Genomic DNA, 242,467 nt, shown 5'->3' with positions numbered 1-242,467 from the left:
GGTGATCCGAGATTGGTTGTGACCTGAGCCATGTGTCGTCGAAAGTGACAAAACGGGTGGATTTTCCAGGCTTGGCAGCATATTCCACAAACGCAGTAATGATCGGAATGCCATGTTTAGACTAATGAAGGCACATCAATCATAGTATTGCAAATGTTTCTGGTAGTTGACTTCCCCTTTAAGTGTTCCGATGTGGTGTGGAGTTTGCATCTTCTCACTGTGCGTGTTCATTGAGGACTGCAAAAATGCAAATCTGGTTGTTTGTGTTGCTTTGCATATGTGCCATATGATTGGCTGCTGACCCGTCCAGTCCACCGTTCGTCCAAAGTCAGTTGGGATTCACTCCGGCTGACCCTCGTGAGCACAACCGTGAAACAATATGGATGGTTCTGCACAACTCGATCCGACACAAGCGTCGCATCGGAAATTCTTGACTTTCCTTTTTATTTACTCTGTCTAGCGTACGGGATTAATTTAATATATCGACCGTTGCAGTCGTGTAAATATGTTTGCAATAAGATCACAACACTTTCTCCTACTATAGTCATATTTGCTGCTAATGCAAGTAAGTACGCAATTCTGAGGCAATTTTTGTTCTGCGTCGAGTAGGTTGGGATGAACTTTTGGCCGTCTTGCGACCGCATCGCACGCGCGAGGACCGATTCGAGGGCCAAACGAAAATCCAGCTCCAGCCTTGCTTAGTCGAGCCCTTTTTTTTCAAATTTGTCACCCCCGGAGGGCCGCATCGTTCCACCCTCGGGACGGACTGCCCAGTTGTGCAGATTTCTAAATTGAATGTGATTGAGTGCTTTGTGCAAAAAGAACTTCATCGTTTCCAACTTCAAACCAAGGAGCCCCGGCCTGTATTGACATCCAGCGCAATTTACGATAATGATTTCAAACGCTTTGAAAAAGTCATCGACCACTCATTCTGTGAAGTGATCAATCAATCATCCGAATCCGGGCCGACCTCGCAACACGTCTCAGCACGCCTCTTCGCTTACGTCTCTCGCCCACCACTTCATCTCACCCCACTCCGATCTTTACTGCTCTTTATTCTGGAGTCCTCGCATTTACTTCTGCGGCGTCGACGCCACGTGACAGGCCGACCTAACCAGCTAAGTGGAAGATTAGCAGCATTACCTCAACGTCAGCTACTCGCTCAACCGGCGAGAGTTTGGTCAGCTGAGCCGAGCCGTCATTTACCTCAGCTTGTGCTCTCAAGACGCCAACATTTTGGTTCAGGTCACCCCGGCAGAAGATGTTGTGTTCACGCGTGAGGCAAATCCGGGGGGAGGCCCGGTGGACCATAGCGAGCGAACAGTATGTAGGACAGGCCGGGCCTTGCACCGTGCGGCTAACCTATCCTGTTGGCGGGGCGTGCTCAATTTCTGCATGCATGATCAATGGTACTGGATTAAAAAAAAAAAAAGTGGAGAGGGGGAAAGTCAGCAGGGTGGTGGAGCGGCACGAACGACTTTGAGCAAGTAGAATTAAGTTGCCATTCACTTTTCTGCATGAATTTTAAAGCTCCTAAACAAGAATCCGTTCCATCTTTCAAATGTGAATCTTTTTCAAACGTTGGCTTAGTTGCTAATATTTTTGAATGACAGCTGTTGGACTATTTCTTTCTTTTTTGCAAACATCTTTCCTTTGTGTTTTGTGGCCACTCCTCCTCCTCCTCCTCCAAACACTGCGTTAGTTTGTCCAAAGCAGTTCTTCACCCCTTTTGTTGTTTTCTTGACCACAAGTGACCCACCTATTGTCTCGGTGCGAACTTTGACCTCTTAGGGCCTGGGACCTGGACTGCACCAGCCTCCGGGCACTTTGGAAGAAGAGAAAAAGACTTTTCAGCATGTGCGGCTGTGACGGAGTCGCTTCTGGACTTTGATTTGCGGCACCACGTCAGCAACACAAAATTCCGAACGTGAGCAGAAAGTTTCTGAAAAATCAAACCTCTAATTCTCACGAAATTGCAGAGGACAAATCATCAGCGTGCGTATTGTGCGAGACTTCAGTTCAGTGAGCCTTTCGAGCAAATTCGGTCGACTTTTATGCGTTGACTCGTCTCTCGTCGCTTTGAAGTTTTCATGTGCAGTGTATGCTGTAAACGAACATTTTTATCTTGATTTATCAGGTGAAAAAAAAAAACTGCTGAACTCTGGCATATTTACTCAGATGTTTCGTAACTGTCCATGATATAAACAAATAAAGAAGGAAAAAATTGGAAATTGTCCAATGAAAAATATTCGTCAAAAAGAAAACAATTGCTGACGTTTATCGGTGTGCAGAAACTTTTGTTTTTACAGCACAAACAATGTAAGTCGAAACAAGTTTTTATAAAGTGGATAGAAAACATTTACGCACTCCCGTCCAAATGCCAGATGACCATTCTTGAAACTTTTTAGACACGCCTCATATTTCCCCTCTCCATGTTTTTTCAATTAGGTTGATCAAGTTTTAGGTGACATGAAAATGCCATTTATTTCGGCTTCCTTCCAAGCTGGCGATGAAATCCAAATAAAATTACTTGGAAATAAAAGCTGAAATGTTCTTCTGCTTTCATTTTCTTGCGGTCAAACGCAAACCTTTTCAATGTTCCGCAAAAAGAAGAGTGCAGCATCTTTAGTGTTCCAATACTTTTGGAGCAGAGCGTCTCAAGTGCGGACGGTCCGTTGTTCCGAAAAGCACAAGAATCGGAGGGACGCGGCTGCACTTGCAAGCTGACCGGTGCCGTGCTCCAGAAATCATTAAAAGCGAGCGCAACCAAGGCCACCGGAAAGAAAGAAGCACACCTGTACCTTGCCTCTCCGTTCCCCCGGGGAAGGTGTGGCAAAAAGAAGCGAGACAAAGGCAGGAGAGGAAGGAAGGCATTGCGAGGGAGGCCTCGTCAGCCACCGACTGACACTTTTTCATGAATCATTGGAACACAAAACAAAACGGCCACGCTGGCGCTGAACGAAGGCTCTGAAGCGGCTTCTGAAGGTGACTGTCGACTTCCTGTGTGCACAAACATGCTAGCACGTCGTCGTGCAATATTTACCCGGATGATACAGGACTCTTTCTGTCTGCGGGCATCGCGACTCGGTAATAACACGCACACTCGTTTTAGGGAATATATTCTTCACTTTCATGTCCTACATGCCAGTGAGATGTTTTTAGGCGAGTGATTTATCCAATCAGAATTGAGCTAGCTAGAATTCAGAGTGCGGTACACCTTCAGAATGACCCGTGCATTGTGAGTGAACGGGCTCTTACAGTTGATGGAGAGTCGCAATAGCCAATCAGATCACGACTTGCTTTCATGTTGAAGGCGCAAACACGTTCTGCGATGTCATCATCACTTGAGAGGGCAGCGCTCTGGGGAAATCCACACCTGACCGTCTTTCCTCACGACCGTTCGAAAATCTGAAATATCTTGTTGTTTTTTTTGTTTTGTTTTTTATCCCACAATGGCCAAAGGAGGGAAAAGTGCAGATTTGATTGCGAGGCCATTTTGAAGACCGAAGTGTCAGGAGACGCAATCTCGAGCCGAGTCGGATCGACTCTCAGTAGTGCGCAATTGTGTGCGTCTGAATATTATTTGTCCGGCCCAACTGTCAGAAATGACGTCTCATCAATTTCTTATGAGCAAAACAAATGAAGACAAGTTCAATATGTCGTGTTTTTGTTTCAATCTCACTCTTTGCCACTTTGTCCACAAGATGCTCGCGTGGGTTTCCTCCGTTTTCCTTCCACATTTGCGTTGGCTACATGAAGCACGAGTGCGAATCGTTGTTTGTCGCCGATCACCTGCGAACGAGCGTTGTGGGAAATGGTGGCTGGATGTCCATTATCGCGTTCATATGATTCTTTTTGTTGCGGCTGTGTGAGTTGCGGTGGTCCTGAACGGCCGAAAATGTGGTCCCTGTCGCATCATTCTTTTTGGAGTCTATAATAAGCGATGTATAAGCGTCTTGATCTTGGTTGTTGTTTATTTATACTTACCCCCCCCCCCCCCCGTTTGCGTCGCCCTAACCCCTTTTCAATTCGGCTGTAGGGCGATGATGTCACTTGAAGCGGTTGCTTGGAAATGACATCACGCCACATACGGACGGAGCCACGATGTTGGCGAGCTTTGTGCTACCAGCCTGCGGTGATTCATTATCTCTTTATCGGAACATGCGGGGAATGTTGTGTTAACGCACAGTGGCTGTCACACCAGCCGCTCGGAAAAAAAACGGAGCACGATGAGGGGAAGAGGAAGTACGTACGGAAGACGCATAATGATTTCTCTCAGGGCAAGGAGGCGGGTCGCACAGCAAGAGGCTCATTGGTGGCACGGAGCTCTCTCCAAACACGCATGCAAGTGAAAGTGGAGTGTGTCCTTGCATCTCTTTTAATCCTTTTTCCACTCCCCCCTCCATTTTTTTCACTGGACCTCTCAACGCCATTCCGAGCTGCTATTTATAGGAAACTACTGCCCCCCCCCCCCTGCTTGAGTGCAGATCTGTGTGTGTTTCAAGGAAGCTTCAGCAGACCACAAGCTTCTCACTCCTAATCACTGGAGTGTGTGAATCACTCAACAGCAAACATGAGAAGGTGTGCGTGTGTGTGTGTGTGTGTATGTGTGTGTGTGTGTCGTGGGAGGAGTGGGAGTGCAACTCATTTATCCCACTCGTCCAGTTGTTTCCGGTGAATGCGTGACGACCCGCCACTGACTGCTGTTCCACGAAGGCTTGGGAACATGTAAATCATCCCTGGGAAGTTGGAAAGTGTGTATTTATTGCAGCGCTTGTGTTTGTATGCTAAATTTATACGCACTGACATGATGTTTTTCGAAGATTGATATGAAACAGAACACGTGGTTGCGTGGAGCGCAGCTGTTTTACTTGCGTGCTGCACTTTGAGCAGGCCTCCAGCGAGCCTGATGAAAAGCTGCGGTTATTGATTTATGAGATCATACTGTAATGGTGCCCTGTTTTGTGGGCTAATTGGCAACTGACACGTTGGGCCTTCGCAGTCTAACTCGTTGTGCTTGATTTGGAGGGTCTCATGCTGAATTATGACTCCAAGGACTAATGGCTGCATGGCGCTTGAAGTCTTCCTCTGCGTTTTCAAGCACTTTAATGAGCTTTTCTTTTTTTTTTCTACTGTTCTCTGTCCACTACCTGGCCAGGAGCAATTGGCTCGGTTAGCAATGTTAGCGCGTTCAGCCAAGCAGCCTCTGAGGCCGATGCAGAACAGAACTGAGCCAAATGGGATGTGCTGCAAGTAATATAGTGCACGTGCTACAATCAAGTCAATCATGGCAATTATTAACGTATCCTTCATGCACTCCTCATTGTCTGATTTTATTCCCCAGGAGTGATTACAGAAGGGCCGTCATTCTATATGAAGTCTTGCGGTATGGTGAGACTGTCATGTGGACGCCTAAGTACCATGAGAGATAAAAAGAAAAGATTTGAGAAAAGATGAAAAGGGAGGTGCAAGAAAAAAAAAAAGAAAAATGAAAGAAGAAATTCACTGGGAGAGTGAACAGGAAAGAAAGCTTTGTCAAGCAGTGTGTGAAACATATTTCTCGCTGTGTGCGTGTGTGTGTGTGTGTGTGTGTGTGTGAGGGGAGGGAGTGAGCAGAGGGAGTCCATTGTGGATCTTTGTGTGGCTCAGATTGTCCTCATCTCTGGGAAAGCGGGAACTCAACCCCGCTCTCCAGAGGTCTTGTTACCAGGTGAGAGAGGCCGACAAAAAAGGGGGAAACAGACGAGAAAGTTGCACAGGTGTGGGAAGAAAGAGAAAGGGACCATGTGAGTGCTGCAAAGTTGCGAGAGGTTGGCACATTTCAATTCCGTGACAAAAGTCGATTGGAAAATATGCGATAGGGTGTCGTTGGTTGGATGTGCGCTTTATAAATCACTTAGGCAAACTCTTTGCACACAAGGGAGTCAAGGTCAGCACGTCTAGCTGTATTTGTAGAAAGTGACTCGTGTTGGTCTTTTTGAGAGCCAAACAAGAAACAGAACCGAAGCCAACGAAAGACTTGGAAGAATACTCCTCCTGGTGGCAAACACGGGAATTGACTTTTGCGTCCCATTTCTCCAAGCAACTTGTTATCTTGTTCCACCTTGCTTCGTTCATCATTTTTATCTGGCTTGTCCACATTCGAGTCTCGTGAGTGAGCTGCAGCCGATGGAAGCTGACGTTGGGCGAGAGGCGGGCGACGCCCTCAAATGGCTGGAAGTCAATCAAAAGTACGATTCATAGTCATGAGACTTCTAAATTCTTCAATAAATCTCATATTCGTGTTTTCTAAAAGTTGGAGCAAGTTGGGCTGCGTAAGGGAAAAAAACACGCAAAAAAAGTAAAACCCGACTAGGAAGGCCGACAACGCCTGACTTGCTCACCGCTGAGGCGACAACGCTGTGCTTTCCTTGTTGCCCCTACTAAATTGAAATAATTGACATTCTTGTACTCTTCAATCTTCAAATGTTTACTTATTTCATCACAACACCAAGATTCCATAACAATCCGACAGATTCCAGTTTGATTTCCAAAGAAAAGCTTGATACCGTAATCTTGAATGTGTTTCATTTTGGACCCGAGCAAAATATTTGACGATTCTGATCACGTCATTTTGTACAACGGATGATTTACAGTCCTCATAATTTGTTATTATGAGGTCATTATTTAATTTTTTTTTTATTTAAGTCTTAGACAGTGAGTAACAAGTACGCAAGTAGAAAAACATGCAGCATTATTGTGTGTCTGTGTGTGTTTTTTTGTTTTATGTGAGAGCGTGAAAGCACAATAGGTTGTGGCTGGGGGGTGTGAAAACGGACCATGTGCGCTTGACAGGAGTGTTTTTGTGGACGGAGTCTCTATTTTTCCCTTGGTATTGTCTGGAGTGGATTGTGGGGGCGGCAACTCACAAGAGCAGCTGCTTCTGACGAACACTCAGAACACACGATGACACTTGGAGGTTGAATCAATTCCATGTGGGTGGAAGCACATGTTTGATTGAAAGGACGTCACTCCGATGATCAGAATTAAGACCACCGCAGCAAAGTCACTGATGTTGATATCCTGCGGTATCAAATGCAGTGGATGAAAATGAGAACATTGCGGCGTCACTTGGGAAGTTGGTCGTCGGTCATACGACAAAGAGATTGCAATTCATATGCAATACGAGCCTTTTTGGCCGGTCAGTCCCCCGCCCACCGGCCGGGATCTCTTTGCCGTTCTGGCCTTGACCGGCCTTACTCATAAAAATTTTCGGCCTCCGACATAACCCCCCCCACACCCCCATCGGGCCAGAGGGCTCTGCTAATTTCTCTAGAATTTTAAAAAAATACATTTTCTATTTAATATTCAAATTTCTCGAGTGGGTGAATGTTTAGAGTTTGTTCATTATTAAGTTGTTCAAATTACTGTCGAGAAAAAAAGTCATGAAATATGTGCCGATAATCAATTCAGTTTTCCGCAATATTCTTTATTTATTGAGATATGCATGCATGTTCAAGAATATGCGTGCGTTTGCGTGTCATCTGAGCATAAATATGAGGTCATGTTTTGCTGTGCGTGTGTGTTTCATGCAGCTATTCTCCGGCCTTCGTTATATGCGTCATCGGCCGACCGGTCTGCTCGCCACAAAATAAAAGCTGTCGGTCTCTCGTCGGGACGGTCCACCATCTGATGAAGTAAAGCAACAAAAGACAACACAAGCAAGTTAGCAAGTTGGACGCATACATGTTTTTATGTGACCATTCGGTACTTTCTTATTCCTGAGGAAAATTCCATGAGAAAAACAAACAAAGGGCCTGGTTTCATATGAACAATGAAAATGAGGCTTTAAATTCTCCCTCAGGCGGCTGTTGATACAAAGCTCAGATGTGCATGACGCATTGGAAAGGTTATTGATCGCTCTGATCTTCTCTCCTCTCCACAAATCCATTCCTTAGGGAAGCTACACTGGAAAAATGTCTAAGTGGTTTGGGTGTCTTCTGAAAATTGCAAACTATTGAGTTCCCTTTTCTGTTTGCTTCTTTTGAGCACCATATGCAGGTATAGTGTCCTGCAATCTTTTTAAAAAAATTTTTTTTTATATTCAAACACAGGAAGAACTAGAGGACGGGTGGTGTCCATTTCTGCCCCCCAGGGTACAATTTCCACCAATGTTCAACACTCCATAAAAACTACGATGTCAAGGAACAATAAGGGACAAATATGTCCCGAGGCACCTTTTGACAGCACATCATACACAAAGGTTGAGTTTTGAAGGCAAATTGACAATTCAGTTCGTTTGCTATATTTAAATCACAATCAAACTGTAGATTGGCGATGGGACGGCCAACCAGACCAGCATTGACTTTGTGAATCGCCAATTAGCCAAAGAAATCATTTGTTTTTATTGTGCTAGTTGTGTCGTATCGTCATTCACCTGAAAATGGATATCAAGGTTTCGGAATGAATGCTCAAACGGCACCGTTACCCACTAGAGGAGGGGGGGGGGGAATTGGAGCCTGCAGCAACCATTTCATTTCATGCTTTAATTCATTGACGAATGCCATCCAATAAGTGTGTGCTATTGGACTTTAATTGTTCACGCCGTCTTTTCTTCAAGCTGTTAAGAGGTTATTTATGTGCCTTTGCATTGTCAGTGATAAAAAAAAAGGGCCCATTCCGAGAGGCTCTGCAGGGAGTCAAACCTTGCTTGGCCATCCTCCGGCGTAGCGAGTCCGTTCCACGACCCCAAGTCCTCCTCGGTGACGGGCCTGCTGTCCGCGACTTGAGCTTCTTTTCGGACTTTCAACTTTGACTTGACAACATTTTAATTGTACACTAAGGTGGCGTCGTCGATTGCGAATGTGGAGGGAACCAGCAAGCACTTGCATGCTGTACTGTTGCCATGACAACTCCAACGCATGGGGTCGCTGTGGATGTTCTTAAAATGTCCAGCAGAGGATGCTAAATACATACATTGTTTTGTTTTGTTCGTTTTTTTACCCAAAGTATTGCGCAGTGCTGTAGTAGAAGTTTGTTATTTATTATTATCCGCCTTAATATAGTTGCATCTTTTAATGTCATTTCAGTATTTCAAATCAAAGCGTGACTCATTCTCATATAGGCTACACGTTCATTCAGCACTGGTAAAGACGACACTTTTCAGAAGGGCAATTCCAACCTCATTTCAAATCTAATATTTCTTTGATTGCGTTTGAATTGTTTTTTTCAAGATGCATGAAGAAGCACGTCGCATTTGTGCTTCACAGTTCTGGTTTCAAATGTTGGCCTTCTGGTGTGGACTTGCGATTGGCAGGTTTTCCCCAGGTATCCCGGTGTTCATTGAAGATCCTATCAATTCCCAATAAGAAGGTTCGTATGCATAATTGTTTGTCCGTATGTGCACTGCGAATGACTAATGATACACCTTGCCTCGACAATATTTGAGTTTCACTTTTTCTCGGGTTTGCTGATGGTGCAGAGATCGTAAGTTGCCTGACTTGTCTGCGGGCAGCGTGGGGTCAGTTCCCACCCAGTGACGGTGTCTGTTTGAGCTCTGCGACCAGTTTGGGGTGGGGTCCGCCTTTTGCCCAAAGTTGGCTGGAATAAGCTCCAGCTCCCTCCCGTGACCCTGTCCAGCAAGGGTCTTCAATCCTGTTCCTCGAGGGCCACCGTCCATTCTGTTTTCCATCCCTTCCTGCTGCAACACACCTGATTCAAATGATCATTATCGTTATGGAGCTTCTGCAGAAAAAAACAGAAAACAGGTGGACTTTGCTACGTGATTCATTTATTGTATTTACTTTTAAAAGAAAATTCACGCGCTAACATTTCATGCCCAATCCTTCAGACTGCCTCAAATGAATGGAATGGTACAACATGATTAAAGTATGAACATTTGAATTTCGCTGGTGTGTTTGCTGCTCTTGGAAAGGCAAATGTGGAGCATGCATGAGATACGCAAATGAGGCCTTTCTGATCGGGTCACGCGGACACTCCATTGAAGCACACACAGCGAGCTGCGTGGATCTATTTCTTTTTCTCCTCAACTGCAGTGTGCCTTCAACAAAACCTGTTTATCAGGTCCACAAGGCAGGGCGTTATCGTGAAGCTTGACCGAGTCACAAAAGGAAACTAAAATGTTGTCTTCCTTTTGCATGTAAAATATCACGGTGCATACACGTGAACATTTCTCCATGTTTTTAATGATTTGGGCAAATTGGCTATTCTACAGTGAGAGAAATGCTGCTACTGCTACTACTTTGATCACCAGCTGAGTTTTGTTAGCTCAGAAAGAAATCCATGATTTCTCATTCTTATGGTTCTTTTTTAAATTATGATAAAGAATATCAGTCAAAAATATGTAAAAATGTTCAATATAAAAGATGTGAGGTCCATTTTATTGAGTGAAATACGTATTTGGTCAAGAGAAATCATTGATGATGTTTGCGTACGTCTGGAGGGATTTTGTTTTGACAGAATCTTTGTAAATCTTTTGAAGTTTCTTGTCACTGCTTGGAAATTCACAGCTTAAGCTCCCTTTGCAGGTTTCCTGTTGAGTTGATGTCTGGAAAGCAACCTGGCCACGCCTTGACCTTATTACAATTCTTCTTTGTGTCCCTGGCATCCCATCCACAGCCCGTCTTCAGTTTTCTTATTGAGGAAATGAGGCACAAGAGCTCCAAAACATGATGTTCTTACTTCTTCCAACGATGAGTATTGCATTCTGACTGACTCCCATTTTTTTACTTTTTTCTCATCCAAGCACAGTGGAACAGTTTGATATCTCCGGTTTGGTTTCATCTGACCACATGCAGCACTTTTCTTCAGTCTTATCTGAGTCATGAAATGTTCACAGTTCAGCTTGACAAGCGGATGCATGAGCCTTCTTTGGCAGGTTGATGTGGTGGCTCCTACAAATCGAAGGCCTTCCGGTACAGAGTTTCTTGGCGACTGAGTCCCTACCAGCGTGTTCCATTTCCTGCCGATATAAAGCACAAGGCTCACCAATCTGTTTGAAACTGAGAGCTCCTTCTTGGGTACTGAATATTGTGGCAAGATACCGGTTCGAGAAGCATTTCAAATTCTTTGGTGGTAAATCATTTCAATGTAGTTGCAGCATTGGCTTCTCTCCACAAAAGTTGTGATTTGGTCACATGCTGCAATACTCACATTTGACCTGTTGGCGTTTTTGGGCGAGTTTGACTGATAAAATCAATTCATGAAACACTGCAACACGGGACCATGAAATCATGAATTAAATACAGAAATAATTATAAAATTGTTTTTCATATAATCATTGGCCATTTTTCAATTAATGACGGGTTTATTCATTCAATTCCATATCTAATTAAAAAAAATGAAACGTGTAATAAATTAATGGCCATTTTAATGAAACATTTCATGGTGTTTTTATTTCTTTACTTTTGCCACTTTCAGTCCTTCATAATGACGGTGACGTGCTCACGAGATTCATTTGGGAACGACAAACATGCCTTTTGTTTTATTTTGAAGGGGCCGGCCTGTAGTTTGTATTTTGTGCTCCGACTAACGTGTGTAACTTAACCTCCGAAGTTTGGTTCTGGTTCGATCTGAGGAGGAGCGTGCAGGGAGTGTTTTCTTTCACAGGCGTCCACAGCACACATTCGTGGGAATGAGGAAAAAGAACGACAAGCAGGCGAGACGGTGGAGGAGAACGCCAAGTTAGTTAGTTAGTTGGCTTTTTCTTTTTCTTATTCTTTTCTCCCCCAACTTCTTCCTTCTTCTTCTGTATGATTGCGAGAAGATTCAAAGGTAAACGAAACACGTTATTTTACATCTGTTCGGAGCAGGTGCACAGTTCGCGTGTCTTCATATTTTCGCCGTCATTGGGAATTGTGAACAAATAAATGTCGACAATTTCAACTCGTTGTCGAGGGAGCGAAAGTGACACACTTTTAATGAGGTTCTCCGGTTCAATGACCGATAGTTCGGAATTTATCTGTAACTTATTAACACCTCCATAAACCAGCCAACGTCTTTTCCCTTGTTTTGCCCTTTTTAATGTAGTCTTTGTGGGCTTCTGAAGGTGCTGCATGACTTTAACAAAGCAGGTGAGCAGCGACTGAAAGAAAAGGAAGCCAAACAAAGAAGAACCATTTTCCTGATAATGTCGTCGACATATAGGAAAACCAAAATATATTGATCATCTATCAAGTGCTTCTTTACTTTACTTCAATTTGTTTCCCATGTTCACCTGCCAGGAGGAGATGCTTTGATTTGAAAGTGGCTGACAGCTTTTGATGTGATTATGCGTCTCAAAAAGCGACGCCACCCTCCTCCATGCAAAGAAAAGTACACTTGCACATTGCTTTCTTTTTTTTTTTTTGCGACCAAACACAGCTCGGTAATTGTGATATTGTGTTCAATATAGGCTGACACATTGATTCAACTTTTGGGTGGGGATCTGAGATACCAAATCGGTTCCAAAAGACTGACAGGTCAAACCAGATGCAGCAAACAATGCCTGGGGAATTTGTAGTGACACATTTGGAAACGCCACTTTACACTCCGTGTAAACACACCACACCGTCAGCCAATGTGGAAAAGTGTACGGAAAGCTGCTTTAGCATTTATTTCACACTGCTCATATCCAGCTTAAGGTACACACTAGTATATAGTCGTTTGTCCTCTCTTGACAAGTCCCTGGCAGAAAAACGGTTTCAAACAAGTCAAAAAATGTTCCAGTTCTTCCAAAAACTACTGTATGACATTTGTGCAGACTAGCAGGACTACTTTGGCAGTCGTTGGACAACTTTGTTACCAGTGAGGCAACTGTGCACTTGTTTAAAACCGTGTACCTCAGGTGACATTATACACTTGCTACTCTAGCGCTTCACTCGCAGTTCTAGTAGTGTGCAGACGTCAACAAGTGCACAGTTTTGCCTCACTATCAACATGTAATTTTCCTGGCTGCCAGTATCTCAAAGCAGTGCTATTAGTGTGCGCAAATGTCATACAGTGGCAGAAAAAAAACCCCATTACTAGCGACAAGATAGTCATTCTCTTAGTGTACTATAGTAGTTCTACGGGTGTGCTGAATTGGCTTGCTCGTGAGGCCAAAGAGCATACTGATACATGGATTAAGATGACTATCAGGGCAATCAACAACTTTCCATGAAAGTGCGATAGTTGTATAATTTTAACATAATGGCGGCCGCAATTGATGTCACCACTTGGCAGCAGCCAGTCAAAGCCTCGTTGGATTTCTAGTGTGCTCCCTAAATGGGCTGCAGAGGAATTCCGAACGGAAGTCCTGTCTGCCAAGTGTGTAGGAGCTCTTATAATGACTTCCTGATCTAATTGACCCCGCGCATGTGTCCATCAGCCGCTGCCTTCGACAGCCATTTACTGCACGCTACACCATAAACTCGTGGAAGTTGGCCCCTTTTGGTAGCCATTATACTCCACAGCGGTGTTTCACCACGGCGGCACAATAATCTCGGTGTAAGATTAGCATTGCTTCCTAAACCGTACTTTAATTGGCTCACTTTCTGAAACTCTGCTTGGTGCGTAAATGACATTTTTTTTTTAACGTAATTATTGATATGCCGCCCCACAACATTGCAGAGAGTTGGGGAAAAAAAAAGAAACAATCTAAGTTGGATGGCTTCATGGTGTTTTAATGACTCCTTAAATGATTTGGCAGTTTTCTGTTGGCAAAATTTTATTGAGAGACCTCTTTCACTTTCTCTCATTTTAGAAACGCAATGATGCAGAGCACAGTGGACTCTTCGCAGGTGATCGATGTCTCAAAATCGAAGCCGTCTCTCCCCCCCAAGCCTCGACTTGCTCCCAAGCCCTTCTCCTCCCAAAAAAGCACCATTCGCTCCATAAATGCCCCCCAAGCGGTTCATGTGTCCTCCAAGGCTGGAAAACCCGTGGCCAAAACTCCCCCGAAACCTTTGACCAAACCGTCCACAAAACCACCTCAGCAAAAGTCCACAAGTGTGAATTCAAAGGATCCAAAGAAAACAATCAAAGCTGAAAGCAAACCTGTTGCGGTCCAGAAAGAAGTTGCCAAAACGAACCACAAAACAGAGACGCCGGTAATAACAAACGCTAAACCGAATGACGATGAAAAGAGTAAAGACGAATCTCCAGCGATCACGGTCCAAAAGCCTGAGGAATCACAGGAAAATGATTCCTCAAAAACGAATGAAACATTTCAGTGGGGCGGAACCAGGAAGCGCTTGTCCATGGAGCTTACCTCCAAGTTTAACTCTGGTGGTATTCCTCAACCCGTTGATCACAGCCGATCTGCATCGATAAAAAAAGGAAAAGAAAACGCAAACCAGCCAAAGCCAACAATGCCGGCGCCTCCCACCGCAGAAAGTAATGAAGCCAAATTGGTGGAAGACAGCAGTGGAGGTGGCAGCATCAAACGGCGGATCAGTCTTCTGTTTGACTCGGCGTCAAAGCCAGAGGTTGCTGTGAAGAGGGTGCAGCCCCAATTTGTCAATGAAACAGCTGGCGTCAAGCAGCGAATCAAAAACTGGACTCAGGAGAGCAGGTCAGTCAATCCTTTTCCTCTGTGTTTGTGTAATCATTAATGTCCATTAATCAAATTTTTGTCTTCAGCTCAGTGCCACCAACTGTGCCAACAATAGAGAAGAGTCAAAAATTGCCAGAAGTTTCTGAATCCGGGACCATCGCACTGTCTGACAGTACTGAGAACCCCCCAACAGAACAACTTCACACATCAGAGGAGTTGGAGCACAAGACTTCAGAGGAAGATCATGACGCTGACGACGGCTCCTCCCCCACAATGGATAAAAGGCGAGACGCTGCCAAACGGCGGTCTGTTCAAGTAGGTGGGCTTGAGAAAGACCATGGTGAAGACCCTCTTGGCAAGGGATCGAAAGCAGAAAGCAAGTCAGAGGAAGTAGGAACTCTAAAAAGCAAGGAGGAGGACATTAGTGAGCTGGAACAAATAAAACATTTGGAATTTGAGAAAAGGCGAAAAGCGGAGGAAAGTGAAAAGCAAAGGTCCAAGTTACTGGAGGAGAAGAAACAAAAAGAGCTGGAGGAGGAGGAGAGTCGGAAGAAAGAAGAAGCCAGGCATAGGAGAGAAGAGGAGAGCAGGGTGGAAGCTGAGAAAGAAAGACTTAGGCTTAAGAAGATAGAAGAGGAAGAGGAGAGAAGGAGAGAGGATGAGAAGCAGAGAAGGGAGGAATTGTTGAGAGAAGAAGAGAGGAAGCGAGAGGAGGAGGAGGACAAAGAGAAATTGAGGCTGAAAAGGGAAGAGGAGAAGCAGAGAAGAGAGGAACTGGAAAGAGAGAGGGTGAGGGAAGAGGAAAGGAGGAGAGAGGAGATGGAAAGGAAGAAGTTGGAGGAAGAGAAACAGAGACAGGAGGAACTAGAGAAAGAAAGGCTTAGAGAAGAGGAGAGAAGAAAGGAAGAAAGAGAAAGATTGAGGCTAAAGAAAGAAGAGGAGGAGAGACAACATAGGGAGGAACTAGAGAAAGAAAGGCTGAAAGAAGAGGAGAGAAGGGAGGAGAGAGAACGATTGAGGCTGAAGAGGGAAGAAGAGGAGAGACAGAGAAGGGAGGAATTGGAGAGGGAAAGACTGAGGGAAGAGGCGGGAAGGAGAGAGGAGATAGAACGATTGAGGCTGAAGAGGGAAGAAGAGGAGAGACGGAGAAGGGAGGAAATCCAGAGGGAAGAGGAAAGAAGGAAGGAGGAGAGAGAAAGATTGAGGCTGAAGAGGGAAGAAGAGGAGAAACAGAGAAGGGAGCAGTTAGAGATGGAAAGGAGAAGGGAAGAAGAGAGAAGAAGGGAGGAGAGTGAAAGATTGAGGTTGAAGAGAGAAGAGGAGGAGAGACGGAGAAGGGAGGAAATACAGAGGGAAGAGGAAAGAAGGAAGGAGGAGCGAGAAAGATTGAGGCTAAAGCAGGAAGAAGAGGAAAGGCAGAGAAGAGAGGAACTGGAGAGGGAAAGACTAAGGGAAGAGGAGAGAAGAAGGGAAGAGGTAGAACGATTGAGGCTGAAGAGGGAAGAGGAGAGACAAAGAAGGGAGCACTTAGAGATGGAAAGGAGAAGGGAAGAAGAGAGAAGGAGGGAGGAGAGTGAAAGATTGAGGTTGAAGAGGGAAGAGGAGGAGAGACGGAGAAAGGAGGAAATTGAGAGGGAAAGACTAAGGGAAGAGGAGAGAAGGAGGGAGGAGAGGGAGAGATTGAGGCTGAAGAGGGAAGAAGAGGAGAGACAGAGAAGAGAGGAACTGGAGAGGGAAAGGATAAGGGAAGAGGAGCAAAGGAAAGCGGAAATTGAAAGAATGAGAGTGATAAGGTTGGAAGAGGAGAAGCAGAGGAGGGAGGAACTGGAGAGGGAAAGGATACGGGAAGAGGAGCGAAGGAGGCAGGAGATAGAAAGATTGAGGCTGAAGAGGGAAGAAGAGGAGAGATGCAGACTGGAGGAACTGGAGAAGGAAAGGAAAAGGGAAGAGGAGAGAAGGAGGGAGGAGATTGAAAGAATGAGTGTGAAAAAGTTGGAAGAGGAGAGGCTGAGAAGGGAGGAACTGGAGAGGGAAAGGTTGAGAGAAGAGGAGAGAAGGAGGGAGGAGATGGAGAGATTGAGGCAAAAGAGAGAAGAAGAGGAGAGACACAGAAGGGAGCAGCTAGAGATGGAAAGGATACGGGAAGAAGAGAGAAGGAGGGAGGAGAGTGAAAGATTGAGGTTGAAGAGAGAAGAGGAGCAGAGGCAGAGAAGGCAGGAATTGGAGATGGAAAGACTAAGGAAAGAGGAGAAACGGAGAGAGATGGAAAGCTTTAGACTGAAAATGGAAGAAGAGGATAGGCTGAGAAGGGAGGAATTGGAGAGGGAAAAGCTCAGGGCCGAGGCGAGAAGGAGGGAGGAGATCGAACGAGTGAGGCTGGCAATGGAAGAAGAGGAGAGACAGCGACGTGTTGAATTTGAGAGAGAAAGACTGATAGAAGAGGAGCGAAGGAGGGATGAGATAGAAAGACTCAAGCTTAAGATCGAACAAAATGAGATGCAGAGAATGGAAGATCTGGAGCGGGAAAGACGGATGGAAGAGGAGAGCAAGAGGGATGAGATGGAAAGACTCAGACTCGAGATGGAAGAAGAGGAGCGACAGAGACGCGACGAATGGCAGAACAGGAAGGAGGAATCTCGAGTGGCACAAGCGCTCAAGGAGGAGGAGTCGAGGACCAGACGGAAGAACGAAATGAAAATGAAGCAACAAAAGGAAGAGCTGGAGAAGATGAGGGCCATGGAGAGGCAGAGAGACACTTTGAACTCCGCTCCACGCAAATCCTCGGCCCCCGCTGGCGTCGTTTATGGCAACTTTGCCATCGACGAGCCTCAGCCTCTGGTGGATGGCGGCCATTTTGATGATTTTTCAGTCAAGCCGACTCGGTGGGGTTCACCCAAAAAAGCCGATGCGAGCGCACGGGACACAATGGTCGACGTTCGGGTTCCGCTCGATGTTGCCGCTCGGGAGAGAGTGAAGACTGAAGGCGACTTTGGGCCGAAATCGACATTCGCGCGCCCGGAGGAAGAGGACGACCACCGAGAGCGACAAGACGAGTCTCAACAGCACGAGCGACGGTTTCCGCAAACGGAGTCGACAAAAGAAGGCCGACTTTACAAGAATGAGGTGAATTCAAATTCTTCAACTTTTTCCGGATCTCTGCAATCCATGACAGTCAATTTAGCAAAAGGTGATTCCGTATGCGTCGATGAAGGAATAATCTATTTTTTTTCCATGAATACATCGTTTGAGTGCAAAGATTTCATATTGAATGGGAGTGCAACCAGCAGACGTGCGGATAATTTTCTCAGTTTCAAATTAGTGAGCAAATAAGATTTGAATCTATCGGAGCTTTTTGCATTTGTTTGTCCTGTCTACTTTGATCACTGATGTGAATTTTAAACCGGCTTGATGATTAAGTTCCCAAATGAGCAGAATTTAAACGAGAAACAAAGGAAGAAAGATGTTACTAAACTCGGTTGTTATCGTCATTAATAATGGGGAAAAGGAATCTTCGACCTGCTGATTTTGCAAGTGTGGAGCAGTCCAATGCTTTGCAAAAGGAAAGAAAACATCGGAGAGCTCCTTGGTTTTGTTGACCCACAGCACATTTTTACTTTTGTTGTGATCCGATGAAACCAACCAACTTTTTGGTCGCAATTCCAAAAGATGTCCAAAGGAAGCACTGCTCGTCATCAGTCGGACAACATGCATGTTACAAACCTTTTTCTTCCAATGCGACTGACGACTTGATCATGGTTGAGGGAATTATGCAAGGTTCAAAAAAAAAAAAAAAGAAGTCTGGCAAGCCCTACGCGATAAGATGAACTTTCTTCGGGGTTCATCAAAGGCACTTGAAATGTTGGCCAGTGAGTGCTGACTTTTATGTCGCATCATTTTGAAGGTGATTGGTTAGTTCTGAACACGGACGGGCGCGTCTCGATTATCAGAGCGTGTGCAAGGCTCTCCGTTGTTTTTAATTCCCTTCTTCTTAGTTGTGCAGGTTGTAGGTCACGTGAGCGGTGAAAAAGTTTTCAATTGATTTATCATGGGCTCATTTAAAAAAAATTTTTTTTATACGTGTGGTGCCAAAACTTTTTATATTCACTGTACGTTGTCGTGAAAAAAAACAAAATTGACAATGAAGGCTAAATTGGGTAAAAACACAGAAGTGATTCAGCAGACATTGTGTAAGTGATATTTTACCAGCGTCATGTACAGCTAGTCGTCGTACGCATAAAAAAAAAAAATCTTGTTCTACTCGCTTCAGCTGGTTACACCATGCCCTAAAAAATGTGTTTGTTGCGTTTTGTGTGGGCGTGAGTGAGCGTGACTAATAAAACTGCGCCATCCCATAATCGACTTGATGGAGGCAGATGATGATCATGACGAGTGGTGGTGATCACATGGTCGGCTTTTCAGCTCGGTCGTAAAAGAAATAGGGACTCCCGAGTTGCGTCAATTCTCAAATTCTATTCTTAACGTGTAAAGTTTTGTGGTTTGGACGGACATGTCTTAAAGGAAGTGGTGTTTGGGGAATTTATATATTTTCTTTAGCCACTTTGCAACTTACAAGTCGATTGTCATGACAAGATGCACAAATAGTTTTGGATTGTGCTCTCTTTTGAAAAGGGGAATGCCACTTCTGTCATTGCAGATGGTCAAAGTTTGTAGTGCACAAAATTGGTGAACAAGCGAGCAGACATTTGTTAACTTTGACTTGATTTGAATAAACTGCTGCCTATCTGCAGTTCGCGCAGAAGATTCAAACTATTTTATTGACTTTTTGCGTCAATAGGGGGAACCGTCAAGCAATTAATTCTTTGAAGGGGAAATTATTCCCGCCCTCACAATTCAAAGCGGTCCCCGGTGTCTCAATAAAAGGTGACCCCGTTACTTGGTGAAAATGCACACCAGTTAATGACGACTGGTCGGTGAACATCAGACGGTTTGTGTGGGCGGATCAGTCAGTCAATCGAATGCTGAGTATGGCTTTAGTTACCATGACGATTTGGGGTGGCGCTTTGCATCACATGACGTGAGGGGCTATTCAGCGTTGCCCACTTTTTTTTTAGCTTTTTAACTTTTCCAAATCTCGTGACTTAGTCATGCGAGAGAGGAAAAAAAACAAACAAGCAACAAGAAAATGCAGAGACTTTTTTTGGGCATTATCGGAGCCGCTTTGTCGCGTCTTACGACTTCCTGCAGTGCAGATGTCCCCCCCGGCATATCCAGGCTGAGAATGAATCGGACATTAAATGAGACAATTGTAATCTTTGTTTTGATTGATGCTTGTGAATTAGCAGCATTCTAACCGATTTGCATGCGCTCACATTTTGGTGTCAACGTGAATAACAATGTGGGTGGAGGAGTGGATTTTTTTTTTCTTTCATTCATAATGGAGCTGTTCACTTCCTTACTTTTGAGTAAGACTTAATTCTGTTGACCTGCCTTCGACTGTATTGATGATATTTGATGCCGCGGAACGAGCTATCGTTGCCATCGACGGCTCACTGTTTGCAGAAACGGCAGTGCCGTTTGGACAAGCAAACATACTGAAGCCATTTATTGCACAAATAGTGATTTGCATTTTTTTTCTTCACTTTTATAAACATTACAACTGTAGTGCAGTTCTGCGCGTCACTGAATTTTGTGCGAGTTTCTCCTTTTTTGAGCTTTTCAATTGTTTTATGTACAACAGCAACATATATTTATTTGCGCACGGTGTTCGTCCACGCTGTACGCAAGCACATCCCTATCCATATGAGCATGAGATTTGACGAAAAGCAACACATTATTCGTGCTACGGAAAGCGGAAGTGTTGAGAGTGCCAAGCAAGCAGAGACAGATCAGCTCACCTGCCTGTTTGGACCTGCATCATTTTTGCAGAGAAACATTGGCGAGCTCAGTCGGTAGCTCTGATCTCTGTGGTTAGACACGATGTGCTGAGCTTGAGCTTGAGCGTGTGCGTCATTGTGATACTCCCTCCGTCTTTTTGTCTGTTTGCATGCTTTAGCAAACAAGTCCTAACCTCCATACGGACGAAACTAAGAGCAGATTGCACTGCACACGTTGCATTCACTTGAAGAGAAAAGTACAGTTAAAAAAACAACAACATTCAAACATAACATTAGTAAAGATCAGGAGCGGGTAATGAGTTTGTGCTCAAGGGACACCTTAATTTTTTGAAATGGTCCAACTCATTTTTAGATGGTTTAAAAAAAAAAAAAAAAAAGTTCAAATGTGTATGTAAAAATACTGTTGTATTGATTTTTATAATAATACGTTTTTATTTTTCCATGTATAGCATAACTATTCAATAAAATAAACAAAATGCCCATTTTATTTTCTACTCTTTTGTTAACTTGTCTATTTTAATGATGCTCATTTTGTCTGTGGCTGAGTCGGCAGAGCGCGACGTCCTGCGACATAAGGGTCCGCGTTTCAAATCGCACCTCTGTCTCTCAAAGTGTCTTTGAGCAAGACAGCTGGACCTTTTTTGCTTTCGGCGGCCCTGAGAGCAACTGCCCATTGATGTGTTCATGAACGTGAGCATTCGCAAGAGAGCATACCTTGAGGAACACCCCCGGACCACAAGTCAACATGCTCCGAAAGAGCTGCTTTTGGCACACAGCCTACACGCAAACCCGTTTAAATGGGAAATGAGGACCGACCATTACGTACACACACACGCACAAAAAAAATACTTTACGTCGTATGGACAAGATGCGAAACGTTTAAAGATGTCTGGAAAGGGTCAGACAGGATGATCAAATTCCATTTTGGAGCAGTTTTATTAAGTTCAGTTGTTAAATTGAATCATTTTGGTTCTTATTGATTGCACCTGACGCAAAAAGTCCAAATTGTTTGATAGAGGACACGTCAAGACAAATGCATTCAGTCGACAGAGCATAGTTTGTTTCAGGAAAAACGTACTTTTCTGATTAGGTCTTCCAAATGTGGCCTTTTATCAGCGCCATGCAAGCAAGCACTTTCCCTCCCCGTGGTGTCATGTGTGTCTTAGATAAAAGCAGCGGGAAAAAAACAACGTGACCATGAAGTGTCACACTGCGAGGTTAAGGCCTTCTTTGGTTGAATATTGCGCTACATCTTTTCTGCTGCTGAGAAGTTGCCCTCGGTCGGGGTTGTCGCTCTTTTGAACCAACTCAATATTCTGGCGGACTTTCCAGGACATGACATGGCGTCTTTTTGGCACCTGATCGGGATTTGAAATGGTCCAGGAATTGACCGTCTCAGTCTGCGTGCATTCATCCTTTGCGCTGTTCCTTTCGTTCCGACGCATAATGAGGACGGTTAGCATGCTAACATCCATGTGTAACAAGAGAATGGCCCGCTCCTAATATGCTTTCTTGAATCTTCTCATTTTGAAAATGAGATTCTACTTTTGCACTGCATTTTGGTTTGTGAACATTTGGCATGTGACGCATCGGTACGTTGATCTGGAAATGAGCATTGCGGTGCATTTAGTTTGATGCCTTCATGTTCCTCTTCCTGAAGGAAGAAACATAATCACGTGTGGTATCCATTCGGGCCGTCTTTTACAACGACATAATGCGACGCATCACAAGCAGTGGCGCCTCATTGCGTTTCTAATTTAAACGTCACGCTCGAAAGAAGTGCAGTTTCTGTTGTTCCGTCCGTTTAATTATTTCATGTTTCTCTACTTCAAAATTGTGGTCATGGTGTACCCTTGATAAATGGGAACAGGTTTAAGCCTGTAAAATGGTTTCCACTCTATCTAAGTGACAAGTCTCAGAGAACACAACATTTGGACTTCCCTTTGACAGGTTGCTTTCATTTGGACTCTTTGCGTGTGCATGTACCTTCCGGCCTGTGGGTGTGACAGCGGTTTGGAATTTGGGGATATGCCATCCGTACATGTGCCTGCAAATGTATGCTCATAGATTTCAAACCTCACGGCCTCCCGGAGCCGCTCATTAAAAGACGAATGTGAGCTTTGCGCCGCGTGCAGTTGATTTTGTACATGATCTCATCCTAATGCGTCCATTTTTGTGTCCCTCAGGAACCCGAGAACAGTTATCGCTCACGTGGACGCGGAGAAGATGCCGATGCTTTGATCGACTTTGAGTCAGACAGACTGCACGCGGCATACGAATGGAAATCGAAAACTGACAGGTAGAAAAGATTTGTTTCCTGGTACAGTATGAATGTAATAAACGGATCAACGCTACACGACCACGCGCTCGTTACATTGATGGAGGCTGACGTGGCAGCATGTGCACACTTACCTCAAAGTCCAATATTTATACCTTGAGTTGTAATGGTTGACATTTATCTTCAACAAATGTGATTTAAACTCATGGAGGACTTTCAATTATAGAATGCAAAAGTTTTTACAAATTAAAAAACTCAAAAGTTGAGATGTTTCTGTTGGTGATGCTCCAAAATGCCTTCGAGCGGTTTCAAGCGCTTACAAGAATTGAGTGCGTTGCAACAACAACTGAATATTTTTCGGGCCGATTTCCCAGGACCGCTTTTCAACCAAGTCCGAAGTCTTTCACTGATCCATTCGCTGAGGTCGCCGAGGATGATGCTGGAACTGAACTTGTGCTTTCTCCTTTCCCTGAGGTGGGTGGTCACTCAGGAATCCATTTGACCAAAAAGCACTTTGCATATCCGCACACATTCTAGAGCAAAATCTTTGACCGCCAACCAGGACAAAATATTTTTTCCAGAAACAGTTGGTCACTTTTCACACTGTACAACTTGATGTGCATCCACTCTGTATATTTGTTGGGGGCAACTTTTTTATTGCATTGCACAGAGCTCCACCCCTCTGCTCGACACCAGTGCTCTGAGATCCAGGGCGGACCTGGGCAAGAGGCGCAGCCGATCGCGTCCATCACGTTCAAGCCGCTCGCAACCGTCCGTGATCGAGGCTCCGGACTGGCGCTCTTGTGACTCCACAGGTGGGCCTCAAAGAGATATTTTACTTTACTTGCAAACGTCAGCCGTTAAAAGGCAAGATTTTGTTTTTGACGGGCGATACGGCGGTCAGCCGGCTAGGATGCTCACAGCGCAGAGGTGTCGGGTTTGATTCCGGTCCAGAGTTCCTGTGTGGCGTTTGCATGTTGCCCCATGGGCTGCGTGGGTTTTCTGCGGGTGCTTCGTTTCCTCCCCCATTCCAAAAACATGCAAAGTAATTGAACACTCTAAATTGTCCTTGGGTATGATTGTGAGTGTGAATGTTTGTTTGTCTTTGTGTGCCCTGCAATTGATTGGCTGGCGACCAGTTGAGGGTGTACGTCGGCTACGGGTTGAAGTTTTCCGCGAGAGGCTCCAGCACGCCTGCGACCTTCGTGAGGAGAAGCGGAGCAGATAATGGATGGATGAATTGATAACGTGATTATTTTCATGTGCAATTATGACGACTTTTAAAATCACATTTTTGCTGCTTGCTGTCGAATGAAAATAACATCACAAGTTCAGGGCGCGGGTAACAAATAATCACGGCTCATTCGCCAGCTGATAAAATATATTATTAATAAAGTTCCTATTCAGAATAGTATGAACTTTTTCCTGCTGAAAAATCAGTAAAGTATCTTTTTAATCTTATGTAGCTTGGAAGTTTGTTTTGAATTGGGTCCAAAGGTTCAACTTCTGCTGCTGATTTCAGATGGCGGGCAAATGGAGTCCGACTCAGAGGCGGAACTGCCAAAACAACGGATTGTCGCGTCTCCTTCGGTTTCCAGAAAGGTCTCTGCAATTCCTGGCGTCAGCCCGTCAGCCCTCATTGTAAGTGCGACCAGAGCTCGTCGAGATGCATTTCTCTTTTCGGATTTCAGAGGCTGAGTGAGCTGCACTGTATTAGTTCAACGAGGAGCGAGTAACGAGAGTGACGATTCCTGTCGCTTACCAAATATTGTGTGTCGTACAATATTTGGAAACTCGGTATGCCTCGGTACTGTTCTGAAAAAAATCTGAATACAAAAAGTCCACAATCCACATTCAGATTCTGACCCACTAGATGAGAATCGTTGCTTTAATAGATTGCGCAGTCTGATGGGACTTTACTCGACACACTTCCTCAGGCGCAAATGAAAAGGCGAGCGGAAGGACGAGAGGAGACCGAAGACGACAAGGAAAGTCCGAAAGTTGAAGCGGCGCCGTCTCCCGCCCTCCTGCCGCGCTCACCGCGTCCTCCTCGCTCCGCTGCCCAGCTTGCTGGCGCCGCTCGAGTTCTTCCTCCCATCGGGGCCACAGACGCAGGGTAAGAGCAGCAGAAAACAAAAGAGAAGGGCTGGTCTTCTGGATCGTTTGTATATTTTTTCTTCCCCCAAATTGCTTTTGTGTGTGTCTCAGTGTGGCCTCTCCGGCTTGGCTGGCAGAGTTGAAGTCTAAAAAGCGCATCAGTCAACATGAAGGCGAATGGTAGCTGTGCGGCAGGTGGCAGGTCAGCACTCTAAACTGAATGCAAAATATGTTGTTAAGTCAGCATTTTGTCCAGGTCTAAAAAACAAAAAAGTTTCATATGAGCAGGCGTAATTTGATGTCTTCTGTGGACTGCGTCCCCGTAGGAACCACGGCGCCCGCAATTGGGTTGTTGTTCCGAGAGACGCGTCGCCAAGGTCCACATTTTGCACTTGAGTGCCTTATTTGCACCGTTAAACCAGATCTGAAACGTGCAAAATGGAATTGAAGCTTTTTGAAATGTGTTGCAAGCGTTTGTCTTGTAATTGATTTGCCAAGGCTATGTGACATTTTATACTCTTGCCGCAAAGTCAACCGGTGATTATCAATGTAATGCAGAACATGACATAAAGTGACTATTTTTTTCATTCTGTTGTTGCTGTTTGTCAACTTTTCTTAACCGAGCCCGCTGCAGGCAATTCAGAGTCAATATCGATCCGCCCTTGTCTTTAGTTGAACACAATTTGATCTCTTAAGGTAAAACTTTGCATATATCCGACCTATATTTGCCTCTACACACAGAAATGATCACACAATCGTTTTTCTTCTTTTCACAATACAATAACCCTTAATTGAAAACATCAGCAAGCTTGCAGGAAATGGAGGAACGCTTTTATGCCAGCACACTGTGTGAATATGTTTATCTACTTGAGAGCTTTTTAAGTGCCTGTTTTCTAATGAAAAAAAATGACCACAAGTCATTTATTTGCAATGTGTTGCAATTTATTAAAAGCTTTTCTATGAAATGTATTTGAGTGTATGCCGTTGTTTGTGGCGCAACACACACACACGCGATGATTCAGCTGATGAAATGAAAAGTTGGGGAAAAAAGTTGGCGCCGTAAGAGAAGAAGCAAGCAGGTGAAGAGCAAGCAAGGTGGCGTCCATAGCGTTGAGCCAGCCACATCTCAGCTGGTTCTCGCGGCGCGCTGGCCGAGCATGTGCTCACAGGATCACGGTCGGGATGGCAGCGTTTGCCAGGGACACGGGGCAAGCCTATTGAGAAGCAGCGTGATCCACACAATGGCTGTGACAGACTTGCTGCATCAACAGGCTTTTTGCTGCTCTGGCCAGAAATAAACCATAAATACCCCCCCGGCCTCCAGCGAGCGCTCGCCAGGCCTCTGCACCCTCACACCAAGACGGACTGACAAAGACAAGAACGACGCAAGACGGGGCTCGTACCAGGTGCATTGACGCAAGCAAAGCAGGTGAAAACAAATATAGGAGTTTGTTTTTCCCACTTTATTTCCCCGTGGTTCTGTCTGAGTTGCATCTGAGTGCTTGTTTCCGAAAAGTATCGACTATTAATGTATTTTTTTCTGCTAAGCTGCAATTTTATGACCGCTTGCACAATCTATTGAGATCCAATGCAAGAGCTGCCTTTGGAAATGGTCTTCAACAAGAATAAGCCAACGCTGTCTTTAAATTGATATCTCGTTGACTGGGTCAGTTAAAGATGAACATTATCTCTTGAATGGGAAATCGTTTGATCAAATGATCAAAGCAGTTGAGGTTGTACCTCGCTTACTGCCCAAAGACGGTTGCAGCTGTAGCGGCCAGCACGCCCGCGACCCTCGAGAGGAGAAGCGGCTTGGGTAATGCGCGGCTGATCTTGGTGTGTGTTGCACATGCTGGCTGTTCATGCGTGTGTAAATTGCCTAAAGCGCTACCATTTGGCCAAAGCAAGATCCTCACACAACCCATCAGAAATATGCCGAATCCTGTATATTGCCTGTACAATACACCCAAATGAGTTCCGCAAATTTTCAATGGGCCTGGCAGGCTGCTCTGTTCGTCTTTATTCGTAACGACACATCAAATGTTCAAAGGAAAATGACAGATCAACAAGGAAGCCCAGACCAGTTGCCTGCCGAGAAGGGCCAAGGAGGAGCGGGAGCTTCATATAAGGTACTTCAATGACACAAACGGACAAAATAGACTCTGCCAAAAAGGACTTGATCATTGCTGTTAAAACTTGTCTTACAGTTGGCGGTTTTTGAGTTGGAGAACTTCCGTGGAAAGAAAGTGGAATTGTCTGGTGAATGTAAAGATGTGTTGGAGAAGACGCAGAAAGTTGGCTCCATCATTGTGGAATCTGGACCGTGAGTGATTCGATGTGACGCCGTTGAATAATGAAAGACCCCCAATTTAAAAAACAAAACAAAACATGGATGGTATTGAATAAAGCAAAGGTGTGCAAATGTTTTGATTGGCGGGCCACAATGGCTTCTAAAATTTGACCGAGGGGCCAGACCAGGAACAGATGGATGGAGTGTTTTGGTAACCTCACCTCATTGGAGAAAATAAACGACATTTTGTCTTGTGTTTTATGAAAATGTCTTTTGTCTTTGAAAAACCGCAGTATTTAGAAAATAAAACATTAACAAGGTTTAGTCATTACATTTTTTTCAAGTTTGGCGGGCCGGCTTAAAACGTCTAATGGGCCGCATGTGGCCCCCGGGCCGTAGTTTGCCCACGCCTGGTCTACAGTATTTCCTCTCTTCTGTTCCAGATGGGTTGGTTTTGAACATCCACGTTTTGCAGGCGAGAAGTTTGTGTTGGAGAAAGGCGAGTATCCCCGCTGGAGCACCTGGACCAACTGCCAGAGTCACTACTGCCTGAGCTCTTTCAGGCCGCTCAAAGTGGTCCGTCTTCATCGCGCCCATTGCAACGGCGAGAAATTCTACCGAGAACTCAAGTGTTTGTCTCTCTGCAGGACAATGCCGATCACAAGCTGCACTTGTTTGAGAACGCCGCTTTTGAGGGCAGGAAGATGGAGATTGTTGACGATGATGTTCCCAGTCTGTGGGCTTACGGTTTCCAGGATCGTGTGGCCAGCGCTAAAGCCATCAACGGCACGTAAGATGCAACCTTCTGTCTTTTCCGTATCTTCTGCCACCGTGATCGTTCGAGAGCTGTTATTCAGTCCGATGTACTTTGCCTCTGAAGGTGGGTGGCCTACATGTACCCGGGCTACAGAGGACGCCAGTATGTGTTTGAGCATGGAGACTTCAAGCACTGGAATGACTGGGGGGCCACTGCGCCTCAGATCCAGTCTGTCCGACGTGTGAGGGACATGCAGTGGCACAAGAGGGGGTGCTTCATTGCCCCCACTCCTAATCCTAATCCCATCGCTAAACCTAACCCCACTCCCAACCCTAACCCTGTTCCTAACCCGACTCCCATCCCAAAACCGTCTCCAAATCCCAAAGCACAAACCCAGCCTTAGACCGAAGGCCGCAAATTCAGCACCTCCTTACACCTCCTGAGACAAGCCGGAGCCACTGTGATGTGACAATGACAAATTATTGGCATTTGCATGGATGAAACATGCATTTGTGATGGCAAATTAAAAAAGAAATCCCTGATTTTTGATTGTCTGCATGTTATTTTCTCATGTAGCATGGACAATATGATCTAGTGCAGTCAAACTATTTTCAACTTTTTTAGAACGAGGCACACATTTTTCAGGAAAATGCACTTTCCTATATAGTTGAAAGAGATGCATCATTTGCAGTAAATAATTAAAAAGAATTGTTGGACCAATTAAGTGAAATTGCAAAACATCCCACTGCACATCTGAGGATCCCGCACAGCACACTCACTTGCAGTGGCACCGTAGTGGTATTGAGAGTGCTACATGAATTGTATATTGAATTAATTAATTCAATTTATCTCAACTAGAAATAAGAGAAATGCATTCCAAACATTTTTGGTATGATTGTCACTCCACTCCATAAATCTTTTTTAAATGTGTCTGTGTCAAATCAAAGTTGTTTGTGTGTATGACATTCGATATGATTAAGTCCAACATGCATGTTTTCAATCATAAGATTATAGCAGATTAATTAGAGTTTGAACAAAATTAATCACAAATAACCACACGTTTAATGGTCAAATGCTTTGTTATCTTATTAATTCAAATAATCAATTTTAAATACAGAATTTCTCTTTTCTTTTTTTCACCTCACTGGCCCATCTGTCCTTTTTTAAACTCAAATGTGGCACTTGAGCACAAAACCTTTTCCAGAAATTATAGGCAGACTATGACTCATCAGACGCGAAATATTCGTTTGAGAAAACTTTAGATGAGTCATCGTGATTTGTGTATATCTTTTGCTATGTATTGAGGAACGTGGTATCGTGATACTGTTCACTAATACATGAATTCGTTTTGGTGAAACGTTTCATTCTTTCATTATTCTACCATTTTCGCTTTCGCTGATGAATCAACCACACGTCAATTACTTCCTCGTTAAAACTAAGCACTGCCCACAAACACGGATCTAACCAATTACGTGCCATCTTGATACGGCTCTATCCAATCATGTGCCATATTACCGAAGCACAACCCAGGAGACGGGCGGGCAACGCGCAAAATTTGAAAGTTGACCGGAAGCAAAGACAAACAAGAAGCAAACAACGGATCGTTTTCTATTTTAAAATCGCTTTGTAATGTATTCGTAAGGCGGACTACTTGCATGGAACTTCTGTGAGTGGCCTAACACTTTACGTTTTATCTCTGCGCGTGTAAATGAAGACGAAAGTTAAACGTATTTTTGACGAGCAAATTTGTGTTTTAGCTAACTTCGATTTAGCATGCTTTGTTGACAATACTTGTTCACTCTCGTTCGTCCTAATCCGCTAAAACGTCGCATTTAACTCTCGGACTCGTCTGTATGTGTCATTGTCTCAGGAGAAATATTTTTGAGAATGTTGAAGTTCAAATACGTGAGCCAGGGTGCCGCTCAAAATCTGCCGACCTCCGCGGACCCCATCACCATCCGCAGCTCGAGACTCAACCAGCTGTTCCAGGTACACATCTTTCTCTCTCACACTGCTCCCAAAATATGAACATGAACATGGACGCCAACAACCGACTTCCACGAGGTGACTTTGAACTTTTTGTCTCTTCTCGCAGGGTCGAGTCAGCCTGAACGGGCAACAGGGAGGATGCTTCTTGGGTCGGGAGGAGTTTCTGGACTCTCTGTTGTTACTTTACCAAGAATGTAAATCTCCCGAGTTGATGAAGATACACCATGTGGCCAACTTTGTAAACAAGTGTAAGCATATTACACACGAGTGCCTGTCAGCTCCAACTTAACCTGTGACCTTGTGAGGACAAGTCCGACAGTCATGGATAGTGGCTGAATGCAATGTACAGCATCAGCTGTACCACTAATAGAGAAATGAATAATTGTATTGCGCCGGTTGCCAGGGCACTCATAGACAAATAACCATTCACACATTCAACTTGACGTATGGGCAATTGAAACTCTTTAGTTAATGATTTGCCACTTAACTGATCACTCGTCCTGTGCTTTTGTGTGTGTTATCAGTTTCTGAGGTGGTCTCTGAGCTTCAGGCCTTGCAGCCGGGCCTTCATGACTTCGAGGTGCACGCTGTGGTGGGCCACGGTCGTTTCGGCAAGGTTCAAGTTGCACGTGAGAAGGCAACGGGGGATTTTTACGCCTTGAAAGTCATGGAAAAGACAGTTTTACATGCTCAGAAAAATGTAAGTACTGTACTGCGATTCATTGTTGACAATTTCTGTCATTGTGCTTTTATATTGCTCGATAAGACTATTTTTTGTCATAACAACATCCTCTGTTTTCAAAATTGGTCATCAAAATCAGATCATTTTTTTCTTCATCTCTAGTTGTAATGAGAAGCACCTTGATTAAGTGCTGAAAATAGTCAACCTTTCACTGCTGTGATGTTAAGTGGAATATTTTTTTGGGGTCACTTCTTACTTACTTACGCACACAGAGACGCGCTCACATTCATACCTAGGGGCAACTTAGAGTGTCCAATCAACCTGCCATGCATGTTCTTGGAATGTGGGAGGAAACCAGAGTACCCGGAGGAAACCCACGCAGGCAGAGGGAGAACATGCAAACTCCACACAGGAAGGCCGGAGCCGGAATCAAACCCACGACCTTTGCATTGTGAGGCTATCGTGCTAACCAGTCGGGCCACTGTGCCACGCCGAATCTAACTTTAGACTTGCCTAATTTAAAAAATTTTTTTTTTTTTAAAACTTCACATAATAAATGATTTTTTTTGGTTTCATTATACTATTAGTTTCCCACTGTACATAGATGTTTCTTGATAATTGTTTGACCATAAAGAAAGTAAGACTTGTTTCTTAAATATTGACTGAATTAATTTACTTGATATTTCCAATGGGAAGAAATGTGTTAGAACTTTGAAGTCATGAGACAGCATTTCTTGAAGTTTTGCTTTTTGGGGAAAAAAGTGCATGCGGGGAATACATTGAATATGTATTCATTTAGATTTGGACAAGGTTTTGTTTCTGTTGTGTCATGAATTTGTGTGTCAGGTTGTTGGCAATATTTGAGACAAAAATCCTCTTCATCATCCAAACAATTGCCGTAGTTGTGAGTGCACAATTGATGCAGTCAAAGAAGATCCCACTGGAGGATGCTGTGGAGTCAAACACTCAAGTGCGGATACACATTTTCACAGCGTGTGACTAACACGACAGCTCGTCGTGACAGGAACACACGCAAAGTGAGCAATAAACGAGCAACAGCTGCAATGTGCAAAAAAAGATTTTGTTCAAGCAACACACGTCTATTATTTCAAAATGAAATGAAAACTCCACATAAACGTTTGACTGTGTACAATATAAATGGCTTTCCATTTCATTCCAACCAATAGAAATGAACGTATGGAGGATAAGCAGCTGTGATAATAATTTTGACGCTAATAATATATATTTTTGGGATTCAGGTGGTTTTTCACGAAGAGGAGCGGCGAATTCTGTCTTTGAACTGCAGTCCCTGGATCCCGCAGCTCTTTTGTGCTTTCCAGGATGATGAACGTGTTTATTTGGTGAGACTTGTTTTCTATAACTACCGTGGCTGTTTTCGTCGTGACTATTAGACTGAATTCAATCGAAGGTTAATCTTGAACCTTGACAAAATCATCAGGCATTGTACTACTCTACGAGTTAGTGACATTTTAGGCCTACGCTGTTTTGTCAGTGGGCCATTCTGTTTTTTTTTTTTTCTCCCCATCTTTCAGCTCTGATAGAGCTCAGATCACCCATGACTACAAACAGAATAGGAGATTTAAAAAAAAAAAAAAAGGATCGATACATTCCCGTGCAAAACTTGTTGGCATGTCCACATGATGTAACGGAATGTATTTAGTACTTCTGTGGAGGTTACTATTTTTCCATTTTTCTTTCCAGCACGTGAAACTCACTGAACAGTGAGATCAATCAGAATAATACATGAGTTGCTCCGGGAAGGAACCTGAACTCAAGTGTGCAGTGCGAGGTGTAACTTGTTAAAAGAAGCACTGCTTTTGTGATGGAAGACAAAAATAGTCCTTCTGAAAAATGCTAAATAATTTATTTATTTATTTTAACTACATTGAAAATGTCCTCATGGGCGCAAAGGACACTTTGATCTCCTTTAAGATTTAAACAAAATGCAAGTAGTCGTGTCAGAGAAGCTCACTAGACGTGGGCAATTTTTACGGATTGGCAAAATGACCAATGAATGTCTGCGTAGACATTGAATTAATAGGCAATTAAAAAAAGATGATCCTGTATTGATGGTCATCTCCGTCACAAGTGTTAACAAGTGACGGTTAAGACAAGTGAGCCTTGACATGTTCATCGTGTGTGCCTCCATTCTCCCCCCGGTGCCTTTTCTTTACTGGCCTTCTGTCCCACCCTGCTCCCCAGCAGAGCGTGGAGCAAAATACAAAGCATCCATCTCTATCCGTGTGAGAGAGGCTTTCAGTCTGCCTGTTGCTAGGTAACACAGCAAACGGCTCCCGCTCATTCAGACTTGCCGACCATTCATGCACCAGGGGCTCTCATCTGTTATGGCTGCAATGCTTGCCTGCCGCCTTCTAGCTGAAATCAGCCTCAACAAAAGCCTTTCATCTCCGCTTGTAGATGCAGACAACACGGGCGAGAAATGGAGAACCGCATTTCAATTTATGAATTTATGCTTGCAAACTTGAAGACTTTATTTATTTATTTTTTGTACCGCTTGATGCGTATGAACACAGACAGGCTCGCTATAAAATGATTGGCCCTTTGTGCCATTTATAATTTTTCTTTTTTTTTTTTTTGCCGACAATGTCACAGATAATCTTGCCCCCACATCTGATGTTGCATAATCTATAATGAATGCCACCCTATAATCCTAAACGGGAACGTGCTTTGATCACACACATGGTTGTACTGTTGCCGGTTTTTCTAAATATAGCCTCGCTTATGGGCATTTAGAGATGGATCGTCGACATGTGGTAGCGGCATATTTTAGTCACTAGCAAAGCACACCCAAATACTGATCCCACTGGCTATTAGTTATTTTCATTTATTGTCCACTTGGTGGCCATTTGCCTCAAATACAGAAAAAAAACCCGATCAACAGCAACGGGGCAAACATGTACGGTATTTGTTTTCTGACTCCATGCAACTTCGTGTTAGGCGATGGAGTATTTGCCAGGCGGCGACCTCCTGTCGCTGCTCAACCGATACGAGGAGCACTTTGACGAGAGCATGGCTCAGTTTTATTTGGCTGAGCTGGTGGAGGCCATCCATGCTGTCCACCAGCTGGGCTTCGTCCACAGGTGAGGCGAGGATGTTGCAACAGTTGTGCTTGTATGGGTATCGTCTGACTAGAAATGACACAAGGAAAGGATGAAAAAAAAATAATAACAACTTTCAGTTTTGCTGGAAATAGTCAAAAGACAAATATTTGGAATTTTCATTTCACAATTATTCATATCATGATAATTTTGCAGAGAGGAATTTAGCATTCCGTACGATCCTCAATTCTAATTGCACGCAGCTATACATTTAGAACATTGAATACATCTGCATGTTTTGTCAACATGTAAATCAAAAATTCGAAATGAACAGAGAATCTTAACTTGTGTCATGAACAGCCAAGCGATACATTCAACTTAAATTCTCTTAATTGAACAAAAAAAAAAAAAAAAAGCCTAAGCCTAATTGCCTTGTTCTCATGAATGGTGCAATCTTTTCGAACATAACCACTTTTAGAGATGTGAAGCCCGAAAACGTTGTCATCGATCGGACGGGTCACATAAAGCTGGCAGATTTTGGATCGTCCGCCAAGCTCACGACTACCAAAACGGTGAGCGCATTGCAAAGTTTGCTGTCCGTATCAATGACTGCTGCTGTTGTTGACGGCCGCGCTCCGTTCTCTTTTTGCAGGTGGCCACTCCCACTGTGCCCGTGGGAAGCCAAGATTTCCTCTCCCCTGAAGTCTTGGCGGCCATGACGGGGGACCCTCGCAGCAGCTACGGCGTGGAGTGTGACTGGTGGTCGCTCGGGGTCATCGCCTATGATATGATCTATTCCAAGCTGCCTTTCTCAGATGGCACTTCCACAAGCACCATCCACAACATCCTCAACTTCCAGGTGCTTAACACAACGGGATTTTTTTTTTTTTTGTCTTAGCATTTCTGACCTCAGCAGCCAAATATTGGAGTGAACTTGATCTGAGAAGGTTTCCGATGACGACTAAACTTGGACGTGTACGTTGTCTGCTTTTAGCACTTTCTGAAGATTCCAGAAGAGCCGCGCGCCAGTAAACAATTTGTCGACCTGGTGCTTAGTTTGCTTTGTGGTGCAAAAGAACGTTTGGGATTTGAGGGACTCAGATGCCACTCGTTTTTTTCCAAAGTGGACTGGAACAATTTACGACAAGGTGAGGAAGAGATTCTCCCCCGACAATCGTTTGTTTTCTTATTGGGCCCGACCTTTTAATTGGACGGCCGGTTATGTCTGCCGATACTTTTCCAAATAATAATTAGCAGCCAGATTGGATAAAAAAAAAACCCGTCAATGACAGATTTCATTGACGCTTTGGATAACAGAGAACAATGTTGAAGAGGTTGATGTGACATTTTCAGCCGAACATCTGTGACAAAAAAAAAAAAAAAAAATCACAACATTCACACTGAAGAACATTTTTCATTCAAGTGTGCTCACATTGGAATGCACAACAAAGCCGTCACTCCCGAGTGCGTCCGCTATTTGCAAGATGTCACGTTTTCAGATGAATCAACAGTTATTTTGGCGCTTGTGACGTTATTACCAAACATTGATATGCAAGCCCTCCCTTCTACTCATCGTCTGAATGGAAATTTGAATCCTCTGCGGACTCTGTGGCAATCTTTCCAAATCATCATTTTTGCTTCATGCGCCAATGGAAGCCGTTTTGTTTTGATTTGAGTTTTTAAATGAAATGAAATTCAAACGGTGTGGAAGAAAAATCCGCCGGATGCCGCTTGAGCGTTGCGCTTGCGCTCTGCTTTAAGCGGAGCAGCTTGCTCTGCTGCAGTGAGAGAGGGCAAGTGAGCAAGTGAGTGTGAGGGGGGACGGACAGACGGACGGAGCGGAGGCAGCGTGTGCATCAACGTGCAACTTACCGCACTCTCGGTCGGTGCACACCGCTCAGCGAGGTTCCACCTCCCCTCCGTCTTTCCTCCTGTGTCCCCCCCCACCCCTTTTTTTTTTTAACTCGCCTCTCCTCCTCTGAAAACGTTTCCCTTGCCCTTTTTTGCTCCCGCCTCTAATTCCTTTCCTTCCCCGACAGTTCTCCCACCTTTTGTTCCTGCGTTGCACGCTGAAGATGACACCTCTAATTTTGAGGAGCCCGAGCAGGCAGCCCCCCGGCCAGCCTCAGCATCCAAGCGAGGAGCTCCCCCCGTGGGCTTCCAGGGCAAGGATCTCCCCTTTCTAGGATGGTTCTTCAGCAGAGCGCTGACAACATTGGCCAAATCTGAGTAAGTTCAATCGATTTGCTACGCACTGTTTGCCTCTTTGCTTTCTTTCCCCCCCCCCCCCAACACAGTCCCTATTTTATCCTGAGGACCTCTCACGTACGCCTATCCGATACACCTTTGTTAATTAAGGACCCCATGCTACCATTGGCATCGGGTGCTTTGTCTCCACATTTCTCATTTGCTTGACTACAAATTCCAGCTGGGAAGGTTTTTGGGGCACCTGGCCGGCACTTGGCTTGTCATTTGCGTGGTGCCTGTTGAGGCCAAATTGAGTTTTGCTCTAGGCTGTGCAAGACGCAATAAACAAGAGATGGTTTTACTTAATCTGCATGTGATGCTTCCTTTTCTGTGATTCCTTTTTTTTTTGTCTGTCTTGAGAGCACATGTCATTGATCCGATGCCCAGGGAGTTCAAATTCACGGGTCAGAGGCTGTGAGCTGGTGTTGTCTTGCCATCAGTGCTGCTTGGTATGCAGCTGAGTGTGTCAATGAGGTTCGCTGAGAGGTGGAACCCCACGCACACACACATGCTCACGCACACACACACAGAGCGACATTCCCGCCCTCTCTACTGTTAATGTGCTGCTAAATGGCATCCTGACTACAGCATGGCTTTTGGGACCGTAATTATGCCTGATGCCGTTTGACTTCTTCACCTCGGTAATAATCCAAAAGGACGTGTTTGATTAGAGCCGCCTGTGCCCGCTTGATGGTGCTGGAGACTGCGGATCATGACAGCTGCAGCAACAGAAAGGAAGCAAGCAAGGAAGGAAGGAAAAGGCGCGAGCAGATTAGACAGCAAAAGGGATGAAGAGCTGAGATTGGGGGGGCATCTATTTCTATGGTGACCACTGCTGTGTTTTTCCTCCCCCAATTCCCCACCCCCCATCTTTACTGTTCTCCCTGCCTCATCATCTTTCTTTTTAAATGTCTCTTTCCCTTTCCGTTGCATAGCAGCTTTTCATGTGTTTTTTTTTTTTTCTGTAAACTACTCCTATCTTTTGCTCCAGTTGATGAAGTGGCGCGCGTCGCTCCCCGGATGTGTCACGTTGGTGTGTGGGCGCACGCATATGCGTATAGACTCCCAGAAAAAGAAAAGAGAATTGAGCCCAAGAACGCTGGGCGGAATGTTGATGCTAATAATGTGCTTTGGGGGGTTGTACAATCCTCCTTTTGTTGTCATTTTTGTTTTGGTGAACGTGTCTGACTGCTCATTAGTACAACTCAACAAAATCCCCTCAGCAGTGCGTCTCAAACTCCTAAAATATACTCTGTGCTTGACTGGGGATTTTTTTAATTTATTCATTGAGCAACAGCTCGTTTGCAGTTTTAGCTTGTCGTGTTCTTCTTTTTGAAGTAACTATGACGTAGTAATTTGATATCCAAAAGACTAAAGGCCATTATTTTGTTCAAGGTTTGTCTTTGTTTTGTTTTGGTTGAATGGAATGTGGTGGTCCTTGGTCAAAGTGGTTTGGTAGCTCGTCCAACTGTAATTGGCGAGCTCAAATGAAATGGACCATCCGGTCAAATTGCCAAGATGGCAACGGCGAGAGCTTTTATGGTCTCACGGGGAAAATGATCCCTGAACATTGACGCTGGCAGCTGAGTGCTCATAAGTCTTTGTCCTCAAAATGTCTTCCCCTAAATAATTGCCACGTCGCTGTCGCATCTTCTCCTCTCATGCTGTTTGTTTAAATTGAACAGTACATGTGAATATCTTAGTATATTTTTTTTCTCCAATACGAAACCATTTTACTGTTTGTTTTTTTTTAACTGTTGCTGAAGTGTTCCTCAGCTATTCACACCAAATAGTAATTTGTAAAATTGCCCGAAATCTCTTGTTACTGAATAATTACAATTCATGTTGGCTCACTTGAATGCTTCCCCTGAATTATTAAATAATGGATTAAGTGGTTCATCCCAATGTCGCTGTCTTTGTGTGTCGTGTATGTTAAATGATCCGCATTTGATTTGGCCGAGTCTTTTTGCGGTATAATGTCTTAAAGTTTTTCACAGTATGGTTTTATGTGGAAGTGAGCAAAAACAGTGTTGTCAAAAAGTAACTGTCCATTCAAAAAATAAAATAAAAGAATTATATAGCGAACACACACTGATGCAAGGGCCTAGTTGGAGTTGTCGGGTCTTTGTCAAGGACACCACCGCCATGTGTCTCTGGGATGATGCGGTGGTTGGTCTTGAAGTGGGGAGACCACGGTGGCGCGTGACCATCTGAATTTCCAATGTGTCTATCACATCTCTGTGGAGATATTTTGGCCTACTCTTCTTTGAAGAAAAATGTTGTCGCTCTGGAGGGCTTTCTTTTCAAGCATGAATGGCCTTTTTGAAGGTCACGCCATGACATTTTCGTCTCATTTAAGTCTGGACTTTGACGAGGCCCCTCCAAGTCCTTCATTTTACCCAGCCATTCAGAAGTTGACTTGTTTTGGATCATTGTCCTGCTGCAGAGGTCACACTCACATTCTCCTCCTCAGAATTCATCAGTCGCACAAGTCGTCCAGGTCCTGAAGCCACACAACAGCCCCAGACCATCACACACCCACCAGCATGTTTAGCTGTTGGCGTGGTGTTCTTTTTCTGACATGTAACGAGACACATACTTCTTAAAAGTTCAACTTTCATCGTCTCTACAATATTCTCGATTCCAAATGTCTTTTTTTAGAGACGGAAGGCAAGCCTTTATATTCTTTTTGACGAGCAGTGGTTTGGGACTGTCACTTTTCGACTTTGGATGTTGTCCTGGGTTCCTTTGTGAACATCTGTCTGAGTCGCTGCTGTGCTCTTGCAGGTCGGACTCACCTGGGAAGTTTTACCACACTTCCGAGGTTTCTCCATTTGTACATCATGACTTTAGATGGTTTTGCCACCTTCTAGAGTTTTTTTTAAATTATTGTTATTATTATTATTATTGAACAGGTCTTTTGTTTTTTTTACTTTTAATGGATAAAATCACGATTTAAAAACTGCATTTTATCGTAACTTGAGTTATCTTGATGTGATGTGTGAAAATGACAATGGATTTTTTTTTCTCTTTTTTGTTGCGCTGCTTCAGAAAGATGACATTTAGCATTTGGAAATGATGTACGTTAATTTTTGGTGTCTCAAAACTATGAATGTAATAAAAGTATTATACTATAGTACATTTATTTTATTCTCCAGAAAATGTATAATAATTGTACTAAGGGCAATTTCATTCATATTTTTGGCTTGATAAGGAGTACTGGTGTGGTGTTGATTTGATTTGATTCTTTTGCTTTTTGTCGACTCAAGGGTAGTGTCTGCAGGCCTCAATTCTCCTGCTAAGACCAACTCCATGGAAAAGAAGCTCCACCTTAAAAGCAAGGAATTACAAGAAACGCAAGACAAATGTCACAAGGTGAGACTTTTGCTGGTGGTACCGTTGCAATCATTTGCACGGGTGCGGACGGCGTGCTGCTTACGGGCCCAAACAAACACTTTTCCTGAGGTGTTAACGTGTGTGTTTTTTTTTTTTTTTTTAAACACGCAGTGCCGCCTTGCCTTAAAAAAAAAGATTTGCTTATTTTCTAATGCATCTCTGGAAAGCCAAAAGTCCAACTTGTAACACTCCTTTAATATCCTTTTTTCTTTAAAAGAAACAAATATTTTACCCGTTTGAAAATCTGCGAAATCATCCAGCATGTTGTCAGGAGGAAATAAAATCCATTGTCGATTTGGGAAGTGATTTCCAACTGTTGCTGATACATTTCTGTGTGACAGAGTAATGGCAGTTAAAAAAAAAAAAAAAAAACGCCGAGGTGACCCAAATTTATGTGGAAGTGTCGGCCACCAAATTTTATATACTGAAAAAACACAAGAAATATTTGTGATGAACAACTCCAATACATGAGCACTGTGTCATACTTTGCCAATAGTCATTTTTTCCAAGCGCTGTTTCATGGAACAGTCATTTGACCTTCTAATAAGACAGCAGGATCGAGTGGGGCCATCCCAAAAGTGATCCCCCTCCAAGCATTGCTGTTTATGGCGTCTTTTCTGTTTATTGTCAGTCCGTCCCCTCTAAATGGAGACACGCTTCTATCAAAGTGGCCTTTATCAGCTATCTGTTGGGTCATAACTCACTAGTGAGCCCTCTAGACATCCTAAACCTCCTTGTTGTTGATTTACTTGCATGGGAACTGAGCACAGTGCATGCTGGCCGGCTGCAGCTTTACAAGGTCACACAAAGTGGCAAGCGGAATTCATAAACATCATATGAAGTGGCTCCACGTGGTTAGCAACACATTTAGTAACGTCAAATCATCAACATTCGAATCCAGTTGGACCAATTTGAACGTGTCATGTGTTCAGATGGAGCAGGAGATCTCCAGGTTCCAACGCAAAATGACTGATCTGGAGTCAGTGCTCCACCAGAAAGATGTGGAGCTGAAGGCCTCCGAGACTCAGAGGAGCATCCTCGAGCAAGACCTCGCCACCTACATTACAGAGTGCAGCGTGAGTCCTACGCAACCGTGTCTCTGCAGATGTGAGAAATTCCCTCCAGACATTACACAAACTTCCTCTGATATGTCTCCCAAAAAGCCCAATTACCTCTATAAAATCTTTTGCATATCCAGAAGTCACGTTTAACGTGAAATGTTTACTTTAAGCCAGCTCTTAGATCTTGACGTTTCAACCGAGGCCTCTCCGTCATGACTCATCAAATGCAGACGGAGCTCAAATGAATCCTAAAAAACAAAGGATGCTCTCACAAAATGGTGTACTATGTTGCCCTGTACCAAAGAAGTAAATAATGAGAATATTACTTTGAGCCGTGTTCCTTGTCATATGCCGTGCTTGCAGAGCCTAAAGCGGAGCCTCGAGGAGGCGCGCGTGGAAGTCTCGAGAGAAGATGACAAAGCTATGCAGCTGCTGCACGACATCCGTGAACAGAGCAACAAGCTGCAGGAAATTAAGGAGCAAGTATGTACGCTGTGTTTTTTTTTTTTTCCCCTGGTCATCAGTATCTCTTTTCTGGGTTAGCTACTGCGAGGCAACAGAGTTCAAACTCCAAGATGAGCCACGAAAGGGGAAATGGGTCACATGCATCCAAATGGAAAATCACTGTTTGTCTCTACCTGTAATCATGAAATGGCTGAAGAAGCAGCGCAATGGTGCACCTTGTCAGCATTTCTCAGGCAGGGCATCACCTTCCTTTGGGTCTGCATCCTGTAATCAAAGGTCATCCCTGCAAGGTACAAAAATCGAGACTTTGATCATTAATCATGATGCTTGCTCACAGTTGTCTCCACGGGAAGATGGGCGCAATAATTCCCCATTTAGGATCACGGAATACTTTATCCTCGTAGTCATGAACGAAAAGAGAAAAAAGACAAAAGAAATCAGCAAAAGTCACCATTTGTCAAGACAAAGCAAAATATTCAACATGGCGTTTGACTCCTCACTAAACAATAGCAGATTTCGCCATCATCGGTCATGTCAAACATTTAATCGCCTTTTCTATGTTAACTCGGATTTCTTTTTTTGGGGATGAACCATCGTTGCTGCAGTGCACTGCAGCTTGTATCGCTGGCTGCACCGTGAGACCATGTCAGAACCTCTTTGTCTGTAAAGAGGGAGAGCTGCTCCCTTATTTTCCAAATGAGCCTCTGAAATTCTCCGGGAAAGAATTTAAAGACAACTTGTGACGACTTGCGTGACAATCCAAAGTTTGTCCTGTCACCCTTCAATCATTTGGCAATGTTTATTTATTGTAGCTCGTGTTTGTAGGGGTATAGAACTACACGACCACAGTACGAGATATACTTGTTATTTTGCTACAACTGCGATGGGTCACTGGTGCAAGGGGAGGAAGTTTCTCTACTAAAGTGGACCTCGCATACTCGCAAATTCACTTGTTCGTGGATCTTTTCATGTTTTTTCGGGGGTGGGGGGCGGAGGAAACGGGAAAATGTATATTAAAGTTTAATCGGGCTTCTCTGTAGAATTTTGTGGATTTTTACAAAAGCAAAATTAATGTATTTTTTTTCCCCCCCAAATGCATTTTAATGTGGACGTCATACATAAATTTTCACCATTGGCGAGCTGGCCCATTGCCAATCCCCCATGAGTAGGATGCGACTGTGTCGTCTTAAATTGTAATATCACTATTCACCACTAGATAGCAGACATGTCTTTAAACTGCCTGATACTTGAACATGAGTAGGCCTTATTTAGTTGGGTGGATTTGGAATGGCATTTTCATCAAAGCTGTTATTGTTGAATCGTGGCTATTTCATGCATGCGCTGAGAAATATATGATTAAAAATGAAATATATTAAAAGTATATTTTATCCATATTTAAAATGCCATTTTTGTAATACTCCTGGCTAGGAAATGTGTGGTCCTATGTGGCTCCACAGTAGCGCCGATGAAATATTGTGGCCTCCTCCGTCATTAAAGTTGCTCATTGTGGAGCTCCATGAGAAGGGCAAACTTTGGCAAAGCTGCAACAAGAACGGAATACTGTTTGATATTGTCACTCTCAACTCAACGTTGTTTCATTGTGTTCTGGACGTTTTGTTTTAGGAGTACCATGCCCAGCTGGAGGAGATGCAAGTGACCATCAGGCAGCTGGAGGAGGACCTATCGGCTGCGCGCCGCCGCAGTGACCTCTACGAGTCGGAACTTCGAGACTCCAGACAAACTAGCGAGGAGCTCAAACGGAAGGCTGTGGAGTACCAGCAGAGGATTCAGAAGGTGCACTGGCCAAGAAATGGGCACTGTACTTTACAACTCACACGGTAATCGTTGGAAATTGGAAATGATTCTTTCCGTTTCCAGGCTAAAGAGCAAGGTAAAGCGGAGGTCGAGGAGCTTCTCTCCAAACTGGAAAAGGTAAGGTGAAACTCCACATGTGATTCGGATTTTTTTAGAGCTGCAGTTGCTTTTCTATGCAACCATTTGTTTCCTTCTCAAGACAAACGCTGAGCAACAGGTGAAAATCCAAGAGCTGCAGGACAAACTATCAAAGGTACATTTATTTGCGACAAGAAATTGTCTTCACAAACTGGAAACTGCTTTTGGTTGTAGCCTGCCTCGTTTCCTGTTTATTCCCTTTTTCATGTTTCCAATTTGTACATCCAGCGTAACGGCAGATTCCTGAAAGTCTTTAATTAGATTTGCTCCAATGAGAGATAAGCGTTATCATTTTGTCCTTTTTGACCAGGGCACGTCCATAAACAATCGTGTCTTGCTTAATTCCATCTGAAGCAATTCAGTATGAGTGCAAATGTCTGCTTCAAGTGTTTCCAGAACTCTGTCCCGGGTTCCACCGACTTGCCTTTAACCGCCTGTCCTCACTTTAGGCGGTGAAAGCGAGCACCGAAGCCACTGAACTGCTGCAGAATGTCAGACAGGCCAAAGAACGGCTGGAACGAGACCTGGAACGCTTGCGAGGCAAAAGCGACTCGAGCGACACGCTCAAACGACGCCTGAGAGAGACAGAGGTACCACTTTAGACCAAAACGCCGTCTTACTCTCGCGCATTTGACACGTGCCGTCGCTCTCGTTAGACTTGACCTTATGTCTCATTTAGTTGTTTTTGGTGTGTAAGCAGGAGGGCCGGAAGACCCTGGAGAACCAAGTAAAGAGGCTGGAGATGGTCGAGCGTCGGGAGAATAAGCTGAAAGATGACATCCAGACCAAATCCCAGCAGATCCAGCAGATGGCTGAAAAGATCCTGGTGAGAGGGCCACGGATAAGACTTGCTTAATGCTCTCCACGTCCCCACCCCTAATTTTGCCCACTGCCCGTTTGTGGTCATCTTCAGCGGTCCCGACCGACATTTCGTAATTGCTCACTGCGTGTGCTCGCGAGCTCAGCTCTCTTCAACAGAGTGCGTAGAACGCGGCACGTAAACCGTCTCAGCATGAACAGGCGCCGCTACAGCCGTTTTGTGGATTTACAACTTTTCAATGCAAGTTTCTCCATTTGCTTTTTATCGTGCGTTTGTCGCGATAGTAAGTTTGCTCGTACACTTTTGTGAATGTTCATCCTGAGCCAATCGTGTACAAACGTCGTCATGTCCTTAAATGTCCATTTCAGGAAATGACCTTTTTGTAACTTTTCAGGAACTGGAGGACCACCTGAGGGACGCCCAGTCGACGGCACAAAGGATGGAAACTCAGCTTGTGCAAAAGGAGAGGCTTTACGAAGACAAAATTAAGGTAGTGTGACGAGGGAGCTGAAAATCTGTTGAACTTTGACCCCAATGAGACTTTGATGTGCCGTATCCACTCCAATGGAGGTTCTGGAAGCCCAAATGAAGGTGGACCTCGCCGACAAGGAGAGCCTGGAGGCCAGGAGAGCGCAGCAGGAGGAGGAGTCAAGAGAGAACTGCAAACTTCTCAGCGAGCAGAAAGCAGTAAGAAAAATGGCAATCGGTTAAAAATTGTCACTCTGAGAACCGCCTTTCAATTCGGATGAAGCCGCGGGGCGTTGTTCAGTTTCATAAATGATGTTGCAAAAAAAAAGGATCGAGTATCCATTTTTAATGCTAATGCATGAAAGTTTATGCACATGCCTCTTTGAAAATTGACAGTATTTTCATTTCTTTCCATACGCATTGTCACAGTGGCTTTGCCGTTTTGGAACGAGCGATTAAATTGTAGTGTGCATTATTTTGCTCTGTAAAGTCTGCGCTCAAGTCCTAATCTGGTTAATGTGGTAGAATTGAGGCAGTTAAGAAGCTTTTCATCTTCTGACATTGACAGGAGAAGATTCATGCAACACCTCTAAGAGGATTTTCCTCGAGTGAAACCTTCTGTTTCCTCCCCAGCCGCTCCAAAATGCATCTGCAAAATTGTGCACGCCACAACTTTCCTGATTTTTCTGCAGACCATTAACGCCATGGATTCAAAGATGAAGAACCTGGAGCAGCGCATCGCCGAGCTGTCAGAGGCTAACAAGCTTGCTGCGAACAGCAGCATCTACACCCAGAAGAATATGTGCGTTAACAAGACCTCCTAAACCCACATTGTGCTTTCATGAGGCTCCCCACCCACACTGACGCCATCTCCTCCCGCCTTCAACGGCTTCATTAGTGTACATTTGAATCGTGGTGCACCGTGACTCATGTCACTGCCTAGAGAATACGCTACTTTCCCTCATCTTTGGTTAAATGTTTTGCATCCATTTGAAGGAATCACAAGAATTATTATTTTTCTTTCTATGTCGTTAACACTGTTCATTTCACTCTAGTCGTTTTTAAAATAAACAATCTACGACATCCGTTCTTGACGTTTTTGTTGTTTGTTTTGTTTGGTTTGATTAGGAAAGCCCAGGAGGAGATGATCTCAGAGCTGCGACAGCAAAAGTTCTATTTAGAGTCTCAGGCTGGCAAGCTGGAGGCTCAAAATGCCAAACTGGAGGAACATCTTGAGAAAATCAGTCAGCAGGAGCAGACCAAGAGGACGCGTCTCCTGGAGCTGGAGAGTCGGCTGCGGGAGGTGAGCCAAAAGCAAACGCAAACAAAATCTGTCGGCGCAGGATTAAGTAATGCTCGTCAGCCGTCTCTCAGTGCGGCATTCCATTACAGTATTACTGTCCGCAAAGCAGATTAAGGCGCTTGATCGGCCACTGAGCTGATAGTCTTTTGAGATCATTAATATACAGTAGCGCTATAGATTACGACGGTGCTCAATTGAAAGACGAGTTCTTCAAATCTAAATTGAAAATAAAGCCCTTTTGCACCGGCTTCTTTTTACAGAAAAGCCCTTCCTCTCAGTTATCGTTTTTTTTTTGTTTGTTTGTTTTTTCACGTTAACGAAGACAAAGACTGTTGGCTGAGAGTTGCTTTGTTTCCTCCTCTCCGATTGTGAATTGATCTCAAGTGTGCTACTAATTGCTGACTTCTCTGCACCCTCACATACAAACAAAATAATAAGTCTCATACGTGCACACGCATGCTGCACAAACTGAAAACGCAATAATCATACGCTTCTTCCAACCCTTTATTTATTTATTTTTGGATTTATTTTACAGGACTGCACTCAAAGTTGGTGTTGAAATGTTACTGTATGAAATTTTAGGTTTTAGGCAACTCTAAGGTCCAAATCTCACTTAATTTAATTATATTTAGGGCTGGCACTATCGAATAGTTTTAGAGTTGACTATCGTATTGACTTATTCAATCGATTAACCGAATAAAGTTAGTAGATGACAAACTCAATGTTTTCCCAGATTATCAACCAATTATTGTTGTTTAGCGATTAAAAAAAAACAAAAACGAAACAACAATTCAGACAAAAAGGGAATAATGTACTCACCAGCCCATTTAGTTCGTGGTTTGGTCATTGTTACCCAAAGTTAAAGCTGATTTTTACAAATGTCTGTTTTCATGAAAGATTACAGAAGTCAATGAATAATTACTGCTGAGAGGCTGAAATGAAAGGATTTGGACAATATTAATTTAAACGAGCATACTAAACAATTACTCACATAGTTGTTGATTAATTCGATGACTGATTTGTTGTCGATTACATCGATTCATTTTGAAACCTCCACTTCCATCAGCTACATAAATAGAACGGCCACGTTCACATAGATTGCGGTGTAGTAAGATACATTACAATTGTTGTCATTGACTATTTTTGTGTTGCTGAACTTGAAGTTGTCCTCAATGTTTTCTTCCAGTTTTTTCCATAAAATACATTTTGCGTTTTTAACTGCTGTGACCCAAGTTCCATTCAATTTGCGGGCTTTCACAAGTGGTCTCCGTTAAGTGCGTGTAGAAAATGTACAGCACGCCTAGAATAGATCGGAACAGGTGAGTAGAGAATGTATTAAACCAAATGAATATGACAAAATCAAAAATGTGTTTTCCAAAACACAACATTTGAGCTTGCCTTGTGTTTGGGTGTTTTACAAAATCTACCATCTGTGACTCTGTAGCAACAAATGGCGATAATTATATGCTAATATAATGCATTTGAGGTGATGGTGACGCTGCGGTAAACACACATTTCCCATTTGTCCCGTTGCCTTTCAAGATGGGCTTAGAGCACGAAGAGGAAAAGCTGGAGATCAAGCGACAGGTGTCCGAGTTGACCCTGTCCCTGCAGGAGCGCGAGTCCCAGATAAGCAGCCTGCAGGCAGCGCGTCTCGCCTTGGAGAGCCAGCTGCAGCAAGCCAAGACTGAGTTGGAGGAAACCACCGCTGAGGCTGAGGAGGAGATCACCGCCTTGAGGGTAAGTCTGAGAGTGCACGTCAACAAATGACTCACATTGCCATATGCGGGTGGACATGCAAAACAAGCAACTAACATCATTCACCATATGCGCAACGTCAACAGCCAACACATTTGGGAATTTTATACTTTTTATTGGCACGTTTCATCATATTCTAAATTTCACATTTTAAGACCCTTTTCCCTTTTCTCATAGAATCACAGAGATGAAATTCAACAGAAGTTTGATGCCCTCAGAGACAGCTGTTCGGTAAGTGCCGATTAACGTCATGGGAATAGAAATGTATTTCCTATCTTATCTTAAACAGCAGAGTTGTTAGCATGTCTGCCTCACCGGCATCGGGCTTCCTACGTGGAGTTTGCACTTTCTCCGTGCGCTTCCAAGTGTTCTCTCTGACTACTTGGGTTTCCTCCCGCGTTCCAAAAAACGTACACGTAAAGACTTTATATTGAAACATGACTTGATGCATTGTCAATTATTCTCACCAGCACTGCAGACTCATGAAGCTCGTTTGTTGCTTCAGGTGATCACTGACCTGGAGGAGCAACTTACTCAGTTGAGTCAGGAGAATGCCGAGTTGAACCGCCAGAACTTCTACCTGTCCAAGCAATTGGATGAAGCATCTGATGAGAGGGAGGACCAACTGCAGCTGAGCCAGGAGGTGGACCGACTCAGGAGAGAGGTGGCCGACCGTGAGATGCATCTCAACAATCAAAAACAAGTAATGATGCCTCATGACTGACAGACCGCAAACACCTTTTCCAACAATATGCGTCTCCTCAACCTGCCGTTTGATTTCCCCCGCCAGAACATTGAAACGCTGAAGACTACATGTAGCATGCTGGAGGAGCAGGTGGTGGAACTGGAGTCGCTGAATGACGAGCTGCTGGAGAAGGAGAGGCAGTGGGAGGCTTGGCGAGGGGCCCTGGAGGATGAAAAGAGCCAAGCCGAAAGACGCACCAGGGAACTGCAGAGGCTGCTGGATAATGAAAAACAAAACAGGTAATGCGGGAGCGCTCTTGAACGTATTTGCAATGCGAGGAACGCTCTGTTGTGCGCTTTGCGCAGGTTACGGGCCGACCAACGCAGCTCTGAATCTCGCCAGGCAGTCGAACTAGCGGTCAAAGAGCACAAAGCGGAGATATTGGCGCTGCAGCAGGCCTTGAAGGAGCAGAGGCTCAAAGCTGAAAGTTTGTCTGATACCGTGAGTTGCCACAACTGCGTTTGGAGTTCCGATCAAACTTCTAGAAATGACCGCAGGATAACTCAATGCGATCGTTTTGGTTTTCCTGCAAAATTCTGCCAGCCTTGCTAGAGCCGGCATTCTGTTGTTTGCGCAGCTCAATGATTTGGAGAAGAAGCACGCCATGCTGGAGATGAACGCTCGCAGCTTGCAACAGAAATTGGAGACTGAGAGGGAGTTGAAACAGAGGCTGATGGAGGAGGTACAAAGTCAATTAGATTCCAAAGCCGCGCGGCCGTCGGACCAGCCACCGCTGCTCCGTTCTGTCACGTCGTCAAGTTCCTAACTCAATGAAGGTCTCGCAAAACACATTGGTTTCATTTCTCCTTTCTCTGCTGGTCTTTTGACAGCAAGGGAAGCTGCAACAGCAGATGGATCTCCAAAAGAGCCACATTTTCCGTCTGACTCAGGGGCTGCAGGATGCACTGGACCAGACTGATATGCTCAAGACGGAGAGGACCGACTTGGAATACCAGCTGGAGAATATTCAGGTGCTCCGTGCAATATCTCGGCAATTGAATGAGATGCTGTTTGGGGACCTTTATGAGTGATATTGGAAATTTCAATGATTCTTAGGAGATCGCATGTAAAGCGAAATAAGAAAATTGTCCTCCAAGGGCTTTCAAATGCAGCTTTATTTTGCAGGCGGTGTATTCGCATGAAAAGGTGAAGATGGAGGGGACCATCTCACAGCAGACCAAACTCATTGACTTCCTCCAGGCCAAAATGGACCAGCCCACCAAGAAAAAGAAGGTGAGTACGTCTGGTCAAGGCTTCGTTTCTGTAGAGGGGGGACAAAAGTGACCGGCCCAATGGACAAAATGTTGTCCCGTGTTCGAAATAAAGTCATCTCTCCGTGTTCCCGGTGTGAACAGGGTATTTTTGGGCGACGGCGCGAGGATGTCGGCACCACAACAAATGGGGCATTGACTCCTCAATCCCAGCCGACAGTTCCTTTGCAGTACAATGACATGAAGCTTGCTTTGGACAAGGAGCGCTCCAGATGCGGAGAGCTGGAAGAGGCTCTTCAGAAGATGAGAATCGAGCTACGATCTCTACGGGAAGAGGGTACGGAGGAAGAATCAATGTACAGGAGAAGTCAGTTTGAAAGTAGCGCATCAAAAGTCCATCTTATTCCTTGAGTGGGCATTTAACCAACTTTGAAATCATGTTTTTGTGAGTTCAAAAGATGGACAGTTGTGCTCTTTTAAAAGCAACCCTTCACTCCACTGTCTAGTGTCTCCAGACTTAGACTGCCACCGATGATTGATTGATTTTTTTTTTTTTTTTTTTTTTGCTGAAAATCCAGCCGCTCATTTCAAAGCACAGGATCACATGGCCACTTCCACGCCAGCACAAGCTCGTCATCAAATCCTCATGTCGGCCATTGTGAAGTCTCCAGAGCATCAACCCAACCCTTGTGGACTGCTTAACCCTTCAACCCGCTCGAAGGAGAATTCTACACCTGAAGGTGACACACACACACACACACACAAGCACTCTCTCTGTCTGTGTTCCAAAAATTTCCAAAAGGTTCAATTTGTCGGCATAGTCGTACTCACTGTCAACGAAACGGGCCCTCTGTTTGTCTTATCTTATCTGTCAGCTCGTGCGAAGCAGGATTACGTTGGATAACTCTGCACAGGACCTTGTAAATCTGAAACACTTTCATTTTTTCTTGTTTCAGGTTTTAGTCGCTGTGCTTTTATCCAGACAAAATTGTTATATTGTAATCCAGCCCGGGCCTGTCTCACAACCGAAGGATAACGGATTGAGCTGCTGAAACGAATTTTAAATGTAGACTTTCCTATGTTAAAAGACGCAGAATCGTCCCATCCGATGGATCAACTTTGATCAGTGACAAATCCATTGCCTTTCTTTGTGACTCAGGCCTCAAAAGTGTGCGAGTGTTTCACGTTCACATACTGTAGCTATGGTTAGACTGCTATCTCCTTTCTGTCTCTTTCCTCTTATTCCTTGCAGAAAAGAGGAGGGTCACCTTTGAAAGTAAGTTAGCAGTCACTCATTCCTTTCTTATGTCGTCTCAAATATGCGGGCCCCTCCATTTTTTTTTTTTTTTTTTAATTTACTGCCTCCACACTTTATGCATTCTGTTCAGATTGGTATGCATAGTGTGGTTTTCATCACTGCATTCCTACACATGCAAGTATTTACACTCAAAATGTGTTGTTTTTATTTATGTAATCATTTTCACTTTGCAAAAAAAAAAACCCAATCTTGCTGTGAAATTTGTTGTTGCTCTCTAACAAAATCCCCACATCTGCTCACTGCTGTTTTTGCGCTTGTTTGTTTAAATTTCAGAGTTTGGTCGTCGCGTGAAAGAGAGAATGCACCATAACATTCCGCATCGCTTCACCGTGGGCCTCAACATGAGGGCTGCCAAATGTGCCGTCTGCTTGGACACGGTGCATTTTGGACGCCAGGCCGCCACTTGTCTAGGTTTGCGTCCTCCTTTTTAAACCGAACGACGGGATTTTATTGGCTCGTATAATCCAAATGACTAACCGTTTTCTTTTCATGGAATTTTGGGGCCATATTTGAAAAATATCAATATTACTTCATAATTGACCATGAATAATCTTTATAATGATATAATCAATTCCTTGGAGGGGCAATCGGCACTTGGCATAGTTCGTGTTATTTAATTAGGAAGCGTGATGTTGCGTTGTTGGCCGTCGACAACCCGGATCTGAAAAAACTTTGACGGGTTTGTGACGTGGTTAGCATGCCGGCCTCGCAATTCCTTGCTTTCGACATCCTAATTTGGCACCGAGCTCCCCGTGTGGCCTTAGCATGTTTTTTCCGTGCTTTGGGTGCTCCCGCTCCAACCCGCATTCCGAGATCTCTCCACGTTTTGAACTCTAAATTTAGAAAACGGATGATTGTCACGTTCTGCTTTGCCTTCATCTCTCGCCCCATCTTCTGAAGTCCATAATGCAATTGCAAGTGAATCGTGTGTTTTTTTTATTTCCTACTCTGTTGACGCAATTTCCAAAAATGAATGAAAAGAAAAAGCGCCTGACCTTTTTTTTTTTTTGTCTTCCCGTAGAGTGCCACACCCTTTGCCATCCCAAATGCTCACCATGCCTTCCAGCGACTTGTGGCCTGCCAGCTGAGTATGCCACCCACTTCTCGGAGGCTTTATGCCGAGAGAAGGCAAGCTCCCCTGGACCGCAGGTCAAGGAAGCTAGTGGGCATGTTCGCTTGGAGGGATGGATGAAGCAGCCCAGGTTAATGGTTCACTCGTTCGGACATGAACGTTGCATGATGATGTGTTTGGATATTCACCATAATATTGAGAGATTTTGTAATCATTATTTGTGTTTCTTGTTTTGCAAAGAAATGGCAAGCGTGGTCAGCAGGGCTGGGAAACAAAGTATGTGGTTCTTGATGGAACCAAAATATCAATCTACGACACGGAGCCAAGAGAAGGTCGCTCTCTTTTTCTGCCGATATTCTAAAGAGGCATCCGTGATAAATCAGTCTCCAGTTCCAAACGACTTTGACGTGTCCTTTTTAGATTGTGCCAATGCGGAGGAGGAGTTTGAGCTTTGTCTTCCCGACGGTGAGGTCACTGTTCATGGAGCTGTTGGCGCCTCTGAGCTCATCAACACTGCAAAGTCAGGTAGCGCTTCACCCCCAGAACTCGGCCCATTTTGGAAGTCCATCTGAAATGTTTGCACTTGTTGCGTGTGTTTGCGGGCAGACATCCCGTACATTCTGAAGCTGGAGTCGCATCCCCACACCACGTGTTGGCCCGGCCAGTCCCTCTACTTCATGGCTCCCAGTTTCCCGGACAAACAACGCTGGGTGGCTGTACTGGAGTCTGTGGTGGCTGGTAGTCGTGGCTCCAAAGACAAAGGCGATTCGGACGCCGTAAGCACCAAAACTCATTTTGAAGCCATGTCTCGTTGTAACTCCAGGCAAGCGTGTATTGTTGGTTGTGCTTCAAGTCAACGATACGCAATGCCCCCGACATCGGCCAGTGCCTTCATTTCTTGTTCTTTCTCTCTCGATGCATGTTCTCACCAACCGCGTTGTCTCCGTTGTCCGTGTTAATGTCATTATGCGCTGTGTGTTTATCTCCATTCAATGCGGTTGCGTGGACCATCATAGGCCGGTGTTTCTAAACGACAGAAGAACCTATCACCCCTGGTTCAGGTACAGTAAGAAGCTGCACGAATGCTTGGGCTTCAGTGAGCCACTGGCTGAGCATGTCGTCGCTGTACCTGTCCATGCATAGAACACGATCGCTGCTCTGTGCAGGAGAACGCAGAACCGGGCTGATACGTGGTCGCCGTTGCACATCAAGTAGATTGTGCAAGATGCATGGGTCCCAATGGAAGTGGTCACTTTAGGCCCACGGCATGCTGTGCTATGCATGCTTCTGCAAGAGCCGCACACTCTTTGCCACACATCTCGCAAACAAGAGACAGAAAAATGAAAATTGACGATGCTCCTGCTTCCCTTGACTCATCATTTTAAAGACATAACATAAAAACAGAAAGCTTGCCTTCATGTTGTGGGAAGCACAAAGGTTGTTTTTTTTTTTGTTTGTTTGTTTTGTTTCATTTTTGTGATGCTTGGACTTTGTCGTCACTCTTTCTTTTTTAAAGCCAATGGAAGCCACCGTCATTTGTTACATTTACCATTCACGAGATTACGTGCCCATACGTAATGTAACAATATATGGTCTAGATGTATTGCTTGCTCATTTATTCCCTTTAAACGGCGACTTAAAAGTCAAAGCCATCTTTGATTAAGCATTTTGAATTTGGCTGATATCGCTTCAATGGTCAATGCAAAGACATGCAATCATTTTATTGTAGAATTGTTACAATTCTTTCTTTAGATAATGAAAACGTCTTTTATTTTGCTACAAGTTACATCATTGCAGTAATATCAACATCCATATTGCATGTTTTGCCAAAGTCGTGCGGCCAAATAATCGTTTCAAATCCAGTTGTGGACTCAAATCAAATTTGGATCATTTGCACATCCTTCATCTGCGATTTTTCTGCCCTAAGCAGAGCGTTTGTTGGACAAGGAGCATTTCTGAAAAACTGCACTGTAAATTGTTGTTGATGTTGTTGTTTTTTTAATGTGTGTGAAGTCTTTTTGAAAACACACATTTCTCAAATGCTTGCTCAAATTTACTCTGGACATTTGCGGCCTAAAAGCATATTTGTGGATGGTTGCCTTTCACTTTCAGGGCTCTGAAGAAAAAAATCTATCTCAAGATATTTTCATACAGGCTACTTGCCTTGCCTCCCACGCCTCTTCAACTGTCATGATTTTGCATTCACTCATTTTCCCCCTTATAGATGTTGCTGCGACACTCGTTAAAACTATAAATAGTTGAATGAATAACTAAATTTGTTTGCATAAACTGCTCTCATAGAAGGAAATTTGTAATGTGAGCCGTTTTTGTTTCTTGAGGCTCTCTCGCTACTTATCTGTTGCTGCGCGTGCTCCCAACGACATTATGCGGGTTTTCCTGCATCTTGTTACGTCATCGAGGTGTTTGAGAGCTGGCTGTCAATCATGCTAATCATCACACTCTCCCCGCTTCACATTCTTCGCGCTTTGGTGTCCTTCCAGAAACTTCTGGGCAACTCTTTGCTGAAGCTGGAGGGCGACGACCGCTTGGACATCAACTGCACTCTGCCTCTCACCGACCAGGTTCTGCCGTCATGCTTGCGGTCGGGCGGCTGCAGGTTTCGCATTAATGACCGTCCGCCCTTGTGGCTCGCCTTAGATCGTGCTGGTCGGCTCGGAGGAGGGCTTGTATGCTTTGAACGTCATCAAGAACTCCTTAACCCACATTCCGGGCCTGACCGCCGTATTCCAGATTCAGATCCTGAGGGAGCTGGACAAGCTGTTGATGATCACCGGTTAGTCGATCAGGCCATTCAGGAATTTCAATTGTGTTGAATGCTTCGTTCTCAAGTCTTTGGTGTGTTTGTGCCGACTGTGTGTGCCAGGAGAGGATCGGGCGCTGTGTTTGGTGGAGATCAAGAAAGTGAAACAATCTTTATCGCAGTCGCATCTGCCAGCTCCACCTGACCTCAACCCCTTCATCTTCGAGACCGTGAAGGGGTGCCACCTCTTCTCCTCTGGAAAGGTCACGCGCATTATTTTCATCATCTGGAGTTAAATCGTCAGTTTGCAAAGATGAAGTTGAAGTTATGAAGCTGAGCATCAGGCAAAAAAAAGTGATATTTTTTGTCTTTCTTTCTCCACAGATTGACAATGGCATCTGTATCTGTGCCGCTATGCCCAATAAGATTACAATCCTGCGACTTAATGAAAGCCTCAATAAATTCTGTATCAGAAAGGTCAGCGCGCAGTCGAGGTTTTTGGGATTCTCGGAATAAAGTGAGTTGTATTGTTCAACTTTGGACTTTGTTTGCAGGAAATTGAGACGTCCGAGCCGTGCAGCTGCATCCACTTCACTGGCTATAGTATCATCATCGGCACCAACAAATTTTATGAAATTGAAATGAAGCAGTATGTGCTTGAAGGTTCGGCCTGTCCTTTCCAATCGCGTGCGCTTGGTTTGAGATCCAAAGGATTGTGCGTTCACGTCAACCTGACGTCTATTCCTGCAGAGTTCCTGGACAAAAACGACGTGACGTTGGCCTCTGCTGTGTTTGCCGCCTCCTCCCACAGCTTCCCCATCTCCATCATTCAGGTCACCACGGCTCCTCAGAAGGACGAGTACCTGCTCTGTTTCCACGGTGAGATGTTCTTTTCCGAAGGTGCCGGCGAATGCCAAAACCTGTAAATGTCATTTCTCTCATTGGCGACTGACGTGCTTACTTATTTGGCCTTGCCAACAAAATGTTTTTTTCTTGCAGAGTTTGGTGTGTTTGTGGACGCCTACGGCCGCCGGAGTCGAACGGATGATATTAAGTGGAGCCGCCTGCCTCTGTCGTTTGGTCAGTCGTTTGCATTTCCTCTGATCAGCGGCAAGTCACGTCAGATATTAAATGAGAGTTTGACCTTTCAGCCTATCGCGAGCCGTACCTGTTTGTGACCTACTTCAACTCTCTGGACGTGATTGAGATTCAGGGACATTCTGCATTAGGGTAAGCGTATTTTTAGAGGCTCTTTGGCTCGAGCTTCTTAAGAATCTTTTCCCCGGGTGAGCGTAGCAATGTGCCGCAGCCCGTCCCAGATGTGTCCACATCTTCTTGACGTACACTAACAGCGTCTTTTATTACATTGCGTACGTGATTGTGGAGCGTTGTCGTGTTTTTTTTTAGTGAGTCAAACTTACCATGGGCATTAAAAAAAAAAAAGGGGCGGGGGCGGTGCTTCATGTTGCTGGTCGGGGTGTAATACATTGGTTCCATATTGACCAATGTTGATGTGATACGAAGATTAAAAACTGCAGAAAAAAGAAATTTGTCCACTGATGGACCAAAGAAGTCTGAATTTGTTTGTCTTTTGTATCTAATTGGCTGTCAACCTGCCCAAAGTTGACTCTGCGTCTTGCTCAAAGGCAACTCAGATTGGCTCCAGCACACCCACGAGAGAGGACAAACGAACTGCACAAAGGCTCTTCTTTTAATGCTGTCGTAATTCTGACCCCGCTGGCTTTTATTGATTTTTTTTTTTTTTTTTTTTCTCCCCTTAATTTGCCTTCATGCCAAAATGCCACTTGTCGCTCGTCCAGTGTTCTGAGCTTCTGCACTCTTTTCAGATCCCACTCCTACGCTCACCTGGATATCCCCAACCCCCGCTACCTTGGCCCAGCCATCTCCTCCGGCGCCATTTACTTGGCCTCGTCATATCAGAACAAACTGCGCGTGATTTGCTGTAAGGGCAATTTGATTCAGAACCAGGATGGCGGAGGCGACTTCCAGCATTGCGGCTCAGGACGCAGGTGAGGACTGTTTGTTTTCACTCAAGATATGAACTGCACATTTTTTGGAATGGTGATGTGAAAGGAAAAGTTTCTTTTTTAGTCAATCTTTAGTTTTGTCATTCACTTGTTGGTGAGGTGTTGTTCCGCCACAATTTGGACGGTGGAAAAGGTGACGATGACGTTGGCACTGCAGGGCGCAGGTTGACATGCACTGTTGGTGATGGTTAAGTTTGGCTTTAGAATTCTTTTTCTTTTCTTTTTTTTTTTTGGTGACACCTGCATTTTCCTTCCTTTTCTTTGCAGGAGGACGAGATCATTTTTTATATGTAGCAAATCATAAGCTAATTAAAAATAATCACTTTAAATCGAGCATGGAAATGTTGGAGGCAAGCAACAATTTGAATAAAAACCAAATTTGTGATTTTACGTCATGTGAGTGTGGTCTGTTCCAATGTGATGCTTGCTTCGGAGGAGTCACATAACGTGGCGCAGTGGCTGACTCGAGCGAGTCCCGCTCGATGAATGTCGACTTGCGTGCGAGCGTGAGCGTTTGTTTGCAACCGGTCCGAGCCCGTCTGCCTTTCGCCCGCTTCCCTGGCACCGAACTGGATAAGCAGTCCAAGATGGGCGGAGGGTTGCGTTGGATGCATTTAGGGCTGACAAAAATTGCTGTGCGATCTGCTTTGAGCTGCCCTTCGACTTTCCAAAGCCATTTTGTGTTGTCTTGGACTCACTTGAGCAACCTGAGTCCTGCATTGCCAAACAAGCCCCGGAGGCACGTCTCCACCAAGCGCTCAAAGTTCAAAGCTACATGCCGGCGAGCTTCAAATCTCAAAGACCTTGACTGCTCATAATAAGCGAATACTGACACTTAGTTCCACATTTAACGTTTGTCGTTGACTCGTCACAGAGGGTGCGCTTCCTTTTGTTACTTTGCTCCTTCTCCCTGACAGCCCGAACAAACGCGGGCCTCCTTCCTACAACGAGCACATCTCCAAACGGCTGGCGGCCAACCCCAATGTCCACGGCGAGCCCGGCACGCCCCACCGCTACCGAGAGGCCCGCACCGAGTTTCGGCGAGACAAGTCCCCCAGCCGACCTCTGGAGAGAGAAAAGTCTCCCGGCAGGATGCTGGACAACCGGATCATGGCGTCTCCCGGCCGAGTCATGGCCGACCCTCGCTCGGAGCGTTCCCCGGCAAGGGCCATGGCCGACCCCCGAATGGAGCGCTCCCCGGGGCGCATGATGGATGTTCGCAGGGAGAGGTCGCCGGGCCGTTTCGAGGAGCGCCAGAGGCTTCATACTGGTTCGGGACGCACGCCCATAAACCCCGTGGCCAAGGTCGGTTGCTATCAAGAATGCAATTTCAAATTTAATCTTGTGGAAGAACATTTCATTGTCGTGGCTCAGGTGAAGGAACAAAGCTACTTGCACAAAATATTGACGGCACACAAATATTCCACAGCGGAGCGGTTGGAAGTCATTGCTTTTGTAGACATTTCTTTCGCTTTGACTTTGAGGTACCGTTGAGGAAAATGTTTTCGTTCCAAGTGGAGACGTGTGGGTGGACTGCGGGACAATGACAATTTTTGGGATTGTAATATACGAGTCAATGTCGAATAAATATGCTGAGGAGCTTTCTTGGAAGTGGCTTCTTTCCAATCTTTGGAAGCTCTTCCACCATTTCTGCTCATTTAATCCGCGTCTCCTGGCTGCAGCTTGAATATTTAGGAACAGTTTCAGTCTTCTCATGTTTGTAAGAAAGTGTATCAGCCCCAAAAATGATTTACAAAGTACTGCTTTGCCTCCTTTGGTCAACTGTGATGAAACTCGAATACTAAAACGCTTGTCAGCTGTTGTTGTTCAATGATTACGAACATCGTCAAGCCAAATTTACAAAGGTCGTACAAAATGGATATCAGCATACCCAAATTCTCACAAACTCTGTATTGAGGTTATGCTGTGCTTTCCAAAAGTATTCACAACCTTTAATTTTTTAAATTTATTTTTTTACCCTTTTTGTCACATTGCAAGCTCTAATTTAAAATGTTTTTTAAACGGAATTTTATTCACTGGATATATCAAAGTGATCTATCAGTATAAACACATTTTTGAAAGGCCACCCGAGAGCAAAAATGACACCGGTGGAGCTGCGGTGTTCCACAGCAGAGCTGGAGGCAGTTCCATTATTACTTAAAGTTTCCAAAAAATAATAATCATTTTGGAGGTTGACCAGATGATCGAGAAGGTGTTCCTTGAGCGTTTTGCTAATTGTTTTGTCTTGACTTTCTTGGGCAGGTTTGGGACCAGTCGTCCGTTTAGTTGCGTCCTCTCCGACAGCGAGGTCCATCTTCGGGAAAGGTCGACGAGGACGAAATGACGGAGAAGGTCACGAGGAATCACTGCCACACATTTCTTTTGATTGGCGTCCAAGCCGAGAAACAGCAGACAATTTTTGCAAGTAAGAGGAGAAAAAATTATTAGGAGAATAAAAGTACGCATGTACGTACAAATGCCTTCAGAACAACTTTTTGATGACGTAGCTGTGCTTTCAGTTCAATCAAGATTAAATGAAAAACCTGAGGTGTAGCAGCGCAAACATAAACAGAAGCAGTTACTGGTCGGAAGATGCCTCGGTAGCATTTCCTTTTTATGAGCATCTGTGACTGTCAACAAACAATCATTAAGAGCGAATTAAAGTCGTTCCCTACGAATGTTCGGTTTGACTTCACCACACTGGAGCTGTGGATTTAAACAAAACTGATCGACATCAATGAAGCCGCAAAGTAGATGCTCGTCTTCCTGCAGAGAGGTTGACGATAAAAAAAAAAAACTGCACTAGCCGCAATGGCAAGCAGTCGTGGAGCAGGACCTTTCGAATGCTATCTGACTGTAAATAGACAAGACATAATTTTATACACATATATAAATATATATTGAGAAGGAATTTCAAGGCTGGATAAGCCACGTCTATTTTTGTTAAAGAAAAAAGGTGACAACTTGCTCTCTTGAATGTCAAATAAGTATTCTTTTAATACGTGCAAATGTCTATCAAAGTGAGTGATTGCGTAATGACTCAGACTAGTGTAGCAATGACAAACCTCCATTAAAAAAAAAAAAATGGACATGAAAGCAGCATCGTGTGACTCTCCCATATAGTCGATGCAACCCAAATTGGTGAAAGTCGTGGCTGAAAATGAACTTGTGTGTTCCTCTGCTTCGGCCTCATTTGGTTTCTGTTTCAATTCCAACATTCATCGAAAACATTTTTCAGTTTTCAAGTCAATGCTGATCGTGTAAAACGTCAGAACGACACTCAGCTCGAGTCCGATCCATTTTGGACGCTTATTGTGCTTCTCTCCATTCGAATGTGACCTGTGACCTCACTTCCAAAACAGATGCTGTTTTTTATGTATTTTGACAAGTGTCAACCCGTGACGATGAAGACTCCTCGACCTCATGACGCCTTGATCGTTTTCATTGAATGTATTTGAAGTTGATGCAATTGGTGGAAACGTTTTTTTGAATTTGCAATTCCGAAAACCAAATGCGCACATTTCCTGCTGATCGAAATACAGTGAAGCCCCGCTATATGTGAGCGAACCCCCCACCCGACCCAATCGCTACTTTTGTCCAAATGAAAGTCCTCAACTCACTCCAACATACTTCCTTGACGCCAAAACGGATAATCAAGCCAATGATCTAATTCCCAAATGCCGGATATACGGGGTTTCACTCTTCTTTGACTTTGACACTTTTAAGTTGTATATTTCATTCCACTTGCTTGGTTGCCGGATTTGAAATCGATGTCTGCTGACAACAAAGTCCCTGTAGAAATTTGCTCACACAATATTAAATCTATCCATTGACTTTTACCGTGCGTGTGCGTCTTTTCTCGAGTCAGTGAGTTGGGCTGGAGGCTTTAGCAGGCCGGCCGTGATGTGTCCATTTGTCCATTGTGTTTGAAGAGGTCGCTCTATTTTTGGACGCGTGCGGACTTCTCAGCCTGCGGGGACACCAAGGCCGTCATTCCAGCCACAGTAGCTGCTTTGGCTGCTCACAAATCACAAACTTTCAACAATAGCATGTGACCACCCCCTCCGCCCCCCTTCCCAGGGTAACAATAACTGCGACCTGGCTGTTCGCATTATGTTTGTGACATGACACCCCCGACATCTGCTGCGAGGCCATCAACTGCGTTTTATTTGACAGCGACTGTCGGGAGCTCGTCTCTCGATTTAGCTCCCGAGCGCGTCGTGTCGCCGCCTCGCCTCACTTCATTCTCGCACGCTGTCGCTTTTCTTGACCCGGGAACCTTGAGTCCTTCTGAGACGACCCGTTAACGAAGCGCGCTCACGTCGGAAGGACGTGTTTATTTTGCCGCACATACTTGAACGGCTACCGGTGAGCTCGTTGGTGACAGCGAGCATGTGACTCTGGCCTCCGTTGTGTCCCGGGCTTTGCAATCAAACTTTTTACACAAAGTACCAACTGATGAGTCGCTCGCTTCCATCGGCGTGACCAACATTAAGACACGGTTGCATAATAGGCCCTAAAAGTGAAGCCGCTGTCACATCAAGTTGAACAGCACGCTGCAAAGATACAAAATGGTCCCGGCTTTATGCATGACACGGGAGCAACGAAAATTCCCTTAACAATTTAAAAAAAAATAAGGAGGGGGAATCAGCCCCAAACTATGCTCCTGTAAGGAAAGAGCTTAGTAAAATAATGTAAGAATGAAAATTGCGGGCGGGGCGGGTCCTAGAAAATGTGAATGCGCATGTGCTGAACCGTGACTATGCGAAGGTCTCAAATATTGAAGGCATGAGCCGCACAAATGACGATCGCCGGCGTCGGGCCAAAACCTCGTATCTTTTGTTCAATCGCGAGCATTACGACGGGAAAGACGACAAACTATTTTCAACACGTGCAATTGGTCAATGTGTTCAAATAAGACCCTCGCGTGTGGACCGACCAATACTTTAGCTTTTCGGAAGAAAAAAACAATCCAATGTTTTTGCCCAACACCAGAGCCTTGTAACGTGGGCCGATTGCCTCGTTTTGGTGTTCCTCGAAGGATGGAACGATTGATGACGTCTTAACAGTGGCAAGGACAAGAGTGAAAGTTTTGAATTTAGAAATGTCTCTGCATTCTTTGAACAAGTGACCAGGAGCGTCTTTGAATTGCGCAAGAACCAAAACCTGTTGTCGCGTGGCCAGGTCACACACGGCTCCGGGATGCCATTCCGCTTCTCAACAAGTACGCTCGTCTAAAAATGGGCCATCGTTTGAGATGGGAACAAAAAGAGCGGTCCAACGATACAAATGTTTCTTTTTGTTTGTTTGTTTTTTTTTAACCCGAAACTCGCTTCGGCTTATTTTGTTGCGTTGCTGTTCTACAAAAAAGATGTCGTAAGCTGTGATGTGTTGACATCCTCAAATCAATGTTCAGCAGACTCAGAAGGTGATACTTTAACCTTCAGTCTGCTTTGGATATTCTAATCCTGTCATTCGTCTCTCTGCTGGTGGAAAAAAATCCAAAACAAATCTTGTGGCGGTGTGTGTGAGAGTGCGAGAGAGAGAGAGCGAGCGTGAAACAAAGACAAAGCGTGTGGAAGCATCATTTACTGTACCTGTCACTTCCTAAAGAGGACATCGTTTATAAATATCATCCAGTGGAGATGACAGCTGGGGGGCTACAAAAGGCCACCCACCTTCTCCTCATTGTTCACCGGCATCCTTGTTGCGCTCGCCTCCCACTTGCTCAGCCATGGTAAGTCCTCGCGTGCACACAACACATGCTGACACTTTTAGCAGGACGTTGCTCAAAAATGACAATTAAGCGCAATGATTATGTTCGTACCTTCGGAAATGGCATATTCTTATCTTGTGTCTTATTCTTATTCACTTTTATTGGTTAATGTATCTCAAGCCATTTTCTTCAGTTATTTATTCGTGTAATTTAAAAAAATCAACTAAATGAGCTCTGTCTGTCTGTGTAATGCTCTCATGCTAAAAAAAAAAAAAAGGTCGTCATGTGGCAAATCTTTCGTTCGCTCCACAGCCACCCAAAAAAGCCAAGAAGAGAACAGGCGAGGGAGCCAATTCCAACGTGTTCTCCATGTTTGAGCAGGCCCAGATTCAGGAATTCAAGGAGGTGAGTTCAAACTGCGCCACTTGCGCTTTTCCTTTGCCCCCAAAAAGATTTGGCCCTCATTACACATGTCCGCTCAAGTCTGCACTTCAATGAGTGAGTGAGGTGGCCCGGTTGACTCGCGTGTACTTTGCATTTTCGTAGGCGCTGAGAAGTCATCGTTTATCATCCGCAGTCAGCGTTTCAGCGAATAAAATGCATACATATCCAAAATCTTCTCCAACAGACTCAGAAAGCCAAACGGAACCCAAAACAATATTTTGCTGAACTGAATTTCCCGGATAGCGGCGTGTGATTTGACCATTTTGTTTTTCGATCTCATAGTCTACTTGCATGTCATGCGCTGATTTGCTCGCTAACCAATCGACGTAATCGATTGTCACGTGCCCAAAAAGCGCAGTAACATTGATTGACTGTAAGACAAAAACATTTGTTTTCGTGAAGACAAATTCTTTTTGCATTCACACCAATTGTAAAGTTTTTCTATAAATCTGCAATTCATCGAAATGATTTGTCATTCATGAATAAATCATCCATGTGGAAAGTCACATTTTTTTTTTCCCTTGATGAGGGGTGACCACAGAGTCCCCCGGCCCCCACGTAGCTCCGCCCCTGTCGTGTTTGGACCGCAAACACCTGTCGGCATTTCACTCCATCGCCGCCTTGCTGGTATGCGCTCGGCCAAACAATCCAGACGGGTGTCGTCGGCGATTAACTCGCACATGAAATGCTCCTCATGTGCTGGATGCCAAGCTTCAAACTCGCCCGCTTCGCTTTAGACACGGAGCGCAATGGAGATCGTCGTGTTCTTTTTGCTGTGTTGAATTTGTGTCCACAATCTCGTGTGTTCAGGCATTTACCATCATGGACCAGAACAGAGACGGCTTCATCGACAAGAACGACCTGAGGGACACTTTTGCGGCGCTCGGTCTGTTTACATCAACTTTATGATTTGGTGATGTGTTAAGATCAAAAAAAAAAAAAAGAAAAAGATGATTTTTATAGGGCATTTGTCAATGAAGCAATGAAGTAGTTTCACTTCTGCATGAAATTACAAATGTTTGCTCCTTTAGGTCGCCTGAACGTCAAACAGGAAGAGATTGATGAGATGCTCAAAGAAGCTCCGGGCCCAATCAACTTTACCGTCTTTCTTACTATGTTTGGAGAGAAACTGAAAGGTAGCATGAAAAACAAAAGAGGAAGCTTTTGGACGTGAATTCTTTTCAGGTCAAATTGATTCCAACCACTGTGTGCGTGCGTGTGTGCAAAGGTGCTGATCCAGAAGAGACCATCCTCAATGCATTCAAAGTGTTTGACCCTGAGGGCAAAGGCGTGCTGAGGAAGGACTAGTAAGTACCACCAAACTCACGTGCAGTATTTGGTCCGCAGTCGAGAAAAAAAAATGCGATTGTGTCACGTCTCCGCTGTCCACAGTGTGACACAAATGCTGACAACACAAGCCGACAGGTTCACGCCCGAAGAGGTAACCCGCTCATCCTCAATTTTGAGCGGTGAAGGAACGTGATGCAAATGTGTTGCCTTTGTGTGCCGCAGATGGAGCAGATGTTCGCTGCCTTCCCTCCAGATGTGGCCGGCAACCTGGACTACAAGAACCTGGTGCACATCATCACCCACGGCGAGGAGAAGGACCAGGAGTGAATGAATGTGTTGCGCGGGGACACGTGGAAGGAAATGGACTGGGATTCATTCAGGCAGCGGCCATGCTGGTGTCGTCGTTTCTGCGCTGCAAGTTCACGCAACACGTTCGAGATGAGAGCCACACAAAAAACAGACTGAGCCCCTCCCACCCACAACCAACTTCAACATGCATTTCCGATTAATTGCAGCATTTTCTCCTTTGTGTTTTCCATCAAATTATCCATCCAGCCGGTGCTTGTTTGTCAAATAAAAGTTGTCAGAGAAATCATTTCTGAATTTGTCTCTTGAATAGGACACCCTGTTCTCAGAAGAATTTGAAAGGATTATAAATTTGAACTGCATCTCTGCACAAAAGCCAATTCATGATACGATAATGAAAAGCAAATCAAAATATATTTTCGGATTACAATCGTTTCTTTGTCACCCCCCTATCCTCCCTCTCTCGCTGTCTTTTTCCTCTCTCTCGTTGACTCTCTCTGAGTTGCGCTCCCACTCAGTGACCAATGTGCCCTCCGATTGCCAAGCGACCAGGCCAGGATGAAGTCTGCCTTTTGCCCAGCTCTCTTTGACTGTGAACTGGTTAGGTGCTACAAAAGTTAGGAATGGATGGATAAATATTTCAAGAAGAACTATGTTGAAATGCAACATTTTTTTTTTTGCCACACGAGTTCAGCACCACCAGGGTATTCCGGCTACCAGTTTAACACCATGTTAGGAAGTGAATGTGTGTGGGGGTTATCCGAAATTCCACAGAGATCAAGGTAGAACGTTCATGACCTCATTGATTGTGTGTGTCTGGGTTTTGCAGGCTGACATCCAAATGCTTGTCTCTTGACGCAGGGCGGCTTTGGCAAGACAAAAGGTCTGTTGTTATTTGAGTGCAGTGATGTGGGAAGGGTAATGTTAGACAAAGAGCACGGGTGCAAAGCTCACTCAACGGGAGACCACCCACTCATCCTCGCCAGTCGTTAACCTCAAAAGTGCATTTTTAAAGGACGGGCATATTTTCTTTCTCATCTTGTCCTTTTTCTGGCTTCTGGAATAGTATCAGAGCCATGTCATGGGTCGCGGGGCGGGGGCTATTGTAGTGCCAATATTAAACCAAGAAAATGGGAAGGTTGGCTTTGTTGTTGAACGTGTTCGGACGGCGCCACAGTGTTAAAACTATTTCAGATTTTTCATCATTCTTAATTGTAATTTATTTTTTACTTTTTCCCCATTCCATTAGTTGTCATTTGTTTTTAGAGCAAGGTATTATTTTAATATTTTCAAAAATATTCCATTTGAATATTTTTAATTAGTTTTAGGTTATTTTTTAACAAGGAATGTTTGTCGAGTGCAAGATTTTTAAAAAAAAAGTCTCAAACGACTGTGTGACCTTCCGTGTTCTAAGCTTTTCTCAATTACCTCGTAAAAATTACAACTTGCAGTCGAAGTTGAAGAAGCCACCACACGTCACAAGTGTTTTGCTGTTGCTGTATGAACTCGTGACTTTTTCCAGGTACAAGTTAAATTTTTGCAAACGACGCAATTTTCCAAACCTAAAATTTATTTTTCACACGTATGGGTTCTTATTTGTACAGCTACAAATTAAACTAAGTCCAAGTTGCGTTTGCACCAAATTTAGCTCCATCGAAAAGTTGCTAAATCAAGCAACCATCGTGCTCGATTTGCCCGAATGCTCTCCACTTCCCCTCCCGTGCCACTAGATGGCGCAAGTTTCTACGTGTTGAGCGAGTGGGCGGCAGCGGGGCTGTATGGGGGGCGCGGGCTCCTGCTGCCCTCCTGCTTTGCTACTTTCCTGTTCTCGATGTTCTCCTCTCGGGGGCGATCTGACGATGAGTGTGTTCGAGGGGCAACTTGAAAACTTCACTCGTTCGAGCGAGCGGACGCCACACCGGAGGAGCGGCCAGCCCCAAACGGAGCTCGACCGAGCGGAAACGTTCTCTCAACACCGTTGATTTCCGGCCAACATGGACGATTTAGGTAAATCCAGCGCAACATTCAAATAACATGCGTGCGTGTGCGGGAACCTTTACTACGCAAAATGTATTTTTCGGGGGGGAGAAAACGTGAATACGTACACGTTTGTGGAGCAATCTGAGAAAGGCCCCGTGTGGTCATTTAATTAAATGTTGCCTTCAGGCACATTACGACAAATCCATGAAATTTTGGACGGTCTGTGGTCACTTCACAATTCTCCAACTTCGAATGGTTCCAGGCATTGATTTGATGGTGGCATTTGCTTAGAAGCTGTTCGTGTGCTGGGTTCGACTGCGGGTGAACTACAAATGGATGGCAAGAGTGGCATTTAAAGGCGAGGCAACAAACCTGGCATTTTGAAGCCAATAATTAACTGTACTGTCACAATAGTGGAGCGTTTCTGTCCAGCTGCAGTTGAACGCCACCTTCCAGATTTCCTTTTTAGTCGGCTAGTTTGCAACACGTGTTAGCAGTCGTTTCTATTTAGGAAATTGTGGGATCTTTCTCAAGTGTAAATATTTCAAGTCAAATACCCCCTTGTGTAAAAAGAAAAAAACTGCTGTAATTAAATAAGAGGCGGAACCTAAGAAGTGGGCTAATTAAGCATGTCTGGACTTTTTTTTTTTACACCCCTGACTTTGCGGTAATGTGTATTTACAAGTCTGAGCTGTAAAGTACAGAAGGAATTCATATTGGGATTTTTTTGTTTTTTGCGTTTGCAGTCAGAAAACCGTCCTTTTACATCTGTGATGAAGAGATTTGCTTCTCTCTCCTGTGCTTTGCTGTATTGCTCTTAATATTTTTGACACTCCAATCCAAAAGCAAAACTTTTTTTTTTTTTAATGGTGAGAGGGCCACGCCTGAAGTTGCTAACGTGGCGGGAGTGACACTATCCAAAGAATATTAGTCATTCTATATCCAGTCAATGTTGCTGGATGGCTCCTCGGTTTACACGGCTCTGCTTGAAGTGACTGCTTAAAAAAAGAGTGGCACGCAACCCAGTCAAATGTCCATGGCGCAAGGTTGTAAATAATCTCGCGCTTTTGGCTGCGATCTCCAAACTTTTTATTTTCACACGGGGCGGTACGCATCAGGCTTAGTGTTTTTGTCTACTGTCTCGTTGTAATTTTTCCAACAGTTCTTTGGGGAGACGAAAATGTTTCCCCGCCACCCGGTTAAGAAGCCCCTCAAATATTTTTAGTAGAGAAGAAGAGTCCCTCTTTTCAAGGGATGAGCCAGCAGCAACCTGAAACCTTCCATTGGCGTGCAGACATTTCTCTTTGCACTCTTTCACTTCGGTCGGAGCTCCCACCAGGTCGCTTTGTTTTCTCCTCCTCCGCAAGCTGCACAGGAGTCCACGCCGGCTTGTGGAATGTGTAGCGTGACCCGGCCGTGGGAGCGAGGTGTCGAGCCACATGAAAGCATTGTGCCGCAGCCGCAATCCGAATTTGTGCTCCTTCTTGCTCCAGCCCCTCTCTCGCCACGCAGGCCTCCGTCGATTGACACTTTAGTGAAGCAGATCAATGACCATTGTAAATTTGGGTGGTTTTCTCCAGATGGGAAACTGAAGACACGAATTGCTTTGTTGTTGACACCGATGTAATCTTCTCGTGATGCTGTGACATTTCTCAAGGCAAACTTGCATTGACCTCGCCTCCGTGCTTTTTTTTTTTCCCCCTCCCAAAGTTGAACGCGGGGCCTTGCGCAAGATATTTCTCCTTTGCTTTGCGTCTGATGAGCACCACCTCTCATGTGTGCTACTTCTCATTGTGATCTGCCACACTGTCATTTTAGCGGCAGCGTTTTGAAGTTGGGCAACTCCCCAGAGCGTTGTCAGCTCAGCCGCCGCAGCTTTGGAAATGTCACTCACAGCGAGCTTGTGGGCGACGTACTTCTTACATGAGAACTGATGTAGCCTAGATACGCTTAGGTCTAAATTTAGGTTGTCAAATTGTTTACACCACTACAAAAGCTGGAGAAGGGACACATACTTTTTTATTTTCTCACTTTTTGTAACAAAGTTCTTCTTACCTCAGCAAAGTGTCAAAAATATCAAAGCAGGTTTTAATAGTTGTTTGTGAACAGAAGCAAACGTGTTTGCTAACAAAACACAACTGCTGCTTTGCCCTTATCCCCGAAAATGTTGGCAGCTGCTTTAATAAATGTCCACCAAGAAAGGCTTTTGATTAACGGGCAAAGATAAGGCTTCGCTCTGCCAGGTGCAACCAGAGGTTTTGTTTTCACAGCTGTTTGTTGGTTGTTGTCTCGCATTTTATTGCACGCTGCTCGCAATTGTGTTCACTATTGATTGGCCACTTTTGCACGAGCTGCAAATGTGTCGTCTCGAATCGGCGGAAATGTTGTCTCGCACGCAGTGGAGTGATTTGCTTGTGCTTTGCAGAAACGTTGGTGTCACTTGACTTCCGTGTTGTGTCCTCGTCCTCCTGGAGGGGACGGCGAGCAGCTTGTTTCTCAGCCTCTGACCTACTTTACGGGAGGAAATACACAACCAGACCGACACGAGTGATTGCATGTCGGAGAAAATCATTGTTTTATGAAAAAAAAAAAGAAATCAGTCTTTATTTATGATCACGTCCAAGTATGGACATTCATTCCCACAATGACATTTCGGGTTTGTCATCACCGACCAAAGAATATTCAAAATGAAGCGCATGTTTCGATGCTTCTGTCGTCTCGTACAAACTATTTGCGATACAAATGTTTCCTCTATTTTTCCTTGTCAAGCTTTTATTTCTGTTGCTGAAAAGAATATGGCGATTAATAATTGTGTGTTTTTGTTCCAGTCGTTCTTAATCTAGGTTTTTTTCTTGGAATCCCGCACGATATAATTTATCGGCCTTGAGTGCGATGATGTCGTTTATTAGCAGGAGTGATTTAAACCTCCTGTTTACTTCTCATTGAGCGAGGGGCCCTCTGAGGTCCCCCCCCCCCCCCCCCCCCTCGCCGGCCGTGCCCATCCTTTGGCGGTGCGCCAGACAGCCGATGTGAGCTCTGAAGGATTTTCGAGTGTCACAAGTGGCAGAGTGATTGCATCTCGGGAGTGCTTATCAGTCTCGTAAAGGCGACGCCTTTCGACACACGTGAGACGTTTGCTCGGACCTTGTGCCACTGACTTCTTCGAGCTTTGTGTTTTATGCCAAGTCAACAAACTTCACTGCCATGCTCCGCCCACACATCATGATGATTTCTTTCCCTGGTACGTTAGCATTGGCCAAAATCTTTAAGACTTGTTCGGACCTCGAAAATTGCGTTTGTTGCTAACTGGCTTGAGCAGCTGAACTTCAAAAAATGACATCGATATCAAAATCCCACTTATAGTCCAATACAGATTTGTGACGCCAAAAAAAAAAACCAAACGGTCCTAGTTTGTTCCTTTTATTTCATTTAAGCAAGATGAAATGGGTCTCAATGTCAAGTCATAAACAATTCATTTGATAAAACACAAACCATTCAAGTGATGTGACCTCTGAAAGGTGAGAAAGTAGCTCATGACCTCCGCCCATGTTTGGACTTCCTGAAAGGAGCGGTCCGCGTGTTTCGTCAGCGATGAGTGTCGTATGTGTGTCAGTGTTTGCTTCAAACGCAACAACCGAGCGTGCTCCCTCGAAACTGGAAGAGAAGTGGCCATGATGGGTTGTCCTCCTCGTTGTGGAAATGAAGGAATTTGCGTGAAAATGAAATGCGTGTGCTGAGAAGGTGAAAGAAGTGCGCAATTGCTCTCACGTGCCGCTCGGATGGAACGTTGAACGAGAGTCAAATGTTGTCGCTTGAGTGAGTAACAACTTCATCGACTTTCTTTGATCTTGTGAACGGGACGTTTTGCGGCCTGCGGGTTAAGGTCAAAGAGGGAGGCTATTTTTCGCTCCTCTGTGTTTCACGTGCAAACGGCGAGGCTCCCGTGCACTTTGTTGTTGTCTCATTGTCGCATCTTTGTGTTTCGAGTGTGGCAAAAGCGCCGAACATGTCTGCCGTCCTCAAGGACGCAATCGCACGACTGACGAGCGCTGCTCTTCATTGTGCGTCTCACTCCCAACGCAACATGAAAGGCTGTCGTATCGCGTTAAGCACGCCCTCGCTTTGCTTTAACGCACGTCTGCCGCCGCCTCTTCAAGCTCTCTTGTTCAGACGTTCGCCACTCGTGTGTTGTCGTGAAGACGAGCTGCGGCATGTCAGGAATTTACATCGAAAGTACACAGAAGAACCCAAAGAAGGATTGAGCCGAGCACAAATGAAATGAAATTCATGGATTTGAAACTCAAGCCGTTTTCCTCGAAATGTCATGACATTTCGAAACTTCAGAAATGAAGACATCGTTCTTCGTGTTTGCCTTGAGCGAAAAAAGCACGCCCTACTTTAGGTTTGTCTGTGCGAGTTTACACATGGCGTTTGCCCGCTTTCTCCTAACAAACAACACAACTTAATTTGTATTTCATGACAGTTGCAGCTGTAGTCATCATTCAATAACAAAGACAGCGATCGTAGAAAGTGCACAAACACATAAAGAGTGGACTGTAGAAAGCAGCACAACGGTCTCAAAACAGAACCCTGCGGAACACCAAATGAGAGCGATGCAGAGCGGGATTCCCAAAATGCTGCCAGCCAAATGGGACCTAAAGCACTCTAGGGCGCCACCAACAAAGCCTCAATCTTGACTTTATCAGGTCAGTCGATTTGTGCGTGCTGGCGAGAGCTGACGTGTGTGTTGGCGTTGGCGTTGTTGTGTTGTGTCAAGAAGATGCCGCTTTTGATGTCCTTGTCTGGACTGAATATGTGCAATTTGTCTGTGATTTGAGCTGCTCGGCACAACATTGTTCACAAGGTACTCCTTATATGGTTCTCCTTTCCTGCACAATTCTTTTTAAATCCTGTTCCTTTCATCAGATCTCGTCAGTCCCTTTTTATCTTGCCCTCACTTCCTCTTTCGCTTTCCTGCAACGAAGCAATGCCCGTGTCATTAAAATGCACAGCATTCGTCTCCTCACTTTTGCGTCAGGCCACATTTGAGCCTTGACAGATGTGCATGCACTCACTTCCCAGTTGCACTCGCGGTCTCGTTATCATGCTTCATTGTTGCGCTTCCGCAGTCGCTCTGCGCAGATCGTTCTGATTTTAATTGTGGATTTTCGAGGGCTCGCTTTGCTTTTTGGCCACGGGAGAACTCGTGTTTGTGGTATGTCGTCTTGGAAGAAGAATCGGACACGCCTCTGTGTTTGTGTAGTTTGTGGATGAGCCAGAGCACGCCAAGCATGTACCGTTCAGTGAACAGGAACATCTCATCGCTACTAGCAAACTGTGCTGGTAGCTTTCTTGACACCATTTTGGAAAATAAGATCCACCACCTCAATTGTCATTTCGCACAATCCAATTCTTGTGGCTCAATTTTTCATTTTGCAGCTGAACATGTTTTTCAATGTTGGCTAAAGCCAGTTCACATGCACGGCTAATTTGATTAGCATCCCTTGTGTAAACCATCTGGACTCGCATCTGTTGATGGAGATCAGCTGCCGAAGCTGTCTTTGTTGGTACATTTCGTGAAATGAAATAATAATCAGATTTTTTTTCTTTCTTTCCTTTGTTGGTGTCTCAGCTGGTTTTGAGTTGTGTTCGTTTAGCTCCACGTTTGTTCTTTTTACATTACTGGACCTCAAAGTTCTTTGTTGGCCCAAATTTGACTTTGCAGTCACAGAATTTTCTCACATCTCACTGGAAAACGACAGACGTCAAAATGGTTCAAACTTGTTCTTAAGAATCTCAGGTTTCGTTTTGATTTGGATTATTTGGGTTGTGGTTCGATTCAATTTTGATTCTTCAGTTTGCAAATTGATTTCGATGCTCTGATATCAAGTAAGAAGTAAAGATACACAAATAGGTGGAGGACATTTTGCAAACAGTCACATTTAGAACGGCCCAAAAAAAAGTATTGCAATTCATTGATGATCGATATTTTTACCCACCGCTTGTTCAAACACAGGAAAACCACACAAACACAACGACTTCCCCTTGTACCGAGGCACGCTGACTACAGATCTGTACTGATCTTCGTGTGAGAGTTTTTTTTTGTTGTTTTTTTGGGGCTACTCGCAAAGGATTGTCTTCAGCTTTGTCCGCAGTTTTACTTCATCGCCCAAGAAAGACTTTTGGGCCTGTCCACAGTGGACTCTTTGCTGCTGTAGTCTACTGGCATGCTAACGCTAGCGGCGTCCACGCGGCTTCGCTATGTCTGCGCTCGTGCCTCTACTGTGTGCCCTCGCTGTCTGGGAACGTTTACGGATGATATCGTGCTATTCTAAGCGTCGGTTTCCTGGTCGTCAGATGTTCCTAATGTTACACTTGTGATCTTCCTGTTGTATTTAAAGACCACTTTTGATGCTAAGTAGCCTGCGAGGATCCCATAAAAGGCCAGATGGCAATTGTTGAAAGTTTGACTCCAACGGAGTCATGAGCAGAACGAGGGACAGCTGTTCACGTTTGAGGTGGCCACCGGTCGTAAATAGGAAGACAAAGCGTTACCGTTCGAAAGGGAACAGACAAATTACTCTTGTCTTTACTTGTCTTTGTTTTTTTGTGAAAAATATTTGAGGAACTGTCTTTAACCAGCAAACCATCTTAATTTTAGTCTGAGTGGTAAGCTCACAGCCCAATGACGTGCATTCTAACTTTTGACGTGACCCGACGCAGCCAAACAAAACCAAGTGAGGCCCCCTTTTCTCGATTCTACTTAATGTCTTTCTTTGTCTCGACTGTGAGTAACGTGCAAAAAGTTGGAAGACTCCTTCCTGTCGATCATCTTTTGCGCGCTTGGCTTTCTCACTTGAGGCGAGTAGCTAAGTTGGTACTGGCATGCCACTGCTGTGAGGTGAACCCGAAATGCCGCTGCCATTAAATTGAATCCCGTCCACGCCCCGCCCCCTAATGTTTTATTGACTCATCTCTTGTGCTTTATTTACACTTCAATATAATCTTTTATGCAAGACCTTATGACTGCAAATATTGGACTTGATTTCTTTTTTTTTTCGGATTTATGAAATCCTGCAGAAGAAAAATGATCCAAGGCCACGTTTACAGTCTACTGCTGAGTCACTTTCTTTTTCTTTGCATCGTGATTGCGCCAACGTTGTACATTGCAGCATGCGCTGTAACGGAGACACTTTCGGCACGTGAAGAGATAAAGATAAAGATAAAGATGTCCTTTATTAGTCCCACAATGGGGAAATTTGAGACTCCAAATAGACGAGGGTGAACGAATAACTCAAGTGCCGATGACCGTTTGAATGGTTCAAAATCTTCACCTTTGTATCATCCGACCTAAAAGCGTGTCTGTTGTGGTTGAGTGCACAAAAATTGTAATCATGCATAATGTACCGAATGGCCATTATTTTCTTGCGTTCACTGTGTAATATAAAATCGTTATTGTGTTTCCTTAGATGCTTTGTTGGCAGACCTCGAGTCCACCACATCCCACATTTCCAAACGTCCGCTTTTCCTGTCCGATGAGACGGCCTACGCCCTCCCCGTCGGTCAGACCCAGCAAGACATTTGCTTTTCACCCCAAGGGCCCCCCATTCCCTCTGAGAAAACCCTCAATGGAGGACAGGAAACAGAATTAAATGCTTTTGTAAGTATCATGAAAACTAACTCTCAAAATCAACGGAGGTGGCTCACTGTAAAAGTGTGCGTCCATTTAAATGGACGTCGGGCAAGAGACTAATTCACTCGTGACTTCCTCACCTCAGTCAAGCGACAACAGCGGTCCACCTCAAGCCCACGGAGAAGACGACCACGTGTACAGGTAAAACATTTTGCTGAGGACAAAACTGAACCACAAAAATAGTTTGAAAACTTCGGATGCCTTGATTTTGGTCACGACCTTCTGACCTCAACGGTCGCTCGTCACTAATGCCGCCGTAAACTGCCGCATGCACTCGAGGACGGGTTTTCGTGTCTGAATGTCTCTGCTTCATGTGCAGTTTTCCGAATAAGCAGAAGAGCAATGAATCTTCCCCTGCCCTGAATCAGTCCTTTGGCAACAACCTTTCTGAGCTGGACCGCCTCCTGCTGGAGCTCAACTCTGTCCAGCAAAGCAGCCCCGCCTTCCCCACTGAAGGTTTGCCCACGACGTACCCGTTTCAATTCAACATCTTCTGCGTTTTATCACGTCAAATGACGCCGATTTCGAGTTTGCTGAAAGCATCAAAATGTGTTTTTGACACCAGAGGAGGCCGCCCCACCTCTGCCTGTCAGCTTTGCGGTCCAAAGTATTCAGGAGAATGGCGAGTCCGTTCCATCGCGGGTCTCGCCACCTGCGTTGGAAAAGCCCAAACGCGGCGCTGCGGCGGTCCGAGGAATAGAAGACGTGCGGCCAAGCGTGGAGAGCCTTCTGGATGAGCTGGAGAGCTCGGTGCCCTCAACCAGGTGAGACAAATGATTCTGTCCGAACGCAAAGTCGCCAATTGAATTGGAACCGTCCTCCCGTCAGTCCGACTCCCTTGTTGGTTTCGGATGGCCACGTTGATGGACAAGAGGAAACGCAGGCACAGCAACAAGCGAGAATGTCGGCGTCCTCTGCCACTCGAGAGCTGGATGAGCTGATGGCCACCTTGTCCGACTTTAAGGTCCAAAGCAATGTGAGCATTTTTTAACTTGACAACAACAATTTCATGCATTGCAAGTCCGTCATTTCAAAAGTCTGAAATCGAAAGCCTTCCGTTCCCTTCATCTCAACGTAATTTTCTTGCTCTGTTTCCCTTTTCTCTGTCACTCTGTATGTCTTTGTTTCTACGTATGTGTTTGTTCACCGTAATTTGGCTCTCCATGAACCAGGAAGTGGTAGACCCCTCCTATCCTGCGGAATCACCGATGATAACCTTTGACACTCGCTCCTCAGTTGCCCCTATTGACTCCTCGGTGGATATTGATCCATTATCGAGTTCCCCCACACCCTCCGGTACCCCGCTTCCTCTGGAACTCCACATCGATGAAGACGGTTGTTCAACTCCTACTTTTACGGCTGTCACGGTTAAAACGTCCACAAAAGAAGCTGGTGGAATTGTCACCTCCGAGATCTCACGTTTGGAGAGCTTCCGTGTTTCTTGTAGCCCGAAGCAACCGATTGAAACTGAAGTTGGAAGCTCATCCAGTCCGTCAGTCACTGACGTCGCTGCTCATAAAACCTCAAGTTCACTGGGAAAGACTTTTGGTTCAGACGCTGCGGCTCGGAATCCTCCTTCAGATGGTGTTTCCGACCCGAGTCCGCTTAGTTTGTTCAAACAGTCGAGTCTAACGTCCAGTCTGAGCCCAGCCCCGAAAGATTACAGTCCAGAATCTTCACATCACGGCCAAGTTATTCTTGAAAAGAATGAATGTCCAACCACGCCAACAAGTGCAGAAACGTTGCCCACGTCGGCGAGTCCAGGAACCGTTCCAAAACTTTCAAGTAACGCTCCCAAGAGTCCCGTCTTCATTCCAAGACTCTCGAGTCCCGTTCCAAAGCTGGCAAGTCCTGTGACCGTCCTCAAAGTCTCGAGCTCACCAACGGATTCCAAAAGTTGTCCTCCAGAATTAGTCCCTCACATTGCTCAGCCAGTAATGCGTCCAAAGATTTCAAGTCCAGCAACAATTCGAAAAAGTGAAAGCACCGCTCCAAAGAGTCCCGCTTTAGTCGTCAAAAAGACCTACGCGGTTGCCGATACGAGACATTCGCCACTTTGGCGCTCTGCTGGAACGTCACCAAGAGCGTCTTCCCCTCCTACCAAAAATCAACTGAGTGACATCATGGACTTAACATGGCCGTGCCGGGAGCCTGTCTTGGATAATGCCTTAGATCAACTCTTAGCACCTGACTTGACTCAAGCGGATGAAAACCAAGCAGCCAGTTGTCACGTGCTCGCGGATGAGTACAGAACTTGGGACGACGATGACGCCGCGTACCCAGATGTGAGCCGAGAGGGGACCCTGACACCAATGACGGAAGCCAGTTGGATGGATGAGTGTTTGACCCCGTCCACCTGCCCGGGGACACCAGATGCAACGCTGGATCTGCCAACGCTGCAGCCATCTGCCATTGAGCGTTTGTCGGCTTCTGGCCAAGTAGGAGACGCATCAAATCAGCTCCAAAAATAAGCTCGGCTGGCTGGCATGTTGGAAATGTCCAAACGATCCCAAATCGTGTCGCTTATTTACGGGGGACAAGTTGCCACAGATCAACACGAGCTGCGTGCGAGTCGACTGCATTTGAACAAATAGTGGCGTGCGTGGTGTGATGCATGGAGTGTCGCTGCCGAAGAGTTGCGACAGGCTCTTAAGGGATTGGTTTCTTTGTCAAAGTTTCTTGTGGCTGATGTCGAAAGAATTACTCATTGGATGACTGCATGCTCCCACTTGCATCGCGTTCGCCACAGGACCTTGCCGGTGATGTTTGCGCAATCGCCAATGATGCAAACGTCACCATTAAGACTTTTTGAGGCAAAGATCGATCTTGCGCAAGCGCTTTGTGATGGATCTGTATTGTCTTGAGTTTCTGGCATGTCATGCCTCACTCACCCAAAGCAAATGGCTTTGTTTTGCATTGACCAAGAGAATGACTTTTTCCTCCGCAAGAAATTCATTTGGGGATAAGCGTGTGTGCGTGTGCGTGTGTGTGCGTGGAAACGCAGAGCCTTCTAACAGCAGCATATTTTGGATTGCTATTGATTGATTGTTCGTCCTGCGCTTGAAAGCCAACATGGAATTTCGCGCAACCTCCGCTATCATCTCCTCTCCAGCTCAAGTCGGTTATTCGTCGCACAAAAGAGACGTCCAACGTGCATCCGATGTACAAGGATGGAGTAGCGCGGCGTAAAATGGGCCCCGTCATTGTCAATAAGAGTCAATCACAAGATCGGCTCATCGAGGAGCTCCAAGGAAAACTCGGCATCGGCCGCGTGGAACGCCGGCGAAAACAACAGCCAGGCGACTGGCTGACGGAAGGCGTCATCGTCATGTCCAATCCGCAACGAATACGCGAAGAGAGGGCCCTGCCACCTGTGGATAAGGTAGACGCATGATAACATCCACTCCAAATCTCAAATTAGCGAATCAAGTGGAACTCGTTGCTTCGTTGCTTTCAGGGCTTGTCAAAGCTGTTTGCTACAATTTCTTCTGTGCCCTTGACTTGACTTGCTGTTCTTTGCCATTCCCTTTCTCATTCCCCCTCCAGATCATCATCCCTCCTGAGTCTCCCGTGCCCCAAAGAAAAGTCATCTCCCCTCTCAAGTCCCCTTCGGCTCCCAAAAAGATAGTCCCCGTAAAAGAGACACCGCCGCCACTACCACTACCCCCGCCCCTGCCGACGCCTCCGCCCCCTCGGCAACCAAGCCCGCCGCCTCCCCCAAGGGAGCCCACGCCTCCCCCTGTGCAGCCCCCTCCCCCACCACCGCCCCCCAAGGTCTTTGTATCAGTGTGCTGTCAGACTGACTATGATGACGTCTTCCAACCTATGCAGGCATGGCTCACTTCTCTTCACCTCTTTGCTTTCGTCTTTCTCACCTTAAAATCTTTTAAAATTTTGTGTGAGCCATCTTTCATTTGCCTGATCGTCAAAACTACACGTTTATACCTTCGGTATTTATGGCAGCCAGCGGCTTGTATGATCCTTTGGTCTGTTTTTGGCAGCAAGATGGAAACGGATAACCTGTTTGCGCGTGGCCTGAAACCAGAGTCAGTCCAGGTTAGGAGTGGCGCTGACACCCAGGCTACAGAAACTGAGCGCCTTTTTCTAATTCGGATGCATGACGGATGCGTTCTGAGTGGACTTTAAGAGCTTAGAGGCACATTGAGCGGCCCCCCTCGTGGCCATGTGCAGGAATGCTTGGCTTGCGGTGCAACTGAAACCTCATCTGCCGTTTGACGGCAGACTTACCTCGACACTTATAGCCTCTGCCAGTGAACGCTCATTAAGTGGTGCCATAGCTCAAAGACCAGTCTACCTTTGGATCATCACCATGAATGGGGTGCCTTGTTAAGAATCTTTTAGCTTCAATAACCTCGGTCAAAAAAGACAAAAACAAACCTACACATTTTCTGTCCTTTATCCAAACCGCTTCTCCTGTTTGATTGTTGTGAAATTGGAAATCCGGAAGGCAGTTACCGTATATTGTCACCGTCTTCACGCATATTTTGACCATTTCTGGGCGGCTTAAACAAGTGATGGGAAAATGAAGCTTCAAATTTGCTTCATGAACCAGTGGTTGTAGTTTTGGACTCCTCTAGATGGCACTGTTGGTTTGAATCAAGTGGTTTAAGAAAGGTTGGACAGAACTGCCTGTAAATCAGCATTATTTTTTTGGGATAGCTCGACTTTCATCGCACGTTGCATCGGAAACGTCACCCAATTAAGTGGTGACGATGAATATCCTTTTTACTGAGACACATTTGGTCCCGTGCACTGCAATTTGGTCCTAGAGCTAGTTCACTTTTTTTTTTTTTAAATCCTGAACTGTCGGAACGCAGCCAAGAATCCAGAAACGAGATGTTGTCCGTTTCTTTCCTTTTTTAACCCCTCGTACTAAATCTCCGTCAGATCCAGTCCCAGGGAATGACGTCCCCCACCGGACCTCCCAAGCCCGCCAATAAACTGGACAACATGCTCGGGAGCCTGCAATCTGACCTCAACAGACTTGGAGTCCAGACTGTGGCCAAAGGTGTCTGCGGTGCCTGCAAGAAACCCATCGTTGGACAGGTGATTCGACATCGACGTTGCGTAATTCAACACCTGGCACACGTCTAAAATTTGCACATGGTCAATACGTGTTTGATGGAAATGCATTTACGTGTGTGTGGGGGGGGGGCTGAAGTACACCAGGTTTGTGCGAACACTCCTTTTCGACTACCTGCTAAATGTAAACTAGATGAAAATGAATTGTCTGTAGGATTTTATGAGGTCATAATGCTAAAATATTTGAGGATGCAGATGAGGATTATTGTGACACACCGCTCTCCAGTAAGAGTTCTAAAAAGAAATACTGTTGGCTTTGTGAATTGACATTTTCTCTATGTCCCTTGTTGCTCATTTTTGTTTCATGGCTTAATCCCTCAGGTGGTGACTGCCATGGGAAGAACGTGGCACCCCGAGCACTTCGTGTGCACCCACTGCCAGGACGAGATCGGCTCCAGGAACTTTTTTGAGCGCGAGGGGCAACCGTACTGCGAGAAAGACTATCACGGTCTCTTCTCACCGCGATGCCACTACTGTAATGGGCCCATACTGGATGTTAGTAACGCAAACACGAACACACTCACGTCATAACGGACTTTATGGATGGCTGGACGTCGTTTCGTTATTTAGACGTCGGCTAATGGAACGTGGCCCTTCTTGTGTGGTGCAGACAAACACACTCATATCTTTCTTTCCATGATTAACACACACGCGCTCACACTCGCAGCGTCCCTGGGAGGGGAAGTAGACGAGTAGACTTTAACCGGGGAATGTCCAACATTAGTCATCGCCAAGCGTTTCCAATGCACTGCCACAGAGCTCGTTTGACACATGCACAGTTGACTTCTCTCAAAAGCAGCTGGCATGAATAGAATAGATAGCTCAACACGACTATTTAATTCCAACTCTTTAATTTAATGTGACCCAGTGCAAAGATGAATCATAATCTTGTGATTAATATTTGTACCCATGAGCGAACCAAAATATCACAAATCACACACACCTCCGAGCGGGCAGCTTTGTCGTCGTCGTCGAGCAAATGGTACGTCGTGCTGTCGCAATTAACCTACTGTTCAGTTAATTCACCACCAGCCGAGTGAATAAAATGGATCTTTGACGTCTTTAGCCGTCAATGGCAGTAAATGAGTTAATACTTCAATGACAGCATCTGTCAAGAATGACAATTTGTGTCACAGCACTTGTATTGGAATGTGAAAGGTTGGCTTGGTGATTGTGCAATTGGCATAAATGTACATGAGAGGATTTCCAATGATTTGCTTCAAGTAGTAGTCTTTTGTAACCATGCTCCCCCTAGTGGTGAGGTTGTAATAAACACATTATTGACACCGGATGCGCTATGCTTAATGAGTACAAATGTTTTCTTTTACATTTGTGACTTATTTCCAAAAATGAAGTGATCTCTTTTTGGTTTAAAATGTTAGTAGCTTGCAACTTGGACAAAGTGACCATGATTGTTGTCGTCGTCTCACAGAAAGTGGTGACTGCCTTGGACAAGACTTGGCATCCCGAGCACTTCTTCTGTGCTCAATGTGGAGCTTTCTTTGGGCCGGAAGGTACGAGAGCACTCGACGAATACCTCGCATGAGTAGATTCAGGTTGGCGTTATTCAAAAAACATGCAGGCGTGTCAGCGTGAATCATTGCTTCCGTGCAGGCTTTCACGAGAAGGATGGAAAAGCGTTCTGCAGGAAGGACTACTTTGACATGTTTGCTCCCAAGTGTGGAGGCTGCGCCCGAGCCATCCTGGACAACTACATCTCCGCCCTCAATTCTCTGTGGCACCCCGAATGCTTTGTCTGCAGGGTGAGAGCCTCGACTCACCGTATCCACTTGCCATCGAAACAAAGCACGCCGTCTCATTGCACGCTGTGGTTTGCAGGAGTGCTTCACGCCGTTCATAAACGGCAGCTTCTTCGACCACGAGGGGCAGCCGTACTGCGAGGCGCACTACCACGAGCGCCGCGGCTCGCTGTGCTCGGGTTGCCAGAAGGCCATCACGGGCCGCTGCATCACAGCGATGGGCAAGAAATTTCACCCGGAACATTTTGTGTGCGCTTTCTGCCTCAAGCAGCTCAACAAGGGCACCTTCAAGGAGCAGAACGATAAGCCCTACTGCCACGGTTGCTTTATTAAACTCTTCAGCTAGACCGTGCACCTTTCCTCGCTCGTCTGATTGCACACGATTGGCGCTTTTTGTACCACATCATGAATCTGAGGCACAGTGGGTGGCGTCATTACAGGTTCATGTCTGCCACTTTTGACTTTGCCTGTCCAAACTCTCAGGCTTTTGCTAAAGTTTTTTTTTTTTTTATCAGCCAGCCCAAAGAGATTTTTTTTTAATTAATAATCAAGTCAAGCAACAAAAGAACGAACACCCCCCCCCCCCCTTGTGTGTTGTGTAAGTTTAAATGAGTGGAGGGGTGACTGTCCTGTAGCAAAGGTGGCATTCTCCCAGTCCAGAACAAGACTTGAAACCTGATGGTCTGTCTGTGTTCAAATCGTTTTTTGAAAGTTGAAGTCAGCTGTTTGACTGACTGGAGCGCGATGAGCAGTTCGTGCATTTGTGCAGCCAATCTTTGCACTCCCCAAACACAAATCTCTTGATGAGACAGTTGTCACGTGATCAATTTTACAATTTAGTGTGGCTTTTATTTTTATGACAAGATATGGAAGAAAACGATCATATGTCTACTGGCTTCAGGTACATTTTTATCCTCACTCAGCGTGTAATGTCACTCGTTAGTTGGCAACCTACCCGTGACTCTTACACGAGAGCAATTTTATACCACACGGAGTAATGCTTTTTTTCCCCCCATTGTGCCATTCACTTAAAAATAGACACGCTGCATTTGACTTTGGATGGAATTTTGAGAAGGAAAAAAAAAAGCAAATGCGGATATTTTACATCCCTAATCATGCACAATTTCTAGAATTGCAACAAATACTTGTCTGTCAAAAGAATGCATCTGTTCAGTTTTTCAAATGTTACCATTTAAATTTCTCACTGTAGTGAGTTTAAAAGACAAAAATACCGGTTTAAGCGAGTGCATGCTACTGTCAGTGACATCACAAAGTCAAGCTACAGTAACTTGAAAGCCTCTCGATCGTTTGACCGAACTGCGTTTTGATGAAAATATATATTTGTAACTCTCATTGCTGTGGAGAGCGCTGGCTCTACTGGCATGCAGGTAGTCCAGCCTGCTCTCTGCTGTGCACACGCAAACACACTTTGACCAGCTTGTGGTTTTAAGAAAGCACAGCGCTCAATTATTAGATTTTTTTTGTTTGTTTTTTTACCCCCCCCCCCCGCAAAAAAAAACTCTTTGTATGATGTTGCAACAAGTGCCAAATGGTAGCAGGTTTTTGTGGGTTAAATTCTTATAGTCACAGCGTCCCCCCCCCCCCCCACATTTGTCATCATTGCGTGTGTAAGGTGTTTAATTTCTACTTTCCACATTTTCTAGTCGCAAGGTGGAGGATGCAATGTGCCAAATGTGTCAATGCAATAAGGTCTAAAACACTGTGTGGTCTTTCCTGTGATTTGAGCCTTTCCGGTGTGAATTCGGGGAGACTTTTGTTTGCTGTTCTAAATGTGCTCAATTCCACTGTAGTTGATGAGCACAGGAGGAAGCCGCTTGGTGAGCTGACAATGACTGATCACATCCTGCTGATTTCAACGTCCACAGCTTTTCACATATTGCACCTTCAAGTAGTTTGACTGATTGCCTGCAAATAATAACAGGAATTTATTTTTATTCTCCATGTTGTATTCTTACAGTTGCCTTTTAGTTTCTGCCTGTCGATGAAGACGAGCATTCGTCTTTTATGTGAGCTCAAGCGAACTATGTAAGAGAACATTTTGTGATCTTTATGAATTTTCTTTTCAAATGACCTTTGGCCTGCTTGGGTGCGACGTAAGCTTATCCTGTAAATCCTGATGACAAATTCATTGATCCAACCAATGCAAATAAAGTTTATTTCTGGCATTGCTTCCTTTCTATTTTTTGCTTTCAAATGCAAAAGTCTTTTGCAAAGAACAGACAGTCATTTTACCATTATGTGAACAATCTTACCATGAACTCAAAATCGCGACAATTACAGCATTCCAAAATGTCTCTCTGACGTGACATTGTGACTTGCACTCTGTAGTCCGTGAGCATTTGGAGTTTTGCGGCCACCATAGAAGACCGAGGCCAGCTATCCAGCATCTCCACATACCTCAGGTCCGCCATCTTCTGAAAACCAAAAAGGGCCTCTTCTGACTCATGCTCAATTCGGAACTTGAGACTTTGGAGTTTTGGAAACAGTCGTGGGATGTGAGCAGCAAAGGTGACATATTTAGAATGCAGGGGCCAGCGGTCGATGTGGAGATGGTGGAGATCGGGTACCTGCGACGCAACGTCCTCAAGCTCCTGCAAGTTTATTCCTGGAACACAAAGCGTGAGTCTGCTCACCGAAGGTGGGATGGCGCGGACATATGTGCGAACCTGCGGACCCGATTTGATGACCAACGTTGACAGTCGGTGCAGATCGCTGAGCCATGCTTTTATGTCCTGACTGGCAGCAGGTACACTGTGAGCACTTTCAGTGAAGACGAGAACCAGTGAGTGCAAGTTGGGCAGTAGCTTCATTGTTTCATGTATTTGTAAATGATCACAGTGAATGAGTTCCAAACTGGAAAGGGCAAACACAGTCTGCACAGCAAAAGGTGTGGGCTCTTGTAGATCTTTCACATCATACCTACAAGTCAATGACAAATGCTTCAGTCGGGAAAGCGAAGAGAGTATCATCGTTATCATAGATTGGTCACAGACCTCAAGGTCATGACACACCAGCGATGTCAGATTTCCAAAGTCTTTGAGTTCAAAATTCAAGCGTCGCACGGATTCCAATGGTAAAAACTGAAAACTAACTCGGGGTCGACAGATGCTCAAATGTGTCAGTTTCTTCGCTTCACACACTGACGAGGCGTCCAGAAAAATAGAGTTGGAACTGGACCTTATAGCAAGACGCGTCAGTTGGGCAAAGGACTTCAAATAGGCCAAACTCACGTGAGAGCTTTGATCAATAACCAAAGATATGATGGACGGGAGGCCAAGAGCCAACTGTTTCCAGTCAGCCTCTCTGGTGCTCCTTACCACCACATGATTGACTTTCCTTTGGCGTAGAGTCTCCCAAAACTGGGGTCTGTAAGAAGGTTCTGGGAAAGCCAGAACTATCGTCCAGTCTTTCCATAGGAAGCTGCAGTCAACTTGTTGCTTTAAGTACGTACAGGTCGCCCGCACGCTGTGCTTGTCAGCCACGTTGAGATACGTCAGCATATGGACCAACACTTCTCCTGGAAGTTGGTGGAGCTGCATTATTAGGTTGTCAAATTATCAAGTCACAAACTGGACAAAGTACTAATCTGAATATTGATTTCCGGGGAAACACGCGTGAAATATTGCTCCGCTCGCAGTCATATCCTCTTCTACTTTGTTTATTTGGTGGAGGTTTGGTTATTACCGCCACCTACTGGACTGTAGCATGGAGCGGTGTAGCGCACCAAATGTTATATATTTAAATACAATAATATCCTACTTTAGAAAAAAATATTTTTATAAACATTTTTTTACTTTATATTTTGGTTCAGCCTCAAAGCTACTTTTCTAAAAAAAAAAAAAGAAAAAAAAAAAAGATCATTTTCTGTTCTTCCCTATTTAATGATTGACACTTGCATTTGCCCAATCGTAGTCATGGCACACCCACAAGTCCAACCCGATTGGTCGAACAGTTTTCTATAAAACCCGTTTGTGTCTTTCGACTTCCTCTTTCTTTCACGCGACTCTAGCTGCGGTAAGCTTCACCCTCCTGGTCTTAAGGCAGCTCGAGAGAAAAATAGAGAGATTTTTCTACTGTAGACAAGCGACCCCTATGCGATCGTCTCGGTTTTAATGTCACTCAAGCGCATTTGCATGTTTTCAACTGCGTGTTGAGTTAGACGATTACGTAGTTAGGCCTGCTGGGCCCCGCTAACATGCTAACCATCGCGAGCGTTAGCAGATTACCACGTGTTACGTTGGTTTTTATCCAATAGCAAACCTTTTACAGCAGTAAATATTGACCGATATTTTAACAGTCATCTTTGCTTTTTAAGAGTCGTGACACATATACCCCAATGTAGCTTGTAACACTTAGTATTCACGTTGTGCAATGTCTCAAGTCGAGACATCGAGGGTGTATGTATGAATACATAAGACGAAAATAGTTTGAATATAAACAGCGCCGTGTTAATTACATAAAAATAACTAATGGTGAAATGCAAGTTTGTAAACAATACTTTGGTTGCAGGTACCACCTTGTCTTTAAAACAGCTGTAAGCTAATCCTTGGTAGCACTGCAAAGATGCCCAGGGAAGACAGGGCCACGTGGAAGTCAAACTATTTTCTGAAAATCATCGTAGGTATCCACTGCACCTATTCTCTAGTATTCATTCAGTTTTTGTGTCTTCTAGCTTTTTTGGACTGTCTTTCTTTTTAATGTATTAATTCTAGCAACTTCTGGACGACTATCCAAAATGTTTCATCGTCGGAGCCGACAACGTGGGCTCCAAGCAGATGCAGACCATCCGCTGTTCTCTGCGTGGCAAAGCTGTGGTGCTGATGGGTAAAAACACCATGATGCGCAAGGCTATTCGTGGCCACCTGGAGAACAACCCTGCTTTGGAGAAGTAAGTTTGACCCCTTTCCCAGTTCTGAAATGCCAATTGCAGGACTGTTCTAGCGCAGCTTGTGTGGTGCTGTGTTGGCGTTCCCCCTGCAAATAGTAAAATGTTTCCAAGCTATCCCTGTTTGTCCAAACTTCCTGACAGCCAGGGACGCAAGGTTTCAGACAACTGACCCTGCTCCCCCTTAATGTTTAAATGCATATATTAGCACTTTAACAGCAAAGTCTGCTTTTAAACAGGCTGCTGCCCCACATTAAAGGAAATGTGGGTTTCGTCTTCACCAAGGAAGATCTGGCAGAGGTCAGGGACTTGTTGGTGGCCAACAAGGTAATGCACACACTTGCCACCAAATTACACTGCACGCATTCATACTTTTAACGCAGATCTAAGATTTTTTTCCCCATGAAATTAGTTATGCTCACGCGCATTTTGGATCCACTATGCAGGATAGGTTACAATACAGCTTGTTTGGTGCTGTGCTGTCGTTCCCCCTGCAGACAATAACTTGTTACCAGCTATCCCTGTCTGTCCAAACAAACTGGCAGCCATGGGACGCAAGGTCTCAGACATACTGAAGTCGAGTTAAAGTTGTACTATGAATGACTAACGTTAGTGGATTTATTTAGGTGCCAGCTGCTGCCCGCGCTGGAGCCATTGCCCCCTGTGATGTGACGGTGCCTGCCCAGAATACTGGTCTGGGTCCTGAGAAGACCTCCTTCTTTCAGGCTCTGGGCATTACCACTAAAATTTCTAGGGGAACCATTGAAATTTTGGTAAGCTAAAAAGTACATCAACTATGGAACAGCTTAATTTGTATAGTCAAACACAAGCTAACGTGATGTGCTTCACATCATTGAACGTTGAAAAGCATTTACTAGACAAGCGTTGGACATTTAAAAGTAAAGAAATGAAAAGTAGCTTGCGGAAATACTGGTGGAAAGTCGTGTGAAGTTTTAACTAACTGTACCGTTTCCCCTTAGAGTGATGTCGGTCTTATAAAGACTGGGGACAAGGTTGGTGCCAGCGAGGCAACGCTGCTCAACATGCTTAACATCTCCCCCTTCTCCTTTGGTCTCATCATCCAACAAGTGTATGACAATGGCAGCGTTTACAGCCCTGATGTGCTTGACATCACTGAGGCCTCTCTGCATGCCAGGTTCCTGGAGGTAAAAGGCAAATTGTTGTGCCAGCTCAAGTGTTCCATGGCTTGGTCTGTTCATTGTAAAATATCTCGCATCGTGTCTGTAGGGTGTGCGGAACATTGCCAGCGTTTCGCTTGAGATTGGCTATCCTACTCTTGCCTCTGTGCCCCACACGGTCATCAATGGCTACAAGAAAGTCCTTGCCGTCACTGTGGAGATGGACTACTCCTTCCCCCTCGCAGACAAGGTTTGTATTTGGGAAAGTGCAGCATTGAATGAATTGGGCAAGTGTGTCCTAAGGCCATTGTTGTGCAATTGTTCTATTGTCCGCTTTGAGTACCATAGGTAGAAAAGCACTATTACAAGTGACAGCCTGTTTTTATACTGATTGTCAAATTTGAATTGGTTTGTTTATATTTGTCGCCCTCCCACCCATACAGGTCAAAGCCTTCCTTGCTGACCCATCTGCCTTTGCTGCGGTGGCAGCACCAGTTGAAGCCGAGACTGCTGCAGCTCCAGTTGCCGCTAAAGAGGAAGTCAAGGAGGAGTCTGAGGAATCAGATGATGACATGGGCTTCGGGCTGTTTGACTAAGACTACAATGAAATTCCATCCCAATTGCAATAAAATGTCAAACATGGAGCGTTTGAATTATTTGTGTAACGGCAGGAATTCAGTTTTCTCGTGAACTTCGTTAATCAGTGCGGGAAGTCGAAGGTAGTTCTGACTCGTCTGAAGCGACACATTTTATCCACAGCTGGCACTTTCATTCAAGTACTCACACAGACAACTTTCACAATCCAGTACAGTGAGCAATGTCATTCAGTACATCTATTTGAACTATGGGAATGCAGCTGGAACGGTCAAAAGCTGTTTTGCTTCCACGACTGCCAGCACTTTGTCACTCCTCTTCCTCTCTGCACATGGGTCGCTCACAAATGACAAATTAACTACGTTATTTGCAGCACGGTTAATTCTAAATTCCCATAGCTTACCTATAAGCACTAAACAATCTCATCAATTCCTAACATATAAAAGCAAAATAAACTGGCTTTTTTTTTTATTTGGGAGCTCATAGCGTGTGATTATTCAAATTTCCGCTTATTTCACTGACACATTAATGGTATCCAAAAAATGGGGAAAAGTTCATTTACAGCGTCTCTTTTCACGACTACACGGCAAATGACAGATTCCCAGGAGGAGCATGGCTCTTCCAAGTCCAAAAGTCAAGTCAAGTCAATTTTATTTGTATAGCCCTTAATCACAGACAGTCTCAAAGGGCTTTACATAGCCACAATCGACATCCCCGATCTTAACCCCCAGGAGGGCAAGGAAAAACTCACAAAACCTCATTAGGGGAAAAGTGAAAAGTGCAATCAACTAGCTAGAAAGGAGTTTGAACTAGAAGAAGTCAGCGTCACTCAAATGAAAATGACAGAAGCAACGCCAGCGTACGACGTCTGCGAAATGCTTTCAATAAAACGAGTCTTAATTTGAAGACGCACACCGGCAGTGACGTTTCGCTTGCGAGGCTGTGATTGCGCAGAACAGATGCGCAACAACACCACACAACGTCTACTATGGCCGAGGTACGACATTTTCGGATTTATCCATCTATGGAAAATCGGGCCTGTCTTTTTTAGCAAGTAAACAACATATTGTCACCTATTATTTGTGATGGCAACAAAGGACTTCAACTGTAGTGTATTTCACAACGATCAAATTACTACACTAAATGTAAGCTAGCAAGGGTGTCAACTGTCTATACCTGCTACTTCTACGCGCTGCTATCGGTGTAAACGAAGTATACAAACGACCATTAAGCTATTTTAAACCACTGGCGACGTTTACGAGGAAGTAAGTGTTGATTTGTTTGTGAAGACTCACAGTTTGCAGGAGCTGCAGCAGCCTGTTGTCAGCACCAAGGTGTTCATCCAGAGGGACTACAGCTCAGGAACTCTTTGCAAGTTCCAGAACAAGTTCCCCGCAGAACTCGAAACCAGGGTATGTTCTTGATCGGTCAACCTGTGTGCAATCCGTTCTGAATCAACTCTCATTTTAGCTTGTTGCTCTTTAGCTGGACAGGCAACACTTTGAGGAGACCATCCAGACTTTAAACAACTTGTACGCTGAAGCGGAGAAGCTTGGAGGAAAATCCTACTTAGAGGGTTGCCTGGCCTGCCTCACTGCCTACACCATATTTCTATGCATGGAGACCCAGTATGAAAAGGTAAGCTTGGTTCATTTTTTTTTTGGAGTGATAGACAGATGTGTAGCAAGTCATATTACGAGAATGAAATGAATGACTTTTTTTTTGCCCCGTACATTAACGTCATGTTATTGTTAGCGGGACTTGAATCAATAGTGTACCTAAAACTTTTGTGCCATTTCGGAGAAAGAACTATAGGACTGCTACATGGATTTGGGTGTTGCCGTTCTCAGTTACTGTGGTCCAGTGAAGAAATCCGTAACAACCTTTTCACTGAAAACCTCTGAGAGATCATTTCAAATCTACAGCTTTATCCTTATAACATTTCATATTTAAAACATTATCTTTTCAGTGTGGTCCTTATACTTACATCTGTTATGTACAGAATTGTATTGGAGATGAATTAACACTGCTCGTGTGTGTGGGGGTGCGTCTGTGTGTGTGTGTGTGTGTCTGCAGGTGTTAAGAAAGGTCGCCAGATACATTAAGGACCAGAATGAGAAGGTTTACATTCCCAGGAATCTACTGCTGACAGACCCCATTGAGAGAGGCCTCAGAGTCGTATCCTGTGCTCATGTCAAATAATTTTTTTTTATTTTTTATTTTTTTTTTCTTGCCGGGCGGCACAGTGGTCTACTGGTTAGCATGTCCACCTACCAGTGGGCCGGGGTTTGATTCCGGCCTAAAGAAGGTTCTTGTGATGTTTCAAATATTTTGGCGCAACAATCACATGAAAAATAACATTGACTATTGTCCTTAACTGACCATCTTCCAGATTGAAATTACAGTCTTTGAAGATAGAGGTTTTGTCCCTACCAGTTAAGACCAGGGTATGCTTTATCTTTTTTGGAGTATGTACTGTATATTTTTGGTTTAATTGGAGTGGAAGGTTCAAGTTCTGTTTGGCTTTGAAGTATATTTTCAGAAACTCCAAATTGTACCACTTTTGCAGATGCCTGCGGAGTTTCTGTCATCGGTTCAAGTCAAATTTATCAATGTAGCCGTTAATCACAGAAACATTTCAAAATGCTTCGCATGCCCACCACTGACCAATATTAACACCCCCCCTGATCATAACCTCCAGGAGGGCAAGGAAAAACTCAGGAAAAAACTATCTGGGGAAAGGGCCGAAGATGGGGGAATCCTACTTCCAGGAAGGCCAGGCTGCAATGGATGCGAAGTGGGCATCATTTAACACGTTATGATGCTCCGCAATGTTAGTTGAAATATTGTGAAAGTCCATTCAATCATATTAAGCACTGCAGGAAGACGCTTGGGTGAAGTTGGTCCCGACCCAGTTGGTTAATGCAGAAATCGCTCGAGCAGAGCCTCCAAGGAAGTGATCAACCCCCGGCCAGTTGCTGCAAAGTCCAGACAGCGACTTCTAATTCGGTCATCACCATCTCGCGCCCATCACGAGAGAGAACAGAAGCGGAAGTCACACAGGCCAACGAGCACTTGAACCAAATGCAAGAGTATACAAATTAGTCGTCTTCAGTCATGTTTTAAATAATTCCACTGAGGTAGCAGCGCTAATATCCATGGGTAGGTCATTCCAAAGTGCTGGAGCCTGAATAGAAAACGCACTTGAACCTGCAGACTTCTTTATCGTAGCTCATATACATTGTGACGTTACCTCTTTAAATGCAGTATGACAAAGTCGGTATGGTGCAAAATAAAACAGTAGATTTTGTTTCTTCATTGTGCTAACACAATCGTGTATTTCTTGTGTGCAGAACGGTGACCGACTGCTCATGTGTCCAAACAGGCGCTCAGAAATCTGCTTCTCCTGAATCCATGTATATAACAATTACTGGCTGTTTTTTAATTTATATACTGTATACTCCACTGACTGCCTCTTTGTACACGTTGTTATACACAAGGTCATGTATAAAGATCAGGCCTTTAAAATTATGCCATTGTTTTAACAATTTCTCAAATAGTTAGACCAATGTTTTGTCGATAATATCTTGATGGTCAGAGTTGCTGTGAAATCAGATGTGCAATGAAGTCATTTGTCATCAGGACATGTGTTAATGGGTTAAATTTCAAAGTTGGGGATTTTTGTGTACAATAAGTTTATATTTTTACATTTTTTATAAGAAGACCATTCGAAGTCTCAACTCCTAAATTGTTGGAGTTATTGTGAATGTTTTTTATGATCACAGACCTACGTCACATTCCAAACATGCTTGCTGTTGTGGGACTGTACTTTTATTAACCACATTTATTTAAGTCTGGCTTTGCCAAACTTTTTCATCTCAGAATCAAATTCCAATTTTGGTTCCTCCACAGAACGGAATGCACTTGCAAAATACATCAAATTTGACATAGTGTACATATTAACTGATTATGACGCACACAAAAAACTAAACTATGGAAATGAAAAAATATATGTGCCTGCTTGATTATTAAAGAAATACATTTACTTTAGATGATAATCAAAGTTGAGCTTGATTATTAAAGAAATACATTTACTTTAGATGATAATCAAAGTTGATCTGGGGTCCTCAGTCGAGGTTCGTTTGGGAAAAACTTGATCTTGGGAAAAATAAACAACCCTTCCTTTTAACCATTATCTTTTGTCAAGTAAGCATTTATTTTAATAAACATTACATGTATATGTAGTTACGATTTTAATTATGTGTATTCCCTTTTGACTTGATTGTCCCTCGTGTTTGTTAATGCAAGATACATTGAACACGTGCCATACATTCAAATAATTTCGAATACATTTCATTTTTCACCTTAGATATATGGACTCCTGTCTTTCGAGGTTGGCCACCGTTAACGTCAATCGCGTTTATTTTTTCCGTCGCATGAACTTTGGTGGCTCTCGGCACCCGTCGCGCAAACTCCAGTCAAAGACGAAATCAACATTTCAACCGGCGACTGCCATGGAAATCAAATGTGCTGTTGCGACTCAACTGCTCGAACTTTTCAAATTAAGCACGTCAGTTTACGTATGAACGCAATTTAATACATTTGTTCGAGACTTACGTTTAACACTTGCTTTGAAACAACCTAGCATCATTTGCTAGCCCCTCCTGTAGCTAGCTTAGCACACTCAGCAGTCATTTGCGTTTAGTTAGCTCTCTTTTCATTGAGCTGACTCGAACAAATTCATTACGTTTTGGCACCACACTGGCGTCTCCTTGCTATGATGGCGTTTATCTCCCAAAGGAAGAAAATGCATTTGTGCACCAGGTCTTGGATGAGCTGGAAACATTTCTCAAGAGTAGCTCGAAAAGGTAAGTTAGTGTATTATGACAGTTTTGTAGTTTATACCAACACACGTGTTTTGTGACAAATAAATAATGAATTCAATTAGACAACTAGAAATAACCTTAGCTAATAAACGATACTCGTGTGACCCCTTCCTCTGGTTTGTCCACTGGCTCCCCTTTGTCCCCCTCCAGTGTACTCCTTTTCCCACCTTTACCCAGCAGACTTCGATACCTGATTCATAAGACAGTCGAGGACCTGCCGGAGCTCAGCACCTTCTCTGTGGGGGAGAATTTGTTTCGTCAGGTGGTCGTTTGCCCCTCGGAACTCCGGTATGACACATGGAGATGAATGTATATGTTCAGACGTCAATTAGGCCTTGCAGGAGATCATCACAACAGCAGTATTTTCGTTGTACTACACGAGCTGACCACAGCAATGGATCACCACATCCGTGATCAGATTAGTACAAGCCCTAACGACCTTGAAAAAAAAATACATGAATAAACCTTGTCAATTTTTTATTTTCTAAATACTGTGGTGTGTCAAAGACATATTTTGTTGTAATGCTTTTGTTCACTTTCATCTAAAGTGAAATGTATTTTTTTTTTCTCAGATGAGGTGAGGTTACCAAAACACTCAATCCATCTTCCCCTGGTCTGCCCCTCTGTCAAATTTTAGAACCCATTGTGGCCCGCCAGTCAAAAAGTTTGCCCACCCCTGCTTTAGAGCAATGCAAAAATGAAGTTGTCCAACTATTAATTCTTTTCAACATTAATAAAACAAGGAAAATAAAATGTTCAGTCTTTCCTCATTAAAAAAAACAACATTTCCAGTCAGAAACTCAAAATATAGCCGTCAAATGAATGATTATTTTGGCCCCCCAACCTTTCTTTTTTAAATATTTTATATTGCTTTGTAGAGGCGAGGCACAGGAAGAAGACAATGATGCAGAGAGCAACTCCAGCTTGGATGAAGAGCCTGTAAGAAGTCTTGAAAGTCAATCTTCCACCTCAACGAGAATCAGAGCACCTAGAAGGCCTGACAAGGCACTTTACACTCCAAGAGCTGCTCGGTACAGTCTCCAGAACCAAAACTCACAAGTCTCACAAGGAGTCCGGGAGTCTACAACTTCAGCGTTCATCACCAGTCAATCGAGCTCCCATTCCTCATCTGAGGGAAAGTTGTCGATTGTACTAAAAGAAGAATCCCTTCCCTTTGCAGCAGATGGCACTGCAAACACATTGATGGAAGGGAAAGCTAACTTGAGTGTTCCCAAGGAAGACGTCACGCTTTCTTGCCTGAGTCAAATGAGCCTGGAGGATGATGAGAATGAATCTGTCACAATCGACCTGACTCAAGAGGTTGGACCAACCGTAATGCTTTTGGTGACCTTCCTGCTCTCATATGTTTTGTGCTTTCACCCACCTCAGATCAAGACCTGCCTGCAAGAAGCAGCGACTTTCACCGTGCAGCACGTGTACAACGACTACTCCGCTTACGAGAATGTGCTCACCACCCTGGATGACTTTGGTCACGTTATCGAGATCTATGACTTCCCTGCCGTGTTCAAAACAGATGATCTCTTGGATGCCTTCGCTGAGTACAGGTGGGGCATCCTTCGCCTGTTCTTCAGTCTGGATGTTTACCAGTGACTACGGCGCTAATTTAAAGCAGTATTTTCCTGTTTCTATCAGCGATGGTGGAATGAAGATCACATGGGTGGACAACACACACGCATTGGGTGTTTTCGCCACACGAACGGCAGGTGAGAACCCCAACAGTACGTACTGTAGTATATGACACGATTGGAAAATGAAGTAATACCCAACTCGGGCTAAAAAGAGAAACATGTAAATCTCTATTTAAACCCAACTTCAGTAATTGTTTTGTAAAACAAAAAAGCATGTTCACTAAAACATTGAGAGCCCAAGCCATCATCATGCACTTATTGTATTTTACACTTCTGTAGGTTTCTTATTATTTTGGTGTGTGTGTGTGTTTGAATGTTATTCCACAATAGAAGGCCAAACCAAAGAGGAAAATGTGGTGATAAAATGACACTGGAAAATAATTTTTTGCAAAGTGATCAAGGAATACACGCGTTTCTGTCCCTTTGCATGGTGCAAACAATGTGGTTAAGTTCACGCCAATAATAAATATGATCGTAAGGACCAAGTAGAATGTGCACCAGAAAGTGAGATGCGCTGCTAATAAGAAGTAACTTTAATTTTCCAAGTTGGAAAGTTTCATAATTGTCAGAAAATTTAAGGTTACATTTTTAATGATGACAATTTGCCTGTTCTATTCACATTTCCAATAAACAAAAAGACTTGGCTTTATACTAAAGCTGTTGTTAATGTATGCATGCGAATGTAAGGACTGTGTTTTGTGGAAGTGGCTGTCTTTAAAAAAAAAAAAAAAATCCAAATAATTTCGTGTGTGTGTGATTTATAGCACTGCATGCCCTCTCCATCTGCCACCCTCTGCTGAAGGCTCGCTCGCTGGCTGAAGGCAGTAAAAAGGCCAAAGGCAAGGCCATTAGACGAGCAGGTAGGACTATATTTCTCCAACCTTTCCTGTCTGATCAAAAAAGTTTCCAAGATACTTTTTGCGTGTTCCACCATTTCCCTTCTTTATGCTAAATAAATAAAGGTGGATTGTATTATATTTAAGATGATGTCGAATTATGGCATAAGCTGCCGACTGTGTTGTACAGAGTTCATCCAGCCAGTGAAGGAGCGTCCGAGGACAGACAGTGCTGTTGCTCGACGGATGGTGGCCCGAGCTCTGGGCCTGAATGGACGAGGACGTGGACGAGGACGTGGACGAGGGCCGTGCTTCTGACACCAAGTGTTGACAAATACAGGTGAACAAAGCACAACAAGCCAGAAGTCTCATGTGACAAAAAATGACCTGTTTAGCAAATAAGAAAAAAAACATTTGAATGCTTAGTCATAAAAAATGAACAATCAAAACATAGTCCACACTGTAGTCAAAAAGGTAGGTCTTAAATTTACATCCATAAAGCAGCACTGCACATATTGTTACTAGAAAAAAAAGTATCTCTCCAAAACAACAAGAAAATTGAGATTTTGCTGGAGACACCATTTTGATGCAATCAAAGTCAGAAGACGGCTGCAAAATGGAGACTTGCAGAGCAGCGGGGGGCAACGCCAGCCCGTATCGAACTGAGCGGCGAAGGTCTTTGCACACGTAGCAAATGCTGCTTTTGCCTCTGACTTTGTTCACAGATGTTCGCAAACTCTTTCAACAGGCGAAAACATTTCCTCTTGTCGCCAAAAACCTTTCAATGTGTTCAAACTCGCCAGTGAGTGAGTGACTACTTGACATTTTAAGCAACAGCTCATTATTTTATACAGACACAAGAGAACTTTAAAAACTAGGAATATTGTGAACCTCCCTAATTCAAAGCTTTATAATAGGGGGGGGACAATTATGGTCATTGTGGTCATATGTGTGTTGGCATTCATTTGTATCATGTTGAGGATAAGCGGTTCAGATTATGGATGGAAGGATGTCCCGTCAAGTGGCATTTTGTGATATAAACACATTATTCTTCTGTTTAATTGTTTTCATATTTAGCCTTGTGCTACAGTGAGTTGTCGTGCTTTTTAATTGTTTGTTTTCCAAGCATTCAAAACTGAGCTTTAATCACAGAAACAGAGTTGTGCTTTCACCTTTATTCCAGAAAATGTCATGCATTTCCACATTTGTATCAAATCCGCCTGGCGGCATGTGACTGACACCCTTAGAAAATGAAGGCAATTAGTAACATTTACAAAATGACGACAACAACACAACGGCATTTTCACACACACACATTTGACGCCCTGACAGCAATAATTTAATGGAAGACGAGGGGATAAAACACAAAACATGGAGAGCATGTGGAAGCTAAAAGTAAAACGTCAATAAATAAAAGCTTTTCAAAGTTGAGGTCAAGTATTTGGAAGTCAGAGACAGATACTTTAAATCGTGTTGCCCTTAAGTCATCAAGGAAAATGAAATGTGTTGAATTATTACCAGTTGATACTTTGAATTGATGTGGATATAGGATGTCAATTAAAATCAAATCAAAACAATTAAAAGCATCAATGTTGGAAACAGTCCAAGAAATGTCTGTCTTGCATTTGATATTGAAGAACTTCTCAACACAATGTCGCGCCATGTTTTTCCTGGACAAAAATGGAGGCGCGGGTTTCTTGTACTGACCATTCAAAGGTAATTGTTGGCACATTTCATTTACAAAAAAATATTTGGCTGCAATGTTCCCTGACATATTCATTAACAAGCACCACTTGTAAAAAAAAAAAAACATTTCCACAAAGACACCACAAAATTGGAGCTGTATCATTTTCTGAATCACAGTCAGTTTCCAAAAATATGGCCGCTTTTTAGCACATCGTCAGCTCATCAACAACAAAACCGATTTTCTCAACTTTTACATCTCGATAACACATTTGGTCAAAGGGTCTTTTCGAATGTAATCCCCAACGCTGCACATTCACATCTGTTCAAACGCGCCGAGTCTCCATTTGTACTTCACGTCCTCAACTTTAGCCTCCTTCTCCTTTAGTGGTTGTGATGCACTCCTCCGCGCTTCATTAATGAACGTCTGTCTACCTGTGCGAAAGCTGATTGGTCAGCAGCCCCGGAAATGTTTCTTCACTTTCTGAACTCCGGGAGCCACCTGTAAATCCAGAATAGAGGAGATGTTTTCTTCCCTCTCATGCAGAGGTGTGCTCCATCTTCTTGTGCAGACTTGACTCAGAAGAAGTGTAGGACAACCAGAGCTGGGCACTTGACCCTTGTTTGCCGGTCACTCCCCCGCGGCCCACCCTCTGGCCGCGATCTCTGTACTATTCTGGCCTCGACCCTCCGGCCTTATTCATAAAAATTGTCAGACACCCGGCCCCGTTAAAAAAAAAAAAAAGCGTCCGTGCACGATGCCGCCGCAAGAGAGATGCTAACGCCAGAGGTTTATTTTAACATAAAAAAAAACAAACTACTTTACTATTCAAACGTGCTTACGTTATTATGGGCTTATTATGGACTTATTCGTCTCCTTCTTCCTTCGTCTTCTCCATGAACGTGGCCAATACAAGTAAGTGCTGATGTCGATGGTGTTCTAAGGATTGCGGGATTGCCCCCCCCCTCTTGCAATGGGATACCCAAGTAGCAGTTGGGACGGGCGGGTTACGTGAGGTCTGAATAAGGAAACACAGGCACGCTTGAACACGCGTTGCTTTCTCACGTCTCCAAACACAAACAGTTGGTAGGGGCGCTAAAGACGCAATTTTTGTAGGTTCATCACAGGCGTGAGGGCCGATTTGTGCGCCGGACTAAAATCAACCTGCGGCCTTTTTTAATCAAATCCTTTTTTTTTAAATTTGTCACCCCGACCCCATCCCCAAAAAATGGGCCTCCGGACTGTTTCGCCCCCAGGACAGACTGCCCAGCTCTGATCACCAAGATGTACTTAAGCGGTCAAAAGGGATCAATGACTGTAAAGGGGTTGGCAATCGCTTAATCTGGAATTTGGACCAGATCGCAGTGGTCATGTTGCAAAGAGCTCACTCACCTATTTGACAGTTGTACATCCAGATGCGATTTCCGTCATAGCGACTGCGGCACTTCATTATGTTGTTGGTGTAGTCGGATTCTGCAACCTCGTAGTGTGGGTTGATCACCACCTGAAATAGCGCTCCGTGTCATGTATTTTTGTGGCATACGTGAACGTGGTCGTCGTCGTCATCATCGTGACGAGCGCGTCTATGATAGCTGACGTACCTGCAGGATGTAGTCGCCAGGCGGAACATCGGTGATGTCGATCCACTGGCAGTCAATGTCATGCCTGTACGTATCCGAGCAGCCCACCGTGATGCCCTGTGCTCCGAAGTTGGCGCATTCATATTTCTTTTCAATGCCTGTTGCCGTGAAGATCGGTCAGTATATTAAGTTGCTCTACTTTCATCATAATCAGAGTTTCTAGCTGTGGATGAAGGCATATTTTCTTGGCTCAATTGGGTTGTATGATGATGTAAATGCAATAGGCTACTTGAGTATTGTTACGGAACCTTAGGAGGCTTCTTCCGGCAAGAAAATAATTTCAGACGGGTTTCTTGAGCATGACGATGTTTTGATTGCATTAAATGGCCTCTGTTGTCTAATGATGGGCAAGTACCTATGCCAGGTATCGATATCGGGCCGATGCCAGCCTAATTTCAAGGTCTCAGGTCGTCGCCAATACCAGACAGTGATTGTTAAAGGAGAAGTGAAGTCTTTTTTCTTTTTTCTTTTTTATGTTAACAATAATTTACATGTGGCTCCACGAATCTAAAAGTGGTCCTCCAATTAATATTGCCCTGAGTGCAAAATTGACCCGTTTTGACTCAACTCAGGTGGTGGCCATGTTGTCACTTGCTGTCAACTGTGAACGATTTGACAGTTGTTCAGGAACCGACCAATCACGGCTCAGCAAACCCGGAAAACTGGTGAGCTGTGATTGGTCGTTATCTCGTGTGATGCCATTTTCAGTTGAGAGTTGACCCCCCACGAGATGGTTGATTTGGCTGCTTAATTCATATTCCACAACCCTATGTTTAGACGTGTGAGTGCGCATAAAATAATTTTTGGAGCTTGAAATGCTGAAACAACAAATGGATGTACCTTCTTCACAACGCGTGTCCTCCAGACAGAAGCTGGCTTTGTGACCCTCTGCCACTTTGGTTCCATTCGCATTCATCAAGTCATAGTGGGTGAACACCTCCATGCTGTGGAAATGTCTGCGTATAGATTGGGAAAAAAATGGGGGCAAAGTCGCCATGAATGTGAACTGAGCAGCAGTTTATGTCATTTGGCCTCACCTGTGGCATTCATGCCAAGTCCAGGATTGATGCCCCGCTCGCGGCCTAAAGTCTGACTGGCCGTTGTTGTGGATCTGAGAGGAGAAGCGCAGCAGGCGGCGGTAAGAGTTGTGGTCGGCCTTGTCGGCACTGCTGGACAGGCACTTCTCTTCCTGGGCACATTGCAGGGCGTACATCGGCCTGTCCTCCAGGTATGCGGTGTGCTCCACTTCCTTGGCGTTGAGGACCAGGTCGGGGGCCGCTGGATAGGAGACATCATTTACATTTCGGGGTTGGGAAGCGTGTGTCTTGACGACACGAGCAACATGAGCCACAAGCGGTCCAGTACATTAAGCCCGGTTCAATGCATGACCCGTCCTTACTCAGAGTGCAGGACACCCCAGCCGCAAAGCGTCCACCCCCTTTGGGACATTGAATGTGTTTCCCGTGATGCAGGCACTGATCCAGACTGAGCTCAGTGCCCGAACATCTCACACCACTCATCACGATATTGTCAGCCGCAGCATCGCCTTGCCAGTACCAAGTTTCCTGATGAAAGAAGCACAGAAAACACCCGAAATGGATGAACCCAATGTCACGGCTTCCGCTTCATTTTCAAGACATGCCGACTTGAATTTGGAAAATAGCCTCTCTGTCACGACATGGCCACCTCAGGTTCACTCATTCTAGTGGTCTGTAATATTAATGAGCCCACACACAATTTGGCCTTAGCACTAAATCATCACATTATATTCGTGACAGCGATTCTTAGCCGTGCCCGCTTGAAGCCTATTTATCCCCTCCCGATTTCATGGTGTCAGTTTTGCTTGAATTGTAGTGACACAAGTTTTATAGTTGAATAGAATATAACATTTTGTGTCTCCCCTTTAAAAAAAAAAAAAAAAAAAAATCCTCTTGTTTTTTGTGAGCGCCCTGAGCTGCTTCGTTGGCTTTGGCCTCTCGTTTTTCATGCTTAATGTGTACTTTTATCATCTTCTCTCTGTGCCGGCAACGCTGGACGTGACCATGGTGGCTCATATTTCACAACTATAAAGAGTACAAGACAGTTAAAAAAAACAGTTTTGTGGTCGAGCAATGGCTGTCTATCATTGCCTTTTGATTTCATTTCAATGGTCCGCTGCATTTTTCATCGGCACACACTAGAAACGGCACATGTGGAATGATCATTTCGCTTTATTGCTGAGCAGCGTCGACATGAGCGGCTATTCGGGACTTTGGACCTCTTAGAGGTGCCCCAAAAAGCATCATAAACTGTATTAACCAAATGAAAAAAATGTGACGCAAACATCCGAGTCCTCCGTATTTTGTCAAAGTGTAAGCCCAAAATCAAATTGTGCTTCTTGGGCCGACTCTTTCCCTGATCCTTGTTCTGTGGAAGTAACAATCATCTCACGTTTGTTCTTCAAGTCAGCCCATATGTTTAACTATTTCTTTCTAAATGGCGACGTACTGCACAATAAAGCCTGACTCACCAGCTCGGACATTTTGCTTTTTTTTTTTTTTCTGGATGACTCATGTATGGAAACGTTGTAAGCCTTCCCATTATCTCACTGATAAATGTTCTGCCATATATCTCAAAGTAAACGACATAGCAAGCGAGGATGCGTCGTCCCCAAAGTGCGGACTCAGCCTCTTTCCTCAACCACATGGAAAGCGCCTTGTGAAAGTCAAACTTTCCGTCGTGACTGATGTGGAGGATTTACGACGGCGAAAAGAAATCTAATTGTGCACGTGAGTTAAGGGACAAGACAGGCAGGCGTGCTGTATAGCATCTCAGCGGTGGTTTGGTGTCATTTGTTCCATCTGTTCATGGCGTGCGGATGCTGGAGCATTTCAAGTCCAGACAACCTAAATCGAGCCTTAGCGCCACCACGAGGCACGATGTTTGTCAACCTTACAAAAAGGTGAAGCTTTGTTTCAGGTTAGCAACGTTACGTCAAACTACAACTCATTTGCAAACTTGAGTGATGGATTCTTAAGCATGTCATGAATTCATTTTATGTTGGTGAGCATTTGCACGAAGGTGCAGGTCCTCTTTGGAACGGTCCGGCCGGACCCCTTCAATCATAAAATGGTGCAGTCCCTCCCTCAACCCAAAATTGGTCCGCTGACATACAGAAGAATGAAGGAACCCAAAATGCTTTTTCAGTGGTTCAAGCTTACAGCGACATTCAAATTCGATTTGTTAACAATGTGCCTACAATATGTGCACTCATTGTTGCTCTTTTGGCGTCAAACAAGATAGCGTGGCATCCGCAATGCTGCCGCTCCAGCTCCAGCTGTTGTGAAATGCGCGATAAAAATTCAGTTGTATAACTTGATTTTTACGGCGCATTTCACAACCGCTGCAGCTGTAACAAAGCGCTTTCCATATGCTGTCATATATTGTGTTGAGGGAGTCAACGAGCATCTGTGTCAAGTCTCGAATATGGCGGACCCGCTGCCCGTTTACAAGTCGGCGTCTTTATTTTTGCCCTCAGGAAGCAACAAAGCTCAGGCTGCTGCTGTGAGCTGCTTCTAATATTGTCCTCACCTTCTGTCGTTACAAGTATGACGCCGTGCACTTTCACAGCTGTGCAAACTACAAGCGCCGTAATTGAAATGATGTTAAACGAATAGCTCCTGTCAAAATCGGAAATTATCTTTGTGCGGGCAAAATGTTTGGCCCTGCTCTCATATTGGCTCACTTTCGTTTGGCCGCTTGTACCGAGTGAATGAGTCACACTGAAACTCAAATGGGGTTTAAATATTAACATATGGGGGAGAAAAGGAAACATTCCCTCCCAAGGTTAGGATATTGATTTGTGTCAGTAGAGGTTGCTCTTGCTCAGTAAAAGCCAAATTGGAGTGAAACGGAACCTGCAACCCCATCATCTAAATCGGATGATTTTGATTTGGGGTGGAAGCATGCGCTACCTGGAAGGCGTGACTGGCAAATCCCAAGCCCAGTTGTCGGCACACCACCATGGCCTCCATCGTCCCCCAGCTCTCACTGCACACCGCCCCCCACGCCAGAGAGCCGTTCCAGGCTGTAAGAACCTCCACGCGGCCCTCGTAGGGATTACGTCCGCCGGACAACCGAAGCTGGGATGAGGACAAACAGACACGTGTGGCCACAGATGGCAAACGTACTCACACCGTCTACCCATGTAGACGTATAGATATTTAAGTTCAAAGATCAAAATACAACTTCTGTAGAAATGTTGAATTCGAATCCAAATAACGAAATAGCTGTACATTATTTCTTTGCACCATTGTGTATGTCAAATGTTAAAAAAAAAGAGAGAGCGCCACTCACTCTGTTGTGAAAGCCCATCGCAGGAACGTTACACTTGACTGCGACGTCGGACTCGTGGCTGCAGCCCAGAGCGTCGCCATTGAAGTGACACTCCGTCAAAGATTTCTCAAAGCCAGAACACTGCACCTCGTTCATGTGCACTGGCCCGATGCCTACAAAGGCAACCACGTGAAAAACTTTCTTCAAGTCCCACAATTTTAATTGTTATGCAATTACAGGAAAAAAGAAAGACACGATCCTACAGCGACGTCCAGCAATTAAATGGCAGCGGCCTCGCATGACTGACTGTTTTGTTGGAGACTGATGTTAGACTTCTCGGTAACTCGGTTATTTCAAGAAAACAAAATGCATGACATAAAAAAACCCAAAACATTCTTATTCTCAAGCTGAAAACAAGCAAATTCAGTGCCGCGCGTATTCCACAAGAGCGTGTGTGAGTTCTCCCCGAATGCTGGCTTTCTTCCCAAGTGACTGAGGAGGAATGTCCTCGTCTTGGTGATGTGCGGCCACAAATGTGCTCGCCACCGGAGGAATTAAATCAACAACCAGAACAACGCTGAGCCTGAAATTGCGGCACTCAGTCATTAACTTCCCTCCAGCTTGATTACTTTTTATTGAGAATTCTAAAGATTGCGTTTGCGAGCAACAGTCTCCTACAAATACAAATTTGGTTTTGTTACGTAGTCCCAAAAACCAACGTCGTCGTCATCATCATCTATTTGGAGTCTGCGTGTGGTTCCCTTTTGCAACCAGAGCTCAACTTCTGAAAAAGAACTTGTGCACAGTCCAGACAGAATTCCTCCTCTGGATCTCCGAACAGCTGTTTTTCTTTGCTGGAACATTTTGTACTCTGGTCCATTCTGAGAACATCTGTCTGACTAATTGCTTCAGCAAACGTGATTCCTTTCCAATAGTATGTTGCATTTCACAGAATCAGCTTGCAGAACACAAGACTAACGTTTTGTCCATAAAGTCGTTTGTTGGCCCTCTTATGCTGACTGAGATTTCATGAAAGCAGCAGGTGGTTTTGTTTTGACGGCTGGAATCGGGTTCAGTGGAAACCGTAAGCATATGATCACATCATTTAAAGAAGGAAGAGACCCGTTTCTGCCGAAAGTTGTATGTGGTTGGTGGTGGATTTTTTTGTCACTCTTCATTTTTACGCTCCCTTTCCATTTGGACCTCCTCTAATAGTTCTTCCTTTCCATAGTCATGTTAAAGCTTGATGCACAAGAGCAGTGAAGAGTGTGTTTGAGTGTACCTTGTCCCATACTAGCCCCGGTCAAGGCTTCTTTGGCGCTGCCGTAGCCCAGCTCGCGACAAACCACGGTGGCAGCTTGAATGTTCCAGTTGTCTTCACACACCGTACCCCACTCGCCGTTCCTCAACACCTCCACGCGGCCCTCTCCTATCATGGCTCCGCCTTTTAGTCGCACCAGGGGTTGCTGTGGTGGTGGGTGCATTAGACTTTGGGCTCAGTTCCTAAATCTTGTTGTGTCAAGTTTACCTCCACTCTGTACGCCTTCCTGTAGCCCGTGCTGAGGCTGGGAGCAAACGTCCGTCCAGGAACGCAGCTGACCACCACGGGCATGCCCTGCTCACAGGTGTGGTTGCCCTTCAGCTCGATTTCCCCGCCCAGTTTGCAATCCGACAGGTCGGCTTCGTTGCCAGCGCAGTTGATGGAGAAACCCCAGTAGTTCTTCTTGCGTCGCTTGGCCAGCAATCTGAGACGGGGGCAATAAATAATTTCAATTTCTTGTGTATGGATGGTGCAGAGTGCCTAGAAACTCAAATATAGAATTCAAATTACGATCAGTCATGTGGTTAATTGCATGAAATTAAACCCATGAGAATTAGAATGACCATTTTCATTTCAAACAAAAAAGTAGTCGTTTTTAACTTTGCTCAGAACATCTCAAAGAATTTAGAGACATCTGCCGGGAAATGGTAACGAATTTGTAGTGCCCCCTCGCATTTGCGGTGACGTTTCAGAATGCCAACGTGGTCACACTCCTGCTCAAAGGGAGCAAGAATGAGATGCGGCGCTGAGCATTGCACACACACGTTCCCCACTCAACGCAGCCTCTATCCGCTAGAATTCCTTTTGGGCTTTGTGTCAACTAATCTTCAGACTTGAGTCTGCTTCATCTCAGTGAGGAAAGCGCTTGAAGAGGCCACTGCCGGAAAACAAAGTCCTGACGCACGAGAACGTCAAATCAGTTTGCCGCCGTGCAGCTTTTCTGCGTCATGTGAGCCCCCGGAAAAAAAAAAAATGTTCTAAATATATTCCCGCCGGCTCATGACGACTTACTTGTAGGGCTTGTTGTTGAAGCGCTTGTCTGCTGGGAAGCCGTACATGCCGCAGATGACTCTGCTGTTCATCTCCGTCCAGTCTGCGTTGCAGATCTGCTTCCACTTTCCTCCGTCTTTCACCTCCAAAAAGCCTTCGGTGATGGGTGTCCTTTTTCTGTGAGAATATGTGGCCCTAATTCGCACGTCTTCCACGCTCACCGGCAAGCCCTGAGGAACGTCATGTTACGTTAGTCACACATATTGCTAGTAGGATGGAGATTGTTCCTGTTTACGGAGGCTGCAATATTTATTTGGCTTCATTAAGGCTCTCCGCCAGTGCAAAGTCTGTCCGTTTAAGTTATCTGATATGTTGCCATCTAAATGAAGCAAAATAATAAAGAGAATTAGACGATAATTAAAACAGTGTGATTATTATGAGGAAGTATGGATTTCATGTCCAAAATGCATTGATTCAAAATGCGGCTATGCACCCCCCCCCCCCACAAAAAATAAATAAATAAATAAATAAATAAATAAATAAACTGTTTGTATTGGACCCACATACATGGCCCGAATTTGACCGCCATTTCCCATTTATATTCTGGCCTCGTCTTGCAGTTCTTCAAATATTTTCAGTTCAAAGTTGTCGAATGATAGAGTGGAGAAAAAATGCAAGCATCCCACTGACTTGCAGTGTGCATTTTACATTTTTTAAAACTCACCCTATCACTTGAGTCACACTGAAAAATAGGAGGAGGAAATTGAAACTTTTGTGACATGAGATGCTTGATGAAAGGCTGAATGTAATTTTTTTTTTCTCCGTCTTCAGTCAAGTACAAATGGAAAGATCAGATGTGGAGATACACATCGACTCCAGTTTCATTGCGGAAGTCTTTCGATATACTTTAGGTCAACTTCTGATGTCGTGTTGTTTTTGTTGTTTATGTTGCAAATTCAGGATGGAAGCAACGGCGATTACTGCTGGTTGCAACCAAGTAATGCCCTCCATTTTGCCTCACTTGCTTAAACATCAATCAGTTTCACACAGTTGATTATTTCCTGACCATCAATTAGTTTGATGAAGCAATTATTATGCCTGTGAGCACAGGTTTGTTTTGAAGATCATGGTTTATCCAGATTGGCTGGGGGAGATCACGAAAGTATCTGTGGGTGGTCTCTGGGCGAGCAAAAAGATGTGTACCAACGTTTCCTGAGCACCTCTGAATCGAGCTGCAACCTTTGACTTCTGACCCTAGGAGAAAAACAACCCCCTGCCGTTGTTCATTTCCTTCCTTGAGTTGCTGCGGGGCGTCCGCCAAATGGTGGCTTTGGCGTTTTAGCTCCTCTGTGCAATGCTGACTTGCTTTTGCAAACCGCCAACATCCAGACATGTCGAACATGTTTGCCCACACGGTGGTTTCCGGAGATGGCGTCAGCCTCTGAGAATGTTGTGTAACCCCGCAGCAAATGGGGAGCAGGAGGGGCCAGTTAAGTCAGACTGTGACCTCGACCCTCCTGACTGCTGCGGTTTGAGTGGGACAAGCCGTTCTTTCATCAGGGGGGCATGACGTAAGGTTTTCCATCCCGAGTCTGGACGCAAAGGAGAAGACTTGAGAACTCATAGGTGATCAATGTAAATCCTCACTACTGGGGGGGTTTTAAACAGGCTTTATTGATTGTTAAGAGGAATGCCATTCATGTGATGTGGAATAATGGCGCTAACAATTGCTTCAAGTCGGTTCTGTTGACAGCAAAAGTCACTTCGCATCTACTTCATTGGCGCTGCATCTCATTTTATTTGTGCACAGTACAGAAGTGGTTTACGCGTCTGCCTTGCAGTCAAGAGGTCCTTGGTCGGAATCTCATCTCGCACTGCTTGCATGGATTTTTTTCTGGGTACTTTGGCTTCCTCTTACATTCCACACAGTTGTTTTTTCTTTTTTTTTCCCCAAGACACAAAATTGTCCATACAAATGAATGCTGCCCATTTACCTCGAGGCTGCGGCCACTTGCCGGAAGCTTAACGGGCCGTTTTTCCAATGACTGATAAGCATCATCAAATTGACAAGTTTTGGTGGATGTTTTGTATCATAATGAGAATCATTTGCAGTGGTGCAAGGCGTGAGGGCTAAAATCTTGGCCAAAACGTGCAAGTTTGAGGTTCAGACGGGTGCTTCCGGTGTTACTTTTGGCTCAGGAGGCAGGAAACTGCATGTTTGAAGCACGAATGTCGAGAGAGGATGTCAGGAGGACAGATAGCCACAGCTGGATCCAGTTCAAACAAAAAAAAAAAAACGCGCAAACCAGCAGACATAAACTCAGCCAAATCCTCTTTGGAAGAATCTCAAATCTGCACACATCTCCTGTTCATTCACAATGAGTGTCGACAGATGAAAAAGCTGTGACAGAACTCTGATGCCATGCATCGACCGAAAAACTCTTTTCATCATTATACCGCTCATCACCCCTAGGAGGCGTAGTTGTGAGCTTCTCATTCACCGCTTTGATTCAAATTGTTACTTCATTTCTGTCATTGGCGATTTCAGCTGTCCAGAATGGGAAATGAATAATGCAAAATGAATGAAACTCTAAATGACTAACAGAGGTGCTTATAATATTTGTCGTAATCACATCCTGGTTTGCGATTCACGGTCGTATGTTCCGTGCATAGGCAATGACGCAACATTCATGTCATGCATGATCTTGCTGACGCCGCATCAGATGCAGTTAATGCTGAGTCTTCATCATAAGGAATTCTTTTTCAGCAAAAAAAAAAAAAGAAGTCTTGGCATTAATACGCAATTATTTGAAGTTGGTTATGAGACAAAGTAATCAGTGCAAAAATCATCAATGTGTTGTGATGCTATCATCCGTGTCAATCGTCGTCTTTGTAACTCGCTGACTGTACTTGTGAATCATTCATTCCAAAAATACTGATTTTCTCCTCAAATGCATTCCCAGTTTACTTTGGCCACGTGCTTCTTCCAGTGCCAGCCAGCGTGTGTTGCTCGAGGAAGCCATGACTGAAATGTTTCCAAACTGTAGAGCAGACGTGTTATTTTAAGTGTCCGCGGTGACCCCCCCACCGCCCGGCATGTAGACATGAGACGCTGCTCGAGCCCGCGGCTCACAAATACTTCCACGACTGTGCATTTCTTCCACTTTTTTTCAGCCGCCAGACCAAACCTCACGTTTATCTGCACGTGACATCCCCTCACACACACACACACACACACACGCACACGAGCCTGTGCCCTCCCTTCCTCACGAACCCACCTTGCTTAAATATGGTGAATGTGAATCATTTTCATGCTGCGATGTAGCTGAAAATCTCTTTGAGATGACTTTCATAATAATATGGCCTGGCTTCCTGCCTTCCTCGCTTCGACTGGTGTATATATGTGCTTGCGTGTGCGTGCGTGCGTGTTGCACCGTATCACTTGCATAACAGCAGTTAAAAAAAAAAAAAAGAAATACTGAGCAGATGCTTTTACATTAATTTTATTTGAAATGTCCTGAGGTCATTTGGAGCTCCTGCATATACTTACTCCTAAAAAATAAAAACATTAAAAAATAATAATTTATTGCACTACAAGAATTCGTCTCCTTTTTGCGTCCAATTGAAGTGCAGTTTTACAACATTTACAGCCGATAATTATGGCCCGTGTAAATTATGGTCATGTGTATGATCCATATGAATATTTATGAGAGCTTCATAAACACCTTTGAGCCTAACGAATCAGGCGCAAATATGCATGACAGGAAAGCAGACTTTGGATTGCTTAATAGTTTCGGCCCTGATGGGAAACATGTGTTGATTCTGTCTCGGTTTCAATTCATAAGAAAGAATTTTGCCATTTTTTTCTCCCCTTGAGTACGCTCCTCCTCACAAGCCTCGCACACATATCGGGCTTGTTGCAGGCAAGTTGCGCTTTAACTCAGATTTCATTGATTGTTTTTTTATTTTTTGGGGGGGGGGGTGGCAGAGAGTGGCTCGCTTGAGAATTCTTGAAAGCGGACACCATTGCAGCTGATGCAGGCATGCAACCTTTAACCTCGGTAAAGCAAGGCTTGCAATGCCGCTTTCTGAATCTTTTCAAATGTTTTTTTGTGTTAGCTGCGAGTGTGTGTGTGTTTGGTTGGACGAAACACAATCATTGCAGTGGTGGGAAACTCTGCAAACTGCCTTGGATGTTTATTTCTCTCAACCAGACTCCATCTTATCAGAGGATGAGCTCATCGAAAAGACTTTTTTTATATAAACTTTGAGAGGTACACTATAATAAGTCAGAGTTAAAATAAGTTCTTTGCAAGCAGGGGGAAATACGTGCGGCCAACTTTCTGGAGAGCAAAATGAATAAAGAACTCTTAAATCATTTTGCTAAAATGACACGTCCCTCACAGTTTGAGGGTGATTCATTGTGCGACGGTGCCATTACGTCCCCCACTTGGACAAGCAAACATGACTTTGTTTCCTTCTTTCTCAAAGACTTGATCTGTCCTAATCGTCAACATCTGGAGAAACGAAACCGAGTTTAACTAACTAATAAGTCCATTGTCATGTTGCATGTCAAAATCAATCAATGTGGCCGAGTCTTGCCTGACGGACTGACTTTGCTGAGGCTTAAGTCAGAGGAAAGATGCAAGAAATGAGCAAAGGTCGCCTTTGAAATCAAGAACTAACTCGTGTTGTCTTGCGAATCAAATTTGTTTCCAATCAACAATCAAAATTTGTAATCAAGCGAAGGCGTAACTTTTACCAGTCACTCTCTAATGTTGTTATGGCGGGGTCCTTTCAAAAATATGTTCAGCTCTTTGCAAATTCTGTCTCTCTATATCCTATCTCGTATGATTTTCCATCACACTATTATTCTCTTATCTCATTTATATATTTAATTGAATTCTTGTTATATTGCACTGGAGAGGGGAGCTCTCTAATCTCGTTGCGCACTTGAGTACAATGACAATAAAGAGATTCCTGATTCTGATTCTCTAAGATGGATTAAAAACACACACACACACACATGAGAAGCATACCGTAAGAAACCAGTGCATGTGTTTCATTGCATTTGCGTGGCTGCACAAATGACACCCACGTGCCACAACAAGCATCCGACATCTTCTATGCTCCCCAAACTTAGAACCGTGAGGCGCACATGCTAACCGCTCGTCCAACGTGCCTCCTTGACCGCACAAAAGCCAAATATGTATAAAAGCTCGATCAAAAACTCAGCCTTTAAGATAACTAATGTAACGTTGCCACTCGATTTGCGTATTTTGTGTAAAAACATGACGTGACCAAAACATCAACAAACAAACCAGCTAATAATTCTCATTTTTAATAAACACCCTCAGAGAAGGAATCTTTGAATCTTCCGACGGTTGTAGTTTGCAGTCGCGTACGCCTGGGCTGCATCATAGCCAAGGAGTTCTCATATTTGGACGACCCTAATTGGCCACAAGCGCAACTTTCTCAGCGTGTCAATCCAAACGGATCACATTTATCTTTTTTCAAGCAGGTCTTGTTCTCGATGGCTTTTGCTCGCTTACTGCGTACACGCACCCGATGGCGTGAGCGCTCAACGTCTTTCTCACTCTGCTTCAACTTGAACGTACACGCGCCGCTTTGGCGACGGAGCACAAAACGCCAATTGATCAAGTGAAGGAACGTGCGCGCCAGTTGCTGGCCGGCGCTCCGACACGGTCAAAGAGCAGCCGCTCCGCTCGGCCCGTTCCTTTCTCCTTCCGCTTGAAAGGCCTCGCCCAGACTGAGGAAATATTTACAGGGTGGGGGACGAAATTGGCCGCAACACCCCTGGGACTGTAAACACACAACAAATACGGAACCAGAGGGTGCTACTTAAATACCCCTCCTGTAAAAAATGAAGTCATTTTTGGGCATTAGTAAGCCCTTGAAAATGTCCCTCCCAACCGGATACACACCGATTGGCTTCTTTGAACCAAACTTTTGCGGCTGCCCTTTTAGACAGGCATTTCATTCTCCTCTTTTGCTTCTACTCTGGTATGAATGTTCTGAGAAAATGTTAGATCATTGACCATCTCCCAATAAAACAAGTGTCGCTTCGTCCCAATTGGTCTGTCTCAAATGGGAAGCCGCTGCCTCAGAGGCTTTTCAGACATTTGCTTTACTTCCTCCCTGTCTTCGATCACGCCGACATTGACTTTCCATCTGGTGACGGCCGCCAGACATGATGAGATTCTCCTGCTTTCCAATATCAACCCGGGGCCTGGGGGGCGTGGGGTGGAATGTGAGGAGAAGAGTGTGGGCAGGCAACAAGCCTGACAAAGTCATTAGTTGACTTTTTGCACAAAAGCCGCACTGACGATGACTCGAGGTTTTCATAGAGCCTCAGCTTTCTTTGAATATGTTCTCGGTCTTGACTGGCTTATTTGCACATTTGGACATGCCGCCAACTCAGAAACAAGCGCTCGTATGTCACCTCGCGTATCCTGACCTGCTCATCAGATGTCTTGAAGACCGGATAGATCAATTTGAGCTAGGCTACATCCACAGGAGAAACTTGACGCGGCGCCAGTGCATGACATTTTGCAGTACGTGTTGATCCTACCTCTTCGCTTTTGGCCTGAGTCCGGATAAACTTGAAGCCTGGAATGCGCTGCTGGGAGCACAGCACCCCGACGTCCTCTGAATGTTTGCAATCGGTCACTCCGAAGCCGTTGGAGCGGCACCCGGCGAGGCTCTTCTCTCTGCCGTTGCAGTCCACGTTGTCTAGCCAGATACGGCCTGCGACGGACACGAGCCAAGAAAGGAAGCATCCGTCAATCAAGGGGCCGATGCAGCTGACTTTAGGCGAAAGGCGACCCGGCCTCACTTTTTACTTGGCAAACTAAGTCAGACTGTTCGGTCACTTGCGGAACGTGGCCAGCGGATTCATCTGAATCCACCACCCGATTGGAACCGGGCAAGCCACCAGACTGCCAACAACATCTCGGGAACGATCCGGATCAGAATAAAAACGGGAGACGGTCTGTCACTGAGCTGCTTGGAACATGATTTCATTTTTCCCAGTCTTCGCAAACAAGACCGGCTCTGCCAGTTGTGCTCGACTTGTATGATTGTCTTCATAACATTTGCCAGCCTTAAGGGGATTGAATTTTGAGAGCAGCTCGCTTTTAATGGCTTGCCTAAGTTGCACTGTGCTCCCAAAAACATCTGACTAACAATTGCAGTTTTTGCAGTAGCACTTTAGTAACTTTGTACGACCTTAAATGGCTTCACCAAAGTCTGTCCATTTGTTTTACACGTTGAGGTTTTTGTTGGCCGCTTGAAGCTTGTAAACAAGTCTACTTGGGAAAAGAATAACACTTGCTCACAACTACTGCTTGTCTACTTTCTTGACTTCATTTCTGAGAAAAGCATCTGGTTCTTTCTCCCTTGTGTTGGTCATCATGGAAAATCCCCTGATTTACTTTTATGGCTTTGTGTCTCCACCAACAACAGCTAAATTGTTTCTGTGCAAACAAAAACTGTTTTCGTGCACACCTTTGCGCGTATGTTGTCGTCCGCCCGCCTTAACTATCTTCCAACTTCTATGTCGTACAAATTTGTGATGTCAGTTGGGATGGCATTTAGAAACATTTTGAACTTTTTCATATTTTCAAGACTTTGGCGTGTGGCCAGCTGAGCACATTGTCCCTGCGCTTGCCCGGGTTCCCTCCGAGCACGCTGCCGTATTTCCACGTTCCTAAAACATACACGTTGTGCCAATTGGAGGCTCCAAATTGCCCATAGGCGTGAATATGAGTGTCAATCGGTATTTGTTTCTATGTGCACCGCCAGCTGGGAAAGGCCGCAGCCCGCCTGCAACTCGAATGGGATCGAAAGTGTGCAGAAATCTTGGTTGTTTTAGCAAACTGTTCACATTTCTGTAAACTTGTTTGTAAATACATGATACATGAAGTACTGAACTGCGGCTCTAATGTAGTCAACTGTTTTTCAGCATTTCTTTTTGGCGAGACGCTAAAACGACGCACTTGAGCGTCCGCCACGAGCCGTCTACAGTAGCGTTGTTGAAATCTTAACGAACACCTGCATCCATCCATCCTATTTTCCGTCTTACTGTCAAACTGACTCCTGTGAAGAAGGGCTTCAAAGTACCTCAACAACAACAGTAGCATTTGATGAGACAATGGTGGAAGTGGGGTGAAAACAAAACAAAAAGAAGAAAAAAAAGGAAAGTGTCAAACTGGAAACAGCCGCAGTCATTTTAAAAAGTCACATTTGGCCTCCAACTTTCTACACGACGCTTGACGGACTGCAAGCAATCACGACGAGTAAGCAAGCACGTCATGCGGAACGGTTTTTGTTGATAAGAACTCTTCTTGTCGAGTGTCAACAGGTGTCTTGCTTCAAGAATGTTATTTTAAACATGGCTGCCGACGGACATTCAGCAGCAGCTGCCCCAGAGGTGGAAATGCCATCCGTGTTTTTTTTTTTTTTTAACACAAATACAGGAATTCCCCCACATCCTAAAACACGTGCGAGCACAACACGCACGCACTCATGAACGCTGCCGATTGCCGTGTCTCACTTGGCTTCTCTGATATGGAAAACAAAACTTTGCCTCACTGATGAGACACGGAGGACGAAAATATGCAACCTTAGCCTACGACATGCTGGCTCTTGGCTCCAGAGTGTCCTCCTGCGTCCTTTTAATTGGAAAATATGAAATGAAGTGCACGTGAAAGGAGTGCCGGGGATTTTTCTTACCATGTCCCCTGCCGTACTTGGCCGAGGGTGACCATGACTCAGCGTCCGCAAAGCCGAGCTCTCTGCACACCACCTGGGCCGCGTAGATGGAGAAGTCATCGTCGCAGACCGTCCCCCACTCGCCGTTGTAAAGAACTTCAAGTCGGCCCTCGTGTTTCTTCCGTTTCTCTCCAACCAGACGCAGCTGAATAGCCGCTTTGCCCGACTCGCTTTGGGCATTGCACAGCAGCCATGCGCACAACACGATGCCCAAGAGGCCCAGGTCCCGAGAGGTTGTTGCGAGGCGCAGCATGAGGCCGTCTGATGGGAGAAAGCAAAAGAAGATTTGATGACATTTCTGTCTTGTCAAAATCAAGCCGTCCATCCATCCATTTATTGTTATTTTCCATCCCTCCATCCCTTTTCAAGAGCATCAGTCCGAACGCTCACATTGACGCGGACGGGCAATGTTGAGTCTTCACTTTACCAACCGTGTGTTTGCGGAATATGGCAAGAAAGTTTGGAAGGAAAGTACGATGAACCCTGGCGATGCGCTAATAGCGGATTGCACTAATCTGTGAGTAATTAAAACCCGCCTGAAAGGTTTTTGCAACTTTTGCCACAAGATGAGAGAGCATTTTGTGGGCTTGGAACGACATTCGAAAGGAGAGACGAGTGTTGTAACAGTTATGTTTGGCCAGGAGTGGCCTCCTCATCTGCACCATGAAAATCACGACCAGATTTGGATCTCAATTTCTCGCCCAAAAACGACACGTGGCTCCCAAACAGAATGTACAGAACCCTGTTTTAGGTCAAAGAGAAAGTTTGGATTTGAGATATGTAATCTCTCTTTCTTGCTGACTCTCAGTGACAGCCTAATGAGGACCAAATGTCGGCCGCCCTTGTCATTTATCTCAACTACGCCCGGAGGTTCTGCCACTGAGGTTCAGGAAAGAGTTGCTTCTGCCTCGATATTTCATGAGCAAGCATGTAATTGTCAGCTCAAGGAGCAGATGCCTTCGGGGAGGAATGTTTCAGGACAAAGTAGAATAAAGTGGGAGACCTCCACGTCACTTCTGAGCCAGGGGGAGGAGCTTGTTTTGGAGTTGACGTCATAGCAACGGGCAAACAAAGTGCCGTGGCGCATGCATGAGAGGCTAACCTGGAGAAGATGTTCACAGAAATGCAAACATTTGGCCACGGAAAACTTAAACTTTGAGACTTTGATCATCTACTTGAGGAAGGACTGATGCTCCTTTTGCGAGAGCATTTCATTTTATTTTCACAAATTCTGTTTGGACCCTCACGGGATAAACATTGAAATGGGAAAGATCTTCCTCACCCGCTGTCTAAGATGACTTCATGTGAAGAGCTGTATCAAAAAGACAGCAATCGCTGATGTATCGCTTCAACGCTCTTTTATTGTTGCGCTGCAAAACTTCATCACACAGACAGATGTGACCAACATTTTTTGGATACTTGATATTTCTACATCAGCAGGACCCGCTATTGGAAAATAGCACGGTGTCATTTCTGATGCATGCAAATGTACATCGTCCTCAACGTACAAATGATGAATTGAATACATAAATGCACATATTGTGAATATTAGCTTTTGGCACGTAACTCTTGATCACGATGGGTGACAGCGACAAACGTGAGGTTGTCAACTTTGTTTTATTTTGAATATTTGTTTGACCTTAAAGTGCAATTTCTGCCTGCGAGTAAAATGAGGAAGTGCAAGTCTAAATCTATACGGACCGCTGGGTGCCACTCTAAATCAAAGGCCTCGGGCCCTCGATTGATACGAAAGACGACTTCAACTTTGAATCAATGATGTCATCCATATTTAGTGGTGGAAGGACGAGGAAAAAGCAGAAAACTTGTGCAAATGAAATCTTCCAGTGTCACGTGAGACTTACAAAAGTGACGTCAAGCCTGAAATTTTAAAAGAAAGAAAGATAGATCTTACTTGTGCAGATGACGAGTCCTTCCCAAAAGTTGCACTTGATGTGTTCAACCTGTGCGAGCGTTTTGAGGTGTTAGGCTGCGCTTCTTTGTTCCTTTTTGTACTCTCGCTGGCCCTCCACGCTGTTCCCCTCACAGTTGGCGGGGAGCTCCCGTCCCACTCCTCACGCTCACATCGGCCAATCGGCGGCGGCCTCAGCATCCTGACCCCGCCCCTCAGTCCCACCCCCGGCCCAAGCGCCACCGGGCTTATACAAACACACTATAACATGAACCTGAATGCATCATAGGAAACGTATACTGTACTTTACATTCCTCACGCTTCCAATTTTAGGCATTTAATCTTCTGTTTTGTTTTTCTAAAATATGGAGACAGTGGGTTTGCAAAGTTTGAAGTTAGCGTTGCCACAAGCAGACCACATCCCAAAATGCCCCCAACACATTGAATTATAGGATGTTGTGCTTTTGTGTAGCTTCACGTTTTTATTGAGTATTGTGCCGTTTGAATTTCAATTCTGGCTATTTGGAACGTAAAATGCTTTCAAGCTGAATGGCACTCTCACTCAACTCACTCTGTGTGATTTTGCGTTTCAATAACAATTATTGGACCGTTATACATACAGCAGTTTGTATATTCCCAGGTCAGTTAAATGTTTTTTTTTTAAAATAATTTATCCCTATTAGCTTTACTCCATTAACAATAAAACAAGAATGAATAAGACAAATGGGAATAAAATCAATCCTTAGTAGGTTAAATGAGGTCGCATTGTGAGTGCCACTCCTAAAATGCGTTTCAATCTTGTCTTGACTTCAAGACGCCATCTAGCGGTGAGAATGTGCAAAAGTGACATCCATGACTCCAGCTTTGCAACTTGGAGTGCAAAAGATTCAATAAAATGCATGACTAAATGAATGCACAAAAATTGCTCCCATATTTGTATTCGTGACTTGATGCACGAATGGCTCAGATAAACTTTTTTTTTCTTCTTTACTGTTTGCTGAAAGTCAGCATTGATGTCTCGTGGGGAACGCACATACGGTCCAGCTGTTTGTTTTTAACGTCACTTCATCGCTGGTAATAATCTATTGCTGACATCATCACTCAACCTGTGGAAAACTGGATAATTCCTTCCATGGATGCGTCCTGCATACAAGTTTGAAGAGTAAATTGCTCGTTTGTCTTTAACGATTGTTATCCATGCTAAAAAGTTCAGAGGCCTGGTCTTATCTTTGTAGTCAAGTCGCAACACAACCGCAAAGTTGCATCTGCAGACTAAGCGCATAACTTCAACCTTTCAGCGTTTACGGGCCACCTCACCTTTTTGCGGCGCTTCCAAATTCAAATAGCTGAGATGGTCGCAACTGAAGAAGGCCGCGTGAGGAGGAAAAGCCGTTGTCGTTGTTGTACGCTGACAAAACAAAATGCCACGAATGGCGTTTTGACTTTGAAAGCAAGTTAGTGTCTGCATGTCTGCCATTTGTGCCAGTTAGTCATCACGCAATTGTGCAGCAATTAGCTGGGAGAAAAACAGCAACCATCAACTTTTTATTGAGGAATGCACAAAATATACCATACAATTTGAGTATACTGTCGTACAAATATGAAGTATAAAATGTACATGCTGGGTTTTTATGTTCATCATTTGTCAATATTTTGGCTATAGATTGTGCTGAAAGGAGTCTTGCGTGGAAGAGCAGAGCCGCGCATGGCCGCGTCTGCATCTTCGCTCGGGTTCAATCGCACCTGAGAATGTCATCAAACTGCAAATTCACATTGTGTGCAATCACGTCATGGGATGGACGCGTGAGACGTTCACTTTGGCCACGTGAGGAACTTACGGAAACACGTTTTTCTCCATTTACAAAATAGACACAATAAAGGCACACCTTATTTGGAGACGAGATCACTTGGGGGGAAAACATGGTTGAGACCAAATCTTCCCATACGTGGCACAGGTTTCGGAAAAGTCCACGTGTTTTTCCAAATTTGCAAAAAGAAAGAGGTTGTGTGACTGAATGTAAGATTGACTTCATTTGAAACGCTCCCACAAATGTTCAGCTCGCTACTTTGCAAATCTGTAAATATGCACTCTGCAGCACATAAAAAGACGAGGCAACGCAAAAAAATGTTTTAAATTACATTTGCAGAGACATCTCCAAAAATATTTTTGAAAATATATTTCAGTAGTTCAATTCAAAAAGTAAGTCGTTTATGTTCAATAAACACAAAGGAAAAAGGATTTTTTTTTCTATTCTTGTGTACTTTGTTTTGAACGATATTTATTTAACGATTGCATTTTTTTCTGCAGTTAGCTACAAGCCCAATTATAAAAACAAAAATCCTGAAATATTTCATCATCGATCGAGATCAATTTCACCTTTTGAATGAAATGACTGAAATAAAATGTTCGATTCTGTCGTAATTTATTGCGATGCACCTGCAATTCAATCAAAGTAAACACATTGAAAATAGTCCCCTTGGATACGAAAACTCATCAAGAAACTATGAACCCGCTTCCGTTCAGGCACTCACTGCGTGTCTGAATTTGTAATAATTGTGAAAGGTCAACGACATCCTTCATTTCAAGTTACACAATAGTCAATAAATGGTGAAGCTTCCATGTTGTCAAACTCTGCCTCCCTTTTTGTGCTCGACTTCAATATTTTAGGATGAGGTATGCAAACATGTACGATATCCATTCCGGATGCTTGAAGTATGTTGACGTGCACCTACGAATTCTGGGTGTGCTCTTATTCCGTTCCCAATTTGGCAATCAGCTCATCGCAGATCTTTGTGAGCTCCTCAATCTCCTGATTCTGTGTAAATAAAAAGAACATTAGTAGTCGCAGCTGAACACAATTTTTGGTGAGTTTGATCTGATAGCTCTTTTTTTTTTTTTAAACTCATTTTTGGGTGTGGAATCCAAAACTGATTTCAGTTTTTCCTCTTGCACGTCACGTTTTTGAGCTATAGCTTTCTTAAAAATGTGTACATATGTATGTAGATAAAACATGGTGATGGCATAGTTAAAAGCTTTGAAAATAAAAATATATATAATTTTTTAAAAAAAAGCATGAAACCTCCGAGGGTTTGTATGTCCTGGTTCCAATGTTAAGAGAAAAGACAGCACTAATACTCTTAATTCCTACTGTGCTAGCTTTCTGTTTGCTTTTGGGAGCTGCACACACCTCTCACTGTGCTGTCTTAATTGTGATCGCACAAACAAGTTGTCACGTAGCTGTAAAATGAGTTCAATTGTCCTGAGCTGGCAAGTCTTGCAACAGCTACTCAGTGGAATTTTGCGTATCTGGTAAAAAAAACAAACTTGACGGGCTATAAAAAAAAAAAAGAAATCTGAATGCAATTTTGGAATCAGCATGCCAATTTTAGTCTTAATCAGGATTAAAAAAAAAAAAGAAAAAGGAGAAATATTTTTTTTTCTTTCAAATTGCTCCTCAGTGTAGTAGTCAAACTCGGTTCATCTGGCTGTTCATTAAATTAAATGCTGCCCTCTTGTGTCGTTTTGGGTAATTTTTCAAAGGGGTTACATCACTGCAACTTTGCAGATGATAAATAAAAGGCCATGTTTTCATGAGTGAGAGAGAAACTTGTAACCACAATTATTTCATCCATTATCTGAGCCGCTTCTCTTTCTTTTCACGAGAGTCGCGGGCATGCTGGAGCCCATCCCAGCCGTCTTCGGGCAAAAGGCGGCGTACACTTGCCGGCCAAATGCCATGAAAATGTGTAGCAAAAAAAAAGAAAAGAAAAGGCCCTTCCATGCCGATGCCATCAAGCACAGAAATATTTATTTTCTCTATTTCATTCGTAACTCCAATATGTCTTGAGAATTTAAGGTCAATCACTTTAGTCGAATTTTGGAGTAATAGGGCAACCGTACTAGTCTATTAAGTAGATGAATCGTCTCAAGTAAGCCTGTTAGTCTCAAAGATAACACCTCTGTCCTATTTATAATTACTGTAAATATTTGAAAAAAAACCTTGTAGGTCATAAATGTAAAACGTCATTATCATCATGAGCCGTTCTTAAGCTCACATGGTTGCAAACGGCGTCCCCTCGTATTCTTCTTTTTAAAACACTGTCATGGAAACGAGTTCAGCGCATTCAGAAAAGGAGTCTCATGACCCACAAAAAAAAAAACAATCAAAAATAATGTAAAAGTTCAGACATTTGACAATGATTTCCCCCAAATATAGAACATCAAATGCAAGTGTCGGCAAATATTTAGTGCGCCGTACCTTCTGAAGGACGGCTCTTTCGAGCGAGTCCACCTTCATCTGCTCCTTCCTCAGGCTGGCGTTGAGTGCGATGCCCTCCGAGTTGGCTTTGGAACGCACCTGCGCTATCTCCTCGTTGGCCCTGTCACAGCAAGTACGAGAATGAAAAGATTGTTCAGCACAGCAACGAGAGAAGCGTACGCTAGGCTAGCTAACATTAGCATTGAAACGAAATTGGAGCCGACGACTTTGTGAAAGCGTCAGCTGTTTTGGTACGACTTCTAGGGCGAGTAAGGCCGTCCAAATTGGGATGCAAAATGATTGTTTCTCTGATGCAATTGGCACTCCGCATCATTTTCAAGTCATCAACTGTCAATTGGAACGTTTTCAAAGAAACCTTTTTTAAAAACGTCCTGTTCTAAATTCTTCGGCACTGCAGTGGTTCAAGAGATTGGGTAGGTTTTAAAGAATTGAAAATCATCATTTTTTGTTGAATTTGCAGCATGAGGCGGTTGTTGTTGCTCAAATGAAAAAGCAATTTCAATCGAAAACATCCGATCTCTTATTTGCTCCGCAACTCATGTGGAGGTTTGTTTCTAAACATTCAAATGATACTTGAAGAGTGGATGACTTCTATCTGAGAAAACCATCATTAGCCTAATCATTTGAAACATGAAGTTCTGGTGTTGATAACGTCAACACTCGGTGGGCCTCGCCTGCTCGAGTACGCGTGACCTCATTTTCGACTCAAATATATTTTCCAGAGCTGGACACTTGAGCCTTTTTTGCTGATCAGTCCCCCGCCCTCCGGCCGCAACCGAGATACCCTTCCGGCCTTATTCATAAAACTTGTCAGCCCCCGGGCGTTCTGCCCCCGAGACGGACTGCCCAGCTCGGGTATTTTCTCAGATATGCTTTCTCTCACGTCAACCTTCTGACTTGTTTCGGGATTGAACTTAGCTGGGATCACACATCGCCGATGGCAATATTAAAAATGAGTCTCACCGATCCAGTTTCTCCTCCGCGTGCACTTTGAGGGTTTGATAACGTTGCTCCTCCTGCTTGATGCGTGTCAGGTAGTCCTGGGCACATTTCTTCAGGACCTCCTCATTCTGGAGACGCATTCAGAGACGACATGCTGACGCGAGGGCGCCACACTCGACAAATGGTGACGCTCGACGCGCGACTGACCTTCTTGAAGCCCTCCAGGACCCCCTTCATGTTTTCATACCTCCTGAAGAGGTCGGCGAAGGAGCGCTCGACAGAATTGAGGTCGGCCAGGGCCTGGTCCCGCTCCATAGTCAGCTGTCGGACCGACTTGCCGCAGGACAGCGTCTTCTGCTCCTGCTCGTCCTCTATAACAAAGATGATGATGTCGTTGACGACAAAGGTGACATCGCACAGAGGTGAGGCACTGTCCGGGCCTGCCGTGCTTGCAAAAGCAATCGAAAGACGCGACCACCAGGTGGCACTGACTCACCGATCATCTGGGCGACCGTCTTCTCGTACTCTGCGACAATTTTCCTGTCGACGCAAGAATAAAGTGTGAGCGGTTTAAGACATTTTTCAGTATTTTAATGGAATGCTCGCGCTTGCCACCTCATCTCCAAAACTTCCGCTCTGCTCTCCTCGTACTTTGTCTTCCACTCGTTCACCTCAATCTCTTTAGTGATTATCTGAAGGGCAGGAAGACGCAAGTGCGTGTTTCTGATTATGCGTCAACCGATTGGGACTCAGATGAGGGCGACGTACCTCCTCTCTAATGAGGGTCAGCACTGCAGCCTTGTCAATCTCAGTCAGGGAGATTTTGTCTTGGGACGGGACCGCCGCATCCGGATCACTGCTCCTTATTGTTCGATTCTCGCACTGTAAAACATCGGCCAAAGGCATGAGCGTGACTTAGATGCTGCTTCATTCTCAGTCAATCTCATTCCAAAGATTTGCCATTGGAGCTGCCCTTCATGAAAACATTGTTGAGCAACTTTTGCAGCACATTCACGCAGCCATAAACAGTTGGATGCACTGGGACCGTTTCCCAAACATTGTTGTAAAACATCTTTCCATTTTCTTGCCATCTTCTCTTCCATCTTCCCAGCTGAGATTGGCTGAAAGAGAAGACGGGACCACTTGTCGGACTGGTGGCCACATAACGAGACCTAAAACCATTCACACCGTCAGCGGGTGAGAAGTGAGCCCAGACGACCGGCACCAAAATTTGGCCAGGAAGCCGTCACGCCGTCTGGTACTGTAAAGCGCTGATGTACTATTCAAGCTCAAGTTCAAGTTGATGTTCCGCATGGGCAATATAACGGTGCTCAAATTGGCCTTGATTGTCCTATTCAAATATCTTCAAAGCTTCCGTGCGCAAGCATGTTTGTCTTTGCCAAACAATGAAAGGGGCGAAGTGAGTTGTTGCAAGCGGCATGAAGGAGAGCCAAACATGTCACTGTCCGAGATTGACAAGATGGGGAAATCATGTTGAAAGGATGACTGCACTTCACTTACTGTGTCGTCCTTCGCCATGGCGCATGTGTCCTTCTCAGCTTCGTGATCCAAAGTCTCAGGAGCTGTGAATGGAAAAGTTACACAATTGAGGTCTTTGGAATTCAAATGCGGTTGTGTCAGTCCCAAGTCTTCTTGCAGAAAGCTAGGACCCCCCCAAAAAAAAAGCCTCCAAACTTACCGCCCATGTCGGGTAGGTCATCAAGCGTCTGTTTTTTGCCAGATGTTTGATGACATTCCAACTCTCCTTTTTGCTGGCGCTCATCTTGTGTTGTCGGCCCCCAGTTGCATGTGGACGCCAGCTTCTCCTCGTCAGTGGCGTGGTGAACTTTCTGCGAGAGCTCCGGGGGGGTCACCACCACCTCATTTTCATCCTGGCCACAAGGGGGAGACAATTACTTCATGACAATTTCAATTCGTTTGTACGCTGTAAAAAATAAAAGAAATTGGGTGAACTCAACATTTCGAGGCAACAAACTTGGTTACTATTTTCAGTTGGGATATTCAATGAAATATTTTAAGTTTTGCACGTGAAAATTGACTTTCACAGCAAAGTTTATACAACTCTTGTGCCTTGTGTTGCCGCCAAAACACCGCCACCCCACACCCCCCCTTAGTGGTTGGACAGCTGCTAAATAAAGAACATTGTTGCTGAAACAATTCAGCTGAGACGCACTCACAAATGATGAAATTACCTGCGATTGCGATTGGCTCTCGTCATGTTTCTCCGCTTTACACGGATTCCTATGAGACAAAAAAAAAAAAATTGTACAAACGTGTTCATGAACATTTTGAAGCTCCTTCATTTAACTGCAAGCGTTAAAGATGTTTGTGTTGAACTGCAAACGGTGATTTAGTTGCTTGACATGGTTGCTGACAGACTGGCAGCACCGATCGCGATGAGATTTAAAAAGCATGCTGAAAACAAAGCGGGCATTAATAGCCAAAGTACTTACAACAGAAAACAGAGAAACTTGGCTTGTTCGGATGTCCTGAGGCCGACCGACAGAAGTAGATGAAAAGTGGAGATTTAGTGGTTGCGCAACAGAAGAGAGAGAAGAATGAAGGATGGTTATTTTGAATGAGGGGAGAGGGAAAAAAAAAAGAATGACTGAAGGTGTTTATCTTGGCAGACGCCAAACATGCCGCATGCAAAGCTTCCCGACACGCTCAGCTACAAACACTTGCTGCGGCTGAAATAGAAAGTTTAAAGGTTGCGGAATCGCACCAACAACCACAAAGTAGCGTCATCGTGTGACGGACGTGTTCAAAGCATGATTTGCTCGTTAAGCCCCGCCCATGAGCTGATGTCACCAAACTACTGTTAAAATTAAGCTTGACTGCGGTTCTGTTGGACTCCGTGACATTTCCGAGCACACTTACTTGGCTGTCCTCTCTTTGCTTTTCTTGAGATTCTGCAGAACTTTCTTTTCTCCGACTGGTTGCTCTGCTTTCTGTTTGCTTTCGCCTTTTGTTTTTTCCTCCGGCTGGGCGGAGCCGGTGGACGAATCCTCGTTGCTCAAGCTGTTGGAGGGCTTGAAAGGGTCCACGGAATCGTCCGCAAACTTGTCCGGGTCGAAACTGTACGAGCCTTTGGCGAGCACCGGAGAATTGCTCAAAGTGCTGTTGCTCCCAAACGGATTGAAGTTGGGGTGGTCCCACTGACTGGGATCAAAGTTATACGTTCCTTTACTCGGGATGGGAACATCATCCAAGTTTAGAGGCTCAGCGGCGTCTGAGATGGCCACCGTCGTCTCTGGCGCTTTCTCCGGAACCGATGTGATGTCCGAAACTGATTCCGGCGCTTCAGGTTCTGGTGCTGCTTGGCAGGACGTCTCGGACACGTTGGGCCTAACTTGCTTCTTGAGTTTGCTGGTTGTTTTTCGACTTGCTAATTTCTTTGGAGGGGGTTTGCGGACCGCCTCCTCGTCCAGACCAAACTCCGGCACCGCAGGTTTTGCCTCCCAGTTGGATTCTTCTGCTGGTCTTGCTGCGCTGTCCTCAATCAGAGCGCTGCCGAGTGGATCGGGTCGGGCGAAAGTTATTGAACCGCATGGTGGTGGAGAGTTCTGGATTTTGGATCCGCCACTCGTGAAAGGGTTGAAACTGTCGTCTATCTGGTCAGGGTCAAATTTATAGGAGGCTTTGGGAACAGGAAGTTCTTGGTCCTCGTTGGATTGTGCATCCTCCTTCTTTATTGACAAGGATGGAGGCTTAGATTTGCGGCTTTTAGTTTTTGAGCTGCAATCAGATTTTGGGTTGATGCCACTGTAGTGCGGTTCTGAATCCACAAGAGGCTTCTTCTCTGTGCGCTCCAAAGCAGGACTCGGAACAGCTTCGATGCTTTGGATTGCGTTTGTTGCGGGACCAGGGGATGAAGATGGAGCAAAATCCACATCTGGGCCATTAACCAGAACGGCGGGAATTGCGTCTTGGGATGGTTCCGGTGGTGGAAATTTACATTTCATCACTTCAGGGACCAAAATCTCTTCTCGAGGTGGTTCCGGTGGTGGAAATTTACATTTCATCACTTCAGGGACCAAAATCTCCTCTCTGGTAGGTTCTGGCGATGGAACTGTGCAATCAAATACTTTGGGAACCAAAATCTCTTCTCGGGGTGGCTCTGGTGATGGAAATTGGCATTTCATCACTTCAGGAACCAATGTCTCTTCTCGGGGCGGTTCTGGTGGCAGAGATTCGCATTTGACCGTTTCCGGAATCAAAGTCACTGGGAATGACTGCGGAACACGTTGGTGATCTATCTTTGGCGGCCACGCAATTTGTTGTGCTTGAAGGTGTTTGCTGTTCATTTCCAGAGGATCTTGCGTGGGGACGGCTGGGTCATCCTGACCCATGTTGTGGAAGAGCAAATGATTGCGATCCCCGACTGGAGCTGTTACTATCAGGTGCTCATCCTGATCCGCTTCTGAAAAAGAACAAAGAAATATATTATCACCCAAAATAAACGCATTAAAAATAATGATGATGATGTCGGCCACATCATTAGTTAAACAGATCATTCAGTTCTACCCCTGAAATGAAATGATTCGTAAATAAAATCAGTATTTGGTTGACTTTTTTGTATTTTCTCGGACGGACGGACGGAAAATTGACATTGGCCATTGTTTTGGGAAGGTGACGATATTGACAAGATCGATGAGTGAACAACTGCTGCACATGCAAGTTTCTCCAATCAGAGCAGACTTCAGATGTACGTGCAATCTGATTGGTTCTCTGAGAACAAGTTACTAGGCTGCTGACTGTTGTTCCATCTGTGGCTGTTGCTATGGTAATGTCTTGCGATGAGATGTGATGAGAGCTGTGCACTGGGTGAAAATGAATAAAAAAGAGGATGTTGCACACAACAACAACGTGAGAGCGGGCAGCCGCTTTGATGAAGACTTTGTTCCAAAGGTGCACGTCAACATATTTGAGGGGGCTTGTCATGGTGGCCGCGTGTAATATTATGTTGCTAGGAGACAACAGCCTGCTGTTTTTTTTGTTTTTTTTAACTTTTATTCACCAGCAGCTTTTCCACCTCTCATCGAAATGCATGTCACGATCAGTCACAGGGCCGACGACACGTTTAATGATGTCAAAAAATTATTTTCGGCCATAACATTCAAAAGTACACCAATAATATTTAATAAAAAAGCGATTGATTGACCATTCTGTTTATCATGGTAGGGTATCATACTAAAAATGTTTCTCAGTGTGAAGCAGTTAAATTCCAAAGCACTGCAAACTACAACCACAATGATTTCTTGTATTGAATTTTAGGATTGATTATGTATTGAATACATCGGCAATCAAAACTGTGCATTTTTAAAAATATTTTTACAACAAATATATCAGTGGAATTTTACTTTTTTAACGACTATTGCTACTTTAAAGTTGTATGAGTATTGCACTTTGGGTGGCCACAGACAAATGCACCCACCAACTGGACAAAGACTTCTTGAACCGTTTTAACGCCTGTCGACTAGAATACATCCACAAACGCGTGTGATCTAAAAGGGAGCAGGAGGAGTTTGTTGACTCATTTGGAATTTCTCCTCACTGTCTGAGCTTTGCAACGCACTCTTGTGAAGAAATGCGGTTTGACTGGATTCCTCCTGGATTAAAAACAAGCCTCTGGCCTACACTGAGCAGAAAACAGTGCGTTGCTTCAAAGAACATTTTGCAGCTGCTTAACAGGCAAACTCTGTGACGATTGTCGACCACCGCTGCCGCCGGCTGCCCCCCCCCCCTGTCAGTGACCAACACAAAACAGGAGAACTAAAGCTTTTGTTGAACCTGTTGAATTCCAGAGCAAAGGCTATTCTCACACTCTGTCGCAGGCGCTTCCTCTTGTCGTTTCATTTTGAAGCGACAACACGTCTGACAACCACACCCAAATCCATTTGCACTGAAGTCATCTTCCTGCAGCACTTCATTCAATTGACTCTCACATATCTCATCTATTATTGCATAGCATCATTGTATGTGTCAAATGTTGCCCAGTTGGCATCCATTGCAGCCTGGTCATCCTGGAAGGGGGATTCCCCCATCTGTGGTCCCTTCTCAAGGTTTCTCACTTTTCCCCTAATGAGATTTTTTGAGTTTTTCCTTGCCCTCCTGGGGGTTAAGATCGGGAATGTCGATTGTGGTTATGTAAAGCCCTTGAGACTGTCTGTGATTAAGGGCTATACAAATAAAATTGACTTGACTTGACTTGACACTGTTTAAAAAAAAAACATAAAACCTTAAGACGCAGCAAAACGATATTGCACAGGCTCATTTGGGAGTGACAAGAACGGCAGGTAAAAGGCAAATCCTTAATGAGAGCTGGAATGCGGTAGGCAGGTACATTCCTGACCCAGCCCGGCTGCATGTGGATCCAATTACATCGAATATGATCTGCCGTGTCTGTGCACTGAGGTGGAGCTGATGTGAGGGGACAAAAATGATGATGACCTCATTCAGATGTCCAACATTTCCAGTACCAACTGGGACACAGATTTCGAGCACTTGTTGCTTTTGGCTGCCAGCCTGTTCGCTCCCTCACCTGTTTTGTCGCCAACGTTGTCACTCTCCAGCCCACCTGGGACGACCGGTGGGCCGCGGACAGGAGTCGCTGCCTCGGGAGTGTCGAAATGACCGTCTGAGTCAGAGCTGAGGTTGCCAGAAATGAGAAACAAAAGCAAGGGAATGACTTTTAGCTCATCCCAAATCTGACAAAAATGAAAGCGATCATGACAGAGACAATTTGACTTAAAAGGAACGGCACCTGCATGTATCAACAATCGAGATATGAATGATTTTTCTTTTTTTCTTCCCAACGACAGCCGAGCAAGCACGTTCCCTTCTCTAACAGAAACTTCCGCTGGAAAACAAAAGTGAGAATCCAAAATGCAACTGCCCTAAAAGTAGAAAGCAATTAATTGCCCACAAGATCTGCAACAGTGTTGCCGCTTCTTGGCAAACGCTGCAAACTTTTAGTGGACACTTTTGCCACTCAAGCCGAACGCTCAAAATGACGATTAGAGGGCAATGTTACGTTCTGTGCTAAGCCGTGTCAACGTCTCAACGTATCATTTATCGACAATGATTCTTGGATAAGAAAAGATGAAATGTTCATTTTCCGCCAATCGTCAAGCTTATGGCAAAGACTCCTGGGTCAACACCTTTTCAAGGTCCAGAAATCGAGCAACTGTTTGTTCCCAAGTTGTAAAAATGTTCACTGATACAAAAGGCGATCAGCCACAGTGTGAAAACATTGAACCCTTGAAAGTCGAGAGGCACGAAGGCAGGAAATAAATTCAGTGGAGACAGAAAGAGGAAATGTTGTCTTCCTGTCACGCCGCGTTCAAAACGACACTTTTGGGTTTTTTTTAGTCGTGTTTGGACGCCGCAAATAAGATGTAAGATGTCCCTGAAATGATCACCATCATTTTGATGTCACTCGACCGAAATGACACTCGAGGAGGTCGTGGCCTTTCCCACATTCGACAGCGACCTCCTTTGTTTGTTTTCTTGAAACGACATGATGTGAAATAGTGAAATGGACTCACTCGACACGCGTGACTCATGTTAGCGTGAGAGCCGTCACACCTCCGTCTACAAACGACTGCTGCGAAAAACATTTGGTTCAAACCGCAGCCATGCCAGAAATGGATCAGCGCAACATGACAACCAAACCAACGTGCAGGAATTGTTTTTGTCTTTCTGAGGAATTGCCTCATCATCTTCCAAATGTTCTTGACAGCACATGCTCACGCACACGCACACGCACACACGTGTCCACGCACATCCCTCCGTGCCGCAAGTGTCCAAAAGAACGCTTGCCTGCAGCCTTGCGATCGCTCTTCATCGTCGTCGTCCTCTTGCCGCTCGCTCCCGTCCTCCTCTGCCCCTCGCACCGCCGTCCACGTCCATTTGGCCCACGACACAGGTGACAACCAAGACATCTTTGCTCTTTCCACTCAAAGCTGGGCGTCGCTTCGCTCCCTTGCCAGCGATCCCTTTTGCTTCTTTTTAAATTTCTGTGCGCTCACACATCATCCTCTGAAGATTCGTTCTTCTGAAGGGTCCCCACTGGTGGAAGGAAGCATTTTGAGTAAAGAAAGTGAAAGGTCTTCACCTCCGCTCCCTGTGCTTCTGCGATCAGCTGCTTCTCTAACTGCCTCCTGCCTCCCCCCTCCAGCTTGCACAGCAGGCTGCTCCACCGAGTCTAAACTCGGGCGGGGGAGGCAGCAGGCTCGCAGCGCTGACGTTGAGGAAGGTGTTCTTTACTGAGCTCCATGTGTTGCCCTGCGCTTGCAGAATGGTACAACCCATCGGAGAGCCCTTTCTCTCTGAAGCAGGAGGAGGAGGAGGGAGCCTGGAAACAAAACAGTGAGGGAGGACGAGGACGAGGAGGAGCTTTAAAGTGGGGGCTCCTCGCTCGGTCAGGAATGTGGTGCTGCGCCTAAAAAGCGTTTCTGCAACCCTCAAGCGGTTTAACGGTTAACTGGCTTTGCTGTCATGTGACCGACTGTGGCAACCAGTTTGCATCACCTCAATTCAGTTCGTCTGCAACTTTTACATTTGACAGAGAGCCATCATCTTCAACGCACAACATAGGATGGGATTTGTTTTTGTCAAAATCGCCTGAACGTAATAACGAGTCTTGTGTCTTATTCAAGTGCGAAGACTTTAAATGAAGAACAAAATATATGGCGTGTTTTATATGCCATGGGGGCGGCACGGTGGCCGACTGGTGAGCACGATGGCCTCACAGTCAGAGACAGCTTCGGTCGTGGGTTCGATCCCGGCTCCGGCCATCCTGTGCGGAGTTTGCATGTTCTCCCCGTGCTTGTGTGGGTTTCCTCCGGGTACTCCGGTTTCCTCCCACATTCCACAAACATGCATGGCAGGTCGACTGAACACTCTAAATTGCCCCTAGATATGAGTGTGAGCGCGAATGGTTGTTCGTCTCTGTGTGCCCTGCAATTGGCTGGCAACCAGTTCAGGGTACAGAAGATGGATGGATGGATATATGCCATGGACTGAAGTTGGGCCAGAGGGATCGCACTCTTCAGCCTCCATTTAAGGTCCATTCAGGGTGCCGGAGATGAAGATCGGTTGGGAAGTAGAATCTCAGCTTGAGGAGGAGCAGAGTGGATTTCGCCCCGGCCGCGGAACAGGAGACCAGTTGGACACCCTCGGCAGAGTCCTCGAGTGGGCGTGGGAGTTGGCCCAGCCAGTCAGAAGGCGTTTGTCCCGTGTCACTCGGAGGTTGTGGTGTTGAGGTGTGCTTCGGGAGTACGGGGTACCGACACCTCTAATACGGGCCGTTCGCCCTCCGTACGACCGACGTCAGAGTTTGGTCCGCATTACCGGCAATACGTCAGATTTGTTTCTAGTGAGGGTTGGACTCCGTCAAGGCTGATTCTGTTCATAAACCTTTACGGACAGAATTTCTAGAAACAGCCGAGGTGTCGAGGGGGTTTGGTTCGGCGGCCCTCAGCATTTTGCACATGATGTGGTTCTGGTTGCTTCTTCAAGCCGTCATCTCCAACTCTTACTGGAGCGGTTGGCAGCCAAAAGTGATACGATTGAAAATCAGCACCTCCAAATCTCGGAAAAGGGTGGTGTGCCCTCTCCACATCGATCCGAGGTCCTGCCCCAAGTGGAGGACTTCGAGTATCTCGGGGTCTTGTTCACAAATGAGGCGAGGATGGAACAGGAGATCGTGCGGCACAAGCTTTCAATGTCATGGTCGCTTCCTCACCTATGGCCGATACTTGGAACTTATTTGGACATTTTTCACATGTTCAAACGTTACATTAAAACATTGCCTTTGCCGTTAGTAGCAGCGACCATAGCAACAGTTTGAATCTGGAAAGGATTAATTACATTTTCATGACTTTCGGTGGAGAAAAAAATGACTTGAATTTGAACAAATCTGAGGTTTACATCCCAGAAAGAATTGTATTTGACTTTGTACTTTATTTTGCTGCAAGAAGCAATTGACATCGTAGACCGAGCATTATCAAGCAGTACATCATTTGCGCGTATCATACATGTCCTACATAAGGTTTTAATTTGTCAGGACAGATGTGGCCACGTATGGCAACTGCGCATGAGTTTCCATTCCTGAGCAGAGGCACACGAGACTCAATTAGAGGTTCCACATTTGAGCACAAAGGGAGGAGTTTGTCTTTATTTATGCAGAGGCGTACAAATAGTTTCAAGGCAATCGTTTGGAGGTTGCAAATACCGTCTTGTAGCACTTGCACTGGAAAGTTAAGATTGATTTGTGACTTCCTTCTGGGGCCACTTCCTCTTTTGTGTCTGGGATAACAGAAGAGAGCTTCCTAAGCGGTGTTTGTCTTGTCTAAAAATGGCATCGATAAACATTAGGAGGTAGCATGAGGAAACTGTGCGTACCTCTGGATAAAAAGAAGCTGTATTACCAGCCCTGTTGCAGCCAGCTGAGGTTTGCCAAGAGGTCTAGATCAACTCAAAGATCTGTACCAATAGTAAAAAAAGAAAAAAAGGCTCAGGTTTCAAATTCTCATGCCGTCGGAGGAACCCACACAGTATTTTCAGAAAAAAGGAGCAACAGCCCAAAAGACAAACAATCGGACCTTCTCTCTATTGTAAGGATTTCTTCAGTAGAAACAACTCAAACTCTGCCTGTCACAAACGAATGTAACAAAATATGATAAGTTGCTCTTAGGTTTGCAATATTGTCAAAGTGATAGACTTTGCACTAAATCCACAGCAAATGTGCACAAAGCGTCTTTATAGGTCTATACAGTATTTATATATAGCATAAACAAGTTTCACTTTTTGTGGAAAATAGTCACTCGATTCTGTGTAATCGAAAGTAAAGGAAAATGGAATCAAACAAAAATTCTGATCTTGGAAAAGAGTCAAAAATCCAAGGAGTGTGTGTTTGCGTGTGGAACAAATAAGGTTGTATGTTGCCAGAGAGTAAAAAATTAAATTAAAAATACTAACTTCTCAAGTCAAAAAATACCCAATATCTGTTCATTTTAGCAAGCTACATTCAGAATAGGAAATAACTTAATTTTACCAGGGAGTCAAAAAGCAGAAGGTGTACCTTAGTGACCTCTAGTGGTAACAGTTTGACATTACCACAGTGTCAGCTGTCGTGCTTTTCTCATGATTCGATGACATTATTGTTATCGTCCTAAAAAGGTATAGGAAACATCATACAATTATCGTATATAACCAAAAATACGCGTTTTAAGAATTTAATTTAATTTACTCGACAGCTGGCGATAATGTACTTCAGCGTATGAAAGCGGAAGCGGAAGTCCACCAAGCGCGAGGAAGAATAGTTTCCGGTGTGGGTGGTTTGTTTCATGGTAGTTAATGGCGGTCGCGTACAGCGTTGTCTGTCAACATCTTCACGGTTTTAATTGTAACTGTCTAATTGTAATCAAACATGTACTCGGGTGTGTTGGGAATGCGGGGTAGTTACACGATATTTATGTTCAACTTTCAGGTTGGCTCATGTGCCGTGGTGCTTGCAAATTCACGGTTTAAGGCGAGGCGAAAACGACGAAAACGGTGAGACTTCGCACGACACAATTCATATGCGAAAAGAATTCCGAGTTGTCTGGGTCACAATTACGTTCAACCCTCTGCCTTATTAGATCCACCATTCATACATTTTTCGTGAGTTGTTTTTGTTGCAAATACAATCGTGTCCGTTGCAGCTGAGCATGGAGGAAGAAGAAGGAGAGAAAGAGAGCGGGGGTGAAGTGGCCGAGCTCCGTCTTCAAGTGGAGTCGTTGAAAGAAGAGCTGAAGGAGTGCAAAGCTGAGCTGGCCAAGTTGCAGAAGCAACTGAGCCATTCCGAGCGACTGCAAAGGAGCACGGAGAGCTACAACGACGATTTGAGGAGTCAGGTCCGAGCTTGTCTAATTAAACTCTCATATTCAATTCAAAATCTGTTTTCATTGACACTGGCAGAGATGCTGCATTTTTCCAACTGTCATGTGGCCCCGCCAGATGCGCCATTGGCTATGTTTATATTCATGACTAAAAAGAAATAAGTTTCAGTGACTCCACTAATTCATATTGCCAATTTACTATATTATTTAAGACTTTAATAAAATATTTGTGTAGTTCCTTTTTTTAACACGTTTTTATTTCAGCATTAAATATAATTTCTTATTTAACATTTGACATTCTCGGGGCTTAATATCTTCTTCCAGCCATTACTTATGGAAGGATATAACTTGTGGACAGTGTAATAGAAATATCAATGATGATCAATCAACTTAAGTGGCTCAAAATGTTTAGAAAACAAGAACGTAAGTTTGTACTGGTCTAATCAGGCCACCATTAATATGGAACTCTGGTCAGATATGTGTCTTGGCAAAGTAATGTTTGGGGAAACGCTGATCAAGACCATAAATAAAATCAAGGTAAAAAACTGCATTAAGTGAGCGTGCCTTCCTGTGTGATTACTGATTTGTGCTGCGCTCGTGAATTCAAAATCGCCAAATTCTGGAACATTGGAAATGAGGACCGAATTGTATTGCTGCTGCAAACATGAACATGTTTTCATATACAACTATCCAATTACAGGTGGATCAATTGAGTGCTGAGATTCACGAGTGGAAGAAAAAAAACAAAGACAAAGTCCACACTGAAACTCAGACAGAAGAATATGTTTGGACTGAAACAGGTGTTGTTTTTGTTTTTGCTTAGTAATTGAGAAACGCCTAATCGTTAGTAAATGGTCTCTAATGGTGTTGTCTTTCTTTCCAGACTATTATAACTACTATTATGGTGACTACTGTCAGAGCAGCACGACTGTGGATTCCCAGGAAAGTGCGGCGGTCACTCAAGCGATAAATACGGATGGTGGAGGTGACCCGGCAGAGGTTGCAACAGTGGACCAGGCTGACACAACAGCAGCCACGGCTGCAGATGTGCCCGCTCAACCTGATAGCAGTGTGGTAGTCACAGCAGAGGTACAGAATGTGTGCCTCAAAACAGGTTGCTCAATTTAACTTAACAAATTTGCCAAGTGCACATGCAGCCTGATACTATAATGTGGAGAGAAGGTTTTTTTTTGTTTTAAACATAGTATCTGCATCCTATACAATACAACTTTATTTATATCGGGCATTGCACAACAGCTGGAGCTGTAACAAAGTATGTGTCTCCCAGGAGGGTGATGCTGCTTCCATTGCTGACATGTTGAGAGCAACAGCTGAGGAGGCCATGACGCAGACGGGCTTTGTGTTTGACGAGACGACTGGCATGTACTATGACCACAGCACTGGCTTCTATTATGACTCGGTTTGTGAACATTTTCTCAACTTGGATTTCCCATGCATGGTTCAAGTGACCCAATTATGATAGTTGGCAATAGTGGCAAAGTTGGGACATCCGCTGTCATGACCGTGTAAATAGGAAGAAAAAAAAAAATCTTCCGATCAGTATCGATCTTCCTCCTAACCTGGCTAAAAAGCTGGTGCTTATCTGCCGTGTGCCAAGAAAGTGTGGCGTCAACACAATGAGGCACACCCTGTCAATGTGAGCTTGGGGTTAGGTTAAATATGGTCGCAATAAGTTGTTTCTTGTCTTTTGTTGACATGAGCAAAGCCAAATAGAGAAAGAGGTTTCACTTGAAATATGTTGTGTGTGTATATATTTAAAAAGAAAAAATTGTCCACAGGTGTTAAAGTGGAATTGTGCGCATGGACCTGCAGTGAACATCCATCCTGTTACTTGCACATGACACCTTTTGCTCTGCCTCATTTTGTCGTGCACGATTCTCGCCTCAGGTCAGCCAGCTGTACTACGATGCCAGCACCGGTATTTACTACTATTACGACGCAGAAAGTGGACGCTACCAGTTTCATTCCAAAGTTGAGGTTTCTGCTATGCAGTTGGGCGACCAAGACGATTGTCTGACTGAAAAGAAAAGCAGATGGTACAAGAGAGTTGCAAAGAAAAGCTCACAGTACAGCGAGAAGGTAAGTGACGGGCACATTAAGTCCTAAAATAATTGACTGCCGGCTTTAGAGCGCCCATCGCAAATTGACGGTTTACTTCATTCGGATTTCATTTCAGTCTCAGTCTTTAAATGCATGCTGTCGTCCCAGTATGTCAAAATATGAGGCTAGCTGACTAAAAGACTATTCCTTCGACCCAGCTGCACGAGCTGACTAACTCGTTGGCTAATATGAAGATTTTCTCAAACTAGAACACTGCTTGCCACCGAGGTACACATCATTGATAACCAACACTAGAATCACAGTTGTGGTGACTCATTACCGAAATGTTTCATCTCCGGCACCTAACGGTCTAGAAATGGTTCCTGAATTTCCCAACAAAATGCATAAAAGATGGAAAGGATTCACACACCAGCGACTTTGTTTCTTGCTCTAAGATTCCAACAAAAGTTGAGTAGTATTCAGTACTTTATTTTCGAATCCCTAAAACATTTGCCAACCACACAAGATGGCAAAATCTGCAAATGTAACTGAAGCAATTCGTCAGAATGATGTCTTGAAATATATGTTGCTACATTCTCACAAGCAGCCAAATTTGGTACCGGCAATGCTTTAAAAAATGGCAACGACAAAGATGCCGTTCATCGAAGGAGTAGCCGGCCTACCTTCAACATTCATTCCTAAAATGGGATTTTACGGTCAACTTCAGTCATTATGAACAATCATCAACAGTTTTCGCTTTTCTACTCTCCATCTCTGCCTGAGATTAACGAAATGAGAAACTACAGCGGTCAGAAACTCAACCTTCTCATACGTGTCAAAATGCAAATGTTCAATTTAGGTGGTCTTCCAAATAGGCGTCATATTAACATGTCAACAAACAAATTACCTTCTGATAAGTAGAATTCATGACAAAAATGTAAAAAATAAAATAAATAAAGCGTCATCCATCATCTGATAATGAACTGCCCTTGAAGACTGAGACTGAAGGAATTCATGAGGTTGTTCCAAATCATGTGGGATCTCCAAAGCCACTGAACATCTTTCGACAATCTCATTGCGAAATGTATAATGGCAGGAGTACACATTTGATGAGGTCAAGTCGGAGGAAGACGAACAGCATTCAAAGCGCACGACGGATTCCCGAAAAACGAGACGACGATCTCGTAGTCCCGAGCCACGAGAAAGAGAATCCAAACGGAGGGGCGAGCGGGACAAGTCGTCCTCCAAGAGAAAAAAGCATAAAAGTAGTTCAAGCCACGACGAGAAGAGAAGGTCAAAGAAGAAAAAGAAGCGATCCAAGTCGGCGTCGCGCAAGAAGGAGCGCAGCTCGCCAAGTCGGAGCGATGACTTGGAGGGGAACAGCGAGGCTGAGGAGGGCGAGCTCACCGAGTCGGAGAAGGAGCAGTGGGAGTCTCCACCTTCGGCGTCGCCTTCTCGGAGCTCTCCTGGCAACCGCAGTCCAGATTCCGAGATGGAGACTCAGTGTCGGGCAGGTGAGATGACAACAAGCTGCATCAGCACTTGCGTCCAGGACCGAACAAATTTTAGGAACCATGAAGACGTGATCAGTGAGGTCGGCTCACACGTCACTTGTTCCAAAAAGAGTGGAAATAAATGGCTCTCAGCAACAAAAACTGGGGTGCCGTGAAAATACAAACTGCAAATGTAACAACTTGGCAGCATGTGAGCAATTCTCATTCATCTTAAGAGAGCCACCATTTTCTCTTTTGTTACATTTTCTGCGGTTCATGACGAGTATTGAAGAAGCAAAGCAATATGTTGCTTGAAAAATAAGTGCCCGCTTTGAGCATTTGAGCAGGTGATTTTGGTTTAAAAAAAAATCTCGTACGGCACTTGACGTTTTCAATTTTATGGTTGCAGAGCTGTGGCCGCCCTGTGTGAGAGTGACGGTGGTCCGATCGGCGGTGCTGCAGGTCGGCACGTTATTTATCATCACAGCTGACTCGGCAGCCACCATTGGCAGGTGCGTTTTGTCTTCTCAACAAGAGGGGGGAAAAATCTGCACTCAGACTTCACACAAATCCCAAGAAAGGCGCACACCTTGTTGAAAGACAAAACGGAATATTTGCTGTCCTGTGTTCCAGAGAGAAAGACATGGACCATGCCATTCGGATACCAGAAATGGGAGTTAGCAAGGTGTGGTTGAGGCGTCAGCGTGGCTTTAATTGACGTGCTGAATGGGATGTTTGACTTTTGTTTAATTGCTTGTAGTTGCACGCCGAGGTGTATTTTGACCAGCAGCAGCAGAGCTACATGCTCGTGGATCAGGGAAGTCAGAACGGAACGGTTATCAACGGCAACAGAATCTTACAGGTGCAGTGTTCCCCCGTCCGCCACATCACAGTTCGCTAACCAAGACGCCGCTACACAGTTGTTTTTTTTTTGTCGATTGTTTCTACTTATCTATTATAGAAATCTTTGCGATATCTTTGTTGTGGTCCTTTTCTTTTGTGGGGTTTTACAGTCAACATTGCAAGCTCTGCAGGCCGTTTGCAAAAAATGCAGTCTTGCAGGCCCACACAAAGATTTGTACCGTATTTTATTTTTACAACCATACGACGCGCTGCATCAAAGGGCGCAACACCAGTTGAGGGTGCTATTTCCGTCTTTAATGCATATACTAGGCGCGCCGCACTACAAGGCGCTAGCTCGGCTGCTCGCTTGCGCTAGCTCGGCTGATGCCAGTTCACCAGGACTCAATCCCCTAAGGCAGGGGTGTCAAACTCCAGTCCTCGAGGGCCTGTGTCCTGCATGTTTTCCATCTCTCCCAGCTGCAACCCACCTGATTCAAATGAGCAGGATACTTATCAGGCTTCTTCAGAGCTTGCTGATGAGCTGATCATTTGAATCAGGTGGGTTGCAGCCGGGAGAGATTGAAAGCATGCAGGAAAGCGGCCCTCCAGGACTGGATCTTGACACCCCTGCCCTAAGGGATCGTTGCCAGAGGTATCACCCCATTTCAATGACAGATGTCATGAAACTATTAGTAATCACTGTCAATAACAATGACTCTGACCAATAAAAGGTGTCTTGGCAATAGTCTACTATACAACGTCAGGGGAGGGACTTCACTGGTCACCACACTCCTTCGAGTCACGGTTTCAAATCAAAACCAAAAACAAACTCAACATACAAGCAAACAAAGAAATAAGATTAACACAAAACATGTATCTCTCATGCCATCTATATACCCAAAAGAAATAAAAATAACACAAAAAGATGATAGCAATGGCTTCTTGGGAGCCACTCAGACTCAGCCAATCACATGGCTGTTTAGAGAGATGTGCTGTTGTGCTTTGGGCTTTTTGCAGTCTGTTGTCTAAACCTGGGACGTTTCTTGCTTGCAATAACATAAATGATAAGACAGACTACAACATTGTGGACAGCTGCCCTTTTGTCCAGCTTTCTCCTACACCATCACCCAAACACCATCGTCACATAATGTATAAGTCACGGTCAATTAGAAGCATAGATGACTCAGACTCTGTCCAGCAGGGTGTGCTAACATGCACTCCGAACAGCCCAATGAGTAAAAGGGTTGATGGTCGCGAGTGATGCTTCGTCCATATCATATAATAGACTTTAAAGAGCGCCCTATGGCCCGGAAAATACGTTAATTTCATGCTGATGCCACCAGATGGCAGTAAAGACTACACGACCTGAGCACAAATACAGCAATTAGCAGCCTTTTTCAGCAAGTTTAAGATAATTTACACCGCACCCCTAAAAAATCCACAAAATAGGCAAATTTGGAAATGAAGTGCAAATTTGTGGGGGAGCGTTAACATACATAATGACTGGCACTTGACACTTGCACGCAGACACCAGGGCCCGCATTTTAAGGCATGAATCTAACACACGGACATTACAATATGTTGTCTTCATTTTATGCTTTCAACTGTTGTTGTGTTTGCATAGATTTCAAATTCTGTTCAAAGGTGTACTTTGCCAAGTTGAAAGTGTGGAAGTAGAGTTGGAACTGTTGTCTGCTCTCAAATTTTGAAATGGGAGCAGGGAGTGAGTGAGCTGTCGTGTGCTGTTCTGTCCGCAGCCCAAAACCAAGTGCGAGCCGCACCCACTGACCCACGGTGACGAGGTCAAGATGGGCGACACGGTGCTGTCTTTCCATATCCATGCCGGCACCGACACATGCGACGGTTGTGAGCCCGGCCAGGTGATGGCTCACCTCAGCAAGCACAAGCGGGAGGACACGCCAGGTGAGTGGATCTTTTTGTTCTTTTTTTTTTTTCTGTTTCAAATCAGCAGCCTTGTTGACTCCTTTTTCTTACTGCATTTGCCACAGGGCCAACTCTCACCAAAGAGGATAAAGAAGTCCTGCGACAGAAGGAGCTCAAATCGATGAAGGCCAAATATGGCCTCCAGGTAAATGGTGCGACAAGTATTTGCCATTCTCACGTTGTACGCCGCCGTTCAAGCTACTTTTCCCGTCAACAGAGTAATGAGTTTGAAGAAGGCAAAGCCCTGCGAAACCCCAAGTACAGAGACCGAGCCGAGTCTCGACGCCAGACTGTGGGCAGCGAGGGTCTTTTCCAACAAGACGATGCCCCCGCTTCTGTTCATGTGTAAGTTTATATAGTTTATAACCCTCCAACTGGCAAATGTGGGAAAGACGAATCGTGACTCATTTTGGATTTTGTGCTCTCAAAGGGAGATCAGCGAAGTGAATAAAGGAAGAAAGATGCTGGAAAAGATGGGCTGGAAGAAAGGAGAAGGATTGGGCAAAGAGGGAACTGGAATGAAAGATCCGGTGAGATCTCCAAGGTTCAATTGAACTGGAGACTTGCCAATACTTTGCTCCAGCTAATCCTTTCCGAGACGCTCGTGAAGCCAAACAGAGTCCGCTTCCAAATTGATCTTAAGAATGCTGTTGGCAAAGCAATATTTGCAAAATTAACTCATCACTTCCTGTTTCATGCTCTTCTTCTGAAAGGAAAAGCAAAACACTTACCCAACGTAGCAGTAGTAGTTTAGCAATTAATATGTTTAACTTTGGCTAAATGTTACAAAAAAACAATCTTAACAATGCAACAAGTACTGGCTAATACTAACAAGACGCTTGCATGCCGCCACAATCACCGTCGTGATTTAATTTTTTTTTATCTCAAAATTGCTTTAATAGCCTCTCAATGATGCGCTGTTGTCTTCGTTTTGTATTTGACTGAAAATTTTAAAAGTATTGTCATCGATTTAATTTTCACTATAATACAAAAATAAAAAGTGAGCCAAAGAGGCCGACACGCCCTTTTCTTTGGTACTCAATCGTTAAGTATGCAAAGATTGGTGGAGGATATTTTGTTGAAATGAAAGTTGATGTATTTATTTTTGTTTTTTTCCCCTCCCTCCCATTTTCAGATTCAGCTTCAAATCCGTAAAGGCCAGTCCGGTCTGGGAGCGTGCGGTACCATGTCTGTGGACGACGCATCGCTGACCAGATCCAAATCTCAGAAGAACTGGGAGAAAGCTCGAGAGAGATTTGCCGACTCGTGCCAGGTTGACACGCCGTCCCCCAAAGCCTGGGTCAAAGTGGAGCCTGAGACTTCGGACCCTCATGCTGACGTTGATCCCGAGACCCAAAGTTAATCAGAGCAAGTAAAGAATTGAATGTTACCTCGGCATTCGTGCACACAATTGTGAAACACTAAACTCAGTGTGAGGGTCCAACCAGCTCCGGTGGAGTGCTGCCACTTTGGATCGCTCTAAGCTAATATTGACAAACTGAGGTTCTCTTTCTCTCGGAGAGGAGCGACCGTAGTCGTGCGTAGATGTTACGTAGTGCAACACTTGGGAGACGATTGCTACACAAGTCCAACATACTACACGAACACGACATTGACGTTGTTTATTATTGGAAATCACCTCATCCCATGCGTCGCTTTTATTTTTCATGTTGCACATAAAACATCCATCTCTTATTCGGTTTTGCTTGTTTCAGCTTCTCATGCCTTTTGGTTGCTGCTGGATGTGCACACGCACACGATAACGGTCAGCGGGTGTGATTGGCGGCAGACTGTTTGCATTCTTATCTTTGAGTTCATGTTGAGGGTGTGTGAATTGTTGCATGTGCACACTCAAATGGGTCAGTCTCACACACACACACTTGATCTAGTTTAGTCATGTGACTAAAGTCTCTAAAAAGGAAGGATCGGCTTCATATTGAAATAAATGAAGTGGCCAAGCAAAGTGAGACGAGCGAATGAAGAGCATCAGAGGTGGAGCGCATTCAACAAATGTCGGCAATGTGACCGAATGGACTCACGTGACACCGTTTGTGTGACTCCTGCCGCCGGCTTCCCCGATGCTCTTCTTCTGACTCACTGCGCCGCCCATTTTGCTCTCGCTGTCGTCCAACCAACGTGGACTCGGCCTGCGGTTGTCCCAACTTGAGCGCCTCGCAATGCTCTTCTCAGAACTCTGTGACACTTGACAGGTGACTTGCTCGTTCCCTCCCTCCTCAAACAATTGCCTTCCCGAGTCTCCTCCCTCATCTCAGCCTCATGAGCTGCAAATAAACGATTGTTGTTCAACATGGGAGGGATCGTCGCCAGAGTGGCATGACGGCCTCGATGTAACAAGATTAAAATGCAATTGTTTTTTCTTGTTTGGCGATGTGGCCTGTGTCTTTGTTGGATCCGGACTGACCGGTTTCAGACGTGCGGTGAGTTTTCTGGGACATTAAGTCTCTGTTCTATCAACTACAGACTCTTTAGAATGAATCGTGTTCAACATTTTTGGACAATTCCTTCGGGGCCACGTCAGTTGATAATAGTTTGCCAGCCATCTTTTTTGGGGCGGAGATGGTTTAACCCGATCCGCCAAGCTGTTGTGCAATTTGTTCACGATGACTGACATGACAATGCAAAGAGGATTCACTTCACACCTCTCGAAGAATGCATGTCTTGATTTTTCTGGGGCAGCTTTGCATGTCTACTGGTCAGTTTGCTGCCTTGCATGGCTTTTACAAATGACCTCCAAAATGTCTCCCAGTGTTTATATTCAAACAAAGCAGAGGTTTTATTTGATCGCTTTGAGGATGTCAGCTCGAAGGTCATCTCGGCAAGCCGGCGTCATCCCTTCTCATAGCGGCAAAACCAGATGAGAGCAGTGTTGTCATGTGAGACAAAGTAGACGAGCGTCTCCAGATAACAACGGCAATGTCTGTCATCAAGGTGGGCCGCGCTGATTACTTCTTTTTCTTTCTCTTTATGTTTGTCTTTTTGAATGTACACAATGTACAACAAAAGGCAGCCGTCTTCTTTCAGCACTCATCCTTGGTTTGCAGGAACCTTTTTAAGATTAAATTTAATGCTGCAGAGTTTGAGCGAGAGGCGGGTTTCACACTGGACTGGTTCTGGTTGGCACAGGTGTAAAACTGAAATGAAAATCCAGTTATCCCGATACGTTTCAGTGTTATGGACAAAAACTCAATCTGGACTACAGCACAAGTGAGCTCCAGAGTTGTGGTCCCACTTCCTGTATTTTTATGCAAATGAATGCATGACGGGAAGCAACAATTTCCTCTTCCTGAAGATGGCCATAAAAAGAAATCCAAAGAGGGCAAAATCTAGTTTGATTCGCTCACTCTTTCAACGCTGCATGATTTCAAATGTGAACCGAAACAACTGCTTGGTGGCTCTTTTATGACCGTGGATGTGAACAACAGTCTTGTGTTGACGAGACTTTTTGCTCCAGGCAGCCGCGGTGATCATATGAGCGCGCAGATGATGGAATGAGTGACTAAAATATAGTCGTCATCGCATTTTCCCTGCAGCTCCAATTCCACATCCGACCAAAGACTCCACATTGGAGGGACTCAAAATAAATGCACTCGTTGGGAAAATTCAAACTGAAAAAGAATTTGTAGTTTTGAAATGTTTCAGACTGCTGATGGTCAGTTTGTTTTCCAATATGGGGAGGGACTCATCAAAAAAAAAAAGGAGAGTCAGCAGTGTAGACTCACAACTCGGGTCATTTGGGCACTCCCAGCTGCCAAATGATGATGATAAAAGCCTACAAATAGGGGGGGGGCGTTTCTGCTGTCAATACAAAACCGAATTCGGAAGTAAAGCGTAATGTGCGTTTTGCAACCTGTGGTTTCCGAGCCACAGGTCATTCTTTTTCATCTTCCAGCTGCGGCCTTCCTGTGTGGAGTTTTCATATTTTCCTTTTGTCTGTGTGGCTTTTCTACGGGTCCTCCGGTTTCCTCCTTCTAAAACCTTGTGGAAGGTTGATGGAAAGCTCCAAACTGTCCCTCGGCATGATTGCGAATGTGAATATTTGTGTCTGTGTGTCCTGCGATTGGCTGGCAACCAGTTCAGGATGGGTCCAGCTCACCGGTGACGTAAAATGTGCATTACATAATAATAAAAAAAGTTAAATGTCCATATTTACATACACATAGTAAAAAAAAAAAAAAGAAAGAAATCCATGAATGATTCCGAACTGCAAGTTTCCAGGGGTCCACTGGAGTGGAGGAAACGTTTTAAAATTTCCTCACCTTTTAAGAAATTGCAAAAGTAAAAAAATCAAATTGTGGATGGGGGCTTAAGGGGTCACTCGATCTAATGTAGTCGCCAGTTGGCCGTCCTGGTCTTTGGACTAGTTTTAAGTCTACTGAGAAATCCTCCCTTGGACGCACTTGTGGGAGGTGGAAAAGTGGAAAGGGGTGTGAGGTTTAAAGCTTCTTAGGTCACATGTTCTGACACTTTTCTCTTTTCTTTTTTTTGCTGACAGGAAACGATTCTCATTCCACCAACATTCTGGTGAATCTTTTTTTTTTGTTTTGTTTTTTTAATTCCGAATAAAGGCCAATGAAAGTTTGTATTCATAGAACCTTGATGTATCTTTGGTGCAAATAAATGTGAAACCGTAAAGTGTGGCACATAACTATAACATTTGTTTGCATGCCACATTCTCATCAGATGTTCTTGTACGTTTTTTATGGCTACTGTGGAAAACTTCCCACACTTGGCTGTGGCTGCCGCCGTGAGTAAGCGAGTGTTTCCGAGCCTCAGGGTGTGTCTCCTTGTGACCTCATCCTCCCAGAAAAAACCTCAGAGGCACAATCGTCCACGTCATACTGTCATAATTCGCCTGTTCATGCAATGCGTGTGTGTGCCAGAAGAGCATCCTGTTTGTACAGCCTGACTGGAACTTGCTCCGGCCATCAATCAGCCATTGTTAAAGCTCCACTGGACTTCTGTCAGGCCAGCCTCCACACGCAAAGACAAAGAAGTCAAGCCGGCCGCCACTGTTATCTTTAATACTTTAATTACGGTGCATTACGGTAATAAGCCGAAAGTGCGTACTGTTGGTCACCTTCAAAGTAAAAGCGTACCGACTAATGCATGCACGTCAGTAGTTTGGACTTAAAATGACTTCACTGCTGACAGGCAACACCGAGTTCACCCACCGGGTACTGTCTCAGGTTTGCACTAAGTAACGTGCTGAATTGAGATAGAAAGATATATTAATGTTAACTGTGCATCAATGACTGACATTACACCCTATTTTAAAAAAATGTTTAAAAATTCCGTTTTCGTTGTCCCGCAACCAGACCGGTGCTGGGGCACACTAGGCGTCCGACCAGAGTGCTTCGAATGAAATCTGATGTGGCATTTCAAAATAAAAGACCAAATAAATCTCAAAATTTGACCTTTACACACGATTTTGACAAATCATAAAAAGTAAGTTTTCGTTATCCTGAACTTAATTTTTAATTACTTTCCAAAATCAGATGTAAGGGTCAAACATTGTGATTTCTTTTGCCTTTTATTTTGAAATGCCACATCAGATTTCGTTCAAAGTGTGTACTTTGTTTGGATACCTGGGATGACCTCGTGTGCCCCAGCTCTGGTCTGGTTGCGGGACTATGAAAACCGAATCTTTAATTATTTTTTTAAAATCAGTTGACATGCCAGTCATTGTTACACATCTGAAATCAGAACATTTGTCGTTTGCATTGCTCCTGGGTGAACTTATGGTTGCATGTCCGCAGAGAAGTTTAATGACATTATTTTAAATCCAAACCACTGACGTACATGAATGAGTTTGTGAGATTTTATTTTGAAAGTGACCAACAGCACGCGCTTTCGGCGCATTACCGTAATGCACCGTATTAAAAATAACAGCGGCGGCTGGCTTGACTTCGTTTTAGCGTGCGGAGACTGACCTGACCGCAGTCTCTCACGTTAACTGTAAGTGTGCAGTCCGCCGATTTACAGACACACAGGTGCACACACCACAAGCTGGGTCAACTAGTCACGGAATTTATCGCTTAATGAAAAGACGCTTTGTGTGGAAGTAAAGAGAAAAGATCCCCCACACTGCCCAAAAACTTTGCAAACAGGACATGCAGTGGATGGTGCTGATGTCCAAAAGTGATCACATCAGGACCAGAAACCATCACATCAACTTCTGGAGCAGAGTGGCGAGCAAGGACAGTTCGTATGTGACGTGAAGTCCTACCTTGGTTTGGCAGCGCACATCTGTTGTGAGCTTGTTTAGTCTTGGAAAATGACGAAGAAAAAGTCGTGTCACGCAGTCCTCGCTTCCGCCAGAGTTGTGCTGCGTGAGCTTGTGCGCGAGCTTGTGATTGAGCAGCGGAGCGAGCTCCAGCTGGCTGCAATGGAAATGCGAAATGGGAAATAAAGCTCCCAGGCAACAAGCCACGGACATTTTAAAGAAACAGCAGTCACACTCCAAATTGTGTAAAACGCCCGCATGCGCGCGCACACCTTTTTTTCATTGATAGAAACTATCCGCTACCGAACATGGTGATAAAGGTTTGTTGTTAGGGATTGACCGTTTTTACATTAACGTTTGACGCGCAGATCATTTACTGTAGTGCAAAAATCACAGCGTGATAAGTTTCTAGTTGTAGATCTTCCTTATGTTTTGAGTTTGATAGATATGTTGCCCTGCATCTGTCAATACATTTTTTTTTAATCGAACGAAATATATTAACAACTTGTCATATTTTGTACGTTTTGTGATACTGTTGTGAAATGGGCTATATAAATAAAGTTTAATTGCATTTAGTACAGGACTGCAGTGCATGTACTTTGGACTTCACCTACAATGACTGTCACTGAAATTTGGAAAATAAACAAGTAGATGTCTCCCTCTAGTGTTTGTCTCTCATGATGCAAATTTGCAGAACTCCCTGCAACCTTACTTCTGCTTTGGAGGAGTCGTGGCGGGTGGTGGTGGTGGTGGTGGGATAACAAAACCTCTCCACTGCGCACACGATAGCCAGAGATGAGATTTGAAGCCCAAACTTCAAAACAGTCACGCAGTTGTTGCGCACCTCGATGTCACAGTGCTGTACCCAAACAATAAGGAAATAATAAAAGTGTGTTACTGTGCAGTAATGATTGAATATGACTAGTTTGTTTTGGGTAAAAGATGCACCATTGAGCAAAAATAGATCGGATACAGATATAATTTTATTGCCGCCCTAAAAATAGTATTCAGAAAAAAAACTGATAACCAAATAATGGCTATATTTGTTAGAAATGTTATGCCAGCAGTAGAATTGAATAATCTGTTTAACCAAAGATGAAACCGATTTTAAAAGTATATTTATTCAGAGGAGCATTCCTCCCCGGGGACGGAATTGTTGGTCCGTCCCCGGGGCAAAATAAAATGAAATACTTATATTGAGTTGCTTAAAACTAAGACGTAAAATATATACATCTAAAATGAAGATAATCTTTCTTTTCTTTTAAAAGTTTAGGCAGAAAGTGACGTCAATTTGCTTCAAACTGAGAAAAAAGACCATTCATCTCTCGTACTTGTATACGTGCTTGAGACATCCGTTCGCTAGGGGGTGCTAGAGTCTAAAATGAGAAGGGGAAGGAGAAGAAGAGAGATGTGTTCTGTTATGAAGGAGAGAAAAGGAAAAACACACCACGTGCTTCGTCGTTCTCCGTAAACATTTTTTTTTTTATAAAAAAAAACAAAAAATGAAAAAAAGCCATAAGTGAGGCTGACCGATTGTGGTTATGTAAAGCCCTTTGAGACTGTCTGTGATTAAGGGCTATACAAATAAAATTGACTTGACTTGACTTGTGGGTATGTTGGCCGCTAACACAATTTCACTGCAAATTTGCATTAATAAAATATGTGTTCAGTTGTTTCAATGTCTTCATCACAAAATAAACAGTTGCTGTGTCCAAATTAAAGCAATTCCTTAAAAATTTAGAAAATAATGTTATAATGAATTTCCTCTGCTTTTGGGGCAATCGGAAATTTAAAGAATGTAAATCTCGAAGAGTTGCAGAATTGAAATCTGCGAGCCTCTCTGTTTTTCTTGCGGGATTGGGGACCACTGTTTTTTTTTTAAGGACGAAATACCGACAAAGGTTATAGTGCTCATCTATGACTCTCACACTTCCCACATGGAATTTAGAAAATGTGAGTGATAAAAAGCATATCGTTGACGTATGTTTTTCTTTCCGAATTGACCCCCCAGCAGCTTGAATGTGGCCACCCAACCACATGCGAGAGCAAGACGTGCTCAGCAGATGCAATGAGGACGTTACATCACTTGCAGTGCAGCACGTCGAGGGGACGGAGGCAGCTTGGCCATATTGTGCACCAGCTCCTCTTCTCTTTCCTCCTCCTCACAGCGACTGCGTCACACTTTATGCGCTCGCGTGTATGACACAATCAGCAACACACGGCGCCGATTAAGGATTGAAAGCCACAGAAATAGAATCCATTCCCCCCCCAAACAATACACTCGGCTGACAAGGTGAGTGTTCCGATATTGGTGATTTTGGAGCTGGAACGATTGATGTTTTTTTTTTTCCCACCACGGTCCACAAAGGGAACGCCTCTCAGCACTGTGATGTTATTTGTGTTTCGGATTTCAGAAGAAAAGCAAATTTAGACTCAAGCGATGGTTTATGTCATTACGATAGTATATTTTTCTTGATACGAATAATAAAGGCCGGCGCATGACTCCCCCTCCCCCTCCTCTCCATCTTCATTCTCCTCCAGGTTGGTGTGCGCACAAAATGGTTAAACTGGGGAATAATTTCAGTGAGAAAAACAATGGGAAGGTGGCCTCTGAAGACGGATTTGACACAATCCCCCTCATCACACCTTTAGATGCCAGCCAGCTTCATTTCCCTCCACCTGACAAGGTAAGGTATTCTAGATCATTTAAAAAAAAATAAAAACAAACAAAAAAAATCTGATTATATATCAACCATATATTTTTAAATAAAAAACATACCATCCACTCATAATTTCTAATATATATATATATATATATAAATGTGTGTGCGTGTATCTTAAATTAAAACTTAATTACGTATTATTATTAAACCATCTTCAAAATCTTCAGGGCTATGGGAATCCATTTTCTTTACTTATCCACCTTATTTAAAAAAAAAATGTATAGCAAAAATAAGCATCATAAACAACATTTAACAGTACGACTGGTGACTTTTGTTCCTGTTAAGGTGAAATGTTTGCTGCAGATCTTACATTAGATTCTGTAGTTGTACCTAATAAAGTGGGCAGTGAGAGGATATTGACCAAGCTCCAGTTCCTATATATGTGAACTCCGTTTCAACTCAGTTCCGTTTATTCCCGCTTGTATGAGTGTCCGTCTACAGCATGCGTGTGCGTGTGCTTCCAGGTGGTGGTGAAGACAAAAGCGGATTATGACGGCGAGAGCAAGAAGGCCAAGATCAGATCTCCCAAAATCGCAGAGTTTTCAATAAGCATCATCGAAGGCGTGTCCGAGCGACTCAAAGTAAGACTCCTCTTCTCTGAAATGTATTTAAGTACAAAAGTAAAAGTGAATTTTCACTTTTCGCCATTTTTTTACTCATCAAAGTTCGGACTTCACCAATCTCTTTTTCTGTGTTTCGTTTTGTGTCATGTCATATCTGTTCAACTTGGAAAATGTAACAAGTCTATTCTGAAAAAAGTGTTATCTTCAATACTGCAGTAGAAAGTACACACATCCATTTTTGAAAGTAAAATGTTATCGGAAAAATTGAAGTACGTACGCCCGATGCATCGACTTTAAGACACTGTTCACTGAATCAAAAATGTCTCTTCAACTTCCCGCGTCCAACGACATGACACAAGAATCAATCCATCACTCGACGCTTCCCTCAGCCGCTCGCATTACATCAGCTGCCGCCATGGCGATGGCCTCCCAGAGCCAGTTTGTCTCCCACCTCGCTGGCTGGCAAACGTGTACAATCTTTGGATGGAGACCGTTTCAACCTACGCTTGAATGAAACAGTCCCGAGCCAACAGACGAGCTTGTCATTGTCAGGTGGGATCAAAAGCTCTTTTAAACTCACACGAGCTTTGAAGTGCCGCAGGGAGTCCTCGCCTCCAAAATCGTTGACAACCTCCTGTTGCGCTGCTTTGTGTGTTTGCTGCTCTGACGGCCCACTCCGCAATTCACTTGGGAATGAAAAAACAAACGTCTTCCCAGGATCGGGGGGATGGGATCGTCTCCTCCGTTATTTGATGAAAAAAAGATCGTTGTTCCATATACTCGGGCTCATCCATACTAGTCGACTCGTCTACATTACAACTTCCTAATAATGGTCAGCGTGTGACATCGACGAGTCGCAAATCACATTTTTGGTTCGAGGAGTGGACGGAACCGTTTGCAGCAACAAATGAGTGTGCTGAGATGAGCGAGTTTGAAATTTTGCAATTTCCGAATGTGCAGCAGTGAGGGAGAACCAATAATATTTCAACATTCCTCCCCCGCCTTCCCAGATGCACCGATAGATGTTACATAACTCCCCGCGAGGTGCAGATGGGCGCACAACTGCACACTTTACCGGATGCAAAGATTTCATTTGCGTTGACAAACTTTTAATCCAAAATTCAGTCTGCGCTTCAGCTTTTAGACTGATTTCTGCTCTCCTTCTTCAACGATATGACCTCAAATCAATATCACGATAAATTGAGCAATTTTACCTCGATAGCGATAAATTCCCCCCGTGGACCAAAATCAAAATAAATGCAGAAAATGCATATTAACTGCTTTTTTTATTGACCAACTGGTGGTACACATTACTTTCAATGAAAAATAAAAGTACAAAAATCATTTGTATAAACATTCCAAATAGCTTGCTTTGCTTGACTTGAACAATGTCACAAAGAACAGGAGAGAAAGGGTACCTCTCGTAAAATCTTTTTCTGCAAATGTAAGTAATAAATGTATTGTAATAAATTTCTGTAACGGTAAATTTTGGTTTATTGCCCAGCCCTACTCAAGCGCTTCACAAAATAGGTAAACAAAAAAGTATGTTTAAAAAAAAAAAAGCTGTAGAATCAGACTGGAGAAACTTCAAAATGTAAATCAGTGGTGGGAAGTACGTAACTAGTTCCAAATATTTTGTCACTGGACTGAAATCTGATTTTCAAATAGCAATATCCGTATATTACTGGCCACATTTTCTGACATCTTTTGACCTAGAATTCCATTTGGAAAAACAGACATCTGCACCTTTGACTTGTTACTTTGTCCAAATGGGCTCGCTGACAGATGAGAGCTGTCGACCGGGAAAAGGCGTCTCGCCGTTGGTCTTTGTTCTGAAGGCGATAAGCTAATATCGTGACAGTTTTTCAGAAATCCATAAAAGAAGCTTCAATCCATCCTGAAGCAAACGGGGAGCCTCGAGAGCCACGACAATGTTGCGGTGGAATGTTTGTTTTTTTTGGGAGAGTGTTGCAGCTCATGGTTGCGTTTGTCGTCGCTCAGGTGACCTTGCTGGTGATCTGCGCTTTGGCCTTCTTGGTGTGTGTGGTCTTCCTGGTGGTCTACAAGGTCTACCAGTACGAGCAACCATGCCCTGACAGCTTCGTGTACACGGTGAGCGACGCGACGCGACAATCGCCGCTTCTTAAGTTTATTTCCCCCGCTGCTTGTGTGTTTGCTACGCGTTCAAGTCGTCGACATTCCGCCTGCCAAATGTTTCATTGAATGAAAAGCAAGATTTCAAAATCTCAGCTTTCGGTTGCTGAACTGCCATTTATCTTTTTAATTGAGCTGAGGATCTTTTAAATATTGTCGCTTGGCCCTTTCCAGAGCCGGGGAACGTGTTTGCTAAATTAAATGAACATGGTTGCCACATCGCTCGACAGAAGGCGGCAGAATGTGATATTGCGCTCATCAAAATGATGATAGCGACGTATTTAAAAAAAACAACGTAATCAACGGGGTTTTTCTAGACTTTAGAGCTATGAGGGTGGAAAATTGTTGCAATTATGAAGACGTTTGAAATATTCCCGACTTGACATTTTGTGATATGGATTAAAACGAAGGATGAATAAAGTGGCTCTTTTGTTTGATCACGGTTGTATTTCAAGACACGACGTGGTGCATCTGTTGAGTCGGTAGCGCATAGCAACGGATCCAGGTGTGAAAGCCACCTTGGCGAGCCATCAGAGTCAGCGAGGCTTCCTCCACTGACCTACATTTCCAACCTCATTTCTATTATTGGCCGCGTGCAATTGCGCTCATCTCTTGCCAGCAGCTTCCCTTGACTGCCGCCGGCCGGGACGCTCGATACAGAGTTCAGCCTCTACGTGTTGCCCTGACAAGCTAATGCGTGTCGATTAGCAAAGGGATCGCTTCGCTTCTTGAAGCAATTAGACATGAAATTGACGGAGGAGGCCCGAGCGCCAGTCCCTCCAACTTGGGCGTCATTTTTGCTGACATCGAGTTTAATCTGACTTTCTTTCTACGGAGCAGCAAGGCCGCTGCATGCCAACCGGGATGTACGGCGGCAACTTTCCCCATCAGGGCCCGGGGGGCCGCGGGCGCCTCTTCACCCTCATCAACCACTACAACATCGCCAAGCAGACCATCACTCGGTCCGTGTCGCCGTGGATGACCATCATGTCCGAGGAGAAGGTGACTCAGCAGGAGACGGAGACGGCACAGAAGCTGGCCTGAGCCGCTTGACGGAGAATAAATAATATGCTCGTGCCATTCAAGCAAACCGCAAACGTGCTGTGCTGCCTTCAAGGTCAGCTGAAAGTGTGGGAATTTCAGCCAAATGATGCTTGGGCTGGCTTCATGGTTTGTTTGAATTGCAGATGTTATTTATTGATACGCAGCCGAGCGGCGCGCGCGCACACACACTTGATGTTAACTTTGTACATAGACACACACGTTACAAGTGAAATAACTGTGAACTCTCTCATGTTTGTGTCACATTTCGAAGAACGTGCATGCGCCACAATTGTACTTTTGCTTTCTTTTTCTTACAAATACAACTGCTTTTGAATAGTGTAGTTGCCATCAAGCAATGTTTGCAGCACTGAGGTGTCAAACTTCATTCGGTAGGAGAAAAAAAATGAAGTATTCTATTCATTTTTATCAAGACTTTAAAGCGCTGCGTCACTCTTCAATTCAACACGTTCCTCTTTGCGATCACTTCAAATTTGCTGCTTTCAGGTTAAGTCCAGTGAATTATTTTCTTTTTTGTACACAGCCTACTAAATTGTTGTGACAAAAGGCTCATCAACTGGCTGCACCAGCAAAAAACGGATTTTAAACAATTTGAGGTTGTGTATAAATATATGATTTTTTGGGGGGATGTATCAAGCGTAGCGAGGATTGTCAGGGAGCTTTTTTGCAGGCTACACAAGATTGAAACGAAAAGCGCCATTTCTTTGCATAACTGAATGTTTTTGCTTTCATAGTAATGACGCTGTAATGTGCAACGCTTTGCATTTTCCAAATGTCAACAGATGACCAATCTCAAAGTATTTGCTTCCCTGATGTTTTGTTTTCCTGTTTGTTGACACAAATGCTTCATTTTCATAAAGTGTAATGACGACCATCCAAGTGCATTTGCGACTTTAAATGTTAAATGAAGAATTGAAATAAAGTGCCCACGTTTCCCACCACCAGCGTGTTGAATCCAAATGATGACGAAGGGAAAGGTCACTCATCAGAGAAGCCTTCCATAGTTGGTGTTTGGCAATGGCAAATTTTTTATTTTTTTTTTTAAATCGTCTTCATGCAACATGAACTATTTTGAAGTCAATGTCATCTTGTGGCATCTACGCTCAATTCTAAACCTATTTTGGGGGCGTCTATGACTTAATGCGCTAATGACATCGGTCTCTGTCCCCTGTGAATTCCGCGGACGCATCCAAATAAAAAAGATGAATCATAGTATGGATAATCGATACATGGGAAGCAGAACAGGCGACATCCGTCAACGGCTCTCGATCTTGGCACAAAAGCTGCCGCGTTCAAAAGTATCAAGCGTCTTGTCACGTTTCAGTTTGAAGTCGAGAAACACGGAAGAAAATGTCATGGAAAATACCTCCGAGTTGATAATGCGAGCTGCTTTATTGATCCTCCGGTCGGCCGCTGAAGGTAAAACATTTTCAGGCTGACAGTGAAGTTGGACTTGATGACGATTGTTCGAAAGAAAAACAAAAGACTGCAAAGCGAGTGCAATTCTCGTCTTGTTTGCGTAACCTTCAAATGCGGAACTGTTGCTAAGAGAACATGTTTTGAGCCAATGCACAAACGTTCATGCGGCCTCCAAAATGTGGACAATGCAAGTGCGGCTCCGTTCGCAGCGGACGAACTCTGCCACGAGAATCGGTGACGAGCCTTTTGTCTTTCAAGTCAAGTCCAGCACGCTAAATGCGAAAAGCCGCCGTCATGATCTTGTTGATCACCTGACCGCGGCGTACGGCCTCCGACATGCCGACGCCCGCGTTAGCTGTCATACCAGTCCAGGAAGAGCAGCGAGAAAGAGCACATGACCAGGAAGAAGAGGATCCACACACGGAAGCCGGCATTGTTTTTGATGGCCTTGAGCACACAAACAGAAAATGATTTTGGACGATTTCAAGCAGACGCGTTGTTGCTCTGAAGCTCACCTCCCGGATGTCCTCATTGCCTTCTTTAACGTTCTCGGTGGCGCCGACCACCAACTCGTGAATGTTATCGATTTCAGTCTCCTGCCATGACAAGTCAGGAAGCGACACGTTAGGAAAAATAAATCAAATGGAACCAGAAAGAGCCGTCGCTTACTTGCTGGAGGACTTTCTCAGAAAAGATTTCCTGCAGTCTTGAGATTTCCACCACCTTGCCCTCGATTTGCCTGGAGGAAGCGCGCGAGTGGAAAAAAACACTTTTCGTCCAAACTTGGCCATTTTGATCTTTTGAAATAAGAATTTCCCTTTGAGTGACTCACCTCACTTCATCGACAAGGTTGCTCATGTCACTGACCAGCCTCTGATTTTCCTGCTCAAACTGCACACAAACAACAACAATCACAACTCCGTCCTGGAGGAAAAAATAAAAAGCAAAATGCAACACATCCTGTCACGGTTAGAATGCTTCATCTTCACTTTTATCATCTGCAAAATGACAATTGATGTTATTTGAGCTGACGTAGGAGTGGGCGGGGCAAAGGGGAGCATCGGGAGCCACCATTTGGACAAACAAACGTACCCAATCACGTTCACAACTATTGAAAACGACCCGAAAATGCACATTTTTGGAATGTGAGCGGTCGCAAGACCACCTGAAAAAAGCCCACAAGGGTACGGGGGAGAACATCCAAACTCCACACCAAAATTGCGAGCCGAGGACGGAAGCTAGCAAAGCCTGACGTGAATAACATTTCAAAACATTTCCGAAGATGCCGTGTCGCGTGTGGACGTCACGAGAGCCACGCACCATTTGGATCTCCTCGGGAGAGAGCTCATCTTCCGCTTGGCCTTCCTCCCACAGGTCGACGCTTTGGTCCGGCACTTCTGTTGCACTCTTGTCTAAATCACACAAAGATGCACGCGGTGACCAGAAATCCTCAAGTGGCACGGCGCTCAAGCAGGATGTGCAAATTCGTCCGTCTTAAAACGCGCAAGGGCAAATGAGGTTTGCCAAATAAAAGGACACCTTTTTCCATTTCCTTTTGCAAATCAATCACTCAAGCCCAAAGTAACAAATCGCACGCAGGCATCAAACAATCCGAATTCGCTCACATACCAGAACTTTCCTCCTTCGCCTCGGGCTCCTCGGCCACTAATTTCGGCGCACGAGCGTGCTGCTCGGATCCCAGTCGTGACCTGACATCAAGACGCCGGAGTTTATGATCAGGAAACGAAGAGACGTGAGAAATACTCACAGTCGCTTCTTGTCCACCGTCCTCTTGACTCTGATGGCTCGCTGCTCCGAGTACAGCTTACACACCCCTTTGAAAAGATCCCACGCTCGCGTTCACGCCACGCCAATCCAAACATTTCAACGCGCGACGTCACATTTTCACTCGCACCTTTCAAGTACATTCCGATGAGGTCCAAGACTGCGCCTCGGTGCTCTTTGGTCTGCGCCGATGTCGCCCGCTTCTCCGCTAGAACGCACACAAACGCAAGTCGCGGTCACGAAACGGCAGCTCGCCAACGTCGCACTGCGGAGGCGACGCACCATCCGTGCCGAGTTGTCTGATGGCCTCGGAACACGTCCGCATGAAGATTTGGGCGTCCTGGTCGATCTGATCACGTTCGCCGTCGGTCATGCGCGTTCCATCCGATGAGATGAGACTGCAAGACGCACGACGACAACCTTCAATATTGTGCAAAGTCAAGATAAACTAAACACACGCAAGCTGGTTGAGTTAACATTTTTTGCTCTTAATTTAGGGGGATTCCGATTTTGTTTGTTTCGGCAAATCTCAGACCCAATGGAAGAAACATCTCATTTTGGTTTATGGGAGCTAACTGAAAAATATTCCGCTCAAAACAAAAATCAGATCGCAAGTCGACGAGACCCGAATGCCTCCAAATGTTTGGTTGATGGGTTTTCCCGCCGCTTTTGAAAACCGGGCTCCACCTAACGGCAAACATCTCGACGTTCGGTTCACGACTCAACGAGAGGACGTTGACGTTAGCCCTTCTCCGCTTTGACAGCATTTGCAAGCTGAGGCTTACCTTCCCGCGCTCACATAATCCTTCCTGTGTTGGAGCAAAAAGTCTTTCAGCTTGCTGATGTTGATGACCTCGAAAAACACAGTGAGAAAAAGACGTTACTCCGCGACATTCCAAACACGTCGCATTAGCGGCAAGCAATTTTCTGCCAGCAACCTTCAGGCAGAGCGACACGACAACGAATAACGCCAAGATGACGGCTGACTAATGTCCGCCCGCGGTCGCAAAGTCACAATATTTACCTTTGACAGTTCGTCAGCATGCGGGCCGCACTCAATTCAAAGGTGGCGTTCCGCCGTCAAGCTGAGCGAGTGCACACGCGGCCGTGATTGCAAATAAGCTTTCAATTCAGGATGTGTTTCCATTTGTACAGAGAAACCAAAGGAAACATGCCTCAATTCAATATTTGCCCCGATAATTCAGTTAAATGTGAAAAAAAAGGGCCCAATTGCTTCCCTGTCTCCAGACTTGTGCAGAGCGTCACACAGCCGCCTCTGTTGGAGCGAGCGCAAGACGCAACTCGGACAAGCTAAGGATTGAAAAATGACACAATGGCTTTGACTGTGACGGAGTTTGCAAGCGTGGGAGATTATTTTGTCTTCGGCCTTCAACCTTTCCACTCTAACAACACCAATTATCTAATTGGCCGGGCTGGAAGCAGTAATCCGGCGCCAGCTGTCTAATAATATCTCTCAACATCCGTTCGAGCATCACAGGCACCTGAAGTGAGCTTTTATTTGAGCTGACTCAGGAAATGTGGAAGGAAAAAAAAAAGGTGTCAGAATTTACAGAGCGAGCAATTTGTCCTTCTTTTCTTGCTTGTGTGACGTGAGGGCGAGCCGACCCTTGTCATAATACAATTATTTGGGGTCAGGAGTTAAATGTTGTTCGGGGCGGTGGAAGCTTGTCAGGGTGAACTGAAATGAAACTTTCCAAACATGGCCAGCGCGCCGTCAACAAGCATCTGAAAAGCAGACGTGACGCTAAAACACATCAGGAAAGCTCTGCCGTCGCAGTCGTTTCCACGATTCTTTCTTTTCCTCTCAGTGGTGTTTATTTTTCTGTTTGGTGGAAGTGCTCAAAATTAAATGCGACCTTTTTAGATTGAACTGTCGTCATGCACGACATCGCAAGAGCATCCAAGACCTTTCCGCTGCACGTGATGCTTCACCTTTGGGTTATTTCGCCGTCAACTTTGGCGTGTTACAAGACCCAAATAAGAATGAGAATATCGACGACATTCCAAAAAAGGCAAAGGCACAAAACCGCAGCGGGGTCGACATACTTTTGTCGGGCGTGATGACCGATTGTTTTGTTCTCAGATTCGACTGCGGTTAACTTCTTTTCACGTTTCAATGTTTCATACTCACTCACTGTCATTCCAACACTCGCCACAAATTGTTCGGCCTTTGAAGCAGCAATTTTATTACGGCCAACAGGCAACACTTTAAATGGACTTTTTTTTTCTGGCTCAGACTGAGGGATATTTTTCTTTTCCGCCCTTGAAATAATAATAATAATAATATTGCCTTTATTAGTCCCACAATGGGGAAATTCGAGATTCCAACCCAGGCCTCCTGGAGAGACTGGGTCCTGAACGCGGCGCCTTAGACCACTCGGCCATCCTGCTTTGAGCGTAGTTTTTTTTTTTGTTGATGGTTGCTCTAATTTCCCTTCCTCAGAATATTTTGGACCGGAACCTCAGAGTTTGTATTGAGTTCTAATGCAAGAGATTTCGAGAAATCCACGTTGCAATGCACTTTTCGGCCAGCAGGTTGTGCTAAATGCCCAAACTAGAATTAAATGCAAATTCCTGTCTGGGGTGGTGCGTGCGCGTGCGCGTGCGTGTGCGCGTGCCCCAGCAGGGCGTGTCAAGAGTGCTGCTCTGGGGGTTGAGCTGTCTCCAGTGTGTATACATTGCAGCTCGGATTCCCAGCACAAGCTCAAGGGCTTGCAGGGGGTCAGAGGGATCAATTGCTCTTGTAACTTAAGACCATAAAGAGCAAGTAATTCCTCAACAATGAGGAAGGCGGTGGCCTTGCGCTGCTGTACGGATGACCGTGCAACACAGTGTGTGCGAGACAGCTCGCAACAAGAAGAAGGAGACAGTCTGCCGGGCTAAATCTCATCTCGACATCATCAAAGACCCCCACTTTAGCCGCTCACTTTCTCGTTGGGCCTGCAGCCCCGACTGAGCCCAAACAAACCATCAGGAGGGATTATTATGAGCAAGACAAGAGAAAGAGCTTGCTTAGCAGAAAAGGGCTTGAATGTCTCTTTTGTTTTGTTAAATCCAGGTAACTGACAGAATTAGATGATGACTGACTTGATTCCGTTTCAGTCCTAAAGGCTATTTATACTGACGCCGTTCAATTATGCAGGTCTGCTACACAAGGAGACTTGAGCAGTGACAACATGTTGATTTTATTTTCAAGTTCAAGTAAATCTCTTTGGTCTTTTCTTCGCTTCCAACAAGCGATGGACTGAGCGCTTCTCGTTTTCCAGCATTCTGGTCGTCCGAGGAGACTTTGGTGAAGTTTCCAAGAGCGATCGTCAAATGTGCTGTGCTGAGGAAATGATCACATTTCACTCAAGTCGTCGGAGGATGATACTTGGACAAAAAATCAATCTTTGTTCCCTGACAAATAGTGACTGATAAAGACAATGAAATACTCTTGCACTGGATGGTAGAGGGAACAATTAATTAAGCCGCGTATCCACCTGTTGCTCATGATGACAAACCTCAATTCCAATGCAGTTGAGCTGTTGTGTCAAACGCAACACACAATGCAAAGGTTTTTATTTTTTATTTTTTAAAAGCAATCCAGATTTAAGGGCAGAAAGAACGAGAAAAGAAATCAGACAACGGTGCTCAGACGTGTAGACTTTGCCTAAAAATGCAACCTGGGATCGCAATAAGTCATTTTCAAGAAGCAGCAAGTTTCATCGGGACGCTTTCCGATACGCTGGAGTGGACAGCTGCTGCCCGTTCGTCATTGCCTCCATTTGCAAATAAACGTGACGTTTGCTCTATGTCGACCGTTCTTCTAACAGAAACGAGTCGTCAATAAATCACGGTGAGGCGAACTTTTGCTTTTAATTTCTCAGTAGCAGCATCGCAAATTACGTTGACATCGCTAAGATTTTCATTGAATGCAAAATAAGGTTTTGAAAACCATTTTCTGCACGGCACTTTGTAGAATGAATTACATCACGTCAGAAAATGCGAAGGAATAACATTGGTAAGACGGAGACCAAGAAAGCCGAATCTTTCTTTCCAAAGATCAATTCTAACTTTACTGTCTTGAAATCCGAAGCAAACGCTCCCAGCGTGACGGCGGTTCCAAATAAAAGGGCACAATGAAAGATGTCAAAGAGCGCTCGCCACTTTTGGAATGTTGCCACTAAAGGCACAGCAGGGAGGCCAGGCGCTCCCCTCGGCACACAATTTCACAATTTTCGAGTGACCTCGGCCATTTCAACTCGAGAAGGGACGCATGCTGCGGAGAGGGCCGAGCCCGGCGCTGAAATTGAAGATCACAGTGGGCGAAAGAGACGCAAGCTTCACCACGGTCGCTCTGGTCTCGTTAGGAACGCTCACATTTTCTTTTGAAATGAGCTGCATTTTAGTCGGTTCGCGTTTGTCAAATTCAATCTGTTCTTTCGATTTCTGTGACGCGTTGAGCATATCTAGGAGGGCACCCACATCTGTTGCACATTAGGTGCCGGCCGTCAACATTGTTGCCGGAGACCTAATTGAATATTTTCTCTGTTTTGATCTTCCACCTTTAATCACCGGCTCTCGGGAGGATCGGCTTTCGCCAAGAAATTGTTCGAGAGCAGAAAGCAAATGTTATTCCAGTATGTTTATGGAATCGTAAGAAGAATGCTTGGCCGTGTCAGACGTGGGAGAAAACCGCAAGAGGACCGTAAGCAACCGTCAGGACATTCCCAACTGGCAATTTCAAATTCTCCACTGAGACGCTTGCAGAGGATATGTGCAATGCGAGTGAAAGAGCAGTGGGGGGGGCGAGCAGGATAGAGTCGGGTTTCTTTGAATCGGCACCGCTGCCTTTTCGAATAGCAATGTAACGGAACAGAACAAATGGTTGGTTGTGCAGCACTGAGGTGAGCCGGCTCGTGTTTGATGCTCGACAACTTCAAGCGCGGACTCCGGGCCTGAGGGAAATGGAAAGTGCTTCTTCGAGGCGCCTTTCGAGAGGTTTGTTTTCATGGAGCTCATGTTGGGCAAGGCACTCGTCAGGACGGCGAGAAAAGACTTTTTGGATGCCGACCATTGAAATACGCCTCACCCGCAACACAAAGTTTCTTGTCAACGTTGACTCTTGGCCACGTTGCATTTGCAGACAAAGACATCATTTTACAACAAAGAATATGACAGCAGATATTTCACGCTGAATAAATGCACATTTTAAGTATGTAACGCAAATGAGTTTGCTACACTTACAACGCATGAACACTGAATAAGGGAACATTTGTTTTACTAAAAGATAAATCAAATGGCAACTTTCCTCTTAATAGTTTTGATTTCATTTGATCTGTCATTAATTCAATTGTTTTAAATGTTGTCTTTATTCAATGTAATTGTATTTCTTATTTTAGAGACACAAAATAAGATTATCAATACTTTTACATAGTTGAGTTGACCTTGTATTAATTAAGGGTTAAATATTATATGTCAAAATAAAATTACCGACATTCAGCCTCCTTATTTTGAATAGCAAAAAAAATAAATCTAATCAATAATTTGATTCGGTTCAATCACGATTCTTACATCGTGGTACACTTTTCAGCCATCTCGTCAAATGAGCCACGATGGCGTGAGTGAAAGAATTTATGTTCTCTTTGCATTATACAAAGTTCCAAAAATACCTCCCACCCAGAAGCAGTGGAATGATAAAAAATTAATACAGTAGCAGAATATAGGCCAAATGTTCATCTAAAAAACAAGGCAGAGATTGTATTCACAAGTTCTAAAACGTATAAATAATATTTAGGGCTGGAAAAAAAGTCACAGTCTGCTGCATTATGTAAGTATACACATAAATACATGTATGTATGCATATAAAATATACACATATAAATAATAAATATATACATAGAGTTGTTTCAAACGTTCCCTTGTATAAAGTCATTGATCAATCAGGTCCTTGAGAGAAGCAAGATGACCTGACATCCTTATCAAAATCATCTTAATTAGCCAAGTATGCAAAACAAGTAATGATTTTGTCTTCCTGACATCTAATGACGATTACATTTACATGCAAGCAATATGTTAGCAGACATAACACAGCGGCAAAGCCTTTTAGGTTGACGAAGCTTGCATTATTAGCAAAAAAGATTACAGAGGTTGTCTGAGAAGGTTAATAAAAAGTAAATATTACCTGCATATAATAGCTTCTTAATACAATAGCCAATGAAAACGTGGCAAGTTCTAGTTGGACTATATATATATCACATCCTTAATCAATACGCACAATGGACATGAACTGATCACCTCTGACAGTTTTGCATCACTCGTGTGCCTGTAAATGAGTCGGGAGTTTACTAGTATAAGTGGCCGCAAGAAACCGAAGACTGAAAGTTTTTTCATCATGAGTCGTCAAGGGCTGTTTCAGCCATGGCACCAGAAGAGAGAGTAAGTGGGCAACGCTAACGCGAGCGTGTGAACTCCAGTTACACATACAATGAAGTTAACATTTGATAAATTGTCCTATGCAACACCGCGTGCTAATATTCCAACAAATGGCCACCAACAAGCTTTCACGAAACGCAACGTTTGCGTCTAATTTAAGAGTTTGTGTCGGCGTTAGTATGCTTGTGAGCTGCAGTTAGCACAAGCAAAGGCTTACCACTTCTTTAGCCTTCGGAGAGAACGCATTCTTGGGTCTGCTGCGCTTGAAAATCTCATCTTTGGTACAATCGAAAGCTATTCCTATCGCCTTGTTTCTAGTTTTGACTGTTTTGACACTGGCTTTGAAAAGTAGCGTTATATCCACAGCCATGTCGGCGAGGCTACTCACAGCAGTGCAGGATTCCCCTTGTAAACAAAATGACACGTCGCCCGGATGTGACGTCATCGCGACGCGACGCCGTTTCCACTCAGCTGGAGGAATAGAAAAGCTTCAACTCGACTTCGAGGTTTACCGAAAGATCAGAAATTCTATCGTGTTTACGACATCATATTTCACGCCGTGTAGACGTTATGCCAATTATGAAGATGCGCTTTTACACTATGTTCATTTCGAATTGCTTACAGTTTAAATATCACTCTGATGCAGATGGTGAGAGGTCTTCTTGACTTTTAGCAAATCAATTTGAACTCGCGACCAAATAGGAGTGCTATATACTTCTTTGTTGTATTGAAGAAGTTATACAATCAATTGACGATGCCACTCCAACTTGAGGCAATGTCAAGTAGAAAACGTAGACCCAATTGGACAGACCAGGAGTGTTATCTTCTCGCTCAGCTCGTCCACGAAAGAAAAGAAGTCATCAGAGGGAAGTGCACTGCCGGCTTGTATGATAAACGGCAAGCCTGGGACGAAATCACACACTCCATCAACTCATCGTTTCCACAGATGCAGCGGACTGTGTCTGACTGCAGCAAAAAGTGGGAAAATCTGCTGGCAAAGTCAAGGGAGGAGATTAAACGCCAGAAGATGCACACAGGTACAGGTGAGTAACATTGACAGCCTCTTTGCACACCGTGTTCCAATTTTTGAGGCGTATATGATTGAAGTGGAGTAGACATGCGTAAATTAATGAATTGCTTTTCATACAGACTCAGAGTCCAAACACAAACAGAGCACATACACAAGACACATATATAGAAACATGCACACATTTTAAGATAAAAATACTAAAAAGCATCATGTCATTAAACACACCAAATTGACCATTTGGACCAAAGTGTTAGTCTCTCAGCATGGCTATCAATGTGTTTAAAATACCATCATATTTTCCCAACGGCTTTCTTTTCACAGATGATGAGCTGTCTCTGGATCAGTTCAGTGCTTTGACCCAGATTGTGATTTCTGTCATGAGCCCTTCAGTTCTGCAACAAGATGAAGACTCCCAACCCTTTGACTTGGTGGAAAGTCAACAAAACAGGTGTTCTATATATATATTTATTTTTTGGGCCCATTTTGTCATACGATATACTGTACAGTGGTACCTTGATCCACAAATTAAATGATCAAACTCACAATTCAGTTTGCTTGTATATTTTCTTGACTGAAATGATTTGAATGCTGTTAGTCCGTTCCAGCCCCCGTGAAGTTGAAATGTTGCATTTCTTTTTGTTTATACTACATTGTATTTTAGTGAAGAAAATAGCACAGTATTGTAAAATACAATTACTATAAAAAGAAAGTGTAATTAGGTTGATCTCCTTGCGAGTGGGTTTTTTTTTTTTTTTTACAAATCACTCAGGCAGCAGCGTATTTGGAGCTCATTCTTCATTCAAGGATTGGCTCGCAACACAAAGCAAAAACTCGAGTAAGCAACGAGTTGTAACTCGAAATACTATTAAGATGGTCAAGGTACCACTGTAGTAATATATTGAACTAGAGCGGACAAATCCAAATGTTCTTTCCCTTTCAGTGGCACGAAAGATGGAAGCCTGTTTTCAACCGACGAACAATTTAAAGCGAAACACGAGCAGGCAGACCTTGTGCTGCCCGCCTATGCTGCAGATGCATCCGCGACCGCGCCGGGACAAAAAATGCCTCCTTTTTGTAACATTCCAAAACAATTGCCAATGCAGTTTAGCCCTCATTATTCGGCTGCTTCTGGGGAACAGTCGAATTCTCACTGCTTTCCTTGCACACGTGCAGCACACGGCATCACCTCACAAGAAAGAATGGATTTGGAAATGTCTGTGCTCAGACGACAGGAGGCAGTCCTCAAGCTTCAAGAGGAGTATTATACGCTCAAAATTCAGCAGATGAAGAAGCAAATGTCAGAGTCTCCTCTCCAGAACTGAAGTGTCTCTACCTGTTGCATCTGCTTTTGTGTTCCATGCTTTGAGGCCACGTTTAGTCTGTAATTCGTCCAAATACACTTGGCGTTTGCTGGCTTTCGCATGCAAACGCCCCTGTCATCAATTGCAGCACTTCATAGTTTCAACCCTAGTAGAAATAAAACCCAAACGATGATCCCAAAACACCGGAACACAATTTCAATCTCATGCAACATAATCCTTCAAAATAAATTTGTGTTTGAAAAAGTGCAGCCAGCTGGCCCTTAAAGAGCCAAAATCCGCCCATTGAAATTTGTTGGGAGGCATTTATTTATTCATTTATTTATTTCTACTTGTGATTCTGCGGTGGTCCGCTGCTTTTTTATGAGCCATTTTTTATGTCCACAGCAGAACCCAAACTTGTGGCTGGCGACCCAACAATTGAAGATTTGAATGCAGACAATGTATTTATTTATTTATTAAAAAAAAAAAAAAGAGACTTTCATATTCTCAAATGGCGCAGATGTAGGTTGGGAATTAATGAAATGTCGCTCTTTTGCGATGTGACATTTGAGTATTACAATAACATGTTTAAGCGCCACTCATGGTCACTTATCAAACAAAGACGTTTTCTAAGATGATTTGACACGGCATTATTCAATCTGTCTTGTCATGATCCGAGAAATACAAACTGTTGTCCCAAATTTTGGCATACGTGGATATTGCATTTTTCTAGATGGTAATTGGCCAAAATGTCACGCAAGGTTGCTGACTTTTTCGGAAAATATGAAAAGTCATTCTCATCTCATTCAAGTGAGAGCGAAATGTTTTCAATTTGGGTAACATTCGGAAAATCTTCATTCATCCGAATTTCGCGCAAACATTTTGTGGCACGGTACTTTTGTGATGAGGTCGACTTACAAAGTCGTTTTTCAAGTGATTTACTTTTGTAATTTTGAAACAGGAAGCCAACTCGTTTGTTTTTCTCTCTCTGTGGGAAATGGATTTCACGCTGCTTCATAGCATTTGCTCTTAACTGCGAATTTGAAAGCAGTAAATGTTTGACTCGCCGTACCCAACGCAAAAGCGTTCATGCCAAAGTTAATGGAGTAGAAATAATTTCTAGTCTAGACAAAAAAAAAAAAGTAGTCATTTGTGTGTAGCGGTCCTCCAAAATCAGCGACTGAGCCTTACACTCCCGACTTTGGAAATAAAAGTCTCCTATTTGCTGTGTGGTTTGCTCATTTCCCTTGTTAGTGTTGAGGCGCGCTTACACAACGATGATCCGAGTTGCTGCCGCCGTTTCGACTTTTCTGCCACTTCAGCATTTAAAACTTTTTTTTTTTTTCATTCTTTCTTTTTAGCTTTGCTGCGAAAAACTAACAGCCCCGCTTGTGCCGAATGTGTTGATGTGAGCCATCTGGCCGAGTTACAATCAAATACTATTTGATTTATTTCACAAAAGCGCTTTCCAAATTGACACGTCGCTCAGCAGAATCAAACTTCTTTGTCAAATCTCCCAAATCCAAAATATTTGTTCATGCTTATCTGCATTATGTCGAATTACTTTACTCGTGACACAAACGGATTTCATTTGGCATTTTGCGAACTTACTTCGCATGACGCCTTTAAGGAGACGAGATGTTGAAGTTGTTTTATAGGGCTGAAGCCTGAAAACATTTGGTTTCCCATCAAAGGCCGAGTCTGGCACCAGATCAACATTTCAGCTTTTATTTTCAGATACGATTCGCACAATTCACAACACTCCGACATTTTTTTACCCCCCCCCCCTCGCCTCATTTTCTATGTGAGCAAAAATGATTGCGTTCTGGTCTCGGTGTGTCCTTTTCATAGCCACGAGAAGCAGTTGCAATGTTGCGAAAGAGAAAGAAAACGGCACCGAATGAGTTGACGGCCGTTGTCTATCAAACAGAACTTTAAAGAAAGACTCAAGACGGCCGCACTCAAAGTCATGTGACCAAATGCCATCAACTATTCGGTCGCATGGTGCGCCGCGCGTGGTGACTTGTCGCACATCTGCAGCAAATTTGGCTCGGACTCCAAATGTTGAAAAGCGTCGCAACACAATTGAGACATACGACAAAAGTTTGTGGTTTCAAAGAACAAAGACGTTGGTGGTCCCTCAGAAGCTTTTTGAATTTGCGATTTCGAGGATAATTTCATTGCCATTGTCCGGTTCCGTCGGGCTGGCGTAAACAAAAACCAAAACTTTGATTTCAAACCCTCAACATTGTCCGTCCGTTGATTGGAAATGTGCTTGCTGCGGATGTTTTCCAAAGTACAGCGGCAACTCATTTCTTACATTTTCAATTTCAACATTTCTTCCCTTTTGACTTTGGAATAAAAAGGAGCTTCCGACGCACACGGCATTCTTTGGCATTCCGAGCTGCACGTGTCAGAGACGGTTTCCTTTCCCTCCTTCCTGACAGCTGAGCCATGTTCGGGAGTGTCCTCTGGGCAGTCCACTTAAGTGCCTCAAAAGAAAGTCCTTCATCTCCACTTTCTCTCTGTTTGTTATCCGAGATGTCCGTCAGGACTTGTTTATCTTCACAGGACTCGTCAAGTGGCTGTCTGACGTTGTCTTCATTCTGTCAAAGGTTCTTATCTCAGCATTGCCCGAGGAGGCGCGCTTACACAGGCTCCTTGAGAAAAAAAAACAGACGAGCCTTGGGCTCACTCTTCTCCAAAAAACGTTGAAAAGAAAGTGGAATGTCCTTCAGCCAGGCTGGATGAGAAGTCACGTCATGGCGGTTGTTGCCTTTCAGGTGGGAGCTCACCTGTCGCGCACGGCGGCCTTACAAACAAACGCGTCCCTCGGCGCGACGCGGCACTCGCTTTTCTTCACGTCTCTCTCCCCGTCACGTATCACCAAAGATGACATGTGCCGGACTTTGCCGCGGTTGCCATGACGTCAACACAAGAAGGCTCGTCATGGAGCTCTGAAGAAATGTACTTGAAGAAATTGCAGAGGGATCAATTCAAGTTGTTCTTTTGTCATATAATCTCATGTTGCTTCAATTAGAAGCAGAACAAAACATAGATGGCACACACACACACACACACACAAGCGCAGCCTCGACTTTTATATGCCGAGGATGGCTTGCATGACTTTGTGAAATTGTTTTCTACCACCCTATTAGCCAGTACCCACTTTCTGGAGCGGAATCACTAAGCATCGCATGCAAGGTCATGTGCATCCAAGTTTCCCGGAAAAAAATAATAATGCAAAACACGTGCGGCAATAGGTTGCGTACAGATGTTGCAATCACAAATGAAGACTTTCCATAATGCAGCTGCTGTTCCAATTTATTTCCACGACAAAGGGCAAAAGCACCTCGGGCACAATGTGACTGCGCTCTGGATTAGCCACAACTGACGCTTTTATTTAGTTGGCGAAAGAACATCTCAGAGGTTTTTTAATCAAAGTTTCTTGTGCCTCTTTTTTTTTTTTTTTACATTTCAACTAATCCCCAAATACAAACAAACTATTGATTAAAGACGACATTTTGACCATGGATATGTTGAAAAATGGTCGCCAGTCACGCTCTCTTTTCTCTCATCTACGGTTTTCTTATTGATTGTGTTCGTGTTTCAGATGGCCCACTTTGGAACATTGAGGATATGCTTGACTTGATCATTTTCCACAATGGTCTTCAAAAAAAAAAAAAAGGTCAGCCAATGAAACGGGATCCTCTTTGTAATTAAAGCCGGAGAAAATTGGATCATTTTTTGCCTGGACAGCTTTCACATTCCTACCTAATATGGCACTTGAAGCTTTTTGAAGTCGCTGTATTGCTTTCCTAAATTATACCTTTCATCAGTCAATCGCTTCCAAAAAAAAAAAAAAGCAAGCTGACCTTTTCAATGCGTTGTTTGTGTTATCCGATAAAACGCAAAGTGATGCGACAATTCAAAGCAAGTCCTCAATTACACTTTGTGCTATCTCGTTTTTTTCCAAAGATGACGGCAAGATTTTACTGCCTGACTTTGACTCTTGAATGAAACTCCGAAAATTCTGCTTTGTTCTTGTAGAATTCAGCCAACTCACATCAACGTACGCTGCTCAATTGCTACAATTACAAATAAATCAACAAATGCGAGTGCACACCACCTTAGTTCGGTGTTTCATATCCAGATTTCACAGCGGCACTGCGTGAAAGTACAAACTGTCTCACAGTCCTGACGTTTTGTTTAGACAGAAAATGAAAGAAATCAAGTGACGAAGACTGTCCGACGGCTTGTCATCGTCCTTTTCAAGACGAGAGTTCCCGACTCACACAAATATTTGGACTTTTTTTATTGGATTCTTATCTGTGCTTTAACTTCAGAATTTTTTTTTTTCAAGGGTAACTTTTTCCTTCCTCGTCTCTTATACTTGTAACCGCAAACGGATATTCTTGTTTACGATTTATTATAAATCCAGTCCTTTTCTTTTTCCGTCATGACTTTGCTTTTGACTGGTGTCATCTATAGAACTTTTTTTTTATTGCCAGCAAATCAAAGTTATTTGGTAAAACTAAAAGGAAGGAGAAGGTTCAGCTCCACGTGATTCACACGATTTCCTCACCATCGCTGTCCGGTGGATCGCATTTGTTGCACAATCATCCCGTTACAGTTTATAAATATGCTCACAGACACAAAAGGGTGGGAAAAACATCTCCGTGGAAGCATTAAGTGTGCAGGTTGCACGCACGCTTTCCCACGTTGACGTGACGCAATGTCATGGAATAATTTCTACAACACAAGTTTGTGCTGTGTCCAAATTGGTGACACTTGCTGCTTTTTTTGTTCCCATGAGTTGACTTTGCAACGACGCGGCTCACAAACAATGGCCGCTCTTACGCATCCTTTGGCAAGGTACCAGCATGGTCCCAGAAATGAAACGTCAACTAATTATGGTCTTTGGTGTTTTCTGCTCCTCATGTTGTGGTCAAGGTCGGTGAGTCGCTAACAACTCGTTGCGCGCAGCCAAAAAGATGACCGAGGCCACGTGGAACAACTCGAGACGAGCTCACTCTTGAGACACTCCCGGCCATAAATATCATCCGTTTCCGGAGTCGGACGCTCTCGAGCTGCAAAAGCCGCAATAGGAGAAGGTCGAGCGGTGGCTCCGGCCAAAAACCCAAAATGATTGGTGAGTTCCAAAAGTACAGGCAGGATTTGATGAGGAAATGCTTTCAATGGCGTGGAATTACAATCACACAACCTTGGAAGATGGCTTAGTCCGTTTTGTTCAAAGCTTGTCTTGCGCAGTAAACGGAGGAGACTGCAAAAGCATCATGAAGCCAACGTGAAATATGTCCGAGGCGCCCGTGGACAATAGCTGGCATGACATTTTTCTTTATTTATCATCAATGAATGCTAAACATATTCTACTGTTTAATTCATTTTTGCAGGGCGCTAAAAATTTACTTACAAATGTATTTAAGAAAAAATGAAGGCATAGAAAAACTTTTCACCTTTTGTCGTCGTTATCGGAAAGCACCCTAAAAATGCAAACTTTTGAAACTCTTCGTCAAGCGTTCTAGGTCTGTGATAAAAGGCGCTCCCCATGGATACCACAATCCATAGCTGGCTAACAAGATAAATAGTTAGCTGGCTAGCTAGCTAGATAAATACTTTTTTAAAAAAAAAAAGAAAATGTACCCGCAAGCTTTCTCTTATGAAAGCTCAGAGCAAACGAAACAAAACGGCGAAGAGCTGCAAGCAGTTTTTGTTTCCTTGCCACATGTTGCAAATTGTGAATCATGTCAATGCACACAAACGGCGTACGTGGCTGTCACTTGACATTTCTTTGATTGGCAAGTCGGGTGATGCTACATTTCCACTGAAACGTCTTCACACAGGACAGAGGCTTAGTCATTGCGCCAAGACTCCAATAGACTTTCCCGTGGCTCGCCATAAAGTCAAGCTTTGAAAACCAACACGTGGTCAAGTATCAGCCCACGCCGTGTCAGTGCGCGCGTCCGGGCCGACGCCACACCAACTCTGTTTGTGATTGGTCGCCACTTCTAATTTCGTTTCAGGCTTGTTTGTGCGTTTCGCCGCTGAAATATGGAAGCCCCGTAACCAGAGCGACTCGCAGACGTGGGCAGGCCCGACGTTTTGAAATGCAGCGACGCCTCAACCAGAAAATAATCAGGAGGACGTTGGCATGCCACCGTGGCCGCAAATTCACTGTGAATACCGGTTTTAGCCATGACCGTTTGAGATCCCAAATTTCAACCACCAGGATCAGCTGAAAAACGACTCCAGTCTCCCACTTGGCTTTCTGTAGAACACTCAATTTGTGCTTCCTCTAAACTAAAAGTGGATGAGTAGCCTCTCTGTTTTGTTTTTTTTGGGGGGGGGGGTGTTGGGAGGCAGTGGAGGGTGCAGGGTCGGACGTCTACCGACTTTGTGACACGCACACACGTGCGCATTTACAGCAAACTGCTCTTGGGCATGTGGTTAGCTTACAGCGCCTCATAAGCACGGCGACTTTTCTGCTCGTCCGGCACAAATTCTATAGCGACATTACTCTGTTATTTCTCCGCGTCCTCTTCCAGTGCGGAGGAAGAAATTGCGGTCGCAAGTTGATGCCAAGTCTCCCCGCAGCTTGTCCTGATTAGGCGGCAGACAAGTACCCACGTCGCGACGCAACCAGAACTCTTTGGTCTTGGTTTCCCTTCCTTCAAGTCTCCAACTGATCATCACCAAGGGAAGATTCAAAAGTTTCTTGGTTGTTTCGACATTCGGACTGTACACAATCTCAATCGGCTCGTGGCAATACACAAAATATAATCACACTTTGAATAAACAAATTTGGACCGCATGTTTTTCTCATCTGAATGTGGTCAAAATGCCAAGTTCATCCGCAGCCTCACGTTGGCCCAGCCTCCTTTTGCTCTGATCACGACTTTCCTTTCTGATTTGGTTCTACAGCTTGCTGCCTTCTAGCCAATTAGCAAAGGCAAACACGACGACAATCAGCCTCTCGGCTTAATACACTCCACCTCTTGAGCGGTAAAGAGCAAGCGTTTCAAAAGTCTTTTGTCATTGCGAAGAGCCCGCTGGCTTTAGTCTTCGCCGAGACCTTTACAGATGGCAAGAAAACATCCATTGTCCGCACGGCTTCTCCTCACGAGGGTCGCGGGCGTGCTGGAGCAACGACGCACAAATTGTCAACATGGCAGACGCTGATGGACACGAAAGCGGATTGGCGTTAACCGGCCCGGTTAGTCATTCCCGTTTTGTTGTTCAACACATCTGCTGTCAGTTGACATTTGGATTCATTTAAGGAATTGGAAAATGTCACGGAAGCAACAATACTGTTCTCCATTTTGACTGGCAATATCAGACTGGTGGCCCATTTCCACAGATACTTTATTCAAAAATAAATAAATCAAATATCCCGCGGAGTGAATTTTGAACCCACCTTCAGATTTCTCAAAGTTAAGCAAATGTTGGCGTCATCCATTTTTCTGACAAATGTTGACGAAAATCAGGCGGTCGCCTCCGTCATGGACAACATTTCGCAACTTTCAACGCCAATGAGGAATTTTGATTGTAAGGAAATTAACTGTTACGTGTAACTCATAAAAACAACAAAAAACTTGACGACTACCAGGTTGGTTTACGGTTCAACTGGCTCGCAGATCACCTTTATCGTTGAAATCCTCATCTGATGAATTGCCAACACACGTTAAAACGGCAAACACTTTATTCTAAAACCAACTGATAATAAATTGATCAAGACCGTGACAATCAATACCCGGGCCGTTTTATACAGGCAATAAAAGAAGAGATCTGACTTTACGTTTCGTTGAAATGTGAGTCGCTCAACTTGTCCGTGCTGCATCGGAACTGATCCATGGACGACATTTATTAGTCAAGGTATTGTTAGCCGGCGGAGTAAATTGACTTTATTGCCTGCTGACAAAGTGAGAGATAAAAAAAAAAAAGCACGAGGGAGCTTCATCACAATGACAAAAGGCCGCCAAGAGACAGTCGCATGACAAAGGCCGCACGCAGTAAATGAGAAATGCTTTTCATGTAAATCCTTCCAGTTTCCTTGGCGTCACGTGAAAGTATGCGAGCGTGCGCCAAGCATCCCAGGCGTGTCGTGTCGCTGCTACGGGAAGGCCGTGATGCCAGACCGAGCGGCGGCGCCATTATCGATTTGTCCATCGCTGAAACACACAAACGTCGACAAAAGGGCGGGACGGCTCAGCAGACGCAGCGCGATAAAGGATGAAAGGACGTGAATATGATGTCAGGGGAGAAAAGACGGAGCGAGGAGCGGCAAAACAATCCAAAAGGCCGAGACAGGTGCCTGGAGGTTACGTTGGAGACAGAAGGGTGAAGAGGGGGCGAGGCGGGAAGATGGATGAAGTGGAACCCCGCTGGGTGCTTGACATCGCTTCATTCAAGTTGCATTTGAGTTATTTTGCTACCAGAAATCTTTTCACATTCACAGCGTCACCCCAAAAAAAAATCTTCTGCTACGAGTCCTTTTGCACTGAGGCGTCGCAGCCGTGGATTTGAACGAAAAACAAGCCAACGTCAACGTATCCAACCTTTCCATTTTCACTCTGAAACAATTCTGTTAGCGTACAAAAAACGTGGAATTGGAACGACGATGACGTCAACCTCAAGTTTGCTTTGGCAAACCACAAAGGGGCAACTTTTGTTCATGTTTCCATTTTTCTTTTTGGGATATTTTCTGTCTTTGCTTTTCAGCCGCTATGGGAGCTTTCCCATGCTCGAAAATCAAAGCAGCTCAGTCCCAACACGCCGGAAGCGGAAGATGAAATTGCGAGCATCGGGCCGAGCCAGGACCCGGAAGTGACTCCTCCTGTCGGGCCAACTGACATTGATATCTGGCCGGCCTCCCTCCCTCCTTTTGACCGCTCAACTTTGCCGTGCAATTAACTCGTGGCGTTGTCACTCCGAGATGAAGGAGGAGAATATCAAGAGCGGGGAAAAAGACGCTTTGCTTTGCTTTGCTTGACGTCAAATTCAATGTTTACTCGCTTCATGAAGGGCGGCAATGCTCTTCGAAAAACTCAAAAGATGACGTCCATTTGGAGTGAAACGGAAGACTGCTCCAAATGACTTGCACGGGATTTGCCGTTGCCCAAATCATCGTGAAAAATGATGAAAGTAAGTTGTTTCTTCATTTTTTTTTTATGCTGACCAGGTCCACATTTCAAACTGAATTTTAAACAAATCATTATTTCGCTACACTTTTCAAAACATTTTTTTTTGGTTGCAAGTCATGAGAGTTTTTTTGTTGTTTTTTTTTTAAACGTCTTGCACGTGAAATCTGATTTGCCGTCTCATTTTTGTTGACTTTTCTTCCTTTGTCGTGGTCCGCTGGGACACCAAACCACACCAAGCACATCAGTTAAATGAGCTCTTTTTTTTTTTTTTTTAAATGAGGCCGATTGTTGTTGTGTTGCAACTGAGACCGTCATGAGCGCGGTAGGTCCACAACAGACTGCATAAAAACAGGAAACGACGCGACACAACTTCAACTTGCACCACCCGAAATGTCTCCAAGATGTTTTTTTTGTTTTTTTTTCTCAATGGGAGTTTCCAAAGCGGGCCCTCCCTCTCGTCTATATGCACCTTCGAGGAATGTGAAGAGTGTGCCGGTGGAAGCGTTCTTTGATGCTCCCTCGAGTGAGCCGTCTCCCGCTGAGCTCTGACATCCTGTCAGCATGAAAGCTCTTCTCATCCCCCGGTTTGTCACTACATGACCACAAAATGCTGTTCATGTGGCTTCGTGGATGTGTGCGGAGGGGAGCTCGGGGCCGAATGGGAGAAGATGTTTCCTCCCATGAAGAAGGAACTAAACCCAGTAAATAGAGCAAAGGGGAACGTAATCATCGTCCTCTCTGAGAGGATGCCGAGCGCGTGGGCCCGCTTTGACCAAATTGCCTGCGTATACTTGTTAAAAAATACGGTGTTTCCGCAACTCGTCGGTTATTGTTAGCTGTGCATGGTGAGATGCAGCCATTCGGAGGGAGGCCTTTATTTTTAGAAACACATTTTTGGGATAAAGTGAACTTTACTGCAATTTATTTTCGCACCGCGGCAAGATCACAGATTTGGACGAAATCTTTCTCGGAGGTTTTTAGAGCATGTACAGGCGAGAGCAAATTTAGAGTTGCAGTAGGAAATGGCTCGCTTTTCGGTGCGTGAGTTGTCGCTTTAGTCGCGCGTTTGTGAAGTGAGAGGAAAGCCGAGTACTCGGAGAGCGCAATCTGCAGCACGCAGAGATGTTTCGGCGGACAACGGAAGACGAGAGGCTTTGTGCTTAGCGCTGTTAAAATGGCAATAAATGTATTTAAATTGCACGGCAACTTAAGTAGAACAGCGGAACGCATTCCAAGGCAAAAGAAAGAAGACCAAAGTAGCTTGTGAAAATGACTCAAAGAACGAACATTGGCAACATTTAAACACGTCGTTTACAAACAAAATATTGAAGCAAAGCAACGAAATGAAAAGGAGCTTTCGGAAATGAGCAAAAGTCTGAATGGTGAAATTTGAAAAATGTTTCCAAGATCTTCATAAAAGAGCAGAGTTCTTAAGATGGATTTCAAGGCTTTTATCGCCCGACTCAACTTTTGTTTGCAACTTTTTCCACTTGCGCGCAGCATAACAGCTAAATGCCGCTTCACCATATTTGCTTCGAAACATCGGCTCCATCCCTTAATTTGAGTTTTGCAGACCCAACTGGTTTAAAATTCAATTTGAATTCCAACAATGTGCTGAGGACACAAAGCCTTCGGCAATTTATAGACCAGGAGCAGAATCTTCAAATCTATTTTAGGTACAGCGGACCGGGAGGTGCTGGAAACTCTTTAGGACAGAACAGATCCTTTTTTTCTGGTCAGAAGCCGAGCTGGAGCATTCTCAATGAGCTGCAGCTGCCTTTTTAGAGAGTCCATCGCAATAATCAAGTCTAGCGGCAACAAAAGGTAGACATTGTTTTCTAAACGAATATATTTCAAAATCAAATCATTTCAATTGGCTACATTTTGCTGCTTGTCCTCTTGTGACACCACAAATGCACATCATCTCATTTGGTTTTATGGCGCCGTTTAGGAAATCAGAAGCTTTGAACAAAATGTGACACCCTGAGGAATGGGCGGAACTGGCGGCAATTACTCATTGAGGTGATTTGAAACACAAAAGTTGTCGTAAAGGATGCAGAATGAGATTAGTCGCAGGTGAAATCAGGTCTCATGCCACCTTAATTGTTTTGCGGGTGTTGACGGCTTTCATGTGGGTTGAGGCAACACACATCAAGAAACTGAAAACGGCTTGGCTCCGATGACTCAGTGACGAGTTATTAGATCGCTCGTCCTTTTTGTTCTCGACAAAAAATTCCAATCAAACGTCGCCACTCGTCTAGGTGGTGCACGGGTGCGAAGGGAGAAATAAAAAAAGAGAGTGCGCTTCCTTTTGATGCCAGATTTGACTTGTGAACACTTTCTGACATTTTATTTAAACCTTGGTCACGTGTGCGCGGATTTTCATGACCAAATGTTGGCTCACGTCGGTGACTGATTTGGAAGTGTTCAATTTGATGCACTTCACACCTGAAGGCTTTTTTTGAGTTCCATTTGACTTTTGCTTCATCCAAAAAGTGTGACTGAGATTTGAGGGTGCACACACTTGCAAGCCAACGGTGAACACCTAATGAGTAAGAATCTTTTTTTGCGAAGCCAGCTAAAGAGAGAAGCGGTCTCGCTTTTCGACAGTGCGTTGCCGAGATGAAACATTACCCCTGAGATCAGGTTTTGTTTTGACTGTTTGTCATCCGTGCGCCGCCCGATGTGTTTTTCATCTGCAGTCCGATGACAGTCGTGCTCCTTATTCACTCTTCACATCTCAGCTCCACGCGGAGAGACAGCAAACCACCGGCCGGGCGGGAGATTTGGACGCGCACGCACGCACGCTCGGGTTAATTCAAGACCGCTCGAAGGATGAGGCACACGTTTGCTTTGCTGTGGTCGTCCACTGACCAAATGAGACGCAAAGCAGAATTTTATGGGGTGGTCAAAAAAAAACGAAAAAAAAAGGCCGTGAATATGCTTGTCAACAATGCCAACTGGCTGAAACAACTAAATAGATTTGCAATCAAATGTAATTTGAACTCATTATCTCGTTGTAATGAAAAGTTCAAGTGGAAAAAAAAAAAAGCCATAAAATGTTTTGCTCCTGCGGCGGACACGGCCAGTAAAAAGCAAACGACGGGAATTCTTTAAGATCAGTGTCAACAAATGACGACAACCAAAGCGATTGTGTCACTTTTCTCAGCTTGGAAAGGCCGCAAAGCATCAGGATGAAGTTCCTCGAGTTGAATTCATCTTGTGCCCAACAGAATGCTTTTCATTTCACATTTCACTGAAAAAAGAAGCGCTGCCTAAGCGTTCACGTGAGTTCCAAAAGCACAACTCATAATGGCGACGTTACAAAATCAAAGCATCAATCCATCCGATCCGCACCCAAGCAGCAATCCAGTCAACAATCGGCAGTCAGTGAGAAGAGAAAAGCAAAAGCAAAAGCAAAAGCCAACACGCCTCACATCGACCAACACATTTTTTTTAAAACAGAGCTGATATTTTGAAAATATATTTTTGCACTGATTCAAAATCTAATTTCATTTTTCTCTAGCACAGCACATTTTGCTAAAAAAAAAGAAAATTAGAAAAATTGAAATATCTTTGCTGCCAATTTTATTTTTTTATTTTCACATTAATGCAGAAACCTGATTCAAGTACAAATAGAAAATCAGAAACAAATGGACCGTAATATCTTTAGTAATATTTAGGAATTAATTAGAATTAGAATTAGAAATCCCTTTATTGTCATTGTACTCAAGTGTGCAACGAGATTAGAGAGCTCCCCTCTCCAGTGCAAGACAACAATAATACAGACAAATATATAAATTAGATAAATAAGAGAGTGCAATGGAATTTAGTACTGAATAGTATTAGGTTCAGCAACAGTTGCCGTTTTTTACGGAAACGTATAAATTACAAAGCTCCATATTTTGCGTCAGCTTTTATAGGTCAAAGTTCATATGCATAAACAAAAAAATAATTTTTGACATGAGCATTGAAAACAAAAAAATGTGCGCAATTCAAAAATACTTTTGCCATGGTTTTCCATTCTCGAGACTATTTTGCCGCCTGACAAATGTTGAGCGAGACGGTTCTGCAGTCGGTCGTGACAAGAACGGACCCGAAAGCCGCTGACCTTGTCAGCACGTTGCCGTCGAGCGTTTCAGTAGCCGCGCTCGGCCGAGGTGAGGTGAATGCCTCCGGCGACGATCCGTCTGCTTCTCATTTTCAACCTGCTGGATCATCTCTCCGTCTTTTCAAATCTCTGTCAGAAAACAAAGTCTCTTTTTTTCCCACCCCCTGCAAGTCATTTTGACATGTCAATTACTTTGGATTTACTGCTATTAGTGTGATTGCTGCAATAAATCCACCCTATGAGTTTCCCCATTCAGGGAGACTGTTGAGACGCCGGCAAAAGTGCAAATATTTGGGTGCCGCCCCGTTGCTTAAAAAGAACATATCGAGAACTTGAGAAGACTTTGCGTGTTCAATTTCATTCAAAATTCATTCAGGCAGAATTAGGAAAATTCCCCGCAGAAAATGTTGTTTCTTCTTTCTTTCTACTTTTCCACCCTCGGCGTTTCGAGGCTGACAGTCATGAGAAGAGTTCAGCCTCTAAATGAGGCATAATGACATCCTACGGGCAAGGCCGATACTAATAAAAGCGTCTGACAACGGCACAAGGAATGTTGCCACAATTAATGAAACTTAGCGGGCCGGCCTCGCTTCTGTCTGGTGCCAAAGCACATGTGGAACCTCTAAAATGTCGTGGATCCGGCCCAGCGGATTACCCCCTCCAAACAGTCACGCCGGGGTCTCAGGATGTAGCCCGGACTGAATTTAAAAGGCCCAGTGAGGGCCCAAATCCCCCGAAGAGCAATATCGCAGACATGCGAGCGCTCGCCGACGGCTCGTGCGCGCCTAAACGCACGGACGGGAACCAAGTCGGACGGCAAGATCAGCGATGGCCTCAACAAAATAGTGACCGAGAAGCGGAGGTCGCTCAAGTCTCCCGTGCGACTTGAACGCAGCGTATTAGCGCGACTCATTTTCATGACGGACATTTTCGGTGGCGTTTCAAGAGGCGGCGAAAAGTGAAAGAATAAAAAGAAGAAGGCCAAGACCAGCAGAGGGCACAAGGAACGAAAAGAATACGAGGAGCGATCCTCCACTAATTTGCCGTAAAGCAACACGGGAGCCGACTGGACTGGAGGCCTTGAGCTCATGTTAACGTGAGCCGAGAGGCAGCAGACGCGACAGCAAAACAAAAAAAAAAAAAAAAATCAGTGTGTGGCTGCTGTCTCGCCACTGTTGACGTTTCAATTTTGAACTTTGCTCCATGGAAAGTGTTGTCGTTTCATTTTGGAGCGGCCGTTTCAAAACGCAGAGGAAGACGGAAGAGGTGATCTGAACATCCAAAAAAAAAAAAATCTACTATTGTCACTCGGGTTGATTATTTAAAGTCATTGACAATAATTCCATATTTGGATAGCTTTCTTTCATTATTTTTGTATTAACGGCATTTCAATTCTATCATATGGTTTGCATTTCAACAAGTTAAAAAAAAAAAAAGCCTCCACGTCCTCTGAAGGGTTAAACGACGTCAGATGGTGTGCTCATGCAGACGCTAATTACGCTTGTATGGGCCATATTACAAAACATGATCATTACGTTTATGTCACTGTCACATTCCGCTTTTGACACCAACAAGCAAAACAACAATTATAGAAAAATGTGGCGTGACAAATGTCAAGAGTGAATAGACACCCCCCATCCGCCAAGTAACCATGAAATAATAATAATAATAATTATATAAAGCACTCAAATTACTGATTGCATAGGTGGTGTAACTAAGAAAGGATCCGCTTCTTTGTCACTTCAAATTGAAGTTCATTTTTGTAATGAACGTTCATTTCATGTCTAGTATTAAGCATCAACGTGCAAACGTCTTGCGCCATGACCAGCTTGCTTATTTCGCAGCTGTCAACAAGAAAGTAAAAAAGCAGCGCGGGTGTTTTGGGCTTGCTTTCCATTTAGCTGTAAATGCCATCTTCTCGCTTCTCTTATTGTTGCTCAAGAGGAGCTCACACCCAACGCACGTTTTTCTCCCCTCTATTACAATAAAATAACATATTTATGAAGGCGTTCTTTCCCCCCCCCCCCCACAAACGTTAACCGGCTACTGAGGCCCGACTTAGCGTCCGGCCGGCTAACAGAGCCACGTCGGCTCCACAGTGGGTGGAGTCCTCAGACAACATAAGCGAGGCCCTGCAGCTCACTGCAATTAACCTTATTGAAGCTGTCACTCAGAGCGCTCCCACAGTGACCTGGCGTCAACATCAAGGGGAAGGTGCCAGGGGCGAGGCCTCCGAGCCTCTCCGAGCCGCTCCGAGCCGCTCGATGCAGCTATCTGTTACGGCTTTAATAATAGTGGCGAGTCGCGCTCGGCGGCCCCCGACATGGCTTTTGACGTGCTGATTCTTCATTGGCGTGACGCGATGTAACGAGGGACACATGTCCGCAAAGGGGGAGCGCGACATCAAAGACGCGTGGTCAAATCTCAAGCCTTGAAAAATCGCATTTAACGTTGTGTTTATGTCTCTCAATAAAGATCATTCAAATGGGGGAAATGTCGAGCTCACATTCGGTATGAGGGCATACATTAGGCAGGCTTTCATAGCGGGAAAAAACTCAACAAAACACATGCTTTTAATATTTTAGCTGAAAACAAAACAAGCCGGCACATGACTTATTGATGAGGAGTTTGTTTAAAGGATCCAAACAGATATCACAACAAGTGTCTTCTTTCTTTTTCATTGCCCATAATCCAATGTCGCCGCAAACGAAATGTTGGGCTCAATGTTGTCGTCACGAGAGATGAGATTAAGGTCGAGAAACCGCATTTATTTTCATACGCCACTTTGATTAAAATAAAAAAAAAATGCTTACAGTCTTGTGGTCAACTCGTTTTATTTGATTTGTATTTTTCCTTCTTCTTTCAAATGACCTGATAATATAAGTTAAAAAAAAAAAGCTTGCCAAGAGGAATGTAACACCTGCAAACCGTTGATGCAAATCTTTGTAGTCATTCGAATTAGGGATGAGGCCTAAAAAAAAAAAAAATCATGAAAAAAATTCTGGCAAAAAGTACGTGCACTACTCGGCTGCAACCAGCGGAGGCGCTGTTTATTCGTTTGCAACTACTTAACACAAGGTGAACGCTACACCTCTGCTCCAGTCGAAATAATTCTTTTCAACAAAGCATCGGCATTGAAGGAGTTCAGAATGTGAAAAAACAACAAAAAAAACATTCAATCAAAAATTTTCCCCACGGTGGATTGACAACAATAACACTTTGAATGTTGAATCCCCAATTGAGATTAAAAAAAAAAAAAAAAGTCACTAAATCTTGAGTCCATCCTTCCTCTACAGATAGTAATATTGTTTCTCATGCAAGTAACTACCGCAGTAATATGTAATCTATTATATTTGGGAAGTAACTTGTGCAACACGAGACACAAATGAAGCAAGCCGACGGCGACTTGCTTCTCACAAAGTCTCACAAAAGATTTCATCATCCCGGGCGATTTTTTAAAAATTTTTGGGCCTGAACGGGAGAATCAATACAGTTCTTAAAAATGCGTATCGACTTGCTTTTCACTTTTCTGCACGTGGACTTCGGGTCAAGTTGTCCTGTTGGGTTTGGCCGCCGTTTCCCATCACTCATGGCCGCATTGTGCTTTGTTTAAACGTGACTCTTAACTTAGCAGGTCAAACCCTCTTGATGATTTTAATTGTGCGCAATCAACAACAGTTAGCTAAGAACTCATTTGGACAATTAATGGTTGAGTCGTTTCCTTGTTGGGAATTTGCTTTCGCGTCATCTTGTTGCACTAATGTGTGGAAAACACAGATACAAGTTCAAGTTCGTCTTCTTCCTCATATGCTTTTCATGTTTTTTTTTTCAGTTATTCCAAAGGCAAAATCATCAACATAATTCTTATTTTTAATGTATTTTAGGGAGCTAGGGATGCCCCGCAGGCGGCAGGCGAGGGCTGCATGCCCCGCCCTTCTGGTTGCCGTTGGCTACGCTCATATTGCTTCAGAATATGAGGAAGTCTGGTGTCCTCAAATCAACTTCTTGTTGACATTTGTAAAAGAAGTCAAAACATATTCCTTGCGTCAGGCATTCCTGAAAGACTTGACTTTTTTTTTTTTCTTGTATTAAACGTAAATTTTTATTTTTTTTTTTAACCACGTGACGATATCACAGCGGGGTGCGCTTTTGTAGTTGCGGTCTCCACTCAGTTCGAACAGTTCAGCAACAGAAGTGGATCGGCGCTCGATCTGGAACAAAATGGCGGTCGGGTACCGATCTTGGTGCAGTTCACATCGAGCATGGACCGAGAATAAAATGTTTTGTGTAAGCAGCAACCAATTCAAATGAAACAAACAATTTGGATAAATATTTTCTTTTTTTGTAAGCGCAGCATCAACGGAATGTCAACAAAATAATGATCACGCTATTAAAAAGGCAAATGATGACGTTTGTTGTTCTTGTGGCTCCACCTGAAGTGTCCTTCTTACTACGTTTTGATTTTATGCGTTCTTTGCTATTTTTTATTGATTTATTTTGACTTGTCTGGCTAGAAGCTGAGCATTACAGTTTATTTTTCTCAGCTTGTCCCGAAGGCGTGCGGCAGTTACACTTCCTGTTTGTTGCTTAATATGTCGTATATACAAAGCAGATGACTGACGGGGACAAACATTTCACGCGTCTTCCCTCGCAAGACTCTTTGCAGTCATATTTATCGATGCGCATTTTCAAGAGACGCTCTTGTGAAATAATCAGAGCAATATTGCCATTTGACAATCGCCCATCTTTCATTTTTTGTCTTTTGTGGTTGTCCTGCTTGGGAGGTCTTCCCGCACGGTCTCATTTAAATGTACAAACACAACAAATGTCATCAAGATGCAAACACAACAGCGTGTTATGCGCATCAACACACGTTCCCAAACAAAGTCCACTTCCATCCGACGCGGTGTGTCGAGTTCACAAAGGAGATCACAGAGTTGGAAGATTTATTCTGGAGTGGCTTTTAATTAAATACAATGAGCAAGAAGACAGACAGAAGTCTTCAATCACCGAGTGGCTCGGCGGCACAAAAGCGCGCAAGAGCCGAATCAAACGCACACGCACGACGCCGCAGCCGCTCAGCCTCTTAGTCATGAGGAAGGCTGGTGAAAATCAAACGCTAATGACAATATAATGCTTCATTAGCACATGCCGCGTATTGTGTGTATGCACATGTGGGGGTGAGTGTGTGCGTGCGTGAGTCAAGGAAACGTGTGTGTGTGTGTGTGTGTGTGTGTTTTCCCAGGCTAACCTGACTAGGTGAGACTCTCTGGCACCAGTCTCCCTGCGCTGCCCTGAGGGGAGGCGTACAGTGCTGCAGCCTGCTAACCCAGGTATGCGCGCTCACGCACACACTTCTGCTGTCTTTGTTCAAAAGTCAAACGCCCGCAAAGCCAAGAAGTCAAGTTTGTGCGTATTCATCATTTGCAGTCGATTCTTTTTGTGCTGGCGTCGTCCACATCGTGTTCCGCTTGGCTCGCCGAGTGCTCGGCGTTGCGACGGCAGACTTTCGGGGTCAGGTCTGTTCATGTGTTTGACATTATTAGCGGAGCTACCATGTAATCCAGACACAATCCTCGGGCCAATGAGACTTTACCGGGGGGGGTAAAGGGTGGCGGCGATGGAAGCTATTAGCCAATAATGGAATCAACTCTCCCCTTGAACTTATTTGCTCCCCGCAGGCTCGTCGCTTTGCGCTGAAGTTTCTTCTCGGCGAGCGCTGAGACCAAATTCATGAGAATCTTTGAAATATTTTGGAATCTCGCGTTTAAAAGCTCATGTCGTGCCGCGGAAGAGAATGTTCCCAGAAGGGATATGGAATATGATCTGCGGCTAATTTGTCAGGCTAATTAACTCGTGTTAAAAAGCCTCCGGTCCTTCATAAAATCTTAGTTTGTCTTTTCATCCTGGAGGAAACTCCCGGACGATTTGAAGAGCAGTCAACAGTTGCAATTTGAAGCCAAACAAAAAGGCCCAGCTGAGACTCAAGTGGTATCAAAAAGTCTTGTGATGATTGTGAACGTGCTGTCTTGCTTGCAACACCACACCAATTATCCGTCATTAACGTCAATTACTCACTAAGTTGTTGGGCTGATCATCATCTGTGAAGAACGCCATAATTACAGAGGAACTTGCCAAGAAAGCTTTTCAAGCATATGAGACAATCTGTTCTGACGAAGACAAATTTGTCTCCATTCCCTCCAGCCTGTTGTTTCTTTTTTTAACGACCTGCACCTTCTCTGTAACTCAGCTCCTTTCTTCACTTTGTAAAGAGCGTTGTGCTGTGCAACTAATAAGGAAATGAATGACGGCAGTTAAATTTGAAAAAAGAAAATCGCAGCATACCGAAAAAAGTTTAGTCAACTTCACGTTTGATGTAACATTTAAACATTGATGATTTTAGCCTAACGATGGTGGACATTTTTTCGTTTCTTAACATCTCTTACTAAGGCTGCTCCTTTCTTTTGGAAGGGTTGCAAAAAATAAATAAATAAAAGACGCGCACCAACCTTCCCAACTGCCATCTTGTTTGACGGCGTGCGCGACAGCAGTTTTTACGACAAACAAACTTTTGTGCAACTTACTTTTCGCAACTTGTACAGACGCACTCGAATGGGAACGTTCCACGGCACTCTTTTCAGCATCGTTTTTCCAGGAGACGACTAAATGTGTTCTTTTTTTTTTTTCTGCCCTCCACATTCAGCATGTCGGTAAGCAAGCGTCAGTGCGGGTCCGTTTTGGGGGTTCTGTGAGAACGTGCCATGGAGGCTAAGCTCCGTGCTCCACTGGAACGTGTTTTCCTTTCCCCATGTTTGGACGCACGGCAGACAAGCGGAGGTTAGGACAACACTCGGGTAGGAGCCGAAAGACTTAGCCGACAAGTAATTAGGAGCGAGGTCAAGTTGAGAGAACTAAGCTCTGTAATTCCCGCTGCAATGCTGCGGGCGAGCGAAGGCCCGACTCCACGACGTGCGAGCCAGACAGAAGGATACGCCGAAAGTCGGCAAGATGGAGGACGGACAACTCACTTTTTTCACTTTGCAGTAAACTTGGATGTCAACATTGTTGATACTCCCGTCACTCAATCATGAGTACGTTTGACATTTGCAAACTTCAATTGGAAAGAGGACTCATTTTGCATGGAAATCAGGTTGTCTTCAAATTTGATGTATGGATTTAAGTGAGCTTTTAAATCCATTACGAATACAATCATTATAAAAATCATTAAATCCCCAAAAATGTGTGATGTACTCGAATTTCTTTAATTATATACACACACACACACACTATAAAAAGTATATTACAGGTCAACAACTACATCAGAGCAACCTCATAATAGATCAATTTGACTGAAAAAAAAAGTTGGTCATTTTTAATTCTCGCAAGCATGAAAATGACGATTGTCTCACTATCAAATATAAATAATAATATAATTGTGAAACTAATAAAATATATGTTTTTTAAAAAACAAAAAGTTGTCCAGTCATGAACACGGATAATAAAATGAGAACACACTTGATGGTCCCGCTGACCCTCCATTGACCTCCACTTCCACTTTCATGTGATCAAATCCAAAAACGACCGCAAAAGCCCCAACATGCTCGTAAGACATACACCGAAATAATTGTTCCGTTTTAAAGCCACATAAAAAAATCTAATCAAAAAAGGCATTCTGGAAGATGTTTTGCTGTTTGTCTTAGCACAGATTGTTTGACATTATTTCAAAATGACTTGAAAAAATTCATTTAGAGGCTCGTCACTGGAGAAATGTTATCTGAAAGTATTTGAACATTGAGTGATCAGTGATGAGGGTAACGTGTGTGTTGAAAAACATTTAGAACGGGTGAGCGAGCTTTAGGTCAACTTGTAATGAAAGAATGTGGGGGGGGGGGGGCGCAGGGGCTCTGTTTTCCATTTTTTGAAACGGTTTTCCTTCTCCGCTTGCACGACACACGTACTGTACCTTTATTCTGTGTGTGCACGCAGACATGTCATCCCGCCCCCCCCGCGCAGTGGCCGACACGTGTAAGTCATCTAGAAAGCGGAGAAGGCCCGGCCGGCGCCCAACGAGAGTCGCCCGAAGAAACCAAATCCACTTTATCAAAGCGCCAGATGTCATTTCCAATCCTTTTCCGATGGACGCTACGTTCGGCGGGCAGCGGCGCGCGGCACGGCGCGTCTTGACATTCCGCTCGCCTACATGCACTGCAAACAAACGTTACGATCGCTGCTGCTGTTGTTGTTTTGAACTGAACTTTTGACCTGGTGAAAATATGTGCTACACTACATCAAGGTCATTTTCACAGAGCAGTGCAGGAAATCAGCTGCAATTTTATTGACAGATCTGAATTTAACAATATTTGTATTATTGCCATTGTCGTTCATTGAACGGAATTAAATTGAGTTGAAGAGCGTTGCAAATTCAACTCGGTTCATTTCCTCGATGAATTCATGTCTACTAACTCATAAGAGTCATGCGATTGCTTTTTATTTGGAGTCGGATCGCAACGTGTCGTGGCTTAGAAAGTGAACGGTCCCTCTTCAAATTAGCAGTATTGTAAAACGTGATTGGTCATGAAGTGGTTCCCTTTTCGGTGTGAAGCGTAAGAGCCGTTGCAAAGAAGGCGGCGTGCAGCCAAAGCACCTTTGGCTCAATTCTTCTTCGTTATGAAAAGGGTCATGAGTTGCCAAGCTAAGCAAACACATTTCAAAGTCCAACAGCTCCCTTGACGACCGGAGTGGCCGCTCCGATTGAACAGGAAGTGAGCGGTAATTTGCCACGGGTTCTGTCCAGTCTCACGACGCCCAGACATGGTGTCGTCCAATTACAGCGCAGTCTCGTGCTCGCAAAGCTCAAATGGATTCCCGCCGCCCCCCCCGCACATATTCAATTGACTTCCCCGTCTTCTGTTGACTAACAAGCACTCAGAGACAGATTTGGCTTTGAATTTAGGAAGGAGTGTGTCCGTCTGCGTCACGGATCGCGACCAGAAAAACCGGGAGAAATATCGCAACTAAATTCAAGGTTGGTTTCAGGATTTGGGGACAATGTGCTTTGAATAAAAAGCAAGCTTCTTTTGCTGTGATTGTGGAACTAATTTCATTTCAAGCTTTCCTGTTTTCCAAATGAATGTTGTCTTCAGCAGGAGAAAGACATTGGAACTCATTTTCACGGCATAATTAATTGGTTCCACTTCATGGCTCGGCCAGACCTTGATTGGACCATCAACGTGCTCTAATGCGGCTCGCGATCCATTACCGACGGGTCACCAAAACAATCCTCCCGTTGTCGAAATTCGTTACATGGCTGTCGTTGTCACCATGAAGACAAATTTCACGTTGAGGTTTGGTGAAATGTCTTTGATTCCCACACATGACTACTTGGAATTGAGTCCATCATTTCTTTGAATTGCCAGAATGCATCAAAAGTCAAATTGAAGAATGCACGTCGGAGTCTCAAGAGAAATGAAGTTTTCGGGTTTTTTTAGGGGGGGGGCATACTTTAATAGTTGTGCAAATGAGGCTAGAATATTATGGAAGTTCTGACGACAAACCAACAAAAATGGAAGCAAAATCTCGTGCTTGTTAAGTGGGACAAAAGTATCGTTCTCGCATTCGAACCTGATTTTGCAAACAAATAGTCAGCCAGTTTGCAGCCAGACACCGAGTCTTTGTTTAGATTCACCGTCGAGCCTCCAGAAGGGTGCATGATGACACGGCAATGTCGCCAATTTTCCCAACAAACACGGGAAGCGGTCTGCGAACGCTGACCGATCCCAAATCGACACGCATGGCCAACTCGGTGTCCTCTTCCCATCTTCATCGTCTTGGCCCTTTTTCCCGTCTTGTTTGTTTGTGTCCCTGATGTTTTTATTTAAGGCATCAAAAGAGGCAAAGCAACCCACACACTCCCTCCCTTGCGAGCCCCCGAGCAGCCGGGATGATTTGTAAACTTCAAACGACTAAAGAGCCCCCGACCCGGGCTCCTCCGCTCATTTAGGTAATTCAATAAGCCGGAAGGGACAGGAACAACGAGGCGCCGCCGCCCCCCGCTAACCTGTGAGCCCCCCCCTCTTCCGAATGAAATCGTCTGCAACAAAAGTGGAAGCTGTGTTTGCCAACAAAGAGCTCAATGATGGCAGATGCTCCTCGCCGGATCGACGCTTTGACCACAAACACGTCGCATCTGCAAATGAGATGATGACTTGCAAAAATGCACAAACGCTATCGCGGCTCTCGGTTTCCCGCTCACAGGCAGGTTTTTGCACTCATGTAGACGCGGGGTGTTGGAGTCCACCACAGATTGCCCCCCCCCACCCCAGTCCGGACCGGGCCTGTCAAGGAAAAGTCTGAGCGGCCTGGAAATAGTCCAGCCGGTTGGCATCATCCCAAAATTCACCCGAAATTCCCGATGACCACCAAGCCCCGTGCAAACGACAAAAGTACAGTTACGGTGAAATCCAGTTAATAACTCAGGTGGGGGGGGGGGGGGTGATAAGAAACAAACAGTCTTCACATTGTTAGATGTTTCCCCGTCTTTTTAAAATGAATTGAACTTCTTTTGGTCGCAAACGTGCTTGAATTTTGTCAAAACAAGTTTTGGTCTTTTTTAAAAGGCTACTTTTGTTCTTTTCACGCTACGAACGTCTTCAGTCAGTCGTTTGCTCGTGCGAAGCAATATTTGCGTCACGCCTTTCGTTTGTCAATACTTGACAGCATGCTGGATTTGCGAGTTCAAAATGGAATATAAGAACGTGAGTGTGTGTCCGTCACGTGACGAATGGACCTAGTCTAGTAAATGGTAGACTTTAATTTTCTAAAACTTCCAAATTTAGAAAAGCACTCGGTTGTTTTGTTTTGTTTTTTTCCAGTAATGCCGCACGTCCGTCTCGATGTCATTTACTTCACTTTATTGGGCAATACTTGGTCATTTTTTTTTTCATATTGCACTCGTTAAATGTATCAAAAAAGAAATAAATATAATACTAAGACTAATAAAAACTAAGAAAACAATCGAAAGAAACAAACGTGCTCTGAAAATGAATTCAAAGTAAATGAATTCAAAAACAAGTAAAAACCGACAATAATGCCAAATTGCCGAAGGATTGGAACTCGGGTCGCCATTCGGGTGTTGTGCAAACGGCGCTTTTGAGACCAACGTCGCAAATCCACCAGCGCTTATTCGGGCACGGTCGCAACTCGATAGCGTGGAAGAGGCGGAACGGAACGGGATGACCGCGCTTAATGAGAGGCGACACCCGCCCCACCCGGCGAGACAGACGTGGCCACGACCACAAAAGGTCCAGCACCAGAAAGGCTGGAGGAGCATAAATCTCTCTCTTTATCAAAAGCACGCAGGAACATCGCTGGGCCACTCCCATCAGCCGGCAAATGCGCATCTGATAAAACAGATTGCGCCACATCACACCCAGCTAATAATGACCCCGACAGAACCCGTTGAGAGCGTTAAAAGACCACCGCCGTCCTGACCTTGCGTGACTTGTTACAAGTCACGTTCAAAGATAAATCCTCCATTTTGTCATGCAAATATCGAGTGTTTGGTTATGAAAGTATTACAATTGAGAAGAAAAGCAGCCAGTTGCTCTGGCTCCGCTGGTCTGCAGTGGCCCACCCCCAAATGAGTGCAGTAAATGGCCCGTTTTATCTCTTTGCTGTCAACCGTGACCGCAACAGCACCAGATAATCATCGGGGGAGGGGAAAAAAAAAAAATGCAAAAACAATTTAATTGCCATTTTTTTTTTTTTCACGCAGTGGTGCAAAACACCAGTTTGAAGGACGCAATCGCCGAGCCTCTTCCGCAGGCCGGAAAAGCCGCCTAATGACCTCACCGCTCATGTTAGCGGCTCATCATGGCCTGTTGGCGCTGCCCGCGCGGCCAAAGCGCATCATTTGCTCGGAGACGAAAACTATTTGGATTTTGCAGGTCAAATATTTGGAGTTTCTTGGCACGGCCGCCACCGACCGGTCCTGGCAAGGCAGCGAGTCTCTGTCATGGGTTTAATTGTCGGCAGTTTTGGCGTACGCTGGTTGCAGAGCCCAGTCGGGGAGGAGACGGGATCTGGCTTAATGATGTCTTTCCATCTTAATTAACGCTGCGGTGCGAGCGCAGGCGGACGGACACATGGACAAGTCATTTGCGGGAGTCGGACACAGTTGGACGCGGAGGCTGGCCGTCTCACACGACATGAAATGAGTGAAAGGAGAGTTCATTTGCGCAACTGTCGGCAAATTAAACAGTGAAAAGTGCGCTCAAATGAAAACGGGTGGCTACCGTAGGAAAGGTATGTCAAAAGTTTCGGGGGGAAAATTGTTTGTTGGAGCCTGTAAATATCATGTTTGGTTGACGGTTTCCTTTTTTGCCTTCTAATTGGCGCTAGGGGATTTTGGGTTTTTACAGGGCAGGAGGAGCAAAAAAAAAAGTGTGTGAAGTGGTGGAGGTTCACCCCACTAAACTAAACTGAATTGTGATGTTTCCTTCGTCTCAGGATGCGTCATTTGTAAAAACGCCGTCACACAGGAATAATCAACAAAGATTTCATTTTGAAATCACACATTTTAAGGCTTTCATTTTATAGTTCAACACACGAGTGACCACGACAACAGCAGCTTCAGGACAGGAACTTTTCTCACGCCGCGCTTATTATTTCTTTTCAGAGTTTTGATTATTTTATGGGGTTGCTCTTGTGCGTCGCCACGACCGTCCACTTTGCGGCTGTAAAAAAAGAAAAAGAAAAAAAAAAAACGGCGGGACTCATAAAGGCTTGTTCTATTCCATTTTAGAAGAGCTGTCAAAGTGTTCTCGTCATCGTTCTATCATTAGAAATGTAACAAGATGTATCTTTTACAGCTGTCCTCTCTCCACACGGAGTGGGTTACTCCACTGTTTACAATATTTCAAATTCCCTCTCAAGTGTTTGGCTTGGCAGCTTGTGCAGCCTTTTCCTTCGCAATTACAGGCTTGCAGGCTTTCTCAAATGGGGCTTTTGAAGAAATAACACTTTTCTCCCTCAGCTCAAGGGGAAAAAAACGGAGACGTTTGGCCCACAGCTCACACAGTCAATCACGCGTGTCCACCTCAAACGCTGTTTGACGCACTTGGCTGCTAAAATACTCCCGTAACTTGTAACTTGGCGTAACTGCGTACGTGTGAATGGTTTTGAGTGTTAGTGTTAGTGTGTGAGTTGATGAACACACACACACACACACGTACGTATTTTGCAGTCAATCAAAACGGCACTGTGTAATTCCACTGTAATGGAAAAATGCAAACACCTTAAAAATATTAAGCGGAATAAACAGCTAAGCAGTCAAAAGGGGGAGGGGGGGTACTGCAAAATAACGACATTAAATATGATATAGAATGGAAGAAGAAGAATGTACGAGGTAAACACAAATTGGGGGAATTCATCTAAATCCAGTCTGAGCATTTAGAGCCGTATTGACAAATCACAGAAAATAAATAAAATGTTGGATAAAAAAAAGGGACACCATCAGCAGTGTGAGAGAATTTTAACTTTTGAAACTTTTTTTTTTTTATTTTCAGTGTGGAATTTTACATTTTGAGTTATTCTTGGAAAAAAATATCCTCAGATGTTTTGCCTCCTAAGAAAATATTTTTTTCTTGAAATATTTGTTTGTATTATTGTTAGACTGTATTTCCATTTTATTTGGGCAAAATTACGTGATGTTATTTTAGAACGTGATAAGCATTCACGTGAAAATGCAAAATTATCCTCGTCACGTCATTCAATTTTTTTTCCACGTTCAGCTTTTTATTTGGGCTGTGGCATATGCATGTGTGTGTGTGTGTGTGTGAGTGTGTGTGTGTGCCTCAGAGCTTTGCTTTGCATGTTTGCTGCATGCTCGTGTTATTACGTAATGTACGCATTTCACGACACGCCCGTAGACTGCAAATGTCAAGTTGCACAGTGAGAGTGAACGACGCTTGTCGATCTGCAATTGAGCGGCCGCTTCCAGGCTGCGTCACACCTGGAGCAGGTTACAGGTCATACGTGACCCTGAACGCGAGTAGCACCTCACAAAACGGACGCAGTCATGCCAATAAATAAATGACCAGTTGTTTACAGAACAAATAGAAAAGCAGATCACGTGACTGTCATCCTCGTCCCACCTGAGGACAAAAAGTCGGTTTTTTTTCATGACATTGAAAAACCGGTCCTGGTAAGAAGTCAAGATAACTGACATGAGACATGTCCGGCCTGTTATCGAGATGGAAGAAAATTGCCAAATGAGTTGAATTGTTCAGAATTGGCAAAGCTCAGCCGTTTGAACAATCTCAATTGTCCCACGCAAGAGAAGCACACGCAAAAGTCTACATACAAGTTTGTGCAAACACATTTAAACATTGCACCGCCCCTGTCGGACGTAGAAGCACAAAACTATTCTGGTCACCGACATCAACATAATTGCACAATTACTCAGCTAAATGTTCTCTCTGAAGATTATTTGATGCCGGGTTCAGATGAAAGGCACAATAACATCAACATTGGTTGCACTTGCATTGTCAGGGGCAGAGAGATGCGTGTGTGTGTGTGTTTTTTTTTTTTTGGGGGGGGGGGGGGGGGGTCGGAGTTGCTTGAGTTCCTTCGCCTTAGGCTAAGAATGGCCCCTCCCTCCGGCTTTCCACCCACACAAGGGAGTTAAAAATCCCATTTACTCCGACTGGAGCCAGGAGTTGGCTTGAAAAGGCCGCGGACAAAAAGCAATTTTCCACGGAACAAAACCATTACAATGGTCCCTCTTTGATCTGGGCCCCCCCCCTCTCCCTCCCACTCCACTCCTACCAGTGCCAATTGAACTTTGTCACCATGCAACTGTCATCGGCGGAGGGAAAAAAGACCTTCGACGCTGAATGAAGCAGTCGGCAGCAATTTAGCCCAGACAGCACTTTGAAGCGCTCCGGAGAAGTCCAACTCCAGTCCAGACGCCGGAGTCTCGTCTCCCCCTTTGCACTTTCTTTCATTCTCTCGCCAATTGCTCCTATCCACTACGGACAGTCCCGCGGGGCAGCGAAAGAAGAGCGAGGCCATGAAGCATCCAGCACCTTTGCCTTCTCTCTCCCTCCCTCCCTCGTTGCCCTCTCAGGAACGGAGGCTTGCAGCGCTGGCATGTGGATAATCAGCCACGGGGGCCCCTGCGACATCAAAAGCTTGGAGAGCCCCTAAGAATACAAATGTGAGGCCTAATGGTACACTTCATTAATGTCCTCCCCATCAAAGGCCACTTTACTGACTTGGGAGATTGACTAATTTACACATTGTGGGAAATTGCTCCCAGCCATGCGTAAAACTGCCAAGCATTTATATAGAGAGAGTCGGCCGGAGAGGAGGAGGAGGAGGAGGAGGAGGAGGAAAGTGGACCGGACAGCCTCAGTTCTCCTGTCAAGTGGCTCGAGGCCAAGTCACACGTGCTAATATACCAAGCAACACGTCATAACGTACACGACCGTACGGATTCCAGCGCTCCTCAGCAATGCACTCATTTTTTTTAATGGAAGAGAAAGAACAAAAGATAGCAACTACTGGGCTTTTTTCAGCAAGAGACGATATTAATCGAGCCATCCATTTGATATTTTGGGGACGGTCAATCACAGAAAACAGCAGATATTTACGCTTCAATGATTTTGGGCGACAAGCAAAACAAAATGAAATCAAATAAAATGGAAAAAATAAGAGATAAAAATCCTTGAAATATTCTCCCGCTCCTTCACGCACGTGGTTTCCATGGCGATGCACTCACCAAGTCATATTGCTGTCATCAGCAGTTATTACGTCTCTGCGGGCCCAGCATGTTTTACAAGCATGCGCTGGAGCTGAAGTGACGCCATCAAGTCGGTTTTGTGGCCGTCTTACATGCGAGTCTCAGTTGGCTTGCGCGCCGTGCCGTATTTGTGTGCGTATGCGGATGGAATGAACGCCCGCTTTGGATGCAGACACCTGTGACACAGTGAGGGTCTTTGAGCGGCAAGAATGATATGGCTTTAATTTGCCGACTTGAAAGAGCCGAGTTGCGCTGGACTGCAACTTTGAGGAGAACCTTAAAAGTGTGTTGAGTGTCTGTATATGTAAGCGCAGCCTTGACATAAGCAAATAGAGCGCTTTGGGTGTAACGCCCGTTTATGTTGGAGACGGAGCAAAGCGACAGACATTTTCAACGTCGCCGGAACGTGGTCATGAAACGTTTTGCAGGGAAAGAAAGAAAAAAAAAAAAAAAAAGTGCTTTGCCGCTGGTTTGCTGGCAAGGAAGGGAGTCTCCGCTTTGCACGCTTTTGCGGTTGGGCCCGGGCCGCAGTAGCACACGCTTCACTCATTGGCTGGTCAACAGAGGCCATTTGAATATCGTGACTAATTTGAGCAATTAAAGTGTCACAGGCCGCTTTTCAATGGGCCTTTTCCACAAGCGGCTCATCCATAATGCTCGCCTGTGTCGTCTCCAGCTTTGACTTGAACTCACTCTTTTCACAGCGAAGCGGATCACAGAGAAGGCGAAAAACATGGTCCCAGGCACGGAGGAAGAGACGCACGGCGATACAATTGGAAGAGAAAAAAAGTCAGTCCGTACAAACGCTCAAAGTCGCTTTTGAGTGCTGCTAAATCAAAGGATGGCAGCTTAGGCGCAAACGGACAAAAGTTCAAAGGAAATGATTGAATTCTTTGCACCTCTTTTGTCTCAATATGACGTCAACAGCGCGCGAGATGGCCGTGTTCGCTTCAAAACGAGTGCCAATGAATACAAGTTGAAAGCGACGTGAACGTGAGCAACATTTTGCACCGTCAAAGGAGCAAACGAGCTAAATGGCTGAAGCATCATGTGACCCGAGAGCAAAACGGTGCCGTGCGGCTTCCTCCTATTACTTCCTCGTTACACCAATTAATTCTGGCATTGTGAAAATGATGAACATTTTGCAAAGGCAAATTAGCATCGATTTGCTGCCAGCGCAGGTGACTAATGACAGGTTGTTCATTTAATGACTCGGACCAACCGGTTCTGAGGCTTGCCCCCAACGGCGGTGCAATTAAAACGGCACGATTATCCAAAACAATCACGCTGCCACCCCATAAAATGAATGCTGCTCAACTGCTGTGGGAAAGTTCAGATGATGAGTCACGCCAACTTCACACATCACGATGAGTCAGCTTTTAAACGACACATCCACCCAAAGTCTGGCAACGGTCGTGCCGAGACGCAACCGTGTCAGCGGCCCAACGGAGACGTTTGGGGGGGGGGGGGGGGCGTTGCATCAATTGAGCGGACTCGGGTCTCCTGAAGCTCAAAGGGACGGCTTGAATTCACCTTTTGTCCAGCCTTCAACGAGACGCTGGTGAGGCAGCGCCAATCGAGCCCGCCGATCTCCAAGCCAGCGAGAGCCACACTTTGGATTGAAGTCATGCGCAGCTCCTTGTTGAACAAATTCACCATTGTGGCCGGTTGGCCCGATACTATCCGCATACCTGCTCGGCTTGGGGGGGGAACGCATATGAAAAGGCGGCCGACAGTCTGCGCCGGGGCGACGGATGGAGTCGTGAGGAAAAAGGAGGGGCTCCTCTTAATGGGTCACAAATTCACATTGCGAGGAGCCACATCTGCATTTTATCAGCAGGGCCCAGATTGTGTTACAGGGGACGATTGTCTGCAGATTGCCCATTGGGCTTTTTCAAGTGGGAAATGTTTGAGCAAAAGCAGAGTTGCATGCAGGATGATGTCGCTTTGGAGCGCCTGCCACTCATGGGAGCTGTCGGCATAACAAAAAAAAAAAAAAAAGGCCAAATGACGTTCAAGGACTTTTGTATTGTTCAAGTCTCACATCAGAGGGTTTCCTGATTGCAACGTTTTTCTTCTTTTTTTATGCACGAGAGTTCGGCCGAGAATCTTGCAGTGCATTTGCACGGCAGCAACCTCGTTTTTTTTCTTTCTCCACATCAACATCACTATTTCACAGAGAGCAGCAAAAACCAGTTCGGTGTGAATTGGGAATGGGCACCCGTTGTTTGGACTTGCTGTTTTTATTTCTTTTGACGAGAGAGGCCCGTCGATCCATTTCAACAGGACCCGATTTTGCGCTGCACATAAGTTGGCATGTGGCAAGATATAAAGAGTAGCCTGAAAATATGGCATGCCTTGTTGAGCGGAGTGATGAAATCTTCTTAAGCTGTTGCACAAACTAGTTCACTGCTTCCATAAGTCCACTTGAAACGTCAAATGTCAGGACCGCCTTTCATGCAAAATGTAAATAAAGCAAACACGACTTTGGTGCCGTGGTCCAACATGACCAGATTCTCCTCCATATATAGATTTTTTTTTTTACCCCCCTCCCCCCACAAAAAATGAGGAAGCTCCAATTTGAGACATTTTCAAAAGTTTGGCTTTTCGTCCAAGTGCCATCGTGTGAATGAGTAGAGAAAAAGTCTTGATTTCAAAAGAGTCCAGCGAAAACGGCTCCGTGGAGAAATCTCCGCTTTTGATTGACTTGAAAACCTCCAAAGTGGCATTGCTCATTTCGCAGCGAGCCGTTATCTGAGCAGGCTGGGCCTCTTCCCATGCTTGACCCACAACATCCTCTGACACATCTTCTCCGCAGGGAGCGGTGGACGTGGGGGCCAGCGCGCTCTGACAGCGAAACAAGTCCCGAGGGGCTGGAGAGTCCCCGCCAAGACCTCTCTCGTCTCTGCCCCCCACTTCATGACCACGTCCTCCCCCCCCCCCAGTCTCCGCTTTCATCTGCGGTCTGCTGCTGGCTCCACGTCGCTCGCATCCGGGAATGTGCGGGGAAACGGCTGGGAGACGACAAACGGATCTGGGAATGGGCAGAATAAACACCAACACCAGAAGGGGATTTTCATCGGACTTTTTTTAAAAGCCTCTCTCGGTCTGGAAAGGTTGAGCCAAATGGAAAGAAGGCACACGGAAGTCGTTGGCTGATGGCTGCATCACCAAACGGACAAGAGACAAAGTCAACGCAATTTAGAGACTGGGAAAGGTCGCAAAAGTCGTCCATGATGCAATTCAAGAAAAGGATTCCTCTGAAGTCACACCAGAGGTCAAAGTGCCGTTGCGCGTTGAAGACGGATCTTGTTCAGCCATCATCAAAGCATTGACAGCGCCGATTATTAGAACATGTTGGCTTTAAACTTTGAAACTTCTTCATCCACTAATCCAACTTTTATTGCTTTGACATTTTATTTTGAACTGCGTACAATCACTCTATAACTGTCTGACGGTTGAGAATGTTGACAAGGAAGAGCAAGGGCTCTCCGATGGCACAAGAAATGCGATTATTGACTACGTTGGAAATGTGCGCACGATCAGAACAAATTGCGCAGCGTCCTGCATCGTCCTTCGGAGAGTCGGCTGCATTTTACTGAACGCTGACTGGCGAAGGAGGCCATAACATTATTGGACGTCTGCATTACAATTGCATTTACCTTCACTTTAATCTTTCACAATCACCCAAGGAGACTTTGAATCGTAAACATCCAGTCAATCCGTCATTCACGGAAGGTCAAATGATTCCATTCGTCTAAAAAGGAGCTCTTCATTTTATCTTAATTATGTGATTATAGTCGCCAAGTTAGAACGTAATGGTGTGCATAAAAAGACAGCGGAATAAACAAATTAGAGCAGATGGTCGTGAGAACACGCGCACACTCTCGTACATGCACATTTCTCAGAGCTTGAATGTAACAATAAAGTGTTTCATTTGTCGTGAAGAAAATCAAATTCTTGTCCAGTGTATTATCCATTGGATGCATTTTGCAGCACAATGCAATCGTTTCTGAGCGCAGTTATTTGTTGACATTGAAAAATGTTGCTCAGAGATATGAAACCAATTCAGCCGTTTCATTTAATGAGAATTTGCTAAGTGAGGAAGTATGATTTATAGCTTCCCGCATCTATTCGGGGCAGCTTTGAAGCATATTTTCCCCATGATGCGCTCCTTAGATTCGTCAGACATGCATACATACCAGTGTTTATGAGCATTTCATCTACGCACACACACACATCTTGATGGGGCTTATCGCCAGACTCTCATGCGCCCCCAGACCTCACTAATCAAGACAAACTCCAGCCATGCCAAACCTCCTCCCCCTCCCGTCGTGGCCTTCTGTGACCGCTGGGCCGCACCGGGACCCACTGTAATTGGTTTCGACATAATTTACTGCCCACTTGGTAATGTGGCATTTCAGCATCTGATAAAAATCATATCAAGTCACAGCGCTGGCCACTCTGACTTGAAAGGAGCTCATTGTAATCATTTAGATCGGCCGGGAGGTTCCTGTCTGCTCTCCCCGTCTCCTTCTACTTCTCATACGTGCACAAGGACACTTCCACGATGACATTCATTTGAGCATTTTGCCTTCTATCACGCTTTACCATCAAAGTGGTTTTCAAAGGTCATAACGAAGCACAGTTGCAATTATCGCCTTAAACAAGCAGGCCATAAGGGAAAATGCTGCAGAATTGGAAATAACCAAGGTGCAATTAGAAGACATTACCAGAGCATCGTTTTGAAATATGAGCAATTTTGTTGGAGATTCATGTGATGCCGCTTTGGATGCCGCAGCATTTGCTTGCAAGTGCTCTAGAAATAAAGTTGAATTTAGGTGAGCTTTTTTTTCTTGTTCTTTTACAATCACCCCCAAACGGAAAAAAAAAAACTCACTAAAAAAAAATGTGGCGACGTAGCTGAAAGCACCCTCAGGTTAAACATAGTGGAAAAGTATTTTTTTTCACATGCAGATAATGAGAAAATTAGCGTACGTTGCAGTTCTCTGATCAAATTATTTTCGCTTCGAGGGTTACTTGCACTTCCCGCCGTCAATAAAAGCTGAAAGGTCGTTTTGACCCGTTGAATCATGCACCGACTTGCAGAATGCTTTTGGGAGTCTGTCTGCATTTCAACAATTGCAATTATCTTCAAAAGTCATGCTGCGGAAATAGTTGGTGTCGTTCTCAAACAGAAAAATGTCAGAATGTTCCACCGTAGGGTCACTCGGTGCTCCGGTCCTTTAAAGAAATTCTCCAACAATCCTCATGATCGTTTTGTACCTTGGCAAAGAATATTGAAGATAAATAAATGTCATCCCACATAGCGAGTTAAAAGGGCAGAAAGAATCACCATCAGCCGGCAGCCCAATTGGAGATGGAAATTTAGCGGTCCTATTACCGGCTCTGCAGTAGATAGAAGTGGACAATTAGATCCCCGCCTTGCATTTTATGAGTGCCACTAAATCTGGCTTTTATCAGCTTTTCTAGACGCTGCGATGGGAGGCAAACGTCCAACTCCTCTCTCGCTCCGGAGGCTCATCATCAATCTCAACACTAAACAGAGGCCTTGCGTGTGCAGCATTCCAGAGGAGTGGACAGGTGAGCATGTGATCAAAGAGCCAACAATGATTCTCGGCCTTTAAAACAACACAACCGATTGCGCTAATTACTGTCCGCCAGCTCTCATTCCACGAGAGAAGCCCTTATTGTTGAAAGTTGAAACTTTGGCTCAGCTTTTTCCTGCATCAAGAAGACTACACTGACATCCTAGAAACATAATAGCTTCCATATTGTATATGCACCGATTATTACATCTTGACAAAACTAATTATTTCTGCGACGCTGAGTAAATAGACAAACAACATTATATGACGTATCAAAATAGCTTTGATTTAGAGAAAGGAAAATGACAATCAGGTGACCTTATTAAATTGTGGGGTGGGGGCGGCATTCAAGTTTGCTTGAATAGCCAAAACAAAATTGGCTCAATTTTGCAGATGACTTCATAGAAAACAACTCCAATTTTTGTTTCACCAACGACACCAAAACATAACGTATACTTTACAATCCAAGCCAGCATTTTGTAAAAGAAAACAAAAACGCAAACCCAAAAGAAAAGATAAGTGTGTGTGTGTGTGTGTGTGTGTGTGCGCGTACACGTGCACTTTTGCAGCTACGGAAGCCGTCACAAAGCAGCAAACGTCAAATGATGCCTCCATCCGAGGTTATTTGTACTCATTTGGAAAAGCACGGTGGAAAAGTGCTTGCTTGCTAAATGAAAAGCAGATTGAAATCTCGCTAAGAAGAGAGACTTCAAATTAAGTGCGCGGTTTTCCTGATGGTTCCAAAGTCAATACGTTTCCATCCACTTTGGGTCAGGATGATCTGGGTCCTATTCACACGGTGAGCAATTTAGCCATCTCGCCGCAGCACATCCACGACCGTGTGCACAGCTGTAAGGTATCGCGCAACCTTGAGAGAGGCCAAAACTTGTCGACTTGGAATAACAGCCAATGGATTAACAACGCGTGTGGCAGAATGCGGTCGAGCAGCCAACCTCCGACTCGATCGTCCTAACAACTTAATAATATGTACAAAAGGGCAAAAGTGGCCTTCCACTTATGGTGGGAAAAGGAGAAAAATAAAATGTGTTCACAGCAGAACGCCTTTGCGACTGGAAGCCATTTGTGAGCGCAAAGAGCAACGTGAGTGCTTTAAGTCGCTTTGCCTGGTTTAACACCAGCTCACAAATCAGATCCGGTGTCATCGCATATTAATCCCGCCTCAAAACTGTAATAATCACGACAAAATCATCAGTCGGCGCGCCGCCGTTACTTCTATGAAACTTGATCGGACGCTGCACTGCGGTCCTGAAATCAGCATGCCACTGCAGCGCGCGCCATAAGACTCACAGAGCACTTTGGAGGCGTTTTGAGGCGCTTGTCAAGAGTCAAGTGCGACCCCCGCCCCCCTTTTGGCTTTCTCACTGCGCTGGACTCCATTATCAAGGCATGGAGGATTAACTTGAGACCAATAACACGCAATTACATTGATTTTCCAATCCTAAGCCTATTAGGGCGGCAGCCAAGCAGGCCTCGGTCTCGCTTTAGCGGAATTTAATTGTATTCCTGATGCCCAAAGAGCTTTGTGCTGCAGGGGGTGCGTGAGCGGAGGAGGTCCCACTTGGACGCTTTGCCAGAAGAAGTCCGCTTGGAGGCGGAGTGCGCAAGAAGAGCAACTCTTCAAACTGTAAATTGAAAGTGACCCCGCCCATATTGGCGTCACTCCGCCTCTTTCGAGGGCGTCATAATCCTCTTAGCCCCCAAAATGAAGACATCTCACGCTGTTGTTGCTTTTCAGGCCGTGGTGCTTTTTTGCGTCCTCGCAGCTCGCCTCAGCGGGCCTCCTGCTGCATTGTCCCGCACAGCTTTTCTTTCGCTCGCAAACGACAAGGCCGCGTCGGGGCACATCTTCTTAAATGACGCAATTTTATCGAGCGCAGAGTTGGCTTGACTACTTTTGGTTGTTTGGCACAACTTCTCAGTCCAGGCTGCTCCGTACAAAACGTCTACATGAACAAGGAACGAATAAAAACTTAATATAGACAAAAAAAATAAATAAAGTGAGCTGCGTTTTGGGCTGGTGCGACTTTAACGGAAGCTAACCTCTTTCTTTTCACGTTTGTGCAATTGTTGCATTTTATTCGTTGGACATTTCACTTTTGATGATCGTGACAGATCAACTCTAGGATTGGATTATGAAATTAGATTCAAAAACATTTAAAAATTGGAATCCAAACATTTTTGGGGGGGTTTTGGATGGTCCCCAAAAAGTCAACCATTGATTGTTGAAATCATCCCAACTGGCTGCACGAACGCCGGCAGCGTGACTCGCCAAACCACTGCCGACGGATTTTCTTCCCATTTGCATCCAAAGTGTCGCAATTCACACATATGTAAGATTCGGTCCTGCTAAAAAAATATTTTTATAATATATATATAGTTCGAGAAAGACAAAGAAAAGGGATGGCTCAATACAACATGAATCAACAAAGACAATTAGCTGCGCTGACAAATGAGATTTTGTAGGACGGCCGACACAAATTCTTCTGATGATCAACGCGGTACCTGCCGCCTTCCTTCCCTCTGTTCTCCTCAGCCTCTTAGTCTGTATTCAGCGACACGTGATGTCTGGCAAGAAGATAAAGGTCAACTTCATCCCTCCAGACAAACAGAATACACCCGCGAGAAGCGCGCTCCATCACGTCGGGCCCGAATGGATGACGAGCAAGAAGGCGACGACGTCTCAATAAAGAATGGCAAGACAGATGAGCACGAAGCCTCCTCGCGGGATTCACCCCCAAACGACACGCACGCAAACACACGCTTCATGTTTTGCCCGTGTTGTAGGCGGCCCGGCGGCACTGGCCTGTTTCCGCACAACAAATGACGGCCATTAAAAGTAGATTGGCGAGCGGCGAGTGAGACAAGAGAGCACTCAGAGACGCGTCAAGCTTTACGCCGCCGTGCAATCAGAACAAAAACAAACATCTGAAGCGGCAAACGCTCATTAAACCATCAGAGCTCAAGACCCCCACTTGAGTTTGAAACACTTCTTGATGGCTGAACTAACAAATGAGTGTTTGGCTTGAGGGGGGTGGGGGGGGGGCAGATTAGAAATCATATCTCTGTCCTGTTATTCTACGTCTCGGCCTGGAGGAAGGTGTGTGGATGGGTGGGAGCGAGCATGGGGGGGGGGGGTTTAAATGAAGGAGGCATGAGTGGGCTTGGTGGACCTTTGCTGAAAACATAATTGGCATGGCCCCCGGTGACACTGTCTGTCAGAATGCGAGCCGGCTCCGTGTGAGGACCCCGCAATGTTTCATTAAACAAGGAGCGGGGGCCTCCGAGATGTTTGTGCAGCCTCCGTGGCTCCACCGCACAGTGAGAGCGGACACCGCTGCAGCCTGACGCACGCGGAGGAGCAAAGCCAGCCCAATTGATCAGGAGGCGCACACACACGCACACCCACACACACACGCACACGCACACCCACACACACACGCACATGTTTTCAATGTGAATTAAGAAGCATTTGAAACACATTTTAAAAAACGAAAGACAATAAATAAAACTGTACTCGAGTTCATTCATACAAAGTCAGAAATGAAAAATTCAAAGAAAAAAAAAGGAATCAGTGCGAGTTTGTTTATTTTTATGAGTTGTCCTTTTTTCTGAAATTGCTATGTTTTTATTTGGTTGTTTTTTAATTATGCATTTCATTCGGGCCACTAAAAAAAAAAATAATCCCATTGCGTGCGCTATGTGCAGTCAAGCCTTAACAAAAATATGAATTCCAAAACATTTTACAAACAACCCTTTGCGGGACTGGATAGCATTCCACAAACATGACTTTACCCTCAAATTTACTCACAATTTGATGATTCGTGACCAAAGTGGAGTAAATTCAAGAACATGAGATTGCTTAAGTCCTATTCTATATTGCATTAAGCTCCAAGTTTATGGTTATCATCACAATATTCCCCTTTCCCATCGCAGGTATCGTTCTGCTGTGGCCTCACATTAAATATTCAACTTTTGAAGCCTTCTAAGGTTCCAAAAAATACTAATATTGTTTTTTTTTTTTTAGGGTTGACGGAATGTTGAGTGTTTGGCACAGGGCAGCGCATCATTGAAACTTGCAAGTTTCTGATGTAAATGAACTGATAAGATGGTGGATGGAAGGATGAGATCCCTCACTTATGCTGCCAAAAAGATTGTTCGCTTATTAAGTCAGTCATGATCACCCGTTAGAAACAAAAGCAAAAAAAAAAAAAATCGGTTTCACGAGGAAATCCAAGCAGTTGTTCATAAAAGGACTGCGGCTGCCGGTCTCGGCTTTACGTCAACAGAGATAATCATCGGCAATATTGAATAAGAGATGGTGGGGAGGAGAAGAAGAAGCCTTCAAGACGAGAGGGAGTCGTGCTGCCCTATAAGGCATGTGCGGACGAGGGGGCGGAGTTGAGGGGGGTGGGGGGGACACTTCATCTTCGGTCAAGTCGCAGAAAAGAATGTGAAAACTAGAGGAAGAGTGAGCTAAACACATTTGAATTCCATCGTGTCCCACTTGGATTTAATGAGTCACATTAGAGGCAACGTTGCTTCCAATTTTCCACCTTTGATCCCTAAAAGGGGGAGGGGGGGGGGCGACGCTCGAACCCATCTCCGACACCGAATTGCCCCTCATTCCACCATTCAAGTGGCCGCTCCGCATTTTCCCAACAAGGCATCCAATGCCGCGCTGCCGCTCTTTCCTTCACCAGCCCGGCCCGTCGCTAAATGTACTTTTCACTCTGCTCAAGTGTCCATCAAGTGAAACGCAATCATCATTTTTGTGTAAGTCACCCTCATCGTTCGCATCCACTCAACAGAAGCTACATGGATTGCACTTCAGCCGGCCACGCACGGCCGCTTGTGCGCCTGGTAGCAATTAGCATAAAGGCTTGTGTCAATGCATTTTGCGTGCGCGCGCGCAGACGGCCAGGCTCTCGGAAAGATAATGAGCCTTAATCGGCGAGTGACGTGGTAATTGCAAAGGTGTACGGTGACACGACAGTCGGCGCAATTACCTTCCTTCTGACATCAATTCTCTCCTCAAATGATGTCATTGAAATGTGACTCATTGCTCTCACACCCAGGCGGCCTCGGTTTTGCTCGTGCACATATGCGGCCTGCAAATCAGGGAAGAAGAAAGTACACTCATTTCATTGGCTTGATTTGTGTCCAAACGGCAACTCACAGATAAAGCAAAGCGTGTCACCTTCGCCGTGTGCAAGCCCAAGAAAGTGACTGCAGTCGTCATTTCTGTTTCCACTTAAATCCGGCCGGCTTGGATCGCAATTTACAAGGTGGCCGTGTGAAGCGTACACAATATTGTTTTAGAAATGTGTCAGAGGCGAGCAGCGTTTTAGTCGCCACTCAAATATAAGCGGTAAAAATGTGTTAAGCAAATAGCTTGTTTCAGTTTTTATTGTCACACCCGACGCCATTCATCCAAACCACTTTTTGGCCATCGGACTACCTTAAAAGAGGCGGGTCGTAAATAATCGGAACCCGAATGGGCTTTCTTTCTTCTACGATCACACTTTTGTTTTAGTGTCTTTTTATCTGTCTCGTGCACACTCGCATGACTGCTTGAATTGCAGCACTGACCGGCGTGTGGTGACAAACACAAACGCAGGCAAAAGGCCACCGTCATAAAGAAGCTCAAGAATTTGTAAGGTTGACTTTTGCAATTAGGACGGCGAGGGGAAATATATCGGCGAGAAACATTTTCATGAGCTTCCACTTGGCAGTCGCGCTGTCTTAAGAGAGCGTCCCAATAGCCGTTCATCACTCCAAAAGTGATGGAGAAAATCCTTGAGGGTGTGAAATATTTCCCCGAGCTCCATAAAAGCTCAAGGTCATTAAAAAAGGTTATTTTTCACTGCCTTTTCGGAATTCTGTTGCAATTCATCTGCCCAATTTGATTATGAAGTGCACAAATTAAACAATAAAGAGCTGTCTAATGAGGGATTAATTATGGCAAGCGGGAGGGGAGCGGGCCAGAGGCTGAGGCCATACGTCTGCGTCTCCCGCAGACAGCAGCGGCCCATAAGCAAGACAAAGAGGCTCCTCGTCCATGTGCTGCCGTGCTGATAGCTGCCCCCCCCCACCCCCCTCATCACAGATCAGTAGATCCACAGCCCATGGAGCTCATAAACTGCTGGGCCATAATTGAAAGTGCCAAAATCAATAGCGCTGACAGGCCTTAATTAAATTAAATATGTCTCCCAAAGGAGAGGGCTGGACTTTTGTGAGATGTGGGTGGGTGCGAGCGTACACGCCGATGCCCGACTGAGCTCACTGGAAGAGGCACTCCCGCTGCAGTGGATGCGTTACGCAGCTTTGACAACACCCTTTCTGCCTTAAATCTTTGCCTTTACGTCATCACTGGGAGGAGGAATCTCATCCTGTCCTTTTAAATAGACTCTTTATTCGTGTCACAAATGATGATGATGATGTCATGCCATACACTTGTGCATTGTATAACTGCAGGCGACAGCCCACCTGTGCATTGAGCTACACTAATATAAGTGTGTGTGTATTCATTTATTTACTTATTTAGAACACTCAGACATTAAATACAGACGACAATTCTGCGTCACAACAGAAGTACATGTAGAACCCAACTCAGTTTTGCTCACGCTCCCTTTTTAAAAACATGCATGCTACGGTATGTTTTAAGCTAATGTATGTTTTACCATGCCGGCGCCCAATTAACACTGTGCACCGTACGTACGTGATAAATACAGAACTACTACCAGCGCTAGCGCTAAGCTAACACTAGCCTAGGAGGGTTTTGTTTGATAGATAGATAGATAGATAGATGCATCATTCAAACATGCAGTAGATCAAGAGAGGGGGAAAAAATCATGAACATCATTTTAAGGTACTGTGTAAAAATTGACACGAGTAAAAGTAAGTTCACCACTGTAAAATAGGCGTGAATAAAAGTCACCATTTTGTGGTGACGTGTGACTTTGATGGAGCAAGCAGTCAGGGCAGAGGATTGCTGAAGTCCTGTGTCGCAAAAAATTCCAGTTCTACGGTTACCATGACACTTTTCTCACTGGCACCTTCAGTGCTTACTGTGGCGTCCAACTAAATAAGACGAGAGGAGTTGAAACATTGATGACGCGCATCCCAACTATTGCATCATCGCCATCTTGACTGTTGTTTTAGGTTTGTACGAAAATGACAGGCACTTACTTCGTTTGCCATTCAAGTTCGCTCTCTTGGACTTATCAGCTCTCTCTCTCTCTCTCTCCGCAACACGAGTTGGCCGACGTTCGACGTTTGTTTCGCTCACACTTGCTTTCCTTGATGATTTTGACCATGTTTTACGCTGATTTTTACGCTCAGCAAAGCTTTCTTCCCCGTGCTCACCACACCACACGATCCAAACAAAACAATAATTACCCACAGGTGTGTGGAGTAAGACCACTCCCCCGCCCCCCTGTGACATCACCAATCACTGTGAAAGTGGAGTGTGCGCACGCGCTATTTTTATTAGTTATTTATTTATTTATTTATTTTATTTATTTTTATTAAAGCAGCTTGTCTTCCTGTCAGACTTTGCCTCGCGTTTAAAGGATTAGGCATCCGGAGTCAGTAAAGGGTCACAGAGAGACACTGAGCGTTGCTGTGGGCAGGAGGAGGACAGTGGCGGGTTCTTAACGGGGGGGGGGGGGCTTTTTGAAGCCCCCTTTGGATGGATAAACTTGGGTTGTAGACATTGCGAGATTAACGTGGAGCCAGCCCAGCGCTGCAAAGACATGATGTGAAGCCGGCAACTCGCCATCCGCAACTTCCCACACTGCCTTCGCCCCTTTGACGACTTCACCAAGTTTGCTTTTCTTTGCAGGCTCACAAAGACGTGAAAATGAGCATCTTAAAGTTGCAAAGAAACACGGTTTATGCTGTACATGGTGTCACTGCAAGGCCAAGGCAATAAAGGTTTGGACGCTGAGAGTTTTCATGGCTCTATGATTGCATTTCTTTGATCCTTTTGTATCTAATGACAATTCCAACAACAAAAAAATCACCATTACAATGAATGCATGTTATTATTATTATTATTATTATTATTCCTTTCTGTCATAATGAAGCCTGTTAAAAACTACAAGCAAATGTTGGTTCTATGATTATTTATGATTCTTGGCCGAAATCAAAGAAGAGGGTGCATATTATGATTTTTGTCATGAAATGAAGATGTTGTTAGTTGTGCATCATTTCTTTGCGCCTTCTCCTAATTGCCTCTCGTCCACGAAAATGATGTGTGAGCAAAACGATTGCTTGTTACGCGCTTATTAAGCATTTCTTTCAAAACTCCATTTAATTTGGAATCAACAAGCCCACTCGGCAAATGATGGTTTTATCGACATAAATCATTGGCCAATCAATCCACTTGCAAGGTCTGTATATCTCTTATTATCCGCGCCAGTGATGAGCAAATGATTTTCGTCTGCTTCTTGTTTAATGATGCGAACAAATGGAAGGACGATAACTCAATTTCACAGCAAATAAGGCGGCTCGTTCACGATGAAAATCTTGTAAAAGGGGGGGCTTTTTTTAATCGAAGCTTTACAGACCAAGGCCCAAAAACCTCTCATCCGGTGTCGTTTTAAAATTATTATTTAGTCGTCATGCAGAGGTCAGGAAAGGACAGTGCACAAAGATTATGTATTAACATTGTATTTTAAGACATTTAAGAATAACAATAATAGAAATTTTAATAATTCGTTGTATATGATGATTAGTTGTCATCAATGTGGAAAAGAAGCTTCATTTTTGCACGTTTAATAGTCTTCTAAGCAAGAACCAACTGTTTACATAAGAGAAAAACGTTTGGTGCCAGAGAACACATGTAGGTGAACAAAAAAACGACAGATTTACGAAAAATGACGTTTTTAATGAACAAACTTCGTCTTAAAATAATATGAAGTCAGTGAGCCACCGCAGCTGGCGTAATATTGACGTGCTCGTGCATGTGAGCAATCTGATGAAAAACGACTGCATTGTCTGAATTACAATTAATAATTAAACATAGTTATTATCATTATTATTTGTATTTCCTACACGACAAGACAACGTTGTCACCATTGGCAGGAAAAAATGCTTATCATGTTTTAATAATATACGCAGGGGGTGAGATGCCGCCAAATGTATTTTCTGGAGTGCCGATCATAAAACTGCGACCTTTTATTCATTGGAAACACGCAAACCAAATAGTTCAAAAGTAAGTCTAAGAAAAAAAACATTTGTTTTTAAAAGTCATAAAATGTAAAGAGGTCTAATTTAAAATATGAAGCGCGTTTCATTGAAAATCTCCATCCTGCAGCGCCGCGATGCATTTGCCCCTCTGGCGTGCAGCGACAGTTTGTTGCACCAATTCAAGCAGTGGGGGCCAACGGCCTGGAGCCAAGTCATTGTGTGCGGAGGCAGGAAAAGCCGTTCGCTTGCACCAAGTGCAAACATTTAGCCTTCTGATGCCCTTTGAGGGCCGAGGCTGCATGCTTGCTTCTTTACAGCGGCTGCGTGAAAGAGCTTAAGACAACTTGGAGGCCAAGCAACAATGGGCCTTTGTGTGGAGCCCTGCCTCTTGACTGGGAATCAAAGCTAGTTTAGAAAGTCAAATAAAAGCCCGATGAGCCTTACGGTTGTTTTCTACCTCGTGTGATGCCCCTGCGATTGAACTAAAACGCAGCTATTGTAATGGAGGATCGGGCTTCTTAAAACGTCACTGTTTGGGATGCTAATTGTCATCAACGCTTGTTTACAACCTCCTCCATCGCAACACTTGAATGAATGAATAAGCGTCACCAATATTGCCCCCCCCCAAAAAAAATAAAAATAAATATATATATATATATATATATATATATATATATATATATAATTATTTTAATGGTATTCATAATAACGGAATAAAGTGACCAGATTGTCTCACATAGTCCTGTCTGTTTTTTACTCGTGCACACTTTTTAAGAGTAAAGGAGATTTGGCAGGGCCGTGGGAGCGCACGGACTTCAAAAGGTTGCTCCGTGCACGAGCAGAGTAAGTCAGGGGCCATTCTAAGCGTTTCCACACATGCCATAGCCATTGCTATACCTGCATGCAAATGGCAAATGGTCGACAAAAGGTGTTTTATACGCACAACCCAAAGTGAGTGCAATTTCGATGTGACTCTTGTGGATGTTTATACACGCGCACGAAGAATCTTTTGATTTTGCTGCTTCCCTGCCATGGCGTCCAAACGAAGAGGCAAGTTAAACACAGTTTGAGTGAACGTGACATAAACTGCAGGCGACATTCCTCTAACGCGCAAATCAGACGACCGCTCCCATGTCTCGCCAAACACATTCGTCGCATGCAGGATACTGCATTAATATAATTATAGGTTCGTGTCTCTTGTGCTCAAGAAGCTCAAGAAGAAGCCTCTTGGGGAAAATGAGCGAGAAAATCTTTTCTTCGTCGCTCTATATGACACTTCTGTGGCGCGTATTACAATAGATTTAAATAGCGTGCGATCGGCTGAGAAAAGGCAAAAGTTTCAGCCTGAATGGCTCAGTGTCCCTGGGCGTGAGGAGGAGGAGGAGGAGGAGGAGGAAATAGGAGGATGGAGATGAGGAGGAGGAGGAGGAGGAGGTGGCGCTGCTCTCTCTGTGCGGCTTGAACGCGTCTCGCTGAGTCGAACGCTTTGATCAGGCCTGCTGGCGCCTCCAAACAACAAAACTTGTCTGCCCATTAAGGTGACTGACAAATCGTGACAGATTGTTTAGACTTGGCAATTAGAGACAACGCACATACTTTGCTATGGACTCTTTAAGGTTTAGAAGGACTTGGAGATGAAAACCTTCCCAAACGTGAATAAAAAAAAAATTATAATCCAAAAAACATTTCATGCCACACAACATTCATGTTATCCCATCAGATAAATTTAATTTTTACAGCTGTAATAATAATAATAATAATAATACATCTGGCTACAAAACCTTGGAATTCAACTTCAATGGCGCTTTCATAAATGTTCATTATTGTGGTTGCAATTTATTGTCAGCATCATTTTGAGGTTTTCCAATCATTATCGTTATGATTAATGATCATGAAAAAAAACTTGTATGATGCAGACTATAAAGTACAAACATAATAAATATAAGTACTTCGCCAAATGAATACCTCACTCAGGATTTTGAATCTCAGGCACATTGTGGGACCTGTTGCAGCCTGTGGACTCATAATGACATCCAGAAAAGCGTTCACAATTGCATTTCAACATAAGTTTCTTATTAAAATATAGAAAATACAATAATAATACCACCTGAAACCATATCGCGTATACACAAGCAATAACTCATTCCATTTATGCATCTTTGACGATGTCAATCAAAACTGAGCTCATTACCTCTGCAAAAGCAACATTATTAATACATCGGTCGTATTAGTACCAACTATTACGTCAAATGTCGTTTATTAAATTATGTTGACTGTATAGCAGGTAAACTGATGTCAATCCGGGGTTAACGCCCCCCTTCCATTTTAATGGACGTAGTCAAAGGGAAAGAATCCCAAGTAGTGATCTTTCCCTCAAGGCGGATAATTAGCCCGAAACGAGTGCAAAGGCTCGTGTGCTGCAATCTGATTAAAGCCCTGCAGCTATCAATAAACAGCATGCTGCAAGGGGGGCTGCGATGGGGCCATTAAAAGTGAAGGACAGGAAGTGCTTATTGGGCAACAGTCAACAAGAGCCACTCAAAGGTTGTTGTCACCATGCATGCCCTAAAGTTTTGTTAATAACAAAAATATATAGTTTACATTTGCACAACTAAAATTACGTCATGATGTTCAATATCGTTGATCTAAACAATAAAAGTGATCTCATGTGCTAATTGTGTTGTGTGAGCATCTCTGTTAAGAACCACCTTGTTTCTTTTCTTTTGTTCGTTATTCATATTTCCAATTGACGAACAATGAATTTGGCTGCATAACAATGAAGGCTCGTGCACGTATCAAAAAGACGAGTTTTACGTGGTCTTGATGGCCCATCAACGGTTCGTTGTGTTTATTTGAAGTTGCTTCGCGGGGGGGGCGGGGGGGACCTTGTTAATTTTCCCATTGGACTTTTTTTTTGGGGGGCCAGCCCCCGCCTTCTGCGATCGGTCGCCTCCCACTCCACGCCTGCTTTATAGCGACGCTCCGCACTCGGCGAGCACAAACATGAGGATGTCGACACCTTGACGCACCAACTTCTAACTTGTGAGTAGGTTTTTTTTTTTTGGAATCCTCCAGAGTTTCCCACGGGTCATCACCACAGCTTCACGGTGTCAGTCAGACGTGTATGGCCCCATCGTCGGTGTCGATGTCAGTTTTGGCCGCCGCCGTCGAGGGTTCGCAAAGTGAAGATCTCCCCCCACGCTCGGTGCTCGTCACAAGAGGCGACATGCAGACCAGCCTGAGCCCCGCAGAGGACGTCGGCGGCAAGCCCAAAGTGGCCATCCTGCCCTTCAGCGTCGAGGCTCTGATGGCTGATCGCAAGCCGAGCAGAGAGGCGCCTTCCCCCGATGCCGCCTCCGTGGCCGGGACGTCCCAGTCTCTGGGGAAGGGGCTTCGATTGGGTCCGTTCGGAGGCCTGGATTCTTCCGTGCCCGCAATTGCGATGGCCTCTTCTTTTTCAGTGGGCGAGCTCATGAACATGCAAGAGGACGTGTTGATTAAACCCGAAAGTCCAGACAACCAAGAGAGAACTTCTTGGATCCAGAGTCCTCGTTTTTCGCCGACACCTCCACGTAAGTCCATGTCGTTGTTTTCGGGTCATGGTGCGCTTTTACGCGCGACGTACGTCATAGAATGAACAGTCTGGGCTCTTAACTGGCCAGTTGTGTCCTCATTGATTCTTTTCTGAACCATTTTAGTCGTGTTAATGCAAATGTAATTCAATTTCCCAACGGAGTGGAATTTGGAGTGATTTCGTCATTTCCAATAAAAAAGGCCGATACAGTTTGCAGCAAATTGTACATTTGGGCTCTATTGCTGCCACTTTTGGTCAGTTGAAACCCGTAGAGCATTTTGTATGTCTCTATTATGGGTTTGTATGACGTGGATTCATTCTAAAGATCAACATTTGAAAATGTTAGCTTACATATAATAACGCATTACTACAAAAAATGTTAGTTTGGGGGGAAAAATCTTAAAATGGCAATTATTAATCTTGTTTGTGGCCAAAATGGATCTCATGCATGATAATCGAGCGAGGTTAAATAAAGCGCGTTTGCTTCTTCTTCTTCCTTTTTTTGGGGTTCTCCAGGAAGGTTGAGTCCTCCGGCGTGTCCACTGAGGAAACACAAGACCAACAGGAAGCCTCGGACCCCTTTCACGACGTCCCAGTTGCTGGCCTTGGAGAGAAAGTTCCGTCAGAAACAGTACCTGTCCATTGCCGAGCGCGCCGAGTTCTCCAGTTCGCTCAGCTTGACAGAGACGCAAGTTAAGATTTGGTTTCAGAACAGGAGAGCCAAAGCCAAGCGACTGCAGGAGGCAGAACTGGAGAAACTGAAAATGGCAGCCAAGCCCATGTTACCTCCCGCCTTTGGGATTTCCTTCCCTCTCGGTGCGCACGTGCCGGGGCCCTTCGCGGGCTCACACGCCTTCCAGAGGCATTCGCTGCCGGTGTCCCCCGTGGGACTGTACGCCGCCCACGTCGGATACAGCATGTACCACCTAGCCTGATGACGGACACGAGACGCTTAAAAAAACAACTACAACAAAATCATTATCATGGGGTAAGACTTTTCTTTCAAGGACCCCCCCCCCTCGCCACTGCAGTGGCTCTTCTTTTGGGGACCTGATGTCTGATCTCGCTAGTAAGTCCTCGAAAAAGATGTTTCATCTTTTGCTCATACTGATGCATCAGATTTTATTTTTTAATACAAAAAAATGAGACAACTACTCTTAATAGGACACGCAACACAAGATTGTTGGCCTGCTGCAATTCTTTTGTGGAAGCGTTTTGGATTCATATTTTCTAGACCGGATAACAGTGTCAATTCTTTTTTTGTAAATATGAAAGACAACAGCATTTAATAAGCGAGTTAAAAAAAACAGCACTACAGTGTCTGTTGCTGGAATGATTCCCTTCGCAAGGGATACATGTACTGTAAAATAATGTATATTTGCAAAAATATCCTCATTTATATTATGAATATATTTGTGACATAACTTAATAAATTGTTTATTCTTTTTCATCTCCTTCGTCTTCATTGACATGATTTTGTAATTATTGGCAAGCAGGGACAAAAGAATGACGTTGGCATATTCTTTTAGATGTACGCACGCAATTATTATAATTTTTTTAAAAACTTTAACGTCTGCTTATGTGCAAGCAATGTCAACTTGTCACATGTTATTTGCACGAATGTATTTCTACAGCTGTTGTCCATTGCTTGGAGACGACTAACCTAAATTCTGTTGGCGCCATCATTTTAGGGGGGGGTGTGCGTGTGTGAGGGGGGTTACGTTGATGGACCCACTTCAAAACACATTGATAATAAATATCGGAGCTTTAACTCGCCCACGTGTGTCATTAGCGTGGGTTAAAGGGTGTAAAACGAGACAAATGACAGGCCATTAAAGGGGAGGACATTTTTTTGCGTGTGTGTTTGGGGGGGGGGCGCATTCCTCATGTAGCACCTGAAATGTCATCCTTGCTCTCCAAAAAGCAGCATGAGATTTATTGCAAATGACAGCGATTGTAACTCGTAATAAAGGCGTGCGTGAGTGAGGCGAGCAGAAAGAGTTCAAATGGAGTCAAATAATTGTTTGTAATGAGCCCGGCTCGGCCCGGCCCGGCCCGGCTCCAGCGTGGCTGTAGCTGCAGGCAAGACGGAACTTTTATCATTCCTAAAATGTCAACGGGCCACTGCGACGCTGTTGCGACCATTTCCTCCTCTGCGCGATGACAAGTTGCTGACGTCAACTTTTTTTGTGTGCGTGAAGCTCCACTAAACGCATTTAAGAGCGTTACTATAAATCTACCCCTCCAAAAATATATATATATATTTGAACTGTGAGTTCATCACGCGAATGAAGGCGTCATGTGAAAATGAGAGCGACGACACCGAATGCGCAAAACGTTTTTGTCTCTTTTTGGCCGCCAGCGAAATTGTCGACGACGTCTAAAGACAAAAAACATTTTTTGTTTGGCTCAGTTGATGTCATCCATCGTCCGTTGTGATCTAATGTTGGGTTGGAAAAAAACATTCATGGCCGAAAAGGCGTCAGATGTCGGCCTCCAGTTTTGGTGCACATACTAAATTGTTATGATGCATCGTGCATGAAATCTTATGGACTAATCGAAAAAATGTTCCTCGAGTCCACATTGATGAGAAATGTGATTGAATTTGGACAGGGTTAATATCTTAGCTTTAGTAACAGGCGACAAAATACGATTTAAAATATTGTATTTCACAATCATCCAGAAAATGACAAGCAGATCAAATGTATAGCAGCTTCTTTCAAACTCAGTCTGTCAGTCCAATTTTTTTGTAGCAGGCAAAAATACACAACTTATTTTACTGAGTCGCGCCGTTATTCAGATAGAATGTAAATAGTGTATACTTTTACCTATAAATGAAATAAAACTGCATTAAATTTAGGTGGGAAAGAAGCACTTCACACAAGCTTCATTTCATTATTTGGCTTGTATTGTCGTAAGGCTTAAACAACTAATCAAGTTGGTTGAAAAATGACCACAGTTCATTGAACTGATTTGAGTTGCCGCTTAATTAGTTGTCATTTTTGCTCTTAACGGATGGATGGATAATAATCATAATATTATACATTCAAGAGCAAAAAATGCATTGATGTGGCATTGATGTGGCTATTAGTAAGAGGCGTCATGTGAAGTATTTCTCTTTGGAATTAAGTGATCTTACTCTTTGAGGCAACCAATCCTAAAAGTAGCAAATAACAATTAAGATGTTGTTGACTTTTTGTTCCAAGTCACAATGGCGCAACTCTTACTGCATTTCCAACTTTTACACTTTACAACATACATTTTTTGGACACAAAGCAATTTTCAAACTTTTTTTTAGGACTGCCGCATTTGCAAGTGATTTCTTAAAAAAAAAAAAATACACCAAATGAATGATTGCAGTTTAACATTTTGGTGTCAAATGTCACCGTTCCAGTTTTCTGACCTGCATGTGAATCTGTCGCCTGACACATATGGACTGTATTTTGCCACATTATTTAGAGTGATGATTTGGAATTATGAAGCAGAAAAGGTCAACTAACATCCTGTTTGGATTTGTCTTTCACAATGTCAGCTCATAAAAAAAGACATATTTCATTTCATTACCTTTAAAGACTACAAATACCGTAAATTAAATCTTCAAGGCACATGTTTTCATATTTCTCATCCCTGGCAGGCCTGCACTTAATTAACAAAGTCGTTTTTATTATAAATCAATGTTTAGGCATCTGCTAATAAAGACATCAGCACAAATGTCTAACTGCGGCACACAGAAAATATCATCTAAAAAAATAAAATAAAATAAAAAGCAGCTGTTCCTATAACTGTCATTGACAGCAGCAATTCATGAAGTTATGATGCAGTCCTCCAAACTAAATAATTATTTGAAATAATGATGACAAATTCTCTGTATGTAGTTATGGAATGAATGCATACAATGATAAATATTTGCTTTTGATAAACGCTACAGTAGGTTTGGTCCTACCGAATTCCCCCCCCCCCCGCACACGCGCACGCGCACAAACTTTTTTTTTTATTGCAGTGACCGACATGTCCGCAAGAGAGCAGTAAAAGACTGAAGAGTTTGAAATTCAATTGTTTTCTACCTTCATGTATTATACAGTTGAGAAAAAAGAAAAAAAAGTCTACACACCCCTGTTCAAATGCCACATTTATGTGATAGGAAAAATAATGAGACCAAGACAAATCCTTCCATAACTTCTTCCACAATGTTACTTGTAAGCAGCAGAACTTGATTTGGAAAATAAAAGCAGCACAGCCTATAATTTAAGGACTAAACCTAAATACTGTTTGCAAATTGGCGATGTTCTAATAGTCTTTTCCCGATTTTTTTTTATCTTTATATCAGAAGCCTGAAGTTTTAATTTTATCAATTTTTTTTGCAAACACTGACTGCTATTTCAAACTATCCGTAATTCCCTCCACCATTTCTGAGGCTCCAGTTCCAGCAGAAAAAAATCATCCCCGAAGAGCTTTTGCTCGTGCCACTAAGATTGTTTTGGTGACGAACGGTGTTGTTTGTGCCAAACACCTTTTAGAATTACGGAGAACATTTTCAAATAAGGTTTAATTAAAGGACTAAAACAACATTTGCCACATGTTTGGGATATTTTGCTAAAGTGGAAGAAATTACAAACACACGTTTGCAACCACATTATCTCAGTGGTTTATTTTGACTTCCCTCCTAAAAAAGATTTAAAAAAAAAAAGCAAAGAAACGAACCAAAACAAAACGGTGAGTTGAATAAGCAATTAGTCACGTTGATGCTTTGAAAGTAATTATTGGCCTCATTTTTATTTACCACAAAAACCTGGCATTTGAACAGGGGTGTGTAGACCTTTTATAACCGCTGTACTTTTAACAACCGCCGCCATCACCACTGTGAGAATGCTCCAAGTTGACATTAAAATGACTTAATTTCTCACGATCGGCCTTGCGGGACCCGACCGAGTCCAAAGAATGATTTCCCCCAAATACAAATAATGGCGCTTTTATTTTGTTGATTCTCACGGCATCATTACAGTCAAAAGGAGGCACGGCTTCAGTCAATTATTCCTCAAATGACAACCCAGGCATCTGTAGCATTAACATTGACGGTGCAACGTAATCAGAACTGGAGCGCATTGTTTTGAAAACATCACTTTGAAGGGGAAACATTTTCTTATTTCGACTAATGAGGCAACACGTCTTTTTAAGATGCACTAAAAAGTGCTTAATGTGATGGAAAATTGCCCGAAAGCTCCATGAAGCACAACAAGTGAATCACAAAGTGCATCACCGATCCTTTAATGTAAATAGCTTTCTGATCTGTACTTTACAAGCTCGTTTATTTCAAGAAAGCAGAGAATGATTACGGTGACCCCCTGGGCAAAGTTTTTATGTTTTATGATCCAGCGTTTAACATTTTTGGTGCAGGGTCACAAAACACGAAATTGGGAAATTATCCGGACGCCCGCTGACTGAATGTTTTATGTTCATTTTGCCTCCAGGGGAAGCGGTTCGGATAATGGATGGATGGATACAAAACAATGAGAATTGTGCAGCCCTGTAATGATGATCAATAAGCACAGCAATTACATTTTATCACCGCATTATAATAATAAAAAAAAAATCTTAACAAGCCTCATGCTGCTCACTAACATTTTGGTGTTGGCAGAGTTCCTTCATTAGGGGAGTTCAACTTGCTTCATGTGGTTAAGAGGCACATTTCAACCACATTCGCTATACTATGAGCAACAAACGTCCTGCTTTTAAGTTTTAGATTAAATATTTACAGACAACAGCATAATAGCATCAATTATCTTCGAAAAAAAAGTGTCATAAAGACTTTTTTTTTTCTACACACTATATGAATCAAATTGGGATTGTATTAATTGCGGCGGATTATGCCAACAAAAAAGTGGCAGTGTTTTTAATAAATGTTCAAAACTTCATGTGTGCTTTTGCATTATGTTAAATAGTTGTTGAAGATGTTATGAAAGAGCAACGAATACGAATTCCAGTCAGATGCAATATCAAAAGCAGACGTTGGGACAAGTTGAGAAATGCTGACCAACACCACCATCTTGTGGCAAGTAGCGGTATTGTAAATTTACCTTTTTTTTTTTCTGAAACATGACATGCACTTTGGTGAATTGAGCTGGTGAACCCGTTGCCGAACAGAGAGAGTCATGCGGGGCGTTAAGTGCTTTGATCAAGACCACCTCTCTCTGAACTTCATTCAGTCCATGTCAGAGCATCAAACGTATTCCTATTGTACTACACGTGACTGTGGCTTTTATCTACTGGGCTCATAAAAGCACGTGGAGAAAATATTAATAGTACTGTATCAAGGAAAGGCCCAGTCAGAGACCTGACCTAAACTCGACTGAAAATGGACACGGTGACCAGAATGGAGCTGCATGCGCACAAGCGATATTGGTGTCGCAGTCTAGTTTGTTTGGAGCCTCTTTTCAATGAAGCGTGGACAAATATTGTCAGGTCAAGATGTGCCATGATGATTTAGTTCTAAGAATAAAAAATAAAAAATACAAGGTCGATAGGAAATCAACCAAGCTATCATTGTAAGACTAAAAGTTAAATTCTGCTGATTTTGGGAGTGGGCGATAAAATCAGTTCATGGGCAGAAGGCAAGATAAAGTAAAATGTGGTAAAATACGAAATACTGGAATTTGAAACATGAACAATGAGTGAAGCAGCGCTGGGCGGAGTGAGAGAATTTCTCGCATAATGTTTCCAAGCAATGAGTTGAACTTTCCAAACGTCCCCAAAATGTTGCACATGGTGCTCCTTCGAGTCATGTTTAGTCAGCGCAAAGGTTATGGCAACATTTGGCTTAATGGCACCCAAAGCTTTGATCCGCCGCGCTAAGCAAACACGAGCTGAGGCCCACTCACAAGCATCTCTTACTGCTTTATTATTTCAAGGTTTGCATCGGCACGGTTGGCATTCAGCAAATTTCCTGTGGAAACTTTGGACGTTCTTGCTCGAATGTAACCTGCACGCGTGTCCACTCAGCACGAGGGTGCACGAGTCAGCACAGCGCTTACGACCGAATATACTGCAGGGCGTGCATGCACTTTATGTACACTTATTTCTATGACATGAGGCTGCTTATCGTTGCTTAAGGGCTACTCCTTGTGTCGCTTATCTCTCCTCCTGCAGAAGCTGAAGTCGGTCCTCCGCATAGTGAGGCCTGCTGTGTCCGGTGTCGATGGCCTCGCAATCGTCTGTGAAAAACACCAAGTCCTGCCAAAAGCAATAAAGACGGCAGGTCACGCCCAAGCTGCAAAACAGTCCAGCAGTGAGGCGGAGTCTCTGCGCAGGTTTGAGATGCTCTCACCCGATAGCAGATTCTTGTGATGATGGCGTACAAGTTCTGAATTTTGCTTTTCAGCAGCACCATCCTGGGTCGCTCTCTGCAGTACTGGCTGGGATGGTTCACAAGCACGTAGAGGAAGTCACGGAGCTTGGTCGTGATGCACGAGTTCTACCGCCGCAAAAGTCAAACAATCAAGCAGATTCCCACAGGAAAATACATGAAGGGGGAGTCCTACCCCATTTCTACAATACAAACAATTTCATTTTCAAGCCTGGAACATAGTCATCAAAATTGGTCAAATAAAAATTAAATGCAGCTCTTTCTCCCAGTGGACTCTAAATGATTCTGATTTCATATCGTCGGTAAAATGGTGCATCACTGCCATCGTCTGGTAGTCGCACATCGGTGAAGTTGTTGCCCGGTTTGAAATTGACAATGGAGCGGCAACAGATGCTCCGACTCCAAAAAATGTCATTGACAAGTATGCTCGTCAATGGCAGTGAATGAGTTTTAAAAGCTCTGATAGGATATGAGCCGTCTCATCAATCGGGCAACCCAGCACGTGTGCAGCATGATGAGCTCTCGTGGCAAAATATTTGTGAGTTGGATCGCACATATCTTGGGGCAAAAGTTTCCAACAGGTCAAAATATCATTTTCATACCTCCGTCAAATATAAACAAGCACCTCGCAAATGTTCAGTGCGACTGATTCCATAATTGCCTTCCAAAGGACTCCCGTCATGTCAGACGAAAAAAAAAAATGTTCTGCTCATTGTATTTTTTTTACTGATCATTTTTTTAGTAGGCGTTAAAGTGAGAGTTGTTCGAACAAACGCAAGAATCAATTTCTAGAGTGATCAAATCACAAAACTGCATTTGTGAACTCAGCTTGCAAGTTAGTGGAAGCAGTGCACGTCAGCTTGCAAAGACGGATAAAAACAACTTTTTTTTTTTCATTCATACACGAGGCAACTCAAAATGCCTCAAGCTTCACTTCTATTAAGCAGCTAATGAATCTTGAGAATATTTCATTTTGGCCCTCAATTGTCTTCGGGATTGCGAGGCAGTCGTCGGAAAAAAGGTTGGACAAGTCATGCCTGGAACAGATGGCGCCAAAAAAGTTGCACAACTTACATGAACATCAAGGAAGATGGTTGGCAGCACCTCAGCACACGTTTTCTGGCAAAACAACACAAATGAGAACATGTAAAGAACGTGTCCACGCGCGCTTACCGTGCGATGGGAAGTGTGAATCTTGTCCAACAAGGTCATCGCTTCTTTGCTCAGGCTCAGCGATCTGGAGTAACACGTCGGAGGTGCGCAGTGGCACAGACACGCAAAGCTGAAGAAACAAAACGCCAGCGCAGATGCGACTCTCGTGTTTGCCATCTTTCAGCTCCGTTGCTTGCTTCAAGTGTGTGCGCAACGCATTCACGCTCGCGAGCAAAGTGGACCGCGACTCGCTGCACTTTAAATGGTGGGGTCGTTATGACGTGGTCGCATTGCAACGAAGAGGGAAATGTGTTTTGGAGAGGACACATCTCGATTGACTGGTCCAACTTGGAGGACACGCACGTTCGACTCACTTTTATCAAGCAAAAAAAAAACAACTTTATTTAGCTCAAACAAAACAGAAAACAAGTTATCAGCAAACAAATGGAAGTCAAACTGAAAAATGAAAAAGCAATCTTCCAGTCTTTCCTTTTCAGGAGTGGACAAACTACTTTAATCACCTATCATAGTAATCCAGGGAAGGCACGATTTGGGTTTTAAATTCCAAAAGAATGTTGTCAGGATTTGCAGACAGGCGGGCACCTTGTCGGCGTCACACCCAAACCACAAAACCTTCGATGCAAACTTGCCAAATGTTGTTTGTTTGGCATCGAATTTGTTCTTTTCACTCCAGATCTATTTGGAAGGAGTTGAAAAGGATAATCACAAAGAGGCAAAAAAGTAACACCGGATGGAAATGGTTCAAGTGAGCAGCCTTGAAAAATAACAAAATAACACAGTGGCGTGATAAGACCGCAATAGAACACGGCCCAAAATGGCAACGTCAAAAATGACAAAGTGTGCTGCTTCCAATTTCAGGATTGTGACGTGCAGGAATTAGAGCTTTTTCCAAATAATTGCCATGCAAAAATGGCATCATGTACCTCCCTAAAATAATGGAAGGTTGTTTTCTTTTTTTTTTTCAGTTTAGTGACAAAATGATAGAGGCCGCTCTTTTGGTAAGGTGCCAATGATGCAATGTTGACATCATTGCAACATGCCGAAGCAGCAAATGTCGTGAACCCAAAAATCGTCGATGACGAGTAAATGTCAATTTTGAGGTGTTGGGGCCACGCAGCCTTTCTTCAAATTGAGGAAGTTCCTTTTTCTTTTTCTCTTGGGAGATCCGATCCGAATGTGGGATTGAGGTGGATCCCGAAAGACAAACAGCTTTTCACCGGCGGCCTGACGGACGACTTTGGCATTGGCGCAGGTCGCAATCATGTCTTCTTCTGCAGAGCTGGGAAGCGTTTCATTCCCTTCTTCCACGCCGCTTTGCTGCTGCGCGTTGGCGCTGAGGGCTGATTTATCCTCGGACATGAAGCTGTCCTCCTTTGCTTTTTCCGAAAGTGCCACATGAGCGTTGGGAAGAAGTCTTTCCATCAGGCTTTGCCTCTTTTCCTGGAGTCTGTGAGATCTAGAGTACAAAGACGCGTGCATGTGCTTACCTCCGACGACGTGCGTATTTGGCCTCATTAAAAGGATCGTAGTGTACGAGGCCCGAGCTGACGATGCGCAGACGTCTTAATGTGGCCGCTGCTGACTCAACTCACCTTTCCCTCTCCACGCGTGGCATGCTCAGCAGACTTCTGTGAACAAGGTCCTCCTTCAGTTTGACAGCAAGATGCAGATCGGGCCTGGTCACAGAGTCATTAATGTCAAGAATGTTCTGGAAGTGGATGAAGATGAAATTGCAACCAACTTTTGAAAGACTTTCACAAGCTACCGTTTAATTTTTCAAGGACAGGCACATTAGATAAGAACTCTGCCGATACCAGAGACAGAGGCAAAAAATGGAAAATCCTGCTCAATAATAGTGTTGACATTTTTGGATGTTTAAAAGTAATAAATAATATTTTTTATGGTCTTTATTAGTAAGAAGTAATGGTGGAAGGACAGATTGTGATTGTGATCGGAATGCTTACGCCGAATGCTCGTGCTCCGTGGATGAGGAACCGACGTGCCGTTTTGGACAGAGGGCCTCGGTGATGGAAATAAATTCACTCTCAGGCATCGTGGGCACAAGTAGACGCAAAATCTCAAGGAGAACCTCAACAGGCATCCGACACTCTTTTATGAGTTCTGATGCAAAAAGCACGTCCTGAAATACAAACAATAACATCCCTGTTAAAGACACACACTCAACGCAACTTTGTCCGAGTTTGTAGGAAAAGGTTGGAACCTGGTCGCAGTTTGAATAAAGTCTCTTGAGCGCCATTTGTTCTCTTCGATCTTCCGCGGTCTGACTGTTTGTCGTCATCTCCTGCGACCTGATCCGAGCCACCGCTTTTAATATGTTCCAAAAGATTCCCAAAAGGCGGGCATGTCCTAGAGACGCCGCAGACCCACCTGATGGTCAAAGCTGCGACGACGTGATCGCGCTTTTTGAGAGCCGCTTGCAGGACGGACGACATTCGGCTGTCGCGTTGCACCTCGAACATCTCCTCCTCCTTGTGGCCTCGCTGCGTCCCGTCAGCGTCTTCCGTGTGCATTTGAGTTGACCGATGAAGCGTGTCCAGTTGGTCCAGCTCGCCATTTTCCTCCTGGACCCGACGTTGTGCTTCCTCAAGGCCCTGCAGGAAAACAAGCAAAAGGAAATAATGTCATATGGATGAGGGCGTGCAAGGTCAGTCGAAGAAGGAAAAGCTCATTCAAAAAAAGAAAAATCAAAAACAAGAACCGACTTGAAATATCTGATGATGGCACTTTGAGTAAGGAAGTGTTAATATTTCCAAGATATCAAAAAAGGGATCACAAAAGCTCTGCTGAAAGACAAGACAAAAGGCAAACCACGTCATGTCTCCAGTTCTTTCTCGACCAAATGAAAAGAATCAATGAAGTGATCATCTCAGCTCATGTCAACTAATTGCATTAAGAAAACGACTCGGCGGAGACAGATTTTCTTATTGGAAATCTGTGCAAGTGGTCACAATGCGGCGGCTGTTTAGCGTCAAATTGCAACGTGAGGCAAAATTCAAACATTCTTTTGCATTTGAGCTTATTATTGTGCACCTCTGTAGTTGACGTACTTCATCATGCTTTGAGACGTTTGCACAACGCCACAGTGAGGGCCAAAGCAATGACCGAATCCCTCTTACCAGGCAGTGCCGCTGTATACTTTGGGCCATTTCTTGTCTCGCCAGACTCTTCTTCTCTCGAAGGTGATGAACGAGCAGGCTGTGCAGCGTGAGCAGTGCTCTGGACGACTCCAAGATTTTGGTCCTGCGCTCAGCCTTTCGGTAATGAACGGCTGCCATCCGCATTGCCAGACTGTCGGCCTGACAACGCAGGTAGTTCTCTCGCTCCTCTTTCATCTCCTCCGCTACCTGCAGATGACATTGATGCCAGCTTCACCTCAATTTACTCACACGCTACGTCGCCCCTAGCAAGAAGAAAACAATTTGCGCCCCACCGCCACCGCCACTCCACTGCAACTAAAAATCATAGCATTTTGGTTGCAAAACAAGCCGACACCGTAGGGTTATTACTCGCGGCGCACAATGGGCGATGAGCGCGCCACTGCCAACTATTGGAGTGGATGTGCAATTACACTTCATTGTAGTACGGCGGGAAAGAAATAATAATAATAATAATAATAATTTGCCCTTTATTAGTCCCACAATGGGGAAATTCGAGATTCGAACCCAGGCCTCCTGGAGAGACTGGGTCCTGAACGCGGCGCCTTAGACCATTCGGCCATCCTGGCATGTTCCCCAGGGTCACACGCAGAGCCCCCTCAGGGAGGCCCGCCACACTATTTGAGAAGCACTGCGCTATATTAACGCACACTTCTTATAATTGTGTCATCTTCAAGAACGTTGCGGGGGTGCTGATGCTGACTTTGGGAGGACAACAACCTGAAGTGGTCGCACACAAAAACATGGTCACTGAGTGGGAATGGATCCAACGCCTCTCGCACACGTAGCACGACGCCAGCGACCCCTACCTCTTATATGTACTACCACATCAAAATGGATTAACTCAACATTTTCTCAAAAGCTTTCCCAAAAGTCGAACAGCAAGTCCGTCACTTCCGCTATAACCTCGATCCATATCATGGAGTTTCAGAGGTCTCATCGTGAAATAATTGGATCAACAAAATACCAAAGTGACCAGAATTGTTCTTTTGTCTCTTACCTTGTTTAGAACACAATTATCCATCTCGCTTGCCTTCTCCTTCTCCAAAAGTTGAATCTGGTCATGAAGCTTTTTCTGGAAATGAACGAGGTTGGCTGAGGCTTGAGATTTCTGACTGGCTTTCCCATTCAAATGCGGATTTATCTGCAATAAAATAATAAAATGGCCACAGTGCAGTTTAAAAAGGAATCCAAGCCTGCTGGCCTTCGGTGATTAGAAATGAAAACACACCGAGTGCACTTTTTGTCTGGGCAGCCTCACAAAAATAAGAAGCGTCGAAACAAGTTTCTTGTGCTAATGATGTGCTCACCATTAGTTGCTCGCTGTCCTTCCTCCAAGTTGTGAGGCAGGCATGGATTTTGGTTCTGGACACAGCGTGGGGCAACATGAGGCATCGGTCCATCACAGAGAGACACTTCTGGAACTCAAGTTTCATTGCCAGACGCTCGTCGCCAGAGAGAGCCAGCTGGGATGAGCACAAATATCTGGCAAGAACGCATACGAGGAGAATGGAATGCCGTCACGTGGGTGCAAGGTAAGTTATCTAAGGCGGGCGCTTCCAAGAACACTTTTCAGAATCAGAATGCCCTTGATTGTCATTGTACTCAGTGGAGAACTAGAAAGCAAATCCACCTCAGCATCCTTACGGGCCTAACCTGAAGAAAGTTCTGCAGTGAGCCCTGATCGCCTTCTGCTCTTGCAGCTCCATCTCCATGGCTCGGTTCAGATTCTCCCTGGTGGTGCTGAGCGTGTGCAAGGCTGCTTTGCCTTCTTGATGCAGCATCTCGTGGCCCTGCAGAAGAGTGCTCCCTCCTTGCTTTGCTTCTGGTTCGACTTGCAGGAGTGAGTGCTGCATGCTTGGCGGCAGGATTGTGAGCAGGGACTGCATTGTGGCGGGCTGAATGGCTTTGACATCTGCCATGGAGCTTTGGATTACACGCATGGTCACCTTGACGACAGACAGGGGAAGCCATAACACGTCTCCTACGTGGATTTCATCGGGGTCAAGTGTACGTGCGCGTGCGTAGTGTCGTGTTGCTGTACCTTGCGAATGTCAGCCGCAGCCTCCTCGTCCAAGTTATTGATGAGTTCGGCAAGCTCCAAACTACGAGTTGTCAGTAGCTCTTGCCAACAGTGCAGATGTTGAGCTACTTCGGTGCTTCCATCTTGATTCTTAGACAGGCCAGACAGGTCTTTCTGCCTCTGCATGTGGACCGTGATCTGAAGAATGGAAGAGACCAAATTACAATGTTGGGGTATACTCAGACAAAGGAAGCGATAGTTCGCCAAAGTTATTTTACATCCAACAGCAAACATTTCAGTTTTTCAAAAGCTGGCCAAACACAATGTTAAGCATTCCACTGTAAAAGAGGTTATGAAGTAGTCAGGAATTGGATTTGCGATTCAGTTGCCAACCCAAATTATGAGCAAATCTGCATCATTTTCGCAGTATATTTTTGGAGAGTACAAACGGAAAATTATGCTCCAGTCCAAACCATGTCGGAGATGAGCTCCCTCCGCTTCTTGACAAGTCCGCAGCGCATTGCTGTCCGCTCTTGGCTCAAAGCGTCATCGAGTCTCTGCCGCACCAGCAGCAGATCCTTCTGGGCTTTCTCCTGGACCCGAGTCAGCTTTTCAGAAGACACTGTGCTCCCTCTGCTGGAAAACAAGAAAAATGATGCAATAGCTTCTGCTAGCACGGGTGTGTCTGAACAGATGTTCATCGTGCAATCGGCCGACCTTCTGATGAGTGTGAGCATGCCGTCCAAATTGCTGGAGGTGCTGGAGAAGGTGTCATCAATGAGACTATTGAGGCTGTGCAGGCTGTGTAACAGGAACTTCCTCTGCGCATGGCGTTCGGCGAGCATATAACGCCAATTGGCCAGGATCACATCCAGAGTTTCCTCCAGCAGATCCTGAACATGCAAGTGCAGAAGGCGAAGACGAGAGATGCGTTATTTGATAACTGTTACTTTCATCTAATTGCGCAATAAAATGCACAACATGCCTCCTTTCAAAGATTGGATAAGCCTGTATTGAGAAGTATACAAATACAAGTTTGAGTTTTTTTCTTAATAAATGGAGAAAAAAAAGGGACATTTGGCCAGAATATAAAATATTTGGGGGATTTACTTCATCTAATTATCCATGAGCACACAATGAGTGAGCAGACTGCTTGCTGACCTGACACTGAAAGTAATTGTGCTGAAGACTACTGGCCGCAGTCTTGTCCAACTCGCCCATCTTTGTGGCCTCCTCCAGCTCCTCCGAGAAGATCTTATGAAGCTCCACGCGACGCCACTCGATGATCTGCCTCTGGACTTTTGCAGAGGCTTCTTCGTGGCGCACCAACAAGACGCGCTGCAGGTGAGCCTGTCTCAGCTTGTGCAGCTTCTCCAGCGGAACGCTACATTGGAGGAGCTCCTATTCGAGTCAACATTCAAATGAGTTGCATTGAATTGAAATGAAGGCAACCATCTTTGGGCGACAGCATCCATCAAGGCGACCTGTTGTTCCGCATGCTGACACAGCAACTCAACCTGGGCCTTCTCCGCGGCTTCCCTGCGATGCTCTGCTTCCATCTCCTCCCGGGTCTCCAGGTTACACTTGCCTGCAAGCGCAGCCATGCGGGCACCGCGCTCCTCCTTCAGCCGACCCTCCATACCGAGCAACTGCCCATGGAGCACGCTGAGAAGTCGCTGCTGAGCCTGGCAGCTGACCTGGCCACGGTAGCGAAGGTCTCCCAACAGGACAGACACAACATCTTTGTAGATCTGAATCCGAATGGCCTCCAAGTTGTTGGTGGCGTGCAGCAGAGTGGACATTTCGAGGCTAACATGTACAAAAAAGGTTCCGTTTCACAAATCATTCGGGGGAAAAGATTCGCTGAAGGTTGCTTGTCACGTCAGGGGATTTCATTTCTAAATTTTCTTTTATGAATAAAACATATGAACGATTCATTTTCTTACTTGTCCAGTGCCTGGTTCATGTTCTGCGGTTCCTCCAGCACCATAATGTCAACAATCTTGTCTTCAAAAGTTGCCTCGTCTTTAACCGTCTCCGTCATGTTGTAGTCTGCATATTCTGGCTCTGGATCGCCTTGGTTTATCTGAGGTACCAAAATACGGCAAAAACTCATGTACAGAACGCTACAAAAAATACATTGCTGGCAAAATGTTATACTGATACACAGCGATGTGCATTTTGTCCCACAGACGGAAAGGTCCGTCTGTCCCGGAAGGATGCCCATTCTGGGCACGGAGAACGTGAGGTTTTTTTCGTCTGTGTCTTTGGTCGTCCCTGACTGGGTCAAGTACCGCATGCATTGAGTTGAAAGATTCGCACTCAGAGCAAAAGGAAATGTTGTAATACAGTTTCATGTACTGGCTCCTTGAGAGTTCAAGAATGAGAGTGAGAAAACGGAAGCGATATACGTGGCTGTGTGAAGAAGCAATTGAGAACCAAATTAAGCATTTAATTTGAGCAAAGGGACAAAGTGCAATTAATACAACCATCTCCCTCTCAGTGCGAGCCCCGTCTCAGCACATCTGTCCATTTGCCTCGTGTGACAGCGAGCTTTAAAAGGACACAGGACCATTATTTTAGAAATAGGAGGCGGACGGAGAACGGACTGGCAAAATAGGGAAAAGTGTCCACCTCTGCTGATACATGCTTTAACAAATGTAACCCAATGTAAGAATTATGCCACAACTGTCCTAAATTAACAGCATTGGTAATTACCAAAGTCATGTTTTATGCTTCTGTATTGTTTCATGCCAGTGCTTTAACCTAAATTTATTTTGAATGCAAAAATATAACTGGGCCAAAAGGCACATCCTGACTGGTTGACAGACAATCACAAGGCTGGTCAATCCCTGAATTTGCTCATTTGTTTTACAATAAATAAAATATTGACAGAAAAGATTCTAGATTAAGATGTCATAATTGTTATTTACAGGACAAGTTCTTAAATCCTCAGAAGTCTAGCGACTTGGCAAAAATGAAGGTATAAAAACGTGAATTCAATTTAAAATTCCTCATTGATGTCTCAAATGGTTCAATGTTGCAAGCTCAGTGAAACTAAAAACTGGGGATGGTTTCTACTCAATTTTTGAGCACTGGACATAGTCACCCTGTGCTGAAGAAGGTTGAGTCTGGTTCTTGGACCAATCAGGTTCACGCCCAGAAAGCTCAGCAACAGCAGGACCAAAGAAACAACAAAGCCACCAACAAATCCAGCAAAATGTACACCATGGTTTGGATAAATCTAAAACAAAAGAAAATAATAGTGCATGAAAGTTTAAAACGTACCATGTACTGTACTGTATTATAACAATTGCTGCTTATTTATCATGCAGGACTACAATTTACCCTGTCTGTGGAATTAACACGAAGTGTCAGATTAGCTGTCAATGGACCAAACATGCTGACATCGTTCTGTGGGATAAATGGCGAGAGATTCCTGTAATTTCATTATTACCTGCGGCATCTGTCAGCAAAAACGGCACACGAGAAACTACCTGTGATAAATTAGAGAAGGTGAGAAAAGCTGGAAGGTCCAGAACGCCGCTCTTATGACTTCTTATTTGAGCAGTATAATTGAGAATCATTCGGGCTCCAGCTAAAAAGTTCAAATAAGAAACTTTGAAATTGTTGTATCGAGAAAATATGAAAAATGACTTTTGTATTTATAGTTATGAACCAAAAGTCAGGCATACCAGATAAAGAATCAATGGCAAACACTTGGTATCCTCTCTCCACAACCCTGCCTTCAGTTTTTAGGGGTACAATTCCAAAAATGGAGTCCCGGATGGCCACCTGAGAGAGGTTGGTGCCACCCACCGGGCTCAGGTTGTGAATGAGCAGGAAGAGTGTCAGCTGAGGAGGGTCTGCTTCAGCCAGCACCTGGGGGTCATATGTCATATGTGTTGATGGTGTGTTGCAATTGCGTACTCTGCGTGGAACCAATTTACCTGCGCACACTTGTGAAACTTCACCTTAAAGGCTGCAGGAGGCGTCAAACTCTGAAGCTGCAAAAACATTTGGCATAATGTGCTTTACAGTAACGGTCGAATTGTTCTTGAGTTGGAAATGAGGCAAACATCACCTGTGGAAGAGTGTGACCGGGATCGTATCTGGTGAGTGAGCTTCTGCGATCTCGAAGTTGGAAAATGGCTTTCATGCGGCTGAAGGGTGCGTACAAGGAGTGCGCCCACGGGTCAGACGATGCAGACGAAGAAACAGGCCGCTCAGCAGAATATGGATGATGGAAATCCATCGTGCCTATTATGTCACATGATATTAAGAAAAAAAAATCCAGTAAGCTGCTTGAGCTATTAAAAGGAGGGATAATATTCTTTTTCACAATTGAAAACAGTAGCCAGGCGTCTTCATTTGTCTGTAGTATTTCTGAATTTACGTCACACTTGTTCTTTAAGATACAATCGCATATTCGGTAACGGGATACTCACTCCATACTTGCTGCACGAATTTCCCGCACCAGCATGTATAAAGTTGTTGACATGTTCCGTTACATGGAAGTTCCCATTGGATGACTTTGGGACACCAGCTTGGCAACGGACTTGTCGCATAAAAACACGACACTTGAAGGTTGACGAAAATAGACCACAATGCCACCCTTTGCGCCATCAACTGGACCACAAAAATTCGCTTTGGCTCTCACTCAGGAAAGCCGCTAGCGGATGATGGCGACGGTTCCGCTGTTGAAATAGAATCGGAAAACTTCATATTTTTAGGGATTTTAAATGAATTAGCAAAGAGTAGATTAAAAAAGCCGAACTACGTCCAAGCTTCGTGACTCCGCGCTCACAGAACAACTCTACATTTTCCAAATTTAAGCGCAACTCTGCATTTTCCAAATCTGTGCTTCCCAAACAATTCCAAAAGTTGAAGCCAAGGAAGCATAGTTATGGAAACAGTTGATTACAGCATCTGTATCCTGTTGGGCTTTTTCAAATTAAAACACTACCACCCAAATAGCGGGTGAAATCTGCGTAGAAGACAGTAGATGTCAGTCTAAATACATAAAGAACACATGAACATGTTGGTTTTATATCGTCACAATAGAATTAGATCGTGAAGCAATGTCTATTTAATTGTTTTATTTTGAAAGTAAACGTATTGTTGTCATTGATTGGTCAAAAACTTTGCGGAGGTTTGAGCTGGTAAAACCTTTTCGTACATTTGTTTTTAGCTCGATTCTGCTGTAACGATTTTACATTGCTAGGCGCGGGTGCGGTTAAAGACATACATCGTGTAAGGGAAATATTTTCGGTAACAATTGGAACCACGACTTTGTTGTGAGGCTTTCATCGACATTATTTTTTTGTGGGAAAACGTGTGTGGAAGAATGTCCGAGCAGGATTTTGTCGTCGAATGCAGTACTGACGTTTTTGTCAATTCTGTCGAGTCGCTGCACGTCTACACAGGATTGTTGACAGTGTCAACAGTTACTGGTGGACTGTCGGGAATATTAGCTGCTGCCATTTTCTACGTGTTCTGCCTGAAGACTTTAATTTTCAGGAGACAAGTAAGCAATCGCCATCACACCATTTCTTTTTCACCCATTTAATGTTTTCCAACTTAGTGCTCATGTGGTGTATCCCATCAGGGGCGCAATGCAAGAAGACTTCTTGAATGTGACGATGGAGAAGTGGAAAGCAACAAAAGAAAAGAGGCCCCGCCTACCACAGTTTATGACAAAGTATTCTCCATCTATTCTGTTGATGCCTGGCACGTTATTAATCTTCTGTTTGTCTGTTTTTTTCATGACATGGAGCAGGAGAAGAAGCAGGAACCCGTGAATAATGATGTTGCAGCATTTGCATCAAGAGCAAAAGTGGTCTACCCCATTAACCAAAAATACAGAGTAAGTCAGTTTCTGCAATGCAGCATGGAGTCATAATTTCTGTGGCACACCATTTGCATGCTTAATTCTTATTAATTCTTCATTTTTTTTACTGATTATAACACCATTAAGTGGAACTGTATTTTATATTATTTATTTATGTTTGCAGGTCTAGGTGTGTGCAAAAAGTGCTGCATGCTTTAGCAAGTGGCGGTAGTCACGAGTCAGGATGAGACCAGCATCTCTTCACCAACTGATTGGCATTTTTTTGACTGAAATTTAGAATCAAACCACGGCATTCCATTGCCCAAGTACATTTTTCCATTGTTGTTTGCGGTTGTGCGAGTATCATAATGTGTGAATCCAAGCAATTATTGTGGCAGAGTCTTAAACACAGAAAGTCTCAGAGGGGTTCACGTACCCAAAGTCGACATCTCAAGTGAGAAACCTTGAAAAGTGACCACAGATGGGAGAATCCCCCTTTCAGGATGATCAGGCTGCTAATGACATAGTCATGTTTCCCTCACCAACATTTGTGGCAGCCTTTAGCAGATGGAGCATCCAACCCTTCTCTTCATGAGTGCTCCAAATTGCCAACAATGGCAAAGGACGATTCGTCATCGTCCTTCACGGAGGCGGAGTCCCTAAGCCAAGAGCTGGACAACGATGACGACAGCCAGTTCATCTCCTCCTCATCGGTCCCCAAGAACCTGCAGAACCAGAGCTTTGTCAGGGTCTCCCACTACTCTGACACTCTGACACAAACAGGGTAGGTGTTTTTACAAATTGAAAGTCTTAACATTTACACTCCGCACCCTTGAGTATGAATGCAGCCGGCTTGCTAAGTTAGTGTTTTGGCTGCAGTTTTGAAGCGAGGATCAACCTCCATTGTTTGGCCCTGAAGGATGTACAACAGCTTTGCTCTCAACTTCTGGAAGAAAAATTTATTGTGAGTGTTTGCCATTTTATTACTATTACAGCAATTAAGCGGCAACGTCTCGGAACATATATATATATATATATATATATATAAATATATATATATATATATATATATATATATATATATAGTGCTTGCATGAAAAAAAAACCCATCTGTCAAATCAAAATTTGAGCGCTCTGATTGGATGTGGCACAATTAAGACATGCAGGACAATCATCACCTCATTAAGTGACAATTGAGCGCGTATGTTTTGACAGATTCTAAATGTATTTATTTGTTTTGGTTTTGGATTTTCTTGTTTTAGATTTACCTGCAAATGGTGAAAAAAATATTTTGCAGTCGTTTTCCAAGAGACAAAAAAGACGCAGATTTTACCAAGGGTATTCTTCAAATGCAGCAAAAGGTAATGGTTTTATTTGGGAGTGGTTGGGAGGGGGGGTCAGCATATACTGTAATTATTTCATTACTGTTTGTATTTGGAAAATAGATTCCTTCACATTATGATGAAGTTAATTGACTAAGTTTACCCATGGTCAATTGAGAGTCTTGATTTAACCGAACATTTTTTTTCAATAATAATCATGAAAATGTGGATTTGGTGACATTAACACATCACGTCTTTTAACTTTCTCATGGCATTTCAGGCCAAGCTAAAAATGCCGTGCTACCAACCATGATATGAGTTTTTCCTTCGTGACATTTGACCTTCACTCTGTCTGAAAGTACGTGTTTATATTTTAGGAAGTAGACGAGCTAAAGAAAGAGCTGCCAACTGGCCAGGCTGCCAGCGATGAACGTGTTGACGCTCCGTGCACTTTGGAGGAAATGGAACGATCCCAAAAAGACTTTCTCGAACGCAGCCTTCAAATGGTAAAAATATGATGTCTTCATAGAGAAGATCCGCTTGCAACCATATCGCTTCTTAAAGTCATCTCCAATCCTGTTTGCAGTCCAAAAGTTTCAGCAAAGTGGTGGAGGAGCTTTGCCAGCATGTGACGAAAAGGAGCAGCAGTTTCTCTGTGGCTGAAACACACGATGGTATCGTCCGTCTCAACCACACTCTTGTGTTGGTTGAGAATCACCAAATGAACGTTCAAGAAGCGCAAATAATGGTTCGCGGCTGGCTTTCTCAATTGTGTCATTTTCTCAGCCCGTGCTTGGATTGACAACCTTGGTGCCGTTCTTTTCAAGCAAATCCACCACAAGCTGTGCTGGTGGGAGGAGCTGACAGGCCTTCTTCAGTCCCAACGCGCCTTAGTCCAGCAGGAAGCGTCTCTGAGGCGAGGCTTGACGGCTGCGGCGCTGGAGCAGCTGACCGGCGAGGATCTTCTGACTTTCAGCTGCATGGAAAGCATCCTTTCACAAGTGCAACATGCGCTGACAGAAGGCCTTCAACAGTGCAGAGAAGGTGCTCGTCTTGAATTGTGCGGACAGTAATGCCTCATCTTTTGCAGTGAAACAAAGTATCATGAAAATTCCTAAACTATGACATCCCCGTTGACAGCAAACACGTCGACAATCACCTTTACACGCTGTCTTTTGTCAAAGTCAATTTAATGCTTTTTGTCCCACTCCAGATTACATGACAAGTACAAAGGAATTGCTGCTTGAAAAGTGTAGCAAAATGGAGGCAAAGCGAAAAAAGCTTCGGCGGAGTCAAGACAAGGAGAGGAGTTGTGTGCTGCAGCTAAGACAAACTCAGGGCGACGCAGAGCAGCTGTCAAAGGTTAGCACACGCTATCGGGATGTCGCGGGATATGCACGCAAAGCACATTGTTGTGACGTTCTCCACGTGTCTCCGTTGTGTCTCATGCAAAGGCTGAGTATGGATTTCTTTACCATTACGACTGCGGCCAGACATTTGTGGGGGATATTCAATTTACTAACTTGCTTGCCATCTATTTTCCACTTTTCAAAATCAATTTCAAAATGTGACGAGAATTTCAAAAGTCCATGTTTAACAGTATGGCCCCCTTTCAAGCACACATTTCCAAAAACTGTTGATAATAATTGCGCATGTCTTCCCTCTACTCGTTACCCTCAGGAGTATCAAGAGCTCTTGTTAAAACAAAGGCAGAAGCTTTGTGAGTTGGAAGTGCAACAGGATGGAAGGATGGCTGAAAGTCTGTGCAACGTTTGGACCGTAAGTTTTTTAAATGCTGCGCGGTGCACAAGCATTGGTTTGAGCACAACATGTCCTCTATTCAGAAACTCCGCAGCACGTGGTCAAAGCGGCTTGAAGAACAAGCCAAGGCCATCTTTTGCACATGCGTTAGCGCCCAGTGCAAGCTGTCTGCTGACCGCTGTCAAGCGCTGTGGCCGGATGTCGAGCAGCAGTTTGCTGAACGGCGGCGGCAGGCGGAGACAACGACCAGACGGCAAATGGACCGAATGCACACTCGGATTGAACACGAACGACGGGTACGCGTGCCAGATTGTACCGTACATTCAGTCGCTCTCTGTGGGGGAAAGTCAAACATCCATCCATCCGTGATCCGAGCTGCTTTTCCTCAATCGGGAAGCTGACCGGGCTGGGCGCTGTGCCCGGCTTTGCAAATGACGCACCATCAAAGTCTTCACATAGTTGTGCAAAGTTGAAGAGGACTTTCTTACCAATGGCAGCTCGTTAAGTTGCGAGTGACATCCTGTCGATTGCTCGCAACTACGGCGTACAATTGAAGGAAACCTCACTGTCGTCTGTTCTAAAAAGCTTTCTTCTTTCTTCAAGGCATGGACCGAGTCATTCGCTCTGATGCATGCCGGCCTCAAGCATCTAAAGAACCAGCAGATGAAAATCCTGCGAGCCACGGTGCTCACTCAGAGCTACACACTTGCCAGGTGACACCGAATGACCACTAAGAGAGAGAGAGTGTGTGAGAGTGAGATGCTTATGGCGTCCTCCAGAGCCGGTCCTTCCAGTCATGTCGGTCAATCATCTGGAATGCCAAATGTGGGGACATCGCGCGCACACGATTGTTCCATCAATTGACACGTGTGTCCTTTTTCCCAGTGGAGTGGGGAAGTTGCTGGACAAGAAACACGAGCATCTGCTGGCATGCGTGCAGCGCCACTTCATGGCCCGACACTTTTGTCTGCACATGCTCAAAGAGATGAGGCTGTCCAAGCTGAAGATTCTGTCTCAGGCTGACTTCCGAGCTCTGCTGATGCAGGAGCCCGCCGCAGACCCCTCGGGTGTGGCTTCAGCTCTCAAGGTGGGCTGAACGTTGAGAAATGTTCATCGTCAATCGAGCCAGTCATTAGAATTTTGCTTCTTGTGACCTCCCAACAACAGGACAGCGGCGCGAGCCTGGCAGAAAATCATTTGGCTCCAGAGAGTCAGCTGGTGAGCCACAGTTTCCATCAAGAGTTCCTGTCTGAGCTGGAAACGGGGGCGGAGCTTGTTCAAAACCATGCGCAGTTGCTGCTCGGCAACGCTCTGAGCCACGCCGTCCTCCAGCTGATGGAAGGCCGACCCACCGACTCACAAAGCAGCTGCGGGCGTGATGACGGCTCGAAGGTGTTGCGCCGTACAGCATGTTGTCGTTTTTGCGGGGAACTCCTTTCCTGTCCCGCCCTACTAGCTGTGAATTTCCGAATAGTGTTTTCCTTTCAGCGCCATCTAACAGAGGCCGCCTCGGAGAGTGTATACGTGACCAAAGATTCTCTTACTGCTCTCGTCCGAAGCTACTTTTGTAGCCTGCAAGATATTGCTCAAAATCGACAAACGCATCAGACAAGCACAAATCTTGGTGAGACTCCACCACCCGCATTGTTATTATTATCACACATTACATTTATGTCAGCACGAACATCGTTGTCCAGCAATTGGTGTGAAGCTGCACCGTTTAGTTCAATCTGTGGTGTGATTTTCGTGAGCTTCTTTTATTTAGCGACGCAGCACAGTTTCATGTATGAGATTGATCCCGTTCCCCCACCATCCAAGATTAAAAGTGTCGCTACTCACAAAAGGGAATGCTCAGTTTTGAGCATGCATTTCAAAAGTCAAATTTGTCATCGTGGTTGCCCAATGGCTGAACTATACTTTAGTATCCTTTCTTCATATTTAAAGGACTGCAGTGAGGTAGCCCAAAAAATAAAACCGCCTGTGGTTGTGCTGTACTGCAGTTGTTCCTCGCTGCACACGACAACTCCGAAATGTAAAAGTGTGCAGCACAATGTGCAGTTTGCATTAACGTGAGCGTCGTCCAACCTTCATCCAGATGTGACCGAGGGCGACTCCACTGGCAGCCAGTTGAGGCAAGCTTTGCTGAGGGAGCTGGAGAACTGGGGAAGGAAACCCACCTCTGCCAAGTTTCAACAGAGGTACAAGGAGCACGAGGTTTTCTTTTCCAACCGGTTGAAGTTGAGTTCATGGCTGCTTCTTTTCTTTTTTTTTTGCTTTTCAGGGTTGAGCTCCACAAAAGGAAGTTGTTAGAACAGTGCGATGTGGAACAGGAGCAGACGTGTGAGGAAGTGAGACGACGAAAAGTAGTCCAGGATCAAACCTTCCAAAGGATCAAAGGACAACTACAGGTTAGCGAATATAAAGCCGGTCAGAAAGAAAATGTCAATCGCTTCCCTGTGTGCACTGCGTTGTTGTGTCCGTTCAGGAGGCAGAAAGAAGCTTCACAAGTGATTTGGCAGCGTTGGCTCGGGTTTCCCTCTACAGTCCAGATGCAGAAGACAGCGATGAAGATGACAACGCAGGTGAGCCCATAAAGCAGGCCGAGGCTGCCATCGCTTGGCTCGTCTTTCATGATTTCGCATTCCGCAGGGCGAGTGAACGCCTCAATAATGGACCTTCTCGCTCGCAATCCGGCCCTCGATCCGGCCTTGAATCCTTCGCTGACTCCGACAGTTGTCACTCCAGCCTCCAGGGCATCAAAACGGACAAAAAAGTCCGCAAGATGCTCACATCACTTGAAAGCAGATCATGTTTTAAGATGAACTCATTTTTTAAGTACATTTTTTTCCATGCTTTCTTTTTTTCTCTCATTCAAAAGGAAGCATAAATACTGTACTGTATGTCCATCCATAATGGCAATAATTGCACCTTGCTTTTACGACAGAAATATGTAACGTTGCAGGAGTAATTGCTTCCACACTTCTGGGAAGAACAGTTCTATTGGAACATTAGTTTTTTTTAGGTCACTGATGTAGAGGATCGGTTCTCATTTATTCAAATGTCTGGCGCTGTCTTTTCACACCAAACTCATCCAAGCGTCCCTTTGTGGCTCTTGCTTTGTGTACTCGTGTACAGTTGTGACAAAACTGCATACTCTGCTGTGACTTTTTATATCTTGTGGAATTTCTACACTACTCTCATCGCAAAGCTTGTTTGCCGCATTGATTCCCGCAGCTGCTCAATTGCACGGTGGAAGTAATTCTATTGAGTTGCCCGGCAAATTAGAAATGTCAATTGTGATGGTAGGAGAGTGCAAGCACTCAGATAAAAGCCTTGCCTCTCCCTTGTCTTAATGGACTTTTAAGTACAACACTTTCTGCTTCATAATGTAGAGTAATGGTGAAGTGTGGGAGGGCTACAGCAAGGCAAACGTTTGTGTTAGTAGACAGCAATCCAACAGGCAATCTAGTCTAGATTGTGTCAATTAGCAGACATCAAATTTTAATCTGATCTTTTTATATTTGCAAACTGCTCGCGTGACCAATTTGCCACCTTGAAGAAATATCCATCCATTGAGAGTCAAAGGCATCCACAATGTTCGAGTGGCTGCAGTGGCTGACTTTCTAGTTAATGACACTTAACAGTGGCGGGAGAAACCATTTTGGATGTATATTGAGGTCCCGTAGGGAACTGCAGCGACTTGTGGGAAGATGACCTGATTTCTAATTTTCTCTCCTACTTGAGCTGCTGCAAACACAAGACACGCGCCAAAGGACGGCGATACGAATTGGAGCCGATCTAGTTGGATTTTATTTTCCACCAGCATGAGTGGCTGAAGTTGTTCTTGAAAACATTCAGGTGAGTGAGCCATGCATAGTCTGAATGTCCTTCGTGTTGTCAACGTCGTCGTGTGTCCGACGGCACGTAAACGCACCAAACGCGGATAAAATCATTTTTAGATTGCTTTCTGGCTTTAGGAACGAATCTGTCGCTGTGCTGCACATCATTTAGTTGCTATACTTGAGCTGTTACTAAAATAATTAAAAGTGAAATGGGAATGAACTATGTTACGCGTCCCGGCGTCAGGGAGTTATTTTAGGGCCCCAAAATAAGGTCGTTTGACACCCGAAGGTTTTTTTTTTTTTTTTGCTCAGTCGCTCAATTTCGTTTCAGTGACGGATTAAAAAAAATCTTTCTCTTTCTATATCCCTCCCTATATATACACACCTGTTTTTTTTTGTTTTTTTTTACAATCTATAATATAAGCATTAATGCATGTTTGTGTATTTAATTACTTTATTTTTTGGAGGGTCATAATATCCTCTTGCAAAACACGTCCAGATTAAAATTGAGATTGTTTTTTTTTCTGACAAAGTAATTTTGCAAAGATTATCACACAGTAAGGAAAGTCTGTCATTTTTAAATAAGGGATATTGGTGTAAATTTCGTGTCACATATTTGTAAGGCATTTTATTGTATTTATACTTTATTTCATGCTGTGATTGAATTTGTATGCCAACCGCTTGCAATTTACTTCTCAGGTGGGCAGGCATGGCCAACCTTCAACAGGAATATCCTGGAGTCCTCTTGGGCATCCTTGAAGAGCTGGCCAACCTGCGTCAATGGTTGACATTTCAGGACCTTTGTCGGATGGTCAGCACCCGCTTTGACCTGGAACACCTCGTAGAGCTCAGAAGTTTGTTGTTTGCTGCAGCCAGTCGGGACCCCTGTTTTCCAGCCACTCTTTTTAGGGATCGGGTTTCCACCAGGGGGCAGCGGCTGTCACCAATAGGTGTCGCTGCTGACATTGTGACCATCTTTAATCTTATTCAGATGACGGGTGGGGCCACTGATGACAGCCAACCAATTAGAGCTCAGGTGGTCCTGCCTGTGGACCAGTCCGCGGGACCCAGACTTCGTGAGATCCACCAGCTGAACGTTCCTTGCCGGGAGAGAGCACGCGCTCACTCGGAGTCCAGTGCAAGCCTCATAGACAAGCACTTGCTCTTTCCACAATCCAATTACTCCGCACGCAAGCGAGCCAGTCTTCCTCCTGATCCGATCTCATTTGTATCGCCCCCTCCCGTCAGGGCACGGGCTGTGTCTTTCGACTTGCCTCACACCACGCTTTTGTACTCCAGTGGGCAGATCCCCATCAAGGCCATGAAGGATATTTACCTCCCTTTGGAAACGGACAGCGAGTCAAGTGGCGATTCAGCTCCAGTTGAGGTGTTTGAAACCGACCAGGAATCAGCAGTCGACCAGAAGAGAAGCATCTTTAAGAGGGACTTCCACAATCAGCCGCCTCTTATTCCTCAGGTGACCGTCAACAGTGAGTCTCCCAGTCCGAAGGGGGGAAAGGGCTTTGACAATCACAGCTTCGAAATGATCCCGAACCCTTACCCGTCGCCCACCGCAGTCCAGTCGACTCCGGAGCAGCAGACGAAACGCCAAAGTGTCGATGACCTGCAGGACTCCACCTATTTCGGACCTGGATCCATCCCAGAGCGGTCCCCGAAACACTTGCGGCCGCCCAGAAGCCAAAGGCCCATCTGGAGCAACAAGAGTCACAGTCTGGAGGATCGGATCAGCCCGGCTCTCGCCGGCACGGGACCTGAAACCCGCGGTGCAAAACAACCAAGGCGATTAAGACCCGCTATGAGCAAACTGGGAGGTTCTTTGGGGGGTGAGATTGGGGACGTTGAATTTGATGGGATGAAGGCTCAAGGAACCCAGACTGATCCTCCGGACACCAGGCGTCTCCGGAGCCTGGTCCATGCCGACCGCTTGTCCTTCATGACTTCTTTAGATGATCCCGACTTTGCGGATGATGACATTAGTGCCATCTTCCGCTTTTTAGACGACATAAGCATGTGCGGCTCCACAGGAGTCCTGCACCCAAACGATGGATCCGGGGGCCTCAACCAGGACACCCCAGAAGCCAGACGGGGCCGCCTCGGCCAACTCCAGAGACTCTTCCATTCTCTGGAAAGCAGCGATGACGGACTCAAAGCCAGCGTGTGTAAGCTGCTGCTCCGCATGAGCCAGATCGAGCGGCAGTTGGAATCGCTGAATGATGTCAAAGCGGAGATTGCCCAGGTCTTGTCTGCTTTGCAGAGGCTGGATGAAAAGATCCCGCTGCCTGCAGTTGAGCGAGGACAAAGCAGCGGTGGCCGATGGCTGGAGCCCCTCAGCGGCGTCTCCTCCTTCATGAGCCACCCCATCACCCCCTCCGAGTCGTCTGAGCCTCAGCCCCTGTCGGTATCGGAGCATCTCTTTCCTGCGAGCAGCACTAATAGTCTGGACTGGAACCGATGGAACACGCCTCGGGAGCAAACGGAGGATGGCAAATGTCTTGGTGACCCCAAAACGGGGAAGAAAGACGCGGCATCTCGTCGTGCCTCAACAAACGAGGCCGGGGTCAAAGGGCCGTCCGATTCCAAGCAGGCAAATGTTTCAAGCGCGGCAAAAGACTGGATGGTGTCGTTCTCAAAAATTAAAGGGGGCAAATCTTCACACGGAAAATCTGGGCAGGTGGGGTATTCCTCGAACATACGCGACTTCGTCTGCATGATCACGCATGCGTAATTACAGCGGAGTTTTTTTTCCGGAATGCTGATCCACTTCTAATGTTTTATTTAATATGATGAATGGGAATAGAAAGGAATTTAAACGTAACTTTCGAACATTTGGCCGGCAACGGGACGGTACTTGTGATGAGCGTGTCATCCTCACTGTTGTCTCTCGACTTCCCGTGCGGAGCTTGCGCGTGGTCACTGTGCTCGTATCCGTTCTCCTCGGGTGCTTCCGCATCCTCCCACCTTGCCAAAATAAGCACGCTCGCTTAACTGAAGACTCCAAATTGAGAACGGAAACCTGAATCATTGTTTGTCAGGAGTGGAATTTGCCTCTTGCCCAAATTCACTTTGGCTAACTTCAGCTCATCCGTGCGTAACGACAACAAATAACATTGAAAATGGATGGAATCATTTTGACATTGTTCACGGGCTTACAAGTGCAAAAATACACAAATCAGCTTTAAAGTCGTGTTTCATGACGAAAGTGCAATTTGAAGCTTTACGGTTTTGTGTGAAAAGAAGTACGTCTCTGTACAAAACCAACCAATACTCCGTTTGTGTCTACGAGATGCTCATGGTCGCTAGTAAGTCCAATTTTGCTTTCCATGTGAGTCATTCAAGTGACTTGTGGTGTATCGCGTGGTCTTCTTGTCTTTCGTCTTTTCTCCTGTCGATGAGACGTGAGCTTATTTTACCGTAAGTGCAAAACAAAGAAACAAACAAAAAGCAATACAGACACTTTGATTTGACTCAGATTTCATTTTTTGACGGTGGCTTGTGTGACATCATCATCTGGAAAGTTATGACATCAAGTGGTGGAGACTTGATGTCTTCTCGGTTTTTTTTCCTTCTTCTCTTTCTAGGAAGAGCCGTCCAGCAGAACTGCAAAACTTCTCTCCCAGAAGTCGTCCAGCTTGGTGGAGCAAGTGTTTGGCTCGTCCTTGTTTGGCAACAAAGAAAGCAGCCTGACCGGTGGCCTCGCCGCAGGGAAGGTTATGGACCCCATACTGGCCGAAGGGAGAGGAAGAGCCGTCTGGACCGTAGACGACCGCGAGGCACGAGTCTCCCCTTTTGATTTTCAGGTACATTTAAATGATTCGGAATTGAATTGTCCAGATTGTTTTGTAAAATGAAAGGATAATGTCGTGCAGGCCCGTGATTCTCTGAATCCGAGCAACGCCGAGTTCTGGATGGACGACGTCTACACTCCGGGCTACGACGCGTTACTCAGGCGAAAAGAGGCCGGCCTCCGCCGGGCCAAAGTTTGCAAGTTGTTGGCCCTCGTTGCTGTCGTTCTCGCCATCATTCTCATTATCGTTGTTCCCATTTGCACTGTCAGATCGTGAGAGGTTTCCTTTCTGACATTTTTTTGCATCTGCTCTCTTTTTGGACTCGGGGCCGCCATCTGTCAATGCTATGAAATCAATATTGTGCAAGAACAAACGTGCGCAACTGTAAATTCCGAAGATCTGAACAGCGGCTTATTTTTTCACTTTATGCACGTTACAAATCTTTCCGTTTTGCTTCCTCGATACAGTTACTGTACGTTCAGGGATCGCTGAATGATCTTTTTTTCCCAACTGATTTAAAGCAGTAAATGATTTTCACAATCCCACCTGCTGTTTGCGCATACATGTATTCAAATATATGTATGCAAGATTGTAATCTATTTAATACTGAGCCGATATCAGAGCGATATGAATGCCTTGACAAGTCGGTCTTGAAAACTCTCTGCTAACGTAACAGGAAGTATGCGATTCAAATATAGCCTTTTCTCTTTGTTTTTCTGTGCTTATGCCTCATCGAAGATAAGAAAGCTAAAGAATGCACATATTAAATCTGCACAAAGTTTATATTTGTATTTTAGGGTCAGGTTTCAAGAAGAGAATGTCTTGCTGCTGCTAATGTTGGTGATAAAGAAGAGAAAACACTTTCCTGGAAACTCTCTCTTAGAAGAGTTTCCACTTGCAATTCAATTGATGGGCTGTTTGGAGTGCATCCTCGCACATTAGCTTTTCTCTCCACTCACCCGGCCGAGGTTTTCCCAACATGCCGACTCGATACCAGTTTCATTTGTCCTCCCCTCACAGTGATGAATGTGGTTTTTATTGTGGCGTGAAGGACCATTTTGTTCAAACTTGCCGTTAAACCGAGAGGCCTGGACGAAATTTTGCTGGTTTAAATGTGGTCAACAAATACATGTGAATTTGAATTTCATTACAGTGCATCATCTCCAATGGCTTTATGATTAGAAGCCTTGGTTGGTGTGTTTCTGTGATTACTGATTTTACATTAAAGACACAATCATTTACAATTTCAAAAATGTCCCTTTACTGTATGTCCACCCCATCTTCTTGATTTGATATGATGGACTTAATTCTTTTCTGAATACTTTGGTGTACTTAATATTTTTTGGATATAAACTATGCATATCACTGGTGTACATTTCCAAAATTTGTTCTCT

At 44.5% G+C, this 242,467-nt stretch overlaps 20 protein-coding genes across 38 annotated transcripts; 14 read left to right on the top strand and 6 right to left on the bottom strand.

The window, feature by feature from the left end:
• The first annotated feature begins 11,521 nt into the window (after positions 1-11,521).
• On the top strand, positions 11,522-25,711 carry tnks1bp1 (tankyrase 1 binding protein 1). 4 transcript variants are annotated; one of them, XM_088308251.1, is made up of 10 exons: positions 11,568-11,772; positions 13,721-14,530; positions 14,599-17,635; positions 22,554-22,666; positions 23,020-23,119; positions 23,316-23,460; positions 24,168-24,286; positions 24,583-24,761; positions 24,854-24,944; positions 25,069-25,711. In XM_088308251.1, the coding sequence occupies exons 2-9, from the start codon at positions 13,728-13,730 to the stop codon at positions 24,924-24,926; spliced, it is 4,569 nt and encodes a 1,522-aa protein (XP_088164377.1). In that variant the 5' UTR covers positions 11,568-11,772; positions 13,721-13,727; the 3' UTR covers positions 24,927-24,944; positions 25,069-25,711. The 4 variants fall into 4 exon arrangements, with proteins under 4 accessions (XP_088164378.1, XP_088164379.1, XP_088164377.1 ...); XM_088308252.1 differs by having other exon boundaries at positions 11,522-11,681; positions 24,854-25,711; XM_088308253.1 differs by having other exon boundaries at positions 11,559-11,689; positions 24,854-25,711.
• Positions 25,712-26,046: 335 nt separating this feature from the next.
• Positions 26,047-28,331, top strand: crybb3 (crystallin, beta B3). The gene is made up of 6 exons (XM_088308254.1): positions 26,047-26,171; positions 26,793-26,871; positions 26,950-27,065; positions 27,476-27,608; positions 27,680-27,822; positions 27,913-28,331. The coding sequence occupies exons 2-6, from the start codon at positions 26,797-26,799 to the stop codon at positions 28,190-28,192; spliced, it is 747 nt and encodes a 248-aa protein (XP_088164380.1). The 5' UTR covers positions 26,047-26,171; positions 26,793-26,796; the 3' UTR covers positions 28,193-28,331.
• A 1,012-nt stretch (positions 28,332-29,343) lies between these two features.
• cita (citron rho-interacting serine/threonine kinase a) lies at positions 29,344-60,005 on the top strand. 4 transcript variants are annotated; one of them, XM_088309043.1, is made up of 50 exons: positions 29,344-29,455; positions 29,660-29,778; positions 29,885-30,026; positions 30,303-30,478; positions 31,720-31,821; positions 33,440-33,582; positions 34,019-34,112; positions 34,193-34,399; positions 34,535-34,688; positions 35,580-35,769; positions 39,057-39,162; positions 40,116-40,259; positions 40,608-40,727; positions 42,333-42,503; positions 42,588-42,641; positions 42,724-42,777; positions 43,112-43,252; positions 43,363-43,488; positions 43,877-43,972; positions 44,053-44,169; positions 44,643-44,752; positions 45,079-45,253; positions 46,796-46,993; positions 47,189-47,242; positions 47,517-47,714; positions 47,802-47,995; positions 48,062-48,197; positions 48,334-48,438; positions 48,587-48,727; positions 48,882-48,989; positions 49,112-49,304; positions 49,546-49,707; positions 50,220-50,243; positions 50,559-50,696; positions 51,307-51,487; positions 51,598-51,689; positions 51,778-51,882; positions 51,964-52,133; positions 52,374-52,418; positions 53,859-53,939; positions 54,016-54,151; positions 54,242-54,381; positions 54,503-54,595; positions 54,673-54,781; positions 54,869-54,997; positions 55,118-55,198; positions 55,270-55,348; positions 55,966-56,148; positions 57,084-57,471; positions 58,429-60,005. In XM_088309043.1, exons 2-50 carry the CDS (start codon positions 29,677-29,679, stop codon positions 58,450-58,452), a joined length of 6,411 nt encoding a protein of 2,136 aa, XP_088165169.1. In that variant the 5' UTR covers positions 29,344-29,455; positions 29,660-29,676; the 3' UTR covers positions 58,453-60,005. The 4 variants fall into 4 exon arrangements, with proteins under 4 accessions (XP_088165169.1, XP_088165173.1, XP_088165170.1 ...); XM_088309047.1 differs by lacking the exon at positions 52,374-52,418; XM_088309044.1 differs by lacking the exon at positions 52,374-52,418 and having other exon boundaries at positions 43,360-43,488.
• Positions 60,006-61,810: 1,805 nt separating this feature from the next.
• On the top strand, positions 61,811-64,211 carry myl2a (myosin, light chain 2a, regulatory, cardiac, slow). The gene is made up of 7 exons (XM_088308255.1): positions 61,811-61,903; positions 62,195-62,287; positions 63,137-63,212; positions 63,358-63,462; positions 63,555-63,633; positions 63,719-63,767; positions 63,839-64,211. Exons 1-7 carry the CDS (start codon positions 61,901-61,903, stop codon positions 63,941-63,943), a joined length of 510 nt encoding a protein of 169 aa, XP_088164381.1. The 5' UTR covers positions 61,811-61,900; the 3' UTR covers positions 63,944-64,211.
• Positions 64,212-65,632: 1,421 nt separating this feature from the next.
• LOC148326642 (uncharacterized) lies at positions 65,633-82,644 on the top strand. The gene is made up of 14 exons (XM_088308983.1): positions 65,633-65,929; positions 73,372-73,562; positions 73,681-73,736; positions 73,915-74,051; positions 74,161-74,359; positions 74,424-74,571; positions 74,768-76,033; positions 76,708-76,977; positions 77,142-77,426; positions 78,504-78,662; positions 79,020-79,193; positions 80,131-80,212; positions 80,313-80,461; positions 80,538-82,644. Exons 1-14 carry the CDS (start codon positions 65,917-65,919, stop codon positions 80,802-80,804), a joined length of 3,396 nt encoding a protein of 1,131 aa, XP_088165109.1. The 5' UTR covers positions 65,633-65,916; the 3' UTR covers positions 80,805-82,644.
• LOC148326641 (uncharacterized) lies at positions 82,618-84,160 on the bottom strand. The gene has a single exon (XM_088308982.1). It carries the CDS (start codon positions 84,016-84,018, stop codon positions 82,714-82,716), a length of 1,305 nt encoding a protein of 434 aa, XP_088165108.1. The 5' UTR covers positions 84,019-84,160; the 3' UTR covers positions 82,618-82,713.
• Positions 84,161-84,395: 235 nt separating this feature from the next.
• On the top strand, positions 84,396-87,145 carry rplp0 (ribosomal protein, large, P0). Its single transcript, XM_088308530.1, has 8 exons — positions 84,396-84,493; positions 84,989-85,096; positions 85,192-85,367; positions 85,604-85,691; positions 85,991-86,137; positions 86,345-86,530; positions 86,613-86,753; positions 86,947-87,145. Exons 2-8 carry the CDS (start codon positions 85,043-85,045, stop codon positions 87,097-87,099), a joined length of 945 nt encoding a protein of 314 aa, XP_088164656.1. The 5' UTR covers positions 84,396-84,493; positions 84,989-85,042; the 3' UTR covers positions 87,100-87,145.
• An 872-nt stretch (positions 87,146-88,017) lies between these two features.
• On the top strand, positions 88,018-91,165 carry LOC148326639 (golgin subfamily A member 7-like). Of its 2 annotated transcripts, none has more exons than XM_088308533.1 (6): positions 88,018-88,094; positions 88,387-88,509; positions 88,583-88,735; positions 89,174-89,275; positions 89,490-89,544; positions 90,451-91,165. In XM_088308533.1, exons 1-5 carry the CDS (start codon positions 88,086-88,088, stop codon positions 89,535-89,537), a joined length of 435 nt encoding a protein of 144 aa, XP_088164659.1. In that variant the 5' UTR covers positions 88,018-88,085; the 3' UTR covers positions 89,538-89,544; positions 90,451-91,165. The 2 variants fall into 2 exon arrangements, with proteins under 2 accessions (XP_088164659.1, XP_088164658.1); XM_088308532.1 differs by having other exon boundaries at positions 88,094-88,242.
• On the top strand, positions 89,848-121,513 carry r3hcc1 (R3H domain and coiled-coil containing 1). Its single transcript, XM_088308833.1, has 11 exons — positions 89,848-89,894; positions 90,013-90,189; positions 90,451-90,454; positions 91,772-91,965; positions 92,134-92,271; positions 92,862-93,303; positions 93,373-93,548; positions 93,637-93,707; positions 94,397-94,492; positions 94,659-94,808; positions 121,453-121,513. Exons 1-10 carry the CDS (start codon positions 89,848-89,850, stop codon positions 94,784-94,786), a joined length of 1,473 nt encoding a protein of 490 aa, XP_088164959.1. The 3' UTR covers positions 94,787-94,808; positions 121,453-121,513.
• Positions 95,629-115,315, bottom strand: loxl2a (lysyl oxidase-like 2a). Of its 2 annotated transcripts, XM_088308527.1 has the most exons (15): positions 115,123-115,315; positions 114,493-114,588; positions 113,172-113,471; positions 111,010-111,185; positions 104,439-104,647; positions 103,635-103,851; positions 103,389-103,572; positions 102,128-102,279; positions 101,746-101,913; positions 99,192-99,357; positions 98,830-99,070; positions 98,633-98,748; positions 97,754-97,890; positions 97,545-97,656; positions 95,629-96,653 (listed from the first exon to the last, which is right to left on the bottom strand). In XM_088308527.1, the coding sequence occupies exons 3-15, from the start codon at positions 113,461-113,463 to the stop codon at positions 96,583-96,585; spliced, it is 2,241 nt and encodes a 746-aa protein (XP_088164653.1). In that variant the 5' UTR covers positions 113,464-113,471; positions 114,493-114,588; positions 115,123-115,315; the 3' UTR covers positions 95,629-96,582. The 2 variants fall into 2 exon arrangements, with proteins under 2 accessions (XP_088164653.1, XP_088164652.1); XM_088308526.1 differs by lacking the exon at positions 114,493-114,588.
• Positions 116,652-145,050, bottom strand: LOC148326635 (transforming acidic coiled-coil-containing protein 1-like). Of its 4 annotated transcripts, none has more exons than XM_088308524.1 (14): positions 144,839-145,050; positions 126,907-127,013; positions 123,243-124,785; positions 122,816-122,851; positions 122,555-122,603; positions 122,041-122,233; positions 121,863-121,924; positions 121,110-121,223; positions 120,957-121,033; positions 120,838-120,881; positions 120,549-120,712; positions 120,363-120,469; positions 119,379-119,499; positions 116,652-117,935 (listed from the first exon to the last, which is right to left on the bottom strand). In XM_088308524.1, the coding sequence occupies exons 1-14, from the start codon at positions 144,856-144,858 to the stop codon at positions 117,870-117,872; spliced, it is 2,703 nt and encodes a 900-aa protein (XP_088164650.1). In that variant the 5' UTR covers positions 144,859-145,050; the 3' UTR covers positions 116,652-117,869. The 4 variants fall into 4 exon arrangements, with proteins under 4 accessions (XP_088164650.1, XP_088164648.1, XP_088164651.1 ...); XM_088308522.1 differs by lacking the exon at positions 144,839-145,050 and adding an exon at positions 128,187-128,949; XM_088308525.1 differs by lacking the exons at positions 126,907-127,013; positions 144,839-145,050 and adding an exon at positions 140,631-140,786.
• aggf1 (angiogenic factor with G-patch and FHA domains 1) lies at positions 121,511-141,599 on the top strand. Of its 2 annotated transcripts, none has more exons than XM_088308529.1 (16): positions 121,511-121,599; positions 131,860-131,924; positions 132,074-132,265; positions 132,951-133,050; positions 133,134-133,339; positions 133,539-133,670; positions 134,159-134,350; positions 135,408-135,825; positions 136,214-136,316; positions 136,438-136,489; positions 136,565-136,666; positions 138,405-138,570; positions 138,657-138,736; positions 138,809-138,936; positions 139,022-139,121; positions 139,727-141,599. In XM_088308529.1, the coding sequence occupies exons 3-16, from the start codon at positions 132,080-132,082 to the stop codon at positions 139,952-139,954; spliced, it is 2,193 nt and encodes a 730-aa protein (XP_088164655.1). In that variant the 5' UTR covers positions 121,511-121,599; positions 131,860-131,924; positions 132,074-132,079; the 3' UTR covers positions 139,955-141,599. The 2 variants fall into 2 exon arrangements, with proteins under 2 accessions (XP_088164655.1, XP_088164654.1); XM_088308528.1 differs by lacking the exon at positions 121,511-121,599 and adding an exon at positions 131,656-131,775.
• Positions 145,051-146,908: 1,858 nt separating the features above from the next.
• LOC148326634 (neuronal vesicle trafficking-associated protein 1-like) lies at positions 146,909-151,977 on the top strand. The gene is made up of 5 exons (XM_088308548.1): positions 146,909-147,128; positions 147,377-147,522; positions 148,023-148,139; positions 150,123-150,233; positions 151,116-151,977. The coding sequence occupies exons 2-5, from the start codon at positions 147,394-147,396 to the stop codon at positions 151,317-151,319; spliced, it is 561 nt and encodes a 186-aa protein (XP_088164674.1). The 5' UTR covers positions 146,909-147,128; positions 147,377-147,393; the 3' UTR covers positions 151,320-151,977.
• A 727-nt stretch (positions 151,978-152,704) lies between these two features.
• stx18 (syntaxin 18) lies at positions 152,705-161,438 on the bottom strand. 2 transcript variants are annotated; one of them, XM_088308545.1, is made up of 11 exons: positions 161,368-161,438; positions 155,327-155,394; positions 154,824-154,939; positions 154,672-154,749; positions 154,525-154,591; positions 154,386-154,465; positions 154,077-154,168; positions 153,589-153,647; positions 153,426-153,495; positions 153,272-153,352; positions 152,705-153,203 (listed from the first exon to the last, which is right to left on the bottom strand). In XM_088308545.1, the coding sequence occupies exons 1-11, from the start codon at positions 161,422-161,424 to the stop codon at positions 153,108-153,110; spliced, it is 864 nt and encodes a 287-aa protein (XP_088164671.1). In that variant the 5' UTR covers positions 161,425-161,438; the 3' UTR covers positions 152,705-153,107. The 2 variants fall into 2 exon arrangements, with proteins under 2 accessions (XP_088164671.1, XP_088164670.1); XM_088308544.1 differs by having other exon boundaries at positions 161,197-161,420.
• LOC148326632 (uncharacterized) lies at positions 161,370-163,874 on the top strand. Of its 2 annotated transcripts, none has more exons than XM_088308547.1 (3): positions 161,370-162,016; positions 162,331-162,457; positions 162,950-163,874. In XM_088308547.1, exons 1-3 carry the CDS (start codon positions 161,734-161,736, stop codon positions 163,329-163,331), a joined length of 792 nt encoding a protein of 263 aa, XP_088164673.1. In that variant the 5' UTR covers positions 161,370-161,733; the 3' UTR covers positions 163,332-163,874. The 2 variants fall into 2 exon arrangements, with proteins under 2 accessions (XP_088164673.1, XP_088164672.1); XM_088308546.1 differs by having other exon boundaries at positions 161,373-162,022.
• Positions 163,875-210,195: 46,321 nt separating this feature from the next.
• Positions 210,196-212,230, top strand: msx1a (muscle segment homeobox 1a). The gene is made up of 2 exons (XM_088309141.1): positions 210,196-210,778; positions 211,297-212,230. Exons 1-2 carry the CDS (start codon positions 210,331-210,333, stop codon positions 211,713-211,715), a joined length of 867 nt encoding a protein of 288 aa, XP_088165267.1. The 5' UTR covers positions 210,196-210,330; the 3' UTR covers positions 211,716-212,230.
• A 5,421-nt stretch (positions 212,231-217,651) lies between these two features.
• cytl1 (cytokine like 1) lies at positions 217,652-219,609 on the bottom strand. Of its 2 annotated transcripts, XM_088308519.1 has the most exons (4): positions 219,314-219,609; positions 219,215-219,259; positions 218,102-218,248; positions 217,652-218,007 (listed from the first exon to the last, which is right to left on the bottom strand). In XM_088308519.1, the coding sequence occupies exons 1-4, from the start codon at positions 219,467-219,469 to the stop codon at positions 217,906-217,908; spliced, it is 450 nt and encodes a 149-aa protein (XP_088164645.1). In that variant the 5' UTR covers positions 219,470-219,609; the 3' UTR covers positions 217,652-217,905. The 2 variants fall into 2 exon arrangements, with proteins under 2 accessions (XP_088164645.1, XP_088164646.1); XM_088308520.1 differs by lacking the exon at positions 219,215-219,259.
• Positions 219,610-219,666: 57 nt separating this feature from the next.
• On the bottom strand, positions 219,667-229,439 carry evc2 (EvC ciliary complex subunit 2). 4 transcript variants are annotated; one of them, XM_088308513.1, is made up of 22 exons: positions 228,961-229,438; positions 228,597-228,772; positions 228,463-228,519; positions 228,208-228,394; positions 228,010-228,110; positions 227,861-227,926; positions 227,622-227,756; positions 226,459-226,598; positions 225,997-226,321; positions 225,674-225,913; positions 225,230-225,405; positions 224,986-225,148; positions 224,534-224,710; positions 224,146-224,438; positions 223,800-223,974; positions 223,490-223,633; positions 222,451-222,678; positions 221,702-221,925; positions 221,535-221,622; positions 221,278-221,453; positions 220,906-220,989; positions 219,667-220,769 (listed from the first exon to the last, which is right to left on the bottom strand). In XM_088308513.1, the coding sequence occupies exons 1-22, from the start codon at positions 229,136-229,138 to the stop codon at positions 220,403-220,405; spliced, it is 3,900 nt and encodes a 1,299-aa protein (XP_088164639.1). In that variant the 5' UTR covers positions 229,139-229,438; the 3' UTR covers positions 219,667-220,402. The 4 variants fall into 4 exon arrangements, with proteins under 4 accessions (XP_088164639.1, XP_088164640.1, XP_088164641.1 ...); XM_088308514.1 differs by having other exon boundaries at positions 224,986-225,145; XM_088308515.1 differs by having other exon boundaries at positions 228,487-228,519.
• evc (EvC ciliary complex subunit 1) lies at positions 229,174-236,767 on the top strand. The gene is made up of 20 exons (XM_088308517.1): positions 229,174-230,039; positions 230,121-230,213; positions 230,292-230,378; positions 230,900-231,126; positions 231,222-231,306; positions 231,605-231,703; positions 232,042-232,170; positions 232,251-232,412; positions 232,492-232,708; positions 232,878-233,026; positions 233,345-233,443; positions 233,509-233,721; positions 234,029-234,138; positions 234,311-234,512; positions 234,593-234,817; positions 234,914-235,049; positions 235,521-235,623; positions 235,707-235,833; positions 235,911-236,007; positions 236,075-236,767. Exons 1-20 carry the CDS (start codon positions 229,860-229,862, stop codon positions 236,245-236,247), a joined length of 2,913 nt encoding a protein of 970 aa, XP_088164643.1. The 5' UTR covers positions 229,174-229,859; the 3' UTR covers positions 236,248-236,767.
• Positions 236,768-236,870: 103 nt separating this feature from the next.
• Positions 236,871-242,215, top strand: LOC148326627 (major intrinsically disordered Notch2-binding receptor 1-like). The gene is made up of 4 exons (XM_088308518.1): positions 236,871-237,283; positions 237,967-239,959; positions 240,867-241,085; positions 241,155-242,215. Exons 2-4 carry the CDS (start codon positions 237,977-237,979, stop codon positions 241,347-241,349), a joined length of 2,397 nt encoding a protein of 798 aa, XP_088164644.1. The 5' UTR covers positions 236,871-237,283; positions 237,967-237,976; the 3' UTR covers positions 241,350-242,215.
• The last annotated feature ends 252 nt before the right edge of the window (positions 242,216-242,467 follow it).

The sequence above is a fragment of the Idiotropiscis lumnitzeri genome, chromosome 11, assembly GCF_059441095.1.
Source record: "Idiotropiscis lumnitzeri isolate Australia: NSW breed Sydney's pygmy pipehorse chromosome 11, RoL_Ilum_1.0, whole genome shotgun sequence".
Lineage (NCBI taxonomy): Eukaryota > Metazoa > Chordata > Actinopteri > Syngnathiformes > Syngnathidae > Idiotropiscis > Idiotropiscis lumnitzeri.
Note: the sequence above shows the minus strand (reverse complement) of the source record. Positions and strands in the feature narration are given on the sequence as shown.

Coding starts and splice junctions, on each gene's coding strand:
- loxl2a (XM_088308527.1), bottom strand. CDS start 113,463: ATGCTGCGCCTCGCAACAACCTCTCGGGACCTGGGCCTCTTGGGCATC. Junction 103,573..103,634: donor GGAAGGCGTACAGAGTGGAG/GTAAACTTGACA, acceptor CCACCACCACAG/CAACCCCTGGTGCGACTAAA. Junction 99,358..101,745: donor TTGCCAGTCACGCCTTCCAG/GTAGCGCATGCT, acceptor TTCTTTCATCAG/GAAACTTGGTACTGGCAAGG.
- LOC148326632 (XM_088308546.1), top strand. CDS start 161,734: ATGCCACTCCAACTTGAGGCAATGTCAAGTAGAAAACGTAGACCCAAT. Junction 162,023..162,330: donor GAAGATGCACACAGGTACAG/GTGAGTAACATT, acceptor TTCTTTTCACAG/ATGATGAGCTGTCTCTGGAT. Junction 162,458..162,949: donor GTGGAAAGTCAACAAAACAG/GTGTTCTATATA, acceptor TTTCCCTTTCAG/TGGCACGAAAGATGGAAGCC.
- r3hcc1 (XM_088308833.1), top strand. CDS start 89,848: ATGGGGGAATCCTACTTCCAGGAAGGCCAGGCTGCAATGGATGCGAA. Junction 89,895..90,012: donor CAGGCTGCAATGGATGCGAA/GTGGGCATCATT, acceptor GTCCCGACCCAG/TTGGTTAATGCAGAAATCGC. Junction 92,272..92,861: donor GTTTGCCCCTCGGAACTCCG/GTATGACACATG, acceptor ATTGCTTTGTAG/AGGCGAGGCACAGGAAGAAG.
- LOC148326642 (XM_088308983.1), top strand. Junction 80,213..80,312: donor AGCTTTCTTTGGGCCGGAAG/GTACGAGAGCAC, acceptor GCTTCCGTGCAG/GCTTTCACGAGAAGGATGGA. Junction 80,462..80,537: donor CCGAATGCTTTGTCTGCAGG/GTGAGAGCCTCG, acceptor TGTGGTTTGCAG/GAGTGCTTCACGCCGTTCAT.
- LOC148326634 (XM_088308548.1), top strand. CDS start 147,394: ATGGTTAAACTGGGGAATAATTTCAGTGAGAAAAACAATGGGAAGGTG. Junction 148,140..150,122: donor GCGTGTCCGAGCGACTCAAA/GTAAGACTCCTC, acceptor GTCGTCGCTCAG/GTGACCTTGCTGGTGATCTG. Junction 150,234..151,115: donor CTGACAGCTTCGTGTACACG/GTGAGCGACGCG, acceptor TCTACGGAGCAG/CAAGGCCGCTGCATGCCAAC.
- tnks1bp1 (XM_088308252.1), top strand. CDS start 13,728: ATGATGCAGAGCACAGTGGACTCTTCGCAGGTGATCGATGTCTCAAAA. Junction 17,636..22,553: donor GCCGACTTTACAAGAATGAG/GTGAATTCAAAT, acceptor TGTGTCCCTCAG/GAACCCGAGAACAGTTATCG. Junction 24,287..24,582: donor TCAGCCCGTCAGCCCTCATT/GTAAGTGCGACC, acceptor ACACTTCCTCAG/GCGCAAATGAAAAGGCGAGC.
- evc2 (XM_088308513.1), bottom strand. CDS start 229,138: ATGGCGCAAAGGGTGGCATTGTGGTCTATTTTCGTCAACCTTCAAGTG. Junction 228,111..228,207: donor TGCCATTGATTCTTTATCTG/GTATGCCTGACT, acceptor TGAACTTTTTAG/CTGGAGCCCGAATGATTCTC. Junction 220,770..220,905: donor CCACGCGTGGAGAGGGAAAG/GTGAGTTGAGTC, acceptor TTTGTACTCTAG/ATCTCACAGACTCCAGGAAA.
- crybb3 (XM_088308254.1), top strand. CDS start 26,797: ATGACAGATCAACAAGGAAGCCCAGACCAGTTGCCTGCCGAGAAGGGC. Junction 26,872..26,949: donor GAGCGGGAGCTTCATATAAG/GTACTTCAATGA, acceptor CTTGTCTTACAG/TTGGCGGTTTTTGAGTTGGA. Junction 27,609..27,679: donor CTTTCAGGCCGCTCAAAGTG/GTCCGTCTTCAT, acceptor GTCTCTCTGCAG/GACAATGCCGATCACAAGCT.
- cytl1 (XM_088308519.1), bottom strand. CDS start 219,469: ATGGCAAACACGAGAGTCGCATCTGCGCTGGCGTTTTGTTTCTTCAGC. Junction 219,260..219,313: donor TTCACACTTCCCATCGCACG/GTAAGCGCGCGT, acceptor TTGTTTTGCCAG/AAAACGTGTGCTGAGGTGCT. Junction 218,249..219,214: donor CCATCTTCCTTGATGTTCAT/GTAAGTTGTGCA, acceptor TTGCGGCGGTAG/AACTCGTGCATCACGACCAA.
- cita (XM_088309043.1), top strand. CDS start 29,677: ATGTTGAAGTTCAAATACGTGAGCCAGGGTGCCGCTCAAAATCTGCCG. Junction 35,770..39,056: donor ACAACATTGGCCAAATCTGA/GTAAGTTCAATC, acceptor TGTCGACTCAAG/GGTAGTGTCTGCAGGCCTCA. Junction 46,994..47,188: donor AGGAGATCACCGCCTTGAGG/GTAAGTCTGAGA, acceptor CTTTTCTCATAG/AATCACAGAGATGAAATTCA.
- LOC148326635 (XM_088308522.1), bottom strand. CDS start 128,308: ATGTCTTGGTTGTCACCTGTGTCGTGGGCCAAATGGACGTGGACGGCG. Junction 120,882..120,956: donor GCGGAAGTTTTGGAGATGAG/GTGGCAAGCGCG, acceptor TTGCGTCGACAG/GAAAATTGTCGCAGAGTACG. Junction 120,470..120,548: donor TCCTGGAGGGCTTCAAGAAG/GTCAGTCGCGCG, acceptor ATGCGTCTCCAG/AATGAGGAGGTCCTGAAGAA.
- stx18 (XM_088308544.1), bottom strand. CDS start 161,349: ATGGCTGTGGATATAACGCTACTTTTCAAAGCCAGTGTCAAAACAGTC. Junction 154,750..154,823: donor CAGACAACTCGGCACGGATG/GTGCGTCGCCTC, acceptor TGTGCGTTCTAG/CGGAGAAGCGGGCGACATCG. Junction 153,648..154,076: donor CTCCCGAGGAGATCCAAATG/GTGCGTGGCTCT, acceptor GTTTGTGTGCAG/TTTGAGCAGGAAAATCAGAG.
- rplp0 (XM_088308530.1), top strand. CDS start 85,043: ATGCCCAGGGAAGACAGGGCCACGTGGAAGTCAAACTATTTTCTGAAA. Junction 85,097..85,191: donor ACTATTTTCTGAAAATCATC/GTAGGTATCCAC, acceptor TATTAATTCTAG/CAACTTCTGGACGACTATCC. Junction 86,138..86,344: donor GGGGAACCATTGAAATTTTG/GTAAGCTAAAAA, acceptor GTTTCCCCTTAG/AGTGATGTCGGTCTTATAAA.
- LOC148326641 (XM_088308982.1), bottom strand. CDS start 84,018: ATGCAGCTCCACCAACTTCCAGGAGAAGTGTTGGTCCATATGCTGACG.
- aggf1 (XM_088308529.1), top strand. CDS start 132,080: ATGGAGGAAGAAGAAGGAGAGAAAGAGAGCGGGGGTGAAGTGGCCGAG. Junction 133,671..134,158: donor CTGGCTTCTATTATGACTCG/GTTTGTGAACAT, acceptor TTCTCGCCTCAG/GTCAGCCAGCTGTACTACGA. Junction 138,937..139,021: donor GCCCCCGCTTCTGTTCATGT/GTAAGTTTATAT, acceptor GTGCTCTCAAAG/GGAGATCAGCGAAGTGAATA.
- msx1a (XM_088309141.1), top strand. CDS start 210,331: ATGGCCCCATCGTCGGTGTCGATGTCAGTTTTGGCCGCCGCCGTCGAG. Junction 210,779..211,296: donor TTTTTCGCCGACACCTCCAC/GTAAGTCCATGT, acceptor GGGGTTCTCCAG/GAAGGTTGAGTCCTCCGGCG.
- myl2a (XM_088308255.1), top strand. Junction 63,634..63,718: donor GGCGTGCTGAGGAAGGACTA/GTAAGTACCACC, acceptor CGCTGTCCACAG/TGTGACACAAATGCTGACAA. Junction 63,768..63,838: donor ACAGGTTCACGCCCGAAGAG/GTAACCCGCTCA, acceptor TGTGTGCCGCAG/ATGGAGCAGATGTTCGCTGC.
- evc (XM_088308517.1), top strand. CDS start 229,860: ATGTCCGAGCAGGATTTTGTCGTCGAATGCAGTACTGACGTTTTTGTC. Junction 231,704..232,041: donor TTCTTCAAATGCAGCAAAAG/GTAATGGTTTTA, acceptor TTTATATTTTAG/GAAGTAGACGAGCTAAAGAA. Junction 233,027..233,344: donor ACGCAGAGCAGCTGTCAAAG/GTTAGCACACGC, acceptor CGTTACCCTCAG/GAGTATCAAGAGCTCTTGTT.
- LOC148326639 (XM_088308532.1), top strand. CDS start 88,183: ATGGCAACAAAGGACTTCAACTGTAGTGTATTTCACAACGATCAAATT. Junction 88,510..88,582: donor CCGCAGAACTCGAAACCAGG/GTATGTTCTTGA, acceptor GTTGCTCTTTAG/CTGGACAGGCAACACTTTGA. Junction 88,736..89,173: donor TGGAGACCCAGTATGAAAAG/GTAAGCTTGGTT, acceptor GTGTGTCTGCAG/GTGTTAAGAAAGGTCGCCAG.
- LOC148326627 (XM_088308518.1), top strand. CDS start 237,977: ATGGCCAACCTTCAACAGGAATATCCTGGAGTCCTCTTGGGCATCCTT. Junction 239,960..240,866: donor CACACGGAAAATCTGGGCAG/GTGGGGTATTCC, acceptor TTCTCTTTCTAG/GAAGAGCCGTCCAGCAGAAC. Junction 241,086..241,154: donor TCTCCCCTTTTGATTTTCAG/GTACATTTAAAT, acceptor AATGTCGTGCAG/GCCCGTGATTCTCTGAATCC.